At 54.6% G+C, this 217,231-nt stretch overlaps 21 protein-coding genes across 27 annotated transcripts in view; 8 read left to right on the top strand and 13 right to left on the bottom strand.

Moving 5' to 3' along the window:
* The window catches only part of FADS1 (fatty acid desaturase 1), a 12,945-nt gene extending 5,976 nt beyond the window's left edge, over positions 1-6,969 (bottom strand). The window contains exons 1-7 of the mRNA XM_032188248.1: positions 6,718-6,969; positions 3,994-4,104; positions 3,227-3,424; positions 2,270-2,371; positions 1,971-2,099; positions 542-602; positions 337-413 (exon numbers count right to left, since the gene is read on the bottom strand). Coding sequence (XP_032044139.1) covers positions 337-413; positions 542-602; positions 1,971-2,099; positions 2,270-2,371; positions 3,227-3,424; positions 3,994-4,104; positions 6,718-6,912 — 873 coding nt within the window. The 5' untranslated portion in view covers positions 6,913-6,969. The remainder of the gene's footprint in view (positions 1-336; positions 414-541; positions 603-1,970; positions 2,100-2,269; positions 2,372-3,226; positions 3,425-3,993; positions 4,105-6,717) is intronic.
* Positions 6,970-16,207: 9,238 nt separating this feature from the next.
* FADS2 (fatty acid desaturase 2) lies at positions 16,208-35,095 on the top strand. The gene is made up of 12 exons (XM_032188247.1): positions 16,208-16,634; positions 21,621-21,731; positions 22,487-22,684; positions 23,044-23,145; positions 23,993-24,118; positions 27,507-27,567; positions 28,066-28,142; positions 28,371-28,468; positions 30,872-30,968; positions 32,739-32,818; positions 33,720-33,845; positions 35,009-35,095. The coding sequence occupies exons 1-12, from the start codon at positions 16,428-16,430 to the stop codon at positions 35,058-35,060; spliced, it is 1,335 nt and encodes a 444-aa protein (XP_032044138.1). The 5' UTR covers positions 16,208-16,427; the 3' UTR covers positions 35,061-35,095.
* Positions 35,096-51,248: 16,153 nt separating this feature from the next.
* RAB3IL1 (RAB3A interacting protein like 1) lies at positions 51,249-66,668 on the bottom strand. 4 transcript variants are annotated; one of them, XM_032188893.1, is made up of 12 exons: positions 66,503-66,668; positions 62,075-62,309; positions 61,527-61,622; positions 59,896-59,973; positions 59,606-59,821; positions 57,811-57,930; positions 56,514-56,642; positions 56,287-56,399; positions 55,396-55,419; positions 53,320-53,419; positions 52,315-52,381; positions 51,249-51,966 (listed from the first exon to the last, which is right to left on the bottom strand). In XM_032188893.1, exons 1-12 carry the CDS (start codon positions 66,511-66,513, stop codon positions 51,884-51,886), a joined length of 1,272 nt encoding a protein of 423 aa, XP_032044784.1. In that variant the 5' UTR covers positions 66,514-66,668; the 3' UTR covers positions 51,249-51,883. The 4 variants fall into 4 exon arrangements, with proteins under 4 accessions (XP_032044784.1, XP_032044785.1, XP_032044786.1 ...); XM_032188894.1 differs by lacking the exon at positions 55,396-55,419; XM_032188895.1 differs by lacking the exon at positions 57,811-57,930.
* Positions 66,669-77,942: 11,274 nt separating this feature from the next.
* On the top strand, positions 77,943-86,294 carry LOC116490124 (bestrophin-1-like). Its single transcript, XM_032189058.1, has 9 exons — positions 77,943-78,159; positions 79,088-79,182; positions 79,434-79,667; positions 80,456-80,610; positions 81,517-81,594; positions 83,332-83,484; positions 83,946-84,026; positions 84,624-84,775; positions 85,124-86,294. Exons 1-9 carry the CDS (start codon positions 78,008-78,010, stop codon positions 86,292-86,294), a joined length of 2,271 nt encoding a protein of 756 aa, XP_032044949.1. The 5' UTR covers positions 77,943-78,007.
* Positions 86,295-87,537: 1,243 nt separating this feature from the next.
* On the bottom strand, positions 87,538-91,398 carry FTH1 (ferritin heavy chain 1). Its single transcript, XM_032189213.1, has 4 exons — positions 91,141-91,398; positions 89,485-89,631; positions 88,620-88,745; positions 87,538-87,883 (listed from the first exon to the last, which is right to left on the bottom strand). The coding sequence occupies exons 1-4, from the start codon at positions 91,249-91,251 to the stop codon at positions 87,719-87,721; spliced, it is 549 nt and encodes a 182-aa protein (XP_032045104.1). The 5' UTR covers positions 91,252-91,398; the 3' UTR covers positions 87,538-87,718.
* Positions 91,399-118,819: 27,421 nt separating this feature from the next.
* MPEG1 (macrophage expressed 1) lies at positions 118,820-121,766 on the top strand. Its single transcript, XM_032189466.1, has one exon. It carries the CDS (start codon positions 118,841-118,843, stop codon positions 121,001-121,003), a length of 2,163 nt encoding a protein of 720 aa, XP_032045357.1. The 5' UTR covers positions 118,820-118,840; the 3' UTR covers positions 121,004-121,766.
* Positions 121,767-123,303: 1,537 nt separating this feature from the next.
* On the bottom strand, positions 123,304-130,577 carry DTX4 (deltex E3 ubiquitin ligase 4). The gene is made up of 9 exons (XM_032189015.1): positions 130,347-130,577; positions 126,745-127,486; positions 125,786-125,847; positions 125,521-125,682; positions 125,366-125,427; positions 124,987-125,139; positions 124,373-124,534; positions 124,088-124,177; positions 123,304-123,855 (listed from the first exon to the last, which is right to left on the bottom strand). Exons 1-9 carry the CDS (start codon positions 130,555-130,557, stop codon positions 123,622-123,624), a joined length of 1,878 nt encoding a protein of 625 aa, XP_032044906.1. The 5' UTR covers positions 130,558-130,577; the 3' UTR covers positions 123,304-123,621.
* A 3,162-nt stretch (positions 130,578-133,739) lies between these two features.
* On the bottom strand, positions 133,740-137,742 carry CNTF (ciliary neurotrophic factor). Its single transcript, XM_032188220.1, has 3 exons — positions 137,678-137,742; positions 134,517-134,811; positions 133,740-134,299 (listed from the first exon to the last, which is right to left on the bottom strand). Exons 2-3 carry the CDS (start codon positions 134,631-134,633, stop codon positions 133,826-133,828), a joined length of 591 nt encoding a protein of 196 aa, XP_032044111.1. The 5' UTR covers positions 134,634-134,811; positions 137,678-137,742; the 3' UTR covers positions 133,740-133,825.
* Positions 135,702-151,966, bottom strand: ZFP91 (ZFP91 zinc finger protein). The gene is made up of 11 exons (XM_032188219.1): positions 151,894-151,966; positions 151,406-151,431; positions 144,668-144,883; positions 144,419-144,455; positions 143,860-143,949; positions 143,262-143,384; positions 140,966-141,016; positions 140,367-140,445; positions 140,085-140,199; positions 139,492-139,591; positions 135,702-139,153 (listed from the first exon to the last, which is right to left on the bottom strand). Exons 8-11 carry the CDS (start codon positions 140,409-140,411, stop codon positions 138,643-138,645), a joined length of 771 nt encoding a protein of 256 aa, XP_032044110.1. The 5' UTR covers positions 140,412-140,445; positions 140,966-141,016; positions 143,262-143,384; positions 143,860-143,949; positions 144,419-144,455; positions 144,668-144,883; positions 151,406-151,431; positions 151,894-151,966; the 3' UTR covers positions 135,702-138,642.
* Positions 151,967-156,505: 4,539 nt separating this feature from the next.
* LPXN (leupaxin) lies at positions 156,506-158,678 on the top strand. The gene is made up of 8 exons (XM_032188552.1): positions 156,506-156,766; positions 156,902-156,957; positions 157,285-157,390; positions 157,466-157,621; positions 157,699-157,872; positions 157,952-158,033; positions 158,179-158,327; positions 158,412-158,678. Exons 1-8 carry the CDS (start codon positions 156,506-156,508, stop codon positions 158,676-158,678), a joined length of 1,251 nt encoding a protein of 416 aa, XP_032044443.1.
* Positions 158,679-159,655: 977 nt separating this feature from the next.
* CTNND1 (catenin delta 1) lies at positions 159,656-177,423 on the bottom strand. Of its 4 annotated transcripts, none has more exons than XM_032188799.1 (18): positions 177,288-177,423; positions 169,526-169,597; positions 169,131-169,289; positions 168,437-168,981; positions 166,379-166,842; positions 166,091-166,274; positions 165,728-165,845; positions 165,153-165,306; positions 164,747-164,764; positions 164,431-164,499; positions 163,514-163,641; positions 163,188-163,338; positions 162,758-162,950; positions 162,524-162,638; positions 162,032-162,119; positions 161,716-161,763; positions 161,511-161,608; positions 159,656-161,130 (listed from the first exon to the last, which is right to left on the bottom strand). In XM_032188799.1, the coding sequence occupies exons 3-18, from the start codon at positions 169,251-169,253 to the stop codon at positions 161,119-161,121; spliced, it is 2,508 nt and encodes an 835-aa protein (XP_032044690.1). In that variant the 5' UTR covers positions 169,254-169,289; positions 169,526-169,597; positions 177,288-177,423; the 3' UTR covers positions 159,656-161,118. The 4 variants fall into 4 exon arrangements, with proteins under 4 accessions (XP_032044690.1, XP_032044687.1, XP_032044688.1 ...); XM_032188796.1 differs by lacking the exon at positions 177,288-177,423 and adding an exon at positions 170,416-170,632; XM_032188797.1 differs by lacking the exon at positions 177,288-177,423 and adding an exon at positions 170,416-170,632 and having other exon boundaries at positions 159,656-161,127.
* Positions 177,424-184,206: 6,783 nt separating this feature from the next.
* Positions 184,207-185,287, bottom strand: SELENOH (selenoprotein H). Its single transcript, XM_032188551.1, has 3 exons — positions 185,157-185,287; positions 184,699-184,844; positions 184,207-184,605 (listed from the first exon to the last, which is right to left on the bottom strand). Exons 1-3 carry the CDS (start codon positions 185,285-185,287, stop codon positions 184,505-184,507), a joined length of 378 nt encoding a protein of 125 aa, XP_032044442.1. The 3' UTR covers positions 184,207-184,504.
* Positions 185,288-185,613: 326 nt separating this feature from the next.
* Positions 185,614-187,960, bottom strand: TMX2 (thioredoxin related transmembrane protein 2). The gene is made up of 8 exons (XM_032188531.1): positions 187,637-187,960; positions 187,032-187,092; positions 186,761-186,874; positions 186,509-186,585; positions 186,313-186,419; positions 186,175-186,240; positions 185,945-186,074; positions 185,614-185,824 (listed from the first exon to the last, which is right to left on the bottom strand). The coding sequence occupies exons 1-8, from the start codon at positions 187,823-187,825 to the stop codon at positions 185,678-185,680; spliced, it is 891 nt and encodes a 296-aa protein (XP_032044422.1). The 5' UTR covers positions 187,826-187,960; the 3' UTR covers positions 185,614-185,677.
* Positions 187,961-188,096: 136 nt separating this feature from the next.
* On the top strand, positions 188,097-189,663 carry MED19 (mediator complex subunit 19). The gene is made up of 5 exons (XM_032188852.1): positions 188,097-188,307; positions 188,535-188,791; positions 189,062-189,158; positions 189,237-189,331; positions 189,409-189,663. The coding sequence occupies exons 1-5, from the start codon at positions 188,100-188,102 to the stop codon at positions 189,475-189,477; spliced, it is 726 nt and encodes a 241-aa protein (XP_032044743.1). The 5' UTR covers positions 188,097-188,099; the 3' UTR covers positions 189,478-189,663.
* A 1,156-nt stretch (positions 189,664-190,819) lies between these two features.
* Positions 190,820-198,593, bottom strand: ZDHHC5 (zinc finger DHHC-type palmitoyltransferase 5). The gene is made up of 11 exons (XM_032189455.1): positions 197,512-198,593; positions 195,192-195,313; positions 194,660-194,817; positions 194,380-194,549; positions 194,176-194,278; positions 193,920-194,011; positions 193,705-193,837; positions 193,209-193,332; positions 192,390-192,502; positions 191,403-192,268; positions 190,820-191,308 (listed from the first exon to the last, which is right to left on the bottom strand). Exons 1-11 carry the CDS (start codon positions 197,613-197,615, stop codon positions 191,143-191,145), a joined length of 2,151 nt encoding a protein of 716 aa, XP_032045346.1. The 5' UTR covers positions 197,616-198,593; the 3' UTR covers positions 190,820-191,142.
* A 3,593-nt stretch (positions 198,594-202,186) lies between these two features.
* CLP1 (cleavage factor polyribonucleotide kinase subunit 1) lies at positions 202,187-204,446 on the bottom strand. The gene is made up of 2 exons (XM_032188777.1): positions 203,791-204,446; positions 202,187-202,924 (listed from the first exon to the last, which is right to left on the bottom strand). The coding sequence occupies exons 1-2, from the start codon at positions 204,394-204,396 to the stop codon at positions 202,253-202,255; spliced, it is 1,278 nt and encodes a 425-aa protein (XP_032044668.1). The 5' UTR covers positions 204,397-204,446; the 3' UTR covers positions 202,187-202,252.
* Positions 204,447-204,571: 125 nt separating this feature from the next.
* Positions 204,572-206,648, top strand: YPEL4 (yippee like 4). Its single transcript, XM_032188550.1, has 5 exons — positions 204,572-204,627; positions 205,456-205,750; positions 206,018-206,061; positions 206,167-206,275; positions 206,367-206,648. The coding sequence occupies exons 1-5, from the start codon at positions 204,572-204,574 to the stop codon at positions 206,454-206,456; spliced, it is 594 nt and encodes a 197-aa protein (XP_032044441.1). The 3' UTR covers positions 206,457-206,648.
* A 692-nt stretch (positions 206,649-207,340) lies between these two features.
* On the bottom strand, positions 207,341-209,439 carry SERPING1 (serpin family G member 1). The gene is made up of 7 exons (XM_032188070.1): positions 209,371-209,439; positions 208,800-209,292; positions 208,576-208,713; positions 208,294-208,497; positions 208,021-208,163; positions 207,711-207,930; positions 207,341-207,591 (listed from the first exon to the last, which is right to left on the bottom strand). Exons 1-7 carry the CDS (start codon positions 209,437-209,439, stop codon positions 207,341-207,343), a joined length of 1,518 nt encoding a protein of 505 aa, XP_032043961.1.
* On the top strand, positions 209,366-211,619 carry UBE2L6 (ubiquitin conjugating enzyme E2 L6). The gene is made up of 4 exons (XM_032188842.1): positions 209,366-210,147; positions 210,582-210,671; positions 211,094-211,280; positions 211,363-211,619. The coding sequence occupies exons 1-4, from the start codon at positions 209,950-209,952 to the stop codon at positions 211,524-211,526; spliced, it is 639 nt and encodes a 212-aa protein (XP_032044733.1). The 5' UTR covers positions 209,366-209,949; the 3' UTR covers positions 211,527-211,619.
* A 140-nt stretch (positions 211,620-211,759) lies between these two features.
* SMTNL1 (smoothelin like 1) lies at positions 211,760-213,941 on the bottom strand. Its single transcript, XM_032188069.1, has 8 exons — positions 213,783-213,941; positions 213,453-213,626; positions 213,197-213,353; positions 212,951-213,011; positions 212,731-212,847; positions 212,404-212,506; positions 212,186-212,337; positions 211,760-211,904 (listed from the first exon to the last, which is right to left on the bottom strand). Exons 1-8 carry the CDS (start codon positions 213,939-213,941, stop codon positions 211,760-211,762), a joined length of 1,068 nt encoding a protein of 355 aa, XP_032043960.1.
* Positions 213,942-215,442: 1,501 nt separating this feature from the next.
* Positions 215,443-216,766, top strand: TIMM10 (translocase of inner mitochondrial membrane 10). Its single transcript, XM_032188775.1, has 2 exons — positions 215,443-215,548; positions 216,455-216,766. The coding sequence occupies exons 1-2, from the start codon at positions 215,478-215,480 to the stop codon at positions 216,654-216,656; spliced, it is 273 nt and encodes a 90-aa protein (XP_032044666.1). The 5' UTR covers positions 215,443-215,477; the 3' UTR covers positions 216,657-216,766.
* The last annotated feature ends 465 nt before the right edge of the window (positions 216,767-217,231 follow it).

Raw genomic sequence — 217,231 nt, 5'->3', positions numbered from 1 at the left:
GGGACTGACATTTCCCTTCTTCCATTCACCAGGAACTTTACCTGACTGTCAGGTCTTCTCAAATATGATGGAGAGAGGTTTGGCTGCTACATCAGTCAGTTCTCTCTGGGAACACCTTTTGTTACCCAGCTGTGAATGGATCTTCATAGAAGAGAAGGACTGCATGGAAGGCAGACTCTGTCCCCCAGCAAACATTATTTGCCTGATCACATACCCCACCTCCTTGACACAGAGACAAACAGCTCAGAGTTCCTCCCAATAACGCCTCATTTCCTACACTGAAATGTATCCACAAAACTAGGAAAAGTCACCACTGGCAAAATGGAGCTAACTTACCACCCACTGTTTCCTCTGTACCACAAAGTAGAATATGTACCACTGGAAGTAAAGAGGCACCAGAGCTGGGGGACCAACTATAACAAAGAAAGAGATTGCAGAGACATTAACCATACCAGTGCGATAAAAACATTGAGATAAACTGGAAAAGTAAGGGCTTGAGAAAATGCTGTCCATAGAACTGCATAAAGGTAGGGTTACTCACTGATGAAGAAGTACTTGTGCTGGTGGTTATAAGGCATGAATTTCTTCTTTTGGACACCAAGCTGTTAAAACAAGTAAACTATTCAGGCCACAAAGACATCTAAAGACATTTGTGCACACACTCCTATCTACTTTCTCAAAGAAACGCGTACTTAGATACCTCCTAACCTTTGAAACAGGTATCCTACCAAATCGTACCAGCATCCACCATGCCATTGGCTTCATTTTTCACTGGTACTTCACTGGTACTACAACTATGATATATTTTCTGAAAACCTCCTCACCATGCGTTGGAGGCACAATAGGTTGGGTAGTCCCTTGCAGCACAAACAGCAAAGTGCACTTGAAGCTCTTTCCCTACAGAGGGCACAGTTGCTTAACAACATTCACATCGAAAACCACACAAGGCACAGAGAACAGCTTGCTGCCAGGATAGAGCTCCATTAAAAAGGAAAATCTGTCATACTATTAACAAAGACAGCATGTAGAGCTCCCACCTACTTACAGTTAGTCTCCAAAGCACAGAAATTAGCATCTAGACATTAAACTGTGTCTACAGGAACACGAGTGAACAGATTATCCTTCGAGACTGCTAATTTTTCAGTGTTCACTGTATAAACATAACAGATCACATCACTGACTTCCCTGAGGGACTCCAGTACATCCCTGCACATGTCCAAACTCATTCTGAACAGCAGCCCTCTTTTCAACATTTGTGGAGCTGCTACCAGCAGCCACATGTTCCTGCCTCTTCTTTTGTGATGGTTCTAGTGATCACTTTGATTATGATCCCAATTTGAATTAATCATGAAGACAGGAGGCTTAGGTTCTGATTCAGAAAGCGTTTTTACAGCTCTGTTGTCAGGTATATACATCACTGTGCTGGATTTAATGTATTTAACTTAGCGTGTGTAAGGATTCATCTGAAGTTATACACATGCCTTAAGTATTTATCCACATAATGCAAAGCTAAGAACTAGAACATAATACACATCAAATTTTCAGACCCTTAATTTCAAATCAGAGAATTACATGAACTTGTCATTATGACAAATATTTCATCTTAAGCCATTTTCTGGATGTACTCATTTTACAGGAGCATGTGGTTTTTTAAAACCTTCAGAAAAAATCTGGAAAATTTCAACCCACAGCAAGAATGTATTAAGGCAAAAAAAAAAAAAAAAAAAAAAAAAAAAAAACATAGAAAACTGCTGCAGCATTAAGTATATGGAAGTTACTGATGCGTGAGGATTTTGTTTCTTCTGCTTTTTTTTTTTTTTTTTTTTCCTTTCAAAGGCCACTAAAGCCAAGACACACTTTCAACAAATTCCTGAAATACTGAGACCAAACCAAGGCGTCACTAGTCTCCCAGCTCTCTGCAGCTTTCCAGAGCTGCATGCTGCAGCCTCTCAGACTTCACCAGGTCTCACCTCTACAGAGAGTGTTTTTCCCAAAGCAAAAAATAAGGGGTGCATGTTAACATCGGGGTCCTTTCGGAAGCAGTTGGGTTTAGCATGGTGCTGGAAGTGGAGGTGATTCCACCAGCTGGCTGGTGCTCCCTGCAGGAAGGGATGAGAATATAATGCCATTAAAAAACTGCATCTTCTGCCCTTAGTCCTCCCTCCCAAGCAGTTCCTTGCATTTCCTTCCTTCTCATACTGAGATTGTTTTTGACTGTAGAGACTCCTAGGCTAGTCTCTAGCAGCCGCTCTCAGCACTGGCTGCTCACCTTCAGATGGCCGATCACAAATTTATGCACCAAGTGGTTCCATCTGGATTCGCTGAAGACTGAAAGATGTCCAAAATCATGCTGGAGCCAGCCAGCCTGGGCCTGGAAAAGGAGGGAAAAAAAAGAAAGAAGAAAGAAACAAACAAAAAAAAATCAGTCCTGCTGGGAAAAGAGTTGGGAACTTCTGAAAAGGGGGTTCTCTTCAGTTAACGATTCCCACTCTCCTCATGACTTTATCACTGGCTAACAAGAGCACCCTGTCACAGAGAAGCATTTCCATTACTGATACCCCATCCAAACAATTACCAATTACTGTATACCAGTGCAGTCCAGACTCTGCCTAATGACTTTTGCTCACAGACCCTTGTTTTCATGAGGAAAGAAAAAATCAGGAAAAACGTAACACAGCTAAGAAACAGCTTTTATTCTCTTACAAAACTGCACTGGAATTGGCAACGAAGTTTCCTTTAAGGAACAGCTTGCTGCTGCCTCCTCTGAGTAGTTGTAATTCCAGGAGGATCAGCTGGCCACAGAAGAAATAGCTGGGGCTTTCAGAGCTGTTCTGCTCTCTCTCTAATTCACTGTAGGTTCCCATGGGAACACAGCAACTTGGCTCACGCACAGTTCCTTAGAGTTCTGACACAAGGGACCTCAGAAGTGCAGCATGGCTTAGGCAGAATGAAGAAGGCTGGGAATAAGGAGGGCTTTGACAGGCTACGGAAAGCAAAAAGCAGCGGGAAGCCCACTCTACCTAAAAATCATGTCATGGTACTGTAACTGCCCCCTCTGTGGAACTCAGGGAGAAGCAGACTTTTGAGAAGTCCACAAAGATCAAGATTTCCCCTGTGCTTATGGCAACATGGACCTCATTCTCAAAGGACTGGCTTTTGGTGTTTCTGGGGCTGTTTTTTTGTTTGTTTTTTTGTCCTCCCTCCATTTCAGTGCCTAGTTGCTTACCTGGACAGTGCCTAGAAGCACCGCAGAGATGAGAAAAGGCACTGTGGATGATCCAAAATACCAGATGGTGAGCCAAGCTGCAACATCCAACAACAAGATGTGACAGAGATGCAGCATGAAAAAGGTGCGGTTGGGTTTGAGGAGTCCCATCTTCTCAACAGCTACACGGAGTTCACGGAAATCTTCTACCAGCTTTTTCTGCAGGGAGAGCCAACGGTGAGCGTGTCCTGGCCTGAAAATGCCTCAGGAACCCTGAGAGGAGCTCTGTTTCCCCTCTCAAGGAGAAATGTGGCAATGGCTTAAAGCTGAGAGTCAGTCACTTAAGAGACAAACCTTCAGTAGCTATTTTATGACCCCTGAGTATGCACGTACCTCTGTGACAATGAGGAGTTTCTATAGCTGACTTATTTACCCTCTCCATTCCCACCCACAGATGACAGACGCTGCAATAGTAAAGGAAATTCTCTGCCAGTCTGAATTTCCTTTATACACCTGTCATTCTGAGCACAGCTCCTCTGTCTCTCTACAACAGGAAAGCTGCATAAGAACGTGTCTCAGAGGCCCCAAAACCCTAGGCCACTACTAATGACATTAAGTCATGGGGAAGCCTCAAACTGACAACGATTCCACAAGGCACTATCATTACTATCAGTAATAAAATATCACTATTTGATGTGATATTTGATATGATAGGAATCTCAGGCTGCCAGTAAGAGAAAGTAAACAGCAGAGTTTTGACACAAATAACAGGTTTTTAAGGCACTTACATTCTTGCTGGGCTCAAAGCTGGGTTGATCTGGTGCCAACTCCCCAATCAAGAGGGGGCTCATGTACTTTCTCACCAGTGCCTTGTCAGGATGAAACGCTATGAAAGGATCCTGAAATACAGATAGAAGAAGAGGATGAGAAAAACAACACTTCAGGTGATGGCAAATGAAAGTTTTTCATGATATTTAGTAGAAAGCATCCCAATTAATGGATCTGGCCCACAGCATAAGACATGGGCATATTAGAACGAGTCCAGAGGAGGGCCACAAAGACGATCTAAGGGCTGGAGCACCACTCCTTATAAAGACAGGAGTTGGGGTTGTTCAGCCTGGAGAAGAAAAGGCTCCAGGGAGACATAGCAGTCTTCCAGTACCTCAAGGGGGCCACAGAAAGGTTGAGGCGGAACTCTTTTTCAGGAAGTGCAGTGACAGGACAAGAGGGAATGGCTTTAAACTAAAAGAGGGTGGGTTTAGATTAGATATTAGGCAGAAATTCTTTACAATGTGGGTGGTGAGGCACTGGCACGGGTTGCCCAGTGAAGCTGTGGATGCCCCATCTCTGGAAGTGTTTGACAGGCTGGATGGGGCTTGGAGCAACCTGGTCTGGTGGGAGGTGCCCCTGCTCATGACAGGGGAGTTGGAGTAAAATAATCTTTAAGGTTCCTTCCAGTCCAAACCATTCTGTGATTCTGTGCACAGCTCACCAAGAAATACCAGCTCACTTCCACCTAACTTCTGAATCTTAACACTTCACGTCCTGTTGAACTTCAAGATACATCATCTAAACCACATACTCCCATCTCCCTTTTGCCTTAAGCATTATTCTTATTTGTGCTGGCACTACATACCGTGAAATAAAAGTCAGACCAGGGAGAAAAGCAAAATGTTAGCAAAAAACTCAAGGACCTAGGTGAACTGGGAAGAATAATGGGACAAGCAGGACACAGATGGTGGCAGCTCCTGCTGACCCACACCAGTCTCTCAGAGGCCCCATGTTGCTCCTGACGTGCCTTCTTGGCAATCTCCAGCACCCACCCTTCCTTTAAAAGATCTCTAGTTAAGAAATGGGCTGAAAAGGAGGCTGATGCAGCTAGCTCCAGGTCAGCTCTGTTGCACTTCAGATGTAGCATCACATATGCAAATAAAGGAGGGAAAAAAGTGAATAAAGGAGTTAATGTGAATAAAGGAGGGAAAGAAGAGAGAGGCATGTTCATTTGCATTTTCTCACTGAAAGAGAAAAAAAAAGGGGGAGGTGTATGTGGGCCGGCCAGAGAAGGATGGTACCACACATTTAGACCAATCGTTACAATCAATGCAGGCTGTAAAACCTGGCAGAGCAGTCTCAATGGGAGGCTGAGAAACGGAGGACTACATTCTAGAAATCAGAGCGCTGTAGTAGCACGTGGCAAACTAGAAGGAAAACTGCTCTTTCTTTACTTGTTTTCGGGTGTATTTTTTGTTAGGGGGGCAAGGAAGGAGATTGTTTCTTGTGTGTGTTTTGTTTTTTTTTTTTTATTTAATGGAATTTACTTGGCTCATGTTCCTGAGAGATCAGCAGTTCAGTTGCACCCAGCAGCGACACAGATCATAATGCCTAAAGAATGCAGTCGGATACAATCACACCACCCGGCTGCGTCCAGCCCTACACGCTGGCAGCCACCACGAGCAATGTGTTTCTGATCACACAACAGCAACGGAGTTTACAAAATGCATGTGCATGTCCTGACCTCCTGAAGTATGTGCAAATTCACGTATTATCTTTGGCTTTACGCTACATAGATATGAAGGAGTGAAGGAAAGCACTAGGTCTCAAGTGTCATCTTTTCTGCTCAGTGCCTAGTGTTAGAAGGGACTAAAAGGAATTGAAACATAATCCAGCAAAGCACTTGAGATGGAGCTTCATATCTCATACCTGCCCCAGGGTCCGGTTACTTACACCTGGAGAAATGCACACTTTTTTTTATTTTGGGGGGAAAAGACACAGGCAGACAACCAGAGGAACCACAGTCTACCACACGCCTCACTTTCAGCTCTAACAATGATTACTCACCTTTGGCATTCAGACAAAAACGATTTTTCAATAAGATTTCGCCCGCCTATAATCTCATGGAAACACTGTGCTGGCTTTTTGAAGGTAGGGGCTTACCCTGCTCCCACATAACCCTTCGAGGAGCTAGGTCTTAGACTTGCAAGGAATAATTCTTCAAAAACTGAGTCGTACAGCTGCAAGGAATCATTCTTCCTGTGCTCACAGCAGCAAGCTCAGGTGTTTGTTTCCAGATCTGGTCTGCGGCCAGGCGTGCACGAAGCGGGAGCGTTCCTGCTGCCTGTGTGTGTCCTAAACCCAGCTGGATTCACGCAGCCAGCTGCAGACACCGTACCTGTGCGCATCTCAGCTGCTCCTTCAGACGGGAAGGCGCGATGGCAGCCCCCCACAGCCCCGGCAGCACCCTGGGTGCCTCCACAGAGCCAACTGCGGAGCCCTCACGGCTGGGGAGCCCTCCAGGACCACCAGCTCCAGCCATCCCTTACCACTGTCACCCACTGACCCTGTCCCCAGGCACCACGTCCAGCCTCTCCCTGAGCACCCCCAGGCTCGGTGCCCCCACCACCTCCCTGGGCAACCCGTCCCAGCGCCTGGCTGCAGTTTTTGAGCAGAAATCTCTCCTTATTCCCACCCTGAGCCTCCCCGGCACACCGTGACACCCCCCAGCCGCCCCTCACCGTGGCGTCCTGCCCGGCGTAGTGGCTGATGACCCGCGAGCCGCCGGGGTGCCGGCGGTGGAAGCGGCTGATGTCGTACACCTTCCTGTCGATCACCAGCCAGCGCTCCTGCGGCGGCGGCCCGCGGGCCGAGCGCTGCGCGATCTCCTCCCAGGTGAAGCGGCGGGGAGCCGGGGCCGGCCCCGGGGCCTCCATCTTGAGGCGCGATCGCGGCTCCGGCTCCGGCTCCGGGCCCGGCTGGGCTCGGCCGGCTCCGCGCCCCTCGCCCCGTCCCGCTAGCCCGCCCCCCATTGGCTGCCTCCGCGGCGAGGCCGCCCCTTCCTCCGCGCTCATTGGTCCGCGCTCGGCTTGTGCCCGCCCCTTTTCGCACCCCGCCCCGCGGGGGCTCTGCCCCCCTCAGGCACCAGGGGGAGCGCCCCGGGGCTGCTGTGGGGAGACCGGGAATGGGGGAAAATGAGCCCAAAACCGCGGCCAGCTGCCAGCACGGAGCTTCAAACAGCCCCGGGGATACCTCGTCATGCTGCTGCTGCGGCTGAGGAAGAAATAATTCGGAATATGTCATATGTAACATGAAGTATAACGTTAGCATTGGTGTTGGTTATCGATATAATTGGTAATTAATGTTAATAATTGTCGATGTTATTGATAATTTATACTAATTATCAATTATAATCGTTGATATATATCGATATATAATTGTATTTATTTTATTATATATTATATATTGTATTATATACAATATAATGTATGATTATATGTCGTATAATATATATGTAATAATATAATATACTATGTAATAATATACTTCATTATATTAATAATATTACTATATAGTATGTGCTATATTATTGCATTGTTTTATGTATTTTTATGTATTGTTTTATATGCTTTTATGTATTATGTATTACATGGTATATTACATTGTTATATATAACATATTGCATAATTTTATATATATATATATTTAAAAAAAAAAAAAACTTAGAGTATATTATTTACCTAATAATTTTGGCTTGCTTAAGGACTGGTTGGCTGCAAGTTGCGTTCCTCAAGGTGTCGGTGCTGGCGCGAGTGCTGTTGATGTGCCTCTGCCTGCAGCCAGGGAGATGGGAGATGCAGCTTGATCCAATTCACTGGTTGTGTCACATCACATCGAGGCGATACGGGGGGGAGGAAGGGGCCCTCTGCAAGCCACAAGGGCAGGCTGGCAGGAACATCAGGTAGTTGCACACAAGCGAGTGTAGAGTCCTGTACTATGAGGTAAAAGCATGGGGAAAGGATCAGAATATCAAGTCCTACACTACTTGGAAAGGACAGAGGCTGGGTGGTCAACATTATACGCCAGGTAAAGACACACAAACTGATACAATCTGCTCATCTGAGAAAATACCACGGATAGGATTCAGAGAAAGAAAGCAGAACAGACCAAGGAGCCATGCCAGAGGAAGGATGCACAGACTGTGCAGCGCTACCTGCACCCAAGGTGCTTCCTTTAGGACAATTTTATAACCTGTTTCTCATCATTTCTGGGCTGGGGACCCCTCATCACTCCTTGGTTGCATTTCCCCTTCCCAGCACATCCACCTCTCTCTTCTGCCTCTCCTGCCTCCCCCTTCAGCCCATCTCGTCCCCATGGCTAGGTGTGCCCCATATCACATTATATCACATAATATCCCTGCTTGCACAGCTGAGAATGAGTCTTCAAACAAACATCCCCAGCAAACAGACTACTGAATAACCATGCGAATTCATACGCATACATTGCATATACATTAAAACGACTGCCTTCATGTTCAGCTCCCTTATGGCCTTCCCTCACAAGCCTCCTCTCTGAACTCTCATTGCTGATTCCAAATTTCTTTGTTTTCACTCACACCTTCCCATCTGACCTAGATAGAGCAGTTACTGTTGTCTGTAACCATAGAAACGAGGGATCACTAGACTGCATCCCCTCATTCTGAACATCACCCTGTTACTACACTGAGACTTTCCAGCCTGGAATTCTGTGCCTGCACAAAACACTGAATCAAGTATATTTTTTTCTTTTTTTTCTTCCTTTCCTTTAGCAATGCCACAGCTAATACCTCAAGTTAGGCATCTCTGTTTATACACATCTGCACTGTTGCCCTTGAAGGAAAAGGTTCCCTCCTACTCTCAGTAAAAAATAAATGTTGTTTTTTAATATGTTGGCTGCTGACTGTCTTGCAAACATAATCATAAAAGTATTGATAAATGATGCTTAGCATCTTAAATTCAACCATTATATTCAGAATAGCACAGGAATAGTTTCTATATCTTTCTGATTACCTATTGCACAATTGAATAATTGTCACAAATTCATTTAATGTTTTCAGTTTGACTTCTCATGAATATGGGTGGCACAGTTTTCCTTATATACAACATCTGAAAAGAAAAAAAAAAAAGATTGTTCTTCTTATACAAATTGAGCCTTCGGAATATTTTTTTTAAGGGATCTTAACAGTTACCAAAAAATGTGACTGAGTTTGATAAAGTGCACTCTTGTTCCCCTTATAGGGCTCCTCTGATTTCAGCAGGACCAGAAGCTAAATGCAATGTTAACAACTTATTTACAGATTTTCCCAGACAAATTATGTAATGGAATTAACATTAAAGCTTTTTCTGATACAAAATCATGGCTTTGTTTGTTCCCGCAGTAGATGATTCAGTCCAAGACATCTTGCAGGCTACTTGAACCATTCAAGTCTAGGCAGCGAGGGGTTCAATGTCCTGCTGCAAGCCTGCTCAATGGGCCTCACATTGGCAAGAATGAAGTCTTTGTAATAAAGAGTGCAAGGAAAAAACAGCTGCCATTATACACTTATTAACATCCTACATCCAGCTGTGACTACCTGCATTAACAGAGAGTCAGTCTTATATTTAATTGCTTTTTACCTAGGTAAAAACAGACCTGGCTGCTCCGTTCTTCCAGCAGCATTCCCTCTTTTCAGTGCTCTAACTTGTTTTACCTCCACTGCTCCCATCTTCATTTCTCTTTGTCATGTTCTAGCTATGACCTAGCTTCCCAGACTATCAAGGACCACTGAAAACATGAGGGAAGATACATGATTTTTGTTTCAGACTTCTGACCTGGCTGCAGTTCATTCCTAACATGGCTGGGGATCGCCACAAGTCAGGGATATTAAAACTCCTCGTGTCCCTACAGTCATGTGGCTGTAGCCGTTTCAGATACCCAGGTGACCTCGGTGATAAGGGATCACCAAGTACATGCATGTGCACCGTGGTGTGTCAGCAGAGAGGCTGAGAACAGGATCAAGGTGTTAAAGGAGAAAATGCTAGGATCAGGAGCAGCTCCTGTTTGAACAGCTGAAGATGTACGAGATGCAGGCCATTGCCAATGCAATTAAAACAGTTACTCTGACAAAGCAAATGCAGGAGGAAACCATCAATTTTAGCATCGTTTTCATTATAAATTATTACAAATTAATTTATACTGATAAGGCAGTGCTAAAAACAGAACTTTTATTTCCTTTTTCTCATCCTGGTGGGTATTTGCAATGCCTGCTGCTTCCCATACCAATGAAGGGTGATTATGTAGTCTGCTTCCTTGGCATGCAGACCAGCTTGTGCCCTGACCTGACAGTCCCACATGGCCAATCCAAGATCCACTGCAGAAGGTGAAATTGATGCCAGTGCTGGCAGTATAATGCGAGCTTCTGGATTTTCTTTGTTTGCCTTGTAAAGTTAGCTCTCAGCCAAGACAAGTGTCACCAATTCTCTTCAAAATGCTAGCATATGTCAATGGAAATACTAATTATTTTTCTTTTTAAATCCTAAAAATTGCAGACAAACTGTATAGTATGCAACAGTGGAAATCTTTCAGGGTGGTGGTGTTTCTTGCTCTTCAGCACTGTATATCCTATACCTATGTTTCATTCTGAAGCTCACACATCCCCAGTCTTTATTCAGCTACAACCATTCTCTGTGCCCTTCAAACACCTGCTCCATGTTCCTCCTTTACTCACTGCTTCTCTTCTACCTGCTCCATTTCCCATCAGCTGCTGTGGAGCCTGACAGACTTACTATTTAACTTCTGCACTGAACTCTGTAAGGGGACAAGACAACCAACACAAAAAAAAAGTATTTTCTAATATTTTAATTCCTCAGAATCTGTTTCTTACCTTTACACCAGCAAACCAATGCACAACACAGAGCAGATACCTCAACTAGCATTCTCTTTCCACTTCCCATGCTAGCTCAGCAAGATGGCCTTCACTTACTCATTAGCTTATGTATTTCTATACTACTCTGAAGAACAGATGTACCCCATCTATGTGTTCCTCCTACAAAAACTACCATGCTTTGCACTTCTCCATATCCCCATTTCCATGCTTTATTGACTGCTGTGTTTCTCACCATCTTTGCCCCTCTCTCCTGACTACCCTCATCAAACTCAGGGCCTTTGTGTCCATTGCACAAACTCTCCGTGCTGCTAAAAAGCTGCACCACACAACAAACGCAGCCTTTCACCTAGTTGGCCACAGAACAACCCGTTCTCTCATTGCCTTGGCTGGTTTTGTGCCCCATGAGCCAAACAAACCCTAGAGCAAGTGCCACATAAAGCCTTGCCAACGTTACAGGCTGTGCTACAGAAAGATGATAGTGCTGGGATTTTTGTTTGTTTGTTGGTGGTTGTTTGTTTTGTTTTGTTTTTTGATAGAAACCTTTAAATGATTTGTCTTTAAGTTATTACACAATTATCTGTGAAATATCCAGGGCATCAAATGAAGAGATCAGTACCCAGACTTGGTATCAATGTCCATCTCACGTATATGACAGACGATTCCAAAATGCACCTACCTTCTTATCAATTCATTTCTCCCAGGGGAGGACATGCTCAGAGAAATCTACACTTCAAACCCAGAGTTTCCATCTGTAGCCAGCCATGCATTGATCATCCACTGCTTGAAGTCATCAGCTCTGAAGTATGAACTTCCACGGACTAACTGGAAAAGTTTTACATAAACAAGATAATTACTAATAAGAAATAGCCACCAAAATAATCTAATACCTTTCTTTTATTGACTAGACATCTGATGGACTATGACCATCAGTTCATGCTGTGAGCTACAAATAATCCATATCTTTATCTCTACAAGGTCAAAAGAAACCATGACTTTGAAACCACTTTTGGATACAGAGGACATAACCTTTAATTAGGACACGGAATGAGCAAAAATATTTCATGACTTTGCAAACTTAAATTCCTTTTAAAAAATCTGGCTTTGGAGTGGATTTCCCCACACAAGCTTTCTTTCTAATGATACAATAACCTTAGGGAAGTTTGAAGAAATGCATCCTAAATAAAATTAATCATAGTGTGTTTTCTTATTTCTTATTTCTTTTTCTGTGTTGCCCAATGGCCCTCTTCCTCTTGTTAGACATCGCTATCCTCTTCAGCTTTGCAATCTTCTATAAAATAACACAGGTGAGAAAGGAGCTCTGGAGGGCTGTAGTCCAACCTCCTGGCTCCAAGAAGAGCTACTGTCTCTCTCAGCAGAGTCAGAGAATCTACAAAATCAGATCTTGAGTTGCTATTAACAGGAAAATCATTTGGATTCAATAATTTAAAGCTGTGCAGAATCTCATTCTGCAGAAGCAGCAGGGCAAGAGATGCTGCAGGCCTTTGTCCTGAACTGCTACCACAAGTGGAAGTGTTAAAGTAATTCAAATGACCCCGCAGATACACTATAAATTACAGATGAAAACAAATAATAAATCTTCATACGCACTAAAAAGTTCATATCATTGTGTGGGGGCTGTACTACCATATTTCTTAGCAAACAACACTTATAACAACCTGACTTTTACAGTTAGTGCCCTGTTTCAGAGCTGTAGACTGAAAATTCAAATAATCCAGAGAAATTACACTATACTCCCAAGCAGGAACTCAGAATATCTGTAGATACATCTCACAACAGGATCCAAGTAAAAAGAGAATAGAGGTCTCTCAGAGTTGCTCCTAAATAAAATGTTCAGACATGTTTTCTCCCCCTACTTCTTTCTGTTTGCCTTCTATGGTGGAGCTCTCTTGTAAAAAGATCGGCACAATGCAAAAGGCGAAAAAGTGATGACCTGAAAAAAAAAGGCAGAAATATATATTCATGAAAAAGGTAGGTGACTCTCACTGCTGATAAGAGTTTATGTTTCTTTAGACATAATTTCTCATTTCATTGCATCTGGAGTTCCTTAAGTGCAACTTCAGCACTAAATTCCTCTGTACTCTATCAGGCATGGTTCACTAAAAAACATTTTTTAAGCCCCCATCCAAAATCACAAGAAAACAAACTAACATGTCTCTGCGTGATTGACTGACTGATTTGCTGCATTTGCAAATAATTATCAAGTAACTTTATCAATGGGAGAAAGGAAAAGAATAAGAGGAAGACAAAGAGGCTAATAGCTTGATAGTTATGCCTTTCACAGAAGTGCACCAATATCTTTTTAATAACCACCCCTTCTGACTTCCCAAAGAGGCAATTGCTAGGATATTTAGTTGCTCTCCCCCTCCTGCAGTGACGTCCCATTGACAGCACATAGTTTTCAAGTCCCAGCTCTCCCTCACTTACCCTGCTGAGTACCAAAGCACCAGACAAGCTGGTATGAAATCCCATGCTTCACAACACTGCTCCTGGTATTTAATGATTCCTGTTGCAAAATCTTAAATAAATGGAGTGCTTCAAAAACAGAAAAATCTGGGCACATTAACCTAGCCTATGTCATTCCTGTGACATCCTTTCCTTTTTTATATATATATTTTCTTTTACTAAACAGAAACATTCTGAGGATGATAGCACCTAAACGCAAAATGAATATATCTAAAGCATTTCTGTTTGTCCCTTTCATTCAGTTCCACTTTTACCACCAGACTCTATCACTCTTTTTCATGTTTCTTTCCCTTTGGATTCTTCTGGGTGAGGGTGCTTTTTCCCTGCAATCTCAGCCCACCAGTCCAACCCAGGCTTCCATTCAGGATCCATTATTTGCTATACAAGTCATTACAGCCCCTGTAATCGGTCAGTGAGGCTGCTCAACATTTCACATCACCAAGCCCCAAATCCTCCAGGGTGGACGGATAAATTATTTGCTTGCAGGGTTTCTTCCTAGGAAACAACTATGACCAGTCAAGGAAAGAAGCAATGGGGTCTTCCAGACAATTGTCTTCTTGTGGACATCCTCTCTGGGAACCTGCTTGGTTTTTAAACAGTTTTCAACCAAAGCCACTTAAACTGGTGACCCTGCCTAAGATGATGTTAGCACTGGTTGAAGCACACTTGATGAGGTCAGGAGCTGCATGCTCAGTGCACATGTACATGCACATACAAGCCTTCTTGACGTACATTGCAGAGTGATATTTATTGGATTTATCAATGATTTACCTACTATATAATCTAGTAGACTCTGAAGTTATAAACTAAAAGCTACAAGGTAAAAAGTTTTTCTTAAAAAAGGAGGGGGTAAGAAGAATGAACCATTTATCAATGGCAATTAGTTCCCAGGATAAACCAGAAATAACAGAAGGAACAAGGTTTTAGCATGCACCTGTGCAAGGTCGCAAAGATAGAAGCACGTGGACTCCACCGAAAAACCACAGCGGCGGCAGCCTCCAGGTGCATGATTACGAGCAAAGGCAGGCTGTGAGGGCACACCCTTAGCACTACAAGGCTTAAAGCATCCAGCGTGCTGTTTGACAGCACCAGTGGGATTGGAATCCTGAAATTCAAAGGACACAGCACAAAAATTAAGGGGGAAAACTTTTCCCGCGTGACATGCAGCAAGCTTCAGCTCCATTTAAATAGCGTCCTTCTGACATGAATAAATGTCAGAGGTCTATTTTGAACCAAACTAAATAAAACTAGCAAGTCTTAGGAAAACATTCCTTTCATTTTTGACTTCCATCATCCCACACCACAGAAAAGGCTGCTTGATAGTCTGAGGTTCTCATGCAACATAAGACCAGGCAGAAGCAGAAGAAACCTACAGCATGCCTTGGCATGAGGACAGCACCAAGTGATTCCCACTGGTATAGAAGCAATGGGTGTGTTTTCACTTCAGTCTCCATTCCTATAGCCCGTGTAGGGAGCGTAGGTGGGAAGGAGGAGAGGAGAAAAAGATTTTTAATGATTCAGTCACTGTTCCCAGCAAGCCCATGGCAGCAGGAAAAACCAGAGCACGCTTATCCGTGCTTGCTCTAAACTAAGGCTGGTTCTGGACAGGAGCACAAGAGCACCAGGGCTGGAGATGCATCTTGAAGTTTCACTTAAGGAGGTGGTCTCTTATCTTATGTATAAGCTCCTTCTTTCAGCAGAAACATGGAGTAGATGGCTGAAGAGTAAATAAATGCATAGAATTTAAAACATTTGATAGTTTACCAAATGCTTCCCCCCCCCCCTACTTTTGCAGACACAGGGCTACTGAAACACAAGGCAAACGAAGGTCCAAGCCACTGAACCTAGCCTTGCTCTTGTCCTAAGATCTGATCATAGGGCAGAAAAACACTTCCATTCTCTTAACTCAAGAGGGGCAATCTGTAGACTAAAACGTTTGAACAGCTCATGTAGGAAGTCTGCTTAAAAACAGCTAGAGCCTCTAGAGAAAGGAATAATAAACCTTCCACTTACTAAAGCAAACAGCCACAAGTAAGGATACTTAGTGCCAGGAAAGCTGCAGATCATGACTGCCTTGCCCTGGAGAGCAGCCACAGATATCCCCAGATGTGAGATAGGCATCAGCGAAAACGCTGGCCCATTGTTTTTGCTCCTGCACTGCAACGCCTTGCATAACCTAACGACAAGGATTATTTTAGCATAGAGTGCCCCACGGCAAGGAAAAGGCTGCGCTTTCTCCCCTGTGAATAAAGCATCGCCCTGAGCGGGGGATCGTTAGCTGAGCCTGTTGTGAGCAGAACAAGCAGGTCTTGTGTGATGGAAGGAACTGTGGAGCCTGACAGCCTCTGAGTCTGCAGGGCAGAGCGAAACGATGTAAATTTCGGGCAGGACACCGATATCAAACATCCCCTTTTGAAGTGCAGCGCTAGCTGAGAAGTAAGGCAGTGATTCTCGGAGAGAAGAAAAAAAGAAAAAAGAGGAGGAGGGGGGAAAAAAAGCTTTTTAAAGCAGGAGCCAAAGTCCTGATGAAAAGAAAACGAGACAAAAAAAGAAGAAAAATGGGGGGAAAAAGTGGAGTTATGGGGAGGGGAAGAGGGGGTGCCTGCCCCAGCGCTGCTCGCCCCCCGGCGCAAGTCGCACCCCCGCGGGCTGGCGGCGCAGCCTGGCCGGCTGCCGGCTTTGCCCTTCGAAAGATCGGCCGAGACCAATGGCAGGGACCTGCTCGGGCTCGGGAGGGCCGGGATTGGTGCAGGAGCTCTGCTGATGCCGGGGGAAACCTCACCGGTACTGAATGCAGGAGGACGCGGGGGGTGCGGGAGCGGGGGGGGAATGGGCCGAGCTTCCCACGGAGCGGGGCTGTGTGCGAGGTGAAAGTACATCAGCGCCGGGAAAATTAGCCTAGGGGGCACTTCCGAGCCGGCTCCAGAGCCGAGAGACAAAGAGAAGGGAGGACATGAGCGCAAGGAAAGGGAGAGGGCAGGGGAGCAGCTGAGCGAAAGCGAGCGAGGGCAGCGCGGCCAGGTCCCCCCCGCTCGGCCAGAAGACAAAGAAGCGGCCGGCCCCATGGGGAAAGGGGGGGAGAAAGGCGAGGAGTCGGGGGAGTGCAAGGCGCAGATCCCCCTCTACACCTGGGAGGAGATCCAGAAGCACAACCTGAGGACGGACAAGTGGCTGGTGATAGAGCGCAAGGTGTACAATGTCACCCAGTGGGCTCACAGGCACCCGGGGGGCCACCGAGTCATCAGCCACTGCGCCGGGGAAGATGCCACGGTAAGGAGCGCACGGACACACGCGGGGCTGCCTCCAGGCTTCGCCAGCAGCCTCTGACAGGTCACTGCCATCCTCAGGGTTACTGAGAACGAGATTATTATTATTATTATTATTATTATTATTTTTTGCACAGCCTCCCTCTCCCCCAGCTCTCTACCACCTGCAGCTCAGCTCTGCTCTAGCACCGAGGAGCAAAGCGCTCGGCGCGCATCCATGCGACGCCTGGGCAGCCAGCTCCCTTCAGCCACGGGCAATAACATCTGGAAGAGTGGGTTGGTAAAAACTGCTCGGCTCTGCTTAAGCCCTGCTGCTTGTCTTTGTCTCTTGTCTGTGCTGTCTTTCGACGCTTCATAATCCAAGTGTCCCCAGTCTCCCCCTCTCCAGGGCGTAGTTACGCGAGCTACACCGAAAACAAACACAAGAAAGGGTTAAAAGAGTCCAGCCTGCATTTCAAAGATGCTTCTGTTGGACAGGGTGAGCTTGAGGCTTTAAAACAAGGAGCTTTTTAGCCTTTTCCCTGTGGAGAATTCTCGAGAAAATGTTGTTGCAGGTTTCTACAGGGCAAAAAAAAAAAAAAAGTTTGCTGCTGCTACAGCTGCTCCTATGCTTCATAGCTGGCTTGTTTCAGCTGCCTCTCGTGTTTCAGCAACTTTTAAAAGCAAAAAAAAAAGGAACAAAGTGTTTCAGAAAGTGTTGTCTGCAGTTTCTCCCAAAGCCACCTACTTCAGAAGCGCATACAGGGAGCGTGTCCTCACCCCCAGCACCAGCCCAGAGTTAATAAATTTAAGCTGCCTCAGAGCTTTTCCATGGGCATGGTAAGCAGCAGAAGGGATCAAGCTGTAACTTTAACTGTGTATCTGCCACGTCTCTTAACACTTTTATCAAGAAGGAGGCTGTGCATGTGACAGAATTAATCGGCAAGAATTACTAACATTTTCCTTTCCTTCTCCATCTGTCTGAGGTTTGTGGTTATTTTCCACTGGTTTCCTTAAAGCACTGAGATGCATTTTGGTGTTCCTGTCCCCTTCCAGTAAAATCTCTGAATGAAAAGCTTTCTCCCTCCAAAAGAAGTAGCTGGGTGAGGATTTTCTCCGGGCTGCATAAGTGCAGGGACTGCTAAAATCAGAGGAGCTGGGCTCCTGTCCCCAAGAATGCACTTTAATACCTCCACTAGAAACCAAAAATCATCTGCTAGTGTATTTGTCTCTGATCTTTGCAAGGGAAACTGAATCAGATTTGTGAGTCTACTACTGCTGGTCCTTCTAGCTTCCTCTACCACCTCTCCAGAGTACCTTGCATCTCACTATGCTCAGAGCATACTCCAAGAAGACGTGGTCTTAAGAGTGCTCTGAAATTGTCCCTTCCATCCCGAGCACTAAAATGGAATTGGTATCTGGATTCCAACTTTCCTATGGTGAATCACATTTTAATACAAAAAAAAAGAAATCTCACATTCAGAGTGAGAAATCCTTGTCCTTGAGTCTGTCAAGGCTTTACTAACAAGTTTCATTTTGAGTTGCAAGACATCACAAATGGAAGAGCTTAAGAGGAGGAAAAGGCAATGATAAAAACTCAGTTCAACATGTTTGCATTCCTAGTTCTTGAATGGCTTTCACCTTTCTGGAATTCCCCTTAGCATCACATGCAGTTAGGACCTACAGTCCAGCACAGGTGCACCAAAGGAACTTCAGCTACTTCTCCATTTATCTTTTACCAATACTCTGTAGGATCAGGTGTATCAATCTATCACGGACTGCCCACAAACAGACTCACTGAACTCTACACCCACGCTGGGGCTGCTCTAAAATAACTTGGTTGGTGATGTGTGAGCTAATTCATTTCAGGATGTTCACAAGATAGCTGACTGAAAAGCTCCATGACAGCTTTTATGCTCAGCATGTTCAGCTGATGTTGATCAGGTCAAGAGTGCCCAGGCTAGCTTACACATGAATTTTCCCTGCAAGTACTAACAATATTGGGCATTCGTTCATTTTAGGCCATACTTTAGGATACTGCTGAAGCACACCAGTCTGGGAGAACATGTTCTGGCATCACATTATGCACAATTGCTTTCAGTAAATGAACAAGGCTTAGAATATGAGCAGGCACCTTCCAGCATCTGTTTTAGGAATGTTCAAGGATGTGAAAGAATGTCTTTGCATTGACTGCACTGAGTACTTCAGTGCTTATGTACAGCTCATACCTCAATAAAGTAAAGCTTTTTTCACAAAAAGCAGCTGGGATAATTCCCACTTCCCATAAGACGCATCAGCTTACCTGGACAATAGACCACCAAACTGAGAGGTCAGATGTAAATATCACGTGGCATTTTCCAGAGTGTATCTTCCACCTTTTGCTCTCTATCTCCTCCAATTTGTAATTGTCCTCCAGGTTTGAGGACAATTACAAATTTCAAAACCTATTTGTAAAGGAGACACCTGAGATATAGCCAATCAAAAAGCAATTCTTCCTTCACCATATCTTTCTGCCTGATGATGGTAGGAGTATTAGGATATGTTATTCTCTTTCCTGCTTGGAGACTATACTGAAAAATCTCATCCTCTACCCATGCCAGTGATATGTATAGTATTTTTCAGTCACCCCCAGTGAAGGTGAAGCTTTCCTACTAACATCACTTTCTTCATGGAATAAGCTCAAGATGGCAGTGAAGTAGAAGACCAGTAGTATATAGTTTTAAGTAAGAACTGTGCTCTGACATGCATGCTTACATCTCTGACCAGTTTCAACCTTTACTTTTCAACCAACCAAGGAAGAAGGGTTCGGAGATGGAAGAGACCTCTCCCCAGAAAAGTCATGACAGAGCATGTTTAGAAAACAGATGTGCTGCTGCCATGGAAGCCTTAGGTGAACAGAAATACCTTCTAGGCAGTGAGGCAGAAGCTGCTGTTCTGAGTCACCTTGCCATTAACACTACATAAACCTGAGTGATCTCCATCATGGAGGTAAGGAGGTAGCCAGCCAGACCTCCAAGGATGGCTTTCCCCCATTAACTTGAACAATATTGAGAATATTCTTCAGTGCTTCCTCAGTGTTCACCCTCTATCTCTTTACCCTTTTTTTTTTTTTTTTTTTTTTAAACCTGTCATACTTTTCACCTCAAAATGGTACAACCTTGCAGCAGGTACAGTCAGATACTCACTTCCCCACTCTTTCTGGTCTTCCCTCCTCTTTCACACCTTCTGCAAATTATACCAGGGAAACTCAATACCAAGGAAATATACCAAAATATACCAAGGAAACTGCAGTAACAGCTTTGCTGGCCCTGGAGTTTTACCTTCATTTTGGCACCAATAAGGTAACACCAATAAATAACATAATGCAATCAGAAAGCACTGGTCCCACTCATGCTTGAAATTGGGATAAGTTTTACCAGTAGAATAGGGCAAACCGATCCAAATTTTCCCCCGTGATAACAGATAACGCTTTGTTTCTGAAATTGTTTCCGAATGGGATAGTTTGGACACTTAGCAATGTCATGAGAGCTGAGCTGAGAGTAACTAGAAAAGTCCAGTGCATTTCAGTTTGCCTCCCCCATCTGCTGTAATGACATTTTTTCTCCTTTTTGCATCTTCCCTCATAGCCTCTGGCATTTTTAAGCTTTTGTAATCTTTATTAATATTTATACATATATATACACTAATTAAAAAAACTGTTCTGTCCATCCTTCTGTTGATTCTCTTTTGATTCTATTATTCCTTTAACTTCAAGCTAAATGGCAGAGACCAGCTTTCACTCTCCTGCCTCTTACAGTGAAATGTCTATGGTCCAAGTATTACTTTGAGGCTCAATCCTAAATCTTGGAATAAGCTGAAAGTTTCAGAGGACTTTGGAACCAAAGTTGCTGGTGGTAATTACAAACACCAGAGCTGGCCCATCGGTGGAATTCAGCTCACAGGAAGGTCAGCTAGACACAATAAGCACTTTACAATCTGCCTTTCCCATTCAGAACAAGAGGTGAGATTTTAGCTGGTCCTTGGTTAGAAAATGGGACAGAAGAAGAAAGGCTGAAGCATGGTACTTCTGTTTTTGACCATAATCCAGTTGTACTTCCCTTACTCATAAAATTAACAATATAGGGATTGCAATACAATGAGAAAAGGAGATCATCATTGGTGAACTTTCTGTCCCTACTACTACCTTTGGGGTTAAAATTGAAGCCCCCCAAAAAATTTAACCCCTTTGGGGTTAAAATTCAAGCCATGTGAAATGAGGAATGTGCAAGACTTCACTAGCAGCAGATACATCAAACGTGTTCTCATCAGGTATCTGCAGACAAAAATACACAAAAAGATATGGAATGAGGAAGGAATAGAGAAAAAAAAGATATAGTTAGTGCACCAGATTCATAAATGATGTTGCATGGAATAATCAGGGTCTGAGATGGTCAATTTTAGAAAATTTAGATATGAAGAAAAGGACTTAAAAATAATACATAACAGTACCTTGATAGGGTTAAGCTTCTTTTTTTTTTTCCTTCTGATTTTGGTCCAAAAGGACCTGCACTTATTATCAATACCCTTGAGGGTATACCAAAGAGCTTGTTCAGTAAAACCAAAACCTATAGTGATCTATTAGATAAATTCATTCTCTTCCACTTTGCAATATGCTCTAGGTGAACACCAAATCAACCACACTCTAAAAACGCCCTCTCTTGAATTGCCTCCATGCAGCAGACTTTCAAAGGGTATTTATATCCTAGAGGGGATTTGCACAAACTCCTACTGGCCTGCCTTCCAAGGGAATTAGCAGGACTTAGGTATTCAGGTGCTTAGGAAGTTTCCTGAGGTGCCTTTCTCCATCTGCCTAGATAGCATCCCAGTTCTCACTGTTTACCTTCTACCAGGTAAGCAAATTCAGCAGCCTCTAGCAGAAATCTTCTCTAGTAGCAGTACTACGTTGGATCCTAGAGATGGAAGTCAGTCCAGCTAGTCCTGAATCTCACATTTACTCACATTTCTGTTCCAGGATGCATTCCAGGCCTTCCATATCAATCCCACCTTGGTGCAAAAGTTTCTTAAGCCATTACTGATCGGAGAGCTTGCTCCAGGGGAACCCAGCCAAGATCGAGATAAAAATGTGAGTATTTCTTCTGAGCTGGGGTTTATTGTGGGCATACTCCACCACTTTTTTCCCCTCTCAGGATGTTCTCCAAGATGTGGAAAAAACACCAGACAGATTGTAAAGGTGTCTTCAGTACAGGCAGCTGCAGAGAAAGAGAAAGCAGCTGAACACCTCTGTGCAGCAATGTGCATGGATAAAAATGTGTGTGAGAGGGAGCTGAAACATTAAGACTTCTGTACAGGTGTTTGTGCCATGAGTGGCACAGCAATAGTTAATCATGGTTGAGGTGAAACAGATGTCCCATTTCAGTGGGTGTGCTTAAGAAGGAGCAACCCAACAAGTACCTTTTCCATCCATCCCGTATCCTTCAGCCAGCCCTTAGGTGCTCATCACAGAAGGTTTGGAATTATGCTTACGTAATAGGACTGAATTCTCTCATTCTCCAGCTCTCTAACACTTGTATAGTTCATTCAGACTAGAGTCATCAGCAGATATGACGACATAGCAAGGTAGTGCTGCTGATTCACAGAATTCTCCTAGCTCAGGGTGCAAAAGGTCAGGACCCAGGCTGAGGCCAGCCAGGGTGTTGATTCATAGGAAAGTGCTATGAAAAGCTAGAAAGCAGTGTGAATATGGAGATTAGTACTTCCTTACTTCTGGGGTAGCCAACCAAAGCAAGAAACAGCCAAGGTCCTTAGGATGGAGCCTTCCCTGGACACATTCAGACTTACTCACACGCTGCATGCTGTGTCTTACATGTCCATTTGCAGCCCCAGCTGGTGGAGGATTTCCGGACCCTGAGGAAGACAGCAGAGGACATGAATTTATTCAGAGCAAGCCCTTTGTTCTTCTCACTTTACTTGGCTCATATCATTGCACTGGAAGCTTTGGCTTGGCTAATGGTTTCATACTTTGGCACCGGGTGGATCACAACTCTCCTCCTTGCCTTCATCCTTGCAACTTCCCAGGTAAGAAGCAGTAGGCACAGAGCATACCGGGTACTCAAGGAGGTCAACGTGCACTGAACTTTTCTTGTTAGACCTAGGAACTAGGAAAAACATTCACATCTGCCCCCATCGTGCCTTCTGGCTGCCCCTGGTGCTTTTGCATCACACATTTTTCTTGCCCCTTGCACCTTTCATTCTCCAGGAGATGGAGGCACTGATCTCTTCTCCCTGAAGACCATCTATAACACCTCAGGCTGGATATTAGGAAAAGGTTCTTCAATGAGAGGGTGGTTGAGCACTCAGGCTCCCAAGGGATGTGGTCTCAGCACTGAGCCTGCCAACATTCAAACACTTATCTGATTTATTTTCCATCATCCCAGGCCCAGGCAGGGTGGCTGCAACATGACTTTGGACACCTGTCTGTCTTCAAGAAGTCTTCCTGGAACCACCTCGTCCACAAGTTTGTGATTGGACACCTGAAGGTAAAGGTCACTGGGGACACAGGGCACTGTGGAAATAGCTGCAGTCACTTTGACTGCATCAAAGCAGGAAACTGCAGCTCTCAGCCTTTCCACAGGGAGCAGATGCAGAGAGGAGAAGTCAGTGAGCAATTGCACACGGAGCTGCTGTACAGAAGAGAGAGATATGAGAGCACAGCTACAGCTGTTACAGAACACAGCGATTCCACCAACCTCAGTAGAACTGCTCTAATTTATAGCAGCTGAGGACAGAGCTCACTAAATTGCATAAAACACTGTTTTAATACCCTGTCATATTTTCTACTTGCTTCCCACTAAGGTTTAGTATTTTTTAAGTGTCCCATCCTGATATATCCCATCCATTCCAGGTATTATCAGAATTAAATCATGGGCAAGGTCCAAAGCAGACAAGCATTTCAGCACCCACTTGCAGTAGGAACTTAAGTGGGGTAGTACATACTTTTGCCCATTCTCCCAAGCCTACTTTGTATTGCCTGGCTCCTCCTGCTCAATAGAGGGAAAGCAGCAGCAACAGTCAGTAAGACACCAAGTGGAAATAGCCTACCATTCAGCTATTACTAGCAACCTCACTTGTAGGAAGACATTGTGAGATGCAAGTCACCGAGTGTAGCTTTATGGCCTGTTCTTTCAAATTATTTGATCTTTAGTGAGGGCAAAGCAGTCTGGCATAGCTGGCACGGGCCCTCTGAAACCAGCAGTCTCATAGTAACTGCCACCACAGCCGCCTACTGCTATTACAAAAGCAAATATTAGTTTGGGCACAGAGTTGCACTGTTTTAATGCAACTACCACTAGAGGAACTGTGGATTAACTCCCTGTATCTGCCCAGGGCGCCTCTGCCAACTGGTGGAACCATCGTCACTTCCAACACCATGCCAAGCCCAACATATTCAAGAAAGACCCAGATGTGAACATGCTGCATGTTTTTGTCCTTGGAGAAACACAGCCTGTTGAGGTAAGGCAAAGTGGGGGAAAAAAAGTGGAAAACTATTATCCCAAAGGGCTTCAGAGAATGCTCATGCAAAAAACAGGAATTAGTGAACGTTGCTGGACATGACTTATGTAGTCAAGACTTCCAGCAATGCTGAAAAAGGACATGCTTCTCCCAGGGACTTTGTCTGTCAGTGTCTGACAGGAGTTTGGCCTTTATACCCTCCTAAACCTTGGGTTGAAGAGCAGGATTGACTGTATAGTTCCCTATCCATTTCCTATATTGATCACAGGAAAAAATATTTGGGGATAGGTTGGGAAAAGCCTTGAAGATGGGACCATAAAGAATGTAGAAAACTGCTAAAGAAAACTTCATTCTGCTGTACTGAAATATCAACATAAGGGGAAAATGTGGTGTTTCTCGGTACTTCATCAAGAATATTTCAAAACTGATCTTCCATTTCCACAGAAAATATCTTCCAATATTACCCCAGTTGTGCTCCAGATTATCTTGACAATGTCCTCTCCACTGGAGCCTTTGCCATGCATGTGCGGGAATATTGTATTGCTTGCATACACACAGAAATTTCCTCCTGCTTTTTTTTTTTTTTTTCCTTTTTTCTATTCTTTTTTTCTTTTTCTTTTTTTCCTTCTTCTACTTGAAGCACAATCTGTGGAGATTTTGACTTGATCTGAGGGTGTAAGCCACCAAAGCTGATCTGATTTGAACAGGTAAAGTATATGGAAAGTTTCTGCTGGTAGAAGCTAGTCACAAATGATCACACTCTTACCTCACTGTGGAGATCTTCAGACATCATCTAACCCTGAATTTTACATTTTACCCAAAAAATGGGGTCAGGACCAGACCAAATGTGAACTCTTTGGGTTACTCTAGGTTACTGCAGTCATCAGCTAGAACTGTTTTCTTACACTATGTACCAACATGCTGCCCACTGAATAACAGGCCATGTTAAGGTATTTTGATTCCACCTGTCCATTCCTAGAGCCAAAATACTTACTGTCTATTTTACAAAAACCTACACAAAGAAAATAAGCCATTGGTCTTTAAAAAAGAGCATTTCTACCTAAAACAAAACCAACACCAACCCAGGGAAATATAAAATGAAAAAACCTAATGCTTTCTCAGCTTTTACCCTGTTAAGAAAGTAACCCCAGACATATGCTGGGGACACACGTGCTGGTGTATGGTCATGTACAGAGAATGTCTTGCACACACAGAATTTAGGATGCAGAAAGGTCTCTTGCATATGATTAAAATGGAAGACCTCTGGAGTATACAAAAGCCAGTATCTAGAGCATGTAAGTCAGTATTAAGCTCTTCACTGTATTGGTACATCCCATTGGAAAATGCTGTGCCTGAAAACTGTTTTTTAAAGTAGACCATGATTCTACCACTTAAAGGAAGAACTGAAGATGTAGGCATTTGTAATAACAAGGAAAACTAGGTCTCTCTCATACATCTGAAATGTTAGGTTAGTGTCAGTTTATCTCAATATTCTCTCACACTTGCACATAATCCTTTTCTACATGATCCAAAGCACACTGCCTTTTAGAGCTCAGAGCACAGTGAATTCCTTTTCAGTAATCTTATACTGCCCAAAGTTTAGCCACTATTTCCTGCAGGCTACAAAATTTTCGTGGCCATGAATAGACAGAGTAGAGAGACAGAGGAAAACAGAATGGAGATGAATGGACATCACAGAGCTGGTGATCAGCCCATGGGGAAGGAACTGACAAGTGGAGAGGGAAGCAATGGGGAAAGCAAGTCAGAGGCCATAAATAAAAATAAAATAAAAATAGTGGGGAGCTCTGCTAGACAATAACGCAGTTCAGGTGACTTATGGTCTGAGGACAGCAGGCAAAACTCTTAGGGCCTCCCTGTGCAGGAGACCCACAAGGGCAATGCATATCAGAGGACAAACCCAAAAAAGAGAAGCAGCACAGTATCTGTCAGAAACATCTGAGGGGGCAGTTATATAGATATCTGCACACACACTCAGGGAACAACCAGCTGTATTGCTTCAAATCGGCCAGGAGGTCACCACAACCTTGGCTTTGGAGATGTAGTATAAGTGGGAAGAGGACTGTTTATAATCCCTGTTCTTTCGGTCTGCTCTGACCAGCAAGCATACTGGAAATTCACTGGGCTCTCCAGTCCCACGCTCAACCCTCAGGATTACCAGGAAGCTCTTTCTACTGTATAACCAGAACATCCCATCATGAAGTTTAATGAGACAGTTGCAGCTGTTCACTAGGAACTACAGGGAGAAATTCAATTCCTCTTTGGTCAGCCATCACTGTTCAGACTTAATCTGTTACATATTTGTTTTCCTGCTGCTCTTTGTAGCAGTATATCTTCACTTCCAAAATCCACTGATACCAGTAATCTCCTGATTGCAGCAGACTTCCAGTACAACCCATTACAGGGTGCAGGCACCTGAGTGCACTGCCCTAAGTTCCATGTGCTACAGCTTATTTATTGGTGCTACGAGGCTTACACTCACTGCAAGTTGCTATGCTGGAAGCAAAAACTGTGAGTTCACAGCAAATTAGCTCCTTGTATCAACATTGTTAGAGCTCAAAAAAAAAGATACTTCTGTGTAGCTCTATGTAAGAAGATACAGTTAGGAGACCAGGTGCTCTTGGCTCCTTGTTTTCACTGAAGAGAAATGGGCACCTGCAAGAAAACAACAAAGGTCTAAACCTGCCTTTTGGGGAGCTTCTCTGCATCTGCTGTCCATAGGTGAACCACACTAACACAGCAATCAGTGCAGAACATCTCAGTGACAACACTGTAATTCTTACCATATCAAACTAGTGACGCAGACATTATAGATTGAAACGTATCTGTTTGAATTATTGTCACATGAGCAAAGGGCCACACTGGTTTTCCCACTGCTGGTAAAGTAAGGTTTTACAAGCCGCCAGGGCTCATGGGGCTGATGGCTGCAGAAGCCAAAATGGATCAGTGAAGGACATCTGCATGGAAGACTAACCAAGGTTCACTGCCTTGCTCTGCCATTGGTATCCTGCATAATGACTTACCTAAGGTCATATTTCTCTATGCATAAAATTTGTGTTGATAATAACAAAGATAATAGCAAGTCTTAGCACAGCTGCAGGCATGGCAGAAGGTGTAGAAATGCACGGAAATGCCCCCAGGCGCACAACAAGAAATTATCTGAACATCAAGACAGAGGGCTTTAAAAAGAAATTTACACATAGCACAATTATGAAGTCATGATATTTAACCATAGCAAAACACTGCCTAGCTTTCCTGCTGTGGGAGTTCGGTCAGAACTCTCCAGACAATAAAGAAGCATTGCAGGGAATCTTCTCTTACATGTGGGGGTCATAGTCCGAGACTGAGCTTTCTTATCTGTGTCCTGCAGTATGGCAAGAAGAAGCTGAAGTACCTGCCTTACAACCACCAGCATGAGTACTTCTTCCTCAGTGAGTATCTGCACCATGCTCCTCCTTTTTCCCTTTGGTGAGGGGAACTGAAAGTCTGTTGAACTTTCCAGCCCCTCCTGCATTAGCAGAGCAACTTGTTAAAGTCTCAACTCGTCTTGCCCTTCCCAAGACCTCCAGTCTCATTAATGGTCTACCTGTGCAGGTCTCTAAATCAGCTGGGAATTTCTCACTGATATCCAAGAGTCTTTCACATTGCCAGCTAGGCAAGCAATTGAGACTGGGAAGTAATCTCTGTGTGAGAGGCTCAATGTAATGACTGCATGTGGTCTGTTGATGCTCTTTGATACGTCAAGATGAACACTTGTGAACCAGAGCCTCCTTTCTTCACTGAAAGGCAACTGCCCCCATCACCAGTACATCACCTCCATTACCAGTGCTCGGACTTACCTCGAAATAGTCCCTAAATCACTGGGTCACTCTCATGTCATGTGCTTTTCTGCCTCTCTGATGTCCAAAATATTTCCCTTTGCTTTGCAGTCTTCCCACCTCTGCTCATCCCCGTGTATTTCCAAATCCAAATCATCTCAACCATGATCAAGCGCAGGTTCTGGGCGGTGAGTGAAATGTTTTGTCAGTGTTTGTGGGGTCCAGCTGGCTCGTAGGAAATTACACTTGAGTAGGGAGAGTGGCCAGACATCTCTCCACCACAAAGAGACCTGGCAAAGGGAGGGTATGAAGGGATCACACTTTTCTGCTAATTTCCCAATGTCCTCACCGTTACCAGCAGAGCCATGCTGTATGAAATAGGCTAAGAGATGCCTGATTTTTCTGTCTTCCCCTAGGACCTAGCCTGGGCCTTCAGCTACTACATGCGCTATTTCATCACATACATCCCATTCTATGGCGTTCTGGGATCCCTGTCTCTCCTCACTTTTGTCAGGTAGGAGATACGGGAGCTCCCTGCTGCTCTCCCCTCCCTCCAGCGTTGGGCTGAGCAAGTCTCAGCTCTGCTATGGGCCCCATGCCTTGCCCGTTTAGGTTCTTTGCAGTCATTTACCTCACTGTGCATTATCCTGGATATTCTCAGTGCCTCACGTTCTCCGTATCATCTCCCAGTGCTGTTTCCTCTCCGCAGAGCTGGAGCTGGTGCTTAGCACTTGTGATGGTTCAGCCAGGATGCTCCTTTCTTTCCTCATTCCCCATGATGCCTGATTCCAACACTTCCATGCATTTTCCACATTGTCTAAAGCTGGACAAAGCACCTCGAGCCTCCCTCTTCCCAGCTCACTGGGAAGGTAATTCAGGAGCCCTCCTGAGCACCATTTCTCCCAGTGCAGGAGAATGCATGGCCTGTACATTACATGCACACATCATTGCTTCTACACAGAGGCCATGGCCTCCAAAAGCTGTTTCACACCACAGATCAGTGTTTCTGTCCCTACACTCCAGTCCGAGCCCTCCAAAGCAGCCTCTCACCTCTCAGTATATCTGTGGAGAAGTGCTTGTTGCGTATCTTGATTTTTGACTGGTCTTCTGGCCATTTATCATTAGCAGACCTCATGAAGAGCTGCTCTTAGTACACCAAGAGTATTAATTTGATTACTGCTGTATGATTAATGAATGGAAAATTCTGTGAGAGGCACAAAAACATGAACTACAAGCATGAGCTGCCAAAATGAATCAGGCATGGCAGGGCTTTGGAGACTTACTCACTGGATGGTTACACCATTCCAGGTAGCAGCACCAAATACATATTTCTATCTTGTATGTGATATCTGCAGCTTTTCTGGCTAGTACCAAAGAAAGGCATTTAGTCCCACAGCCAGCATTAGTTTTAGGAAAGCATTTCATCACAATGAAAAATATTTTCTAAACAAACATATAAATAAATGTAGAGTACAAAGAAATAGCAACAGATGCACAGAAACCTTCACAAAACATGGAGATTTGCCTCAAAAAAAAAAAAATAATGTCACTGTTCATGACTTAAGTTTTCATAGCCTCAAACCACTTCAGTCCAAAGAAAAATGGGAACTACAAAAGATACATATTCATGTAAATGCATAGCCAACATCTTTGGTCTGGAATCAAGCTGACAAATTGACAACAACTGACCTATTATTTCAAAAATGTTAATGTTTTGATTAAGCTAAAAATGCAACAAGGCAAATATTCCCCTTGCAAAATTGTTTCTAATTAATCATGAAGATTCATCAGGAGATAGTTCCCTGTTAATAATAGCTCTGTTATACTTGAGTCAGGAAGAGGAGAGCCCCAGGAGCTTTAGGGAACAATGTTCCTTTGTACTCAGCTCTCCCATTGCTCAGAGAAATAAGGATACGTAAGGAGGGTCTTCACTTTCAATCAAAATATGTAAGGTATAAAGTTAAACAAAAACATCTAGTTTTCTTTTGACCCTAGACACGAGTAGTTTGTTGAAAGTTGAGATTGTTCTAAATAGCTGATGCATGACATAAGCAGTCTCATTCATCCTCTAGAAGCTAGACTAAAATACTGAGGAAAAACAAATACCCATCAAAATCCAGACTTCGAAACATTTCCGAAACCACTCTTTAATTAGCATACTCCAGTCTGTGATTATATGCAATTACTGCTGGTGAAAGCAGAGATTCAGATCATCTGCTACTTTAGAAATCAAGCCTAAAGACTAGAACAAAGATGCTCCTGGATAACTACCTTGCATACATCTCAGTCTCAGCATAGAAAACCTGCATTGGATAAAGTGCATTGCTGCAGACTGTTCTACGAGGGCTAAAAATGTAGTTTTAATACCATAAGCAACAAATAAGCCACTTTAAAGTGATTGCCAGCCCACGCCAGACTTCAGAATTACAGTAAAGGTACAGAGAGAGCAAAGGTGGGACCCCCAGTGTGATAAAATTAACACCAATGGGCACATGGATTTTTAAAAATAATCTGTATCCAGCAAGCAACTGGAAAAATAAAAACAGTTCAGAGAACTTCTAATGAGGGCTCGGTTGTTTTGTTTTGCTTTCAAGTACTTGGATCATCCTTACTTACAGAAAGGCAAAATTAGCAAGAAAGATCAATCTGTTTCTGAGGAAGGAGAGGGATAGCTCAGTAGGATGTCCTTCTGCAAAGGTAATCATAATTGCATTAGTCCCAGAGTTATAAAGACAGAGAAATTCATTGCAGAAGTGATTCTCTGTAGTTTCCCTAGGTAGAGGGTTGTTTACTTCCATACCTTGGAGTAAGACTTTCCTCACATGCAGCATCTCCTGTTGCTCCCTATAAACCACAGATTACCTGAGATCCTGGTCTGCAATATCAATTGTTGTGCTTTTTCTGTTTGTTTCTAAAGGTTTCTGGAGAGTCACTGGTTTGTGTGGGTCACCCAGATGAATCACATTCCAATGGAAATTGATTCTGAGAAACACAAAGATTGGCTCAGCTCCCAGGTAACTAACTGGGAGGGAAAAACAAGATCTCTGACTCCACTCCCCCCAAACTGGATTAGAAATTTACTCAAAACAATGGATGGATTACCACTATTCCCAAGTAGTCTCCCCCCAAAAAAATATACAAAATACTAGTGCACAGTCTCTATCCATGACCTGTCCCGTAAAGTTCTTCTCCCAGAGTCAGTAATGCTGATTCAAGACATGGAAGCCCAAACTTCTGTTTTAACTTTGACAATTAAAAGATTTCTTTGTTGTTCTTTTTCATTTGAGGCAGGATCAGGTCCAAGAATGATTTGACCTTCCTGTGGTATTTGTAGGCACACATGAGCAAATAGAAGAGCCTCAATGAAAATCAACAGTTAACGTTAAACGCTATCTTTGGCTGCTGAAAATCAATGTGCTGAAAATATATCAACCCCAGTTGAAGAGAGACCTCAGTATATTTCTAAAGTTTATAGTTTTCTAAGGGAATAAGGACAGGAATAAAAACCAGCTGCTTTCTGAATCTCTTTATCGCCTAGTAAGATAAATGCACTGAAAGTATACCTCTTATCTGTAGTAGACCAAGTCCCATTCAGCCCCAGAGGACAGTGACAGTAACTTTGACACTGGCTATGTGAGTTTTGTATAACTGAGCTGGGAGAAGAAATAACCTCACGTTAACCAGTATAAGTAGTAATTGTGGTTGTTAGTGGGGTCTTGAACACGGGCTTTCAAAGTCTGCCAGGCAATTTCATAGAATTACAGAATAATAGAATACTCTTTTGAGCACCTTGATGTCCTTCTTGTAGCGAGGGGCGCAAAACTGAACACAGTACTCGAGGTGCGGCCTCACCAGAGCCGAGTACAGGGGGACAATCACCTCCCAGGTCCTGCTGGCCACACCGCTTCTGTTGCAAGCCAGGATGCCGCTGGCCTTCTTGGCCACCTGAGCACACTGCTGGCTCATATTCAGCCGACTATCAATCAATACTCCCAGGTCCTTCTCTGCCTGGCAGCTTTCCAACCACTCATCTATCAGCCTGTAGCGCTGCTTGGGGTTGTTGTGCCCCAGGTGCAGGACCCAGCACTTGGCCTTGTTAAACCTCATCCCGTAGGCCTTGGCCCATCAGCCCAGTCTGTCCAGATCCCTCTTAGACCTTTTTGACACTGACACAATTTTATGACAACTTCAGGGATGGGAAAAATACATTTCCTGTGGTAACCGTGTAGCAATCACAGTTTAGCCAGTTAGAAGTCCAGGAGGATTTTAAGACTACCTAACTTTGCAATCAAATATATTTTTATAATAGCAGGGGTAGCTAAGAAATATTTCTCTATTATTGAGATCTTACACTTAAAGCACACTGGACGATAACCAGATGGGATGGGGAAAGGAGGCTTCCTGCGTCTCTGTGTTTTTTCTTCCTCAATTTCCCATCTTGGTACTGTTTTTAACCATCTGATCTTCAACTAGATAGACTGAGATTTAGGAGCCTCTAGTTGGGCTGATGTGTTACCAAATGGGACTGTTTCCCTGTCCTTTGACCACTGTTCAAACCTGTAAAGGCACTGTCAGCACGACAGCTGACAGCAATCCCTGAAGGAGGATTAAAGCTGCCCTTGCTGCGATCAGGTAGCTCAGAAGGGCAGCCTTCTGCGCTCTGACAGCTCAGCAGTGGGGTAAGACACATTTCATTCTCTTACCTAGCACAGAGAAGAGGAGCTTTGTGCTGATTTCAGGGCGAGGCTTCACTAATATTCACTGCTGCTTTCTTGCCTTCGCAGCTGGCAGCCACTTGCAACATCGAGCAGTCCTTTTTCAACGACTGGTTCACCGGGCACCTGAATTTTCAAATTGAGCACCAGTGAGTATGGACCCAGCATCATTTGGTCATTACCAGATTGTCACAACACTGAACTCGAGGCAGGGAAAACTCTGCTAAAGACATGTGAGATGGGACAGAATCGTAGAAAAGCCCAGGTTGTAAGGGCTCAGAGATCACCTGCTCCAACCCTTCATGGTAAAAGCAGGGCCTGGACAAGATATAGATGCTTTGGACTTGTATCCTAAGCTAACTACTTGAACTTTCATATCCATTTCGGAAATTTCCTCTCCCTGACTAAAAGGACTTCAGTGTTTCATAGCTAGAGGCACCTGTGTAGGACTGCATACACTGCTGAGCACCAGGTTTCAGGAAAGATTAAAACCAGTGCCATGCCTGGTCTTCCCATTACCAGTGACAAATCAAAATATAAAAGAGATGCTTTCTAGGGTAAAGCTGACTGTTTTGGAAGCCAACTTAGGAAATCTTCATTGAAAAGTACAGGGCAAGGTGATCCCAGATTCTAATACCTGCTTCTCAGTTCCACAAGCTTCCAGGGATGGAAAACAGGTTCACTGACTATCCAATCTGGCAAGAAAATGAGTTCTGCCCAAAGGAAACAGACAGCTCTTTCCTCATTCCTGCTCCCCTCGCATTCCAGCTGTGTCCTTTTCTGCATAAATTGACTTTCATTCTCTCTCTTGAACACAGCTTTGTTCTGAGACACAACAGCAGCAGAATGAATGCATTCAATTTTCACGAGCTACTTGGAAGCAGAGGACTGTAAAGCATGGATCTCTCTGCCTCTTTTTCTTTTGTCTACTTGTACAGTTTGAGGAGGAGACATTATTAATTAGCCCCTATGAGGAGGCAGACAAAGATGCCCATCCCTTGGGATTAGTCTCTAGAGTTTTCTCATGTTTGTTTTCTCTCTCTATTCAAGCCTGTTTCCAACAATGCCACGGCACAATTTCTGGAAAGTCAAACCTTTGGTGAAGTCATTATGTGCCAAGTACGGAGTCCAATATGAAGAGAAGCCTCTTGGAAAAGCATTTGTAGACATAGTTGGGTAAGGTCCTTTTAATTCCTGCAGCCTGCAATTCCTTGCTATATAAACATCCTAGGTACTTTCCTACAGAGAATTCAGGACACTACAGACCCTTTAAAGACAGCATGTCAGTATTTTGTAACCTGGTTTCACTAGGGCAATAACCTTCATATCACAATCCAATAAACACCTGCAAAAATGTTTTTTTTTCAGCAGAAGTGACACAGCTCCACTGATAGAGTGGAGCAGCCTCAGGTGACAGCAGTTGGGAAGCTGCTTCACAACGTCATGGGAGAAGAAAGAACTAGCCCCAGAGCAGCTTCTGTCAAAGTACTTGGTGAAACCAGCAATCAGATCAGCACTAAACTGATTTCATAGGGACTTTTTAAGCTCTATCCTTCTTAAATGCTGTTCTGATAGCTGGTGATTCTTGCCTTTGGAAGCTGGCAGCACATCTTCGGGCTGCAAACTGAGGAATCGAAGGGGAATAAATCAGGTTATAGCCCATGCCATTTCCTATTTGAGCCGTGCTAGCAGCAAAGGACTGTTCCCTAAGAGTATAGGTGAAGATCAGTCTAATAGACCACCCTCAGGCAGGCTGTGTTCGTGTTTGTGACTCGGTTACCCCAGGTGGAATAATTCATGGCACGGAATATAAGAAGCTATTCTGCTGTCCATGGACCTCCCCTAAGTCGTCAGTCTCAAGAAAGCCATTCTAAGCAAATACAAATCCAAGCAGATTGGCCCCAAAATGCAGAAGGGCTGAAAACTGTTCCCAACCCTCCTTCGGCCCCATCGTGCAATTAGCACAGGAAAATCCACCCAACACAGAGACACAGGGGGATTATAGCCAGCACCCTAAAAGGCAGAGTTCATGTTCCTATGCAAGTTTACAGTAAGCACCTCAGCAATTGCTTGCCCTTCCAACAGAGCTGGAATAGGAGGAACTACAGCTGGTACAAGGGGCATCACCTGAAGATCTTGCTCTTTGAGTCTGAAACTTTTAACACCAAAACAGCTAGCTCCTCTTACCATAGCTGATATACTGAGAAAAGACATTGAATATCCTAAGGATTCATGCCCAGATTCAGTAACAGACTAATCCTTTGTAGGAACAAAACAACAGAGGCAAGATTCACAAGCCAAGCAAACTTCTCTATGGTTTTTTTTTTTTCTTCCCACAGGTCCCTAAAGAAATCTGGAGATCTATGGCTGGATGCTTACCTCCATAAGTGAACATGAATCTTAAAGGGGGGTGTGAGTGACCGGGAGGGCTGGGGTGGGTGGTGAGGGGGGGAATCACGCGTGTCTTTTACTGCTAGATTTCAGTCTGTATCTACGTGCACAGTTTGAGTGGAGTTTCCTGTCTTGTGAACTGCTACTGGTATGAGCTCAGGCAGCTAGTTAAACCCAGACAGATTTAAAACGTGCTCGGCATAGTCTTCAGAGGATGAGACCCAGTGCCTGCATTGCACGGAGTGGAAGGCTGGGGTAGATTGGAGAGGAGGACCTAAAAAGGGGGCATTTACCATCTGCCCTCCACCTTCTCTTCATTAAAGATTTATTCTAGCTCTACCTAGAACACACAAGCCCTGACTTACAGGCACATATGACTTGTTGGATGTCACCTCATGCCTTTTTTTAATCCGTGCTTGTGCAAAAGAGGCACTCAGAAGAGAGTTTCACTTCAAAATAACACAGTCTGTGCTCACCACCACAACAGGAGCTCAGGGGGGCTGTGCTCCCTGCCAGCTCTGCCTGCAGGAATCACACTCCGTGGGGACCAGCAGCTGCTGTATGGTGCGGCTTTCAGTCCTGCTCTGAGCCCTACTGTGCCTTTGTTGGTTTCTCTGTTTCCTCTCCTGCCTTTCTTTCTCTAATCATAGCAGCACTTCAGTAAAAGCTGTGATATTGACCCTGAGCCATTAACATCTCAGCCCCTTTCGGTCAGGGTGCTTTATACAGGACTGTGTCTGTATTTTTATCCCTAGCCCCATTTGTAAGTGTCCATGAAAAACCTCTGGGCTGACGTGGTATGATATCTCCTTTTGGTAGAGGGTCTATTTTCTTTCTTTCATGAGCACCAGGCCTAGCAGAGCATTATAATTGTCAGTAACTTACTCATAAACAATCAAACTGGAAATAAGACAAAACTTATTGATTGCACCAATGCTCCAGTGGGACCACAAATGGTCTTCTCACCTGCAAGAGCAACTGGGCAGAGTACTTCAACACCCAGTTCTGCCTGTCTGCACCTGCCTGACATACACCAAGACTGCTTCTGCTGGTCAGAGGCCAGGACTGCTCGTCCTTGTCCTAAGACCAAGAAGGAGCTGCCCAACCACTCGACCTGCTCCCCCAGGCCCTCTGGGGAGGTGGATGAAAACAGAATTGACCAGGCTGTGTTGGTGATACACAGATACGTTAATTATTTGCACAGATCATTATTTTATTCAATTCTGAATCTCGATTCTCACTATCAAGTCCTTCCATGCTAATAAAGCCCCACAGAATCAGCAAGGTTCTGCACACACAGAGACAACTCCAGGGCTGTGGCCAGACACCTCCAAAACCATGTTCTCACCTCCCACTTTGGAGAATGAGATGAGATTCCTGTGCTTACAGAAAGGAAACTCGTAGGTAGGACTGCAACTTAACCCAGCTCCTAATCCCTGAGGTGTGTAAAGGGCTTACCTTCATGTTCTCGTCACCCCTCACTTGAGTGTCACCACCAATAGTTAGCACAACACCTTGCTGGTGTCTAAAGATTGAACAGAATGTGAGGAATTTTTATACTTCTTTCTAACACCATACCCAGTCACGTCCTGCTGGACGCTGTAACCTCTCAGCCAGGCAGTAGCAGGCAGTTGTGGTTAGCTTAATTAAGGCTGCCTTACCATGTCCATTTGTTTCTGACTCCTTGAATGCCTCTCACTGCCTCTACCACAAACATGCTGTCTCACCAGCGGTGCAATCTTTTAAACACTCAGCTTATTTTTCTGATAGCTTGTATTTTTTTTGTTCATTCGGTTCTTGTTTCCAAAGCAGATGTTTCCTGAGTAGAGATGCCTCTTCCTCCTTAGCTCTGTCCTCTTTTGTCTATCTTGCCTTTCGTCTTGGGGAAACCTTTAGCTCTTTTACACCTACAAACGTTCCTGCAGGGAATTTGTACCTCTGCCTAGGTAAATAGTGCTGCTTTAGCAGCTTGGCTTCTGACCTGCCTGCTGGAAGGACTGTTTTGCTCCTAAAAATCCAAAGTGCTTCCAACCCAACAGCCTGGCCTAACAGTGCCTAGCAGACAGCAGCTACAACTGATGACGGCTGAAAGAACCTGAGAGGTTCTGGGAGAGCAACCATGCTGCAAGTCTACAGAAGAAAAATTTGCCTAAGGAAAAACCTTAGGCAAATGGACTCCCCCACCCCTACCCCCCCCAAGACCTTAGGGCAAGGTACAAAAGAGAAGGAAGGAGGGACAGGATAGATCTTGATACTAGCTCTTCTCCCTGCTACTTGATTTTTTCAGACCCTCAAAAATTCCCTTTTCACAAAAAAAATGTTCAGTTGTTCAAATCCAGAAATAAAATAATAATAAAAATAAAAGTGTAAAGTTATAGTCAGAAGTGACTTCCAAGTCTCGTGCATTGTTCTTGCTGTTGCAGGATAAAAGGGTCTGCTCTGCAAAGAACAGGTCACCAACACTTCTTAACCAGCAGTTTGTGCTTTTATTCATTGTACTTATATGTTCAGAAAGTTTGCCTTGTGAAAACATAAGAAGCCAGTGACTATTTCAGGCAAAGCTTCTCTAGCAGCATTACTCATGCAGTTTCTTCCCCTCCCTCCAAAAAAATCCCAGCCAATCCCATGGAAGTCAAACTGCTACATATGCACCTTAATGTACAAGCTCTCCATCTATTAATCAGATCAAACAGACCCCTGAACAAAACAAACAAAAAAAAGGAAATCTGGGGAAATCTGCCTTGCTAATATTGTAAGTAGCACTGAAGTAAAATCTGAGCTACAGCTGTTCAAAAAGTTTTACTGAAACTGCAAGCTTAGGCCGTGGATGGATGTAAACTTCACGTGGCTTTGCATGGCTTTGTCCCCAGGGCAAAACGCAGCCCTCCTGGGTGAGCTTCCCTTCGCAGTTTCCAATCAGCCATTAAAATTATAATAATCACTGAAATTCAAGCACAGTTTTGCTCCAGCTGAGGACTAAAACTAAGTAGTTTCTCTGAAAATGAATGGGATTTCATTTCTCTCTTGAAAAACCTGCAAAGACTTGCAGATAAACTCATCTGAGCCACGTCGCTGGCTGCAGGAGCACTTGCCAGCATACAGAAGCTGTGAGTCAGAAACACGGCTTGTCTCAGGTCCAGTAACGCAACAATAGTCAGGAAATGACTGACTGTGCTTCTCTTCAGTCGCTTGTTAGCAGGGCCTGGCACACAGGCTGGAGCACCAGCATGTTCAGAGAGGGTTGGAGGGGAAAGGCATTCACTACAGCAAGTGCAGGGAAGGCAAAAGAAAGCTCTGGGCAGGAGAGATTCGGGCATGTATTTTGGAAGGAGTAGGATGGAGCTGGGAGAAACGTGGCTAAGCTTGGTTAAAACTGTGACCTAGATCTTCAGCAAACAGAAATTAATTCTAGCCAAGGCCACGGGTCAGTGCCAGCTCTGTGAACTAACAAGGAATGTAGCCCCATGTTTTCAGGGAGAGGCACGGTGGGAATGAGGGTACTCACACTGAGATTTTCCTTTAAGCGAGAATTTGAGGAGTCTAAGATCTTGACTTTTTACTGAAAAAAAGCTTGGGAGGCTCGGAGCACCAGCAGAGCCTCCTCAGGACACAGCTTCAGGCCCCATCTCCTTGCTCCAGGGAATGCAGAGGATGCATTCTCTTCTCCCATCACCCTGACTGAATTTTAGCTCTTCATTAGGGCCAAGACATCCTTTTCTTTCTGTAAAAATGACCATGGTCCAGCCATGGCCTCTTCCAGTAGCATTCCATGCTTTCCTAGGAAAGCCTTCCTAACATCTCAAATGTTCTTTAGAAGTTGTTAAAAAAAAACAAACCCACATTCCTCGTATGATGACTCCCGATTATTTCATTCTTCAAAAACACGTCAGTAACTCAAAATGAACTTTTTTTTTCCTGGTGTATTCATGGCTCATTAAAATCATAACCATTCGTTGACCATAAAAAATGCTTTATGTGTTTTTTCCAGTCATGTCCAGAGTCCCTGCAGTGCTGTTGTGGAAAGCCTCTTTTTCCATATATTGTGAAATAAATTTCACAGGGTGAAATAAATGAAATTACTTTTATGGCATTGACAATAGACAGATTTCTCTGCTACCCTTCGCAAAGCCCAGGAACAGTAGCAATGGTTTCCCTTGTCTTGGGAACAGGCACTAAAGAAAATGATTTATTTCCATTGAGAAAGATTTGCCTAAACATTCAAAAAAGTGTCTCCAGACACTTCAGGGAGGCAGAGGAGGAAAAAAAAAATAATTACGTGAAAACTTCTGTAGAAGCTTCTTGCAATTTGTCTGAAAGACAATTTTTTCTGCCTATTAATGGCTTACTACGGTGCTGTAGCAAGCAGCTTGCAGTGGCTTTTCTAACTGGCAGCTCGATCAAATGGAGTCAGTGGGCTTCGGGTCAGCCCAGAGGCTTCAGTGCAGCCACATTTAATGGAACTGGGAGCCTGTCCTTGCAAATAAACCTACCTGAACTGAATCGCCAGCTGCAGAGGCGCATCGCAATGGACAGAGCCTGTGAGTAGGAATCACATAGGCTGTCCCAGATCAGACGACCAAGTGGTAAGTCAGGGGAGGACAGCCTGTGGTTATCTGTTCCATTAAATCAATACCCCACTTTCCCTGAGTACACATTAATTGCTTCATAAGTAAACTCATTCTGCACAGAAAACACTCCATGAGGAGTCATAGAACTCAAAACAGAAAATGACCCCACCTTGCTCCATTATTAGGACTTTTATTTGATCCTAGAGTAAACACAATCCCCTAATACAAACAGAAGAGGCTCTTACACAAAAACAAACTCTTGCAGATTGATACATCATCTGGCTTTCCTCCCTGCAACTGTTCCCAGAACCTCCGAGCATCCCTACACGGCAGAGTTTGAAGGGGAACAAGGACCTGATAATTCTGAGAGCACATCCTGGATTAAGATGCCTACACTCAAGCCACCTATGCCAGCCATACTGAAATGCTTCCTGATTTTACAGCACTTGTACCTGGGAATCTGCAAGCATTAGCTGAAATGTGGCAAGCTATCCACTTCTCCAAATTTTAGCTTCCACAGACTTCAGCTCTGCTTATCCAAAGTTCAACTCATCGGTTGTGAGTGATTAAACTTTCCCTAAATTGAAATTAATCCCTTCAATTTCTTCCCTCCCTTGCAATGCACATGTATAGTAAGGAATCTAAGGCACAAAACCAACATGAAACATGCCTAAAACTCTTATGTTAAATACTCATATGCCAGGCAACCAGATCTTCAGTTCCAGCCCTCTTTAAGCTGCTTAATGTCCTAAGAATAGAGAGATTTATAATTGGCAAGGGCTAAAAAGCAGTTTGTCGTGCTGCTCAGCCTCTTGCTGAAGTAGAACCACTACAAGACAGCTGAGTGACACAGAGAGGAGAAGATAATTATGAGAAGGTCTCATTTATGTACAGAAGTTAATATATTTTACATTTTACTTTTTACTTGCTGACAGAATTAGGATGGGTGTGGATAAAGATTAACCAGAAACAACATGAAAACAATTACACAGATAAGAGCTACAGGATAAACTCACTTATTTCCCATTGCAGAGTGAGAAATCTACTGAGTTAAACATAAATACACGGCTGAGATTGCAGTGTGGGTGGTTTGTCTTTTCTATGAAGGAATCTTTTCTACATGCCTTATAGACTGAGCCACGAGTTGTCTCAATTCACTTTGTCTGAGCAATAGCAGCGTACTCAAGCTGAAAATCTGCATCATTCAAAAGGTTTCGTTTAAAAATAGTCTTCTGCAATCCTGAATAAAGATAGCAGACGTCTATTTTTGTATGGGTTTACAGGAAAATATTAGTGATGCTAGTCCAACAGTTCAAAGATACAGACCAAGGGCTGCAATATTTACTATATACTTCACTTTTCCCTATAAATATAAGGTTAAATGACCATAGTGCCCTTGCAACTATTACTATATCATATCAATTACATTAAGAAGTGTGTAACTCTACTTCTGGAAACATTAAAACTCTCTCTGTTGTTTACCTGTGTTAAACAACAAAGTTAACTACTGGAAATAAGAACAAAGACAAGAAGTTTGTTGGCAAGCCTAACTCGAAGGAAACGGCTACTAAAACGCATTCCAGTATAAACACACACCCTGAAGTGACCAGCAAAATGAAATGCAGAAAAATTCTCATAACTGGGACCCTGTTCAAAGATACGCAGGCCGATTCATGACGTGTAAGGAAAGTTACGTTTGTTTCTTGAAACATCCTGGTGCAAGCCCAGTGATTATGGGTAGGATAAGTTAGCTTTTACGGTAACGAGTGCTATGTGTAAACAGCAATATAAAATGGAACCATAAAATTAACGTTATCCATTTTTTTTACCTTTAGTTAATGGGGTTGGTTTTTTTGGACTCATTAAGAGAATGGAGTGCCTGGCAATCAGGCATTAAATTCAAAGCCTTCTCTAATCACTGAACAACTCCTAAATCACAGCTTTGTTCTGTATCAAAAAAAAGCCTTTCCTAGCACCCCAAAGAGACCGGGATCCAACAGCCAGCTACAGAATTGGACAGCACGTGTGTCCTGTTCCAGATGGCCAGCCAGAAGCTGAGGACAAATACAGAGCCCAAAGCCCGGTTTTGTTGGAGACATTTTTTTTTGCACAAGCCCACAGTATCTTGTGCTGCACTTGTTGGTCAGAATTAGCCACTTAGTTTAGAGGAGTTCTACTCCTGCCTGGGGTTAATTGTGAGATACCAAGAGATAAAAGTATCCAGCATTCAAGACTTCAATGTGAAGAGCAGTATCTGGGTTCAATCAAGATCCAAAGTCAGTAATCTCTTATAAATCAAGGTGCCATCTAACCACTGCAGAGGTTGCTTGGTTGCAAATATGAGGAAGATCTGCTGATGTGAATGATGGCTTTTTGCTCCACTGAATTGAATGATGGCTTTTTGCCTTAAAGACGGTGCAATTTTGTAGCAGAGCTCTCCCACTGACAGCTCACAACTGATGTTTGAACGTCAAACAGATTACTCAGGTCAAGCTGAAAAAGACAAGGAAGGCTCAGCAGAAACTCAAGACCGTCAAGAAATGAGTGGGAAAAAGGCAAGTGAAAGGGAACCTGACACAGGGGTATAACCCTTGCCTGAAGCACTGTCCTTAGCACAGACAGCTACACACCTTATTGGCTAGGTGCTGAATTTATATGACAATGAGAAGATTAATCACGGTAATTGCTTGTAATTGCACATGTCCTAGCTGTAAAGGGTGTAGCTGAAGCTAATGAATGAATCAGACAAGCAAAACAGCTGTCCTGTGCCCACATCCACACTCCTCTGTGGCACTGATCAGCGACCCATCTCATGCAAAACACAGCCACCCTACTGTACTGTCTCTCCGATTTTGGTTGCTATCATAGTGAGCAGCGACCATATCAAAGCCAGAGCCTCTGTGCACGGGTCTTGGGTATTGCACATTTGTATAATATACAAATAATGTGCAATAATTGCACATTTATATAATGTACTAATGAAGCTTTACATCTTTTCGGTCTGTGCCATTTTACTGCCCTCTCAGCAGAAGTCCATACTGCAGTTTATGAAATAATTTCAGCCCTTTTCTGTGCCAAGCAACACCCCAGATCAGGAAAATATACCACCTCTGGTTACTTATAGGCCTGGTCCTATAAGTAACTCCAGATCAAGCACTCTGACTTTAAACTATAGCCCTTTGCAAGTCAACAGACCTTTGGGCCATACTCATGACCCCAAATGGACATAAGCAGCAAAGTCTAGTCTTCACCATCAGTCCAGGGGAAGAAAAAAGCATAGACATTATCGGAGGTTCAGCTGCCAGCACTGATTCCAATCACTTGCTCATTCTTGTACCCAGATCATGGCTAAACTCACTAAATATTAACAAAAATAAACATCTAATTTGGTAATGTATGTAACTGAAATTCACTGCAACATGGCTAGAGGACAAAACACCTTCAGGATGACTTCAGAATTAGAGCGTTCATTTTTCATGACAGCATCCCTCCGTGATCCCTTTCATATCATTGCAAAAAAAAAAAAAAAAAAAAAAAAAAATTGCCTGAAAACAATGTCTGGGCTTGAATTTGGCAGCATCAGATTCTGCCTTTGACCTTGGACAAGTCACCTATTCTTCCCTGTTTTGTTCCCCATTTAAATGCCATACACTTTGACATTTAGTGTACACTTTTAGTTGGGACTATTTGTTTAAGTTGTGGTGGACCTGGTTTTTTTTTGTTGTTGTTGTTTGGGGGTGGTGGTGGTGTTTGTTTTAAATAACTTACCGCAAAAAAATAAAAATACACTTTTCAGTGGTGCCTGATCCTGGCCCATGGGAAAAGAGGAAAAAAAGCAAAAGAAATTATAGGTTTCTATTTCCTTTTCTCTTTTTTCTCGTTTCCTTAGCCCATTAACATTTCTGTTTAGCTGGAAATCCATAAATGAAAAGCAAAGACATGTCTCATCAGTCTACGCTGTGGTATGAATTGAATCACACGCAAAACAGGGAGGAGAGATCGGGCACAAAGGGTGTGTGAGCAAGAGTCAGACTGCTGGGGCGACTCCCTGCCATGCCTGAGGGAAAGGCATCGGGGCAATATGCCACAAATATCGGGGGACACCCTGCCCTGTCGCTGTGGAGGGAGGGGACCTGGGAGATGGGGAGGAATGGAAACAGGTCCCTGCTCGGTGTCACAGATGAGCCCTCTCCCTACCTGCCTTGCCTCCCCAGGTGCCCTTACATGATGGGTTTGAGGGACAGGGTGGTGAGGATGTGGGGGAAAGTCACAGGAGGCTGTCTAGGGCAAGGAGGTCGACTCCATGCCTCAAGACTTCCTCCAACAAGAAGACAAGAAGGGTAACGGCCCCACATGTCGGCTGGACCCTACCCTTAAAGAAGTCTGCTTCCTACCTGGGACATGGGTCAGGGACATTGCCAGAAAACTTCCTGGCCTTGTTCACCCCTCCAATTATTATCCCTTAGTGATAATTCACACTGGCAGCAATGAAATTGCTGAGAGAAGCCTGAGGGCTGTCAAAAGGGACTTCAGGGCATCAGGGCAGTTACTGAATGGAGTGGGAGCACAGGCGGTGTTTTCCTCTAGCTTCTGAGCTCCCTTGAGTGAGCTGTTTTGGGGGCTTTCTGCTGCTCCACCAATGGCTGTGAACAACTCTTCTGTCTTTGTTACTTACAAGTAACCAGACGTGTACCAACAAGTCAACTTCACCCGTTCAGCTAACCCAACCTGAGAGCTTCTTCTGCATGGGGAATCATTTCAGTTTCCACCTGGCCAAAAGGAAGCTAAGAATTAATTTCTCCTTCCCAAACTTCCATCGCTATCAGCTCAGGGTTGCCCTTATTCCCCTCACACCCGCCTATCTTCCTGCTGGTCTTTCTTATGAGAAGTGGACACGTGTTTTGGTGCTTAGCCAACCTGCCCTGTGCATATGCTTTGCAGGTTGTTTTTTTTTTTTTTTTTTTTTTTTTTTACCACAGCCCATTCTCAGGCATTATGCATGTACTACATTTCCTCACATCAGCTCTTCTAGAAGGGGATTCACTGCTCACTGAACCCATTCAACCCCACCATGAAGCACATAATGGCATACTTGAGCCTTCTGCTGGACCCACTCCACGAGAAACAGGCACAGGATCGTAGCATTTCACTGGTGACCAAAATCCAAAGGGTATCATTAGAGCCACAGAGCAAGCAGGGCCACAAAGCATCCTGTTATCTGACTTATCTCTTACAACGAGGGGAATTACCCCACTGGGGGCTTATGTTGGCTTCTGACAAGCCTGCAAAATTATGTAAGACAGCACAAAGTCCATCTTAAACAAGCTGGCTAAGGTCAGTATTCCAGCTCCTTTCAGTTTGGCCCAATAGCCCTCAGTCAAACATGGAAATATTGACATGACGGATAGCAAAACTGACCTCTTGGCACCCAGCACCAGTGGCACCACAGGGACTGCTCCTATTAGGAACGTGTTGGCTTGGCAGAGCTGATCAGCCCCAGTTCACTGTGCCACGTGCAACTTCAGAGTTGTGCCAGGATATTGACTTCTTCCTGGCAGGGCCACACTACCCAGAATAACTGGAATTTCTCCATGGCTTACAGAGCGCTGCCTATCTGCAATGATCTTCACTGTTTTAATGTATTTGTCACGAAGGAAATTTACTGGTCATCATGAAAACATGGGAATAGTAGGCTTTTCTGAGAAGTTTTGAGGCCATCTGCTTACCTCTTCCCTTCTCCTTGCCTGCACCTGAAACTAGTAGGAAGTGTTTAATTTGTTCATTCCCAGAAACCTTCATTTCAAAGTGTATCTGGGGACAGCCTGACCTCCCGTCCAAAGGCACTCTGATTTACGGTCCTTTGCAAACCCTGAGTAACCTTGAAGGCAAGGTAAAGGACAGGACGATCACTAGGCTCCCAATCCTGGTATCTCTTTTCTTGCCATTCAAAGTCTGCTAAATTCTGCACTTAAATGTGTATTAACATCTAAGTGCCAAGAAAAGCACCTCATTGTACACAACCCTAACCTCCGAGATTAACTGACGTTAGAAGCTAACGATGAAGATGCTGGTAGCACAATGGGCATATGAGTACGTTTGTACTTGTACATCTACATATTTAAAGAATTACCACAAAACTTCATCACTCAAGTTGGCTAAGGCTCTGTGTGAGTTGTCACAAGGACCACTGTTCCTCACAGCACACCCTTCTCTGGTGCACATGTTATCAGGGCATCTCCAGGACAAACAGACATCCTGCTCCCGCCAACCTCTTCCCCAACAGCTCTAAGAAGAGATTGAGGTCAAACATGCTTTTCTGTTTACAGTGCATGATAAAGGAAAGAGAATTACACAAAGGCAGATTTGTGGACACAGACCTCCAGATATAAAACCTTCTTTCTTCTTTATTGCAGGGAAAATGGATTTAGGAGGGAAAGAGAAGGGGAAACAATGGTTTCCTCTCCAATGGTTTCGCTCATTGTCCTTCAAGCAAGGCAAACCCATCTACATAGACAGTTGTCTAAACTACTATCCCTTTGAAGCTGTTTTTTTAGCTCAGGATAGACTAGCAGAGGTTGTAGATGCAGATGAACACAACAAGAAATGCTATTCATACAACAATTTGCACAAAAGGACCTGGAGACTCTGCCCAAAGGGCACGGAAATCCAGTCCTGCTGTTGAGATTGAAATAAAGGTAATGCAGCCACCAGACTCTGTGGAAAGGACTGTCAAAAATATGTCAAGGTCAAACCATCCCGTGCAGGACCCAGGATTAGTTGGAGGACCAGGGAAACAAATCCCAGAGAGGAACAAACTTCTTCTCCATAGCATTGAAGAGTTGGGCTCTGAAAGACGGTATTAGAGAAAGAAAAAAAGGATCAAAGGAGGCTCTTAAGGTCAAGACCCAAATGCAAAGCAGTGTGATGGCTGAAGGCCATGGGAGCACAACCTGATAACTGTGCCAAAAAGCTCAGTCTGCTTGCACATGGAGAGAGGTGTCAGGCATGTGTTTTCATGTTGTTCTGCAGGCACGTTCGTGCAGCACTGCCCTGCAGAGGGTGGGAGACCACAGGGCTCTCTCGACTCTGACGGTCTGCTTGTGAACTCCACAGAGTCAGGGTGAGAAATAATACTGAGGGGATGGCCCTGGGCCAGGCAGACACCACAGGTAACAGGCACTGCACGCTGCTGCCTAGCTGCCACCTCCCCACAACCATTTTGCCAAAGACATAGCAGCCTGCCCAAAATACAAGGAGGAAAAAGGACATTTAGGTGATTTTACTCCTTACCTTCTGTTCTCCACTAGGGTGAGGGCTCTTCATCTCACTGCTCTTCCTCTCAGTAGCAGAGGCCTGACAACAATTAGCTTAATGAGACCTCTCTGAAGTGTCCCTCAGCAGGACACAACATGGCTTTGGGCACGACAGCAGTGAAGGGGAACACGGGTGTTATGAGGCACTCCTGACAAAGCACACTTCAGCAAGGCATCGCAATACTGCTGAAGGGCTGGCACTGAACACACAGGACCCCAAAATCAGCCCAGGAGAACAGCACCCAGCTAACACCAACTCTTACTGCTGACAGGGAAGGAAGGCTACAGAAGTACACCAAGAGGTTGCAGAAGCCAAATCTGCAGGCACAAAACCTTCTCAAAAGCCAGAAGAGAAGGGAGGAAGGCCCCAAGGATGCTCCTTTCTCACGGGGAAGCTCTGGGATCGGAGGTCGGTCCCTGCCTGGGCTGCCTGTGCCCTCTTGTGGCTGCCTGACAGAACACCAAGGCCACGCTGCACCGGGTAGGGCCAGTTACCTCACGTTTTAAACACAGAATCCGTAGCATTATTTATCTACCTCCCACTCTGGAGACAGCTCTCAATCCCAAATCCATCAGCTTTTACACAGGACAGAAGTTGAAAAGCACAGAGCAGCCTAGCACAGACAGCCCCGCTCAGACCCAGAGGGAAGCACCACAGGGCTATGGCAGGAGGCAGCCAACTACTCCTTCATATCTGCTGCTGGCCCTAGGGGCCAAGCAAGTGTCACTGCTACCTGCTGGTGTTCTCCAGGTCTCAGAGGTGGCAGGTCCTTCCCTCTGGGCAGCTGTGGACACTCAGCTGCCTCTGGTGCCTCTCCCTCCCATGACATCTGATGCCAATGAGCGGGAATCCAGTCAGCGCAAATCCTACCCTCGCTGGCCTAAACTGACCAGAGGAGCCTGAGAGCTGTGGTAATAGACCACTCCTCGTATTAAAGGAAGGCAATGCCCCCATTTATACAAGATTGTATGAGGATTTTACTAGGAGTAAAGGATGACAGGGACCTGTCATCCTGATTTGGAGGCCTCACCAAGCATTACTAATGTGAGGCCTAATGCTATTTTCTGCTCTGTACCTCTGTTTCATTTCCCAAAGGCCTGTGATCTTCTGCTTTTCCCCTCCACAGTCATCACAGCGGTACAAGAGATCTTCCATGTTAACTTCCACAGATAAAGAGGAGAGCAAATGATTTTACTGAAGCCAGAGCAGCCTCGCTTCCCAGCCTGAGAAGTCTGGGGGCTGCTGTCCCAGGTCAGACACACACTGTGACAGCAACCAGCTGCCACATGAATAGATAGAATTAATAAATCCCAGCAGCTGGTTCTAGTGGGGATAAAACTGCATTTGGTGTTTGAGTTACCTTTTGGCCCTCCCCAGCCTCGTAGGATGCAAAGTCACCTCAGCATTCGAGTTAATCACAGCTCAGCAGGGGGAGGAATCTGAGAAGTCCACTGGGAAAAACACAAGTTATTTCTGCATCAGCTCCGTGAAGTATTTTACTGCCCAGTCTCCTGCTCATCAGGTTTAAAAACTGCTTAGTGGATGTTTCTCCTTGAGAGCTACAGCACCTTTCCAGCTGCTGCACCACACAAGGGCAAGCCAGGCACAGCTAGAAAGGTTAAACATGAACTAGAAAGCTGTGGAGTCCATAGGCCAAAAACCTACCCAGCCAAACTTTCCTGCCATGTCATTAAGGGTGCATTTGCAATAGCAGCCTCTGAAACGCACCCATCTATCTTCACTTGGAGCTAGGAAAAGCAGGAGGCTGCTCAGCTCTGCAAGGAAGGAAGAATTAATCTTGAATTAACCAGCCTTTGAGACAGCCAGTGCAGCCCATGCAATGCTTCAGGCCAGTAAAAGAGACCACAGCTGAGCAGACCTCAGTCTCACTTACCAACCACACAGGCCTGCGTTGTAATGAGAAATGCCTGTGAAAAACGCTGCTTGTTACCAAAATACTGTCACTTAGCCTCCTGCTGAAGTCAAGAAGCAAACAGCTACAGGAGTGGTCAGAGTGATAACAAAAACCGTTGAAAACCTAGTCCCTTAAGAGGCACACTGGCAAAGAAACACAGAGCATATAGCTGCCTGACTGCTGCTTTCAGAGCATCTTTTAGCTCAACAGCACTGATAGAAGGCTCTTTGTCACTTTCTTTGCCTGCTAGGTTACCATTAGCTTTTCCTTCTGTAGTTAGCTCCTCCAGCCACTTCAAGACTGAAGTCAGCACATCCCTGCACACCCTCCCCACGATACCATGCCTTTAGCCATGTTCTAGCACAAGACCTCCCCAGCAAACATGCAGCACAGGGCTTGCCACCATGTCAGCCTTTTCCCTGGCCTTACTGTGAATACAATCAATCCCCAATCTGCCCAGATGAGGCAAGGTTTCAGGAGAAAACTCAGTACATTCCCCCCCCAAAACTCTAGCCCACCATTCTAGGTCAAACTACTCCATCACGAGCCAGCCAAATTCGATTTTTCTTTTGTCTCCTGAGCTCACACACGCCCCTCAACCAACCTACCCGTAGAACTGCAACCAGACCTTTACGGAGGTTAACAGCAAACGTTTATTTTTCCTTTATTAAAGAGCAGGGTGCACCCATCCTGCTGTTAATGGAGTGACTTCATATTAATTTTCAAATTGTTCTCTATGCTTTAGATGTAAGTCAGCTAAATACAATACATTTCTCTAATTCCTTTTATCTCAAAGTGCTTTACATAGTGACACTGGGAGGAGGCTGTCCTACAAGCCATCTCCTACATAGAGATCGTCTCATTCCCAGTGCTGTAACGTAGGCACATCTGGTGTGCAACGTAGCAGCTCATGGCACATGATGACATGCAGAGATCAAAAGCTCAGAGGGAGCAGATACAAGAAGAAATTAGCAGGGATAGAACTGACCTGAAAACTGCAGCAGATGAAAGGTATTTTTATCTTCTCCTCTGAAAAAGCTGATGCCCAATTGCCAGAAGTCTGCAGACACCAACAACATAAATGCAGGGTATCACTGCCTCAGGACCCAGTCAGCTTCTCACCCAAAGATATATTCTCTAGGTTTTCACTCCACATTTGAAATACATTTCTTCAGCCAAGAGCAGCTGATGCAGACACTCATCTAATTAGGGTGATCAGCACGAGTCAGAGGCAGCTCAGCTGTGTTAAGTGAAAACAGAACCAGGGTGGTAGCAACCAGCACCTGCAGGTCAGCCTTTTCTGAGCTGAAGGAGGTGGATTCAAAGCTATTTGAGTAATTTTAGAATGTGTTCTTCCAGCTCTTGGGATGAGGAGGACTCAGGTTTCACATAGCTACCAACCCCTAGCAAATAATACCATGTGTGCAGTATAGCTATAAGGAAAGAAGCCCCCTGAGGAGCAACTCAGTGGCATATAGAAAGTGTCTGCTCAGTGACAGGAAAGCCTGTGCTCACACTAGGGGTCTTCCACGGGAAGGTTTTCTTGGATCTGTTGTGAAGTTGCCCCTGCCTTAGGTTCCAAACCCAAAGCCTGTATTCCCCAGTCTATTCCTCCCTCCCCTGGACAAAACCACAGCAGCTCAGATTTCTTACAGCAAAGATACAAAATCCCTACTGCAGCATCTCCCAGGAGAGGATGAAACTTAATGGAGTTGAGGACAACAACCTGGTTCTGGAAACCAACACGCTAACACAGGAGTTATGATGACAGCAGAGACAGGGTGACACACCAGAGTGCAGAAATGCCAAGTGAGATGAAAAGTGACATCCTTCCCAGTGGATTTTGAAACATAGTCGCATCCCTTATGTGTACATGCAGAAACATCTCAAATTTCCTCCAGCCTGAGAGATGCTGGGTTTCCCAAAGGGGCATGCATCTCTAGGTCTGCTGTTATATTACGGAGGAAATTTTGGCCTCAAGACTATGCCCAGCCTGGGCAGGTTCTTTCTGGAGACAAAGAACCTGGCCTGGAACTGTGATTTCTATCCAAAGTGTGAACAACAGTGCCCAGAGTAGTAACAAACCAAAGACATTTGCCTGTGGGTGACATCTGTATGTAGGAGCACCATGGGGGAATTCTGCACCAAGGATTGTCACGTGGCAACATCTTCCCAGGTCTCCATCTGCCTGCTACAACCACAGCAAATTGTCAAGGCCTTTTAACAAGGCCTGGAGCCAAGCTGCAGCCAGCTGCAAGTTACACAATTTTCCTACTTGCTTTCTTCTCCCAAAGGTCCCAGGTGCTCAGCTCTGGTTATTCCACCAGCCTGGATTACAAGCTCCCAGTGCCAAATCCCCAACTAAAAACAGAAACAAACCCCTCTTGTGACTCATCTGGCAGAAAGCTTCTCTTGCAGGCTTCTTTAAAAGGAGCATGGATGAACTTGGAAATAGGTAGTTCATGGTTCTCCGTAAGATTATTTTGTGCTGCTGGCATCTACGGGGTTGTTAAAGGAGTAAGTTGTTGGCAGAACCTGTGTGTATGGCTAGGCAACAGCACCCTCTGCCCCAAGGAATGAGTGGAGTAGACAAACGGACAGACAGCCAGCATCTGTCCTGAAAGGCTTGCTTACAAAGAAGGGAGCCCAGGACTCCTGCCTCGCACATGGCTGGCCTCAGACTATGCCAAAGCAGACTGCATATAAAAACAGAAGTTTAAAAACAATGGGTATACGCTGCGTGTCTCCACAGAGGACAGTCTGTAGACAGCCACCCAGGACCAGCAGCCAGGACCAGCCCAGCTCTCAAGGGGTAGCTTCGCAGCTGCATTCCAGTCACAGCTGGAGAAGTGGGACAGCCAGAGGTGGAACTTGTGCTTTTTGCTCCATGATCAGCATCAGGCATAGGGAGGTAGGGGAGGGAGCAAGGCCACTGCTGGAGAGGCACCTCATCCATCTGTTCGGCAGGCTACATTTGACAAGTCATTCACTCAGGAGCAGTTTCCTTCTGTGCTCCAGGCATCTGCTTAGATCTCATTGGGATAAAACCCAAGTTTGGCCAGAGACATCTCTCTCCGGAGTCGCATAACCTCCCAGAACATCAGCTCCACTACAAGGCAAAAAGCGGGTAGGGAAGAAGAAAAGAAAGAAAAAATCAGTAAGAAAGGCATAACAAGACACCACCTCGTGTCATACTGTGCAGCCCAACCAGGCTCATCCCACAGCCAAGGGAGGCAGACATGCTGGAAGGTCCCAGCAGGACTGGCCCATCAAGTCACCCCTAACCAGCTCCACCCCAGGGCAATGCTCCCAAGAAGCCAAAGGGCAAGGAATGGGTGCACTTATCCCTTCTACTCGTGCCTCTTTTTTGCCATTAAACTGTTTCTCAAAGATCCAGGGAGATCCAAAGCTGGCCCACAGAAAGCCCCCACCACACCCAGCTACTTTCCCCTCTTACCGTCCTGCCTCACCAAGCCCTGCTGGATATAGCGAATGTAGGTGAAGAAGTTGCACGCTGCCGTGATCTGAGGAAGAGAAAAAGGAAAAGGAGTCAGACACAGAACTGCTTTGCCTCAAGTGGCCTGCCACAGCACCCAGCAGGTATGCCCTTAGTGTTCAGCACCTAAGAAATAGTACCACGTATCACCAGACAGAAAGACACAGGAAGAAAGCTGATAAAAATATCCAAGTTCTGGGCATCTGCAATACCATGCCAGGATATTGCGCTGCCCACAACACACAGTGTGAGAATTTCTACTGCAGGTTTGAGAGCTAACTGGTCACTAACTAATGTGGCAGCAAAGTCCACAAGCTGCCTTCTAAAGCACTGCTCTCTGACTCAGTGAAAATCTCTGGAGTTAAAAGTTTGTGCAGGAAGTCTGCATGCAGGGAGGTAGAGGAGTTTCTGACACATTACGGCATGAAGAAAATTAAATCAAGCTAAGTCCATGTGTTGCAGGATCGACTCTTCTGATACACAACACAGGAAGGCAAAAACTTTTAAATGCTCTGTTGAATTACAGCCCTCGTGGCAGCATTAATAAATCATTCACCTTCTCCCTTCCCTCTAAAGGAAAGGACAGTGTGTTCTCATAACAATTTGAGTCAATAATCCGTACCAGAACAGTAACAAAAGCCAGCATTTAAAAAGCAGAAAATCATGGTGTTTTATAAAGGAGAATGACAAATAAATAAAAACCAAATTCCTGTAATGAATCAAACCATGGAAGTGAACACACTGAAGACAGGTTGCCTGAATGAGCATAACCCAGAGCACCAGGGCCTGAGACAGGTCTGGAAACCTCTGCATTAGCCACTCTGATCAAGAGCCACCACAACTCTGAGAACAAACTCAAGCCCCACAGATCTCTGTCAGTTTGAGGGATGACACAAGAGCTCCTCCACCTCAAGGCTTGGAACAATTTTGGAGGGCTGAGGCACCCTGGGCAGGTGGAAGACTCACCCTGGCCCTGCAGGATGGGGAAATGTAGTAATAATTTCCAGAATCCCCTAGCGTGATGCGGTGCTTGCAGGTCCTGGGGAGGCCGCTTAGGGCACACTTCCTGCAGGGAGAGAAAACAACACTTCAGCCCAGAGCAATCCAGAGGCACAGCAGAACACAGCAAGGCAACAACCTCAAGGCTACCCCCAGGAGATGGAAGGGGGAGCTCAGAAGCCAGACTCATGTCGGTGAGCATTAAGAAGGAAAAAACAGGGCTGATAATGAGCCTTTTGCACCTAGGAAGATCCTATAAATGGTGAGGTTAGGAGGCTAAATATCTGGTACCATAAATTATTCCATGCCCAAGAAAACCAAGGCATCACCTTTCCGTGGCAGACAGCCTATGACAGAATCACAGAAAGTATGAAAGAGGTAAAGCTGAAGCATAGTATAACAAGTGTCATCTGGACTCCTCTCTTCAATATCCTCTAACATGACATGCAGGATGTCCCTTGAGGTGTCCCTGCTTGGACTTTTTCCACGCACCAAGCCAGCAGCAAACCTCTGAGTCTGCCACACTGCAGGAAAACACATTTAAGGGCAGCTGATAACCCTGAAAGCATTACACGGGAACTCTGAAAGAAAGATTGTAAAAATAAAGCCTCCTCTGAGGAAAAACAGGAAGCTATCAGGTATTCTGTATGGCCTAAAGCTTGCACATCACACTTTGTCACCACCAAGTGGCACGAACCCTGTTGTCACCGGCAACTCGTACTTAAAACTCAAAATGAGCCACACTGTAACCTTTATGCTAGACTCCTCTTCATTAATTTACACCTGATTTGAAGCCACATGGGGTGACTTTGTGCTGACTTCAGGGGGCTCTGATAAGGCTTGAAGTCCCTAAGAACAAGCCCATCCCTTCCCATGCTGACAGGGAAAAAAGTTTGGCTTCCCAATTGTAAAGAGATTTCAGCCAAAGTGAAGAAAAGTATAATCCTTTCAAGACAATACAGCTCCCAGAAAGATCGCAAAAAGATGTGGCCAGCAAGGGTGCAGCAGGCCTCTATTTTCTTGCCATTTCCTTCCATTATTCTCAAGATGAATGGTTCCCAGTACCAGCCAGTGGTCCCTCCTTTACCATCACTTCGAGTAGTGAAGCAGAATTTTCTGCTGCAGAGTCATTACCACGTTTCCCCAGAAGAAGAAACATGAGGTGGGAAGAGGGACGTCATTCCCCAGCCGCACAGATTACTCTGAGAGCCACAAAAGTTGACAACACACACAGGAGCAGATGTGCCAGAGAGCTTCTGAGCATGTCTTGGTGCTTGCTTCCCACTGCTAACAAGAAAATATTAGCTGCAAATATTAGCTAAGAGCGGAAGCATGGGTTGTGAGCGTTCAGATGCATAAGAAACAATCCTTGCCCAAATATTAACACAACTTAAAGGGTTTAAATTCTCACAACGTGCAGGATGACCAACGCCTTTGTAAACAAGATACCTGTATGAAATCCTCAATTTGAGCACTTCAGCACACTGGAAAAAAGAGAATCCTGCTGGTCGCTGCTTGGTTGGTACCACTTGGTGTACCACCAGCTCTCACAACCCTAGCTAGCAGTAACCTAAACCACAGTGTTTGTACCTACACCCTTAAGCACTCTGTATACCTCAGGGCACTTTGCCAGGCATACCATCAGGAAAGCCAGTTATCCTCAGCACCTCCAGGCCAGCATTTTGCTTTGATGCCATATGGGCAACATAGCCAACATAGTCCCTGCCTGTCTAGACTCCTGAAAGCCTTGCACTGAAGTCTGTACAATAGGGTGGCAAGGAACCAAACTTCCTCCTTTTTGCTCTACAGCACGACCAAAGGTGCCATAAAAATCTGTACTTTGCATCTGGGGGACAAAGAGGGGCAAATCAAATCCCTTTTGGGGCATTTATTACCAACAGCAAGACTCCTTACCACCTTGTCTGGGTGGAAATTAAACATAGTTAAAAGGTTAGCTTAGTTCAGCTCTAGCCTCAAAGCTGCTAAATTAGTAACTTGTTAATGGATTAGACATCCTTGATCACTGCCTAATGCTTCACTTACATTACAATTTGTGACTGGAATCTGCTGCAAAGAGAAAAAAAATCAAAAGGAAGCCGACAAGGATAAACACAGGATGGGTTGTTATTGGCACGTATCTGACACGTGCTCTTGGAATAATTCATCTAGAGATGAGAGAAAATGCAGAAGAGAGTGGTAGGAAACCTGTACGTGAGCAACATTTACAGGAACATCTTTGCCTAGAAAGTGCTCTGCTTGAAGGTAAGGGGAGGAAGGACAGAGAGAGCCCTGACTGAAATTGAATTCACTAACCGGATAAAGACTCCTATCTTAGGTTGAAAGATCATGTCACTCCTGCTAGAGCTCCTCTTTCTTGAGGCAATCTAAGTTGTCTGTCACATCTGACATGGTCACACAGTTCTGGAGCAGCCATGCCCCAATTCCAATAGCATGGTGAGAGCATCAGGTGGGAAAGATGACATGAGAAGAAGGGACCTTCTTGCAAGAAGGGATCTGATCTATGTTCAAATCCACCTGAAGCACCAGCAATGTCAATAGTACAAGTTGAGCTCAAAGGTCTCGCAGTGCAAGAACATGAGATAACGCAGCTCTGATTTAACCCTTTCACCCTAGGTTATGCACAAACTTTTAGAGAACATTAAAAGTTTCTTTTTTAATGGAAAAAAAAAACATTTTCCAAGCTGAGGGCATTAATACATCACTAAGTTATCCCCCAAGCACTCAATTAGAGTTAATCAGCTCAGTTGATCTAATTCTTCTCACATAAATAAGTTGAACTTCATCACCACTGATCATAGGCACACTCAGCTGAGCCCTCGTAACTGACTGAGCCAGGCCTGCCCAACTCTGCTAGGCAGCCAGAAAACACCACTGGCAAAGAAAAGGCAAGGGAGCATAAGAAAGGTTCCTTACTTTGGCCCACCGCAGTCTTCTGCTGACCCTTTCATCACAGACAGCACCTGGGAAGCAACCGGCTCAATGGTGAGTGTATTCTGCTCCACAGCCGCTCGTACCAGCTCGGACAGCTGCAGCAAAGAGAAATGACTGAAGATACTGATGGACAAAGCTCACCTCCCTAAACGTGCACTTATAGGTCTGTCAGACCACGCAGTTTTTTGTCCTCAATTTCAAGCACTCACCTCCTGCTTACTGAAGTCCAGACAAGGTCCCACATCTTCGCGGTAAATTCTGTCCAAGAAGGAGCAGGATTTATCCAAAGTTGGAGATTCCTTCCAGGACTGGAACTCAGCAAATAAAACAGAGTCGACCTGCAGCAAACATCCAAGAGGAGAAGGAAAATGGAAGGTGGATGGAGGGAAAGATGCCATATCAAAAGATATGTTACTGAGCAAGTACTGTAGCTACAGAACATCTACACCAGCATCTAGAAAGGCTACCACAGAAGTGTCTCAGGGAAGCTGGCGTACTCGGATGATCTTTTGTCTCTCACCCGTCTGCAGTTCTGTGGCAGACCCATACATAGGGCTTCTTCTGCCAGAAACCTGCAGACCCCTCTCTCTTCCACCTTCCTCCAGTACAGGACAGCATCTCTGCTGAAGGAAAGCCAGACACAGCTGCTGAACTGACCGAGTGCCCACTGCAGAAATGATGAGAGCAGCTGGATGGCAAAGCACAGCGGCAACGACACACAGGACAAAGAGCACTTCTGTAAGGAAAGGACTGCTATAGAAAAAGAGGAATTGGGAAAAAAAAAAAAAAAAAAAAAAAAAACTATTAATAGCCATCAACAGGACTACATTCAGTGAGCCCAAGTAACAGGGTATGCCAGCCCTTTAAAGGCTGCTCCAAGCCCAGAGCTCTGCTATTCGGGGAGTTGCAGAAGTAAAGGGAATGCTGGGCGATCACACAGGCTTGCAGGGACAAGTTGAATATCAAACTCAGCTTTCCCAATTCCAACGCCTGCTCATTGCCTTTTACAGATGGGCTTGCAAGAATTACCACTCCTCAGCAACAAGGGACCCAAGTTTTCTCCCACCCCTTGACCAGCAGGAAGGTTGCTCCCTCCAACGCTGCCTGGCTGAAAATTCTTCAGTCTTTGAGACTCTCTGGGACCTGACACTTAAACCTCAGACGACCGCCACCACTGAACTGACAGGGCACATCCTTAAAAGGCCAGCAAATCCTGTTAAAGGTGCTGAAAGGAAAAACAAAACTAAGAAACTATGCTGAGCAGGACAAAGAACACAAGTGAACAGAACTGGGAAAGGTCTGAGTTCTATCACACTTGCTCTATGCTATGGAGGCTGCTTACCTCACCCCAGGAGAGAGCTCCAGAGCCACAAGATGGAAAACCAAATTCAGAAAAAAAACAAAGCAAAAACGGAGGTTAACATAAAATGAAACCAGAACTGAAAGGCTCGAAGTGTGAGAGGCAGATGGGTCCCACCCCTCCCCGATCCTGCCCAGGAAGGTTACCTGCTGCAAGGACGAGCAAGCCTCTGCCCCCAGTGCCTGCCAGCCTGGCTCACAGGTGATGCGGACAGCCGTCCCGGGGGGCACACAGAGGAGCAGAGAGAGGGCAGCAGGTACCCCAGACTTTGAGGCAAGAAGAGGAGACAGACAGGAAAGGAAAAGGTTTGAGAGAGACAGGCAAGAACGGGAAGTAAAAATACACAAGACAAAACAACAGATACAAACAAAGGCTCAAGGCCTCGCTTCCAGGGAATAAAGCATGCTGCTCAAGACATCACACGGTCACAAAGCACAGCTTTTGACTTCAGCTTGAGGTACAAAAAGAGAAAAAATGATATAAGTTTTGGGCACAACTCAGGATGGGAAGTGTTTTCCATAAAGCACCACATGTTTACTCTCTGAATGCCAGGTTCTATCCTTTCATCTCTCTTATCACCTCTCATCCAGGTCTTTAAAGAACTTGAGGGTCAGAAATGAGTAAATTAGCAAAAATCACCCCACCCCGATACATAAACTTACTAGTCACTTCAGAAGCTGTAGCCCCAGGACTTTAAACTCCAGGATATTTGCACAATGTGGAAGTTGTTTACACAAATAAATGGAATTCAAAGCAGTAACAAGTCCACCTCTTTAACAAGCAAGTCACTTCTAACAGCTAGCATTTCTCTACACATCATCAATGTAAACTTTGCTGAGACTGAGCTAAGAACAGTAAAAATGAACTAACCAGTCAGCAATAAAATTATCTCTGCTTACAGTAGGCAGAGAGTAACTTCTACCGTGTAATCAGTGGTTCACCTAACTGGGTTTTCAGTCTGGAACTCCTCTGTCCTGACTGGAGGAATGGTTATCATTAGGAAAGGTCACAGGACCTTAAAAAAAAAAAAAAACAAAACCTTTTTCTTCCCAGCCCTCAAATTAGCTTCTAGACAACTATGTGTTTGACTCCAACTCCCAGCATATCTCTGAATGACCAAGAGAAACCCGTACAGCAGGGCTTTACATTTACTGAACACATTTTTTCCTTTATTTTTTTTTCTGACATAGCCTTTGTTCCTCTCTGTCTGTGAAAAAGAGTTAAAGATCTTCATCTCTCATTGCTACTGCTCCCATGGCAATTGTTATAGCTGATGCTGCCAGAAGCATTTCATCCAAACTAGCAGCAAGAGCACCACACAGAAGCTGACAAGGTATAGCCATTGAATTTACTGCCAGAAAGTGAGGTTACCAGTGCTGCCAGCACAGCCCTGTTTGGTGAAAGTCTTAGTTTCATTAGCAGCCCTTCTTTCTTACTGATCAAGTGCCACAACTTGCCTCCTTTCTGCTCTGCAGGGTAGCTGTGCCTACATTTGGGTACTGGAAAGGTCCCAGCTAGAAAAGTCCTGCTAGCAGAAAAGCATTACACTCATGGTCACAGCAGATGGAGGACTACTAAATGATCATTGGAGGGAATTAAACACAGTTTGGTTCAAAGATATTCACAAATGCTTTGTAGGCTTCTCTGCCCAGTCCTTCCAGAGAGAAAGGTAAACATTACATATATGCTCTGCTAAGAGGAAGAAGTAGAGTGACATGCCCAAGAGCACGGAACAAGAGACTAAAAGTTGATGGAGGAGTCCTGGAGTCCAGCTGTGATCATTAAAAGCCAAACTAGTTCAGAGAAGAGCAACAAAAGCAAATCATGCCAGAACAGACAGTGGACTCAGCTGCCAAGATGCAGCAGAAACAACTGGCTTCTGCTCAGCAACTGCTGGCAGCAGTGGCTCCATGGTTGATGCAGTGCATGGCCCTCACCCACCTCTTTGCACTCGCGACTGATTGGCTCTGGAGCCACGTTGTGGCTGGCAGCTGTGATCATTGCACTGCTGGTGCTCTTGTTTCGTGCGTGGCCTTTCCTGAAGACAGCTTTAGAAGGGCTCTGGAGCTGAGGGTGCAGCTCCCAGTTTGGAGATGAAGGTGTGGATGTGATCACAAGCGTCTTCAGAGCTGTCACCTCTGCCTGCAGCATGTCGATCTGCGAGAGACAAGGCGAGAGTCACCAGCACCAATCCAGCACAGAGAGCAAGTCACAGACAGCACAGTTCTCACCTTTCCCCGTGCTTCCTTCAGCTGTTTCTCTGCTGCCGCCTGTTTCGTGTTCGCTTCTCTCACCATCTTGTGTGCTTCCTGGACCAGAAAGAGTTTTAGTCTGTCTGCTGCAGTTCCATCTCATAAAGCCACCAGGGCAGGCCAAAGCTCTGCCACATCACAGGCAAGCAAGGGGACAGACATCACTGTCACATCCGAGGGTTTTACTCTACCAGATGCGAAGAGTTCTCCCCCAGAATTTCCCAGAAAAAGGGTCTCAGGTTCTGGAGTGCATCCTCCTTCTAGGAGTATAATTGACTAAATTGGCTACGAGTTTAGCTGGCTGAGTCCAAGGTCATAATCTTCACTGATAAAAGGTTCTGTGAAGAAAGCTAGAAGCAAGGGCATGCCCCTCCTTGCCCTTGGGATTTGCTTTAAGGCTGATGCTTTAACACTGGCACCCACCTGTGCTACATCTTAGCTGTGCAGCAGTGTTGTCTGCACCCCATCCAGTGCTCCTGCAATCCTGACTCTAAGCCTGAGAGTTGTTTCCTGGCTTGACCTCAGCGGTGTGTCATCACTGCATGCTTGCTGGCTGACCACTGGACTGTTTCTCGCCCTGATCACCATCTCTGGCAAAGATCCTGACCCAGACTCCACATCCTTGCTCCTCCACTGGTTGAGGTCACTGCTCTCCTGCCCTCGCCTGACTTGTTATTGCACTCTGCTCCCACTTCCTTTGTGGCCTCGCTGCTCTGGGCATGGCTGCAACGCAGCAGCGGTAGCTCAGGTGGGGACTAAACAAGACTAGCCTGAAAGCATCTCCCACAGGAAGGGTGAGGTGGGTGCTGTCGGTCTCAGCTGAGGCCACCCCACAGCACGGCCTGGAAGCACTTTGTCCAAGGCCACCGAAGGAAGAAATCCCTCGGGTGTGCTGTCTCTAAGCTCACTGTGAGCCCGGGCAGCCAGCTGTCCAGAAGGGGGATGCTCTCTGGGCGCTCCCACTCAGCACCAGCCTGTGCTTCAACGGTGCAGCTGGGCTCTGGCTTCCCTCACTGCGCAGTCAGATCTAGAGATTAGAGCTGTTGGCAATGGGATCTTGTCAGGATTGAGCTTGACACGAACCACATCACCAAAAAAAATAAAGCAAAACACCACCACAAACATCACCACCACAAACAGACCTTCTGAACCCTCACTGGACCTGAGCGTACAGAGGACATCCAGCTTGCTCCTACCCCAAGCAAAGGCTGACACGAGCCAGGGACTCATCTCTGCTACACAGCAGCTGCTGCTCAGATTGCAGAGCAGGCACACGGCAGGGAGTCACACTCAGCTCCAGTTCTGGGCACCCCTATGTCTGGTTTTGCTTGGGTTTGCAACCACAGCCCCATACCTGCTGTGCTATTTATCACCATACAGATGTTAGGAGGGGAAAGGAACGCATGCAAACCCTCCCCAGGAGCAGGTACCACCTCCTGTGGGGCTCTGCTGGCAGCTCTGCACAGCTTTCCGATGAGAAAGAACAACAGAGGGAAGGAGGAAGCTGTGGGAGGTGATAACGGCTGTGGAAGTCCTTTGAGGTAGACTTTCTCTGGAGTTGGAAGCGAGCTTAGTTTTAAGAAATGATGGGAAAAGGAAGAGGGTGGTACCTCAAACAGGCTAGCTGTTAACTCCTCTAGCTCCTGCTCCAGTTGTTCCCTGACTTTTGACAGTCTCTCACATTCTTTGTCCTTCAGCTTCAGCTCCTGTTGAGGAAGATGAGAGGGATGCATGAGCTCCTAGCAAACCTACCCCTGCGTGGATTACAGGCCCAGAACTCCTGTCGCAGCACTCGGTGCCACCCAAGGCATCCCTCCACAAGTCGTGGTGGGTTTCTCAGGTTGGCATTGCTCATTTGCCATCAGCAATGAGGCTGCACGGTAAGCACTGCCCACCTCAAGCTGCTCTCTGCATATCACAGACCCCTGTAGCAGGTTTCTGAGACTAATTTGGACATTGGCCCAGGGACTTTGGACCATCCTAGTAACTGCTGTCCTGTTCCAAAGCGCTTTATGACCACCTCAATCTCCCTCCTCTTTGCCTACTCCAGATTCCTGCACAGTCAGATTCAGACCTTGCTCCCCCACAGCCTCAACACCCCCCACTGCTCAAGTCTGTGCCTCCATCCTCAGCTCTTCTCACACGCTCCGGGCTTTACCTTCTGTGCTTTGTGCAGCTCCTCCTTCAGGAACTCGGATCCCTTCTCACGGATCTCCACCGAGGAGCTGCGGAGACGAGAGACGTTGCACTGCTCAGCTGACTGGCTCTCATCCCCAGGTCCAGCATCCTGGCACCCAGTCTCTGGCTCCTCCTTGCTGCCTTTGGATGGCATCAGTGGCTTCCAGTATCCCACAGCTGGTTCCTTCTGGCTGTCTTCCTCCAGATGGGTCTGGCTGTAGGGGACCAGCACAGTCAAACTTTATGTGGGGGTTTATCAGCAAACCTACCAGGCTGAGAGGCAACACTGAGACACACCAGGCTGGGTTTCCCCAATATTTCAAGAAGGCTGAGCAGTATTGCACCGAACAGGGCACTCAGTAGCGTGCTCTGCTTGCTGGTGGAGCTGCAGCGGGCACTCAAAAGGCTGTGGGCCTCTGTGCTGCAGGAATTAGACTCTCAAAACTGGGACTTGATTCAAAACCAGGACTAGGAGGTGATTCGCAGCCCCCCTCTAACACTCCCAGCACTCCTACCGCCAGCCTCCTTTACTCCTAGGCTGGGCTTGCTCACCCTCAGCACAAGACTTTCCGGGGAGAGAAAGTCCTAAACAAACCATTTTCTCACAACCAGACCTTCAAACGGGAGCTGAAAGAACCAGCAGGGACACAGCACAGAGCCCAGGAGCCTGGTAGGCAGGACCACACCACCCAAAAGCACGCACGGGTCTGAAGGACGACCAGAAGACAAAGCCAGCACAGCTCCCACATTCCCTAGCAATACAGACCCTTCACGGCAAACCCAGCCTTCACCCCTCCTCTTTAAACTGTTGTTTTTCCACCAAAGCCCTCCACGGTGCTGCCTAGAGCAGCGTATCCTCACTGAGCTGGGACGAAGCCCTGCGTCTCAGTTCCAAAGGCTGGCACGTACAGATGTAACAGAGACAGGAAATCAGAAAAGTCACCCGGGACACGGCTCCCCAGCGCTCAGTAGGACTTTGTCAGCTGCTGGCACGCTAACACAGACCAAGACTGATGAATCGAGCAGGCTTTGCAGCTGCTGGGGTCTTACGGGAGGGAAAAAGCAGACTTGGATGTCCACGTGGCAGGCGCTGCAATCACGGTGCTGCCTGGAGCGTGTGCATCACTCCTCCCTGCGCAGAGCTGTCCTCGCACGGTCACCTGCCGCTTGAAGCCCGAGGGAGTGCAATCAAGCCCTGTGTACGTGGAAGCTTTCTATCATGTCCAGCCACTCGGCAGCACTCGCACACTGCTCTGCAGATTAACCAGCCGCCAGTTATCTGTAACAAGCCTTAGCTGAGCTGCGGAGCTATCCTTCGGCATGCACAGCATCAGTCCCTCCTCCTGCACGCTGCCTGGCTGCTGCCTCTTGCCCACTACCTTCTGGTGCAAAGAAGCCATCACCTTTTACCATTTAGGGTCCCCTCCTGTTCTTCCCTGTTTCCAATCTCTGTTTTTCTCTCCTGGTCTTGCTGCACCTCCTGCATTCCAACCAGACCCCGCTCTTTCCCTCTCACTCTGACCCCAGCCCCATACTGTACATCAGAGCACAGACAACAAGCTTGTATACTCAGCCACGCACAGCTCAGCACAACCTTGATCTCTCTGATCTCATCTAAATAAAAAAAAGGCAGTCTAATCATTAGGTCCAGCTGCAGACAAGCCTTTTTCACCTAGGCTATGCCACCTGGCAGCAGCATGGTGCCCTTGCCTTTTCTACTCAAATAGCCCTGGGGCAATGCAGGTACCTTCCTTCTCCCCAGAGCTGTACACAAGCACTGGCTGTCTGCAGTGAGCTTTCAAAGAGGGAAAGCAACAGCAGCTAATTCAGCTTAGGTATCACAGGAATAATATGAAAAAGACACAGGGGAATCTCTGAATCCTTGGAAAACTAAAGCACAGGAGCACCCATCATGCTATGCAAACTGGGCAGCATTTTTGCTGCTGAACTGGGAAAGGTGGATGGACACTGCAGTCAGAACCACAGATTTTGGTGGCCTCTTAGTAGAGCAAGAACAAGCGAGAATATCAACTCTGCTGGAAGATAGGAAAGGATACAGAAGGAAATGGGGTCCTGTTGACTTCACCTGTTTGTTTTTTTTTACTTAACTTTCATTGGGAAAATCTAGGAGGGGAGGCTCATTCTGGTAATAACACTAAATTTTGAAATTTGGAAGTGTAGAAAAATAACGTTGGGAAAGGGCATGAAAACAAAAATCGTTTTGGTCAGAGGGAAAAGGACAGACAGTGCCGCCATGCAAAGATAATTCACCTCAAGCTATTCATCACACTGGAACTGCTAGATAAAAAACAATGCACATGAACACATACACCTGAGTGAGTGACCCATGACCAACAGGAATTCCCATACTGTGCGTGCTTCTATTCCTTTAGGTGCAAGAGAGCAGACAAGTGTCCATTACACAGTGTTCAGGCTGTGCAGCACTTCTTTTATGCAGTTTGGCTGCTCTGTTGACATGTTTCGTTCATCAGAGGACAGGCTAAACTGCACAGAAGAAATAAAATGGTTTAGAAAGGTCAAATTAGCTAACATTCACTGCATACCTAAACAGCAACATTGCTAATGGAATAAGTAGGTCTCCAAAGGCTTCACTCAGGAAGGGGAGGTACCCAGCAAAGGAATGACCCAATGGAAAGGAATGAAACCCGTTACAGGAAGGTGGGGAGTTGATGAAAACAACTCATCCTAGCCACACAAAAATCAGGGGAGGTTTTCTGCAGTGGATTTGCCATGAAGCAGGGAGAGCATTCGCAACAGAACGGTTTGTTCAACAGTTAAACCATTTCTCAGATGGCAGAGAGAAAGCCCTCTCTGCCATGGACTTCTGAGATTAGGCAGGGACCACATCTCCCCAGGCACTCCTGCCTTGGACAGGAAACTCACCAGAAGGACCCCAGCTCCTGTGATCAGAAGAGAACAAAAAACAAAGCAGGGAGGAAAAACTAAATTCAAAACCAATCCGCTGGAAAAAGAAATGAGGGCATTTCAACAGTCCACTTAACTACTAAGAGTTAACCTATCCCATATATAACAAGGAAAAAAAAATGTTTCTTTATGACTTAAGTTCTCAGTTGAAAGTTTTCTGTCTTGGAAGGCATGTATGCTTCTGTATATACAAGCAGGATGGAAGAAAAGTGGAAGACAGGCAGGAATGGAACAAGCCCCATCTACAGCATCTCCATAATGCCAAGAGACCTAAAAACCTACCCCAAAAAGTCATCTCCTCTTCTATAATGGAATAGCTCGTTCTTCATGTTGTGCAAACAGAATTGCCAAGAAAGCCTTGGTTATGCTGACTTCTGCCCAGCCAAGCATTTATCTCCATTCTCCAGCTGGGCTTTGAAATACACACCCTGAGCAACCAAAGGACCACATACGTTTGTGCCCTCCTGCTATTGCTGGCCTGACTGGTGGCTGTATTCCTCAGAAAAACGTATCATATGCTAATGGTCCCCCACATACACAAGAAATGCAAAAAGCAGGCAGAAAAAATTCCCAACAAACAAGCAAATAACAATAAAAAAAAAAAAAACTAACTAAATATACATAAAAAAAAAAAAAAAAGCTACACGCACCACAACCTTCTAAAGTTGGATTCTGTAGAAAAAGCAAAAAAATGTGCAGGATCCGCAGTTTTTCCAGCAGGCCCCACGTTTCCTGCAGTGCTGATCTGACAGGGTTATTTCCTGTACGAGCAGCCTGCGGGTCCCTCCAGGTTAAACTCCAGCCCGCCGAGGAGGGCTCGAGCGTGCCGTGATGGTGGGAACAGCCCCGTAGCTGCTGCGGGGTGCTGCCACCAGCCGAAATCAGCCCACGGAGAAGCACTCGCCTGTCCCACCGGGCATTCGGCAGCTCGCTCCCTGAAGCTTTTGCCCTGGTGAAACTTACGGGAGTGGTGTATGGAAATGTAACGCACAGTTCCTAGCTCTTAGGTTGGCCTCGGCGGACGGCAATCAGGCACTGCGTTCTGATGTCTTGTACTGGTGGATATTCTTGTGTCTGAGCTGGTGAATGCTCTCGGGTCCGAACTGGGGAATATTCTTGTGTCTGGGGAGCGCTCACTATCAGCCTCCTGCCTCCTTACGTGGATCTCATCTTGCTATCTGTGTCCCACTGCCCGCGCTAAGGCTTGGCTGCACTCTTTGGACTCTCCCCGAGGCTTGCAGCTGCGGGGACACGAGGCATGAAGGGCTCCGAGCCCAATGGAAAACTGGGGAGAACCCAACCCCAAACCCAAACCCAACCCCAACGGCGAGCGGGCACAGCTCGGCAGCCCCACCGCGACCCCAACCCCGACCCCAGCCCCAAACCCCAGGCCCCGGGGGCTCCCCCACCGCCCCCCCAGAGCCTCGGAAGCCCCCCGTGGCCGCGGTTCCCCGGCACCTACCCCCGCCTCATGCCGCGTCCCCCCGGCGGAGCCGCGCCGCTCCTCACGGCGGTGGCGGCGACGCAGGAGGAGGAGGAAGAGGAGGAGGAGGAGGAGCGGCCGCTGCCCCCATGGCCCCGAGCCCACCCGGGCCCGCCTCAAGGGCCTCGCTCCCGCCTGCGGGGAGGGGACGGGCCGGCAGGGGAGGGAGACGAGGGGAGGAGAAGGGGAAGGGAGGACCGAGGGGCCCCCCGCACGACTCCGGCAGCGGCGGGAGGAGCGAGTGCGTGAGGCCGCCCCGCGGCGCTGACGGGACGGGCTCGGCCCGCCCTGAGGGGCCAGCTCCCTCCTCAGAGCTCCGGCTTCCAGGGCTGCAAAGCGTGCCAGGCTCTTCATAATAAAAACATGGAATCGTGGAAGAGAACTGTAGGGTCGTTAAGCCCTCCAGGATCATCCAACCATCCCCCTACCATCGATATCACCCACCAAACCGTGTCCCCAAGCACCACGTCCAACCTCTCCTTGAACACCCCCAGGGACGGTGACTCCACCACCTCCCTGGGCAACCCGTCCCAACGCCTGACTGCTCTTTCTGAACAGAAACATCTCCTCCTTTCCAACCTGAGCCTCCCCTGGCACACCTTGAGGCCATTCCCTCTTGTCCTATCACCAATTATCTGCAAGAAGATGCCAACCCCCAGCTCCCCACACCTTCCTTTCAGGTAGTTGCAAAGAGACAGACACGATCCCAGACCTTGTGATTACATGGAGGAGTCTGGAAGTCATGTGGAAGGCCTAGAGGATAGATAAAAGATAAACACTACTTTCAGAACTTCTGTCAGTGTCTTGATTTAGAGTTCCTGAGTCCGGATGTCAGAGGTCGGCACTGCTGGGGTTAGCTAAGGTTTGCAGAGGGACAACCTCTGCTGTGATGCTGCCACAGAGGAAGCAGCTATAAACAACTTTAGGTCACTGCAGCTTATAGACTGCTCAGCTGGAGGGGTCCTTGAGGGCTGGTGTGTGCTCAGCAAGGGATCCAAACCGGTACCGGTGACTGCTGACACCTTTACACTGCACATAAACACATCGTCAGTCCCCGGCACAGAGCATGCCCTGGGAGTCCCACTGAAACAGCCATATGGGCTCAGTAGGAAAGCCAGGGATTTAAAGAAGCAACAACATACAGGAAAGTGAAAGGATAGGGATTTTTAAATTCAGCATTCAGAGAAAGCACTGGAGCTTCTGTACCCTTACCTGAATGAGATGAGTTGGTCTCATTGTTACTGAGCTTTGGCTATCATGGCTCCAGTTTTTAACTAGCTCATCCTTGTACTTGTCAGCCCCGGGAGGCTGAGGGAGCACGGCCGCCCTCCCGGTAGATGAGAGCAGCCTTGTAGCCACAGATTTACATCCTCTCTGCCAAGCAGCGGGAACACACTGTTCTCTGTCCACTGCTTCTCCTCCCCCTGCATCACCACATGTGCACAGAGGAGCCCTTGTACCCAGGATGTTACTGATCTGGAAAGCTTTTTCCTCTCTTGGGCCTGGTCTACGAGCACAGAGGGGCGAAAAGGGTCAGCCATAGAAGTGAGCAAGTAATGCCTGGAACATTTGGAAATGACCAATCCACTACACAGCCAGCCACCGAAATCAAGAGGAGCTGTGCTTCTAGGAAGCTTACCCTCTCTCTGGGGCATTAACTACAGGCAGAAAGACAGCTGTCACTTTGAGCATTACCCAGCAAGGTACCCAAAGAAGCACACATCCAAGTCACTGGGGGTGTGTCTGCCTGCTAGGAACAAAAAGGGCAAAGCATTCCTGCTGTTACCCCAGGCCCCAAATGGGTCCACAACAGCCTCTGGATTGACTGCACTGCAATTTTGGCAAGCATTGCCTGCCCCTGCTCTCGCAGGCCACCCTCAGAACATGTCCTCCAGATCAGTCCTTCCTCCCCATTTCCTATTGCTTCCCACTTTGCCATTGCCAAGGACTCTTGTCCAGGCAGTGATATCCCTCCCAAAACCTTTGAACACTGTGGAACACCACACCGGGGCAATTCCATGTCCCAGCATCTCCTGATTATCCGTGTCACCTACAGCCCTGCCCTTGTTATCTTCAGGGAAAATTTGGGAGAAGGGAGGAGATCTTCAGCTTTGCAAGGCAGCACCAGAACTAATCAGTCGTCACTGTTATCTCCCAAGGCCTGGCTGGGAGGGATGGAGGGTCCTCAGATTAGGAAGGCAGAATTGTTTCCAAGATCCAACAAAGGCAGGAAGAGAACTGATAATTTAGTCAGGAAGCATTAAGAGAGGATGTACTGGGGATGCAGAATCCCAGTCCTTTGCAGAAATACTTGTCACAAGGTAGAAGTGGCACGTGTCCTGCCTCACTCCCAAAGGACAGGCAGATCAGTGAAGGAAGCCTGGACAAACCCTGAGACTTCCCAATGCCCAGATGAATAGGGTGGCTCAGCAGAGCAAAACTAGCACATATCAGTACCAAGCTGCAGGTTATCCTTTGAGCTGCCATGAGGCAACAAAAACTTCTGCCTTTCCACAGCCTCTGAGCAAGGTTATCTGTCCTCCAGGCAGTGCTATGAAGTGTTCTTACGTGTCTAATTCAGCAGCTAGTGAGACACACAGAGCTGGCTCCCACCTGTGGCTTAAAGAGAGGCCAGCAAGCCACCAGACAACCTTAAAGCCTCAGCATAGTTGAAAGCTCTAACCCTCATCTCACACAGTGCAAGTGCATTGCTCTCTCCCATGTTATTTCCCATATACATTTCATGGAAATTGAAAAATCCTCTGTGCTGCTTTAAGGGTATCTGGTCAAGGGCCTCTTCCCAAGGCAATAAGGGATAAAAGAAAGGGAAGAAGTGATGAGAACCAAATCTGATCAGTCACACTAATTTCTGAGAGCATGTGAGCAGCGTTTCTTCCAGCAGGATTATCTGATGGATGACTTCTACGCTGGGAGGCAATTACAAGAAACAAACCTCCCAGTCACACTAATTGGTGGTGGGCTAATGAGCTACAGGCACTGCTTCCAGGAAGGATGAACCTTGCATCTGATAAGGTTGTGAACCAAGGGGCCCCAGGCTGGGAAGGTGCAGAAACTGCAGAGCTCTGCAAAGCCACGGGGAGTGTGCAGGGTGAAGGGGTATCAGGAAGAGCAAAGAGGAGGGATAGGTATAAAAAGGGTTTAAAAGAGTCAGTTGTGTGTGAAAAGGGACTGGTCAGTACACTTGTCTGGCTGTACCTCATAGACTGCAGTCTGTCCTATCTTATATCTTTCATTAAATTATTTTCATAAGGATCTCTGTCTTTGCACTCTCCTATGTGCACGTGAGCTGCAAGGCTTAAGTGCTAGCTAAAGCTGGGGGGCCATGCAGGTATTTGAGGGATGATAGGGGGTGATTGACAGAAAGAGGGGCCATGCCAGTACCTGTGGGATCTGGGGAAGATCTGGGCAGACAGGGGGGCTATGACTGGTACTCAAAGGATCTGTGAACGTGTGTGTGCTCGTGAACCTAGAGAGCAACGTCTGTGTGCCTTCACTAATGAACTTATGTCTCTACCAGAGGAGGAAGGTGTCTCAGCTTTGTGTGCCTGTTTTACATGAGTCCTGTGTGTAAGTGCTGCTGAAGGCAGCCCTCGACCAGGGCAGCCTTTATGGCTGGTTGTGTCAGTGTCCTGTCTCTGTGTGTCTCTGGGAGTTGTGCTAATATCTGAACCTCCAAATGGGAAGGTGGCAGCCACGTCCCCATGCTTGGGCAGGGACCCTGGGTCCCCGGGCATGAGGCTGGGTCCCAGCAGCTCCTGGGGAGCGTCTGGAGGAGGAAGCCACTGGCTTCTTGCTTTTTACCTTCCTTAACAATAAATACCATTTTGCCTCCTGCAAGCCTCCCAGCAAGGTACATTCCTGTTGTGAAGGCCCTGACATGGTACCTCCCCACGGCCACAGGTCTTCGGTCACACATTTTATTCCCCATATTTTATCCTTCCCACTTCCACTGCCCATGCTCCCTCACCTGCATCCACTCCTCCCCAGCCACCCACATAGCTCCCCACAGATCCAGTTCGCCTGGCTACTGAACCCCAACTCTTCCCTTCCTGGCCTCCCTTATCACATGCCTCGCATCCTCCCTGCTGGTATCCAGCCCTGTACAATCCTCATTCTCCCTTTGTTTCTCATCCAGACACAGAAACATCTCACTAATGCTCTCTGTATCCTCTTGAGAGTCAGGTCCAGTCAGGTCCCTTGCTCCCATAGCTTCATTTTCACAAAGGAGAGGACCCCCCACCTCTATTATTCAGAAGCAATCACTAACACATGTACTGAGCAACTGTCGAACCACCAGGACAAAGCAGAAATTCCCCCTTTGTTTGGACAGGAGATGGGTAGGTGGGTCTGTTTCCAGTGGTCCTAGTTCCTTCATGTAGACAGCAAGCTCTCTACCTCCATGTCATCCCGACCCCTCACAGCTCCTCCCAGAGAGCTCACATCTACCTCTGAATAGATCACATGCAGAATAGGACTAAAAATCCTGAGTTTGGTTTAAACAAGTTAAAGGGCTGCCCTACAAAGCAAGAGCAGCTCTCAGCTAGGACAGCCTGCCAGCATGCGTGCTGTCTAGTTGTGGGAGGGGGTTGAAGCCCCACTGCTGGCTGCCTTGTCTGCTCAGGGATTCAGATCTCACCACCAAAACAAAAAAATAAAAAATAAAAACGAGAAAGGCAAGAGGAAAAGGGATTGTTTTAGAGAATAAAAAGCAGGACCACATCCCGGACCCAGCAAACCCAGACCAGATGTTAATGCCATGAAATTGAGAACAAAAACAAGGCCTAACACTCCAGGGTTCATCCGTCACAAGCTCCCTTCCCTCAAACCTGTCTCAGAAGGGCTTCAGCAAGGGGACTCTGAAATCCCTGCATCTAAGACCTCCAGTTTCATGGATGGCATCTGCCTTCACCCCCAAACAAACTGTTGCCTGTTTTCCAGGGCAAGAGGGTGAAAGAACGAGATGGAAGAAGTGCTCACATAATGCTGATTGGGAAGAGACATATCCAGGTATATCACGGAATCAGAGCAAAAACATCCAGTGCTACAATCCATGTACTAAGCTTTTGTCCAGGATTCTCAGGCAGTTTGCAGCATCCCAAAAGGCTGCTTGTACACTGCTTCACAGTGGGGGGGGGTGTCACAAAAGTGAGGCATTGCATCCCTTTCAAAAGGCTCACAAACAGCCCAAATCTCAGAGCCTATCCTGTCTATGAAAAGCAGCACTTCCTCAGATACTCTGTTTTGTTTTTTCCTCCTCAGATTCCAAGGAAGAGTGTCACTTTGAAAGACACCCTTGATGCCTTGCAGCTACATCTGCATTTTTCTTGGCACCGAAGCCGCAGAAGGGAGAGGGATTTCAGCAGGCGCTGGCACCCACAGCCTCCTGAGAGAAGCACTTGTTCTCTGGGAGGCTGCCGGGAGGGCACTGCCCCTGTCCCGGAGACAGCTGCAGCTCACAAATTGCATTCAGAACAGGGAAGGGGCCTCTGTGATCCCTGCGGGGAGGGATTCGCTTCCTGCCGCAGCAATTCAAGCTCCACATCTGTAAAATGGAGAAGATTGGAAGGCTTCCAGGGCCTGCTAGGAGGCTGGAGAGGCAGCAAGGCTGGGGACGGGTGTCAGCGTCTCCGTGCTTCCCCCTCTGCTGCTGCCTAAGGCAGGCTGTCAGGGCATTTCGCTCAAGACCTGGAGGGACTGAGGCCACGGGGAAGGTGAAGAGAGACACAAGTACTGCTGCCACACTGGTAGCCTCTCAGTTACCGACTTTCGCATTAAATTCCACAAATATTTTACAGGGTCCCAACAGTTGCTCAGAGCCACACGAACTGCCGGATGAGCTGCTCTCAGAGGAGGGCAGCAGAGTGCCTCAGATGCCAGCATCTCCCTCTATGAAGAGCTGGACACTTGAGATTTCGCTGTTTCATTTTAGAACCACCTGAACAACTCCCAGTTTTTGTCCCCCTCTTGTAAAGGGACAAGGGCTCAGGCACTGTGGCCTGCTTACTAACTCCTTCTCTCCCAAAACCCATCCGAAGAGGGTGCCCAAACCCCAGTTCCCAGTGTGGACACAACCCTGCCTTCAGAGAGAGTCAGTCCATCCCTCTGCTGACCCAGGTCTGCCCACATTCACAGAACTTTTTGGGTGTTTTGAGACATTTTCATGATCCTGAGCAGTTAAGGGATTCTGTTGGGACAACAGCCGTGTGATCCTGGCCATAAAAGCACTTTGGGAGCTGCTGCCACTCAGCAGTAGTGTTTCAGTGGCCTTGCAGCAAGCTCAGCCCCATAACAAGCATTAAGATAGGCAGGGCAATGCACCTTTCAGGGATGATGCTGGCCTGGAGCTGCAGCACCCTGTGGGCTGCCCCGGACAGATGCCACTCGCACAGGAACAGTAGCCACACCAGGGCCAGAAGCAGCCACCCTGCGTCACTGCTGGCCAGTGGTAATGCTTCAGAAAGGAAGGACAGCTGGGGTGTGCAGGGCCTGGTGACCACTTCTCTTTCTCCTGAGCTGGCGTGGTGTTGCTCACAACACTTATGGACGGGTTAAGTGCAAAGCCGTGTGTTGTATCAGACAGTCTGACGGCTTTGCTGTGCTTGGGCCGGTGAAACAACCCCTCACTCACCAGTGTCTGGCCGCTGATAAGAGCCCTATCTAGTTCCACACCTCGAACAGGAGGCTCTCCCGGCGGCCCTCCCTGTGGCTGTGCTCCTCCTGCCAGGTCTGTATCGCAGGCAGCAGAAGGCCCATGCTGCCTCTTCCCATCTGCCGTGCCTCCCTCCTGCCCAAAGCAGTCATCCCTGCTAGGGGCTCCAGGGCTGTAACACTCCCAGGGATGCAGTTGTCTCCACCATTGTCACTGAAAAGGAATCCGGGCCACAGGTAATCAAACACACCACAGTTGACACCAGGACTAAAACCTCAGATACTGGCACTGAATTCCACGCTTTAAGCCATCACCTACCCACCACTGGCAGCAACTCCCAGAGCTGCACCAGAAATCCCACATTAGACAGCTGCCAGGGAGCAACAGCTTCGGGGAAGAAGCAAAACAGCACCCTCCTCTTGTCTAGGCTCAGCCTCACAGAAAGGAGAAACCCACAGTTTGGGCAATTTAACCCCTGCTGGCAACACTAAGCAAGTGCTGAAGACATAGGCAAAGACCAGCATAAAAGAAAGTAGGTTACTGCAAGTAACTACCTTCTTCATTTAACTTCACTGAAGCCTTTGCAGCTTTCTTGCAGGAAGGAGAAGTGACAAACGTGTTTTGGCAATCACGCAGAGCATCAGGAGGGAGACTGGGCCTCCAGCTGCACTGCTCACTGCTAAGCCCACAGGGCTATCACAGTTTATGCTGTCAGCTCAGCACAGAGGAAGCAGGGTAAGACCCACAGGGGCTGACCACATACCAGGGGCTGCCCAGGTGTTGGAGAGCTGGTTTTCCACGGTCACGCAGCACATTGCACACAGCGGACTCCAGCTCCTGCCTTGCAGAGCTGTCAGCCCTGGGGAAAGGAAAGCACACAGCTCTTCCGTATCTGAACAGCATCCAGACCCATCTAGACCCAAGGACTGGGCTTTCGGAAGCTTAGACAGAGCATTGTCAAAGCTAGGGAGCAGTGAAATGCCACGAAAGAGAGTATTAGAAGTTAAAAGCAACTTGCCCAGTACATTAAGGCAGCATGTTTCCCTTTGGGATCCACCGTAGCCTTCAGAGCTCCCCCAGGCAGGCCAGCTCAGCACCTTCCCTCTCAGCCCCACTCCCCCAGTGAGCCAAATCCCCTGCAGGTGGGGTGACAGACCTGTGCTCCCCCTCTGTAATAGCCTACAGAGGGCTAAATGATGGAAGTCAGGAGGGCCAGAGCACATTTATGATGATGTTAGGTCTAGCTGGTGAGACAGAGCCATGGCTTGGCTTAAGGCTCAAAGCAGCTGTTTGTCTCCAGGACACTGAATGTTGTAAGGGGTTGGCAAAAACTGACAGGGAATGTTGGTGTCTAGGGAGCAGATGCTATTACCTTGGAGAACAGAGACAAAATCCCAAAGGAGTGAGAAGAGAAATAGGAGAGCAGACCTCAGGCTGCTGGAAATTAATTAGTAAGCTCCTCTGGGGATCTGCTTTTGGAAGTATTGGGGACCATCAGTGCTGGTCACTTTTTAAGTGCCTTCTTTTAGGAGAATAGGAGCAGGCAATGCTAAAGTGTTGAAGTTAAGCAGGTGGGGCAGGAGGACAACTTGGCTGAGCAGAGATCTTCTGGAGCTTAGGCAGAAAAGGAAAGTGTACGGACACTGCAAGCAAGGCTGGATGATGCAGGATGCTGTTCCCCATCGTAGGGGGAAAATTCGTGGGGCCAAAGCTCAATTAGAGTTGAAGCTGGCCAGAGCTGTGAGGGACAATAAAAAAGGCTTTAAGTATCTTAACAGCAAAAAGAGACAACGTTTATCCATCCCTTGGTGAGGCTGGTCACCTCACAGACAGAGACATAGACAAAACGAGACATTTAATGCCTTATTCACCTCTGCCTTCAACACTGACGATGGTCTCTGGGGGTTAGTCCTGGGTTAGAGGGCTGTGGCTGCAGGAACAGCCAGCAGAACTCACATGAGAGCAGAGAAGGGAACAAAGGCCTGAGAGCAGTCCTGCGACTGCCAGCCCTGCAGAGACAGAGGTGAGGCATTCCCCCGTCTTGCAAAAGGCCTGAAGACAAAGGGAAGGAGCTGTCCTTGCCAGGCTGGCATGCGAAACAGGAGGCTTACAGCCCAGGAGCACTGCCGGAAAAGCAAATAGAAAAGAAAGTGAACGCATGGAAAGAGTCCCAGGGAGCCAGTGGCAGGGTGGAAGTCCCCAGCATCCAAACCACACCTGGAAGAGACAGTGAGAAGGAAGAGGGATGGCAGAGAAACCTCTGCTGAGAGCCAGGCAGCTCTGGGCCAGGTGTTTCCCAAACCTAGGGAGCTAACACCCAGGGAAGAGACCTGCACAGGCTCTGAAGGGGGACACATTTATAACACTTGTGGAAAATTCCAGCCCTACTTAATCTCCTGGGGCTCCTGTAAGATCGTGACACAGAGAAAGGTACCAAACAGGAAAGAATTAGAGGAAAAATGCCTCTCCTCTGGCAGCCACTATGGCTGTGCCAGGAATTAGCAGCAGCTGTGGAGCAGCCAGCCCTGCCTCCCCTCCTCCGGCCGCCTCTATAAACACCCAGAGCTTACTCAGAAGATTAGAAGGGAACGGGGCAAAAGACAACAGAGTCTCTTTTGTAATGAGGAAGGATTATGGCATCAAGTGACCGGCTGCAGCTCCCAAGTGGGTTTCAGGCTCCTTAGCACACCGTGTCTGCCAGGTTCAATCCCCCCACGAGCCGAGAGGAGGCGGGTTGTGGCGCTGGCCACAAAGGACCCAGCAAGGACACGTGCAGGACCAAACCTTCACCATCTCCGGTGCAGCCCAGGAGCCCATGACTGTGAGTATCTAGTCCTCACAGGAGCAGGTAGATTCCTTCAAAGATTAGCTGATCGATCTGTCTGTCCTGTGACCTCATCGCTGCTCTCACTCTATCTGTCCTCTGTGTCTGTTCTCCGCATCTGCAGGCGGTGTTTGGGTCTGTTTCCAGTGTTACACGGTGCTAACACAGACAAATCTGGCTTGCTATTGTGAGGTCTTGATCATTATGGACTCCTGTTGTCTAATTAGAGTCAGCTGATCCCAAGGTGCAACCCCTAGATCGGACGGATCAGCCAGGGTGATGTGGGAGCAGGCACAGGGGTGGCAGTGCCACGCTCTCCCCATGACCCTATGGGTGGCATTCGGTTGTGTGGGATCTGCACAGGGACAGCTCCTCGTCCCCAAACTGACCGCTTTGCCACCGCCGGTGCTGCGGCAAGCTGCCTCATGCCACAAATCTCAACCCCAATCAGTGCCATGAGCATGCCAGCTGCCAAGTGACAACTGGGGACATCCCACATAGACCAGCCGGCAGGCAGGGAGCTGCCTTAACCACGCAGAGCTGAGGGCAAAATCACTAGGAAAAGCCCCATATCCCGCACCCGAGCAGGACTGCACAGAGGTGCTGTCCATTATTTACACGGACACGAGCTGAAGTTTCCCATGTTTGGTAAAAAGCGGCTCCGTGTCTGAGTTACGCAACGAGGAGTCTCCCTCAGTGCTTCCAAGCCCCAAAGCACAGAGCCAGCAGCCTGCTTCCTGCAAGCGGCCCCCTGCAAATTTATGGGTGCTCCCATGCATTTCTCATCCGTGTAGCCCGTGAGTATATAGGGTCTAGGGCGCTTAAAAACCACTCTTCTCAGTCCTGTGCACTGGCCAAGAAAACACATGGAAAGGGCACAAACGCACACGAGTCTCTAGTTGAAGGTGCATCTGTGCAGCTCTCAACAGGGCAGGTGCCAGCTCTGTCCCTCCAGTATCATCTGTAAGGGGACTCAGGCAGAGTTGGGACAGGGAAACACAAAGGGCGTGCAGCACCAAGCAGCCAAATTCAGAACAAAGCCTGCTGTTTGTTGAACCAGCCAACAGATTCTGCAGTTTCTCTTTGCAGCGCCAGCTCACTGGGAGCTGAGTTTTCTCCACCTAACTGTAGGTCTTTCACTGAGGTGCTTAGATAAGGAGGATGGACACAAACTCACCTCTGCAGAAAATTAAGGTCTGAATCATCCCTGGAAGCACTTCTTTGTCTCCGTCACTGAGGCAAGAGCCCAAGACCTCAGTATTAACATCAGTGTCACTGCAATGTCCATGTAACACCTGGCGATGTGTTTTGGCTTAGAAATTCCAACACTTTTCACATTGGATAATTATTTGTGAAACGATCTATGCTTGCCTGGCATGGATTACACTGGCTTGTGTTTTTACAGCTTCAGGTTTACATGAGTCTGATAATTAATTGATGATTAATAATTATCTACCAGAGCTAGACAAGAAGTGTAGCAGGGATGCTGCATGATTGGGAAGCATTTCATGAGCCTGAATGCCTTCTTTCTTTCAGCATGATTTATTGTGCAATGTACAGTTGAAGGAATAGGGAGGTAAAGTTGCTGGAATTTGAGCTCTGTGAGCCTGGCCAAACTCCAAACCCCATCCCTCGGGTCTCTAACAGGGAAAGCTCTTCTGCCTGCAGGATCGGGACCAGCACAGGCCAGATATGCCCCCCAGCCCAAATTTCAAGACAGCAAGATTTGTTGGACTAGTGCTACAAAACCTGTGAAATCTCCAGAAGTACCTTCATCTGGATCAGCACCAAGAAATCTCCTCATAAACTTCTTCATGGTTTCCTACCTTAATGCATTCATCTGACCTGTCTTTTGGTCTCTCTCTCATTCTTCCTTCCTTCAGTCTCATTTGCCTGCTGGGACACTTGATGTTTCTCTGCCTCCTGCCCCTGTTCAGGCTTGCTGGCAGCTTCAGCATCTGCCCATTTTGTGTCTCTGCCAGGATCTGTGATGACAGTGACATACACCAACCGTGTGGCCGATGCCCGCCTAGGCACCTTCTCCCAGCTCCTGCTCCAGTGGAAAGGCAGTATCTACAAGCTCCTCTACTCCGAGTTCCTGATTTTCATCTCCCTCTACTTCGCCATCAGTCTTGTCTACAGGTGGGCACCCTTGCAGCAACACTGACACAACCCCTCGCTCTCAGCCTGTCCCGGAGCAGCACGGGTCTGGGACAGAGGTCCTGGTAAAAGGGAACTGGCCAGACACCTGCCAGCCTCTGTTCAGAGGAGGAAAGGAAAGTTCCTTCCTCACTGCGCCAGTACGGCTTAGCAGCTGACAGATTTCCTTTTCCTGGGCTGGAGAGGAACAGTTCCTCTTTCTGGGGATGAAGATTTGCATTTGGTGACTACCTGAGAAGAATGGTATGTAGACACCAAGGCTGAACCAGCACTGGAAGCACCAGTAATAGCAGGAAGCGTTAGGAGAGAACTCCCCTCATGTACACAGCTAGCAACACTGGGGCTACGCTCCTGAGAGCAGACACCAGCCCTGGGGCTGCAGACCTGTGATAAGGCAACCGTACTCTGTGGCTGGTCTGGTTTTAGCGAGGAAAGCCAGGGACCTCCCCTAGCTGGGTCAACGTGCACAGATACAGCACGGAGGGAGGAAAGCAGCTCTGAGGAAGAGGCAGGAACCCATGTCAAAACAGCCACTGCTGGCAGGAACAGAACTGGGGCTGACGTCTTGCAAGATGTTAAATGAATTGTCGTGCACATCCAAGCACTGTGGCAGCCCCCTGATACCTGCTAGCACTCTGCTGGATTAAAAACATAGATCAGACTGCACCACTTACTGCACAATTTCTGTCCATGGCCACTTCTGGCTCTTTTGGACGTGCCAGCAGGGTGTTTTGGGTGGACCCTTCCTGGGGCAGGCGGGCTGATGTCCTGGGCTGCTCACCCACATCATCTTCAGGCTCACAGAGCGGCCGTGTTGTGGCTGCACATCCTCGCCTTCCCCTGCCATATTCCTACCCCAACAGGCCTGGGTCTCTCATGTGAGGCTGATGACTCTTTTTCTCCCTCCTAGGCTGATCCTCAGTGAAAGCCAAAGGCTGATGTTTGAGAAGCTGGCGCTCTACTGCAACAGCTATGCCGAGCTAATCCCTGTGTCCTTTGTGCTGGGTAAGGAGCCCTGACTCTGAGCATGCAGGGAGGGAACGGGGCAGCATTTATCTCCCTGCTTTGTCACAGCTCTGCGGGTAGGCAGGATTCACTGAGCAGTTAGTTCCCTCACCCTGCCTTTGTAACAGGCAGAAAGCATCATTTCATGCCTTGCCAGGCGTGCCTTCACTCATACCCATGCGAGCAGCCACACAAGAGCACGCACACCTCCTGCTCCTTCAGTGTAGCTAACGTGGTCGGCTCCCCTCTAGGTTTCTACGTGGCCCTGGTGGTGTCCCGCTGGTGGGCTCAGTACGAGAGCATCCCCTGGCCCGACCGCATCATGAACCTGGTCTCCTGCAACGTGGACGGGGAGGACGAGTACGGGCGGCTCCTGCGCCGCACGCTGATGCGCTACAGCAACCTGTGCAGCGTGCTCATCCTGCGCTCCGTCAGCACCGCCGTCTACAAGCGCTTCCCCAGCATGGAGCACGTCGTGAGGGCAGGTCAGTGCTGGCACAGCCTCCTGCACGGCTCCAGCCCCAGGCAGGCAGCACCTTGCTGCTGGGCTTGGGGCCAGGAGCCCTGTAAATGACCCCTTGACCTCTACGTTGGAGCACGGAAAGTGCTGCAATGTGCTCTGGTGTGAGTCCTCAGCATCTGCTTGTGCACAAGGCCTGCCCCTCTGGAATAACTGTTTCCCTATTTCACACCATGCTTGTTCCTACTTGTGGCTGCAATGCCTGTTTGAAACTTGAAGCATCCCTGCTCACATTTTTTTATGTGAGGAGTGGAACTAGCAGGTGTGTGAATGCAGATATGCTGCAGGTCGCAGGGCATCCCTGGCTGATCAGATTGCTGTAACTGTGCTGCAGCGACTTTCCTAGCAGCTGCTCTGCAGTAAATGACCCTGTGCACAGGCTTAAAGCAGATCCTGAGCAGACCCCTGCCAGGTTTTAATTTGGGGGATGCTCTCAGACATATGGTCTGATTTTTGGGTGGTCCTGTGCAGAGCCAGGAGCTGGACTCAGAAGGGACCCACAGGGATCATCAACTCGGGATTTTCTATGATTCTATGAAATAAATCCCGCTTCTTACCCCTCTGTAGACCAACGTTTTAACAAGACTTCTTGTCCTTTTATGTCCCCCCAAAAAGTTAATGCCCAAGTCCTTCCTGGGATTGTAAGGAGAGCTAAGGTGACTCCCAGAGATTTAGATGTTTTTATTTCCTACCAGATCAACTCCTTTCTGCTTTCTACGGACATTCCTCTCCCATCTGCTCTTGTCCACCCAGGTCTCATGACCCCAGAAGAGCACAAGAAGTTTGAGAGTTTGAATTCCCCCCACAACAAATTTTGGATCCCTTGCGTGTGGTTCTCCAACCTCGCAGTGAAGGCAAGGAATGAGGGGAGGATCCGTGACAGCGTGCTGCTCCAGGGCATCCTGAACGTGAGTGACAGAGCCAGCAGGCAACTGCCTGAGATCCCTACCCTGTCCTCTGGGAGGAACTACGGGGATTTTCAGAGGTCAGGCAAGGAATACTGAAGTAGGATGTGCAGACAGTGATCCAGGCCTGTCCCTAGGGATATTGCATTAATTTTGATAGGAAATACCATCATTTCTGCTCTCCAGCTTGTGACAGGACAGAGCTTTTCATGGCCTGGTCACAGGTTAGCAATAGCACACACAAGAGGCAAGAGGAACACGACACCTTTCTCAAAATTGGAATGGGGAGGAGCCATATGGCTCACATCTAGGTGTAGCAATGGCACAAGGAAGCAGAACACGTATCTGGAAGGGACCATCAGAAGTCAAAAGCACCTTTAACAACCACTGTCCCTGGGGAGAACTTCACTATCGACAACCCTTGTGTCCTGGGAAGCAGGCTGTGCTCCACAGGCAGGACCTGGCAGTGATGCTGCACAGCTGCAGATTAAAAGAGGCTCTAGAGCAGCTCATCCTCCCTGGTATTCATGTGTAGAGAACTGCATTGCCTCTGCTGTCTGGAGCAAGATTCATCCCTCTGGGCTATATTTACCTAAAGTCACTGTATAATCAGAAGAGAGAGGTAGATACTTCTAAGATATTATTTGCCTAACCTGCTGAGCTGCTCACTTTTTGAAGAGAGAAACTCTGCTGTGAAGTGAGCTAGGAAGGGACCCTGGTCTCTGACAGGGACATCCAGGCAGCTTGCCCTCCAGGGCTTCTGGTGACAGGCAGGACACCAGTGGAGCAGGAGTCCCAGCTGAATCCCACCTAGCAGGGGAGGTGTGAGCACGAGGAGCTGGGCTGGAGAAGGCCAGGAAAGGACACACAAAGTCGGTACCAACAGCACATTCCCTTTCCCCACTGCAGGAACTCAACACCCTGCGCAGCCAGTGCGGGCGGCTCTACGGCTACGACTGGATCAGCATCCCCCTGGTCTACACTCAGGTGAGCAGGGATCCCCCCAGAGCTGTGCATGCCACAAGGGAACCCCCACTGGCACCCACCCATACCCATCCTACACAAGGACCATGCTGGTGCTCTGTTTGCCTGTACCCCTCGCCCATACCCACACACGTAGCCTGTGCTAGCTCTCCTGCATGCAAAACCCAACAGCACACACTCAGCCCAGCCTCATTTCTGTAATTCAGGCACAGCCACCTCTACAGAAACACACATACACCCAGGGTAATTATTTACCCCGCTGTGCTCCGCGTGGGTGCACAGCAAACCCAGATATGTGCGGATCCAGCACTGCAGAGCTGAGAGCTGCCTGCCAGCAAGCCTGCTCCAGCACACAGGGCAGCTGTGATGCACTCACGCCATGTGCATGAAAGAGAGCTTTGTGCATGTGCTCAGCTGCTTGAGTTCCCTTGACACAACTCTAGACAGAAGCTTTAGCACCAACTTGCTCCTTTATTTCGTACATAACAGGTAACACTAATGCACCCCACCATGAAAAGGGAGCTTCCATTCACACAGTGCTGAAGGTTAACAAGGAACACATCAGGAAACCACATTCCTGCACAGACCCAATGCCCTGCAAACTAGGAGCAAAAGTAACACCATAACATGTTGCATCAGCTTCCCAAATTTACTTTTGAGGCAGAATACTTTGCTGTTGTGGCCCCGGCACAGTGCTGCAGCCCCCCACCAGGAAGCCCATAGGAAGAAGAGCTCAGCTCCACCAAAGCCTTACCCCAATTGCAGCAAGGAGAGTCTCAGCTACTGAGATGGCCAGGAAGAAGTGACAGAGCCACGTCAGGCTGTAGAAAAGGCTGGGCCCAAACCGGCAGCTCTTCCAGCAGCAGCATTCAGGTTTTGAAGTTGTGAGCAGGGTTTGCCAGTTAGTCTGGGCAGGGTCTTTGTCCTCTCTGCAGTGCACAACCCGTTTCTCTACAGGTGCACATCCAGCCTGTAAAATCCATCATTACAGGTAACCTACCCACCACAAAACAGCCCCATGCTGCTCACTGCAGGGCCAGCTTAAATCTTGTGGTGCTGGGTGTTTGTTTTGACCCCACCCTGATTGCTGGATGGCATTGAGCCTCAGCTGCTAGTAATTTGCAAAGGGGAACTTTCCAGTCCCATGATTACTCATTGTAGCCTGGAAAGCTGGGCAAGCAAACAGGCAAATGTAAAAATATCCACCATTAGGACCAAAAAGGAGTCAGTCCAGAGCTGGCAGCAGAGTTCCCCTCACAAATTTAACAGGGGCCTGCCAGCATGGACCAAGCCATGAGGGGCTCAAGAGAAAAACCAGGAGAGGGGAACACACCTTAAATTATCAGCAGACCAACCATGCAGCCATGTGTCAGCTCTTTAAGCTCCTTCCACCCAAGATGTCAAGTGCCACCTTTTCTCTGTGTTGCCTACATGTATGGGATTCCAGGGGCAGCGTGGATTTTCCATTCCATGCAATGTACAAAACAGATGAAGGGCAAAGGGCATAATTAAAGCTTTCTGCAGCAGAAATGCATCTTCCTGGGAAAAAAAAAAAAAATAAATAAATTAAAAAGCAGAGGGAGAAGCACACAGTAACTGAATAACTGGCTTTCAAAAGGCTACTGAGCCAGCACATCTACAGCAGCTTGCTCCTGTTTGGGGTGGAAGTAGGAGAGGGCTGCTGAGAAAGCAAGCTGGGAACTCAAGCTCCTCTGCTGTGTCCCTTGGCACCTTTCCCAGGTGGTGACCGTGGCTGTTTACAGCTTCTTCCTGGCCTGTCTGATCGGGCGGCAGTTCCTGGATCCGGAAAAAGCATATCCTGGCCATGAGCTAGATCTCTTTGTGCCAGTCTTTACGTTTCTGCAGTTCTTCTTCTACGCTGGCTGGTTAAAGGTAAGTCCAAGAAAATATGCCTGGAGCTAAAACCTGACCCACGCATGGGTTTTTCCCTGGTTTGTGCCACCATGGGCTGAGCTGTGGGCAACGTGCCAGGTGCTGGGACCCAACAGGGACTGAGGGCACTGCCAAGATCTTCAGTTTCTGAGCACCTCATCCTGAAGAACAACGCCACCTCTGCTAAGTTTGGGGGAAAAAGAGAGGCAGAGGGCTGCAGTTTACCTGCAGAGTGTTGTACGTGGTCTGCAGCAAGCACAGGGCAGTTCCTGTGTGCACCAATGCCTCTTAATAACTGGAAAGGTTCTGGTTTTAACCCACCTCTTTTTGGGAGAAACAGCATTGCTCCAAATCCAGGGCACATCACCCTTGAGTGTAGGGATTCAGCCCCATAGGCTTTCCTACTGCAGGGAAAAGGGTGGGCACGACCTTGATCCTTGCTGTGTGCTCTCCACGTGCAGGTGGCCGAACAGCTCATCAACCCTTTTGGGGAGGATGATGATGACTTTGAGACCAACTGGCTCATCGACAGGAACCTGCAGGTACGGTGAAGCCAGGAGCCTCCTGGCCCCAGCAGCACAGTCATGATCTGCAGCACTTCTGCCTGCAGGCTTCGGTGGCTGCATATTAGGAAGGGGCTCGGGATCTCCAAAGAGAGATGGCTAGAAAAGCAGGAGAGCATAAGGTACACACCAAGCAACACAGGGCTTTTGGCACATATTTGTACCCAGAGACCAGCAGCAGTTCCACCCGGCCCCCTCAGCCCATATTTTGGCACACACGACAGATCCAGACTTGTTTCAGACCCTCACTGCCTTTCAATGACAAACCATTCCTGCCTCTTCCTAGCTTTTCCCACCCTATGTCTGTACCTCCTCCGGTTTCTTCCAAGCAGTAACTCTCCACCTTCAGTTCTACAGTAAGCTTCATTGTTCTAGTGAGCATATTGCTTTCACGTTTCCTTCAGCATCACTTTCCTTTTAATTACCCAAATCTCTCCATGTGAAAAATAACAAAAAAACAAGGCAAAACTAGCCACTCATCTCACCCCTGGGCTACATTGCTTCCCCCTGTGTTATTTGTCCTCTGACAATAGGCACCTGCAGCACCACTCCCTGACACTGCTGCTGTCCCCGCAGGTGTCCCTGATGGCAGTGGACGAGATGCATCAGGATTTGCCCATCCTGGAGAAGGACCTATACTGGAACGAGCCTGACCCCCAGCCACCTTACACTGCAGCCACCGCGGAGTACAAGCGCCCCTCATTCCTTGGCTCTACTTTTGATATCAGGTGGGTGCAGCTACAGGGTGCCAGAGCAGGCCACGTTTACACCTCAGGTCAGGTGTTGTGCTTAAGGAGTAAGAGAGCAATAACATCTTTCACGGTCTGTGAAATCCTGCTCCAAGGTATTTCAGGCTGATCCGAAGATGCAGCCCATATCTTTCTTGGCAAAGGATGCCTCTGACCTCTTGCTGCCCTCCTGTACTATGAGCACCCCAATTTTGGGGGACTAACACATAATTAATGGTAACACAGGAGGAGAGGCTTGCCACAGGCAGCAACATTCCCATGCTGCCAACCTCCCCACCAAAACCACCGTGTGGTGGCCGCGTTACAGCCCATCCTGCCTTTCCCCAGCATGCAGAAAGAAGAGATGGAGTTCCAGCCCCTGGAGCAAATCAAAGAGAACGAGGAGGCGAACCACTCCACGCCACTGCTGGGCCACCTGGGCCGTCTCCTCGGCGTGCAGTCACCCAGCTTCTCCAGGTCCTCCTCCCGGATGAACCTGCTGCGCCGGCGAGGGGAGCCCACCTCCCCCTTCTCCCACTACGCCTACCAAGACACGGGCAAGGCCGTCCCCTCCCCGAGGGGGGACACCAACCCTCAGGAGCAGTGGGACGGCGACGATGGAAAACTGAGGGAGTTCGACGCCTTCATGTCAACCCCATTTTACGAGAGACCCGGCTTCTACAGCGCACCGCAGACACCGATCAGCTCCATCCCCATGATCTTCCCTTCCCGGCGCCAGGGCCGCAAGAAGCCCCCCGCGCTCTCCAGCATCGCTGCCTGCTCCAATTCCCTCAGGGACGTCATCGCCAACTCCTCGCCTTCCCGGACGAGCGATATGTACAAAAGCCAGAGCTCCCTCGGCTCGGGTACCAAGGAAACCTTTATTTGGCCGACGGAAAGGAACAAAGGTCCTGACACGCTGGTTGCAATGGTGGAAGAAAAAAACAACTCTAACTGTAGGGGCAGAGAAGCCACCACCACGGGGAGTCCAGAACCTCTGTCCGCAGCATCGGACAGCCCTAAATTCCCCCTCCTGGCAGAGTCCCCCAACCACGACAAGCAGGGCAACTTCAAAAGCCTGAAGAGCTCGAAAGGCTCCCAGCCACCCTGGCTGACTCTGGAGAACACAACAGGCGCCCCCGGTCCTGAGCAGCTGAGCACCTTGCATCCCCCTGGCACCAAAGCGCCCACCAGCAGCCCCCCTCCCTGCTTCTCCTTCACTCCTGTAACATCTCCAGTGCTGGAGAGGTCCCCCATGGGGAACGTGGTCCCCGACAGCCTGAGTTCAGAAGACACAAGCAGTGCGCCAGACCCGTATCCGTCAGAGGTTTCCGGGACAAGAGATTCAGGAAGCAGAAGCACTAATAATCCCCCAACGAGAGAGACGAGACGAGTGGAGAGCCCGTCCCCAAATGATTCTGGCATCTCCCTAGGTGACGGTGACTACGTGGGGCTGATGGAGGTGATCATGGAGACTAGTGAAAGCACATGCGATGATCTGATGGATCAGTACAGCTAGAGGAGCCCAAAAAACACAGGTCTGTTAAAATACCTGCCATCCGAGTGATATTGCAGTATCTTCACACCTGGCCCAACAGAAGAGCAGTGCAGCCTAACCCCAAGCTGCTGGAGCATCCACTGAGAGCCCAGCCCAGGTGACTCCCCACTACAGCCCTCAGGTACCACAGCAGGCACATGATCTCAGTGTTGCAACAAGAAAAAAGTGAGGAAAAAACCCTACACTTCAGGAAAACAAGAGACTTCTGGTGTTAGGCATTACAGACACCTAAACTGCAGAACCACAGCTGAGCTGACAGCACCCTGACAACCCTGGAATTCAAGCATAGCCCAAAGCAGAAGAGGAATACAGCCAGTAACGCCTCCTCTCAGCAAGAATTAGAACCTTAAGTTTACATTATTTGCCACAAAGCCCACTACAGGTCTCATGCAGGACTTGCACTGCTGATGGATACTCCAGGGAAAGAAAGGGACTGAGCTACAGCATTCGTGGTACAGACCCACGGTGCCTCAAAGCCTTACCTAGCTGGTACTCCCCAGTACTGGGAAAGCAGTGGGAATCCTCCCTGAAAGCAATAATAAAAAAGCAAGGCTGAAGTCCAGGACCACTTGTTTTCTCATTTCAATTTCTGTGCAATAATAGAAATTCAAAAGCAAAGCACTGAGGTGTTCCTCTTTTCACAGCTTCAGGAACAGCTGCAGATCTCCCCACACCACAGGGAACTGAACAAATTCAGCCCACCTCACATACTCCCCCCTCTGCCTTTTGGAGGGTTGTTTGGCCTCAGCAGCTGTCACCACCACCCCCAACAAATTCCCAACATTGTCTTTTGAGGTAGTTCCTGTTTGACTGTTTCGGTCTGGTTTAGAGCACAAAGCTCTGTACTCACAGAAAGATTTCTTCATGGACAAGTGCAGTCCACTGTCAGGCAGGCATGATGCTCCGTGAGGCATTAATCCCACCCTTCAGCAACTCAGGAAGCCCAGAGATACTAAAACCTCCCTTTCCTTGCATTACAGCACAAGTTGTAGTGGCAAAAGCATTTTAGAACAGCTTTAGTTCCTGAGCAATTCCTGCAGTGGATACTAATGGGTGGAAAAGAAAATGATTTATAAAAGTGTTAAGGAAGAGTAAGCGCAACCTGATCCCCCTTATGCATTTCTTCATGCCCAGCTTAGGATAAAAACTCCCAGTGGAGACTAGGGAGCACAACCCTTTCCTTCCAAGAAGGACAGAAAAGAACCACTTTGAACCAAGTCACTTTATTGGATGGAAGGCGATACACAAAACACAAGAGAAAAGAAGGCTGATATTTGGTACAGAGTAAGAGAACTGTTTATCTAGATAGCTGAAGATGCATGCACTGCTGGACAGTAAAGTAGGAATCTTCCTGAAACCCACAGGGTGGTGTTCGTGGCAAGACTTCAGCTCTCATTGTCACTGTGCCCGAGGGTGTGCTTGTCAAAGAGGTACTCTGCCATGCCATACTTGGGTGCCCCCATCTTCCGCAGGTTGGTGACATGGTCACCCAGCTCCTTGATGGCCTTCACCTGCTCATCCAGGTAGTGAGTTTCAATGAAGTCACACAGCTAAAAGAGATTAAAAAAGGCTTAGGTCTGCACATTGCTCATCCTGCTGAAACAGGATCTGAAATCATTCTAACTCTGCCCAGTGAAAGGTGATACACACGGACAACTTTCAAGCTGCAGAAGCTATCTGAGAAGCAGCCTTTGATCTTGTTCTTGCATTGCTGAGGCAAAACTGGAGTGAAGCACGCCTATCCAGGCACACTTGCTCCAGGAACCTGCATTACAGTATCATCATGCTCAGGAAACATCCCCTTGTAGACCACAAGAAAGTTCCTGAACACATTTAGAGACTTGCATAGCCCTTCATGGTAATTATTAACACCTGTCTTGTCCAGCATGTTACTCATTTTAGAAAAGCTTTAGCTTGCAGTCATATTCAGAAGTACTCTGAAAACATAGGTTTATTTACAGCAGGGAACTGCTTAATACACTTCTCTGCAAAGCATTGCCCACATGCCTTCTGTTCTGCAGAACAGCATCAGAAGGGGTTGAACACAGCCATACACCCACTGCTCTGTAAGCACAGCTGTAACCACCCTACACAACATAACTCGTCCTCTGCAAAAAGAAATAAGCACAATACCCTACTAAATGGCTACAGTAGGTGCTGACCCCTGTGCCCTTCCCTCTGGGAGGGCTGCACAGCTTGTCCATCCCTTTTTCACCAGCAGGTACCCCCAATTCACCACCCAGCACTCCCTGTATAGCTACTGGCTCAGCTTCAGTGCCCACTTACGTGTGGGTCGTTCTTTTCAGTTGCCAATTTGTGCAGCTCCAACAGCGACTGGTTCACGTTCTTCTCCAGGTGCAGGGCACACTCCATTGCAGTCAGCCCGTTCTCCCAGTCATCACGATCTGGTTTCTAAGGGGGAAAGCCCATGACCATATTTTAAGTAACCAGAGACCAATAGGGAGTGAAGCATTTCAGATCTGTCTCAGACTCTGCTTAGAAAAGCAATCATGCAGCTCTCCAGCAAGGGTCTTAAAGCTCTTTGAGCACAACCAAGTTTATGCATTTTGATGTCTTGAAAAGCTTGACACAGTGCACAGTAAGTAGAACAATGCATGTTGGAAGTCAGAAGGTTTATTTACTCAGAGTGGCTGATATGGTGCCACACTTTGGATGTAGCAAAAACAGTGTTGATAACATACTGGTGTTTAACTGTTGCAGAGCAGTGCTTACATCAGCTCATGGACTTTCCAGCTTCTCACACAGCCCTGCCAGCAAGGAGGCTGGTGGTGCACAAGGAGCTGGGAAAGGACAGAACCAGCTGATCCCAACTGGCCAGGGGGATATCCCATACCATGTGGCATCACACTGAACAACAGAACAGGAGAAGTCAGCCAGGGAGAGACAACACAACTCCTCAGGGACAAGCTGGGCATTAGTCTGTGAGTAGTAAGCAACTGCACTGTGCATCATTTGCTTTGTAGGTTTTTTTTTTTTTATTGTTTCACCTTTTCTGTCTATTCAAGTGTAGAAGCAGCTGCTGCTGCTCTTCTGTGAGACATCACTGGGGAATTCCTTCCCTTCCAGCCTGAGGACAGGCCTCAAGACTAGCTCTGAATTAGACAGGACAACCCAAAGCACTAGTCCTCACCTTGATGTCCTGCAAGAAGATGCGGCCGCCTCGCTGATTTTGCAGTTTCATCAGCTTCTCAGCATGCTCCCGTTCCTCGTGGGACTGGTGCAGGAAGTACTTGGCAAAGTTTTTCAGAGCCACATCATCCCGGTCAAAGTAGTAGGACTGAAAAGAATGCACATGCTCAGAAGCCAAATCCTCACTCCAGCAGGCACACGAAGGAAAGCACATACTGTGACTGCAGACATGTCTGCTACCAGCCCTACTTCAAGGCAGCTGGAGTCCAAGCTAAGGCTAGCCAGCAAGGCACTATGGCAGAGCTCTTCCCTTCATAACGAGTTCAGTTTTCCCAGCCTGGATTATGTTTTAACCTGCATCCCAATCATTAACACAAATAAATGGTATTTGCAGTTCACTTCTAAACATACAAAAACCCCTGCCCCACTGTGTTTGCTCTCCTGCTGCCTTAAACACAGACTCTAAATGCTTCGCTGTAAACAAGGATGAGTTTTCCCTGTTCTTTGTTTACAATGGTCACAGGTCAAGGTTCTGACTTGTAACACTAGTTCAGGGGGCAAAGAACTTTAAGATAATTCTACAGTAAAGCTTTCATGCATGTTTCATCATGTTTACTTGGGAACAGATTAATAAATATGTTTTCTGTTTCTGAAAAGTCTTTTGTATCACTTAAAGACAGAAGTTCAACAAAAAATGCAAAGTCATCTCTTGAAAAACTGAATGTGTAACAGCTGTTAGAAGTCACAGCTTATTTGGACTCTGGTCCTAAGCAGAATTCAATAGAAAGCTTTGTATTAACTACCAGTTATTTCCAAGATGAGGTGGCACGGAATTCTCTGCTCTTTAACCAGCAGTTTGGAGGTTCCAGGCAAGACAATGGTGCTTGTGTGTCACTACTATGGCCAACAGTTACATTTGGCTTGCAGCTGAGGTTCAACCCTCCGTAGTAACCCAGAAAGAAGCTTTAACTGTACACTTAGATGCCCCAACATACTACGGTGTCACTACAAAGTCTCAAGTTACCTGCAGATCTAAGTCACCCGGATTGCTGCAGAGGTCAGAGCCGTGCCCATAGCGACTAAAATTGGTGTCTCTTGCCAAGCGCAAGAGGCACAGGGCCAAGAAACCCCTGGATTCCTAATTCACTTGAGAACTACGAAGAACCGTGCCTGCGAGAGGAGAACGCCCGTGGGAGAGGTGCCAATCACCTCGTTAGGCAATCCCAGCCAGCCAGCCCTGCCCCAAGGGCAGAGGCGCTCAGAGGCTGCTGCTGAGCCGCGCTGATAACGAGGCCGCCCAGGGCAGCGAACAAAGAGCAGTTAGCATGCAACCGGCACCCACCCGAGATAAGCACCTCACCTACGGAAAATAAGTATAAATAAGGGGCCATCCCCGTCCCCGGGCGGAGCGAGCAGGCTGCGAGGGGCTCGGGCACCCTCCCTGCCCCCTTCCTTCAGGGAAAAGCCTCCCCCGAGGGAGGAGGGATTCCTCCCTGCAGCTCGACCTCGCACAGCCCTCGGGGAGGAGGAGGAAGAGGAGGAGGCCAGGCCGGGAAGGCCCGCCTCCCCCCGAGGCTGGCCTGCTCAGGGAGGCCAAACCACAACACCACCAGGGCCTGGACACCCCCCCCAGCAGCCCCCTCCCCCCCCCACTCACCATGCTGAGGTACACGTAGGACGCGTAGAGCTCCAGGTTGATCTGGCGGTTGACGGCCGCCTCGCAGTCCTGGTGGTAGTTCTGGCGCACCTGGGAGAGAGGCGTAGCCATGGCGCTGGGATGGGAGATGGAGGCGGCGGTGTCGGCGTGCGGCTGGTGGTGGTGGTGAGGCGGCGGGCCCGAGCGCGGCCGGTTCCGTCCAAGCACTGTTGACGCAGGAACCCGCTCCGCTCTGCCTCGCCGACGCACTCTGGGCCGGCGCTGCTCGACGCCGCGCTTTTTATAGTGTTCCTGACGTCACCGCGCGCATGCGCGCCGGCGTGGCGGGAAACGGGGGGGGCGAGGGGGCGGGGCCCGGCGGCGCTTCTGCTGGCCCAGCGTGACTCAGCACCTCCCCCGCGGCGCGTGACCCGTGGCCACGCCCCCTGACATGGCCACGCCCCCCGCCGCCCGCGCCCCCGCCCCGCGCGGGCCCCCCCCCCCCCCCCCCCCCCCAGTGCTGGGCTCAGTGGGGTCGGTTTGGGGCTGAATCGCAGAATTCCTGATGGAAAAGACCCCAAAAATCATCATGTCCAACAGTCCCCTACCACCACTGTCACCCACTGAACCGTGTCCCCAAGCACCACGTCCAGCCTCTCCTTGAACACCCCCAGGAGGGTGATGCACCACCTCCCTGGGCAACCCGTCCCTATACCTAACCCTGCTCTTTGAGAAGAAATGTCCCCTAATTTCCACCTTGGAGCAACCTGAGGCCATTCCCTCCAGTCTTATTGCCAGCTATCTGCGAGAAGAGACCAACCCCAGTTTCCCACACCTTCCCTTCAGGGCATTGTAGAGAGTGGAAGGAGGCCCTGGGGGTAAAGTATGCCCCGGGGGTAAAGGATGCCCTGAGGATGAATGAAGCAGGTCCTGGGGATGAAGGATGCCCATGGGTTGAAGGAGGCCCTGCCATGGATGAAGCAGACCCTGCCGTTCTGCCCCCACAGGAACACAGACATTTGTGCCTACGCCCCATAGCCCTGACAAAAAAACGCGCTTGTTTGTCCCCAGAAAACAGCGTGCAGCTTTGTAGCTTCGACAGGAAGGGCTTGAGCTGCTTAGGACAGCGTCAGGAGGAAGAAATCTGTGCCATAGTGGATACTTTCTTCCCCCTTTCGTGTACTCTCCTGGAGCGGAACATCGAGTTCTAGCTCTGGCTTTCCGCACCAGCAAACATCGGTGACTCAGTGACGAGGCCCAGCAAGTTTTCAGACTTCCCCCTTTCGGGGACCAGGCCCAACTTCGGATAGATACTGCCACAGAAATGCAGTGAAGAAATGCAAGTAACCATTAAGTGAGGGCTAAAATCCTAGGTTAATCTGGGGAGCCAACCCAAGGAGAAGGAGCACAGCTGAGGGGCACCAGCTTTCCCTGGAGCTGCTCCAAGATAGGAACAGGCACATGCAGCAATCGCTACTGGTGTGTGTGTGTGACCCTGGGAAAGAAACTCCCCGTGTGTTAGCACAATTGCCCACTGATGACTAAAGGCAGCACAAACAAGAAAGACGGCGAGAAACCAAACATTTCCTGCCCTCTGATGTTCGATTTACTTGATGATGAGATTTAGGACAGGGGCCTCTAAGTGTTTCAAACATAATGCCAAATAATAAAGAGGTAATTGAGAAATCAAAGGTCAAACGGAACAAACTGAGCCTTCTGATATCGGGAGGGCTATTTCAGCTGCTTTTGTTACTACATTCATTCAGTTTGTGTGGTCGTTTATTTTTAATAAACATTGGCTTCTTTTACTTTCTGGTTTCTGATTTTTCAAGCAGATTGTGAGCACAACTTTGAAGGCTTAGAAACGGCCTATGAGATCATTCCTTAACATAAGGCTCCCAAAATCTTGGCTTTTGCTCAGGAAAACAATGTTGAAATTAGTCAGAAATATTGCAAGTGCTGGCACACGGATTACTGAGCCTGCAAACTCTGCTTAAGTTAATTTTTCCTCTAACTTGTCCTTTTGACAAAGTTTCATTTGGTCTTTGAACTTCCTTGTTCTGAAGGCAATGTCTGATTTCCCACGTGTGACAGCTTTCAGGTCGGTCTGCATCAGCACAACAGCACTTTTAGCAGTGTTCTGAGTGTTTTAAAGGAACAGACAGCCAACGTCTTCCTTTGGCTTAAAGTTTTCTCTTGCTTCTGTCAGTTAACCATCAGAAGTAATTAAGATCTGTAAATTAATGTGGATCATACTTAGCACTTCTGCAGGCTGCCAGGTACATTTGAAACCCTCATGTTCCCCTCCCACACAAATGCTTATGTAAAAAAAAAAAAAAAACAAAAAAACACAGTGGTAACTTAGTAACTGCTGGGCAGATTTGCATTACTATTTTCATACTGTAGTATTTTCAACAGTTTGAGGATACCTCAAACAAACAAACCTCACATTTAGCTGAAGAGGTTTGTCAAACATTAGTGGTTGTCCTCCTGAAGCATATATGCTCTTATATAGCTTTACACTCGGGCAGGCCTCAGTATTTGCACATAATTGCAGAGTATTGTTCAATATTCCAGAAAGATTAACCTTGAACCTACTACTAAATTATTTTATTTTTTTTTACGCATCGTGTTCTCTGCTCTTTGTGCTCTCCTTCCACCTTTATGCCTGTGACTGACAAAGGCATGCTTGGAACTATGAGAAGAAAGTTACCCAGTAGTTTATAGATTGCAAACAATTGTTTATTTTTTTTCCAATCTCATCATGACCAAAGCTGCATAAATCCTCATTACATTGTTCCATGAAAGGCTGTACAACATCGCAGTTTGTAAACAACTGAGCAAATAGTCTATTAATATTGGGAATATTTCCTCTGAAGTTTGGACACTCTGTGCCACCGATGATTAAATGTCAATAAGATTAGGAAAGTGCTACATTCTGCTTTCTAGATCAATAACAAGTTGCATAAACATACACATTAACAGTGATGACAGCAGATTTATTTGTCCAGAATAGTAAATATTGGGTTGTACACTCATTCATCATAGTGTCTTGGTTACAAATACAAAGATTGTCTAACATTCTGGTCTTAGAAGAGTTTAGGTTTAGCTATAACTACAATTTTTATGTTGACAGTGCAACTGACTCTCTCAAAGTACTGTCACAGTGGTTTAAGTTTGACTATTTCCTACTGTTTTTCTGTGGCTTGGGTCAAGCCCTCTTTTATCTTGTGCCTTTCTTCATCAAGAATGAGCATTCTTGGGAAGCAGCCTGCAAGAAGCATTATCATACTCGGGCTGGACTTCACATCAAATGCCATGCACGTTTGCTAACTGCAAGCTCACATTTTGGGTCTGACAATGCTTTGCAGACTACTTTCTATCATATAGCTTCCAGTAGCTAGTAGTTAATTGCATGCCCAACTGTTATTCATGCAACTATCCAAAGCAGTAGGGAGATCTTGGCATTTTTTATTCAAATCCAATAGATGAAAGATCTCAGTGCAGTCAGGAAGAACCTGGCATAGTCCAAACTGTTTCCTCCAGTACACTTTTGCATACAAACATCACAGTGGCCCGTGGACTGATCCATCATCTTAGCTGAGTGCATGCGCAGCTTTGCTTTGCATCTGTGTCAGCTCCTGGCTGCTTTGCTGATCTAAACCAGAGGCATTCTTCATGCTGCCCACAGGCAAGAGGCGATGTATTGTCTGCCTACACAAGCTTCAAATTGTTGAAGACAATCTCTGTTTTCCCTTGGACTAGATCCCATCTGAAACAATGGAGCAAGATCTCTCATTTGTTTACAGCTGAGATGTAAACATGCTATGTAGAGCACAAATCTGAAGCTCAGCCAAATCAAGGACAGTAACGCTTAGGTTCCTTATATGTCAACTCAAGACATCCATTCAAGTTTGCAAAAATTTGAGCCTTTTTGCTCATAAAAATTAAATGCATAAATAAAATGAGCTTCTTTACATACATATACACAAGGTGGTTAAGTCAGAGAACTGGTTGACACAGCTCAAGGTGTAGCAGGAAAAAAAAGCATCAAGGTTGTCTTTTCACACACCTCAAAGTATCTCAGTGACGTGTGATACCCATTGCGTGTGACGCGCATACAGTCTCAGGAAAGAGGAGTCCAACCCCAGGCCAAGGGTAAATCGCTGTTAGATTGGAAACCCTGAGCAGGTTTTGAAGAGGGCATGACACACAGTTAACAGCGAATTTGCACAGACAGGGCAACGTAGCATTTGAAGTTGGCAAGGACTTTGCATAGGGTAAGGCTTGGATACGGTGTTAAAAATGGGAGGGTTTCCATGTCTCTTCCACACCCTTTACAATCATTCATACTGACTCAACCTGTGCCATTTTTCTGTATGATCTTCCAAATTATGGCAGTGATCTTACTGTGGGCTGAAAAATGACTAGACAGTACTTGCAAAAGTAAATTCTAAGCTTGTAAAACTGGAAGGCAGATTTTTTTGCTGATAGACTGCCTCAGCAAAAACTTAGCGTATGACTTAGGCATCCAGCTAGACCTCCAACAAGAGGGCTGCCTTCACGTGAGCAGAGTTCACTGCAGTTGGGCAAGCCGGATTGTTCAGGAATGCATGTGTCATTTATCATCTGTACAAACGGTTCCCATCTCGCTTTGAAATGTTTTCTCGCCGTGCTAGTTTAATAGCTAGAATAATAACAGATCTGAGTTAAAATGCAACGCCATTTCTAAATCCAGTGAGCAAGAGGGAGCTGAATATACCTCAAATATTATGCTAAGAAAAATACAGTAACCTTTTTTTCAAAGCTCAAAGTTCTGCAAATAAGATAAACCGTGTGTCCAGTCAAATATTTGTTATAGAGAACTTTATTCCACCCTCAAATTTCAGTGTAATTCAGCACACAGACTTTAGGTAAACACAAAAGCAACCCCAAACTTGACTCCAAGCTGGATCACATGTCTGGAAATTTGACACTGATCTCAACTGTTTTGAAAGCCGTTTACGGAAAACATCTGGGCTCCACTTGTGCTGTAAGATATCCTATAAATGGAATTCCAACTGATTGCAAAATCCTCCTGTAGCTCCTTGGGTAAAACACTGCTTAAATTCTTCAGTCGTTTCTTTCGGGTGCCCAGTTTTCTGGGGAAACCCAGGTTTTAGGCACCGGGATTCACTGAGTAATTCCAATTCAGTATGCAAACAGCTGGTTACACAGTACTGCTAATTTCTGGAAACAGAGTCCTACAGCAGAAAAACAAAGGATGTTGGAAGTTACTCTAGTACATTTGCTTAGGAGACAGCAAACTGTTCTGCTATAGAAAAAAAAAAATGTCACAAAGACAAAATCTGTAACAGTCTGTACTGCAGGATTTTGTAGGCAAATAGCATAACATACATTTTGGACAGACAAACATTTTCTAAGTACTTACAGCTTTCTTCTCTCTCTGAAACATTTCTGCACATAGACAGTTTAAGCTAAATGCCCCAGGAGATTACAGTTCTCTAATTTGTTCAGAATATCCTTTTAATTAATCTTTTCTTCTTTAGCATGTGTTTGTTTAAATGAAATTTAAAATAAAAAATAAAAAATAAAGTGCTTAGAGGCATGAGAATGAGGAAGAACAATGTTAATAACACAATAGTTCTGTCTGTTCAGCACAGCCAGAAGCAGTATTTGGTGAATTTACTGACGTACCGGTCCCACTTAACCTAATTTGAAGTCTGGCTCCGCTACCTGTGAGTCAAAAGCTCTAGATTTTATTCCAATGACAGCCCGAGCACCAGCTGGGCATAGAGAGATTTGCCTGGTTGCAAAATCCAGAATTAGTTTAACGTCAACAGTCTTCTACAGTTAACACAAGCCACAACATTTGCTATGCTGTCATTATCCTCTTCTAGTGTGCTCAACTTTTCTTCCCTTTCAGATTTACAAAGTCTTTAAATACTGTTCTACTTAATAACTTTTAGGATTTGAGTAAAATGTTAGGGGGAAAAAAATGTCTTGTAAATAAAACCACCCTGCTAAAGTCAACAAACAGTGGAAAATTTCTCAACAGACCAAAAATCATCAACTTCCTATCAGGAATTCCCCTGCAAAACACTTTGAAGTATTCAAGTCTTCATGAATGATGGGGCAGCTCTCATTCTGAGTACGATGCACAGATCACGTCCTTATGATTAAAGATCAGATTTCATTTGGGAATCCATCACAGAGAGAAACTTTAAGCATATACCTGCCAGCTGAGGCTCTCAGTTGTTTTTGTGAGGATGCCTAACAGCGTATTTTGGGCACACAGCTGGAACTGGCATGCTTGCAGCACAATGTCTGGCCCCACAGGCAACACTGGGATCCCACATGCTCCCAACACACAGTGCATTATATGGCTTTCATACAGAAATAAGCTGTGACACTGCACGTGGTCAGTGGGACACGGAGACCAGTGGGGGAAGTGAGACATCAGTGCAGCAGATCTGAGGCAGAGCCATGTAGCTCTCCAAAAGCTTCTCTATCCCATGGCTATGCCCCCAAAACCAGGCTATCCACCCACCCATGCATGCTCGTATTGGTAATTACATTTCATCCCTGAGATGCCATTTTGGCAGTCTGCGTAGCATCAAGTTTGAACAGACATGATGTAGCATTAAGCCTGAAGTGCTCTTTGCCTTTATACATAGCCACCCAAAAAGGGGCAGGCAGGCAAATGCTTTCAAGCATGACGAGAAGAAACAAGCTTTTACAGGGAACTGGCCATTAAACACCAGCTTAAAGAACATGCACCGGCCCGATAAAACATCAGCTCTGCCTCAAAAACAAGCACCAGCCCACATCAAGATCTCTCAGGCAGGGCATGCTGATAGGGGAGGACACTTCTGGACTGCTGTTCTTGAGCAGGTCTCTCCAGGACTTCATTTCATGGCTTTTTCTTAGGAATTGAAGAGGTTGAGTCTTACTACCTTAGAAGAATTGGAGGATTTTTTGTTACTGAAGTGAGGCAAAGTCTGGCAAGGGCACGTGGAAAGTAGAGGTAGAAGTAGAAAAGTGGAAAGTAGATTTTCTGAGTCTGTGGGCCAAAATGGATCCTGCCCTGCTGCTGTAAGGGGACACTGAAAAACTGATACCACTTATGCAACTGAGATGCAGCCACAATTCCACAGGCTCCACCTGCACACCCACTTGCACACTTTTCCCGCTGGCTGTAATCTACTCCTAAACCATGCCCAGCTGGATACCATCAGGATAAAAATATTTAAAAGCAGTTCAAAAGGATGAAGGGGGACCTGCTCCTGCATGTGCTGTCTGTGGAGCAGTCAGCCAGTATTGAAGTGCATTTGTCCCTGCAGAGTTGCCTCTGAATGAGCTGGACGCAACACCAGCAACTGGGGGGGAAACGATTTGCTGCTGCTTTCCCTATGTCATAACCACTTTTGCCCCATTTGCTGAACAAACTGGGCAAAAGGAGAGCCAAGGGCTTCACTCTTTTGAAACAGTTCAGCACAGCATTTGTGGGGGAAAAACTAAATAAATAAAAAATCAGTGAAACTGGGCAGAGGGAGAAGTAAAATGGGGGGAAAAAATAGCATCAGCAGCCTCTATTGCAGTGAAACCCAATGTGGTATCAATATGTAGAACTGGATATGAGGACCATGCATAAGTCTTCTTCTTAAATTCAGCAAATTGTATCTGTGGGCATGGTCCAGTATTTCAGTAACCGATAAAATGCTTTCAGAACAGGCCACCCTGCCCTTGCAATCATCTACATGGACAGGCAGCTACAGGAGCATGTGTTGCTATAGAACAGAGTATATAAACGCCTCAGCAATCACATCTGTCTATTCCAAGCTATAGCACTTGCTGTGTTGAGAGTTTCTCTGGAAAAAAAAAAAAAAAAAAGAAAAAGAAAAAGAAAAAGAAAAAAAAAAAACACAGACTAGGAAGAATCAATAAACCCGGGCAGACCACTAGATTCTCAAACCTTGGCTTATGTTGTCCTGTTGTTTTGGTCAGCAGGCTGGAAAGAGACCCCAGCCAAAATCTTTGCTATCGGTCTCAAGAGGTAGCAAAAAATGTCAGACTTCTCCAGCTTCATTTCAGGTTTAAGGAGGTTGGTGGAATGCTCCCCCTGACCTAATGAATCTGTCCATTAGTCACTGTGTTATGAGTAGGTCTGCTCGGTCATGCATAGCCACACTGCCCCATTGTCTAAACTAGCTGTGATGACCAAGATTGAAACCAGTCAAATCAGGAACTTCCCAGTCAGACAAGAAAACAGACTCCATTCCTCACTTATTTAGCACAGGCTGGACTCCTTGCCTTTTGTTTGATGGACTTGTTTGCTTCTGAAAGGCATCCTGAAGGGTCATAGCCTGCAGGACAGCAATTGGCTGAGAGTACTCACACAAGGTAAGGCTGTCAATAAGGAGAGACTGCATGTCTCACACATACATCATTCACCTGCCCCAGCACCTTATTTGCCTCTTTTCTTTGTCCCCTGCCACTCTGCTTACCCTACACCAGCTTCAACCTTCATTAGGGCCCCTAGGAGCCAGTTCAGCTCATGAATCGAGTAGAAAACAGAATAGGAAAAGTGAACCCTTTTAGGCCAGTTTCTAGGGTTGGATTGCCTGATGGATGGAGCTAGCAAGCTCCACAGCCAGCTCACAGACAGACATTCCTCAGACAGGGACTCATGCTGGAACGGCAAAGGCTGACCACTTCAGGAACAACACAGGGGGACTGAAGATAATTCCCACATGACATCTCCTTTCTGCCCTACAGGGACCTGTTTTAGAGGTGACCATTGCAGGCATTCACGTGCTGCGCACATTCTTACACTGTGACCAGAGTTGGCTTCCCCATTCATGCCACAAAACAGCCCTTCCCAATGCTATTTCCCTTGTATAATGACAGAATACATATCTTTCCGTGGGTCTGAGTGGATTTCCTGGGCAGCTCCTCCTTGCCTATTGAACACCTAAGATTTAGCCAAGATTCCAGGAGATTAAGCTGTGAAGATGTTAAATCAGGCACAAAACAGAAGTGACTGCAATGAGTTCTCTTACAAAGCATTTCTCCAGTCAGGAGGCACAGATTGAGCAACAGGCTGACATCAGCTAAAAAAACAGGGTGGTGGCGGGAGCGGCTCAGATGCTAAACCATGCGGATGTTACTTAGGTCATCGTGCAGTTCTCCAATCGAGAAGAAAAATAAGCCAGAATTGCAGCATTGTTACTTAATCCAGGAAACTCTGGCAGTAAACTCAGCTGTAGGAACTAGCTCAGCATGACCACACAAAAAAGCCACCAGTCTTTTACTGGAATTCATAAGTGTCTGCATCCCTGGCCAGGGTGAAGCCTAATTAGCAGTGAATACTGACAGGCAATTCCTACTGCTTTCCCTGCCCCTAATACCGTTGCTATAGCAGAGGCTCCCTTGGGAAGACTGCTGTCGTGAGTCCAGGTCCTTGCCCAGAACACCAGCCCTTTGCTCACTCATTATCCCGAGCGCCTCGTTTTCAAAAGGAAGGGTCAGACAGATTTGCCATCAAACCTTGTTCTAATTTAGCTCCCACTCCAGTATCATATGCCTCACTGATCAGTCAATTCAGACCCGCAGACAAGGAACAGGCTGTCTCGTTGCCCCGTTAAAAACAATTTTGTATTTAAGAAACCTAATGAGCCAGAACCATCTGTATATACTTTGCTAGCAATTGTGACTGGTCTAAAAAGTAGACAAGTAACATTTGCCGATCCTACTGTTGAGCCATGAAGCAGCATTAGGGCAGAGCGTGAGTCCCTGCAAAATATCTCCACCATTTCTCAGCCTTCTTTATTTGCCCAGAACCTCACTTGTTAAAAAGAAATAAATAGGTGTTTACAGTGCAGGTCCTCTCTAGATTCTTCATCTTTTCATATTAATAGAGGAGAAAGGAATATTTCCTAAACTACTTTAATCTAAACTGGCCTCCAGTCACATCACGGTAACACACCACACAGAGACCTACAAAAACAAACCTGAAAAGCCAGGACCAAAGCTGGAAATTCGGAGGACTGAAAAGGAAGAAGAAAGGGGACTGAGGATTGATCTGCTTCTACAGCCACATCCAGCTTAAGAAACACCACTGCACGGAAACGCTGAGGAACTGGAAGAAAAAGTAACACAACTTTTATTTTAGATCAACTAGAAAACTTCCCTTTTTGCACCGAGTCTATGAGAAGTGTCTTCTGGAAAGAACTGGTAGGAATAGTTCTACTGCTCCCCCCATATCACCTCCAACACAGGACTTCTCATAGCAGACAGACCTCTTTTTATCTCAGTTTGTTTTCCTTTTAGGTGGGAATATCAGGATTGAGCAACAGCACCTACGAAAGCAACCATACCCTAAGGGCTAGGAATTGGGAAGCAGAAAGAGGCTCTTCTTCACCAGCATGTGACCTTTATTCATTTTCCTACTTGAGAAAGAATTAACATTTCATTTTTAGGCAAAACGTTTTGCCTGACGTCTGTAGTAACCAAACTAAGAAAGTCACTATTCATTTACTAAGAGCAAGTTTTAAAGAGCATCTCCTTTTACCTTTGAAAACTAGAGGGGTTTCCTTACTTTATACCGCAGGTCAGAGGATCTACAAAAGCTTACAGCACTTAAGTTTAATTTCAGAGTTCAGTTGTCTTGTGAAGAATCCTTTCTAGTACAGCTGTTCCTAGGATGATTTCAGAAACTTTCTGTCATCCCCGTCTTGCTTACACCACCAGGATTACAATGAACAGCTAGCACGCTGAGAAATTTGTCATGAATCCCAGTGCCCCTCATCCTCCCATTTCCACCCCTTGTCCCCAAAACACAGAGATTTAAGAGAATTTAGGAGAGGGAGGGAAGGAAGACAACAAAAAGCTGCTGACTGCCAGCGGTGCCCTCCAGTATCATTACTGTTTGCCTTGCTAACACACCTGCCTAATCCTGTCATCATAAAGCAAGATTTTTCCTATATGTGCTTTCCACTTCGTTGGCCTTCATATACGTTAGCTCTGCTTCCTCAGGCTGTACTGCTGTGTCATAACCTATCTGAGTCTTTCCCATAGCAGAACCAATCTCAGTGACACTTCCAATTCACCTAACTGCCTACGGCTACCTGTAACATCAGGGCATTTCCCCGCTCCCAAACCTATCCAGCCTGTCTGTGACCTACGGCTTCCCCAGCTCAGCAGGGCCTCAAATTGCCAAGTGCTTGCAAGCAAGCACTTTCCACCTGCCAGCGGGGTCACAGAATCATAAAATCATTAACACTGGAAAGCCCTCTAAGATCATCTAGTCCAACAATCCCCATACCACCCACCGATATCACCGATATTGCCCACTAAACCTTGTCCCTAAGCACCACATCCAACCTTTCCTTGAACACCCCCAGGGACGGAGACGCCACCAGTTCTCTGGGCAACCTGTGCCAGTGCCTGACTGCTGTTTCTGAGCAGAAATGTCTCCTCATTTCCAACCTGAGCCTCCCCTGGCACAACTTGAGGCCATTCAAGTCACTGTGCAACCAATTCGCCATCAGAAACAGACCATGTAAGTGCTTATGTCTCTGCCTGAGCACTGCAGGGAAAGAAGAAAATACGCCTGAGAGCCAGGCTGGGGAAGGAGGAAATATGCATTTTGGGGCTGTGCTGGTGTGTTGTAGTTAGACCTTGGACTCCAGACTCAGAGAGAGGCTGAAAACTGGGGAAAGGATGAAAGGAGGAGGGTTATAGAGTCATTTACAGTCTATAGGAGCAAGGCAAAGACTTCTACTACTATGGGAGTAGAAGACCTCCACTTGCTCTGCTAGCTGATGACCCCAGTCGCTCCAGTAGCTGGCACCACAGGCTGGGGGCTCTTACACCCCTAGTCTAACTCTGGTAGTTGGCACCCAGTTCACTCACAGAAGCTGGCATGTAGTCCTTCAGCATGCATACACAGGGGAGAGAATGTGAAAACACAGATCGTTAAGAAGCAACAATCAGAAAAAGATAGAACAGTCTATGATAATCAAGCACAGGGTTCAGCCAGTGCAAGATCACTAGCCAGCCTCATTTGACATGTGACTGGCACTTTTGTACCCTTTTTTTTAATCTATGCCCCATCTTGTTCCTCCTGTTGCCCCTTCCACCTGCACACTCCCCATGGCTTTGCAGAGCTCTGCAGTTTCCTGCACCCCTCCCAGTCCAGCCCCTGCCCCAGTTCACAGTCTTACCAGTTGCAAAGTCCAGGCTGATCTTCTTGGACGTGGTACCTGTAGTTTGATAGCCCATCAATTTGCATGACTAGAAGGTTTGTTTATCATTGTTTCCATTTCTGCTTTGTCAGGTCTGTGTCCCAGCATTTTGCTTATGACTCCCCCAACTTTTCTTCTTGTCATCCCAGTTCAGAAGTCCTCCATCAGATAACCCAGCTGGAATAAACATTCCCACATTATCACATACCCTCTTTGATTAGCGTGACTGATCAGACTTGGTTCCCACCACTTTATCCCTTTCTTATTCATTGTAGGATTGGAAAAGGCCCTTCACCAGATACCCTTTAAGAAGCAGACACTCTCCTTCTACATACACTTACATCCAGCCTTTGTGGCTATGAGCTGCTCCATCCCTTTCCAGTTTACCAGTATCAGCAGGCTCGTGGAGGAGCCTTCTGTCCCTTTGTGTTGGTCAGTGATGATGGTGATGCTGAACAGCCCCAGTGCTGTTTTTTGGGCGATGTCACCCATAATTCGCTCCCCTTGGACTCCAAGGTGTTGACTACTGCACTTTTACCTTCACCTTTACCTTGCCTACCTGGCAGGGGGGCAGCTACCATTCCCCTCCTCTTCTTGGGCCTTTCTCTGGTTTGTTCTGAATGAATCAGTGCTGCCACAGAGGCACCACCACTGCTTCTGCCAAGCCTGAGGGGCTGCTGGTGTCAGCATCCGATTCCTAATCAGTCATAACCTCTCTACTACCACTCTGCAGGAACAGGCTGCCAAGGGCCAAGGCAAATACAGGAGCATTTCTTGGGCTTGCAAGGGGTGGGATTAAGAAATCAATCTTTTTTTTTTTTTTTTTTTTTTTTGCAGATTGGAGTGGCAAGAGATGAGCAAGGGGTAATAGAAGAGTTTCTGTAGATACCTGCAAGCAGAAAACCAACAAAAAAGTGTTCAGTGCTGAAATTACATGAAATGCTGTGCAGCCAAAGCAGAGCCCACTTCACCCACGATGTACTATTATATTCAGCAGGATACAATTACTACTGGCTTGTCTTGAAAACAGACGCCAGTATGCTACAAACGTGTACCTTGACATTGGAGTATTTGTTATGTAAGATCATATCACTGCTGATTGCATAACTGTTGGGAGGAATGGGTTAAAAGATTGGCGAGGAGGATGGTATCAGAAGGGAGGACTGAGGAGGAGGATTGTAAATATACTCAAGTGACCTTGCAGGTGGGAATAAGTAACGTCTGGCAAGTAGTAATGTAGCAAAGTACATAAATTGTACCTGCTGCTGTTTGTGCTCTCTGTGTTTGGCAAGTAGCACATCTGTGTTGAGGTAGCAGGTGTTTGGAAGACATGGAGGTGCTCTGTCAGACACGTGGGCTCCTGGCCTTGGTACAGAGAAGATCAAAGCAGCACAGCGAGGATCACAGCATGGTGGTAAAAACAGAGCCCTTGGTAAACAGGTGTAAAGAGCAAGCGGTGAGCTGCTGGCAGGAGCTGAGCTGAGCAGTGCCTGCGTCCCCCCTGGTGTGCCTCTGCCCAGGTGCAGCTTTAGGGATCCCCCAGCTGGCGAGGTAACGAGCAGAAATCTACTCTTTGCATTTTAGCTGTGGGGCTGGGGTTGTTCCCGCTGCCTCACACAAAACAGAGCATCAATAACGTGAGCTGAAAAACCATGACTTTCTGGTGCATTTTGGGATAGAGTGCCTTCCCGGACATTGAGGAGAAAGAGATCTTTCCAGGGTGATTCATCTGACCTTGGTTGTGTAATTTATGATAAGGTGAATATATATTCTATGATAGTGAATCACCTCCAAATTTGACTATTTTTTCCCTGTGACTACAAAATTGGCCTGGGAAGCTCATTTAGATGTAGATATTCCTAACAAGTCATCTATGTTTAGTCAAGTGGATCCTATCACTTGTATTTTTACTATATATTGTACCAGAAACACATTGAATCTTTCTTCAGCATTGAAAAAAATAAGTGAGAAAACACTAAACAACTTCTCTGTTTTTCTCCCTAGGGCTCCCTTCACCTCTTTTTCCTCAAGGCCTAAACCAAGGGGGTTCAGCAGGGGAAAGACAATGGTATAAAATGCAGAGATCACTTCGCCTGTGTCCAGAGACTACCAGGAGTTGGGCAGTAAATAGGGGAAGAAGAGGGAGCTGTAGAATAACCCAACAGCAGCCAGAGGGCAGGTGCATGTAGATTAGACCTGCAGTTTGCCACATGGATCCAGAGGATGGTGCCAAGGATGCAGGTACTGATCAGAAATGATGACCAGAAAGGCTCTGATTTGTATAAAGCCACAGAAGGCAAAGAGGAGGACTTTGCCAACGTGTTGTAGCAGGGGAGCTCCAGGGGTGGAAGAATGTCACATAAGAAATGGTTAATAGTGTTGGAGCCACAAAATGACAGGCTGGATGTGAAAAATGTGTACTAGTGAGGTCAGGCCCCTGCTGAGACAAGACCCGGTTACCATGGAGGGCCCTCTGGTACATGGTGACTGCATAGGGAAGAGATCATTTCTCTGAGATCATCCTCATCTCTAAACCTGTTCTGGAAGCATTTGAAACCAGTTCAACTTGATGTCGTCTTTATCCCTGATAAGGACGTAGCCTATCTGCCATCAAAAGCTACAAACAGGAGCTTAGACGTCAAAGCTCCAATTACACTGTACAAAATCCTACATAATAAAGAATGAAAACACCATAGCTGTGCAGCTGTCCCAGTCCCTGCCTGTGCTTTGCTGTACAAGAGACCTTTTTAGCCCCTAAGAAGACGCCAAAGTCTAAATGATGGCTGTGCTTGAAACTAGAAAAATGTTGCATGATTGCAAAAGAACATCATACCAAGCAATTCAGCCAGAAGATCGTAATGGGAGTAGACAAGTAACTGAAGCTTAAGGTAGAATGCATTATTCTGTATTAATGTGTTTAGGAAATAAGTTATTCATACTATTCAGCTGGTTTTATTTGCTACATGTATGCATATATGTGCACATACATATATACATGTGGAAACACGTTTATAATGTCTCATAAATTTCCCAGAGAGCTCATCTCACAACACCTCCTTTCTGTCAAGAAGAATCACGTTGCGTGGTTTTGTTTTGGCCTAGTTTTAGATAACAGATTACAACAGTTGTACTAACCACAATACTCTGTTTTGAAATAAAAAGAATATGAGCGTTGGAGAGGAGGATTTCCAGAGATGAGGGCAAACCAACAGCAGCAGCAAAAAGAAATAGCACAAGATTTAGGATTAGGTTAGTGGTCAGGCTCAAGTTAGGGTTACCTTTTGGGTTAGGGTTAGGTTTAAGGTTAGCATTAGTTAAGGTGTGCTTCAGTTAGCAATAAAGTTTATCTTTAGGTTTGGGGAGAGGGTTAAGGTTAGGGTGTTGCTCAAGTTGGGGCACTGTTTGTGGATAAGGGTTATTCTTAGAATTTATGATTTGGGTTAGGTTCAGTGTTAATGCTAAATTTACTGCTATGGAATACATTTAGATTAGGGGTGAGGTCCAGGTTACAGATTAAGTTAAGGCTTCAGTTTATGGTTTAGTTTGTGATTGTCTTAGGGTTAGATTTCAAGGTTCTGTTTCATTTTAGTGTTTAGGTTCCAAGTTCTGGTTCTGTCTCAGGTTAGAATTAGGGTTCAAGTTATGGTTATAGGGTTTAGTGTTAGTGTTCATGGAAACAAGTTAAGATTAGAGTTTAGGGTTTATGATTGTTAGTGTTAGGGTTAAGTTTTAGGACTACGTTTAGGGTTTGGCTTTAGGTTTACAGTTAAAGCTATGGGTTAGGGCTGGATTTAGGGATCGCTCAAGGTAAGGTTTGGTTTAGGATTATGGTTAGATTAGGGTGGTGGGTTACAATTAGGGATTCAGGTAAGGGTTACTAGGGAGGGTTGGTTTAGGGTGAAGTTTGAGAGAAAGACAACACACAGTCTTTTTCTGAGTGGGGTTATGGAAGGACTGTCAAAAGATGTTGAGGGCTACCAAATTTTTTCCACTGTGAGAGGTATTTCATGGGAGCCCTAAACTGGGTGGGTGTTGGACCTTGGTACTCTCTAGGGTCAGTGTTTGCGTTAGGGGAGTGCTTTAAGTTTACAGTCAGGGTTCAGTTTCAGATCCAGACTAGTGCTCGTGTTTGGCTTCTGGAACAGTCTCAGATTATTGATTAGGTTTTAGGTTTGTGTTATAATTAAAAACAGGAATAGTGGACAGGGTCAGGCTTGGTATATACAGGTTAGGAATTCAGGGTAGATCTACAGTGAGGTTTCAGTTGACAGATAGGATTAGGGTTAGGCTAAAGAGGGTCAAGGTACAGTATAGGGTTTTGCATTAAGGTTATTCTTAGAATTAGGTTTTAACCATAAGGTTGGAGTTAGCGTTTAAGGCTTGGGGCTTATGCTTCTTGGTCAGGTTCAGTGTTAGGGTATGGGGAGTTTGTTAGGGTTAGATTTATGGTTAGTGGTAAGCGTCCATACACAGACAAGCACTGCTGCCAGAGAGGAAGCTGGGTATTGCACAAGAGGCTGGGAGGGAACAGAACCAGGACAGATGAGCAAAGGGAGTAAAGGGATATTCCACACCATGTGACGCCCTTCTCAGCAGTAACAGCCAGAGTAACGAAGGAGGAAGGGCAGTGATCACGTTCGTGTTCCCAAGAAGCCCTTACACACGATGAGAGTGTACGCTTGGGGAGAGTAAGGGAGCCACTCTGTGGTGCTTAGCTGCCTGCCACGGTTAAGCTACAACACTCACCACACGCCAGCTGATGCCCAGCCAGTTCCTGAGCAGCCACAGCGGCCAGCTCGCTCGGGGAGGAGTTGGATTTGCACAGCCAAATGCCAGCGGCTTCATTCAGTAGCAAAAAGAAAGCTGCAAAAGAAGAGAAAGCAGGACAGTGAACTGCAGCTGGGTCTGTCTGGACTCTAGCCCAAGTTTTCTAGGAAGAGTTCCCATAATAGAAAGTCTGTTTTCAGAGCTTTGTAGCTGCAGACAAGCAATATGCTGACAGCAACGTCATACCTTGATTTCTTCTACTTACAAAAGATGGAGAAATAAATGGTATTTGGGGTACAAAAATGTACCAAATGCCTTCTCTGCCATACCATAACATTTGTCTAAGTACATGAGCAAGCACAGAACCTCGTGTCATGAAGCCACAGAGCAGGGACGCATCCTGGCAGGGTACCCCTTGGCACAGGGAGGTTGCAGGGGAATTGAGTCAGCGATGCTGCTGGCTGCAGGGGGTGGGTGGGCATCACCACCACGTCCAAGATGCAGGTCCTGGTCTCCACACAGAAAAACTACATTGGTAAAGCTGGTCCAGAAGTGGAGTGGCTGGGGGATGGAGGTGTCCCAGGTGCATAAATGTCACCTGGGCTGAAAGCAAGGTGGGTGGGAAGCTGCTGAGGACAGAAGATGTGATCACTGACCAAAGACTGGCCTTTTTTTTTTTTTTTTTCCTGTCTTATTAAACTGTCCTTTTAGCTTAACCATGAATTCTCACATTTTTTCATTTCTCTCCCCCACTCTCAGGGAGAGTAAGAGACCAGCTGTGTCGTGTTCAGCTGCCTGCTGGCTTAAACCACAAGAGCACACCAGCAGGGAACAAGGCTGGGCCCAGCTCTGAATCCTTCCACTCCCTCCATAACCTCGTCTTCTAGGGACAACAGTTTTCTTCACATGGAAGACATAAATAGCACAGGCAGACTTTTCATGGGCACTCTCTCATGCTGGCACAAAGGTGGCCAGAGTGCACTGCCAGTATTATGAGTTGCAATTCATCCAGGGCTTCTTCTCTGTGGTATTTCTTCCCTTTTTTTTTGTCCACCTTGGGCCATGGTTTGTAAAGGGCAACAGTTATTTGTCTCTCAGCTTCACCAGCACAAGCTCCTGGGGCTTTCTCTAGGTCGCTGGAGGCTGCAAGGCACCATCCTACAGAAAGCAAACAGCAGGTGAAAGAATGGACAGCTATCACCTGAGATGTTAAGGCACAGAAGTATGGTAAGCATAAAACATGCTATGGGCCATAAAATAGCTACATCCTGAAACTGCTGTGCTGTATTCGTGCCAGCAGAGAGCAGTGGCAGTACAGCAAAGCATCCTGCCTGCTTCTGGTGATGTACCCGTGCATCGTATTCAATATTTTGGCTGGTTTAACATTAATGTCTCCAAGTCACACGTGGAGGCTTAAGAAAGGGTTTTGGCTCTTCAGCATATTCAGGCACGACCATAAAATCAGCCTGCTCACAAAGCAGTTGGGGAGGTACCTTAGGATGTCTGTATGCAAGCCTCAACAGGTTCAATATCCTGGTTAGGGACAGGGATTTCTCCATTTTCTTGGACACCTCCAGGGACAGAGGCTGCACAGCTTTGCTTCCAGGCTCCTCTTCCAGTATCTTACTGTCCTCTGAGGGAGAAAAAAAAAAAAAAAACTTTTTTTTTTTTTTTTTACATCATGACAAACCCACCCATTTCAGTTTATGACCACATCCCTCACCTCACTGCTGCTTACCTCAGTAAGGCACCTGTTATTAGCTTCTTGATAACCTGTGTGTACACTCACTGCTGTTGTGTCACCAAGCTGCTTCTCACCAGCTGAGTGCCTCTGCACCAAACCATCCCGGTGGTAACTGCTGGGCTTGCTCGCGGTGAGGGCGTGCAAGGCTGATTACAGCTATTACAGCCTATTGCTGCCCTCAGGTCTGTGAGGCAGACAAGCTCCTGACAAATCCCATTTGCAAGCAGGCTCTAAGCTAATTAGAAATAATTAACCACTCTCCTTTAAGCCTAGTGACCTAGTCACCTACTGCAGTGACAGTATTTTCTGGTGGCACTGAATTATTTCAGGGTAAGGTCTGAAATTAAGGCCTGAATGAGAAAAGCAAAGCTCAAGTGGTTAATCAAGCTCTGCCAGGCTTCCCAGCTGGTGATGATAGCCTCCACTGCAAAGGTGCTTGCAGCAACGTCTTCACCTAAATTGGGTGACCCCTGAACCAGGGTTTTCAGATCTTACTAAATAGCTGGCATGTGGTCCTACTTGCCATCTCCAGGGCATGGGTTATCATTGCTTTTATTTTAAACTCTGCACTTCTTTTTTTTCCCATCTTATAAATACAGATTGTCTTTTGTGTCCTATTTCAGCATCTGCAGGAATACTTTCTGCTGACTGCATGGAAGTATCTTACCTGCATCCAGTTGGGTCAGTCCTGCAGCAGGACCAGCACTCTCCCACCCAGGATATTAATTAACACGTCAAGGCATACAAATACTTCCTATGTGCTGACCTCAGCACAGAAAATGGCCAGAGGAATGTCTGAGGCGGTCCAAAATCCCAACCTGGAGACCTGCTATGACAGGTAGTGGCTTTGTACAAAGCCAGGTAGAGGCTGAAGCTCTGCAGTTTCTCCCACCCATCTTCCCTCAGTCCACAGTCTCACCTCTACATCTTCATCCCTCGACCACCCTGGAAACTGAAGACACTGAAGTGTCCTCAGTTTGCACACAGACACAGCCTCTATGCACAGCAAAACTTTAATTTTAAGTATATCCAACTTGAATTTCATCCTTACACCACATTTATCACCCAAATGCCATAGATTGTGCCACAAACCACGAACAAGCAAACTCCTGTTTACTTACCCCGCATTTGTTAGATGTTTATTCTCTCATCCTATGGTCCCATTGGTGGTGTCACAGGAAAGAAAACTGATCCCTTCTCTATCTGGCAACATTAACTCAGTGCCCACCAATGTTCAAATTATGGGAGCCATATCCCAAATTGCAATGGCAAACTGGTGGGCGTAGTAGAGAACAGTTTTCACACACCCAAGTAAATGCATATAAAGAAAAGAGAAAACCTAGATACTCTTGTCCCCCATCTCTCTTTTCATATGTATAGTAAAATCGGAAGAAATACAGGAACTAGCAATTTGGCAGAAGGAAAAAGCAGCTTTCTCCTGGTGTAGCCCACCTGTAACTAGTTTCTCAGCTTTTGCAAGAGGCTGGTGGACATCTGTAGAACTGAAAACCTTTCTATGGAAAAAAGTTGTTAACCTTGATAGTAGTTATCCACTATTTCTCACAAATCTGTGGAAGATTTGGGTGGGGATACTTTGGAGGAAGCTTAAAAAATTTTTAAAAATAAAAAAGTGTTTCAAAGAATGAAAAGTGGTCCTTACTCTGTAACAGGTGCACAGTAACCTGTCTGAAACATGTTTGTTTTTTCCCAAAGCTACTTGCATTACTAGTTTTTCTTCTTTACTTGTGATTAAGCCTGTTTAAAAAAAAAAAAAAAAAAAATCAGCAGCAACTGAGATCCCCATTAGCTCTAATTTTGTAACCTCACTGATCCTGCCTTTTTTGTGGAAATGTGCTCCCTTTAACACCAGGATGAACTTGTTATTTCTGCAGCATTGTCCTAGTTTTGCCTGGGATCAAGTTAATTTTCTTCCTAGTAGCTGGTGTGGTGCTGTTTTCAATTTAGGATGAGAACAGTGCTGATGACACACCGATGTTTCAGCTGCTGCTGGGGACTCCTTACACCAAGCCAAGGACTTCCCAGGCTCTCACCCTGCCCTGCCAGCCAGGAAACTGAGGGTGCACAAGCAGCTGGGAGGGGACACAACCAGGACAGCTGACCCCAACTGGCCAAAGGACTATCCCACATCATACGGTGCCATTCAGAGCAATAAAACAGGGGCAAGTTGATCCAGGGCTGGTGTTGATTAGGGACAGGCTGGATATCAGTTAGTTGGTGGTGAGCAATTGCATTGTGCATCACTTGTTTTGTTCCTTATTTTGTGGTTATTTTTTTTTCTTTTTTCCTTCTCCCCCTCTCCCCCCTCTTTCTTATTAAACTCTCCTTTTATCTCAACCATGAATTCTCACAATTTTTTCATTTCTCTCCCCCACTCCCAGGGAGAGTGAGAGACCAGCTGTGTCGTGTTCAGCTGCCTGCTGGCTTAAACCACAAGAGCACACCAGCAGGGAAGAAGGCTGGGCCCAGCTCTAAATCCTTCCGCTCCCTCCATGATCTTGTCTACCAGGGACAACAGTTTTCTTTGCATGGAAGTGTGAGAAACACCTCAAATAATTCTCTTCAGACAGGACCTTCTGTGAAGCCTTTTTATTCGCGGTTGCAATGGCAGGCGTCCTGTCAATCAGGAGCATGTTTTAATAAACAAATCATAACCTTTTATTTCCTGTTACTGATCCCTGATCACCTCCCCTGTTTCCTCATTGCCTGAGTACTGCAGGTTCACAAGCTACTCAATGCTCCTTTATACCATAGATATACAATTTTTCTTTTTTATTTTCAGAACCCTTTAATTTCTCCTTTCTTGTGTTTTGAGAACTTGTGATCTTTGTTTTTACTGTTCTCACACTGCTCATCCTGTTTTTCTCAAGCTTCTACCTCATTTGGGAACAGTGAGGTCTTCTACTGTCCACTTATCTACTTAGCATTTCTCCTTGTTATGACTACACAACCACCTTGGAATACAGAAAAGCAATTCTTTACCACAAAAACACAACTTTGTTTCTCACAGAAGACATAAGTAGCACGGGCAGACTTTTCATAGGCACTATCTCACTGCCAGCACAAAGGTGGCCAGAGCGCACTGCCAGTATTACAAGTTAAAATTCATCCAGGGTTTCTTTTCTGTTCCTTTTTTCCTCTTTGTTCTACATCATTTGTTTTTGTTTGTTTTCCTTTTCTCTTTCTTATTAAGCTATACTTATCTCAAGCCACAATTTCTCACGCTTTTTCTTATTTCAGTTCTTTTCCCCCATCCCACTCAGGCGTGCAGGGAGTGAGTCAATGGCCCTGTGGTATTTAGTGACCTAACAGGATAAACCACAGAAGACATCTCATACACGAGGTACAGTTCATGTGATTTTTTTAATTTTTTTTTGGTTAAGAATCATGAATTTGTATTTTTATGAATCCTGCAATCTAGTCCAGATCTCACCTGTCTTGACAAAGAGCCATTTCTATCGATCCTAACACTTCTTAGCTCATTCAGCAAAATCAAATAGCAACAGGTATGTGAGAACTTGATGGGTGAATCACTTAGGAATCCATATATCTTCGGGTTTTATTTTCCTCAAAGTATTTCAACTAAGAGCTGTAGCCAGTTTAATCCTTCTTTGGCTGTGGGGTCACCTAAAAGCCCCCCGCTTGGATGACAAAAGATCTCTAGAGCCATTTGTAACCAGCTGCTTTAAAGAAACACTTGAGACACTTTTAAGTAGTCCCTTGATGATTGTGAAATAGTAAAAATTGCAGTAGAATGCCCCAGAATGACAAGAGCTGATTAAAGTAAAATAAATAAGCAAAATGAAATGTTTTAAGAACTAAAATTAATTAGGAATTGCTTCATTTGCTTTAAATGATTATCCTCACTCTCTTTCTTTGTAAGCCTCCAGGCTTGCTGTGCAAAACTTTAATAGAACTTTTCACAATAAATTAAAATTGAGAATGTATTTTCACTTACAGTAACAGGGCTCCCTGAAGCACTGCCATGAGAAAGAAGCTCCAAGAACTGCAGGCCTTATTATGGCAGTGGGTACTACGACAGCTACTCCCTGATATGGGGACTGAACAGTGCTCACCTTATCCATCAAGCAGCATCTCCTCTCTCTGCTGGCTTCTGAGGGATAAGGAAAGCATGACCTGAGGGCTGTCTTCACATCTTTGGTTTCCCCTTCTGCATTTCAGGTGGAAGGCTTCTCCTGGCCATTTCCAAGGCTTTATTCTAGACTTCCTCGCCGTGCTGTTTTTCACCATCCTCACTCTCTTACAACACACCCTGTTAGAAGCCAAACGCCAAAAGGCAGAGGGGCAGATGAAAGAGTCAGAATTAGAGCCAAGAGAGATAGAAAAAAAAAAATGAGTAGCAGATTCATTTGGAAAACACAGCTTAAAAAGAAGGAGCTCAGCTTAAGGGATTTCGTCATGTTGAGAAGAACATTTCCTGATTCAACAGAAAAGCAGACTGTGGTCCAGAGCAACCCAGATTTCTCTGTTTCTGTCCGCTGAGCTCAGCGCATGCAGCACCATCCTTCTGCCAGGCATTTCAGGCTTGTTTTGGCCTCATGTGGGCAAAATGAAAACATCTTTCTTGCTCACTCTTCATTCTGTAAATCACATGCTAAGCTTCCATGAGTCTTTTGTGCCATGCCCTGGTAGTCACCAGATTTGGCACGCTTCAGTCCAAATAAAGAAGAAAATTTTTGAAAAATCATTAAAAACAATAAAATGGCAAGCCAGTCTTCATTTTTCCATTAAAAACAGCATCTGTTACTGTGCTTGGTGTTGCAATATATTGGCCCATTAACCGGGTCTTCTGTGAGCATCTGCTCTTAGTAAAAGATCTTGGCAACTTGTAGCTACAAAAGGTCTAGTTTGCAGGCTGCACAAAGCTTTGGGATTGGAAAAAAAAAAAACAGTAAAAGCTTGTGGGTTGAGATAAAGACAGTTTAATAGGGCAGAAAAGAAAGAGAAGTCATAATAATAACAGTAGTAATAACAATAATACGTACAAAGCAAGTGATGCACAATGCAATTGTTCACCACCCGCTGACTGATGCCCAGCCTGTCTCCAAGCAGCAGTCCCCCAGCCACCCCATATTAATTGCTCAGTGGAATTGCTTAATTAATTGCTTAATATGGTATGGAACAACCCTGTGTCCACTTGGGGTCAGCTGTCCTGGTTCTGTCCCCTCCCGGCTCCTTGTGCACCCCCAGCCTCCTTGCTGGCAGTGGAGCGTGAGAAGCCCAAAAGTCCTTGGCTTAGTGTAAGCACTGCTCTGCAACAATTAAAACATCAGCGTGTTATCAACATTATTCCCATCCTAAATCCCAAACACAGCACCATACCAGCTGCTAGGAGAAAAATTAACTCTATCATAGCCAAAACCAGGACAATGTAAAGGCCTGTACAGGTAGAGGATATCAGTTGCTCTTCCCTTGTCCACCAATGTGTCAGTCCAGCATAGAAGGCCAAGAGTTTAGTCAGGTTTACTTTTGGCTGTGGTGAGGCCATGTTGGCTGCAATCTCCAAATCTGCTTGGTATTAGAGTCTCAGGTCAGCCCAATCTTTGATATGGACCCACACAGACCTTTTGTTTCAAAGGAGTGCAAGCATCCCCAACAAAAATCTTTAAAATAAAAAATACAGGCATCAGCAGATTGTAACAATTATCTTCCAAAAGGGAAAAAAATAATCCTCCAAGTGACCAGAAGAAAAAATAAAAAAGAAACAAAGTGGGGGGGAGCCCTCCACCATTCTGTATTTGCAGGTAGGTCTTTCTATCCAAGCTCGATAGCCCAGTAACTCAGCTGCCTTCTGGATTATAAATCCCCAGTCTGCTCCAGATCCCCAGAAAATGGTACCCGTAAACGTATATCCACACCTCGCAGCAGTATCTGCTGCACTGAGGGCTTCCAGCTCCTTTCCAAGTCGGTACCACCCCACTGTCAGATGGCACTGCCAGGAGGAACCACTCCACCACCACTTTTAGCAGGGAAAGAACGGGAAGGGAAGAGGTGCTAGAGGATTACCCTAAATATTCGCTGTGTCCTTCAGCATTGGTAGAAGAGGAGTGAAGTCATTAGCATAATTAATAAGATTGGCATGATTAATTAGCTAGCCAATTAACTGCACCAGTTGTGATAGCAACTGACAGTTGATGGTCCTTAACTAGTTAAGTAGCATAACGTTTACAAGTTCCCCCCAGGAAAAAAAGAAATAAAAAAATAAATAAAAAGCCCCAAAGTCACAGCTAACAGAGATTAGCAGAGCCAAGAGCATCCGACAGAGGTGACGCCCCCCAAAATTTGCTTGAGGTCACCCAACTCAACCCATGGCCACTAATTGCAGCTACCTGAAAGCCACGTGGAGGGTGGCCAGTGCAGACTTAGGCCCTTAACTCACCTTGTCATCCCAGGGTAAAACCTGAATATACAGCAAAAGAGGAACAAGGATTCAAGCCAGTCATGGTTCCTGCAGTTGGATTTTAACTGGGTTTCCAGCACAGATACAGCTGGCTTGGGAAACACCTCCTTTCTCCCAAGATAACTTATTTGCCAACTAAAGAAAAACAAAGAAGTAAACAAAACAAACCCACTACTCTGATTTGGAATCTGCCACTAATTTCACAAGGATGCAGCCCATCCAGCAGCCCATGCCCAGACATTTGCACAAAGGGCTGTGTTGCACGGTGCCTGTAGTCCCAAGGGTAGGTTTGATGACCCAGGTCACCACCTGATCTCTGTCCTAAAGCAAGATTCCTACAACGTCCAAGACTAGAAATAATCATGTTGCAGTTTAAGTATACTGTCCCCTGCTGTGACATGGTGTTGTTAACGGTGAAAGTGCATCTGTATAAAAAAGAAAACACAGACTATTTTGGCAGCCTCTATCAAGGAGCAGCAAGGATCAATTGCTCCCCAAGGGATGGCAGGGGCAGGAATGGTCCCCATCACAGGCAGTGCCCTCACTGGTGCTGTGCAGGACTTGGGCAGAGCTGGGGCTGAGAATGGGAATGGGAACAGGAATGATTCCCTCCCTGGAGATATTCAAAAGCCATCTGGATGTGGTCCTGGGCAACCAGCTCCACCTGGCCCTAACTGAGGGTTGGACCAGGTGATGTTCAGAGGTCCCTGCCCACCTCAGCCATTCTGGAACTGTATGATTCTGTCCCATTCCTCGACCCCAGCCCTGAACATTTAAATTGCACTGTCATTTACAGAATAGGGGAGGAGGGAATGGGAGGCAGACTGCTTTTTCCCCCCTCCTGCTGCATCATCTGCAGCTCAGCTGCTTGCTACCCTCCCTTGCTTCCCCTTCCCTTCTCTCCGACAGGGAAGCACCCTGTCTGGGGCTCTGCCTCCCCTCCCATTGCCCACCGACCTGCTTCACCATTTGCTCATTCCCTGCCGGGATCAGGCAGGCGATATATTTTTGGTTTTTATACCCAAGCTGTGTGCACTGGCCAGATTTTGCCTTGCTCTGCTGTGCCTCAGCCACTACAGGACGAGATGTCCCCCCAGAAGCAGAGGTGGCACGGAGAAGCCCCCAGTCTCTGTTTTGGCTCTGCTCCCATACGGCAGAGGGACGAGGGGGCTCATCCACCCCACAAGGCTGATCTCCTCCTCCCATCCCAGAGGCTGGGAGCGTTGCCAGCCACAGCTATCACCGTGGGGGCCACCATTCAAGCTTCAAAGTCGGACTTGAAATAGTCCAAAATGCAGACGGGCTCCAGGTTATTGTGGGAGCCTCCTGGGAATGCTGGCTCCTCCATGGCCCCACGATGGGGCTGGGTGTCCCCACCAGCCTTCCTGCTCCCCTGCATCGTCCCACAGCTTCTCGGTGGTGTTGTCCTACAGAAGGCACGCACACATGTCCACCTCTCCTCACCGCAGCTCTCACTTCAGCCTCGTTCTCTGCCAGATCCGTCCTGGAAAGAGGAACTAACCAGCAAAAATAGGGGAAATGAACCGGTCCATATGGAAAGAACCATGGCTATGTAAGCAGCTTTCAGAGTAGAAATGGATTTAACTGTTTATTACCCAAAACACGCAGCTGCTCCTCTGTATCACTGACATCGGTGCCCAGCCAGGCTCAGGCACCCCTGGGCAGGACCGGAGCAGCACCTCGGGTGACAGGACTGCTGCAGCCAGAGGCCACCAGAGGTTCTGCAGCCCCGTGCAGGAGGTGCCCTTCTCAACCAGAAACACCAAGGGAAGGATCCTTCCCTCAGGGAAATCAGGTGCAGGTGGCTGCAGGAGGCCCTGACATAAATGAGGACAGTGGAGAGGAAAAATTGAACCTGGCCACCATGGAGGGTCCCCAAAAAAACCATCAAGACCTGTTCCAGGGGCTCGGGCAGCCGTCTCGCCAGGAAACACAAGCAGAGTGCTGTTTCCCCAGTTCCTCCCGCTTCCTTCCCTGCATGGCCAGCAGCCTCAGCTCTGTCCTGCTGCAGGGAAAAGCCCTGCAGCACAGCTCATGCGAGCAGGGCCGGATCTCACCCCACTGCACAAGCATGGCTGTGGTGTTGGGGCCAAGTCTTGTGTGTGGCACAAAGAGCCAGGGTCATTTGGGGTGTCCAGGGGCTGATCTGTAGTCACTGAGGCATCATTCAAGGGAGGTTCACACAACGGCATCACGTAGGTGCAGGTACCGTGCTGAAAAAGAGATTTATCCTTGCTCCATCTCCAGCAGAGCAGCTTTCACAGGGAGAGGGAGCTTTTGCTTTAGAGAGGCAACACTCTCCAGGCACCTCTTTTCTGCTCCTCGCCCTGTTTTCTCAGCTCTGCTCAGCCCTTTACCACGTTCACCAGCTCTCACTTCTCCTTTCCCCTTGTTAATTCAGCCTCCCCCCAAGAGGAGGAACCACCCGGCAGCTGCACCCCCGACTGCCTCATTTCCCCGGCTCCCTCCTCAGCAGCGAGACGTCCGCCGCTCAGCTCAGCCATGCTCTGGGTGCTGAGGGTGGTCGTCCTCACCTGGACGCTGGCAGCTGTGAGTAGAGGGGCCGAGCTGTCCCAGGAGCTGTTGCCCTCTTCAGGGCTTCAGGACTGCAAGAAGAACTTGAAGGTCCCGAGTCTGGAAGTCCTCCCTGGTGGGGGCTGGGATAACCTGAGGAATTTGGATATGGGCAGAGTCATCAACCTGGGCTACTCGCTCTGCAAGACCACAGAAGATGGGTCCTACATCATCCCAGATGAGGTCTTCACCATCCCTCGCAAGCACAGCAACCTGGACATCAACTCTGAGATCATCGAGTCCTGGAAGAATTACCAAAGCGTCACCTCTTCCTCCATCAACCTGGAGCTGTCCCTCTTCTCCGCCATCAACGGCAAGTTCTCTCAAGACTTCCACCAGACCAAGACCCACCAAGTACAGGACCGGGCTTTCACCACCCGAGTGCAAGTCAGGAACCTGGTTTACACTGTCAAGATTGACCCAGGAGCTGTTCTGGACAAGAGCTTCAAGAAGCAGCTGATGGTGATTGCCAGCCACCTGGAGAACAACCAGACACGGATGGCCGATTTTCTGTCTGAAGTGCTGGTGCTCAACTACGGCACCCACACCATCACCTCTGTGGACGCTGGAGCCAGCTTGGTGCAGGAAGATCAGATCAAAACAACCTTCCTGAAGGACAGCTGGGGCATGCGGAACACCATCACGGCCTCGGCCGGCATCGCCTTCCACAGCATCATCAATATGAAAACCGAGGGCTCCCTGGACACCAGCTCCTCCTTCACCAAGCAGTACATGGAGAACCGTACCAACTCCAGGGTGGAGAGTGTCGGTGGGATCCCCTTTTACCCAGGCATCACCCTCAAGACCTGGCAGGAGGGGATCAGCAACCAGCTGGTGGCCATCGACCGCTCGGGGCTGCCCCTGTACTTCTTCATCAGCCCCAGCACCCTGCCAGAGCTGCCCACCCCCACGGTGAAGAAGCTGGCCAAGCGACTGGAGGCGGCCATCCGCCGCTACTACACCTTCAACACCTACCCCGGCTGCACCGACGCCACCTCGCCCAACTTCAACTTCCACGCCAACGCCGACGACGGCTCCTGCAAGGGGACCATGACCAACTTCACCTTCGGGGGTGTCTTCCAGAAGTGTGTTGGGCTTTCTGGCCCGGACGCCGGCGCGCTGTGCCACACGCTGGAGCAGAAAAATCCCCTCACGGGGGATTTCTCCTGCCCCTCTGCCTACATCCCGGTGCTGCTGGGCGCGCAGGAGCGGGAGGAAGGCCACAGCCACCTGGAGTGCCACAACAAGTGCACCCTGGGCATCTTCTGCCACCGCGTGTGCCAGGACGTCTTCTGGCTCTCCCGGGTTCAGTTCAGCGCCTACTGGTGTGTGGCGAGGGGCACGGTGCCCCTGGACTCCGGCTACCTCTTCGGGGGGCTGTTCAGCAGCCACAGCGCCAACCCCCTCACCGGCGCCCAGTCCTGCCCTTCAGGGTACCTCCAGCTGAAGCTCTTCGACGACCTCAGGGTGTGCGTGAGCCAGGATTACGAGAGCAGCATCCAGTACTCCGTGCCCTTTGGGGGCTTCTTCAGCTGCCAGGCGGGGAACCCCTTGGGGGGGCAGCACCGCGGCACCCCCGAAGACCCCTACGTCAAGCGCTGCCCTGCTGGCTTCAGCCAGCACTTGGCGCTGATCAGCGACAGCTGCCAGGTGAATTACTGCGTCCAGGCCGGCATCTTCACGGGGGGCTCGCTGCCCCCCGCCCGCCTGCCGCCCTTCACCCGCCCCCCCGCCAGCCTGCCGGCCACCGACACCGTGCTGGTGAGCAGCGGGGACGGGGAGAGCGCCTGGGTGAGGGACGGGCAGAGCCGTGTCTGGAGGCCAGCCCAGCCCGCCGAGATCCAGCGCACAGCCGAGATGGTGAGGGGCCGGCGGCTGACGGGGGGCGAGGTGGCCGGCGTGACCGCCGCAGTGGTGGTGGGGCTGGCCACGCTCCTGGCCATGGTCAGCTATGGCCGCTGGAGGTACAGGATGAGGGGGTACCGGGAGATGAAGGAAAGGGACAGCACGCCCGTGGGGAGCCCCGAGGATAGTGCTGTGGTGAGCATGGGCGAGGGGTACCAGCAAGAGGCGGAGGGGCTCACGGCGTGAGCATCCCTCAGGTCCCGGTGCTGGGCAATGCTGTGAGACCCCAGTTTAGGCAACCCCCCATGGCCACCCCCTATCCCCAAGGTTTCCCCCAGCTCCAGCCTGGAGCACCCCCGGTGCTGCACAGCCTCTCTCCCCGCTCCAGACTCCCTGGCTGATTTCTGACGCCATCTCCTGGGGCTGTCCCATCACCGTCACCCACCCCCATACGCCCCTGCACATTCCCTCTCCCAGGCAGCTGTCGCTTGAGAACTAAACAACCCCATACCTCGCTGCAGGCCATGCCTCCTCTCCTCCCCCGCAGACAGAAAAGGGGAACCAGGGCCCTCCAACCAGCCCCTGAAGCCCGTGGGGTGCCAAAGGACAAGGACACCCCAAGCTGCCCCCAAAGAGCAGGGGGAAGCCATGCGGCACCCCCTCCCTGACCCACCGGGACACCAGCCAGTCTCAGCTCCACTGCAGAGAGTTGCTGCGTGTAAAAGCATCAGCTCAGGGTGCACGCAGTACCCGACCCCTTGGACCACCCCCATTCCCCCATAGACCCCCCCCCAGGTATTTTTGACACCCAGGGCCAGCACGGATAGCATTAGCAACGCTCCGTCTCCCAGTAAAGGAGGGAGCAAAGAGACAGGAGGACCCCCCCCGTCTCCATGTATATCTAGCGTGGTAGATATACACACACGTAGAGAGGCACGGATCAGTTTTATTTCAGCCAGCAACTAATTGCATAGGCAACACGGCATTAAAAAAAAAATAAAAGGAAAAAGTGATGTTGTTAAAAGGCTGCGTCATGTTAGAGCCGGCAACCCGGGCACCGGGGGAGGGCGGGGGGGTCCCTTCCTCTCTGAGATCACACCAGGGTTTTGCATAGCTCCAGCTGGGGTTTTTCTGCAGCAGGGGAAGCCCGGGGCACAGGCCAGGAGAAATCACACTGCTGCAGAAGGGCCCAGAAGGGGATTTCCTAGGGGAAGAGGATTTTTCTCCCTTGAGGTAGACGTCTGGCCAGCCGTCCCTACACGGAGGGTGGCTGCGGGACAGGAGGTGCCCAGCCCTCCCCGCGGGTGTCCCCTCACTCGCCTGGCCACACAGACGACGGACAGAAGACAACAGAGAGTCCAGGCCGCGCAGGGACAGCGAGCATCCTCCGCCGTCCGCTTTTATTGATCCCCCGCGGGGTGGCCGGGTGACGGGCCCGCAGGTTTGGGGTGGGGGGGAAGAGGAGAAACAGCGATGACAACAGAAGGACGCACATCAGGACAGACCCCGCACCGCCAGCCTCCGGGACAGAGGGCAAACCGACCCCCCAAAGGGAAAGCAGGAGGAGGGGGAGAAAGGGGGCTAAACAAAAAGGGACTACGAGGACCTAACCCCACAGGGGGCAGTTCGGGCAGCCGCAGTGCTGCCCCTGCCTGGCTCGCTGAAATGGGGCCTCTCACAGGGTGGGCATGGAGCCATGGGGAGGATTTCCCCAAGGAAGCCCCCCAGACACTGGGACCCCCATCCCACACGAGGCCCTGTGAAGTCCCCGGGGCTGGTGGGGACCACAAGATGCCATGCAAACCCCCTCCCCGCCACCGCCCTACCTCCCCCCCACACATCAACCCCAACAGCCCCCAAACCACTGTGCCAACCCGCTGCCAGCCACCCTGTCCTCCCCCCGCCAGCCATGTCCCCCCAGCCCCCCAAAAAACTTCACCAGGGACCCTCGAGTCTTGGAACCCTGCTGGGATACAGCAGGGAGGGGATGGGATCCCGCAGAGACCCCCGCTGGGGGGCACCAACTCCTTTTGGGCCACCCCCACCCCATCACGAGCACCACCAGGCTCAGCCCCTGCCCCACGTCGCGTCCTCCCAGCCGCCAGTCCGCCACCCCAAACACCACCAGCCCTATATGTACATATATACGACAAACCCCCAAAACACGAGGTATATAAAATTCGACACGGGGACGCCCCCATACAAACAGTTCAAGGAACCCACTACCGTGGGGGGGGGAGACATACTGGCCCCCCCAACTCGGCTTTCTACCACCCTTCACCCCCTTCCCAGCACAGCCCGGACGAGGGGACCCCACAGGACACAGCTCAGACACAGCCAAGAGGAGAGGGGATATGGGGTGGGGGGTCTGGCTGAGGTGGACCAGGGCCCCCCCCCCTCCAACCTCTGCGGACAGAGACCACCCGGGAGGTACCAGACTGGACAAACAAACGAACAAACGGGTAAGGGACGAGGCAGGGCCAGAGCGAGAGGGACCCCCGTAGCCCCTGCTCCCACCCCGCAGCCCCTGCTCCCACCCACTCCGCCCAGCACCAGGACGGGGTCCCAACCCCAGCTGGGTACCGGGGGGGAGATCAGGGACCCAGGCGAGGAGAGGGGAGAGGTCTGGGCTGTTCACAGCGACCCCCAGCTCCCCAGGACAGCACACAACAGCGGCTAGCCGGCAGGGACGGCCAGGCCTGCCGAACCCCCGTGGCTCAGAGCGCCAACCGGCTCTGCCAGCAGGGAAGGGACGTCCCAAAAGACGCTCCCCAATACCCCCAGACAGCCCGGAGATGGCCCTGCTTGAGGGGGTGCTGCCTTCTCCGCAGGGGGAGCGGTGGGCAGCACTCCCCGCGGTGGTCTCAGTCCTTCTCCTGGGCCAGGCTCTCCTCCGTGATGCCCTGGGCCGCCAGCTCAGCCAAGACATTGTCCAGGTAGTTGATGTCGGGGTAGCCGTGGCCGGTGAGGTTGGAGCCAAACTCCGTCTTGTGGTGGATCTCGTTCCATATCACCGTGTCCGACTCACCCGTGGTGCTCGAGGTCCCGATGGCAAAAATCAAGCGCCGGTCCCAGGCCACCAGCAGCAGCTTCAGTACCTGGGGAGGGGGAGATAGGGCAGGCAGCAAGGAGAACGCAGGGGGCTGCAGGCAACACCTGGATTTGCTCAGGGCATGCTTATCAGCCAGGAAAGCCCTAGCCCGGATTTGGCTTTGTAAGCCAAGCCTGCTTCTCCCCGTGCCCCCAAGGGCTGATCCCTTCCCTCTCCCCCTCGGTACACCCTTGAGGACACTTTGGCCAGCTCAAGCCACCCCGGTGAGCCCCTCTCACCTTCCTGCCCTTCTCGCTGTCGGGCAGGTAACAGTGCCGGGGGAAGCCACGGGCCGTGAAGCTCTTCCCTGGGTTCGGATGCTCTGGTCCCTGCAGCACGCAGCCGGAGAAAAATTAAAAATAAATTAAATTTAAAGCTCAGAAGCATGCTCTGCGTGCAAGGCAATACTCTGACAGCGGCGCTAAAATCCACTGTGTCCCCCGGCCACCAAGTAAATGGGATCAACGCAGTTGCAGGGCTTTACCCCCATTTCCCACAACACGCTCACAGACAAGCAGCCGCACCTGCACCCCCGGGGGGATGTTGTAGATGATGCGGATGGTTTTGCAGTCCGAGTGGCCGGGCAGCGCGTGAGGGATGATGTGGTACTCCATCTTCCCCGGGGGCTGTGTCCCTGTCTTCACCCCGTAGATGGTTTTGCAGGTCGGACACTGCAGGCTGCCGTCCTGAGGGGAGGAAAGGAGTGGAGAACAATGAAAGCAGCGCTCCCCAGCACCACCCAGAGCAACACTGAGCACCGCTTTAGTCATAAACATCCAGTCATTTCAAAAACACGCCGGCAGCAGTGGGGGAGGGCTGGGAGCATTTATAAACCAGACCTCAGGTCTTTCGTTAAAGCTGAATTCCTCTTCCTCATCAGTTTTACAGTCCTCACTGTTTTTGTGGGTTTTTTTTTGTTTGTTTTGTTTTTGTTTTAGTTTGATGGAAGGAGAAGGCATAATAAAAAAATTAACTCTGCACCAAGACAGGGGGGTAAGAGCCCTCAGCACCTTCCCACCAAGAGCTGTTTTATTTCGGGACGTGTCTACGGTGTGCACCACGGCCCCAATGCGCCCCCCACAGCGCAGGGGTCTTGGATTTAGGGGATCTGCCCCCCCCCCAGCCTGCAGCCCCATACCTTGTTGCCGTTGTTGTACATGGCCACCAGGCAGTGGAGGTGGAAGATGTGGCCACATTTTGCCAGCTTCCCCACCAGGTCGGGCTTGATGGCAGGCTGGGGGCCCTTGTAGCCAGAGGGTGCTGAGAGGCGCTCCATGCAGATGGTGCAGTCCTGCGGGGACGGGGAGAAGGGTCAGACAGACAGAAAGACAGACAGACAGACCTCACTGAGCCAGTGGTGCCAGGACATGGGGCCAACGCCATTGGTGTCACCTCTGGGTCAACCTCCCCACCCTGGGAAGGGCAGGGAGCCAGTGCCCATGCCCCCAGACTCATCCCACATAAAAATGCCCCCTGGGCATCCCATACAGACCCCGAACAGCCCCTGCTGCTCGCACCTCATCGGGCGGATGCCGCACCTTCTGCAGGTATTTCTTCAGCACCTCCTCGGGGGTTTTACCTGCGGGGAACAAGAGCCAGAGGGGCCTGGGGTGAGGCACCGGAGAAACCCCCGAGAGGGGACCAGAGGGGAAAGGGGCCAAGCGCGTCTCACCCTTCTTGGCCTGCTTCTTGGTGGTCTTGCGGCAGGTGTGGGAGATGCCAGGGATGGACTGGATCTCGCTTTTGCTGACGGGCGGCGGGTGCAGCACCAGCTTGGGCGGCCGCGTCAGGCAGACGGGCAGCCCCGCCGCGCTCATCAGGATCCCCGTGATGCCTGCACAGGGGACAAGGGGGGAAAAGCATTAAGCAGCAAGCCCCCAAACCTCCAGAATCCCCCCAGAAACCTCCCCAGCAAGCCCCCACGGCCTCGTCCTCACCTGCCAGCGCAGGGTTCACGGGGCTGGAGCCATTGAGGTTCTTCACGGGGACGGTGGGGACCCTGCGGAGAGTCCACGGAGGCCACGTCAGGGCCCACAGACGGCGTCCCCATCCCTCGTCCCTCACCCCGAGCCAGGCCCGGCCCCAGACAATAGTTGCCTGAGCAACTGAGCAGGCCCTGGCTGGAAACAGAGAATCCCCCATGGGGGGCAAGGTGCCCCCCCGGCCCCGCCGCTGCCTTTTCTCCGGCTCTTTAGAAACCCGGCCTGCGTCTCCGAACTATTCACGGCCCCTTTTTGTCGCTGCTTGCCAGGCTGTCGTGTTGTGTTTTTTTTTTTTTTCCTCCTTTCTCCTACAGCCATGTAGCCGTGGCTGCTTCCCCCCTCCCTCCTTCCCCAAGGCTTCTCTTCCATGGGAAAGTTTCCCGGTGGGTCAGGAGCAGGGAGGGAAGGGGGGGACAGGGAGGGAGAGGAAAGGGGCCAGGCTGTGACAGAAGGCTGACGGCAGGGCCAGACAAAGGGGAGAAAAAGAAAAAACAGGCTCATTAAATGATCCCAACCCCCCCAGGAAAAAAATAAAAGTGTCTTCTGTAGGCCGGGGGCCTGGCAGGACCCCTTCTCAAGGAGCCCTGAATGCCTTTTCTTTGCTATTTGTGCTGCCCCCCGCCCGGCCCCGGCCCCTCATTGAGATGCAGCGCTGTGCTCCGCCAGGGCCGAGCGGTGGGCTTGGCAGCCCACAGGCAGCCTCAATGATCTCAGAGGCCTTTTCCAGCCCGAATCACCCTACCCACCCCACACAGGGCGCTTGGGTGCCCCCAGGAGGGGCCAGCACACCCCTCTGCCCTGGGGACCCCTCCCGTTCAGGCTCAGGGATGCAGAGAAATGCCCCAGAACAACGCATCCCCTGTTCCCCTGTTCTCCCCGCAACTACCCCCTCGCTCGCACGCGGCAGGACTCACCCGGAGGCGATGAGCACCCGGGACTGGGCGATGGCCAGGCGCTGCAGGTGGCTGCGGTTCAGGGTGCCCATACCGGGGCGCGACGCCTTGCCGCTGCCAGCACCGGGGCCGGCACCAGGGCCGGGGGGGCTGGCGGCCGAGACGACGGAGCTCAGCGCCGGCGTGCTGGCCGCCTGCTGCCGGCCCCCCTGGGAGGCCAGCACCTTCAGCGAGCCACGTGCCGCAGCCGTACCATCAGCCGCCTTGGCCCCCGGGGCTGGCGCGGGGGCTTTGGGGGCAGCGGGGGGCGCGGGGGGGGCTTTGCGAGGCTGCAGGGTGGCAGCCCCCAGGCCGCCCGCTGACACGGCGGCTTTGACGCTCATGACCAGGAGGCACTGGGGGCAGGCGCAGGTGGGTGCCGGGGGGGCCGCGGCCGCACCCGGGCTGGCCGGCCACGACTGTGATTTGGGCAGGGTGCCCGAGACCAGCGGGTAGACCATGTCGAGGCGGCGGCGGACACGGCGCTTGCGCTGGGTCTGCCGGTTGATCTGGCCCATGGTGGCGAAGTCAATGACGTAGCAGAAGCCGATGGTGCTCAGGTCCACCCAGGGGTGCTGCTTCTCGTAGGCGCGCTGGATGGTGATGCCCACGTCCATGTCGTAGGGCGTCCAGGAGCCGCTGTCGTTCTCCCACTCCCACACGACGCCCTTGCCCGGGGCCGACGACGGGTCGTAGTAGCTGCGGCGCACCGGGCGGATGGTGCCTGCCGGAGGGGGGGTGACACAGATGCTATCAGGCTCAGACCCGCAGGCAGGGAGCACCACCAAACCACCCCAACCTGCCCTGCTGGTGCTGCTCCGTGTGGGGACGGGATGGCTTTCTGGCGTGGCTGCTGTCCCCGCCCTGCCACGGGAGCGGCGTGCCTCAGTTTCCCCAGGCTCAGGTTCGCAGCGCACAGACTCGATGGGGACACAGAACCACGAGCTTAGCAGCAAAACCTCATCCAGGAGCCTCCCTTAGAGGCTCGGTGACACAAGGCATGCCCCAGGCTCCTGGGGGGCACGACATGGCCTTGTCTGCCTCTCAGCTGTGGGCCAGGAGAGGGAAATATGAGATTTAGGAGCCAAGAGGCAGCACTGAGCCCCACAGCACGGCACCAGCACCCAGAGCAATGATGTGCACCAGCAGGGGAGTGGGGTTCAGGGCAGCCCCAAAAACATCCTGCAGTGAAAACCCAGCCAGCAGCACGAGGAAAATCCCTGCAAGGCTGAGTAAAGGAGCTGGAGGAGGGCTCTGTGCCTCGACCCCTGCTCTTCCATCAGCAAGTGCACGAGTGGGGCAGGAGAGCAAAGCACCTGGCAGCTTGCCCCTACCCACGCTAGGTGCTTCCTTTCCCACTGCACTAAGTCAGCTAGGGCACGTTCAAAGCAAGGATGCCAACATCGGGAGTTCCTACAAGGGAAAAGCCTTCCCATCTGGGTCGTTTCACAGCAGCACAGCACGGGGCTATGCCCAGCCTTGGCGTCCTGTCCTGAGCATGCCTCCAGCTCGCCCCTGGCCCAGCGTTGTTTGGTTAATAAATCAGGTGAGCTCATGAACGTCGCTGCCTCTGGAGGCATTGCACCCTTCTGCAAAATCCCATCGCTTGCCCCCACAGGAACGAGAGACCTCGAGGAGCAGAAGTCACGAGCTGGAAGTCTCCAGCTTTACACCACGAGGCGGTGAGCCCGTGGCACCCTGGCACCGGGGCGAACCGTGAGCATTCCTGCACTGCTCTTCCCCCTAAACCCCGCAGGAATTTCAGTCCCTTTTAACCCCCAGCCCTCCACGGGAAATGCCCACTACCACCAGTCCCCACGCAAGCCCAGGTCCCCTGAAAAAAAAAAAAAAAAAAAAAAAAAAAAAAAAAGGCTAAAAATAAGCAAAATGGGCCACCTGCCCCATCCTGCCAAGGGGCAGCCAGGGGAGAAAAGCTGCCAGCCCCGGAGGCACAAAGGAGGGCCGGAGGGGAGCAGGGCCTCGCGGCACAGCACAGCGGTGATTTATCCTAATCCGGGGCGAGCGATGGCATGCGGCATCTGGCGGTCCCTCCCCGGCCACGGTGTGGGAAAACCACGGCCCCCCCAGCCCCAGCCCAGCGCAGGGCCGCCAGCCTCCCATTCAGCGGGGGAAGAAAGGGGACAATAGCTATTCAGGGCCTGCCAGGGTCACGACCCCCCCCAAATCAGAGCTGTTTAATGACCCAAAATACCAACATTCCCGGCAACCCGGAGGGAAGCAGAACAATCCCCCTTTCAGGCCTCCTCCCCCCAGGCGACAATAGCCCTCAGACGGATGGCGCTGAAAGCTGTCCCCGGGCAGCAGAGGTCCCTTGTCCCCTTGTCCCCACGACCATGGTCCCCACCAGCCCCCAGAGCAGGCTGTCCAGGGACAAGGGACGTTGCCAGGCCCCCTCCCTACTATTATTACGGGGGTGCCTGGAGAGGGAAGGGGCCCAAACCCCCGTGACAGCCACCCCCAAGAACCCGTGCCCTTAGGTTCATGCACCTTGCGCCCATTCTCTGGGCATTTCCTAACACCTGTCTGTGCTCCCCACCCTGGGGACAGCCACGCCTGCTCGTGTCCCCCCCATAAATCCCCATCAAACCCACCTCTGCCTCACCTGGGCATCACCCCACCTGCCCGAGCCCCCACCCCCGTGGCACGCCGTGCCCCAAGGCAGGATTTGTCCCCCCAGCACCATGCAGCAGCAGGCTTGGGGGGAGCACAGAGACCGGGTGGGATGGCGTAACGCAGGTCAGCAGCAGGCAAGCCCGGGCATCCCCAGGCCAGCAGGCAGCGGGGCCAGCAGGCAGGCCGGGCAGCACGAAGCGGAGCTGTGCAATTCTAGGTCAGGCAGGGCAGGGTGGTGCAATGCAAATCCAGAGCTCAGCATGATGCAATAGGGGGCCCGGCAATGCAACCCCCCCGATCAGGCAGCACCCAGGAGGGCAGCAGGGCGATGGCAGGGTGGGCAAGGGGATGTAGCGCGGAAGAAGGCAGCACAAAGCAATGTGGGACTCGGAAAGGCAGCACGGCACAGCAGAGCGCCAGCTCGGGGCCTGGCAGCACAGCGCCAAGCAATTCCAGGTCAGGGAGCGCAGGACCCGGCAGCAGAGCCAGGTGCAAGCTGATGCTAAACAGCACGGTGTAAAACAGCGACAGGGACACGCAGGGCGATGCCGGATCCGTCGGGCAGGGCAGGACAGCACCGGGCTGAGCGGGGCAGGCAGCACGGTGCAGGAGGGCCCGGGCAGGACCGGGCAGCGCCGGATGGGAGCGGGCAGCACGGCGCAGCGCGATGCAGTGAGGCTGCAGGCGTGGAGCACAAAGCAGGGAGGGAGCGGGCAGGGCTGGGAGGGCCTCGGTGACACCGCACGGTGCACGGGGAGGAGCGGGCGGTGCCAAGCAATGCAAAGCGAGGTGGTGGCAGCCCGGGGAGGACCAGGCAGGTGCTGGCAGTGCCAAGCAATGCCAAGCCAAGCAACGCCTGCCCGCGGAGCCCAGCGGCACGGTGCAGCCGAGCAATTCAGCTGCTCGCCAGGGTGCAAGGAGCGGGGCCGGTGCGTCCCGGGCTCACTCACCGGTGTCCTGGCGGAACTGGTGCATGGACTGCAGGTCGATGATGTAGGGCGCCAGGCGGCTGTCGGCCTGGCCCAGCACCACGCTGCCTCCCGCCCGCGGCCCGGCGCGGGCCACCGCCTCGATGTGGTGGCTGACGGCCGGGCTGTAGGGCCGCCAGCGCCCGTGCTCGTTCAGCCATTCCCACACCACCACGGCCGAAGCGAGCAGCATCGCTCCCCCGAGCCGCCTCAGCCCCCTTCACCACCACCACCACCTCCTCCTCCTCCTCCTCCTCCTCCTCCTCCCGCTGCCCGCCGCAGACGCCCCGCCGCCGCTGCAGCCCGCCCCGCCGGCTCCCGCATGCTCCGCGGGGCTGCCCGCCCGCCTGCCCCCGCCCCGGGGCCGTCCGCCGAGGGGGCGCGGAGGGGAAGGGCCGCGGCTGGGCGCCGGGCCGGAGCGCAGCGCCTCTCCCCGGCCGGGCGGCGGCAGCGGGGGGCGGCCCCGCTCCGCTCCGCTCCGCACCGCAGCGCCCGCCCCGCTCCCGCGCCCGCGCCAGCGCGCGGCGGGGCGCCACGGGGAGCCACGCCCCCCCCGCGCCCCCGTGGCCACGCCCACAACACCCAGTGGTCACGCCCCTAACGCGCAGTGGTCACGCCTCCATTAGCACTTGGCCACGCCCCTCTTGGTACGAGGCCACGCCCCCGCGGCGCCGACCATCTCGCCCCCGAGGGGGGGCAAAGCCGGGAGGAACCATTGGTGGCGGGGGGGGGGGGGGGGCGGGGTGCAGCCCCCCTGTGGCACCCCAAAATCCGCCCCAAACACTGAGACACCGCCGGAGGGACCCCAAATTACCCTCACACCTCCACGCTGGGCTCCTGCAGCCCCCCAGCAGCAGCAGCAGCACCCACCGCACTTCATTTTCCCATTTTGGGGAGAATCACCCCCAAAAAAACTAAAGGATCGCCACCCCCACGCCTCGTACCCGCAGGATTTGGGCAAATTCCCCAGCCTGGCGTGCTCAGAGGGGACCCTCCCCCAGGACATGGGGGCGCTGTGGCTGTAGGGCATCACTGGGGGCTCAGCTCCCGATAAATCCCGTTTTCCAGGCGATAAATATTATTTCCCAGGTGATAAATATTATTTCCCAGGCGATAAATCCTGTTTTCCAGGCAATAAATATTATTTTCCAGGCACTTCTCACCCCTTGGAGCGTCTGCCACCGCTGCCTGCGATGAGAAGCCCATTGGGGAGGATGCAATTAGGGGCAAAAAGAGGGGAAAAAGCAGGTGGGGACTGGCTGGGGCGATGCTGAGCTGTGAACAGGGGACAAACAGCAGGAGGAAAATGCCGAAGTGGGAGCAAATCTCCCCATCGGCCCCTCAGCACGTTTTCCTGCACAAATCCCTTCTCCCGTCCCAAAGCACGCTCCCGATGGGTTTCTGTTAGCCACGGGGCTACCGCCACCGTGGGAGGCTAGCCACAGGAGCCGGCAGCTCTCCCTGTGATGGTTTCCTTCATGCTTCTTGCCCGTGTTTCGGCTGAAAAGCTGAAATTGAGACCGGGGGGGCTCGGGTGTCAGCACAGCTGCGCCGGGGCCCTGCTGGCAGGGAGAGCCCCGGGCTCGGGGCCGCTCGCCCAGCTGGCAGCGAACATCAGCCGGGCCGCGGGGCGCACGGTGACAGCTCGGTTCTTCACACTGCCTCTGGTCATGGTGGCGGCCCTCTCAAGGCATCGCCAGCACCACACGGGCTTCCTAACGCAAACCGTGCTGCGGGAAGGTCGAGGTGCAGGGCCCCGTGCCAGGGACAGTAATGTCGCCTCGTGTTTGGGTATCTGCAGGATGAAAGGGGCTGCTCCCACCATCCCGCGTCCCAGAAGGCAGGTATGGGATCGGAGCTGTGGATCCTGCCTGTGGGAGGTGAGGGGAAGCAGGCGGGGAGGGCAAGAGCCCCTGGCCCCTGCTGGGCTCGAGGGGGCACGAGGAGAAAGGGAAGCTGGTGGCAAGTGCACAGAGCAAACGAAGCACGGGAGAGAGAAACGTCTGCTGGAGAAGTGACTTGCACTAATTCTGGGGAAAAAAAAAAAAAAGCCAGAAATTGTTGTTCACGAGTGCACGGAGGTAGAAACACTGCACACAATCCGCTGCGAGCTGCAAAGCAGCTGTCAGGCAGCAAGCAGTGCTGAGCAAGTTGCAGCCCCTGCCTCGTGGCTGTCCCCCACCAAAAGCAGGCACCCTCACGCCCCACACGCCGGGCACCCTCGCCCTGTGGGGTGGCCCCAGCCCCGTGGCCCCGTTTGTCCTGCCCTTTGCCCCCCCCTGCGGTGCCCCCCCAGCCCCTGCAGACGCCACTGGTGCTGCAGCGGGCACCGTGCCCAGCACCTCCAGCGCCCGCGGGGACAAAGCTGCTTTGTGCAGGGCTGGCTGGGCATTTCCAAGCCGCATGCCCGCACCACGCTCCCAGACTCTCCCCCCACACCCCGGGGAGCGGGGACCCCCTGTTTTTGCTCTCAGGGGGCAGGGAGGAAGGCAGGAGCAGGGCAGCCCACACAGAGCCCAGCGAGGCTCAGTCCCACCATCCCTCCTCCTCCTCCTCCAAGAAGTCACGGCTCCCCAGCAGATCTCCCAGGCACTTTATTCACTTAGCAGCCATCAAGGAAAAAAATAAAAATAAAAAACAATGGCCAAGGCAGCTGAGAAGCCTCAGGGCTGCTCCCTTCGCAGGGTACGAGATGCAGGTTGGAGGTTGGGGCTGTTCCTTTCTCCAGGCCATCTCCAGTCCTAATTGTGGCCTGGGGGCACCAGCCTCCTCGCGGAGGGTCTTCCCAGTCAGCCTTCGGTTAGCAGATCCCCTCTGCTGGATTGTGGGAGCAGCTGAGAAATGCCATCCTGCTCAACCCCCCCCCCGCCACCCCCTCCCCAATGAGCCCCCAAGCAGTTAGAGCAGAAATTCAACGCACAGAGAACACCAACAGGGCAGGAGCAGGCGGCGGGGAAGGAAAAGGAACCACCCAAAGGGGGCAAAGCCTTGGGTCGTGCAGACAGGGCTACAATTCCTTCCACCAGGTGCTAGTTTCACATCCCTTGGCTCCCGCCTTGCCTCTCCGAGAGCCCCACCGCAGCTCCCTGCCTCGTGAAGCAGCATCAAGCCGTGAAAAGAGGCAGCGAACAAGTCTCATGGCACCTTGCTCACTAAGGACCGCGGCCTCTGGGTCCTGCAAACCCCGAGCACGCAGAGCCAGACTCATCCCGAGCCTTGTCCTTCCAGGGCTTCCCTCCCCGTGCCTCTGCCCCCCCAGCTGGGAAAAGGAGCCCCCGGGGAGCAGCACCGAAAGCGTGGGGGCTGTGGGGTTAGTGGCGTGCTCCCCCCCGTCCGCCCCCACCCCAAAACCCCCTGTGACTGTGAGCAGCCCTCAGCAGGGGTGGGAAAGGAGTCCTGCTGGACGGCCCCCCCCTGCTAAACCCTAACCAGACCCGGGCTCCCCGCACCCCGTGCAGCCATCACTGGCCCTCGGCCGTGCCAGGAGCTGAGCTGGGACCGGGGCTGGGCCGGGCGAGCTGCCGCAGGTCCCTCATGGACCTCACAGCCCACTGGGCCAGCTCCCGCAGCACCCCCAGTCCCCGCAGCTTCTGCTCGAAGAGGCTGAGGCGAGGGGGCGCGGGGGGCCCGTCCCCATCGTCGCCGGGGGGCCGGCGGCTCTCCAGCTCCAGCAGCTCCTCCAGGTGGTAGGCGAAGGCCGAGACCTGCAGCAGGACGGCCGCCAGCGCCCGGCCCAGCGCGGCGTCGGCGTCGCCCAGCTGCTCGCGCTGCTCCTCCAGCATCTGGGCCAGCAGCGCGCGGAAGGCGCGGTACGCCGCCAGGTTGTCCAGCAGCCGCTGCGTCCCCGTCTGCTCGCTCCAGTGCTCCACCGCCGCCGCCGGCACCCCTTCCACCGCCGCCACGCTCACCGAGGCGTCCAAGCCCTGCCGCTCCACCTGTGCGGGGAAAAAAATAAACAACGCGTGCAGGGATCAGCTGTGCCGGGAGAAACAGGGACCCTCGGCAGCCCCCAAGATGGTTTGGGGCACGGGGGCAGAAGGTGAAAGGCAGGAGGTGACCCGAGCACTGACGAGACCCCAAGGCCGAGGCGTCGGCAGCATTTTGTCCCAAAGCTCGGCAGCAGCCTCGGGGCGCGGGCGGAGATGAACTCACGTAGATGTCCAGGAGGTCGGCCACGTCCGAACGCATCTTCCTGGCCAGGCGGATGCCGCGGCTGCACAGGTCGCGGCGCCGGAGGGTGCTGGCCGAGGGGGTGTCTGCTGCTGCCATGGCCCCGGCGCTCGTCCCGGGGCTCCGGGCTCACGGCGCGGCGCCCGCCTGGCCCGGGAAGGACAATCCCGTGCTGAGCTGGTGCATTCCAGCCGGCGGCTCTGCTCACGCGTCCGCTGGCCCGGCTCTCCCCCTCTTCCGCGCCTGGGGCCTGGCACGACGCTGCGAATTCCCGCCTCTGGGATCAACAGCCACAGATTATTGCCCTAATTCCCCCACACTTCGCCACTCGCTAAGCCTATTGCCCGGAACGGCCTCGCCCGGCAGCAGCAGGAGGCTCTCCCAGCCCCAGCTCGGACCCTCTCCTGCCTCCCCGCAGGGAAGCCAGCCCCCAGCCCCGGCCCCGTTCCCCCTACTAGGGCCAGAGCACGGGAAAACGCTGCCGGGAAGAGGCGAGCAAAGCCGGGACGTTGCTCAACAGCTGAGCGGGGACGGCAGCCTGGGGCCTGAGCAGGGCACAGGGAACACAGGGACATCCAGCACCAGCTGTGGGATTTGTGCTATTCACCCCAAACCCCTGGGGGCTGCACCCCGAAGCCCTCGGGGCTTCACCCCAAACCCTTTGGGGCTTCAGGGCCCTGCCTGCTGCCCTCTTCCCAGCCACCCTTTCCTGCAAGGGCCTGCCCCGAAGCAGAGCCCGCGAGGAGGAGGCCCTTGATTCCCCCCCCCCCCCAAAACACAAGCACCACACAAAAACCAGCCCTTTTTAGGTTTATTTGCTTTTTCCTCAAGATGTTTATTTTGGTTACGTGTTACCCAGATGAAGAGAAAAATGGGAGTTGGAAAGCAGCTTCCCTTTACAACCGCACCACTACGAGCCCTGCCCTGCCTTGGGGCTACCGGGGAGAGGCTCAGGGCTACCAAGGGGGATTCGGGGGCTAGCAGGGATGGGGGGCAAGCCCCAGCCCCCCCGGGTTAGCCCAGCAGCACCGGTGCCACCTGGTGGCTACTGCAGAAAGCGCTGCCAAGCCCCCTGCCCACAGCCCACCCCTCCGCACGCCTGCAGGAGAAAGGCCCTGGCTTCCCTCCCAAGGAGGAGAAGAAAAAAAAATAGTAATAATAAATAAATACAGGGGAAAATACAAAAAGAAGTTTATTGCAAACTACTACAATAATTTATTGAAGCAAACTGCATGCGAGTGAAGGAGAGACGCCGAGGGGGGGGGCGGCAGGAGGGCTGTGTCAGTTGTAGGGCACGGAAGGGCAGAGGGAAGGAGTTACACCAGTCTCTCCTGCAGCAGGGCGAGCAGGCTGTGGTTAGAGGACAGGCAGGCACCCCGCCGAGACCAGAAAAAGAAAAAAAGGGAAGCTATGAGGGGGCGCAGGGGAGGGCGAGGCAGGGAGCGGAGGTCTCGAGGCCAGGAATGAGGTGGGAGGCGAGCAAGCTGCTGGATCCCGCAGCCACTGCCACGACTGCACTGCTCTGCTCAGGGCAGCAGGGGCAGGCGCAGGCCGAGGCAGGCTCCCTCGCCTCCCAGCCCGGTGCTGAGGGGTGCAGCACCGCTGGGGAGCAAGCTGATGGCCCAGAAGCGTTTTAGTGTCGGTCTCGGAGAACAAAACCCCAAGCTCTCCCTTTAGTTTAGTGTTCTGTGCAAGGCTCTGCCGGCTCCGCTCCTCCGGGGGGGCGGTGGCAGGGCATGGAAAGCAGCAGAGGGGCTGCAGCAACCCGGGGGCAAAGCAGGCAGCCCCGACTACGCTGGCACATCCCCTACAGGCAGCGGGGTCGGAGGCAGGAGAGGTGTTTGACCCTACTGCCCCGGGCAGGAGACCCTCGCTGCTGGTGGGTCGGGTCTGATCCTCTCTTTGTGCCCCGTCAGTTAGGAAGGGGCATGGGGAGGGGGAAAACCAGCTTGCCACCCAAAAACTTCTCCCTGGGAATCACAATAAATTGATCTAAACAAGGGGTTGTATCACCCCAACTAAGGAAACGGGTTCGTGTGGTTCACCACCCCCTGCACGTTTGCCATGCGGGGTGTTCGCGGAGCTGCCTGCCCAGGGGTGCTGCAGCCCTCCTGCCTACCCCCAGGAGAAGCACGGGAGCCACGGGGGATGCTCACACCCAGATCACCAGATGCCAGGGTTGCAAACTGCCCGAGCACAAGCTGCCCCACCACCAGAAGCGTTCTGGCTTGTTCCGACACAGACGTCAGTGTCAGTGGGGAAGGGAAAGGGGAAATCAGGACAAACGACCCCATAAAAGCTCTCAGGCTCGGGCCACAGCTGGATTTCCAGGCAGGGCAGGGGATAGAGTGGGTGTTTAGAGTCAGTTTCCTGTAAGAGTTTCCAATTGAATTCCACATTTTATTGCTGTTCTCCAGACCCCAGATACCCGATTTTGCCTGGCTGCCGTGTTACAGACCGATGCTGCTGACCGTGCGCTTGGACAAGACACTGGGGCTCTGTTCCAAGCACATAAACCCAACCAAACAGAAAGAAAGAAAACAAGTAAACAAACGAAAAGCCCAGGTTATTTTTCACCTCTTCCAAAGAAAAAAAACACTAAGAATTCAAGGCCACTGAGTCTCCACACACAGTTTCAGAGAACAGAGCGAGAAAGATCCGAGTCTCACTACCAGACGTGTCACATCCCACGCGAGCCTCTCCGAGGGTTCGGGGCTGTCCCAGCTACGCCAGCAGGCGACACTCAAACTACCAGGCTCCGGGGAAAGCAGCAGCGTTTTGTGCAGAAGCGAGGAGCTTTGAGCACGCAGCTGCACAATGCTCCCTTAAAACAGAGGCAGGGAGCGAGCCGACGGCCCCTTCCTCCTCCTCCCTCAGCCTAGTCGCCTGGGATAAATTCTCCTGAGACGACCGGACCCGGACTCTGCTTATGGATCTTTCCCCTAGACCCGGAAAGGAGAGGCAGAGGTGGATGAGGAGCACGGCATCCCCCACCAGCAAGCGGCTCACAACGGCCCTAAGTCACGAGAACAAGTTCCTGGCTAACGATGTCCTTCCCTGCGAGAGTCAGGGGACGCAGAAAGAGCACTTAACGCGAGGAGCTGGGAGGGAAGGAGACAAGAGCCAGCTGTTCCAGCACTCACCTCATCCTCCTGCTAAAACGCTGCCGCAAAGACTCCCACTGCAAGCAGGCTCTTCTCCGGGCTCTCCCTCTACTCTGGAAAAGCTACGAGACAGATCTGACTCCGGAGCACTGCCTCCCCTCAGCTCTCCTCCCAGCGGAGGTCAGGATGGCACGGCGCGCTCCCTGGGGAACAGCCCGAACCCCTTCCACCCCCACCCACCGAGAACAGAACTCAAAAAATACCGACCCTTTTTTATCAATAAATAAGGAATCTCGTTACCACAACACAAAAACGAAACATGTTCAAAGTGCAAATTACTGTCGTCAAACTGGGATGCTCCTCCTTGCCTCTCTCCCACGCAGGGCTCCCGTAGCCCCCGGGGCCTCTCCGAGCAAACATGATCTACGAGCCAGGGCGTTCCCTCAACTTCCTGCCAGAGACGGAGCAGAGCAGCGCGGCGAGGCCGGGGACGCGCGCTCGCTCCTCCGCAGCTCGCCCTGCCGAGGGGGCCTAAAGTGCCAAGCCAACCTCCCAGCCCCAGGAAGAAGAAGGAGACTGCAAGGACCAGAGTGCAGTGATGCATAGAAGTCGGGACCACGGGGCGGAAGGGAGTCCTAAGAAACTCGTCCAGAGCGCACCGAAACGCTTCCTAGCGGGGCCACATCAAGAAAGGCATCGCTTTGGGGCAGAGCGAAGGGTTTCGGCCATTCCCCCTCCCTCAGAGAAATCCGTCGCTCGGTCCAACTTGCTCTGGTAACGGCAGCGCGTGCCCCTTTCCTACAAAGGAGCAGTGACAAGACAGAAGTGGTTGGGAGAAAGAGGCCGTGCCGTGATCCACGCCGGAGGAGAGCAGACCCTTCGGTTATTTACTAGTATTTTAGGTTTTTTGCTTAGCTTTTCTCTCTTTCAACACGCGTCTCCATCATTTTTCCTTTTTAAATACAGAGTCCGAGCTGTCCCAGCACCCACGTGCTCCCCGCCCACTAGGGTCCAGTGGAGTCTGAATCTTCGATGAGCACCTCCGTGGTGGCTCCCAGGATCTCTGTGTTCATGACCAGCCCTTCTGGGGTCGCGCTGCTGCCGCCGCCCACGAAGAGCTTGCCGTCAGCCACCAGGCTCACGCGCTCCGTCCCGCCGCAATACGTCTTGGGCATCCCGTCGGGGTTCAGCAGCAGGCAATCCGCCGGGGCCGCGCTCCCCAGGGGGTCGGGAAGAAGGGGGAGGCCCTGGCCGTCGGTGGGCGGCGCGATGGCCTCGGGGTTGGTGCCCAGGATGTCAGTGCTGGTGATCAGGGCGCCCGCGTTGGCGGCCAGTGCTTCGGCAATGAGCACTTCGGGGTGGCTCTTGGCTTTGTGGGCCACGACGCTGTCCTTCTTCTCGAATTTCTTGCCACAGATGTTGCAGGAGAACTGGTAGAAGGAGTCGGCGTCGTGCTTCTTCATGTGCCAGTTCAGGGAGGCCTTCTGCCGGCAGGTGAACCCGCAGATCTCACACCTGGGGAAGGGGAGAAGGGGAGGTCATGACAAAGGGGCCATCGGCACGCCTTTGTGCAGACACAGGCAGCCCAGGAAAGCAGCAGGGGCTCATTAAGGGGATGCCACCACGGCGCCAGCTCTTCCAGAGATATTTACAGGGGCTTACTCACGCTCCTCAGATCTGAGGCACTGCCTGAAGGAACAGGTGAGACAACAAGCAGTAATCCGAACACTCCCACAGCTGCGTGCTCACAGGGAGCCGGGACTCCAGGTCCCAGCCCTGCCTTCAGAGCTGCTCTCGGAGCAGATATATCCACGGGTCACTCGGGAGGGTGAGAGAGAGGCAGAGGTACTCACTGCAAGGGCTTCTCGCCCGTATGGATCATTCGGTGCACTGCCAAGTTGTGAGAACTCTTAAATGCCCGGGCGCAGTACTCGCAGATGTAATCCCTTTGATCTGAAAAGCAACACCAGTCGCAGCGTTACTCCCCTGCAGCCCTGCTGGCTCTTCCTGCCCTCCTGCTGTAGGCAAAGCTGCCCAGGAAGCAGCAGAACGAGAAGTGCTGGGAGGCCAGCAGACAGCAGGGGAGGAGGTGTCCCACAGGACACCACAGAAACTGATGGAGAGTTAAGGCATGATTAGGACTCTACGAGCTAATTAGCCATTCTGACCAGTGCTGAAGGATGGCAAATTAGGATAAAGCTTGGCTCGTTTTATCCCTCTCCAGAACCCCTGAATGATACTTGCCAGAGGGTGAATCGAGAACTCTATGGCCCATTTCCTTTCATTTCCTTAGAAGATTGTAATCTGGAAATGAGTAATATTCTCCCACTGCTGCAAGTCTGTACCACCTGCCTTAGCCTCACTCTCTCCGTAAGCACTGGAGGTTTCCCCTCCACCCTCCCTCTGTTCCAGGAGGAGTTTGGATCTGTCTCCCAGCTCCCTGTACCTGTGTGGTGCTTGGCGTGCCGCAGGAGCTGCTTCTGGAGGCGGAAGAGCCGACCGCAGGAGGGATGGGGACAGACGTATTTTTTCTTCAGCAAGTGCTGGTACTTGATGTGATGCTGGAAAAGAAGAGAAATGAAAGGTTTTAAGCTCTCTTTACGCAGCTTAGATGATGGCTGAAGCCCTCTGATCCCTGATGGCCCCCCTCCACAGTGGCAGGCCCTGGTGCAGATGGCCCTCCCCTGCCCTCACACACATCAGGAAGCAGCAGAACATCGCAGCCCACCTGCAGGTACCGCGGGTGAGCCAGGACGGTGCCACAGCCTTCCATCTCACAGCGGACGTACTGGATCGGGGGCTTCTTCCTAAGAGGTCGGTAAGGAAACGAGCAGAGAGGTCAGCTGAGAAATCCCAAGGGAAGGCAGCGTGAGATAAATGAACGTGAGTGCAGCTCGGTAACGTGAGAGCAGGTTGGTAACGTGAGAGCAAGGGATCACTGCTCCAGTATTCCTGTTCGGGCTGTGCTGATAGAGATTCTGGCCAAGAGTCTGCTCTGTTCCTAGAAACATCTGAGGGCTTTCAACAGAACTGAAAAAAAACCCAGATGCAAGGCTCCCCTAAACCTTACCCCTGTACACTGCCAGGGCAGGGGTCAACTCAGGAAAGGTTAAAAAAACAGCTGGGAAGAAACCAAACTTAACACCCACAGGGAAAAAATGGAAAAAAAAAAAAGCAGGGAAGTCAGTACATGCTAACATTTTTTTTCTCCCTTTAATGCTGATTTCTGTATTGTGAGAGAGAGATGCCTCTAAGACAATGAACATCTGTGTAGGACAACGAGGAACAATTCTTCAGAACACAACTGAGTAGAGGGGTGTCACTTACCTTCTCTTGGGCAACCTCGGGCTCTTGTCATCCTTTCTTCTCCTTCCCCTCCTGCAGCAGATACAGAGAGAATTCAAAGAGGTTTCTTCACATTGGTACTGGGCAGAGGTTTTCAGCAGTGTGCTACAACACTACAGAACTCTTCTGCAATTTTAGGCTGAAAAATAACACTGCACCCAGCAACTTGGGATTAAACAGGCACCTGCTCTGGATCAAAGTGGCTGATGAGCTTCAAAGGAGTTATTACTCCTGGGGTAGACGGGCAGGTGCCCTAAGGAAAGCAAGTAACCAGGCCTTCATTGAATTGTCCCTGCAATTTGCACAGCTCCTGCATCACACAGCAGACCAGTCCCTGTGAAAGAACAATCCTCACATGTTTGATACCTTGGTCACGCTTTTTCCTGCATGGCATTTGGTGGCTTGTGGCAGATCTCACACCACTCTGCCACTCCCGACACAGCCGAGTGAGCTGTGGTTGCAAGACTAGTGCCAAACCTAGCAGTGAGAACGTTTTCCTGCATTGCCTCAGCCCCACCATCCCCAACCCATCAAACGCCAGCGAACAGGTACCAGGCAGCCACAGCCCGGCAGGCTGTGGTCACAAATTACCAAGTCTCCTGCCACAATAAAGTGAGGAACTGCTATTTTAAAAACCCTCTGCCAGGCTTCACATGCTTCACATTCTTCCTTTAAACCTGCGACTGTCTGAACAACTTGCAGCCCTTGATTAAATTCAGACCTTTCCAGGCTGCACGTGAGCACACAAGATTCTGCTCTTATAAGTCGCTGCTGCAGACAGTTAGCAAGCTATTGCCTCATTAATGCAAGCTCTAGATAAATCAATAAAGACCGAGTTTGATGCAGATTCAGAGGAAGGCAATATTCTCGCAAAGTAAATGCTTTGTGTGGTTTGCTCTCACAAGCCCTCCCATATCCTAATGAATTTTTTATCAACATATAATTTGGCCTACACAGTCCAGAATTGATGGTGCCTTTTATTTCCTCTGCTCTGTTGGGCAACATTTCACACCACGTGAAACACATCAGTCTGGGAGGCTAGGAAGAACGGGATTGATGGTCCAGCAGCTATTTTTCAGTTGTCTGAATTAACTGTAACAGCTTACACACCCGTCAAGACAAAACAGGGTCTGTGCTCTGAGCAGACCTGCGCTGACATGTGAAATCCAAGCCCCAAGCAATAGCTCTACCCCAAACACTGCGCCTGCTCGATCATACTGCTGCACCAAGACACTTAACAGCAGGCTGATGCAGTCAGTCTTTTCTAGACTGTACTGAGACATCTTTATCGATGGCGAGGCCATGCCAGTAAACAAGCTGAGCAGGCACTCAGCATTCAGGCCAAGCCTTCAGAAGCTGCACGGGTTCTTATGGGCAAAAGCAGCACCAATCCAGCAGCACAACCACAAGTCTCCGAAGGCCACCTTTAGGAGGAGAAAACCTTCTCCAAGACACAAACATCTGTACTTCCCTCCACAATAAATCAGTCCTGCTACAGAAGGCTGCTTAGAAACCGCACCAGAACTTCCAACAGAGGTGTGCAAAGCCCCGCACCGCAGGCCAGCAGAGGGAGCCACATTTGCTCCCATTTCTCATGGATGAGATCAAGTGCAAGAGTTTTTTTTTTCCAGCCTACCTCAATGATTTGGACCCTAACACAAGTCCCATCTCTCTCATTTGCCAGAAGGCAAGCTGCAGAATTGAGTTCAAGTGAGAGGACACTCAAGTATTTTGAGGCTCCACTCCAAGTACCAGTGACCAACTAGGCAATGTAAGTTTGTTCTCTTTATTTCTCCAGAATGGGGCAGAACCCAGCTGTTTTTCCTGGGCTTTGTTGAGTTAGTCCCAAGCATGCTAAAATGACACTTGATGCATACAGAGTGCTCTCCCATCCGTCTCCAGGCACACAGCAGAAGAGAACTGGCCTTCCCAGACTGCTTTCTAACACAGTCTAATAAGCTTAACACACTTCAGACATCACAACTGAAGCCTATTTTTTAAGAACTGAGTATTTCACAGGATGTGCCTGTATCCAGGTAGGCCAACTAAACCACACTATGGAAAAACTTTCCCTAAACTAGATGAAAACATGAACCATTTTTCCTTGCCAAACACAGACAAGACACTAGGAAGCTGCACTTCTGTGAGAACAAGAGGCTCTGCCCTATTCTTTCAGACCCAGAAGGGGGAAAGCAACAATCAAACTACCCTTGTACACTACCAGGAGTGCCAAGTACATAATACACACCGGTACATACAGTTCCAGAATGTTACTCACTTCCTTGGTGGCTCTTCATCTTCATGAAACTCACTCTCTTCTTTTACCTCTACTTTAATCTCTTTCTGCTTCTCTTTTTCCTCTTTTGCCTTGCCAGCTTTTCTCCTTTGCTTTGGAGTTTCCCTACAAAGACACAACCACAGCGTATTACTCCCATGTTAAGTGGCCACCTGCATGTATTCAAAGACACCCTCATGCCTCTCTCCCCTCTTAGCCTCTTTTGAGCACCTCTGGCTGGCAGTGCCTGGTTCTTTGACATGTTAACACCAAGGGCTTCTCTCCTTCCATACTACTAAAAAGTAGCGTCTGCGTTTTACAGAGATTTAAGCAAAAACTGGGTAGTAGTTCACATTTTAATCAAATCCCTTTTTCTAATTGGGAAGTAGGATCACTGGAGAACCTGACAGCCAGCAGGGCTCTAATAGCTTTAAACTAGGAGAGAAAAATGGTCCCAATAGCTGTAGGCAGTAGGGAAACAGTTCAATGGGAGCCATTTCACCTCAGCAAGTCACACAGGTTCTCTGGGTCACATTAAGCTTCAACTACCATGTCACAATTGCTCTTGGCCTACAAACAGCAAGTAGGTAATCTAATATACTTTTCTAGATGGGGCTTGTAGGTTTCATCTCTTGGATCGTCTTTGAAGGGAACTTCTTCCTCGCTGACAAGGATCTCTTCCTCGTCATCGCTGCTGGGAGAGAAGGAGAACAGAGGAGCTTAGCAGCAGCAATTTCAGCACTACTGCAAAAATATTCATGCACCACCCTATGGGATAGGAATGACACTTTTACACTGCATTTTTTCATCCCACGTGACTGGGGAAAGCTAACAGCTTGCACTGCCTAAGGAGCACAATGACAGCCAAAGCAGACAGACTAGGCAGAGCAGCCCCTTCTTGTGAGCCCAACCAGTTACAGCAGAAGGAATAAAGGTACGAGGTGAGATGCCCACCCCTACCAAATACATTTCACCACACCTCCTGACACCTGCAGTCCATCAGGGACCCAAAACAAAAATACAGAGGTTCAGGACTGCATGAGCACAATTACTATTCTTTCCACAGACCATGTCACAAGCCCTTGAAAAGCTTGAGATTGTGTTTTTCCCCCATCTTGACATAAAATATGAAGAAACACTGCAAAGTAAGAGCTTCCTACCTGATTCCAGCTGGAGATTGATGCTCTTCTGTGACCTCTGAAAGGAAAAAGCCACCAGTAAGTTTCAACCTGCAATCTCTGCAGCGAGCTCATCTGTCTCAAGATACCTCCACCACCACTCAGCACCAGGAGCACTGGTGGCAGGAGGCACCACGCCTGCACCGGCCACATGCAGCTCCCTTCAGAGGTCCCCAGGATCTGCCTGTCTCCAGGCAGCACCCGCCCTCCGAGCCAGGGCTGCCCACGTACCGTACTCGAGCTGGTCCACGTTTGGTTCTGACTTGCAGACGAGCTGCAGGGAGCCTGTCTTGGACCTGGAGGCACGCGAGTTCTCGGTGTCGCGCTGGCGGGCCGCGGCGGCCGACCTGCTGCTGCGCCAGCTTCTGCTGGGCCGGGCTGCGCCGGCAGCGGAGCCATGGCTGAGGAGGCTGGAAACCTCCTCCTCTTCCTTCTCTTCTTTGGGATCTGAAACACACGTTGCGATCCCGTTAGTGCTAATGGGAATAAAGGTGAACGTCACGGTTATTTCATGCCCCTTGCACGGTGTGGAACAGCACAGTTCCCCACTGCCTCCAAGTAAAGACACAAATATTAAAAATAGCTCATGTTTGCCTCTGATAAAGGTGTGTAGGACAATTATTTGCTGGCTCTGATCTCCCCTGAGCAACACAACCATTTGTAAACCTCAGCAACTGTTTAATGACAGACTAGGTTCAGAATTGGTCTGTATTAAAAGTTGTGTTTGGAGAATCCCCTAAGCACATATTTAATCCAAAACGTACGCCTGGTACTGATCCAGAGGAATCCAAACTGGATGTTTCTGCTCTTGTGCTAGAGCAAGACGCATCACAAGCACCGCTAGCCTGAGGTCTCTGCACTCATTTATGGCTTCTGCAGGTGGTTTCTTTTTGGCTGACCTCCAGACACGCTTTGGCAAGATAACAGAGCTGCCGAAAATTATAGGTGAGCAAGTTCATCCCTTTAAAAATTAAGGCTTCCAAGTACGGTTCACCTGATTTCACTTTCTGGTGGTTGCTGGAACACCAGGCCTCGATGAACTCAAATGCTTTTTGATATTTCACCAATCACATGCTACAGAAACCCATCCCAAGCAGCTGGCTAGGCTCGTCACTCCAGGTTTGTCTCTGCATCGGCACACAAAGCACCCGCAGTGGGGCACAGGGCCTGTGCTCTAGCCTCAGCTCTGACTCCCTCCTTTTTCCTTAAATCCCTTTACACAGCTGTCTGATTTGGGGGATTGTGCTGCTCAAGCACCAGCAGTATGCCCCAAGAGGACAGTCACGGGCTGGAAGAGGGGCTTGGAAGCACAGCTGTGTGACCCACATCCTTGGAGGGCTTCACGACCTGGAAGGAAAAAGCCCCTGAGCAATAGGATGGGAACTCCGGGTTGAACCCAGGACCAGAGACCTCCGGAGGTCCCCTCCCACCTAAATTCTTCTTTAATTTTGCATCAAGCCTTTTGAATTGAACTTCCAGCATCTTGTTTGGTATTCAGCCCTTATCAACTGAGCTGGAATCACCAACATCTTAAAAAAAAAAAAAATAGAATGAAATGTAGGATACAAGGCCTCACAAGTTCACTGTGAAACAGTAACCAAGTCTGATGTCTTACACGTGCACAGCCAAGTCCCTCAAAACATGAACTGCAACCAGGAAGCCAAAAAAGGTGCATGGATCTCATAAAACAGACAGAGTTCATGTTGGTTTCAAATCCTCATTGTGATCATCCTTAGTTTTGAACAGTAAATCAAACTCAAAGCCACTTTGTAACCATTCTCCAGGAGTTTTCCCATCAAGCACCACCTTTCTACCAGCGTTCGCACACACTGCTGCTCTCAAGAAGATGGTTATTCCCTTGGAAGATCATTCATGTGGTGATTTCTTGGTAAGAGCTACTATTTTATAGATCACACTTAGGGAGTTGAAGCAGACCTCCCTCAGAATGGATTCCTACAAAGCACACCTGAGGCACCGCTCACCTGGCAGCTTGGCCTCATTTCTCTGAAGTCAGGGAGTTTAATACTAAAGCCTTTCCTCATGAACTCTCATTTTTTACTTTTACATCTACTTCAGCACTGTCTACAAGTGTTTCGGCTTGCCTAAAATCTAAAATAGAAAAACAGGAAGTCCCTCTTTTTTTTAATTGAGTTTCCAGTCTCTTTCCCATATCCAAATTCCCTTTTTAATTCACAGAAACAGCTTTCTGAGGGACCCAGCCTGCGCATCCAGAAACAGCTGCCATCTCTGCTATTCCTCTATCTCAGAGAAGAGCAGAACTCCCCGCGCTGCTCCGCTGTCTAACCCACCCGATCTGGCTTTAGAGGTGATCACAAGGCTCACCAGAGATATTACAATTAAAATTAGGATCAATCTACAACTGAAATGGTAAAATTACAATTAGGATTTCTCCACACACCTCTGAGGTTAGGCAGGACACAGCAGCACTCACATCTGCATCTAGGTTAAGGATCGTGGTTGTCCTCATCTGTCACCCATAAGAGATGCCCATGTTTCCCAATTAACTTCACCTTGCAGTAATTAACCTTACAGCTATTTTCAGTCCTGGCTTGGGTACCACACTTGACCTGGCCAAGCCTAGGCCGTGTGGGTGAGTACTGTGCTGCCCCTCTCCTCCCACAAACGTGTCTGCACCAAAGCCCACGTGCTCCTCAGCTCACAGGGTTCGGCTAATTACAGAGAGGAGCAAGATAGGATAAGCAGAGTGAGTGTTGTCACTACAGCTAATCGGGCTCTGTCCTTTCAGAAAGGAAGATGCTGCTCTAGTGTCTCGAGTCTGAAACAAAGAAAACTTCAAATTAGAAAGGCTGCAGCTGCCCCTGCACTCACACTGCCTTGCAGTCCCTCCCGTGCAGAGATCTGCCTCCTCCAGCTGCCTCTGCAGGAGCCAGCTGCAGGCTGGGTGGGTGCCAGCATCTTACAGGAAGCCAGTCAAGAGATACAGGGAAAAATCCACTCCTTGAAATCCTACCGGTCCCTTTGATCAAACCTTGGAGTCTCTCCTACCTTGAACTCTCCCTTAACTAAGTATCTTCATGATAAAAGCAGCTGCCATTCTGGGGTAGTTTCTTGAATTCTGGGGTAGTTTCACCATCCTGCTGATCCTTCCCACTTGCCTTCCAGCTAACAGCATCCGGGGCAGAAAATACATCAATCAGTGATGGAGGTACATTAATTTGAGAGTCAGAAAAGGGAAAAAAAAGACGGAAACCTGGGACGAAATTAGGTGCAGAGCTGTAGCTCTGTTGTAGTAGCTCGGGTTACCAAAAGAACAGACTCTGGGCACTGTTCTACTTCTCTACAAGAGCTTACCCGGTAGCATCCCATCCTCACTCAGCGTGCTGGGCATCCCAGGGTCCCACACCATTCATATAAATAAATATAAAAGCATCACTTTATAGGCCAATCTTCCCACAGGCAGGTGCTTACTGCCTTTGTTTTTACTACCACTGGACGCAGCAAGCGTTAAGAGCGTGCCTGGAACAAGGACCGGAGCAGTGATCACACATCCCACAGCCTGCAAGAGCCAGCCTTTGTAGGAGAGGTACCACGCGTTGCTGCCTTCCAGCTCTGCCCTGCTGGCACCTGAAAATCCACTCGATTACTCCCAGAAATCGGAGCTGTTGGTACTCTGCATCAGCTGTTTCCAGCCACACTTGTTCAGATGTTCAAGCTTTTATTTACCCGCCTCCTGTGAGCCTGCAGCAATAAAACATGAACCTTTCTTTGTACAACTACGTTAAGGGAAAAGAATGAACTATGAATTATTAAGTTTCAGAGTGACTGGTATAAAAGCAACTGTATCACAACGTGTACACCTGTCTGAGCATGGCTTTAATTGCACATACTAAACATGTAAAACATGTTTAATGCCCCATGTGGTGATGGCTCAACCAACAAACCCATCAGGAAATGAATCCTGCTGCAAGCCTCCACCTGAATAGCTTTTTTTTCCCCTAAAATATCTGTGAAGTTGAACGTACAGGGCACAGGAAAATCCTCACAGGAGTCGGAGTAGGCTCGGGCAGCCCGAGCTGTTTAAATGCAGCATGTTTTTAGAAGGCTTGATTATAAGTCGTGTCATCTCTTTCAAAACACTGACAAACGCCTCAGGAAAAGCAGTCATTACCAAAGCAGCGTGAAGCTCTGAGAACACAAATAACGAGGTGTAATACGAGTTATCCATCCTACAGCACAGCTTTGTACAGTTCAAGCCCTAAAGTTTTCTATCTCTCCTGAATTTGTGGGCTTGTGTCTTTTCTCTGTTAGAAGCAGGCTGCTAGAGAGCAGCCTCGTGTTCCCCACACCATTTCCCAGTCCTTGAAGTAATTCTCTCTGGCTTCCCCTTCAGCACAGCCCGGAAGCCAGCGTGATGGGAGCACAGCTAAAATACCAGCCACCCACAAAGCACATTGCAGTAGCCTCATACCAAGAGAGCAGGAAGAGAAATAGCAAGGAACAAATCACCAAGAGAGCTCTCCAAAGCTGGGAACACCTACAAACAGCGTTCCACCCCCCAGCTCCTGCTAATGCCCGCTCTCTGCACAGTAAGCACCTGATTTTCAATTCACTGAGTGAAGGACACGGAATACATTCATTAAATCTATATTCCAGTAATTACTCGGGCCTAACAGAAATGAGAATTATTTCCACGAGAGCACGCAGCGTCGTAGAAAGTCGGATGGGATTTATACAGCTGTATGGATCCGTTTTCAAGCAAAGATTAAACACTGTGCTTATGTCACCAATATTCTACAGGAGCACACGAAGGAAATATTGCACTCGCATGACTAAGCAGGCCGGGCAGGAAACACCACCGCTACGCTGACTCTGCAGCTGCCGTGGTGCACAGCAGCAGGGCACAGCCTCATGCCAGCTCTGACACAACACACCTTCGACTTTACCCTTGCAGTAAGCTTCCCATGGGGCCTGCACTGACAGACCTTTGTGCTCTGCTCTGCAGCCAACGAGCAGCAAACCCTTGGATCCTGTGGCTCCACGTGAAGAACACAAACCTTGGCGACTTGCTCTGCTGTTACGGCAGTTTGGTTACGACCGACGGCACAAATCAGCTGGCATCACAGCCATCGCCTCTGGGCTTCCTTTTCTGAGAGCTGCAGTGGTGATTTCACTTTGAAATATGATGTATAAGATCTTACAGATGTTACTGGACAAACCTTGGTGCGCCAGGCTCCCCACCTCTCCAGCAGATGCTCAGGACGTCACGGTGCACTGCACTCGCACCAACTGCTCGCCCAGCACAGAGGCACCAACAGCAACTGCTGAGCTCGAGCAAATTTCATGTTCCAACCTGGATGTAAAACTTTGCGTTGTGCTGTTATCCTGTACTACAAACCGCCACGGAAGGAGAATTAATCCCGTGTCAGAAGGCAAGCCAGTAGCTGCAAACACGAAGTTCCCAGTCTCCACCAGACCCACCCAGCACTTCACTGCGACACCAGTTTGCACGCAAAGGTTCATGGCATCTATGCCGGCTGCAAGTTTCATAATAATAAAGACTCAAGAAACGTAATAAATGTTTTCCTTAATCTCACATTCAAGGTCAAGCGAATCTCTCAGAGGCCCAAGTTTAAGAAGGCACTCTCCAAAGACACCAAACTTGGGAATCAGCAGCCAGACGCCTGCCACTTCCAAGGACACACTGAGAAACTGTGGTAAAAATGGGGCAATCCAGCAAGGTAAACGTTTCTACTTACAGGTATTCAAAACACTGGCAATCACCATTAAAATATTTCCTGATATCACTTCTTTTACACATATTAAGTGGCAATGCCATGTTTTTTTTTTTTGTTTGTTTTTTGTTTTTTTTTTGTTGTTTTTTGTTTTTTTTTTTTGCTGGAACATATTCCAGCAAAGTTTGGCCCAGAAGGATGAAGTTTTTACGGTGTAGACGGATGGATGGAGTCAACAGCAAACATGTACGTGTTTGTGGGGTCTGAGCTCAACACACGTTGGTTAATTCTGTTTTGGTCTGCAAAAGCACACCTCACTGACTACAGTTGTGACGGATTTCAAAACCCGAGCTGAATAAAGTTATAGACTCATAGGAACAAAGTCAAAGAGTTCAAGAATTACAAGAATAAAAGCAGCCTGTAAAGTCTAGGCACAAAAGCCAGCAAACAACAACCGAGCGGCTCCAGCAGAGCAGGTGAATTCATTTGCACAGGTCTACGATCTCCCTTGCTATTTCATCCTCTGTTATGATTCCCCGTACCAGATCTAAATCAACACTGCATAAAACCTATTTATTTATTAATTTGGGGGAACAACTGTTTCAGAAGTCACTGGGTAAGGAACAAGGCCCTCTAATGTTTTTCTACAGAAAACTGTTATGTAGACAGACAGAGCTCACAGTGGAGAAACAAAGCTCCTGCTCCTGGCCACTGCTCCCCATCATTAAGGCCTTCTCAATAAGACCCATTAAGCCACTCCCATGTCTCCCCCCAGACTTTTATTTCATCCCCAAGGGAATAACAAGGCATAAGATTCACCACCCACTTGGTACTGCGAGGTGAGAAAAGGACAAGCGTAAATATTTGAGTGCTCTCATTTCCATCCACCTTCCAGCTGTCCCTTGAGCACACACACCTGTACTCCTGACAGCAGCAGAACAGATGCCAGCATGGATTTTACCAGCTGCTCGAGAGCTGTCAAACCGCCGCACCGTATGGTCTCAGCTTCTGATAGCGAAGTAACACCCTAGTGGTTATTTGGAATAAAGTTTTTGCAAGTTGGGCACATGCAAGCCTCCTTGGCAGCTTGCTGCAGTTCCACAATCTTGGGAGAGACCTTGGAAAGCACCCGCACGTCACCAAGCAACAGAGCTTTCCCTGGAAGGGCGATTCAGCAGATGTTTGGCTACCTTCATGGGAAAGCCCTGACTTTCTGGAGGGAATACAACTGCACGAACAAGCGCCGAGCCCTTACCTTTACCAGCTGCTTTATCCGTGCACCTGGAAAATATAAAAGGTAATTGTAAGAGAGAGTTCTTATCGTGGGGCAGAAGTAAGAAACTGTGTTAGATGGAGATGTTCTCAAGAGGGTGATTCCAAGCCCTTATACCAGTATGGGTTAGTTCATCTGGAGGAAGCTGAAGCGAGCAGAGGCTTATACCAGCAGGGATTGCCTCACCCGGGGGAAGTTAAGCTGCGGGGTAAGAGCACAGCAACCAGCCCCAGCCCTGCCCACGCTGCTTAGACCCACACCCCAGGAGCCCCGCTGTTAGGGGGGCACCGAGCAGCCCCGCTATCGATAGCTATAGGGATGTACACACACAGGGCCGGCTGCCAGCCCCAAAAACCTTCAGGACAGGGCTGCAGCCGCCCCCCCGTGGACGAACGACCCCGGCACACCCCGCCTGGGGGCTCGGGCAGGGGGCGGTGCCCCCGGGGGCAGCTCCCGCTGCCGATACTCACCCGAGGCGGGGGGCGCCCTTCCTGGCCGCAGGCGGCGGCTCGGCCGCGGGCTGCTCGGCGGCGGCGGCTGCTCCTCGGGCGCCGGGGCTGCTGCGGCGCCGCCGGGGGTACTCGGCCTTGCGGCGGCGGGAGGCGGCGGCCGCCCCCGAAGCCGAGGAAGCGGCGGCGGCGGCGGAGGCTCGGCCCCGCTCGCGGCCGCCCCGCAGCACGCGGCTGCCCCCGGAGTCCTCGCCGGCCTCGGCGGCGGGCGCGGGGCGGCGGCGGCCGGGGGGGGCGGCTGGCGGGCCGTGCCCGGGGGTCCCCTCCTCGCCGCCCGCCGGCATCGGACCGGGGAGCGGAGTGGCTGCGGCGGCCGCCCCGCGCTGCTTCCCGCCCCGCCGCCACGCCCCCTCGGCGGCCTCGCCCAATCGCCGCCCTCCTCCCCGCCCCCGCGCCGCCAATCGCAAGGCGGTGCGAAGCCCGAGCCCCGCCTCCCCCTCCTCCCCTCCCCGCCTCCCCCCGCCTCCCAGCCAATCAGCGGCCGCGCTCCCGCAGCGCCCGCCCCCGCGGCGGGACAAGCGCCCAATCGGCGCGCCGCGAGCCGCGCAGGCGCAGTCGAGCCCGCCGCGCTCGCGCTCGCTCCCCTCACGCTCCCCCCCTCCCCTCGCAGCCCCCCCCCTCCCGGCACCGGCCCCGCCGCCCCCGGCCCGGCCCGGGCCCGCCCCGCTCCCCGCGGCGCCTCCTACCGCCGCCGCCCGCGCCCCTCCGGCTGCCCCCTGCGGCCCGGGGCCGGCGGGCGAGGCCGCTCGGGGGGGGGGGCCGATAGCGCTCGCCGCCCCCCGGGCCGCCTCCCGGCCGCTCGCCGCGGCGGTTGCCGGTAGGGCCCGGCCCGGCGCGGCCCCGGCGGCGGGGCCGGCTTTGTGCGGCCGCTTCGCCTTTAAGAAAAAAAAAACGCCCCGGCGGGCGGCGGGTGAAAGTCGGTGACAAAATGGCGGCCGGCGCAAGGGGGGCGGGGCCGGCGCTGAGGGGAGACGCCCCGCTTCCGCCTCGCCTCCGCGCATGCGCGGGGGGTGCCGGGAGTTGTAGTTCCCGCCTGCGGGCTCGGTGGCGGTTTGGCCGGAAGTGGCCGCGGGGCACGCTGGGAGTTGTAGTTCCCGCCTTGCCGGGCTCGCTGTGTCCTGGCGGGGTCGCCCAGCCTGGCTCGGCCCGGCCCGCACGGCTCGCCCGCCACCCCCTGAGCCCCCCCCGGCCGTGGGGGGACGGCCACCAAGCACCCCGAGGCCCTGGAAGGGCTCTGCTGGAGGAGCCTCGCTTGTTATGTCCAAAAAACAGAGTTATTTCCCCCAAACACACGGTCTGCAGTACAAGATGACACTTCCACAGCAAAAAAAAACAGCTTTCCCCTAGTTCTTGAAAAACTTGGCTAAACTGGTTGGGTTTCGTTTAACTCATAGGATTCAACATTATATAGAACACACTGCAATAAATAAATAAACAAATGCACCGCAATAGAACTGCAGTGCTTTTGCATCCTATCTTAGACAAGCTAATACAGAAAGTACAACAGACAGCCTTCCTCCTGTGTCAAAAGAAAATTAGATAAAATACGTGCACCCTGAGGATGCGTTGGTTACATCTCAACGTGCACAGGGCGCGTGGCAAGGGAGCAGGCAGGCAGGGAGCACGGCACTGCGCCCCAAAACCTGGTTCGTTTGGCCAGAGAGTTTCCCAGTCAGGGGCCACAGCCCCTTGTGTCATGGGGTACTGAGTGTCGACATGGCCGGAGGGCAAGCTGAGCTCTGGGAAAAGTTTCTGTGCTAGCAAAACGTCTTCCACAGGGGCACATCTTCCATCAGGCCTTTCGTGGCACCCTTGAAGACGTGCCCTGCTGGGAAGGGTGCCCCACCACGGGTGCAGAATGAGGTGTTCCTCATCCCCTCCCTTCCACATTTACGTTCCTCATTTCCTGGGAGTGCTCTAATAAACCAGCTTATTGTGGAGAAACGCATACGGTCTGATTCATCTTGGCAAAGGCACCAGGCCACGGGGAGGAAGTGTATGTCCTGATGCTAAACTTAAAGAACCCGAAAAGTTCAAGATCCTTGCAGAGGGATCCATTCTGTCCCTCCCAGGCCGAGGCGAGAGGCTGCTGATTCAGCCTCCTGCCAAAGCGCTGGCAGCCCGCAGTCTTGGCAGCAGCATTTTTTAACGATGATATACAAACTTTCTTCGGAGTTGGTTACTTCAGTGGTTTGAGGCTCATTTTGAGCAAAGAGGCAGTTTGGCTGGCTCTTGCTTTTTGTCAGCCCGATGTCACTCTGCTCGGTTTCTTTCGGTTAAAAAGTTTCTTTCTCTCCTCGAGAAAAATCCCAGGAAGAATTTAAGTAATGTCTGCTGCTGCTGTTTGTATTGTAAGTGGGTGAAAATATTCCTCCTCTCCCCAAAGACCCGTCTAGATGAAAACCTGATTGACATCACCTTCCGAAGTCACTGTTCTGCTGCAGCTAACCCGTACTTTCTGACATGAAATGACTTTCCATTTATTCTCAAATGAAACCCGTTTTATTTAAAACCAGGGAGTCTTGCTGTGGGTGGTTATTCTCAAGTCGCTCTGTGGCTTAATTTCTCCTCCGTAGGCAGGGCATGGGATTGCTTAACTCTTGTTAAAATGTCTCGGCTAAACCACTGCATGGAAACACAGCTCAGATCATCGGGACACAGCTCAGCCATCGGCCTCTACTGGCCTTGAGTTTCATAATGTGAAACTTTAGAATCTGAATTTAAAGCTTCATTTACAATGCTTACATTAGGGGTTAAATCATCACAGAGGAAAGGGGGGGGAGTAAATCAAATCTTCCACAGAGGTTCTGTTATCTGCAGAAAGGGAAGTGCCTGATGCAATGGTCCTGCCCTAAGAAGCAGCAAGGGAGTGACACGAGCTAGCACTGCCTCATCTTGTCTCTCGGCTGGCTCTTGGTATCACGGGACCTGCAGTTTGGCTTCCCACGTGGCTTTTCTGGAGACAGTGCCCGGCTGAATGTCCTCACTGTGGGCAGACAACAAAAGAGCTGTCACCACTCTGGAGAGCGGCAGTAATTAAATGAACCGTGGTGTGCCAGCTTGGTACAGAAGGGCTCAATTCGAACCCATTTCACCCCGGTGGTGCAGATGGGACCAGCGATGTGTGAGAAGGGGGCAAGAGCGTGTCAGCTTGGTTGTGCAGGGCACTGCAGCACCCGTGGCACACCGGGTGAGCTTATCTGTGGAGAGGATGGACCTGGAAGAAGATCTGGCCCCACTGCCCAAAGAGAAGCACATATTTTGGTGCTCCTGAGGCTGTGCTACCCCAGGGGATGGTGCTGGTCCCACCAGCAGCCTGTTGTTCAGATGGCAGCGGGGCTAAATGCAGCAGGGAAGGGTTTTTGTGCCTGACCAGGCTGAGCAGCGAGGTGCTGAGCTTGCTTCTCTGGGGCTGGGCAGGGTGCCAGCGCACACCCACGGCTCTGTCGCCTCCTTGCACGCGAGGCCTTGTGGCAGCACCTGAAATGGCCGCCCACGGAGCCCGGAGACTGAAGCGGGGCTCAGAAGGAGCAAAAATGTCCTGGTGGTGGATAAATGGCTGAGACTGGTGATCAGTGCTTCTGGTGGAAACACTGGTGGCTCTGCTGGGAGTTGAGTCCAAGGCTTGGAGAAACACCCCTGGAAAGGCCGGGCTGTGCTGGAGGAGGCGGACCAGCCCTGGGCCTGTCTCCATCACAGTGCCACGCTTTGGTGCTCTCTGCATGGCGATGCCACCTCTTGTCACACACACCAGGTGGCTTCTGGAGGGCGCTGAGCCCTGCAGGACACCAGATCTCTATCTTTTAGGATGGCTCCACCAGCCAGGAGCCCCCTGAGCACCCCACTGGCCGTTCACTGTCCCCAAAATGAGGTCTCTCTGGCTGCCCGTGCCCCAGGGCGTGCTGTCTGCCACCTCTCACCGTCACACAGCCCACAAGGGAAAAACCCCGAGAGCCAAACCCCGGGGGCGGAGGCAGGGTTGGGGAGCGGAACCGAGAGCCCACAGTGCTCAGCCTGCCACCAGAGCGACCCGGCGGAGGCAGGATGGAGGATTTGGGTGAGCCTTGGGTATCGGGGAGGGCTGGGCAGCCCCAATCCCGAGCTTGCAGCGGGGTTGGAGCTCCAGGAGGTCGGGGGCTTCTTGGGGATGCTGCAGAGGGGACGGTGGAGGAGGTTGGGGGATGAAGCTGGGTGTCTGAGCGAGCGCTTTGCCAAAAATGGAGAGCCTTGTGGCAGGAAATAGGCTTCTGCTGTGAGCGGCGGTGATGTAAGCCCAGCTCCACAAAATGGGGCCAAACAGCCCCAAGATGAAGAGCACCGCATCCGAGGGTGCTGGGGGCAGCCCCAGGTGGGGAGATGGGGCCAGGGAAGCAGCCACCCTGTGTGGGGTGTACAAAGCCAGATCCTGCTGCGAGGGAAAAGTGGAAAGTGCTGTGCCCTCCCTTAGCGTCGGAGGGGCTGATCTGAGAAATGGGGCTGTGGTTTTTGGGGGGGAGCGGCAGTGGGGTGAGGGTGCTTAAGGTCCCCGCCGCCCCTTGGGGCCCTGGCATCCGGCTGGAAAGGAGAAAGGGCGATGGCAGAGAACGCCCTGCTGCCACTTCTGCTCCTCAGCCCTCAGGGGCAGACGCGGCACGAACCTTGTGCCGGGGGGCTGCAGGGGTCCCAGCTCTGTCCTCCCCCTGCAGATGCTTTGCTGGCAGAGCTGGAGCAGAGCTCCCGGCCAGCCTCCATGGACTACACGCTGCTGGCACCGAGCTCCACGCAGCAGGACGCAGCCGCGGCCAGACCCTCAGCCAACTGCAGCCAGAAGAAACATGCCCCAGCACCCCCAAAGGTAACGCTGTGGGGTCTCGACAAGTGGGCCAAAGCCCCCAAGATCCTGCTCAGCTCACGGTGGTGGTGCCCACGAGGTGCTGAGGGGCACCGGGGGGCATCCTGTGGGCTCATCTACATGGATGTGTCCTTGCAGGTGAAGCTGCCGCCCCGGGCTCAGCCTCCCCACAAGGATTTGGAGACTGTGTACAGGTAAAATAACAGCCAGAGGGTGGCCAAGCTACTGGGGTTACATCTTCCTTAGCTCCAGCATCAGTTTTCCAGCATCACCTGGTGGCCTCAGCGTCCCTGCAGCAAACAGGTCCTTGTGCAAAATGGTCTGAGAGGGGCTGGGGGGTGAGGAGGGGTCCTGGGGTGTGAGGGACATGCTCCTCATCTCACCCTGGGAGTGGTCCCAGCTATCAGCATACCTGTCCATCGCTGCTTGTGGGCAAAGGGTAGCTCTGTTGGGGTGGAGGGATGGTCCCCGGTGCTCCCCAGCCCCAGCAGCAGCATCCCCCCCCTCTGTGCTGCCCGCAGCAGCCCCACGCTGACCCCACAGCCGCTGCCCCCCTCGCCCACCCCCACGGCGGCCGCCCGGCAGCTGGATGAGCTCCTGGCCGACCTGGGCCACATGCAGAGCAAGGTGAGTCCTGTCCCTGATGCTAAGAGGGACACGGGCAGCCCAGAACCCATCCCTCACCCCAATTTATCCCGGCAGCTGGCAGCGACGGGGCAGGGAGCGGGGGTGCCGGCGGGCGCCGAGCCCTCCCTGGACCACATGCTGGGCGGCCTCACGCGGGACCTGCAGGAGCTGGGCATCACCGCCACCCCCACCGGGCTCTGCGCCTCCTGCTGCAAGCCCATCGCGGGCAAGGTGAGCCCCCCGGCCCCATCCCCAGCCCTGCACCCCCTCCCCGGGAAGGGGCACCCTCACTTTCTCCCACCCCGCAGGCGCTGACGGCCCTGGGCAAAGCCTGGCACCCCGAGCACTTCACCTGCGCCCGCTGCGGGCAGGAGCTGGGCGGGCAGCCCTTCTTCGAGCGGGGCGGGCAGGCGTACTGCGAGGAGGACTACCACCAGGCTTTCTCCCCCCGCTGCGCCTACTGCGCCGGCCCCATCCGCGAGGTAAGATCCCTCCCCCCCAAAAAACCCCCCTACACGCACAGCCACCCACCCCGGAGCCTCATTTCACCTCTCCCCGCAGAAAGTCCTCACCGCCATGGACCAGACCTGGCACCCCGAGCACTTCTTCTGCACCCACTGCGGGAAGGTTTTTGGGGACGATGGTTTGTTCTGGAGGGGAGGTGGCGCTCCCAGCCCCCTGCCACCACCCCAGCCCTGCCCGGGGCCCTTCCCCGGGCACCCCCTTCCCCAGACACCCCCTGTCCCCTCTCCCAAGCCCTGGCATCCATCCCAGCACCCTCCCCGCAGGTTTCCACGAGCGGAAGGGGAAGCCCTACTGCCGCCAGGACTTCATAGCCCTCTTCGCCCCCAAGTGCCAGGGCTGCGAGCGGCCCTTGACGGACAACTACCTGTCGGCCCTACAGGGCGTCTGGCACCCCGAGTGCTTCGTCTGCGCGGTGAGTGGGGTCGGGCTGGGGTGAAGGGGAGCAGACGCCCCCCAAGCCATGCCGGCACCAGCTTTGTCCCCTTCTCACCCCCAGGATTGCCTGACTGGCTTCGCCAGTGGCTCCTTCTTCGAGCTGGAGGGCCGGCCCTACTGCGAGACCCACTTCCACCAGCGGCAGGGCACCGTGTGCCACGGCTGCGGGCGCCCCGTGACGGGCCGCTGCGTGACGGCCGCCGGCCGCAAGTACCACCCCGAGCACTTCATCTGCGCCTACTGCCTGGGCCAGCTGCACAAGGGCTCCTTCCGCGAGCGCGCCGACAAGATGTACTGCCAGCCCTGCCACGACAAGCTCTTCCTCTAAGCCCCGGCTTCCTTTCCCCGCTGTTAGCCCCCCATCAGCATGGGCAGCACCCCAATGAGCCACAAACCCCACAGATTGTAAGCCACTGACAACCCTGGCATCGCCCCCGCTGAGCCAAACACCCCTCGTATCGTCCCATCCACCAATATCCCTGGTGTTACCCCCTCTGTGAAGCAATAAAACACCTGGCCCTGCTTTGGTTCTGCTTGTTTTGGGGGTGAAAGCAACGCCCCCATAACCGGGGGCACCTACAGGCACTGCCCCCTGCATCCCAGGGCTCTGCCCCAGCTCCCTTCTTCCCCTCTCCAACCCAGTTTCCCTCGCAGAGCAGCTGGAGCCGTGCTGTACCAGGCAAAAACCAACCAGCACCAAGCCACATCCCACTGCTGCACAGCCACAGGGCAGGAAGAGCTGCTCCGAGCCGCAGCAAACCTTCCTGAGGGCACCACGGCTTCCCTAAACACGGGGCTGGGGCAGAAAATGGGGTTCCAGAAGGGCAGCTCTGCAAACCCACCTTCCTTCCTGTGCTCAGCTTCACGCCACGCACAAGGACAAAGCAAAGGAGCAGAGGAGCTCGCTGTTACCCAAGAAGGGGTAGGGAACAACCAGGAGGAGACCTCCCGCCAGCCCCAGGGGCAGCTGCAAGAGCAGTATCAGTGGTGAGACAGCCGAGCAAGGCGCAGCCCGGGAGGTCAGCCTCTAGGAGAAAATAATAAATCGGTTATTGGCAAAGAAATCTGTAAAAAGACACAAAAAGAGGCAGCCACGCTTTAAAAACTTTATTTATATAAAAAAATCATTTTGTTTGAAAAGCGTTATAAGAGTGTGCAGAGGAATCAGACAAGGAACAGCGGGGTGCTCCTGCCCCCCCTCCTCCCTCCCCCCGGAGCCAGCTCCCCTGCCCACGGGGGGAGAGGAGGGAAGGAGGAAGCCGGGCTGTGTACTGGGTGGGGTTTTTTTGGTTCATCTGAAATTACAAAATTAAAAAGGAATTAGTGTTTTACGTAGTCAAAAGGAAAAAAGAGAAGTTAGACCCCCGAGCAGAACTGAATCAATGTGAGGGGCAGCTGGAGCCGGAGGGGGGGCTGGGAGGTGTTTGGGGCCGGGGGGAGGCACACGGGGTGAGCTGCAGCCTGGGGAGGGCTCCGCATCCAGTTCCTAGCCCTGCAAGGAGGCGTCCAGTTGCACAGGGAGCCTCGGCCTCCCCGCTTCACCCCCAAAAAACATTAAAAAAAAAAAGAAGAGAGAGTCACAGCCCCCCCCACCGCAGCGGAGACAAGGCTGCGCGCCCCCAGCCCAGCCCGTCCTCCAGGGGACAGGGCACGGAGAGCCCTGCTCCCCCTGGGGCTCCCAAAAACCGGGCTTCCAGCACCACCACGGCCAGCTGAGGCTCCCAGCAGGAGCTCAGCCCCCCCGGCAGCCCAGGAAGCCCCCCCTGGCCCCAGCCAAGCCGGGCAGTACAATTCAAAGAGCTATTTCACAGTGGCAAAAGAAAGGCACATGTCAAGGGGAGGCTGAGGGGCGCTGCCGCGGGCGCCCGGGGCGTAGGGGGGGTCCTGGCCGGCCCCGCTGCTCGCCCCCTGGCAGCCCGGCGGCAGGGCCCGGCGCACAGCACTCTGCTACTTCAGCCAGTTCCCGAAGAAACCTCGCCCCAAAAAGCCCTGCCGCGTCTCCTCCGGCCTTCCTTCCCCCAGGGGGATCACCCTCGGGCCGGGGAAGCCCGTCCCGCTCCCCCTACACCGGCCTTCTTCACACCTCAGGGTCCCTCCTGGCACAGGGGGCCCCTCCCCGACTCGGATCCTTCTCCCCACGCCCCCAAAGCCTCCTAACAAGAACAAAGCAGGGAAAAAATAAAGAGTTATTGCTGTTTTTTCTTCGCCTCGCAGCCCCGTGCCTCCAGCCTCCTTCGGACACCGGCCCCACCACCAGCGGGGAGGGACGCTCCAGTTGTCCATGCAGCCCAAACTGTGGAGCCATCCCCCAAAAAAATATATCCTATAGGCAACAGGAGGAGGTGGCGAGGCCTCTGGCCCCATCCCTGCAGTCAACTGCGAGCAGAGGGGAGGTGTGGGAGGAGAAGGCAGCTCCTGGTGAAGGCGGAAGGCTGGAGTCTTTGCAGCATTGGTGCCGGGCGGTCCCGACGGGCAGGCGGAGGGTTTGGGGTCGGCTCTCCGGAGGAAGGTGGCGGAGAAGGCCAGGGAGGAAGAGTTCTTGGTGAAGTCGTCCCCGAAGAGGGAGGTACAGCTGCCCAGAGGAGGCAGAGTGGCCTGGGCTGCCCCTGGCGGGAGCGGGCCCAGGCGTTTGGCTGGCTAGTTGGCACAAACAGTCCAGCAAAAATAAAAAGGTAAAAAAAAAAATCAGTCCAATCCACCACGAAGTTATATATTTATATATATATAATATATTATCAACCCAAAGTGAACGGAGGCAGGGATGGCAGCTAGATCTTCTGCTGTGGAGAGAGAGAGAGAAAAAGGGAGAGATGTTAGCACAGCCGGGGCAGGGGCGACGGCGGAGAGGTGTCCGTGGCCCCGAGGGATGGAGCAGCAGCAATCAGAGCAGGATTTGGCCGGGCAAAGCACCCCTGGGAGCACACAGCAGGATCTGCCAGCACCACTTCAGATTGGGCAGGGCACCGCGGGACATACCGACACGGGGCAAGGCACAGGGGCATCCTCCTCCGCCTCCTCTGCCTCGGGCTGCGGCTCCTGCCCCTCGTCCTGCTGCAGACACACGGGGTTAGTGGGGGGCAGCGGGCAGGGTTAGTCACGGGGGCCCAGCTCCCCCTCCTCGCGGCGTGCCGACCCCTGCCCCAAGAGCAGAGCTGCTCACCATCAGCGGCGCCGCCTTCACTGGCTCCGTGTCCCCGAGGTCGCCGGGTCTGTCCAGCGTCCTGCTGTGCTCCATCTCGTTCAGCGTGGAGTAATTGTCTGCACGGCACAGGGGAAGCTCAGGGAGCGGCCCCCACCCCGCAGGAGGAGAGGTTTTCCCCCACGCGCCAGGGAAGCTGGATGCCCTGACCCAGCCCCTTTCCTACCTGGTCCCATGTTGCTCATCTGGATCTCCTCCCGGGAGGATTTCTTGTCTAGAAGGGGGGGAACAGCAAGTCAGGCACAGCCCCTGCAGCAGCCCAAACCCAGCTGTGGCCTCAGCACTGCTCAGCAGGGATGCTACAGGGCCTACACGAACACCCCAAGCATCATTTCCAGCCCTGAGAAACAACTTAAAGCCCGAACCAACGGCCTTGGGTGAGCTCCCAAGGAACCTGGGGCGAAGAGCAGGAAGGGAACGCGGCCCAGCTGGGGACTGACAAGGTGGCTGGTGACAGGGCCGGGTGCCAGAGATGCCCCTACCTGTTTTTTGGTTCCTGTCGATGAGAGGCAGGGTGCTGTCATCGAACGAGTTGCCCCCTTGGGTCCGAGAGGCGCTGTTCAGGTTCACCTGGAGCACCAGACAGTGACTGCTCGTCCTTCCCCAGCACGTACCCCTACCCCCCAGCCCCAACGATGCTGCCCTCCCACAGCCCTCAAGCAAGGGGCCTGAAGCAACCCAAGGGTGCTCCACAGCCCTTAGGGTGCACCCACAGCACTTGTGTGGCTTTTGGGAAAGAAATTGGATGCCAGAGGTGGTGCAGACTCCCCTCCTGGCAGACCTTAACCCTCTTACAGTGTGTTCTCCCCCACCCCAAAGAAATAGGGGACACCTGTAAGGGTCTCCAGTCCCACCAGCAAGGCAGGAGCTGCAACCGAGTCTTGCAGAGCTCCAGCAGCCCCCTTCCCCCTGCTGCAGGACGCTGCCCATCACTCTAACTACTAACAGGGCGCTTCTGCCACTGAACCCCGTACCTGGAAATCTGACTTCTTCCAACCTTCCTTCTCCAGGGGCTTCCGCAGCTCCTTGTAGCCCCAAACCGTCTGCAGGACCAGGGCAGCCGCTCGGACCTCCCTCTCCGAGCGGTTCCTAGGAAGAGGCAGAGGAGGAGATGTTGGCAGAGGAGGAGATGTTTGAACAGCCCCGGCCTCGAGGCCCCTGGAGGGGCCCCTCTCTGCCCCCACGCCGCCCTCCGAGCGGAGCCTTACCCAGTTTTGTTGATCAGCACCAACTTCTCGATGCCCTGCGTTTCCCGCAGCTTCTTGGCGGCCTCCAGGTTCTCCGCGATGACCTCGTTGATGGTGTTGAGGATGGACACCACCGTGTCCTCGGACAGGTTTTTGGCTGGGGTCTGCTGGCCTCCAGGCAGGTTCTTCACTAGGCTGGGGATGGCATGTTTGCCTGGGAAGGGGACATAACTGTGTGTAAGGAAGCCAGAAAAAGGATAACGAGGGAAAAGTCCCCAAAGAAGAGTCAGAAATTAATTTTGATGCTCTGGAGCAACCTGAAAAGGAGCCACAACCCAAGATGGGGCAGCCACCGTGCCCACGCACCCCCCTCAGCCACCCAACCTAGAGGGAGCTCCTGCCTGAGGAGCCAGACAGATTTGTGGGGCCAGGGGCTCCCCGCAGCCCTCACCGATCAGCTCCTTGTTCCTCGAGTCCACGGCCAGGTTGCGCAGGGCTCCGGACGCCGCCTTCACCACGCGCTCGCTGTCGTTGGCGAGGAGGTCGGCGATGGCAGAGAGCCCCTTCTCCTGGCGCAGCGCCGAGCGGATGTACCGGCCGTACTGCGGGGGGAGCACAGCACCATGGTGTGAGCCCGGGCACCCCCACAGCCTCCCCCTGCTCCCGGGGCCGCTGCCAGCTCTGCTCGCTGCTCCCCGGAGCCAAACTGAGCCCCCCCAGCCATGCCGGGGGGACGTGGTGCTCCCCGCATCCCCCCCAGCTCCCTGAGGTGCTCACCGTCCAGCTGCCAGCACACAGGTTCTGGATTGCTCCTGCTGAAGCCTCCAGAATGGCTGGGGTCTTGCTCTCCTTCAGCAGGGAGATGTATATCCGCACCACCTCGGGCTGGAACAGCAGCTCGTAGCCTGCCGGACACACATGGGGGGAAAAAGGCTTGCTGAAGGGCTCTGAGACCAAGCAGGCTGCTGGTTCAGGAGTTTGTATCACCTCTGATATGAACTCACTGCACAGTGGGGCTGCTATTTACACGTAGGAAGCCAGATTTTCCATCCCACTGGGAAGTTTTACAGCCATGCTGTCTTTCCAGCTGTGGGGAGGGATGATGCCAGCCCCAGAACATGGGTGGCTGCTCAGCTTTCCAGCTGATGGCTGCCAGTTCCTCCCCCAGCCCACATCAGCCTCTGGAGTGACCAGGGAGTGACTATGGCTTACTGGAGCTGCCCACAGGGTCAGCTCCACCCTAAGCTTCCTCGTGATCCTTCTGGCCTGAAGCTTCACCCTCCCTGGAGACACCAGGGTACCCCCAGGAAACCCAGGGGGTTTGGGGCAGAAGGAGCTGAGCTCAAGCCCTAGGCCAGCAGCCCAGGGAATGGATGGGATCTGCAGCCCTCGAGGCCCCTTTCTCATGTTCACACTCCTCGAGGCAGGACATTTTGGCTTTAGGTCCAGCCTGCCCTTCACGCCCAGGAGAGAAGCAGCAGGAGAATCCGAGGAGCACAGCCCAAGAAGCCAGCCCTGACCTCCACCGAGACCAAGAGGCCTCCTCAGGGCTGCCCAGGGCAGAGCTAGTGCACGCGGGCATCCACAGACACACTCTGCCCGTCCGAGAGGCTCATTTCAGTGGGAAATCAACGCTGCTCCTTTCCAGAGTGCCTGGGAGAAGCAGCTCTGCACAAGCACACCATGCAACCTACCTTTGGCTGGAGTTGTTCTTTTGGGAAAATCCACCGTGTCGGCACCAGGGTCTTCCGGGAGCTTTTTACCTTCAAAGGGCAAGCACAGGGGCATGAGACACCTCTCCCCAGCCACATCAGCCCAACAGCTTTTTGCCATTTTTTTGCGAGAATGAGCCCAGAGGCGAGCTGCTGAAGCTAGCAGCGTGTACCAGGAGGGGCCACCAAGGGCATTGGGCACAGAGCAGGCAGCGCGTGGCCAGCTGAAGGGGGGGCAGAGAGCCAGGAGAAGCACCCAATGGAACCAGGGACAAATTAAAACCGAGAGCACACTCACCTCTGGAGAACCACTCGTCTATTGGCGAAGTGGAGAGGAGGACAGGAGAGAGGGGAGGCAGGAGGAGAGGAGTGCCGACAGCGTCATGGGGCAGATCGTGTGGCAAGAAAGCGAAGGGGAGGGACGACACAGGAGAGAAGGGAAGGCGTGGAGTTAGCAGACGTCCCTCCACCACCGTCCCGCCACCACAGAAACCCGCCAGGGCGCCGTTAGCTTGGGCCAAAGGCTTTGGGCGAGCCGAGCAGCAGCTCCCAAAGCCAGGGGAGGAAGGAGCCACCGCGCCTCCAGAGAAAGCCGCGCTTTAGCCTTCACACGAGAGAAGCCAGAGGAGCAGCGCAGAGATCCCAGACCACCCTCGAGCCCCGCTGGAGCTGAAACAGATCCCTCACGCCACCTGCCAACCAACCTTTGCCCTTCTTGGCGCCGAAGCAGCTTGCGGCGTGGGGCCCGGTGTTGTTGGTGGGCACCAGGGGCGTCTCCTGGTAGCGCTCGGCGTGGGGGATCTCCCGGTGGACTTGGTAGGACAGGTTCCTCAGCAGGCACACGCAGTTCTCCACCAGCTGGATAGGAAGACAGGAAGCTTTAGCCAGAGCAGCACGTGCCCAGTGCACGGTCACAACCCCGAGCTGGCCAAACTGGGGCCAGAGGGATGCGTGGCTCCATTTCAGCTGCATACCCCTGCCCAAGAGGGGCACGGCCAGTCCTTGCTACAAGAAGTTCACACCCTGCTGGGCCAAAAAGCTCTCTGCCATAAGGAAGTCCAAGGCAAGGCTCAACAAAAATTCAACCACACACCCTGCCCAGGTTCTCCTCCCAAGCAGAGACCACAGGAAGGTTGGAGCCTGTTTGTTTTTCAGCTTGTCCTGCCTAATTCCTTCCCCAAATCCTTCCTTGGGAGGCACGGACCCAGCTTCAGCCACCCCGAGCAGCAGAGCACTGCAGACCCCAGCCCTGCTCCGCTGATCCCGGCAGCACCCCCACCTTGCTGTCCAAGTCCTTCTGGCCGATCTCGGCCTGGATGATGTATATCAAGGCGTCCACCAGGCCATCGCACTCCCGCAGCTTCCTCCGGGCTTCGCTCCGCTCGGAGCTCACGTTCCTGGCGGGCAGGAGAGATCCGTCACGGGAGAGGAGCAGCACACCCCCAGCACAGCTCAACACCCCCCTGGCTTCTCTCCACCGAGAGGAACACCCCCAAAATTGAGAGCTGCACCACCAGCAGCAGTCCCAGGAGAGCAGCTCCTCTGCGGAGAGCAGGGCTGCTCCCATTTAGCTGTGTGGGACTGCTGGGGGGGCGCCTTGCAGCAGCCCAGCCCGCACCAGCTCTCCTGCAGGAGCCCGTACCTGAGGCAGCCGGCGGTGTTGGTGAGCACTGACTCCCACTCGATGTGGCGGGGCTTCGAGTCCTCGTTGGGCTCTCGCTCCCAGCCCGAGCGGGGGATCACCACCTCGTCGGTCAGGGCGTGCAGCGCGTTGTCCACGATGGCCATCTTGATGGAGTCGTGCGAGGACAGGTTCCACAGCGTCCCTGCAGGGGCACGCACAGACGTTGCGGTCAGACCACGGGGGGGGGTTTAAACCCTTCCTGGTGCCCCCCTCGCCCTCCAAACCACCCCGTCCCCTCCCCGTTACCTGTGATGACCTCCGTCAGGTCCATGTCGTGCGCCTTCCGCAGCAGGCGCACGAGGGCCGGCACCCCGTCGCAGTTCTTGATGGCGATCTTGTTGTCCTGGTCCTTGCCGAAGGAGATGTTCTTCAGCGCCCCGCAGGCTCCGTAGTGCACCTCCTTCTTGGGGTGGTCCAGCAGCCCCACCAGCACCGGGATGCCCTTCAGCTTGCGCACTTCGGTCTTCACCTTGTCGTTGCGGTAGCAGAGGTGCTGCAGGTAGGCGGCGGCGTTGGACTTGACGGCGTCCAGCCTGAAGCTCAGCATGGCGATCACCTCCGGCAGCTCGGGCTGGCGCCAGCTGCCCGGGGCCGGGCCCCCTTTCCGCAGGCTGTCCAGGCTGGCCAAGCTGCCCCGCTCGTGCTGAGCCAGCGGGGCCCAGTAGTACCGGTCGGGAGCCACCTCGTCCACCAGCATGTCCTCGTAGCTCCTGGCGGAGGGAGGAAACGATGCTGAGGGCCGGGCGGCTCACCCAGCGCCGCAGATGACTAACAAACACGGGCCTGTGGCCACTAGAGGGCAAATCGATCCCACAGCAGAGCTGCCGGGAGAGCAAACCGCCCCAAAGCTCCTCCAGAGCACCCCGAGCACAGCCTGCAACACCAGCGGGCACCGGGAGCACCCAGCCCGGTCCTGTGCCACCTACATCCCTGCTGTGCCATCATCCAAGCTGCCCCACAGCACCCGTGGGCACACATCTCCTGACCGAACCTCTGCCCTTGTTTCAGAGGGCAAAACCTCACCAGGGCTGGGCTCGGACTGCTTGGCACTCCCCAAAACCACCGGTGCTGGGAGCAGCAGGCAGAGGCTGCAGGGACACGCAGCCACCCCCGTGTGCTGAGGGGGCACTGCACAGCCTCCCCCACACCCCACAGCACTCCCTGCACAAGTTTTCAATTCTTCCTGATTCTAGGAAGAAAGGCAGGAGCAAGCCAGCTGCCAGCACCCCAACCCACAGCCACAGGATTCCAGGGATCGCTGCCATCGGCATCGGCTCGCGGGGAGGGAAGGGCCTGCGCACGGCAGGATTTCGGGGGCGGAGGGCGAGCAGGCAGCCCCACAGCTCCCAGGGCTGGCTCTGCGCGGGGCGGGCTGGGGAGATAAAGCCCCGAGCACAACCGCCCTGACTGGTTCCTCGCCGCGGCAGCGGCAGCAGCGCTCATGCTGGCACAGGCCGCAGGACAAAGCTGCTCCTTGAGTCACCGCGGGCTGCCGGGGATTTACGGGACACGCCTCGAGAGACCAGGGATCCGTCAGGGGCTGGCAAACGCCTCCTCTCCCTTCCTCTCCCTCCCTCCCCAGCACGCCCTGGGAGGCTGCCATCGGCCTCTCCTACCCCCCTGCGGCTCCCAGCCGTACGCACGGCCTCCAGCCCTGCCTGCTTCAAGCCTTGAGCCCGTGGGGGCACCACAGGGATGCCCCCAGCGCACCCCAAGCCCCCCGAGCCCCCGCTGAGCTCAGCAGGCAGGCTGGGAGCGCTGCCGCCCCCCCCAGCGAAACAAAGCGAGGGCGAGAGGAGCTGCGACTGCCGAACAGGTCGAGCAGCCTCCCCCGCCCTGTGGGAGCGCCGCAGCGCCTCCATCGCCCCGGCACCGCTCCTGCGGGGCGGCTCGGGGCTCGCGGCTCGGTGGGAACGCTGCCGCCGCTCCCAGAACGGGGATTGTGCCCCAAAACGGGCACCGGGCACGGTTACGGGTGAGAGAAGTGAGATGGGGCGGGGGGTGAGTGCCCCATCCCAACACCAGGCTCTGTCTGGGCTGCGGGACGGGCAGCAGGTAGGGAAGGGCCCGGAGCTACGTCCAGCCGCCCCGCGGAACTCCTCGCTGCAGGACGAGCGGCTCAATTAGCCCGGAGTTTTAACCGCCAATTAAGCAGGCAATTAGAAGCGGGTGCAGGCTTTCTCCTGCACGAGCCCTGCTCCTGACTCAGCGCCTCGCGCGGCCCCCGCGCACCTCCGTGAAACCCAAAAGGGAGGAAAGGAGCCCCCGGGGAGCCCCCCCACCACGCACGCAGCGCCCCGATACCTGAGCCGACGCCGGGGATCGGACGGGGTGCCCGCCCTCCTGGCCGTGCCGTAGTCCGACATCAGCCCGTAGTCCACGTCCTCGAAGCCCACGCTGCGCTGGTCGTCCTCCAGCCCGTAGGGCTCGGGGTGGAAGTGGTTGAGGTCCATGTTGCTGCCCCCGACACGCACCTGGGGCTGGGGGCCGTAGATGTCCTGCCGGCTGGGGGCCCGGTAGGCGTCGGCGGAGGGGCGGTAGCGCTCGTCGATGCGGGTGACGCGGGACAGGCTGCCGTAGCTGTGCTCGCTGCCCGGGTAGGCGCCGCCGTCGTCGTAGGGGCGGCCGTAGCCGTCGGGGTAGTGGTAGTTGCGGGGCAGCGTGGCCGTGCCCGGCTGGCCCAGGTAGGCGCCGGGGCCGCCGTTGCCGTTCTTGCGGAAGTTCCTGTCCATCGTCTGCACGTAGCCGCCGCCGCTGCCCACCGGGGAGGTTTCCAAGGGCAGCCCGTCGGGCCCCAGTGGGACCTGCTGCACCGTCCGCGTGGTCACCGTCTTCACCACTTTCTTCACCTGGAGGGATGGGCGGAGGGAGCGTGAGGGGGGCCTGTCCCGCACCACGGCCCCGAAAACCCGGGGAATCCTCCTGCAGCACCCCGTTGAGGAGCAGTGGGGTGGCAGTCGACCACCCCAGCAGGGCCCCAGCCCACCCAGGTCCCTACCGTGGTCTCGGTGCGCCGGGTGGTCCCGTCGTCCGAGGTCTCCACCGACACCACGGACATGGCTCCTTCGGGGTCCTCCTCCATGGTGTAGGTCTCCTCTACGATCTGGCCCGGGTCCTGCATCCTGGGGATTGTGCTGTACAAGAGGTGGCTGTGGTCCTGCGGGGACAGGGGCACGGGGTCAGACCCCAGCACCAGGCACGAGCCTCCCTGGGACACCTGGCCCATCAGGGAACTCCCAAATCCCCTTACGTGGCAGGGTGCGCCAACCAAAACCCACCCCAAACCCACTCAGGCCAGCGTGGCTGCCTTAAAACCCGATGTTTTCGCTCTCCCAGCTGGGTGGGACACCCACCCAGCGCAGGGGCTGCCCAAAACCAGAGGTTTCCCCTCACCTGTGGGCCGTTCAGCTTCAGATCTGGGAACTTCTGCCTTTCCAGGTCAGCATCGCCCAAGAAGCGGCCGTTCTGAAAGGCACAGGGCGAGGGCAGGCCGGTCACCCAGCCGCCAGGACCCCAAATATCCTCTCTTTCCGCCTCCTGCTCCCGCCCCCAGCACACCCCACGCGTCACTGCCGGTAGAGGAGCACGGCGAGCCACCGGGACCACCCCAAAACCAGGCCGTGTGTCCGAGGGCGTTGTGTAGACACCTCTCGGCCTCCAGCAGCCCCGTGCCACGACCACTGCCCTTGAGAGCGCGGTGCAGTGCCCAGCACCCTCTCCAGAGAGGGTTTGCTCCCTGCAGCATTGACTTCCACAGCCAGAAAGGCAAACGCCTCCTGCACGGCACCACGCACAGCCCGCTGAGAGCGCCCCAAAACAGGAGAAGAAGAGGACAGAGCTGTCCAGCCCAGGTGGATTAACGCACAGCTCAAGCCCTGCGCAGAAGAGGCCTCCCCCAGCCCTGGGTCAGCTCCTGCAGGCACGAACACCGAGCCCCCAGGACCTCGCCACGGCCACGCAGCCCTACAACAACCTCCTTGCAAGGAGCCAAGAGGGGCAGACGCCCGGGTTCTGACCACAGCCAGCCTTCAACGCTCACAGAGAGACACCAAAACCTGAGCCGACCCGCTGCGACACCCTCCAGGCCAGCTCCACGTCCCCAAAAAGACACCGTCCGCCCAGCTGTCTGTCCGCACGCCCCTAATCACTCGTTCCCAGCCACGTGCAGCGCCACAAATCATCCTCATGCCACACAGAGAGCCAGGCCGGGGGCTGCCCTCCGCTCGAGGTGTCTGTGGGGCTCGGGAGCCTCCGGGGCTGCCCCCAGCGAGGTTTTTTGTTACCTGGTGCCGCCGGGTGAGCGTGCCGTTGGCCAAGCCCGGGCCGGCGTCCTGCGGGGAGACCCGGACTCGCTCCAGCTGGGCCGAGACGTGGCGCCGCTCCTCCTCCAGCGCCCGCGTCAGCTTCTCAAACTGCGCCTCCTGCTCCTTGACGGAGGCAAGGATGCTGGCGGTCGACTCCACTTCCGAGTCGTCCATGGGTGCCGGGAGCCCAGGGCGGGCAGGGAGGGGGCGAGGACGCGGGGAGGAAAAAAAAAAAAAGGGGGAGCCGGCAGGGAGGGGAGCCCCGCTCCTCGCTATGCGTGATTTGGGGGGAGAGGAGGAGAGAAGAGAGGCAGGAGAGACTGATTTTATTAAGGCAGCTGGTGAGAACAGGGAAAAATATGATTGATGGCAGTAACGCCCCGTCCCGCCCCGCTGCTGGGTGGGGAGAGGGTCCCCAAAGAGCACGGCCCCAGGCAGGGCTTGGCTGCCCCTTGCCCAGCGTTAAGCTTGGGGAATGAACGGGGCGTTGGGGTCAGGCAGCCCTTCTCCCATCACGGGTTCGGGAAGGCCACGACTTGTTGGGGTTTCTCCTTCCCACAGGGGCTGCAGGAAGCTTTCCCACAGGGGCAGGAGAGTAGGGACAGGGCTGTGCAGGGCTCCAACCCCACCTGGGGCCAAGGGACACGGCTTTCACCACGGTCCCTCCTCCCCAGGGCGAGCAGAGCGCTGTGGGGAGATGACCCCAGCTCTACAGCTCCCTCCAGCCCAGGACAGGGAACACAGGGGCCAGGAACCCCAGAAGGGGACCCCATAAAGCCCCGTGAGAGCTGCCAAGCCCCTGCCACCCCCCAGGTCCTCAGCAGGGCTCCCAAACCTGGGGCCAGCAATTTGGGGCCAGGCGGGGCCCCCTCTGACACCCCGTGCTGGGGGAGGGCAGCGAGCGTGCAGACAGACCACAATCAACGGGATTTGGGCAGAGAGAGAGAGAGAGAGAGAGAGGGACAGAGAGAGGCAAATTTGTTCCATACAGACCTGTCGGAGGAGGAAGCTCGGGTGTGATTGGCAAAGGCACCGGGACAGCCGGGTCTAGGCGCAGAGAGCCATGGCAGAGAGAGCCCAGCCACCACGGGGAGGAAGCAGCAGGGGGGAGAGCTGCGGGGACAGCAGGAGAACAGGGTCACCGCACGGGGAAAGGGGGCTCCGGGCGCCAGGCAGGGGCTGGGGGCTCCTCTCCCCCTCCCTCCTGCTCCGTGGGGTGGGTGCTGGGCCCGGCGGGCCCACGGGAGCTTTCCCAAAGCCACGCAGGCACGGCAGGCGTGTGGGGACTCGTCCGAGCCATGCAGCCGGCGCAGGAACGGCTTTCCCACGGTCTCCAGCCCCGCTGCGGCTCTGCCCACCCTCCCTCGCAATGAGGCAGCACCCCGGGACCGAGGGGATGGGTACGGCCACCCCCGTGCCCCCCAGGGGTGCGGGACCCCAAACCAGCAGCCCCAGAGGCGGGCGAGGGTTTCCCTGCCCCGTCCCGCACCTCCAGGCGTTGTGGGGCCGCCAACAATGGGATTTGTGGGGCTATTCAGGGCCCCAGATAAGGGCCCGGAGCAGCCCTGCGAGGTTTCCTTCCTGTCCCTTCCACAGGGAGCGCAGCACAACAGCCGGGGGAAGGGACAGCCCCGGTCCCTCGCCCCCCAGCTCGCCTTTTCCCCCACAAACACCCCCCCAGCCCCGGCAGGGGGCTGATCCCATTGATCCAGGCACCGTCCCCAAAGCCAGCGGGAGCAGCAGGATGAGGAGCTGTGACCCCAGCGGGCAGCACGCCGCCGGGGACAGGCCAGCTGCAGCCCCACAGGCACGGGGTGAAATTCCAGGCATCGCTCGGTGCCCGGAGCCCCCCTGTGTCCCCCTCCCAGCCTCCGAAGATAAAATTGTGGGGCTCTCCTCCGAAGCCAGCTCGGAGCACGGCTGCAAGGAAGCCTTTTCATCATGGGACAGGCGCTCGCCGGCACACCCGTTACTTAAAAACCCAAAAATATTTCAGCTGGCTGGGCTCAACACAAAAAAATAAAGAAACAACAACCCCAGAGACACGGGCACAGGGAGCAGCACGGCACCGACCCCAAAGCTGCCACCGCGAGGTGCTCTGCGTGGCCACAGGGCACCCACAGGGCACCCACAGGGCTCCCTTTGGTGCAGGGCCCGTGGGGATCCCAATTAGGGGCCGTCCCCAAAAGCAGGGAGGAAGCAGAGGGGACTTTGGCCGGGCAGAACCAGCTCACGGCAGGCGGGTCAGCCACCGCCCCGGGCGCCGCACGGACCCACCCTGCCCCACAGAGCCGCGGGGAGACGGCTGGGAGCGAGGAGGGGGGGGAAAAACCCCGCAAGGAGCGGCCGCCCCGGGCTGTCTCCCCGCTGCTCTCCTCCCTCTGTCGCCTGCAACTGGTCTGACCGGCAGCGGGGCGCGAGGCCTGGCCCTCCTCCTGGGTCGGGGCACCGAAATCTGGCTGGGGAGGGAGGGAGGGAGAGAGCAGAGAGGGAGTTACCTGCCCAGATGCGAGCAGAGGCGCAGCAGCAGGCCCTATAAGGGAAAGGGCCGGCGGCCAAGGCAGGATAAGGAGGGGAGAGATAAGAGGCAGGGTGGGGCCGCGGGGAGGAAGCAGCCCTGGCTCCCCCCGGCCGGGCGATAGGGATCACCGGGATCGGGGACGGGGCTGGGAGACCCTCCCGGGGGGCTCGGGAGCTGCGGTATCAGGATTGTGGGGGCTGCCCCTGAGGAAATGCCCCACAGGGACAGCCCCGTGCCCTCGGCCCCTCTCCTTCCCAGCAGCATCACCCCGAATCGCCCCGCTGCGGCGTGCCCGTGTGCCCCCGCGGGTGCCAGCGGGGTGCTGGGGGGGCAGCACAAAGGCGGCTCTCTCCTCTCCTCTTCTCTCCTCTCCTCTTCTCTCCTCCTCTCTCCTCCCGGCTGTGGGAACCCGCAGCTGAGCGCGGCGCGGGGACAAAGGGATTGATTTCGCAGGCACATCCCCAGCCGGCCTCCCCTCCCTCCCCTCCCTCCCCCCGGCCTCCAGGCTTCCTGTCACAGTAGCGGCGGAGCTCGGGGGCACGGCAAACAAACAAACACCCAGCGCCCAGAGCCCGGGCACGGGGCCAGAGCATTCCTGGGACAGGCCAAGCTCCGGCGGACAGCGGGGCTCCGGCCCCACGAGGAGCTGGGGGCGAAGCAGCGGGATGACGGGGCCGCCCCACAGCCCCGATCCCCGCGCTGCGCCCCGCTGGCACCGGGCTCCCCCCCGCGCCCCAGCGCCGGGCTGAGGGTTCCCAGGCGGCCGCCTGGCTTCCCCCAGCAGGAAAAGCAAACAGCAGGCTGGCGGCGAGGAGATAAGGGCCGTGCCGCGGGGCTCAGGGAGCAAAGTCCCTGCGGGTGAAATCAGCGGGACACGCAGCGGGACAATGTGGCTCTCGCCCCTCCCCGTGCTGTAGCCCTCGCGCTTCCCCCTTCCCGGCACAGCCACCTGAGCTCATTTCCTCTCCCGGCACCTGCAGCCACGGTCCCCGAGGGGCTGGCGCTGCCTGCAGGCTGCTCACCGCTGCCCCGGGGCTGCCCAGGGGAAAGAGGGACTCGAATTAAGCCGGGGGGAGTCACCCGGGCAGCACCACGCGCTAGGAGGGCACGGCACCGCCTCACCGGCGCACAAAGTGCCAAAACCAGCAGCCCGTGCCAAGGAGAACACCAAAAGCACCACGAAAACAGGGCAGTGGAGGGGGGCAGGAGCACAAATCCCCCCTGGGGACGCCCCCCAGCCCCAGCTGGGGTGCGGGGCTGGGTGAGCAGGCTCGGGGTGAGCTCACACTCGGGGTGAGGGCTCGCCAAAATTGCTGCGAGCAGCGGGTGCCGGGGGGCAGGCCGGCCTCCCCTCGCAGGTAGGGCTGAGTCACGGCACCAGGGCTGGGCAGGAGGAGGCGGGCGGCGAGAAGCCCGGCGTGACCCCACCAGCTGCCCCTGCCCTGCAAAAGGGGCAACGAGCGGGTGTTAGGGCCTGGGGTGGGGGATGAGGGTGGTGGGCAGCTCCCGCACCGTCCCCTCGCTGTGTGTAGGATTTGGGGACTGGCAGGAGACAACACCAGGCAGCACCCCATGCCCTGACCATGCTCTGAGGGCCTTCGGGGCTCCGTCCCACTGCTGTGGGGAAGCTCCTGGGGCCGCCGACCCCCCGAGGGGGAGCGGAGGGCAGGAAGGCGGCGTTTCCTGGTCAGACAGAAGTGACGCCACGGCTTCCCTTTCCCGTGAGCTGCTAAACACCACGTCCTGCCAAGGGCCGCTCCCCGCCGCCTCCGCCCCGCACGCAGCCAGGCACCCAGCAGGGGCACGGCACCGTCCCGGGCTCGCCTGTGGTGGCAGCACACCCCGGGGAGAGGGACATCCCGCAGGGACACGGTGCCAGGTGCCACCACCCAGCCCCAAAGAGCCCCCACGGGGACAGGGCTGTGCCCGGCCGGCCCTATAGGCGATATCGGGACCCTGTGACCATCAGCGGGGACACGCGGGGTTCCCAACGCACTGTGGGGTTCAGAGGGGGGATATCTGGGGACAAATTGAACCGGGCTCACCCCGCAGAGCAGCAGGACGAGGTTCCCGGGGGCAGCGTGCAGCGAGGCAGGCCCGGCAAGCAGCGACACGCTCCCAAGAATGCGCCGTGCTGCTCCGTGCCGCGCTGCTCCGCGGGGCCAGGGGCCTGCCGGCGGCACGCAGCCCGGCGACCCGCCCTCACCGCTCAGAAAAACTGGTCCCGGCAGTCGGCCGCGCTGGGACGGCACTGGGAGCACTGGTGGGGAGGCAGCCGGGGCATCCGGGAGCGCTTCTCGGCGGGATCACGGTGTAAAAAAATGGGGAAAAACAACACAGATCAGTGCTATTCAGCTCCTACAAACAGGAGGAGGGCTGTGTCCTCCAGGCTCCTGGGCCGGGCAGGGGGTGAACTTTGAGCAGCCTTTGGGGCCAACGCCCCGCAGGAACGGCGGCAGCCGGGGCGGGCTCGTGCCCCGGGGGGAGCCCCGCAGCAGCTGAGGGCTGCCCCGTGCCCACACCACGCCTGGCACCCTGCTCCTGACTCAGCCCCGTGGGGCTCTGACCCCAAACCCGGAGCTGGCTGCGCTTCCCCCTCCCCAGAGGTGGGGAAACCGGGGGAAGGAGCTCCCGATCCCACAGTTGGGGTACGGGGACGGGACGGAGCTCGGTCCCTCGGAGACGTGGTGCCGCTCTCAGCCCGCGGTGGCAGCGGGCGAGACAATGCGAGCGGCTATTTTGGGTGGAAAGGCGGGCAGATTAGCAACAGCCACGAGACGCGGAGGAGCCAGACACGCTCATGAGCCAGCGCCAGTCATCGGCCCGCTGCCGGCAGCCCCCGGCCTCCGAGGAGACGGCGCTGAGCCCGGCGGCCCCAAAACGGCCTCGGTGGGGGCAGCGGAGCCAGCGGGAGGTGGCGGCCACCTCGGGGAAGTCCAGGACTTTGTTCTGCGGGCTGTAAACCCAGCCCCTCTCCGGCAGCCTCGTGTGGAGGCGCGTTCCTGCGCTCCGTGCCAGAGGACGGCTTCCTCCGCCCGCCGAGCCCCGTGGCACACGCTGCCCTCGGTCACCCCGGCGTTTGGGGTTGGCACCTCGGCTGGGCAGCACCCCGATGATTTTAGGGACCCCGACCAGCCCCAGTGCTGCTTCTGGCCATCAGGGACGATGATGACGGGTGGTGGCAGCAGTATGGGGATCTGGGTCTTGGGGGCTAGGCTGGGAGCACCGCACACCCCTCAGGACCACCCCAAGCAGCCAGGGACCACTACAAGGGGGTGCTGAGAAGGGAAACCGAGAAACCCAAGCAGCACCCTAAGGTCACAGGGGCTAGCAGGCTGTCTGGAGAAGCCGACACCAAGATCTGGAGGTGGTGACCAGCTGCACCCCTCACCTCCGCCCCCCAGACCATCCCAAGTGACATAATGACCTCGAGGGCTGCTGAGCCGGGGCCGTGTGCCCGGCCTCACGGCCAGGAGGCGGTGGCTCAGCCCCACGCAGCCCCCGAGGAAGCGCCCTCATCCTCCCCCCCTTCCAGGAAGGCTCCGCATCACGCAGGACGGCCACTCGCATGCAACAGCGTCCCGGCCGAGCCCAGCCGGCCGGGAGGAGAAGGGCTTCACCAAGGGGGAGGAGGGCTTTAAGGGTGTTTGTTGGGTTTTTTTTTTGAGGCGGTGGGGCAACCACCAGCAAGGGCTGCCTCGGAGCGGTGCAGGCAGCCCGCTGAGCCCACACCCCTCTCCACGGGGTCGGGGTCCCGCAGCAGGACCCCAAAGCTCTGCCAAAAGAAACCAGCACGCCCCACAGGAGCCAGCCCCGCGGATCCACACGCTGCCAGCCCCCCCCCCACACCCAGGGCAGCATTTTGGGGGAAGAAGCCAGAGGAAGAGCACAGCCCGGTGCCAAGCCTCGCTCCCCACCTCCCCACTGAGCACAGGGCGAGCTCCCTCCCCATTCCCCCACTCCCACAGCGAGGCAGGAGGCCGGGCAGCTGCCCTCAAACACCCCCCCGACCCCCCAGCCCCGCTCCCACCCCCCAGGGCTCCCGGGCACCCCGGGGGCATAACGGAGCTGCCCCCAAACCCCATTTACCCGTAACAAGCCCCCCAGCGGGGCTCCTTTCATTGCCGGGGCCCCACCCCGCGCACTTGACCCGGCCCCGGCGGAACAAAGGCGCGGACACGGAGCCCGCGGGCACCGCGCCGGGGGCGGGCAGGGGCCGGGCTCCGCGCCCCGCTGCGGGATGGGGGGCACGGCCCGGGGGGCGCCCCGCACACAAAGGGCAAGGGGGGGAGGAAGGGACGGAGCGAGGGAGGGGCCCGCTCGGACTCACCGCGGCCGGGCTGCTCCTGCGGGGTGTGGCGGTGCCGGGAAGCGGAGTGGAAGCGGAGCGGATCCGGATCGGGAAGCGGAGCGGTGCGGAGCGGGCCGGGCCGCGCAGGGCCTCCCCGCCGTGCGCCCGCCGCCGCTCCCGCACCTAAAATGGAAGGTGCTGCGGCGGGGCGGGGGGCGGGGCGCGCGCGGCCACGCCCCCTCGTGACGTCGCGGCGCCGCGCGCCAATGGCGGAGGGCGTTGCTGGAGGGGTGAGGGGCGGAGGGGAGGGGGCGGGGCTAAGGGTGGGAGGGGGCGGGGCGAGGAGGGGGGCGGGGCAATGGGGAGGGAGGGGGCTGGGGGGGGGGCACCGGGACTGGGGGCGCTCAGGGAGGGGCTGGGGGGGGCTGGGGGCTCCCGGCACCAATGGGGAACGGCAAGGGGGGGCTGCAGGGGGCGGGGGGCTTCAAGGGGGGGGGTCCTCAAGGGCTGGGGGTCTCCAAGGGGTGGGGTCTCCAAGGGGTGAGGTCTTCAAGGGTTGGGGGTCTTCAAGGGGTGGAGGGCTTCAAGGGGTATAGGTTTTTGAGGAGTGGGTCTTCAAGGCATGGGGTCCTCAAGGGTTGGGGGGCTTCAAGGAGTGGGGTCTTCAACGGTAGGAGCTCATCAAGGGGTGAGGTGTTCAGGGGTGGTGGTCTTCAAGGGGTGAGGTCTTCAAGGGTTGGGGTCTCCAAGCAGTGATGTCTCCAAGGGTTGGGGGTCTATGAGGAGTGGGGTCTTTGAGGCGTGGAGGTCATCAGGGGGTGCCGGTGTTGGAGGGCTGAAGATCATCGGGGTGCAGCTCTTTGAGGGGCGCAGTTTTCGGGGTTCCCTGCTGGGTGCCGGGGGCCGTGCTCCCCCACCCACCGCCCCCATCCTGCCTGCAGCAGGCGTTTCACCACACCGCCCAGGCGCGGCTCCTCGCGATCCCCAGTGCGCCCCGGGACTCCTTGTGGAGGTCTAAACACGGGGGGCCGACACCCCGGGACCTGGCCGGGCAGATTGGGGGGGTCTCGGCTGCCCCCACCAGCCAAAAAATCCCAAATTCGCTGCCTCGCCTCCGGATGGGGGCTGGCCAGATCCAGGCGCTGGAGAGGATCCTGCCCGCTCCCGATTGCCACACTGCCGGTGAGATAATGACACGAGGAAAAGGTTTGGGTGGGGACAGGTGACTCCTGGGGTAAATACGCCTTGCCCGGTTAGGCAAGGAGGAGGAGGAGGGGAGGATGAGGACGTGCTGGCCGCCTGCAAGTGTTTGAGGAAGGCAAATCCCCCGGCCAGGGGTGGGGTTGGCTAAGGGTGATGCAAAAATAAAGGGGATTAAATGAAGGCGAGGGACAAACCGAGGCTGGTGGCTGTTGCAGCAGCCCCCCGGGCCCTCCCTGAGCATGGGGACCCGAAAGCTTCTCCCCGCACCCATTTCACCCCCGTGGCCAACCCAAATGTGCCCCTGGCAGCCATGCGGCTCGAGGCTGCCCTCCTTTCCCCTTCTCCCCCCCCAGGGGGATCGGCAGGGCCCCGGGGCACAGCCACCAAGCCTGGGGCACCCCCGTGCCTGATGCATCCCCGCCTGGGCGCTGCTATTTCAGTCAGCCCAGGAATTTCGCAGCCTTTCAAGTCTCTGGAGGGTTTCTTCAAAGATGAGCCACGCTGCTGCCAACACGCCTGTGCCGGGGCTGAACGGGAGCCCCAGCCTGATCTCTTTGAAGCCGCTTGTCCCGAGGGTGGCAGGCCCTAATAGCACCCTGTCACCTCGGCTCCTGCTTCAGGACACCCCGCAGCAGCTCGGGTCTGAATGGCTTAAACACAAGCACCGGGGCAGAGCCGTCCGTCCCACCGCTTGCTGGGAGGAAGAGATGCGTTCCCGGCATGGGAAAAATTCCCCTCTTTTCCAGTAATTAGGGGTAATAACGTCTCGCACGTCCCCTTTCATCCTGCAGCGCTGCCGATGCCTTCCCCAGACGAGCCGCCCGGAACAGCAGCGGAACAGAGCAAGGCGACTTGTTTACAGCCAGGCGAAGGCTCCCCAGCGGCGGGGGCAGGAGGAAGAGGAGGAAGAGGAGGAAGAGGAGGAAGAGGAGCTGCTGTGCCGTGCCGTGCCGTGCTGTCCGCAGGCCCTGCATTGTTCTGAAGCAGCGCTGCCAGGCTTCCGCCACCCCTTCCTATGGGAATCCCGACACAGGAGGGGAATCGGCTCCTTTGTGGGGCGTCTGCGCGGAGCAGGAGGGGGCACGCTGGGGCTACCGGGGCTTTTCGTCCCCAATTCGAAGATGTTGAGCAAAAAAGTGAGGTTTCACCCAAGCCTGCTGCCCTAACAGCTCTGGGTGCCCTGTGTGGCACCGAGGCAGAGGATGGTGAGGTACCTGCATGCTGCCCAGGCTCTCCCTTCGTGCCCACCCACCCTCTGCCAGCCTTTGAACCCCCCCCGTACCCTAGGGCCCTCAAACATCCCCTCCTGTCAACACACAGCAAGCCTGGCTAACCAGCACGTCCTTAGGCTGGTCTTTAGACCCGACCTTCCCCTACCCCGTAAGTCCCACAGGGAGATAAACCCCGCTGGACACTCATCCACCGAGGCCCCGCCAAGGACAGGCTCTCAAGGGCAGAGCACGGACCTGGCCGGGGCACAGCGCCGTGTCCTCCTTCCTGAGGGTCTCCCTCCACAGGCAGCGAGGGTTAATAATAATAAAGGAGGGTGCGGGCACCTGGACCTCATCCCCCTCTGGCTTTGGGTACAGCTGGGGGGTGTCTATGAAGAGAGGGGTGGCTGGGACAGCAGGCTGTGGGTGCTTTCTCCAGCCTACAATTATTTGGCGTTGAGCACCAGTAGAAGTTACACTCGTCAAAGGCCCCTTTTGTGTGCAGGCTATCTACCAGAGGATTGTTTGCTGGTATTGCCAGGGCATACATCAGAAACTTTTTAAGGGCAGACAAGGCCGTGGAGAGGAGGGAGAGGCAGCACCAGGGGCTGCGGCTGAGGAGCGTGACCGGGATTAGCGTTTTTTGCCTCTGTGAAAACCTAAAAACGCCTCTAAGCGAAGGGCCTGTCGCCTGTGCCAGCCTCCTTCTGTAGGCTGCTGGGGCAGTCCGCAAACCCAGAGTGGACTCTGCCCCTTAACACTTTGCTTTCCCTTCCCTGGCCAGCACCAGCAGGACGCGGAGGAGCTGCTTCGCACAGCCTGTAACACCCCGCAGCCGAGGGGCTTTGTCCCTCCTGTGTCACCTGCAGCCCGACCTCGGTCAGCTCGTGTCCCCCAGCGCCTCCCAAGCCCCCGTGCTGTCTGCCAGGAGCACAGGCTGTGTTTTCTCTCCTCCTTCAAGCTCGCAGCTCTCTGCCCCTCCTGCAGGCAGAGCAGCAGCTGGTGGCCCAGATTGCATCCGAGGACAGGGTCACCCACCCTGTGATCACCCCTGCCTCTGGGATGTCCTCGGGAGTGGGACGAGGGTGGGAAGCTGAGCGACACAAGGAAGGGCAGGGAAGAGCCCTGCCTCGTGAGGAATCCTCCCGAGGGTGGATGTGCAAACGCTGCGCCACCAAAGGCTCAGCCTGCTCCAGTTCTCGGGATTTTCGCCTCACCTGCTCGCCAGCCGCCCGGTCACAAGGGGAAGTCGTCTGATATCAGCGCCTTGGAATTTTTTAATTTAGCTTTGCCCTGGCTCCGTTGCTTTGCCTTGACTTCTCCTCCCTGGTCAGCTCACCCAGCTGAAAAGCGATTTGCGGCGTTACCGTCCCACCTGCAGGCTCCTGCTTTACAGGGCTCCTGCTTTACAAGTCGGGCTTGGGGTCTCTCCCTCAGCTCTGCTGAATAAATTCACCCTCTTGCTACTCTGCAGCACCAGCACGGTGCAGGCATGGCATAAAACATCATGAAGCAGCTATGGCTGTACTCTGAAACCCACGTGAAGGGATGCCCCTAAATCAATAACTGCACCCATCTGCTCCCCGTGAATCCAAGCTTTCCGACGCACAGCTTCGACTATCGTAACTCCGAAAGACTGCAAAGGGTGGGGGAGGAAAGTTCTCTCTCTTTTTTTCTGTGTCTATTTTTACGAGCATATGATAGCACTTTGATATGAAATTACGCGTTTCGCTGTTTCCCCTGGTATTTAGAGCTGGAATCAAAGCCACTCGAGGTCAGTGGAAAGACTGCCACTAACCTCAGCAGCCTCTGGCCCAGACCTATAATCAGTCACTTTCCTCCCCGGTTTGTGCCAGCTCTGCACACAGCGAAAACTGAGAGCACCCTCACATGTGGAAACGCATGAAAATCCATTGAAAATCCATCCGTAACGCCACAGAAAACACTGGGGGATGGCACAGCTGCAGCACACTTTGTAGACTTCAAATCGACAGCGCCGCTTCGGCTCCCGTTCTTCCGCAGCTCTTGAAAACTTCCACCCACTTTGGTTGTTTGTACGGGCAGCTAGTATCTCCAGGCCATTGGGCTGGGATTATTACAATTGTTGTTCGTGTGTGTGTGGAGTGACTGACGCAGATGTCTTCACAATGGGCGCTTTATAACGCGACAAAACGCGGTTCAGACTCTCCTAAGTAGGCCGCGCCGCTTGCACGAAGGCCAGTTTCCAAAACACCCGCTATCAATCCTCCCCTTTCTGCCTGCTGTCTGTGCGGACGGCTGTCCTCCCGAGGGGCGTCAGGAAGCCCCGAAAGCGCCGTTTCTCACATGCAAAGCCACAGAGTGCCCTGGGAGCCCAGAGCAGGGCCCGGAGCAGGGCTTTGACACTGCTGAGCTCAAGTGCCACCACTGGAAGCCTGCAGCTTCAGCACCCACTGCGCTTATTTCTCTCTTCTTTCTGTGTTTAAACCCTGTAATGATGGTGACTGCAAGCAGCACGGAGCTTTTTCCCAAATTCTGCTGGGCTGTCTTGCACAGCCTGGTCATGGTGTGTGACCAGGACGGGGCAGGCAGCTGATCCCTGCTGCCTTCACGTTGTGGCCCTGCGAGGTGGTGGCCGGGAGGAGCTCAGCCCTCAGGTCTGCTAGCTTGGGCACTTTGAAGCCTGAGGGCTGGGTCTGGCAAAACGCTAAGTGAGGTTAATGGTAGGGTTTTGGGAAACCCTAATGGGGTTTTGCAAAGAACCCAACAGGTTTGCCTCCGGAGTCCCATTTAACATGGTTTGGACAGCCTGGGAAACCACGAGGGGCTGAATTTGAACGGGAGCTGCTTGGTAAAACGCCAGGGCGGCCATTGCAGGGCACAGACATAGCGATGGACAGCCCCAAGGGCGTAGCACCCTCCTCGCCGCCCGCCCTCCCGCCCGCCATTGCCTCCCCTCAGCCCTTTCCCTCAGCGCCCTTCCCGCCAAACACCCCGACCGCGCCGCCATTGGCTATTGGCTGGCGGGACGGGCCAATGGCGGGGCCGTTGCTGGGCAGGGTAGGGCCGGGCGTGGCGCGGGGGCGCACGTGGCGCGGGGGTCGAGGCGCGCGCGCGGGAACCGTCCACGTGTCCGGGTCCTGTCCGTGTGTCCGCGGCCTGTCCGTCTGTCCGGCCGTGTCCCCACCCTGCGGCTCCCGCCACCCGCACGGGCAGGTACGCGGCGGTGCCGGCCCCGTGGCCGCGGGGCAGGCTGCGGGCCCCAAAACCGCGCGGTTTTGCCTCGGAATCGGCGCGGCCGGTGCCCCCTGGCGGCCGGGGACGTGCTTGGGGCCGGGAGGGAGGCGACAGCGACCTGTGCGAGCGTGCTGCGGGCTGCAGCCCTGCCCTGGGGGGCTGCAGCGGGCGGGGGGCTCAGCCCTGCATCCCCAGCGCCGTGTGTGTCTCCGCAGGGATGTCCCCGGGCTCCCCGTCGGCGGCGGCCGCCCCGCGGCTCCTGTACCGCAGCACCCACCTGCTGCACGCGGCCTTCCTGCGGCTGCACCAGCAGCAGCAGCGTGAGGATGTCTTCTGCGATGTGGTGCTGCGGGCGGAAGGTGAGCGGGCGGCCAAGCACCGAGGGCTGGGGGTGCTTGGGGGGCGAGGGAAGGGCTGGGTGCAGCCGCATCCCCCTTGTGGGGTGGCAGGAGTGATGGGTCCCATTGAGCCCCCGAGGAATTTTGGGGGTGGATGTGGTAGGGCAGCACCCCCGTGGGGCCTGATGGCCGCTTGTTGTCGCGCAGGGGAGGCGGTGGCAGCCCACTGCTGCGTGCTGTCGGTGTGCAGCCCCTTCTTCATGGAGCAGCTGGCCCGGGAGCTGCCCCCCCAGGGCCGCAGGGTGGTGCTGGAGCTGCAGGGGCTGAAGATCAGGGCGCTGCGCAAGCTGGTGCGCTTCCTCTACACTGCCGAGCTGGAGGCGTCCTCGGAGGAGGCGCAGGACGTGCTGGCGGCTGCCCGGCAGCTCCGCGTGACCGAGCTGGAGTCGCTGCAGCTGCAAGGGGGCTGCCTGGTGCACCCCGGGCCCCGCTGGAGGCTCAACCGCAGCTGCCTGCGCGCCCCCCAGCCCGGCTCCCCCAGGCTCTGCCCCACAGCAGGCGGTGGGGCTGAGCCTGGGCGTGCTGGCAGCCCCCCCAAGGGGGCCCCGTGCCCCAGACCTCCCGTGAGGCGCTTGAAACTGAGGAAGGTGGAGGGTGGGGAGCAATGGGAGGTGGTGCAGGAGGGGCAGCCCCGTGAGGGGCCGGCTGTGGGTGCTGGAGGGGTGGCGGAGCCGTGGCCCCCCCCGGCAGCCTGTGGGCTGGAGGAGCTGCAGGGGAACAGCCTCGGGGAGGACGAGGAGGTGGACGTGGGGGTGGCAGAGCCGTGGCTGCCCCCCGGTGCTGTCTGCGCCTGGCCCAGCCCCTCGTCAGAGTCCGATGGGGAGGTGGATGTCCTGGGCTAGGGTCCTGGGAGCCCCCTGCCCCGCACCCAAGTGACAGGCCGCCCCTGCAGGGCCACGGAGGCCGCACGTTGTTGAGAAAATAAAGTTCTGGAGCAGACAGCCTCGTGGTGTGGGGCTGCAGCGCTTTATTGGGGAACTGAACAAAGGGTCAGGGGGCTGCAGGGGGGAGCGGGGAGCTGGGGCTCAGCGTTGGCTGCCCACGGGGGAGCTGCGGTATCGGAGACGGGACTGGGGGGGCAGGCGCCCCCTCCCTTCGTCACGCCCCTTCATGGGTGCTCGCTCCGCGGGTGCTGAGCCCAGCTGGGCAGGGGGGAGATGGTGAGGGCGGTCGGCGTGCGGTGGTCCTGGTGCCGTTGCTGGGGTCTCTCCTCACCTTGGCGCCTCCTCTAGGCCAGGCTGCTCTTCAGGGCCTCCACCACGGCAGCGGGGTCAGGGAACTTCAGCTTGCGGGGCGGCCCCTTCCCGATGCCGCTCCACAGCTCCACGGCTGGGGGGGGGGAGAGGACACGGGGAAGGGTCAGGGCTGCCGGGGGGAGCCCCCACCCCACCCTACCCCACCCCCCCAGCCGCGGGCACTCACTGCTGCCGTCCTCCTTCACCAGGGACACCTCGAAGCTGTTCCTGCGGGGCTTCTCGGGGTTGATGTCCACGGCCAGGTCGGCCACGGCCTCACGCAGGGCCTCGCTCACCGCCGCCGCATTGCGCCCGAACACCCGTCAGCTCTTGCTGGGGGTGGGCGAGAAGGACGGGGGGGGGGGGGGGGGTCACTGCTCCTGGTCCCATCCCAATCCTCACCTCAGCCCGACCCAATCCCAGCCCCACTCCCAGCTCTGTGCTGGGTCCATCCTGCTCCCACTCCCAGTCCCGTTCCCTGCTCCCAGCGCCCTCCCAGCCCCATTTCAGCCCCGTTTCCCAGCCCCAGCCCCAGCCCCATCCCGGTACCGGGCCGGGACCTGCTCCTGGCCCCAGCCCCATCCCGGTCCCGTTCCCAGCCCCCTCCCGGCCCCGTTCCCGTCCCGCTCCCGGTCCCGTTCCCACCAGTGCTCGATGACGACCCTGGCCCCGCCGCCCCCGGCCCCGCTCTCGAGCCGTGCCCGCAGCCGCTCGGGTCCGTCCCGGCCCTGCCCGGCCGCCGCCGGGGCGCGCCGCTTCCTGCCGCGGGGCGCCATGCGGGGAGCGCGGCGGCAGCGCGGGCCGCGAGGGGGCGGGGCCGGGCCGGACCCAACCACTGCGAAGAGGCGGGGGGGGGGGAACAGCGCCGCGCTGCGCACCCGTAGGGTAGAACCCCACACAGCGCTCCGCCCGCCCCCCCCGCGGGGTGCGCGATGGTTCCGCCCGGCGCGGGAAACAGCGGCGCGGGCACCACCAATCAGGGCGCGTCTCCCTCGAGAAGGCCACGCCCCCAACCGCAAACCACGCCCACCAGCACACAGACTCCGCCCAGTCCCTTTAAGCCCCGCCCCCGCAGCTTTATTGCCCGACATCGGGGGGGCCACGGGCGAGGGGACATGGGGGGGGGGACAGGGGGTGACATGGGGGGTGTCAGGGCCGCGGGGCCGCTATTTGTCCTTCTTGCTCTCCCCGTTGGGCAGCCCCGCGGCCGCCGTTCCCTCGGCAGCCTCCTCGCTGCCCTCGTCGCGCGGCTTGGCCTGCTTCTTGGCCTTCTGGTACAGCTCGTTCAGGTTGAACTCGCGGATCACGTTCTCCTGTGGGCGGGGAGCGGGGTCAGGCCCGCCGTGACACCCCCTGCCGTGTCCCCACCACCTCCAGGGGACGCCCCAGGGGACAGGGGAGGGGGCTGGCGCGCCCCCTCCGCCCTCACCCACCTCCGAGAAGGTCCAGGACACGGCCCGGCCCTTCTTGTCGATCTGCGGGCGCCGCATGACCTCTGTGCCGCCCTGGAACAGGATGAGGGTGGGCAGCTGCTTGGTGAGGGGCGAGGTGCTCACCTTGTACCTGCGGGAGGACGGGGAGGGAGGGACGGGGACACCTGTGAGGCCTGGGGGGCTCCCCGGTGCCAGCCGGGGCTGGGGGAGCCAGCCGCGCCCCTGCAGACCTGGTGCTGACATCCGTGTAGCGGCCCACGTCGACCTTCCCGAAGTGCAGCCCCGAGCAGTTGTACCTGTGGGGACAGAAAATGACCCCCAGCGCCGTGACCCCGCGCCCCACGGCTCGCCAAGCAGGCAGCACTCACTTGAGAGAGAGGTCGGCGAAGATGGGGGCGAAGGACTGGCACTCGCTGGACCAGTTGGCGAAGAACTCGACGATCCAGGTCACCCGCTTGTCCCGCTCCAGCTCCTCCTGCCGCGGGGCCACGGGGCTCGGCGGGGGCCGGCAGGCACAGCCCCCCGGCCCCTTGTGCCAGCGCGGCGCGGGGAGGAGATACTCACGTCTATGGTCTTGTCGCTGAAGTACTTGATGTACTCGGGGCCCATGTAGAGCGGCGGCTTGCAGGTCATCAGGAAGACTGCAACGACAGCGAGCCTCAGACACCACAGGTCAACAGCCCACGGCAGGGAGCTCCGGCCCCCTTCCTGACAGCTGGCACGACGCCTGCTCGGGGCAGGCAAAGCCACGCCAAGGGGCGTCGCAGCAGCCTCCAGCACCCCAGGGTCCCCTCATCACATCCTTGCGGGTCTCACCTATGCAGAGCGTGAGGTAGAGCAGCCCCATGCGGATGTCCAGACGGAAGAAGAGGATGGCGTTGGCCACTTTGCTGAACATGAAGATGTTCCCGATGTGCTGCTCCACCGTGACTGGAAAAGGGGCTGAAGGTTAGGAGACAGCGCCAGGCACCCCTCAGCCCTGCCCCATGTTCCCCGTGTCTCTCTGCTCCTCCAGCTCCCGCCCCACGCAGCTCCCCAGGGCCGCACCAGCAGCAGCCCCCACCTCATGGTCCCAGCCCCGACTCACTGGAGCGTCGGTTCTTCATCATGACGATGGCGCTGAGGAACATGAGGATCTCCACCTCCCGCTGCACACAAGAGAGAGGCTGTGAGCAGCGGGCACGCCGCAGGACCAAGGAGCGGCCACCAGCACTGCATCACCCTCCCCGAGGTGGGGGTGCTGGAGGGGCACGAGGCCAAGCTGCTGCACCATGCTCTGCTGGCCCCAAATCCCCCCACCTCCTCCCCATCCCCATAACGAGAGGGGCTGTGGCTGCCCCATCCCTGCAGGGGTTCGAGGCGGGGCTGGGGGCAGCCCGGGCTGTGGGGAAGCCTCCCTGCATGTGGCAGTGGGGTGGGGCTGGGGGGGCTTTGGGGCCGGGTGCGGAAGGGGTTAGGAGGTAATGCCCTTCCCCCTAACACTGCGTGACCCTGCAAGGGACTGCAAGGACGGCGGCTGCTGGAGCCTGGCACCAACCCTCACTGATGCCCGGGAAGCCCTTCAGCGGCGCCGGGAGGGCAGTGCCGGGAGCTGGCAGGGCCCGGGGGGGTGGCAGGGCCCTGAGGGGATGTGACAGGGCCCGGGGGGGTTGTGACAGGCCCTGAGGGGGCTGGCAGGCCCCGGGGTCTCACCCAGTCGAAGTCGCAGGGGTTGCCGTCCTCCCGCTGCGAGGGCAGCCCGCGGCAGAGCGGCGGCAGCTTGCGGACGATGAGGAAGGCGGTGGCGAGCAGCGCGGACAGCGGGTAGTAGGGGCGCGCCAGCCAGCGGCACAGCCCCGGCACCGAGTACAGCAGCGCCAGCAGCGGCGCCACCACCGCCATCTTGCCGCCCTCCTCCTCCTCCTCCTTCACCGCCCGCCTCGCCGCGATTGGCCGCCTCGCTTGTCTGTCAAAAGAGGGCGGGGGCGTTATCAGCGCGCTGGCCAATAGGGGGCCGAGCCGCCGCGTTCTTCCACAGAACCGCAGGGAGATTGACGGGTGGGACGGCCAATGGGGAAGCGGGGCTCGGCGTCGCCCTGGCAACCGCGCCGGGCGCTGTGCGGCGCGCGGCCAATGGGCGCGCGGTGGGGCGGGGCGCGCGGGGCAGGCTGGGAAGATGGAGAACTTCTCGGCCCTGTTCGGCGGCGCCGAGCAGCCGCCGCCCGCCGCCGCCGCCCCGCTGGGCTTCGGGCCCGCCAAAGCGGCCGGGGCCGGGGCCGCGCCGCCCCCCGCCGCCTCCGCCGCCGCCTCCGCCGCCCCCCCGGCGCCCGGCGAGGGCAAGGCCGCCGCCGCCGGCCCCTTCTACCTGCTGCGGGAGCTGCCAGGTGCGGGGCGGGCGCCGCGCTGAGGGGGCGGCCAATGGGGAGCGGCGGCGCGCTGACGGGCGGCGCGGCGGGCCAATGGGCGGCGAGGGGGCGGGCGGGGAGGCGCGGAGTGACAGCGCGGCGGGCCAATGGGCGCGCGGGGCGGCTGAGGAGAAGTGTGGGGGGGGGCAGGGCAATGGCGGCGGGGGCAGCCCCGGGACTCGCTGCCCGCCGTCCGCCCCCCGCAGGCAGCACGGAGCTGACGGGCAGCACCAACCTGATCACGCACTACAACCTGGAGCACGCCTACAACAAGTTCTGCGGCAAGAAGGTGAAGGAGAAGCTCAGCAACTTCCTGCCCGACCTGCCCGGCATGATCGACCTGCCCGGCTCCCACGACAACAGCAGCCTGCGCTCCCTCATCGAGAAGCCCCCCATCTGCGGCAGCTCCTTCACGCCCCTCACCGGCACCATGCTCACCGGCTTCCGCCTGCACGCCGGCCCCGTGAGCACCGGGGGCTGGGGGGGGACCCATGGGTGCTGGGGAGGAACCCTGGGTGCTGGGGGGGGGCGCAGGGGCACCCCTCGGGGGCTGGGGGGGCAGTGGGGACACCCCTCGGGTGCTGGGGGTAGTCCCTGGGTGCTGGGCAGGGAGCCCCTGGGTGCTGCAGGGCACCCATCAGGGGTGACCCTGCTTCCCTTGGGTGCTGGGGGGAGGAAGGAGTAAGGAGAGGGCACCCAGCGCCATCTAACCCCGCCCCATCTCCTCCCGCAGCTGCCCGAGCAGTGCCGGCTGATGCACATCCAGCCGCCCAAGAAGAAGAACAAGCACAAGCACAAGCAGAGCCGCACGCAGGACCCCGTCCCCCCTGGTAAGGGGCCGTGCCGTGAGGCTGTCGGCTCGTCCTGTGCCCCCTCCCGCGCTAATCCTCCTCCCCTGGTCCCTCCAGAAACCCCCTCGGACTCGGACCACAAGAAGAAAAAGAAGAAAAAAGAGGAGGATCCTGAGCGGAAGAGGAAGAAGAAAGAGAAAAAGAAAAAGAAGGTAGGGGGGGAGCAGGGGAGAGCTGGGGAGCCGTGCTGATCCCGCCGCTCCCTCACCGTCTCTCTCCTTCCCCGCAGAACCGGCACAGCCCCGAGCACCCGGGGGTGGGCAGCTCCCAGGCCAGCAGCAGCAGCAGCCTGCGGTGAGGCGGCCGCGGGGAGCTCTGGGTGGCCGTGGAGGGCCCCGGCTGCCCCGCCGTGGACTCGTCCCTCCTGCGGAGCGCAGCAGGGAGACCCGGGCAGGCACCTCCCCACCCGGAGGGCCGGGACCAGGGGAAGGCGTGGACTGTGCTGGAGCTGGGCTGGCTGCCCTCAGCCCCTCGTACCAGGACTGCACTGAGGGCTCTCTCTCTCTTTTTTTTTCCTTGTTTACCTTTTTTTTTTTTTTTTTACTCACGTTTTAATTAAAGTCTCTGCTCTAAGGAGGGGCTGGTGGCAGTGACTCTACCTGTCGGCTGGCACCCTCACCCGCAGCGGGGCCCTGGGAGCTGTTTCCTACAGGCTGGCTCTGCCCCGGGCCTGAAGGCACTGCGGAGTGCCCCCCTCCTGGCCCCCTTTTCCTTCCCTTCCCTGAGGAGGGGGAGCTGAGGCAGGGAGGGACACCAGGAGCCCCTGTGGGGAGCCTCCGTCCCCGGACACTAAAATAAAGCACACGCATGCCTGCTGGGATGGCTCATTAAATATCCTTTTATTCCTCATTTTAAAATGGCTAATAAGAATAAAAAAAACAACAATGGCGTGGCCCTGCAGAGGCCCCGGGAGAGATATTGCCGTAGAGAACGAGTGAAGTAACGCGTCAAGGGCCCCGGGCCCCAGGCAGGGGCTGGGGAGCGCTGGGCTCCCCATCTGCATTTTGTTTTTTGTTTTTTGATTTTTTTTGGCATGTGATGAGAAAATATTGCTGTGGGGGCGGCGCCCCGCCGGCCTCCCTCGTCCCCACATGGAAATAAAACCAATGGCGTGACAGCCAGGAACCCCTCCTACACCCATGGGGAAGAACTAACAGCAGAAAGCCCGCCACAGCCCCCAGGGACACGGATAAAAACCAGCAGGAGCCACGGGGGCGGAGCGGCTGGAGCCCACGAGCGGCTCTCCAGACCCCCCTGCGCCCCCCAGCCCTGCTGCGGGTGTGAGGGGGGGTTTGGGAGGCGTGCGGGGCACCTGGGCCTCGCCCCTTCTCCCACCCTGTGCCCTCGGGGGCTGCAGGAGGCTCAAAAACCCAAAAAATGGAGCAAGGAGGCGGCCCCACAGCCTCCAACCCAGCTCAGCGGGGCAGGGCGCTGCCCCCAGGCACCTTCCCCTTCTCGTCCGGTGCCCGCAGGGCCTGTGCGTGGGCAGCAGCCCCGGCTTTCCTCCCTCTCTCCGGGTCAGATATATAATTTCTGCTTCTTCCTTTTTCTTTTTTTTTTTTTTTTAATATTTATATTTATATATATAGATATTTATATATACACACACCTGGTAACTCAGAAAGAGAAAAAAAATAGAATCCGGTAACAATAATAATAAAAAAAAGTTATTCTGGTTTTAAAAACAATCCATTCCTACCACACTAGGCGAGCGAGTGATTGCACAAGGCCCACAAGTGGCTGGCCCGGGTGGGGGGGGCCGCAGGACGGGGGCCCCCCCCGCGGTCCTCGGAGGAAAGAGGGGCGCTGCTGGGGCGCCAGGCAGCACCCGAGTCCTGGGGAGGGGGTGGAAAACGGGGAGGAGAAACCCAAAATGAGGAAGGGAAGCGCCGCCAGCCCCTCCGCCCCTCGGTCCCGGGGACTGCAGTGTGTCCGTGCCCGCGGGGAGGGCCCCGGGCGCCCCTCATACGGAGATCTCGTAGGTGGTGCCCCCCACGCCCGACACCTTCTTGACGCCTCCGCGCGTGGGGCTGCTGAGGGGCACGGGCCCTGCGCCGGGGGCGGCCGGCCCCAAGCTCTTGGGCTGCCCATTGGACTTGCTGTAGGATGGCCTCAGCTGCACCTCGTCCCTGCGGGGGGAAGCGGGGACAGGGGGTGAGCGGGAGGGCAAGAAAATGACAAAATTGGGGGATTTGGGGAGAATTTGGGGATGTGTGTACTCACTTGGGTGCCAGCAAGGGCTGCAAGGCCACCTCCTCGGCCTCGGGCTGAGACGCTGCTTTTTGGCTGCTGTAAGACACGGATTTGCCCAGGTGGGGGGCGGCGGGCTGCTCGGGGGAGCCGAGGGAGCGCGCCCGCAGCGCGTGCGGGGGCTCGGGCTTGCCGAAGCGGGGAGGGGCCGGGCGGGTGAGCGGGTTCTTGCCCAGGGGCGAGCGCTTGCAATCGTCCGAGGAAGAAGAGGAGCCGCCGCGGGGGGCGGCGCCGCCCGAGTCCGCCGGCCCCGCATCGTCCTCCCTGCCCGGCGCCGCCGCCGCCGGCTGCTGCAGCAGCTTCTCGCGCTCCTGGATGGAGGCCACGATGTGGCGGGACAGATTGTCGTAGCGCACGGGCGAGGGCTCGCGGGGCGCCGCGTGCTTGGGGGAGGCGGTGGCGGCGGCGAAGCGGCCGTGCAGGTCGCTCTCCCTCTGCTGGGCGATGCGTGCCGAGAGGAAGGGCGAGGTGTAGCCCACCGGCGCCTCGGGCTCGGGGCCGGCCTGCACCGACTCGAAGTCGGGGCTGTCGGAGGGGGTGAGCAGGCTGTCGTAGGACAGGCTGCCGTTGCGCGTCTGGTTGGCCAGGCTCTTGTAGGAGGTGGAGGTGGTGCCCTCGGAGCGGATGGACTGCAGGTGGCCCAGCTCGAAGCCCGTGCCCTGCGCCGACTTGAGGCTGGAGGAGCGGGAGCCGCTGGACAGCGGGTCGAAGGGGAAGCTCTTGCCGAAGGTGGGCGAGCGGAAGCTCTCGGGCTCCAGGCTGGGCTCCGAGCGGTAGCTGGGCTTGCGGCCGCCGTCGCAGATGGAGTTGGGCTCCTTCAGGCTGTTCACCCGGCTCAGCTGGGGGAAGGACGCAGCGCAGTCACCCCCGGGAAGGCAGCGACTCCCTGCCGAGCCCCCCACAGGCGTCCCCTGCTCAGAAAGCCACAGCCAGGGCTGGGACGTCCCCTCGTGACCTTACCTTGGCGCTGGTGGAGTGGGGCAAGGCGGCCGAGCTGCTGCTGCTGCTGTAGCCGGGCCGGTACTTGTACATGGTGGGCGTCGGGGGGCTGTCCTTGCCTAGCAAGCCGCTGTCTGCGGGGGGAGGAAGGGAGAGAGAGGCTCAGCGGTGAGGCTGCTGCCCGAGGCGCTGTGCAGGGAGCGATGCCCGGCGCCCTCCTCCCCCCAGAACCGGCTCTGAGCCTGCGGCAGACAGACCACGGAGGTGGAGGCGAGAGGGATGGTCGAGGGGAGGTGCTCGGGGAGGGCTGAGATGGAGGGGGATGGAAAATGGGTCCCCGCAGCACCGGGGGCGCTTCCCCGGCGAGACCTGAAGGTCAGCGGGGCCGGCAGCGCACGGAGGGACTGGGACGCAGCCGTGTCCGAGCTCCCGCTCTCACCCCTCCTCTCGTGCCAGCCCACGCTGCAGGCTCCGAGCAGCGCTGGATGTGGCGCTCAGGGGAGCGGGGAGAGCGAGCCCGAGCCGTGCAGGCTGCAACAAGCACGCTCCTTGCCACCAAGCCAGGCCTGTGCTCCTGTGCCTGCCAACCTGCCTCTGCTGCCTCTCACGGCGGCTCCCGCCGGCCACCACGCTGCCGAGGAGCGGTCTCAGCCCGGTCCCTGCCCTCTTCCGATGGAGCAGGGCTGGCTGTGAGCAGCCCCCTGGCTTCTTCCAGCGCCAGCCCGGAGGTGCGGGCACGTCCTGCCCCACCATGCGGCGTGCCGACGTGCTTCGGGCCTGCCCTGCAGCCTGTTCCTGGCGGGCCCAGCGGCTGGCCGGGGCCCTGCTCGCCTTCCTTACCCTCGGTGGTGGCCAGGGTTAAGTGTGTCCTCAGGCCCGTGTAGCGGCTGAGGTCTGGCTTAGGTGGGGGTGGCGGCTCGGCGTCAGCGGACTGGCTCTCCGTCACCTCCAGGCTTCCTTTGGACTGCAGAGACAAAGCGCAGGCGGTCAGGGGGAGCCGAGGCCCCCGCTGTGCCCCCGGCAGGCAGGGAGCATGCAGGAGTGGGCTCTCGGCGGCCCTGGGCCCATCCAGTCCCGGCTGCTGGCGAGTGCGGAGGAAGGGGGACCTCTGAAGGGCTGCAGGGGCAGACAACGGGGCGGGGAAGGGCAATGGAGGGTGCCAAGCCTTGTGGGGTCGCTGCCGCATGGGCCGGGCGCGGTGCCTGCCCCATGGGGACGCAGCACGAGATGACACAGAGGGTGACATGGGGCGTGACGAGGCTCACTCGGTTCTGTACTCACGCAGGCTCGCGCCCCTGGGCTCGGCGGGGAGTGCCGACCCCAACACTTTCCTCACCTTCGTCCTCTTCAGCTCTGTCTGGATACCGTTGTCCATGATCTTGACGGTGATCTGGCCGTCCGACACGTCGGGCCGCAGGAAGGGGGGCCTCACCAGCACCGTCTGCTCGGCCCTCGGCCGCCCGAGGTACCTGGTGAGGGCGGAGAAGGTGAGGGGCTGCAGCTGGGGGCGGCTCGGTGTCCCCGGGCATCGCCACGCCGCGCCGCGCTTACCTGGGGGCTGGGGAGCTGCACAGGACCCGGCTGACGTTCTTACAGCAACCGTTGGTGAAGGGGTTGACGCCGCCGCGGAACTTGCCCGTCACCTGCGGGACGAGGGGCACGGTGCGGGGACGGGCAGCGGCTGCGGGACGCCCCCGGTGCCTTCCCGTGCCTCAACCCACCCTGCCCACGTCTGCCTCGCCCCCCGAGGTACCCGGAGGTGTTTTGGGAGGAGCTGAGCGCCCCGCAGCACCCGGCACACACGTACCTGCTCGTTGGTGGTGCGGCCCCTCGCCACCAGCACCACGTGGAAGCCGGTAAGGCCGGCGACGGGGATGAAGAACAAGCTGGCCACGCACATCACGGCCATGCTGCCAGCGCGACGCTAAGGAAGAGCCGCAGCCCTGCTCTGCCCCGTGCCATCCCCGGCCCCACCAACGCCCTGCCCCAAAAAAAACACCCTGAAGGATACGTGATGGCCATGCGGACGCCGGAGAGCTCCACCTGGTAGAGGACGTAGAGCAGGCCGAAGCCGAAGACGCCCATGATGTGCGTGGTGAGCGAGAGCAGGAAGAGGAAGAAGTAGCGGTAGTTGCGGCGCCCGATGCAGTTGTTCACCCAGGGGCAGTGGTGGTCGAACTCCTGGGGGCGGGGAGGAGACACAGTGAGGGGCCTGGCCGCAGCCCCTCGTACCCACACGCGGGGTTTTAGGGCTGAGGGCTCACGGTGCAGAGGCCCCGGTGGTTTCTCACCTCCACGCAGTTGTCGCAGACGCTGCAGTGGGAGCAGCGCGGCGGGCGGTAGAAGCGGCAGGTGGCGCACCACTTCATGCGCACCTGGATGCCCTTGATTTCCACCGTCTTGTAGAGCGGAGCTCGGAAGTCGTCCTCCTTGTCCTCGTCTTCTTCAGCTGGCGGGGAAACGCCGGCACGGCCACGCGTCAGGGCACGGGGCGCCCGACACCATGGCCCCGCCGCCCTCCTGAGCGGACAAAACCCCGCTCTGCCCCCACACCGGGCCCAGCTCACTGCCATGGGACTGCTGAGCGCAGACAGAGGAGGGAGGAGCTCCCCGAGCCCACAGGGGGCCGGCATTTAGGTGACTTTCACCACTTGATCCCACCAGCTGGGCCACGAACCCAGCACGACCTTCCCGCAGCGTGCCGCCACCTGGTCCTGGTCAGCCCAGCTTTCCCCGACCCTCATCCCGCCCCGTAAGCCTCTTTCCCCCCCCAGGAAGGAACTGGCCCTGCCCCAGGTGATCCCCGCCGAGAGCCGCGCTCACCTCGGGGGAAGATGCCTGGGTCCATGAAGGTGGCCATGCTGAAGTTGGCCAGCACGAAGAGGAAGACGACGGCATTGTAGACTGGAATGACCGGGGACACGTAGAGGCTGAGCCACGGGCACCTGCGGGGACACAGCTCTGAGACACCCGGCCCGGGGCCGTGCAGCACCGCAGCGGGAGGAGGCCTGGGGGAGCCGGGCAGCTTGGTTCTTCCCCATCCCCCAAAACCATTTCCCGAGCAGCCTCGGTGCTCCTGCGCGGGGCTGGGAGCGGGGCGAGGGAGCTGCCAGCGCCCACCCGGCCCCGCTGGGTGCAGGCTCGGGGCAGCGGGCTTCCCCCGCGGAGGCGCCAGAGTAATTCCCTAATCTGCTTTGCTGCGGGGAGTTTAATCCCCCGGATCTAGGGCAGCATCTGTCCCTCTCTTTCCCTCGCAGCACCCAACTCGGATGGATTTAGGCAGCGAGAGCGGAGGGGGCAGCGCACGAGGCGCCGTGGGGTCCTCCGTAGCCCTCTGACACCCTCTGGGACGAGCAGTCCGTGGGGTCTCGACACCGCGACGCCTCCGCCACGAAGCAGAGGGTGACAGCTTTCCCCGCGGGGAGCTGGGGAGGGAGGAGGGCGCCTCTCCCCCGGGCGCTGCCTCCCCAGCCGCACCTATCTGCGGCGGCATCGCCCCGGCGTTTCCCCGGGAGCTCTGCGGGGCTGGGAGCGGCTCCCCGGCAGCCCTGTGCCGCACCGGCCGTGCCGGCTCTGCCTCCCGAGGCCGCCCGGCGGGTGCTGCCAGCCCGGCGGGGCAGGGCGCCGAGCAGGAGGAGGAGGAGGAGGAGGGGGAGGAGGAGGAGAGGTGGCTGCACGCAGGGCTTTGGCCCCACGGGAGCTGAGCCGCCCCGCAGGACAGCCGGGGTTGCCCTCGGGTTTTTTTTCCAACCCCACTCCTCGCGTGGATGGGGCTGAGGGCATGGCGCCTCCTCCTCGGGGGACTTTGCCCCGGGGAAGGGCAGGGCCGAGCTCCCTGTCCCTGCACCCAACGCCCCGACTCCACGGGAGGCTCCCAGCCCCGCTCGGAGGGGAGGCAGAAGGTGGGGAAGCCCTTCCAGGAGCCCCTCTCTCTAGGAAAGCCGCGTCCAAGCCCAAAATCTTGGCTTGAAAGGAACAGAGGGCAGCCAGGGCCACCATTAAGCCCCATCACCGCGTTAGTCACTGCCAGCAGGAACGCTGACAGCAGGGCCGAGCCAAATGGGCCGGCCAGAGCCCCAAAAGGACCCCAGCAGGGACACAGACGGGGCTGCCATGGGGAGGAACCCCCCTGCCATCATCTGGGGGTGGCCGGGCACCCAGCGTGGGGGCACGGAGGGACTGAGCCTCCCGGGAGGAGCCCGGTGCCACCCTCTGACCCCTGGCCCCGGGGAAGGAGCGCTGATTGCAGGGGCTGGCGTTGCCCTTTGGGGCAGCCCCAAACCCCCGGCCTTATCAGGCACGGCGAGACCCGAGCGGCTGGGAGAGCTGCCAGGGGCCCTGCTGCACCCAGGGGACTTTAAACCCTGCCCGGCTGGCACCTCGGGGAGGAGGGGGGGAACGGGACACAGGGACCTGCACGGCTTATAGGGTCAGCCCGAGCCCAAAACAGCTGGGGAGGAGGCTCCAGCCTGGGGACGGGTCCCACAGGAGGCACCAAACCCCATGGGGCACAGGGACTCCACGTTACCCAGACCGTACCCAAAACCCACGGCCCCTAACAGGGAGGAGGAGGAGGAGGAGGAGGAGGAGGAGGAAGGCTGCTCCCTGCTGCAGCCACGCAGGTCCCGGGGAGCTCGGCGGGTCTGCTCCCTGAGCTGTGGTGCACAGCCTGCCCGGCTGTGCCGGGACTTGTCGCTGGCAGCACATGAGAGCGCTGGGGGCAAGGCAGCGCCGCGGCACGCCCGCAGCCCCACACCTCCTCCTCTCCCAGCACGGCTCCTCCTCCCCTCCGCAGGCACGGATCCCCCCTGCAACCCCAAAAACACCTCCCTGCAACCCCAAAAACACCCCCTGCCGCCCCATAAACACCCCCCTGCCCGTGCTGCTGCTGGCTCCTCGGCCACAAGGAGCGGGGCCCTCTTCCCGTAGGAGGGGCAGGGCCGGACAAACTGCCCCGGCGGTTCCACCTCCCTCCCTCCCTGGCCGAGCCGGCCCCAGTGAAACCCGTGTGAAAGTGCCCCAGCTCCCCGAGGTGCTCCCGAGCAGGTTACCCCGCGCCCGCTGGCCTGTGATTCCAGCCGCCCTGCCCTGCTGCTCCCGCTGCCACCACCCCACGGGGGCCCCGAAAAGCAGGAGGACTCACGTGAAGGCGAAGAAGAGGGTGGTGGCTCCCACTAGGAAGATGGCAGCGGCCGAGACCGGGACGTACTTGCTGGGTTTGAACCTCTTTGCGGACGCTGCTGGCATGGTGGAGCTCTGCTGGGGAATCCGCCCTGCAGCATAGCCCAGGCCCAGCTGGAGTCAGAGCCAGGTGAGAAGGGGAGGGGAGGAGGAAGGGGCCGAGGCGCTGCCCGGCCTCCCCGAGCGAGCTCCGGCCGCAGCAGGAGGCCGGGAGAAGTCCGCTGCGGCCTCCGGACGGCCCCGAGGAGCCCCGCGAGAGTCCAGAACCCAAAATTCACAACTCTGAGCTGAGAAGCGGGTCTGGGTTTCACCCAGCCGTCAGGCTGAGAGCCCCTAGGTCAGGCGCCGGCCTCCGAAAAAGTCCCCACGTGGCCCGTGCTGGCGTGGAGGTGAGGAGCTGGCGGCACAAAGCCCCGCCGGGAGCTGCGCCGCCCTCCCAGCCCCGCAGCCCCTTGGTGGGCGCAGGGAGGAGGGGGACGGGGACGTCTCCCCGGCGACCCACTTGGCCTCCTCCTCCTCCTCCTCCCCCTCGCCGGTCACAGCAGCACTCTCCCTGATTCCTGCGGGCTGCGGGGCCGGCTGCCCGGCGGTGGCCGTTTAATTTTATTTATTTCTCCCCGGCCAGGCAAAGCCGAGGAACAGCTGGTGCGAGGCTGAGCTGTAAATCCTTTCTGCGCGAGGGGGGCTGCAGGGGAAGGCCCCGTGGAGCGCGGTTTCACCCTCTTCCTTCTCGTTCCTTCCTCCTCCCGGCCCTCCGGCCTCCCAGCAGGCTTCGTTTCCACCCGGCTGCTGCAAACCGAGGGGAATTTCATCAAATCTGCCCCGCGGAGACCACTTGGGGCCAGTTCCTGGGCAGAGCTGTCAGGGAGGGCTCTCACAAGCCCCGCAGGGTGCTGGAGGTGAGGAGGGTGCTGCACGGCTCTGCCTCGCCTGTGGCCTGAGCGGCGCCTGCTCCATCCGGCTCCATCTCGGAGAGGAGGTGAAGCCGCTCCTCGTTAATCCATACGTTTAAAAAAAATGCATAAAACCATTAAAATCGGGCGTTGGGCATCACCTGGAAAAGAGAAGGGAAATAAATCAGCAAGGCAATCGAGGTGTTCGAGTGGAAATACCCCGCAGAACCCCACCGGGAGGGCGAGAACGCCGCTACCTGGATGGGGAGAGCCAGGCTGGCGGCCGGCGGCTGCCTCCCAGCCGCTCGCCCTGCTGCTGTGAACCGCCGAGGGAAAGGGGCTAATCAAAGGCTCCGAGCCCTAATGGCAGGGCAGAGGCTGCAGGAGGCCGGCAATCCCGGCCCCTGTCCCCCGGGGGATGCCCGGGGCCACCACCAGTGTCCCCAGCAGGGGCGGAACTGGCGGGACCTGCGCTGGCAGCAGGAGGCCCGGCTGCTGGAGAAACCGGCCCCAAAAGGGGAGCGGGAGGCAGCGAGCCGCCCCAAAGCCCAGCTCCTCGTCTTCCTCCCCCGGTCCCATCCCCTGCTGCTCCCCCAGTTTTGTCCTGTGGGGCGGGCAGGGCAATGGGCGGCGCTGACTCAACGCTGGCGGGGGTCGGGAGCGCCGCGGCGCAGAATTAGAGGCGCGTTTAATGACACCCAGGCGTCGCAATTAACCCGGCGGCGGGGCACTGGGGCTGAGTAATGGGGGAGCCGCTCCCTCTGCGGCCCTGCACAGAGCCAGCCCAGCTTCGGAAACCCAGGTGGTGCTCTGGAAACATGAGCGCTGTGCTCCCACTCTGCGTCCACCTGGAAACTCCTCTCGGGGCTGCAGGGGAACGCAAGGTGAGGGCTCCCTGCCCCGGTGCTGTGCCACAACACAGCCACGCCTCACAGCCCAACACACCCCGGCAGAGCCCAGCTCGGGGCTGTTCCTCCTGCAGGGACCTCTGCGGCTCTGCTCCTCGTGCTGTCGGCGCTCTGCTTCCCCCACAGCTCAGCAAAACCCCACCTGGGGCCGTGAAGGAGCGAGCCCCCCACAGAGGGAGGCAGGGAACAGAGCCCAGAGTGCCCTGAGCTGGACAGGACCCACAAGGATCACCGAGTGCAACCCCTGGCTCCAGATGGGACTGCCCAAAAATTCCAAGTTCCCACCCAGGAGAAGCCAGCCACACGCAGAACCCCCCCAGGCTGACCCACCACGCTCACACCCGCTCTCCCCACAGCCCATCTCCTTCAGGCTCTCCCGATCTCTCCGCCCTTCCCCAGCCCCAGAGGCCAGCCGCACCCCGCTCACCTGAGGGACACCCGTGCTCTGCTGCTGTCCCCAGCCCCTTCCAGCCCCTCCTTCCCACGCCTCTGGGGCCCTGCCCTCCTCCCTGCTCCTCCCAGTCAGGCTTTACGGGCTCCTGTGGCACCGGGGACTCCCTTTTCCTTCTCCTTTGGGGTTTCCACCACAGCTCCTCGCCGTGCTGGGAGCAACCCGTGGAGAGGAGCGTGCTGACGAGCTCCCCTCCATGTTCCCAAGCACGCAGCAGCTCCCAGCCCGCCCCAAACCTGCCCCGCCGTGCCTCCGCGGGCCGGGCAGCCAAACCATTCCTTCCCACTGACGCAAGCCCGGGGCGGCGGGACAGCGGGGTGTGCTCTGCCCCGTCCCCAGCCCGCCGTGTCTGCACCGCCCGCGCCCAGGAGGTGAAACCCAGCCCCAGCACGCTCCTTTTGCTCCACAGCCCCTCAGTGACGCCAGCTCCGCCCGTTTGCCACCTCCCCAGCCTTAAATGCAGGCCGCCGAGTTGCCTGACTCTCCTCGCTTCACTCCAGACGAGGTCACAGCTGGGTTTTGCACCCCAGCTCTGTAGTGTCGGGTGCCCAAGTCCCCCTCTCCTGAAGCAGCGAGATGAAGGGGAGGCTCCGCGGGGCTTTTCTCTCGTCACAGGGAGACGCGAGCAGCTCCCCGGGGCCGGTAATTTGGGATTAACAGGCTTCACGCCGACAATCTGGCCCCGCTTAGCAAGAAGTCAGGTTGAACACCTGCCAGCACGGCCCATTACGTCAGCGGGGCCGGAGAACAGCGCAGAAACGCGCTGCAAGGAGCAGTTCCTCCCCAGGCAGGGCAGCAGCGTGTGGCCAGGAGCAGGCGCCGAGCTTCTGGCCACACCACCAGGCCACGGGAACCAAAGCCCTGCGAATTCACACGCCAGCTTCTCAAAAATCAACCTGCCAGAAGCACGCCTGTGGGGAGGTTTTGCTGCTCCACCTCGCCCAGCCGGCCGGGACGGAGCCTCCCCCAGCCCAGGGAAGCCGCACGGATCCCTGCCTCACGTCCTGCTCCCCAAAAACTCAGCCCCCCTGACACCCGCAGCACGGACACGGTCGTGCCGTTGGGGCGAACCCAAAGGAGGCCACGGAGACGATCAAAGGGCACTGAGGAGGTGCCCAAGGCCGGGTGGGACGGGGCTGGGGCAGCCTGGGCTGCCGGGAGGGTCCCTGCCCCGGCAGGGGGTGGCACACACGATCCTCAGCGCCCTCCCCACCCAACCCCTGTGTGACCGCACGGATCCCGGCCCGGCAGGGCTGCAGGAGCCGTGCTGAGGCAGCCGGGAGGCAGGGCAGGCGCAGCAGGAAGCGGCCCCCTGGGCCGGGCACGCGAGGGAGCTGCTGGGGGTGCCGCACACCCCCCCCGAGCACCCCGACGAACGCCCCCAGCCCCGCAACCACCCCGTAACCACCCCGCAACGCCCCCGGCACACGGGCAGGGGCCGGGCAGCACCGGGAGCCCCTCCCGGGGAGCGAACCGCCGGAACCGGAGGCGGGAGGGGGGGGGAAGGCTCGAAGGAACGGGGGCACAGCCGGGGCCGGGCACCGGGGGCTGCCCGGGGAGGGGCGGGGGAGGCCCGGGGAGACCCGGGGAGGGGGGAGGGGAGTCCGGGGGGCGCCGCGGGCGGTCCGGGGGCGCTGCGGGCGCGATGGGGGCGGCCCCGGTGCCGCCGGGGGCCGTCAGGGCCGCCCCGGGCCCCCCCCGGCACTCACCGGCTCGGCGCGGCCCAGGCGGCGGCGGGGCAGCGCTCCGGGCCCACACCGTCGCCGCGCTCCGGCGGCCCGGCCACTACGTCACGGCCGCGCCTGCGCAGTGAGGCTGCGCGCCGCCCGCCGCTGCTCATTGGCTGCCGCCCGGGGAACCGCCTGGAAGGAGCGGGGCGGGGGGCGCGCATGCGCAGGGAGGAGAGGGAGGGAAGGTGGGGTGGAGTGAGGGCATGGGGGTGGCTGCGGGGGGAGTGAGGCGCATGCGCAGAGAGGGAGGAGGGAAGGAAGGGCGGGGTGTGGGCATGAGGGTGGCTTCGGGGAGTGGAATAGCGCATGCGCAGAGCGGGAAGGGGAAGGAAGGGCAGAGTGTGGGCATGGGGAGCGGCTTCGGGGGGCAGAGTGGCGCATGCGCATAGTTTGCCATATTGGGACGTACCATGTGTAAACGGGGGGGAACGTACCACGTGCGAAGGGAGCCCCGGGCACGGGATTGGGACGGGGGCAAGATCCCAAAGCTCAGCCCCGGGGCACGGGAACCCTACAGGGGAAAAGGGGGTGCCCGGGCGCCCCCCCAGGCACACCCAGCGGGGATTTGGGCGGTCGTCCCGGGGCTGGGGGCTCGCCGTGAGCACCCCCGGGTGCCCTCCCCGCGGCCGGGGGCAGAAGGCAGCAGGAGGCAGGAGCCCGAGGCAGGGCTTTAATAAGAAGCGGTACAAAAAGGGGGCTGCGAGAAAAGGGGGCGGGGGCGCTACTTGAGGTCCATGAAGCGGATGTCCATGATGAGGAGGAAGTTCTTGGGCAGGGGGCGAGGCGCGGGCGAGAGCACGGTGAAGACCTGGCGCTCCAGGTCGACGCCGGTGACCACGATGAAGCCGGCCACGCTGGTCTCCGAGATGTTGTCGTCGGCGCTGTCGGCCATGCTGACGCTCAGCAGGTGGTGCACCATGTCCCGGCCCGGCGTCACCGGCACCAGCTTCAGCTGGTTGTCCTCCTGCGACATCCCCAGCGGCAGGCAGGAGTCCGGGATGGTGGGTGCCCCCACCTTGTAGATCTTGACGTCGGAGAACTTGACGTCGAAGGCGTGCGGGTAGAAGCAGCCCCGGAAGCCGTAGAAGTACTCGCGGATGCGGTCGTCCCGGCACTCGCGGCGGAAGTCCTTGGAGCGCTCCACCACCCCGCCGGATTTGGGGAGCAGCACGGTGCGCACGAAGTGGGGCAGGTCCCTCTTGAGCTCGTTGTAGAGGCGCTCCTGGTCCAGCACCACCACCACGTCCACCTCGAAGGCGGAAGCGGCGTGCACCAGCGCCTGGTAGCCCGAGCCCTTCACCCAGCCGCACGTGTTGATGACGCAGCCGCTCACCGAGGCGCGCCGGTTCACCTCGCAGCGCTGGTTGAAGACGTCGGCCAGGCGGGACGTGATCTGCGGGGCAGACGGGGAGAGCTTTGGGGGCACAACGGGAGCTGGGCTCTTCCCCCTGCCCCTCCCTCGCTCCTCACAGCCAGCCCACACCTCACCGCGTCACCCCAAATAACCTTGACTTCAGCGTCCCAAAACTCACCCCCCAAAAACCTCTCACCATCACCTTTGGGACCTGCTCTCAGGGTGTGCAACCCAAACCATGTCAGTTCTGATGGGGGTGGGCAGGAGGCCACGCCACGAGGCTATGTCCCGTTCTTAGGGACAGGTTGACCATCAGCAACGTCCCTAAAAGCGCTTGGCAGGTTTATTTGCTGACACAGGAATGATGTCTGGTTCATGGACAACCCCCTGGGGGGAAATCCTCCCAGTCAGCTGCCAGGCTCGGTGCTGGAGCCGTTCCTAAATCACATTACAAGACCTTAAGGGTGCTCAGCCACACCAGGAGAGCTGCTCCCCGGTGTCCCACAGATTGGACAGGGGCAAGAGCAGGGCTGAGGACGGCTCCAGGCCAAACAGGGGCCTCCAACTGTCACCAAGCAGCAGGTGCAGCAGGACACTGCGAGTCCAAATCGGCTTCTATGTGCATTTGTGGGATCTCTTTCTGCCTGGGGGCTCTCTGCTCACAGACAGCCTGGCTGGGGGCAGCGGGAAGGGAAAGGAAGCCACGCAGCTTCAATTCTAGCAGAGCTGGCAGGGCCAAGCTCCTCTGTGCGAGCTGACACCCATGCTGAGCCCCATGTCCCAGCTCAGCCAGGCACAGCTGTGGTGTTACACAGCACCAAAACCAACGGGGTGACCCCAGACTCACAGAGGCGGGCAGGGAACCCCTGCCCTGCTGCAGGTGGGGCGAGATCCCCGGGGCTCACCTTGTTGTAGAGCTTGATGTTGGTGCCCGGCGTGGTGGAGCCGAAGTGGTAGACCAGCGGGGCCTGGAGCGAAAACCCCTCCTCCACGTCCGCCGGCCGCTCGATGTAGAGGGCGCCCATGGTGCCAGGGATGGAGACGGAGCCCTGGCCCACGTCCAGCTCCACGAAGGTGGGCCGGCGGCCCAGGCGCACGGCGTAGTTGAGCAGCAGGCGGCACACGGTGGACTTGCCCACGTCGGTGGGGCCCACCACCATGACGCGGGGCCCCCGCTCGTCCTCGCGCTCCGCCTGCCGGCGCATCTGCTCCAGGGCCGTGTGCGTGTTGAGGTAGAGCAGCATGGGGGTGTCCTTGGACACGTAGGCCACCTCGGTGCGCCCGCTGAGCTGCACGCTGCAGCCGTGCCAGGTGAAGACGGCCACCTTGGCGCCGGCGTCGAAGGTGAACTTCTTGTTGCGGGTCAGCTCGGTGCCGAACACCTCGGCCATGCCGGTCAGCAGCTCCATCTGCACCGTCTGCGAGGCCTCCACCTCGAAGCGCAGCTCGGTCTCGCGCTCCAGCTCGAACTTGGCCACCTGCTTCTTCTCCTCGCCGCCCTCCTCCGCCATCTTGGCGCCGGCCCTGAGGGGGCTGCAGCGCCGGGGCCTCGCCCCTCGCCCGCTTCTGCTCCCCCCGGGCCCCCTCGGCTCCCCCGGTCCCTTCTCAGCCCCTCCGAGCCCCCCTCAGCCCCCCCGGGCCCCTCTGGGTGCCCCCTCCCGGCTCTGGGTCCCGGCCCCCCCCAACATGGCGCCCCCCCTCCCGCCTACCGGCGCCCTGAAGGGCCGCGCGCCGCGCCGGAAGTGAGGTCACTACAGCCCGCCGGGAGGCGCGGTTGCCATGGCAGTCGCGCGGGGCATTCTGGGTGTTGTAGTCCGGGCGCTGCCCCCACGGTTAATTAGCATCTCATTTGCATACAGCCCCCCCACCGGGGGTCTGTAGCCCTGATTGGGGCTATCTATCACCGTGTGCTCCCCCCCGGCTCCATTCACACTGTGTTTGCACACCACTCGCGCACAGCCCTCCCCTCCCTGCACCAAACTAATTTGCATCTCATTTGCATGCCCCTCCCCGGGGGGCCCTCTGCGGGGAGTGGAGGCTGGGGGAGGAGGGACCCCGAGAAGGGGGAGGAGACCCCGAGGTGACACGCACAGCCCTGTCTCTGCAGCATACCCCTCGGGGGTGACGTCATGGTGGTGACATCATGGTGGTGACATCACAGCAGTGCCAGCACGGCGGTGACGTCACAGTGACGTCACGCGGGGGGGGGATGAGTCACGGTGCCGTGATGCAGTCCCCGGGCGTGCGGTGCCCCCCCCACCCCCACCCCCCTCCATCCCCACCCCCCTCCTCCCGCCCGGTGCCGGCACCGGGGACGGCGACACCGGGGACAGCGGGGACAGCGGGGACAGCGGCAGGCGGTGAGCACGGCACCGGCCCCCCTGCACCCCCTTGGACCCCCTCAGACCCCCCCAAAACCCCCCTACACCTCCTTATCCCCCTGCCCCCCCCCATGTCCCCAAGGGGGACACACCAGGGACTGTCCCCCCCTGCACACCCCGTGGGGGGGGTCCCAGCGCTGCCCCCCCTCACTTTTTTCCCCCTTTGCAGGTCGCCCCCCCCATTTCCAGCCCCTTCTCCCCTTGGGGGGGCCCCGGCGCGGGAGGAAAGACGGCTCTCAGCACCCTGCTGCGCTGCTTCCCCTGCCAGCGGCTGTGCGGGGGGTGCACGGTGCCCCCCGCGCCCCCCCGGCCCCCCGGGGCCCTGCCACCCTCGGTGCCACCGCCGCCAGCCCGCCGCCACCTGCCCCCCGCCGCCTGCCTGCCCCCCAGGACCTTCCACAGCTACCTGCCCCGCTCACACCGCACCTACAGCTGCGTCCACTGCCGGGCACACCTGGCCCGCCACGAGGAGCTCATCTCCAAGGTGCCCCCCCCGCGCTGCGTCCCTGTCCCGTACCCCCGAGTGTCCCCATGGGGTCCTGGGGTGCCGAGCATCCTCCCCTGGGGGGGAGGGTGCACTGGTCCCTGTGGTGCTGGGCATCCATTTTGTGGGGTCCCCGGGGCGGTGAGCATCCCCTGCGTGGGGTCCCGGGGGTGGCAGGGGGGTCGCCGTACCTCCCCCCCGTGGCGGTGCCCCCAGGGGACGCAGTGGGGTCGGGGGTGTCCCCGCTGGTGACTGGTGTCCCTGCAGTCCTTCCAGGGCAGCCATGGCCGTGCCTACCTCTTCAACTCCGTGTGAGTACCGCGGGCACCGGGGTACTTGCCCCGAGGGGCTCAGGGGACATTGGGGAGGGGGACGGGGACACCCCCGGCATGCCCACGGCTCCCGGCTTTGCGCAGGGTTAACGTGGGCTGCGGGCCAGCCGAGCAGCGCCTGCTGCTCACCGGGCTGCACTCGGTGGCCGACATCTTCTGCGAGAGCTGCAAAACCACCCTGGGCTGGAAATATGTGAGTTGGCCCGCGCCCCCGGCACCCCTAAATCCCAAATCCTGGGCTATATGGGGGTGGGGGGTGGTGTCTCAGGCTGCCCTCCCCCCAGGAGCAGGCCTTCGAGAGCAGCCAGAAGTACAAGGAGGGGAAGTTCATCATCGAGACGTCGCACATGGTGAAGGAGAACGGCTGGGACTGACGGCACGCCGGGGGCACCCCGCGGCACCCCGCTGTCGGGGTGGCAGCGCGGTGTCCCCCCCACCCCACAACTCCGCACCTTCCCGGTGCCCTGTGGTGGGGGCACCCTGCCGGGGCATCACAGGGCCCATCACCAGCACGGGGGGAGGCTGCGGGCAGCTTTTTTAGGGGAATAAAAGCTTTTTTTTTTATAGGAAGGTGCCAGGTGTCACCCCCCGACACTGCTGCTCCCCCCTCGCTTAGCCCCGGCCCTCCTGGGGGACACCTGGCACGTGCCCAGCGCTCCCCCAGGGCGTGCTGGTGGTGATAGCCCCCAAATTGCTACCCCAAATAGCCTAATAGACCCCCCCCTCGTTGCCTTCCGCCCTCCAACAGGAGCCGTGCAGGGGGGCAGAGCATTTATTGGGGCCCCAGGCCCGGAGCTGATGGGGTGACTGGGGGCTGGGGGCTCTGCGGCACCCCAGGGGGCTGGGGGTTTGGGGGGGAGGAGGAGAGGGAGGGATGGGAAGGGGGAAAATGGGAGGGGTGGGGTGGGGTGGGATGGGTGGGGTGAGGTGGGGTGGGATGGGATGGGATGGGATGGGATGGGATGGGATGGGATGGGATGGGATGGGATGGGATGGGATGGGATGGGATGGGATGGGATGGGATGGGATGGGAGGAGGGGAGGTGAAAGCAGGGAGAGAGGGAGGGACAAGGGAAGGAGGGAGGGAAGGGGAGGAGAGAAAAGGAGGGAGGAGAGGAGGAAAGGGGGAAGGAGGGAAGAAAAAGGGACGGATGGGATGGGAAGGGGGGGAGAGGGATGGAAGAAGGGAGAAGAGAAGCAGGGAGAGGGAGGGAGAGGAGGGGAGGAAGGAGGGGACCATGCCCCCTGTGGGGCAGGCGTCAGGGCTGGGGGTCGCTGAGGCGCCCCATGAAGAGGGGGACTTCGCCGGCGTGGTCCCAGATGACGAAGAGGAAGGGCTGCAGCGCCTCCAGCAGCAGGGCCGTGCGGGCCACCGAGGTGGCCATGGCCCCCGCCGCCTCCACGCCGGCCTCGTCCAGCGCCAGCACGGCCCGGTGCTGCGCCGCGTCCACCGCCACCGCCGGGCCCCGTGCCAGCCCGCACAGCTCCGCGTCCAGGAACAGCCCGTAGTCTGCGGCACCCGGCCTCAGCACGGACACGGGGACACGGGGAGGGGGACATTTGGGGGCATGGGGGACATCGGGGACCCCTCCCGGGTGTTATAGGGCCGGGCGACGGGGGGTGCCTTACCCATGTCGTGGACCAGGGCCACCACGTCCAGGGCGAGGTCGAGGTGCACGCGGGGCAGGGCGATGGCGGTGGCACGTGTCGGGGTGCCGGCTGCCCTCCGCAGCAGCGCCAGGAAGGTCGGGGGGTCCAGCGCCCGCTCCACGGCCCCCAGCGCCTCCGGGGCTCCCCGCGGCACCAGCACCACCAGGCTCAGCCCCTCGCTCAGCTCCAGCCGCCCCACCTGGGGGACGGAGCCTCGGGTCACCGCGGGGATGTTGGGGACATCCCACCCCAAATCCCGTGGGATTGATGTCTGGGAGGGGGTGGGTACCTGGACCTGCAGGCGGGAGTCGGTGAAGGAGGCCACGGGGTACTTCTTGCTGGTCATGGTGGGCACGGACACAGGCGGGAGGCCGTGGCGCAGGAAGGGCAGCGGCATCGTCTGCTTGGCCTTGAACGGCGTCTGCCAGCGGGCTGCGGGGACACGGGACCGTGGGGACAGGGCGTCGTGGGGACGGGGGGTCCCAGCAGGGCAACGACCACGCGAGCACCCTCAGAACCCAAAGAGCAGATCCCGGGTGGCTCCCGGGTGGCAGCAGCATACCCTGGAAGTGCACGGCGCTGAGCAGCACCAGGCGCGGCTCGGGGGGCAGCTGTGCCAGCAGCTGGGGCAGGCGGCCGCGGGTGGCCTGGCGCACCCAGGCGTTGATGCGCTGCAGGTCCAGGCTCTCGTTGCCGCTCAGCTCCCGCGGCAGGGCCTCGTAGAAGCGCAGCGACTCGTTCAGGAAGCGGGGCCGCAGGGACAGGGCTGCGCAGCGGAGGGGCACGTCAGGAGGCTCTGCGTTTGCCCCCATCCTTGCCGCCTCCCCGCTGGCACCCGGCTCACCTGGGTGGTGGAAGATCTGCGAGGCGGCCAGCAGCCCGGGCACGGCGGCCAGCTGCTGCAGGGCTCCGTGCACGCACTCCGACCCCGGTGGGTAGCCCAGGACGGCGGCCAAGCGCTCCTGGGTCTCACCCCGAGCACCTGCAGGCGACACTGAGGCTCAGCGGGCACCCACAGCGGCACCCACGGGTGCCAGGCTGGGTGGCGGTGCCCACGGAGCCCCTCACCCAGCAGGAGGTGCGACAGCCCCAGGGCCACGTTGAGGGGGGAGAAGAGCAGGTTGGCGCCGGGCTCGGCCGCCTCCGCCATGTGCCGGTAGAAACGCACGGCGAAGGTGCCCAGGGCCTCGGCCACCGCCGCCCTCTGCGCCCCCGTGGGTGCCCCGCAGGCCTCGGGGGGGTCCTCGTCGCCGGGGCACGGCGGGGTGCTCGTGCTCAGGGTGCCGAAGGGATCCTCGGTGGTCCCGGGGGCAGCTCCTGCTGTGCTCCCGCTGGTGGTGGTCCCGTGCTCCTCAGGTGCTGGCCCTGGCTCCTGGGTGTCCAGGGGCTCCTTGCTCTCGAGGGTGACGTCCAGGGTGGGCTCCTCCTCGGGGCTGGGCGCAGGCGGGGACGGTGTCCCCACGTCCCCCAGAGGGGCTGGGGTGGGACGTGGGGACACCGTCTGTGCCGGCTGCAGGGTGCCCAGGCTCAGTGTGCTGGGAGAAGCCTCCGGCGTGGGGACCTGGGCACGGGGACCCCGGTGAGGGCGGGCAGGGGGGCACCCGGGGGTGGGGAGCCCACGTCCCTGGGCCACACTTACCGGGGTGACAGCGGCAGAGGCTGCGGCCACCACCCACAGCAGGGGCAGGCAGAACCTCGCGGTGGCCATCCTGGTGGGCAAGCACTGGTCACGGCTCCGAAGGGCACCCGACGCCCCCACTCCAGCCCCCGTACCCACAAACCGTGCACCCCAGCCCCCCGAGCCCCCTGCCCAACATCCCCCAGCAGCCCTGGGCGACGGAGGGGGCCGCCCCCGTCCCACCTGGGTGCCAGTGGGGTGCTCCCCGAGTGTCCGGCCGGGCGCTGGGGGGAACTGGCCGGCCGCAGCCCCGCGTGGTTAAAGATTAAGGAGGGCGGGAGGCCGGGGAGGCTTCCCGTAAATCAGCCCCGGCGGAGGGAGGGTGCAGGGGGGGCTGAGGGCCGGGCTTGGCGGGGGCACCCGCGGTCAGAGGTGCTGACCCCACATCGCCCGGCCCACCCCACAGCGGCTGGAGGACCTGCCCCCCTTATGGGGCACCCACTGGGAGCTGGGGTAGGGCAGCCTACCCACCCAACGACCCCTTTTCCGTGACCCCCAAGGTGACAAGGGACGGCCCAGCCACCCAGCGTCCCCATCTTTATGCCCCCCGAGGTGCCCAGCCACCAATTGCCCCATCTGCCCCCCCTGGCCCCCATGTTCAGGGAGGGGCCACAGCCTCTTACCCCACCCCCAAAGGGGTGGCCTCGGGTGGGTCCCACCCCGAGGTGCCCAACGGGACACCCAGCACCCGGCACCCGGCACCTGGCACCGATGGCCATGAGCAGGAGGCTGGCACGGGTGGGTGGGGGCACCGGGGGCGGCACGCTGGGTGCCCACCCCAATGGGGTGGGGGTCCCGGTACTGGGGTGCAGCGGGGCGGTATTTGGGGCAGGGGGTTGTGGGGGGTGCTGGTGGCATTTGGGGGGTGCTGGCCCCGAGGTGAGGGTGCGGGGGGGATCCTGGTGCTGGTGGGTGCCAGTGGGTGTCAGGGGGTGTCAGGGGGTGTCGGTGGGTGCCAGGGGGTGTCAGGGGGTGCGGTGCCAGGAGGGTCCCAATGCCGGGGGGTCCCAGTGGGTCCCAGTGCTGTGGGGTGGCAGCGGGTGCCATGGGGTGTCGGTGGGTGCCGTGGGGTGCCGTGGGGTGCCGGTGGGTGCCGACTTCCAGTTTCGTTTCCCCGTCGGGGCGTGTACTGGGGTGGCCCCACCCCTAATCTCGTTCCCCCCCCCCCGCAGGACCTGGAGGAGGCGCGGCAGTGGAAGGGGGTCTGCGATCTGCAGCTGCTGGGGGGCGACGTGCTGCGCTGGGGGGGGCTGCTGCTGCCCGTGAGTGGGGGGCCTGGGGAGGGCCTGGGGGTGGGGAGGTCACGGGGGGGTCCTGGGGGAAGGGGGTTCTGGGGGTGTGGGGGGATACAGGGGAGGTCCTGGGGAGGGGGGGCTCAGGGGCGTGAGGGGTGCACAGGGGTGCCATGGGTGCGTGGGGGGTCCCAGGGGTTTTTGGGGTGCACAGGGGTCCTTGGGGACACGGGGGGGGTGTCCTTATTGTGGGAAGCACTATGGGGGGGCTTCCCCTGGGGACACCGTGCAGACTGGGGGGGATGTGGGGGCAGCCAGGGGGCTGTGGGTGGGGTTCCCACCCCCCCATGGGGCACACGGGGCTGCGGGTGCTCCGTGGGGGCTATCCCGGGGGGATCCCCTCCGTGCCCGGGCGGCACTGGGGGGCTGAGACGCCCCGCTTTGTGCCTCAGAACAACCCCCCCTATAACATGGGCGCCTTCCGCTTCGAGCTGGTCTTCTCCCCGCACCACCCGCTGGCCCCCCCCCGCGCCAGGCTCCTGACCAGCATCTACCACCCCGGCGTGGGCGAGGATGGCAGCGTCTGCCAGCCCCTCACCTCCCTTCACTGCTGGCAGCACACCACCTGCGCCGTCCACGGTGGGTGCTGGGGGCCGGGGGGTGCCGGGGTGCGGAGGATCCGGGCGCTGACCCCCCCCAACCCCCCGTGTACCCCCCGCAGTGCTGCAGGACCTGCTGCTGCTGCTGGACCACCCCGACAGGGAGCGGGTGATGCGGCTGGAGCTGGCCCGCGAGCTGGGCGAGCAGCCCGAAACCTTCTGGCGGCGTGCAGAGGAGCACACCCGCAGCCACGCCGAGCCGCGGCCAGAGCCTCCCGGGTCCTGAGCTCAGCTCAGCACCCCGGCCCCCTCCTGAGCCCCCACGGGGCCTGGGCATCGCCCCCACTCCATCCATAAAGTAATTAATTTATTCCCCCTGCTGGTTCATCTCCGTGAGCCTTCAACACCGTGGGGTCCCCGAAAAATAGAGACGAGGCCGGGCACTGCAAACCTTTACTGCCGGGGGGACGAAACGCTGGGGCGGGGAGCGGGGTGGGCGCTGGGGGCCGGGGAGGGGGCTCAGCGCTTCTTGGTCTTCACCAGCCCCTTGGCCACCAGGCTGCGGTACAGCTCCTGCACGTAGGTGTAGACGCACTTGGCGTCGGGCACCGCCAGCCGCAGCATGTCCTCCACGTCCAGCAGCGGGGCGCAGTCGGCCCGCGCCCTAAAATCACAGCATCGGAGTCATGAGGGTTGGGAAGACCCCAAAATCACCTGGCCCAACCGTCCCCTACCTCCGATTTCCCCACCAAACCCCGTCCCCAAGCACCACGTCCAGCCTCTCCTTGAACACCCCCAGGGACGGTGACCCCACCACCTCCCTGGGCAACCCGTCCCAACGCCTCACTGCTGTTTCTGAGCAGAAATGTCCCGATTCCCACCCTGACCCTCCCCGTGGGGCCAAGTGCCACCATCCGGAGGGGACGGGGACGGGGACGCGCTCACTCTGCGGTGGCAAAGGCCAGGGTGAAGTTGTGCCGGCGGTCCTGGGGCTGGAGGCTGCCGTAGTCGAAGGCGTCGGGGAAGAAGCTGTGGATGAGGGCGCAGAAGGCCAGGCCGCTGCCCCAGCTCCCCGTGAAGTTCTGGATGTCCACGTGCTGGGCGGGCAGGGGGGGGTCAGGGTGCCGGCAGCCCCCCCGGCCCCCCGCCCCGCCGCCCCTCACCTGGTAGCCGCGGGTCCTGGCGCGGCACCACTCCAGCAGCATGGCCTTCACCGAGCCGGCGCCCCCCGGGCGCTTCAGGTGTGGGGCCGGGCCCTTGGCTGCCCTATGGCCGACCCGCTCCGTGGGGTAGTGCACGGTGTCCCCCGTGGGTTCGTTTCCCTCATGGGGCCCTTCCCCAGCAGCCCCGTGCCCCACGTCCCCTGTATCCCCCTCTGCCACATGCCCCATAACACCGTTCCCTCCCCAACTACTTCACGCACCCCATTCCCCCCCAGCCACCCCATTGAGCCCCCACTGCCCCCTGTCCCCCCCCCAGGCCCCACTCACCCTCCAAACTTCTCCAGGATGGCGCTGCGCCCCTGTGCCTTGGCACTCGCCCGTGGCCGTCCCACGGCCACCACCCTGGGGGGCGCCCGGTCCCGTGGCCCCCCTGGGGACGCAGCCCTGGGGACACAGGTGTGGCCACCGTGCGTGGGGACGGGGGCACCGCTGGGGGTGCCACCGATGGGGACAGCCGGGTTTTGGGGTCCCACCCCCCGGCTCTCACCTCTCGCTGCCTCCCGAGCCCTCAGCACCAGCTGTGGGGGAAATCAGAGGGGTCAGTGGGGTGGGAGGGGGCACCCCGCATGGGGACACCCCCTGGGGGCACCCTTGGGTGCAGGGTCCCAGGTTGAGGGGCATCCCTGGGCTGGGGACAGAGCCTATAGGGAGGGGATGTGGGGATCTGTAGGGGATCTGTAGGGGATCTATAGGGGGCTCCAGTGTCCCTGCCCAGTACGGCCCTTACCTGTGGGGGATGTGGGGGACACAGGGGACAGGGGAGACGTAGGGGACATGGGGGATGTGGGAGAGAGGGGGGACGTGGGGCTGGCGGCCCCCTCGGTGCTGGGTGAGCAGGGGGGGAACTCGGGCCACAGCTCGTCCTCCTCGTCCTGCAGCCAGGTGGGCTCCTGCCGGGCACAGGCGGGGTGGCAGCGGGACGTGGCACCGCGTCCTGGCCCTCTGTCCCCTGTCCCCAGCTGTGCCACCCTGCTCGTGTCCCCTCTCACCTGCCGGCCCCGGGGGCCGCCTGTAGCCGCCGGCTCAGCCTTCTCCTCCGCCTCGGCCTCTCCCCCAGCAGCTGGTGCTACTGGGGGCTCCTTCACCGCTGCCTCCCCATCAGCCTCGCCCCCGGCAGCCTCCGCTCCCCCGGCCTCGCTCCCGGCTCCTTTCGCAGCCTCCCCCTCGCCCCCATCCCTAGCGGCCTCCTCCGTTGCCTTGGCCTCGTCCCCAGCGCCCTTTCCAGCCTCACTCCCGGTGCCCTTCACTGCCTCCGCCTTGGCCTCACCCCCATCTTCTTCTCCCTTGGCCTCCCCCCCGTTATCCTTTGCAGCCTCCACCTTGGCCTCTACCCCGTTATCCCTTGCTGCCTCCACCGTGGCCTCCCCCCCCCCACCCTCTTCTCCTTTGGCCTCCCCCCCGTTATCCTTCGCTGCCTCCTCCTTGGCCTCCCCCCCAGCCTCCGCCGCCCCCCCGGGAGGCTGCGTGGGGTCCCCCATGTTGGGGGCAGTGGATTTGGGGTCTCCGGGGGCAGGGTCTCCATGGGGCTCCATGCTGCTGCTGCGGGGCCGCAGGGCTGTCAGCGGGGGGCTCGCTGTGCCCCCCCCCAGCCTCCCCCCCTGCCTCCCCCCACCCCGAGCTCTCCCCCACCCCATTGCCCCCTCTCCTCCCAACCCCCCCCATCCCAAACCCTGCCCCGTCCCCCTCCCGTCTCCCCCAAATCCTCTCCCCATTCCCCCTCCCAGCCTCCCCCTGGCGTCCCCCACCCCACCCCATCCCAATTCCTCTCCCCATCCCCTTCCCCGCTCCCCGACACCCCCGTCACCCCCTCAGCTCCCCCGGCCCCCAGCCCCCTGCCCCATATCCCCCCCCAGCCACCCTCACCGTCCTCCGGACTCCGTCCCGGCCTCCCCAGCCCCGTCCCAGCCTCAGTGGCCCCGTCCCGGCCCCCGGTGCTATTTGAGCACCGCAGGTGCCGCCTTCAGTCAGCGGGGCCGGGGGGAGCGGGGGACACACTGTGGGACGGGCGAGGAGGGGACACGGCCGCGTGGGTGGCAGCAGGATGGCCAGACGGGGGGGACAATGGGGACACAAGGGGACAGCGGTACCCCCATGGGGTTTGGGAAGGTCGGGGGGAAATGGTCTGGGGGGGACATGGGGGGAACACAGGGATGTGGGGGGCACGGGGGGACACAAGGAGAATGGGTACAGGGGGGATATGGGGCACATGGGGGGGTCACAGGTGTGGGACATGGGGACATGGGGACATTGGGGGGACATGGGGACACATGAGGGGACACGGGGGACATGGAGTGCACAGGCACATGGGGGACATGGGGGACGCACGGGGGGCAGTGGGGACATTGGGGGGGACATGGGGGATATGGGGCATGTGGGGGGACATGGAGGGAGATGGGAGACAGGGGGGACACAGGGGAATGTGGTTGGACATTGGGGACACAGATGCATGGGGGGACATTGAGGGACATGGGGAACATGGGGGACATTGGGGGGACAGGGGGGACATGAGGGGACATAGGGGACATGAGGGGACATAGGGGAGACATTTGGGACATGGGGGGACATCGGGGGCACGTTGGAGGACATGGGGAACATGGGGAACATTGGGGGGACATGAGGGGGACATGATGGGACATGTGGGACTTTAGGAACTTGGGGGGACACTGGGGACATGTGGAGGCATTGGGGGGACACGAGGGGACATTGGGGAGACACTGGGGGGACATTTGGGCCATTGGGGGCACACTGGTGACATTTGGGACACTGGGGCCCAGCCCCACACGCGGGGGCCGAGCGCCGACCCCGTCCCCGTGGGGCTGAGGGCGGGCAGCGCGCCTCCCCTCCCGCTTCACCTCCCCGCGCCCCGCCCCTCGATCCCCGCCCTCTCATTGGCTGGGCGGCGCGCCAGTCCCTCCCCTCCCGGCTCCGATTGGCCGACGGGGCGGCGGCGGGGCGGGGCGGGGCGGCGTGCGGGCGGAAGCGCGTGGGGCGGCCGCTTCCCGCCGGGGGCCGCCATGGACCCGCTGCGGGCCCAGCAGCTGGCGGCGGAGCTGGAGGTGGACATGATGGCAGACATGTACAGCCGGTGAGGGGGCTGGGGGGGCTGGGGGGGCTGGGGGGGCTTGGGAGGGCTGAGGGGTCCTGGGGGGGGCTGAGGGGTCCTGGGGGGTTAGGGATTGGGGGGGGTTGAGGGGTTCTGGGGGGTCCTGGGGGGGTTGGGGAGGGGGTTTTGGGGGGGGGGGGCTGGGGTTGGGGGGGGCTGGGGGGTCCTGGGGGCTCTTGGGGGGCCTGGGGGGGCTCGGGGGAGCTGGGGAGGGGGCTGGGGGGCTAGGGATTGAGGGGGGAGTTGGAGGTTTTAGGGGGTCTTGGGGGGGCTGGGGATTGGGGAGCCTGGGAATGGGGGGGGGCTGGGGGGTCCTGGGGGGGGCTGAGGGGGTCCTGAGGGTCCGGGGGGAGCTTGGGGGTCCTGAGGGTGCATGGGGATTGGGGAGGGGCTGGGGGTCCTGATAGGGTCAGGGATTAGGGAGCTGGGGGTCCTGGGGGGGACTGAGGGGGGCTGGGGGAGCTGGGGGGCTGCAGGGAGTTAGGGGGTCTTGGGGGGGGCTAGGGAATGGGGGGGGGTCTGAGAGGCCCGAGTCAGGGGACACTGGGGGGGCTGGGAGGGAACTGGGGGAGCTGGGGGCCCTGGGAGGCTCTAAGGGTCTTGGGGGTCTTTAGGGAGACCTCATTTAGGGGACACTGGGGGTGCCTGGGGAAGAATCTGGGGGTCCTGGAGGGGCTGGAGGAACTGCGGGGTTCTGGAGGATGGGGGGGTCCTGAGGGGGTTTGGGGGTGCTGGGAAATAGGGGGGGCTGTGAACACTGGAAGTGCCTGAGGGATTGGGGGGGGGCTGCTGGGGAACTGCCTGTACCTGGGGGGGCACAGGGGGTGCTGGGGGGCACAGGGGGCACTGGGGCACGTGGCGGGGCTGTGACAGCGCGGTGCCGCGCAGGATGACGCAGGCGTGCCACCGCAAGTGCGTCCCCCCCCACTACAAGGAGCCCGAGCTGTCCAAGGGCGAGAGCGTGTGCCTGGACCGCTGCGTGGCCAAGTACCTGGACGTCCACGAGAGGATGGGCAAGAAGCTGACGGAGCTGTCGCTGCAGGACGAGGAGCTCCTCAAGCGCATGCAGCAGGGCACGGGCACTGCCTGACCCCCCCTTTGTGTGCGTGTCCCCCTCCTCCTCTTCCCCCATTAATAAACTGGAGGCTTTGGGGCCAGCTGGCTGCTCGCCTCGCCCCCCAAACCCACCCTGCGCTGTTTTGTCAAGGGTTCGTGCCCCAAATCTGGCTGTGGGATGGGGGGTGGCCCCCCCTGGTGTCCCCCCAGAGCCATGTCCTTGAGGGGGGCACCCGCCGTGCCCCCAGCCCCACCCATGTAATCTGGGATTAGGCAGAGCCAGGCTGAGCCCCTCCTAATCCCCTGTGGGGTGGGGACGGGGCGCTGCCGGCCCCCGGGAGCTTCTGGGGGAGGGAAACGCTAGGGGATGGCTAGGAAAGACCCTACAGGGACACACAGGGAAATAGGGCAGGCAGAGAGGGACACCTGCACAGGGACGACCCCAAAACACCTACACGGGGACACCTGCAGGGGAATAACCCCAATACACCACACCTGGGCAGGGAAAACCCTAATACACCCACACAGGGACAGGGACGACCCCAAAACACCAACAGGGACGTTTTGGGGGGGGAGATACCTGACCAGACACCTACACGGGGAAACTGG

This window comes from Aythya fuligula, chromosome 5 (assembly GCF_009819795.1).
Source record: "Aythya fuligula isolate bAytFul2 chromosome 5, bAytFul2.pri, whole genome shotgun sequence".
Classification (NCBI taxonomy): Eukaryota; Metazoa; Chordata; class Aves; order Anseriformes; family Anatidae; genus Aythya; species Aythya fuligula.
The sequence above is the reverse complement of the archived record's forward strand: the minus strand, read 5'-3'. Positions and strand labels throughout refer to the sequence as shown.

Bases quoted from the DNA above. Each gene is read 5' to 3' on its own strand.
- DTX4 (XM_032189015.1), bottom strand. From the start codon at position 130,557: ATGCTGCTCGCTTCGGCCGTGGTGGTGTGGGAATGGCTGAACGAGCAC. The intron at 125,140-125,365 runs GTGCGAGCAGCA...CCGTCCCCGCAG, and splicing joins TGCGGCATCCGCCCGATGAG to GACTGCACCATCTGCATGGA. The intron at 124,178-124,372 runs GTGCGGCTGCTT...TGCGTGCTGCAG, and splicing joins ACATCCCCCCGGGGGTGCAG to GGACCAGAGCATCCGAACCC.
- LPXN (XM_032188552.1), top strand. From the start codon at position 156,506: ATGGCAGAGAACGCCCTGCTGCCACTTCTGCTCCTCAGCCCTCAGGGG. The intron at 157,873-157,951 runs GTAAGATCCCTC...CTCTCCCCGCAG, and splicing joins GCGCCGGCCCCATCCGCGAG to AAAGTCCTCACCGCCATGGA. The intron at 158,328-158,411 runs GTGAGTGGGGTC...TCTCACCCCCAG, and splicing joins CCGAGTGCTTCGTCTGCGCG to GATTGCCTGACTGGCTTCGC.
- TMX2 (XM_032188531.1), bottom strand. From the start codon at position 187,825: ATGGCGGTGGTGGCGCCGCTGCTGGCGCTGCTGTACTCGGTGCCGGGG. The intron at 186,420-186,508 runs GTGAGTATCTCC...GCCCCGCGGCAG, and splicing joins TCAGCGACAAGACCATAGAC to GAGGAGCTGGAGCGGGACAA. The intron at 186,075-186,174 runs GTCTGCAGGGGC...GTCCTCCCGCAG, and splicing joins TACACGGATGTCAGCACCAG to GTACAAGGTGAGCACCTCGC.
- FADS2 (XM_032188247.1), top strand. From the start codon at position 16,428: ATGGGGAAAGGGGGGGAGAAAGGCGAGGAGTCGGGGGAGTGCAAGGCG. The intron at 16,635-21,620 runs GTAAGGAGCGCA...TTTCTGTTCCAG, and splicing joins GCGCCGGGGAAGATGCCACG to GATGCATTCCAGGCCTTCCA. The intron at 23,146-23,992 runs GTAAAGGTCACT...GTATCTGCCCAG, and splicing joins TTGTGATTGGACACCTGAAG to GGCGCCTCTGCCAACTGGTG.
- LOC116490124 (XM_032189058.1), top strand. From the start codon at position 78,008: ATGACAGTGACATACACCAACCGTGTGGCCGATGCCCGCCTAGGCACC. The intron at 83,485-83,945 runs GTAAGTCCAAGA...CTCCACGTGCAG, and splicing joins TCTACGCTGGCTGGTTAAAG to GTGGCCGAACAGCTCATCAA. The intron at 84,027-84,623 runs GTACGGTGAAGC...CTGTCCCCGCAG, and splicing joins TCATCGACAGGAACCTGCAG to GTGTCCCTGATGGCAGTGGA.
- UBE2L6 (XM_032188842.1), top strand. From the start codon at position 209,950: ATGCCCCCCGAGGTGCCCAGCCACCAATTGCCCCATCTGCCCCCCCTG. The intron at 210,148-210,581 runs GTGGGTGGGGGC...CCCCCCCCGCAG, and splicing joins TGAGCAGGAGGCTGGCACGG to GACCTGGAGGAGGCGCGGCA. The intron at 210,672-211,093 runs GTGAGTGGGGGG...TTTGTGCCTCAG, and splicing joins GGGGGGGGCTGCTGCTGCCC to AACAACCCCCCCTATAACAT.
- FTH1 (XM_032189213.1), bottom strand. From the start codon at position 91,251: ATGGCTACGCCTCTCTCCCAGGTGCGCCAGAACTACCACCAGGACTGC. The intron at 89,632-91,140 runs GTGAGTGGGGGG...CATTCTTTTCAG, and splicing joins CCTACGTGTACCTCAGCATG to TCCTACTACTTTGACCGGGA. The intron at 88,746-89,484 runs GTGAGGACTAGT...TTTCCCCCTTAG, and splicing joins TCTTCTTGCAGGACATCAAG to AAACCAGATCGTGATGACTG.
- MPEG1 (XM_032189466.1), top strand. From the start codon at position 118,841: ATGCTCTGGGTGCTGAGGGTGGTCGTCCTCACCTGGACGCTGGCAGCT.
- MED19 (XM_032188852.1), top strand. From the start codon at position 188,100: ATGGAGAACTTCTCGGCCCTGTTCGGCGGCGCCGAGCAGCCGCCGCCC. The intron at 188,792-189,061 runs GTGAGCACCGGG...CTCCTCCCGCAG, and splicing joins TCCGCCTGCACGCCGGCCCC to CTGCCCGAGCAGTGCCGGCT. The intron at 189,159-189,236 runs GTAAGGGGCCGT...TGGTCCCTCCAG, and splicing joins GCAGGACCCCGTCCCCCCTG to AAACCCCCTCGGACTCGGAC.
- CTNND1 (XM_032188796.1), bottom strand. From the start codon at position 170,610: ATGGACGACTCGGAAGTGGAGTCGACCGCCAGCATCCTTGCCTCCGTC. The intron at 163,339-163,513 runs GTGAGCACCTCA...CTCCCCCCGCAG, and splicing joins TGTGTGCTGGCAGCTGGACG to TACGGCCGGTACATCCGCTC. The intron at 162,951-163,187 runs GTGAGGGCTGCG...TCCCCTTCCCAG, and splicing joins GAGGAACAAGGAGCTGATCG to GCAAACATGCCATCCCCAGC.
- ZFP91 (XM_032188219.1), bottom strand. From the start codon at position 140,411: ATGGAAGGCTGTGGCACCGTCCTGGCTCACCCGCGGTACCTGCAG. The intron at 140,200-140,366 runs GTGGGCTGCGAT...CTTCTTTTCCAG, and splicing joins CTCACCCGCGGTACCTGCAG to CATCACATCAAGTACCAGCA. The intron at 139,592-140,084 runs GTACAGGGAGCT...GTTGCTTTTCAG, and splicing joins GCACGCCAAGCACCACACAG to ATCAAAGGGATTACATCTGC.
- SMTNL1 (XM_032188069.1), bottom strand. From the start codon at position 213,941: ATGGGGGACCCCACGCAGCCTCCCGGGGGGGCGGCGGAGGCTGGGGGG. The intron at 212,507-212,730 runs GTGAGTGGGGCC...GGTCGGCCATAG, and splicing joins ATCCTGGAGAAGTTTGGAGG to GGCAGCCAAGGGCCCGGCCC. The intron at 211,905-212,185 runs GTGAGCGCGTCC...CTGTGATTTTAG, and splicing joins CTGGCCTTTGCCACCGCAGA to GGCGCGGGCCGACTGCGCCC.
- TIMM10 (XM_032188775.1), top strand. From the start codon at position 215,478: ATGGACCCGCTGCGGGCCCAGCAGCTGGCGGCGGAGCTGGAGGTGGAC. The intron at 215,549-216,454 runs GTGAGGGGGCTG...GGTGCCGCGCAG, and splicing joins ATGGCAGACATGTACAGCCG to GATGACGCAGGCGTGCCACC.
- YPEL4 (XM_032188550.1), top strand. From the start codon at position 204,572: ATGGCGCCCCCCCTCCCGCCTACCGGCGCCCTGAAGGGCCGCGCGCCG. The intron at 204,628-205,455 runs GTGAGGTCACTA...CCCCATTTCCAG, and splicing joins GGCCGCGCGCCGCGCCGGAA to CCCCTTCTCCCCTTGGGGGG. The intron at 206,062-206,166 runs GTGAGTACCGCG...GGCTTTGCGCAG, and splicing joins GCCTACCTCTTCAACTCCGT to GGTTAACGTGGGCTGCGGGC.
- CLP1 (XM_032188777.1), bottom strand. From the start codon at position 204,396: ATGGCGGAGGAGGGCGGCGAGGAGAAGAAGCAGGTGGCCAAGTTCGAG. The intron at 202,925-203,790 runs GTGAGCCCCGGG...TCTGCCCCGCAG, and splicing joins ACATCAAGCTCTACAACAAG to ATCACGTCCCGCCTGGCCGA.
- RAB3IL1 (XM_032188893.1), bottom strand. The intron at 57,931-59,605 runs GTGGGTGAGGGC...CTTGCCTCAAAG, and splicing joins TCAGTCGCGAGTGCAAAGAG to TCTGGGGTACCTGCTGCCCT. The intron at 55,420-56,286 runs GTAAGGAACCTT...TTCTCTTTGCAG, and splicing joins GAAGACTGCGGTGGGCCAAA to CAGATTCCAGTCACAAATTG.
- CNTF (XM_032188220.1), bottom strand. From the start codon at position 134,633: ATGGCAGCAGCAGACACCCCCTCGGCCAGCACCCTCCGGCGCCGCGAC. The intron at 134,300-134,516 runs GTGAGTTCATCT...TTCCCCGCACAG, and splicing joins CCGACCTCCTGGACATCTAC to GTGGAGCGGCAGGGCTTGGA.
- ZDHHC5 (XM_032189455.1), bottom strand. From the start codon at position 197,615: ATGCCAGCAGCGTCCGCAAAGAGGTTCAAACCCAGCAAGTACGTCCCG. The intron at 195,314-197,511 runs GTGAGTCCTCCT...GTGTCCCCGCAG, and splicing joins ACCCTCTTCTTCGCCTTCAC to GTGCCCGTGGCTCAGCCTCT. The intron at 194,279-194,379 runs GTATCCTTCAGG...TCGCGCTGGCAG, and splicing joins GGCGTCCGCATGGCCATCAC to CATGGCCGTGATGTGCGTGG.
- SERPING1 (XM_032188070.1), bottom strand. From the start codon at position 209,439: ATGGCCACCGCGAGGTTCTGCCTGCCCCTGCTGTGGGTGGTGGCCGCA. The intron at 207,931-208,020 runs GTACCCACCCCC...TCCGTCCCCCAG, and splicing joins ACTCCCGCCTGCAGGTCCAG to GTGGGGCGGCTGGAGCTGAG. The intron at 207,592-207,710 runs GTAAGGCACCCC...CGGGTGCCGCAG, and splicing joins GGCCCTGGTCCACGACATGG to ACTACGGGCTGTTCCTGGAC.